The sequence below is a fragment of the Loxodonta africana genome, chromosome 17, assembly GCF_030014295.1.
Source record: "Loxodonta africana isolate mLoxAfr1 chromosome 17, mLoxAfr1.hap2, whole genome shotgun sequence".
Classification (NCBI taxonomy): Eukaryota; Metazoa; Chordata; class Mammalia; order Proboscidea; family Elephantidae; genus Loxodonta; species Loxodonta africana.
In genome coordinates this window covers 49,469,945-49,713,737 of record NC_087358.1, presented here as the reverse complement: position 1 = coordinate 49,713,737, position 243,793 = coordinate 49,469,945, and the positions used below count along the sequence as shown (strand labels likewise).

At 37.7% G+C, this 243,793-nt stretch overlaps 1 protein-coding gene across 7 annotated transcripts; it reads left to right on the top strand.

Moving 5' to 3' along the window:
• Positions 1-333: 333 nt before the first annotated feature.
• Positions 334-221,998, top strand: TDRD3 (tudor domain containing 3). 7 transcript variants are annotated; one of them, XR_010318188.1, is made up of 17 exons: positions 334-416; positions 71,969-72,053; positions 78,830-78,895; positions 101,460-101,620; positions 113,302-113,443; positions 129,611-129,682; positions 132,089-132,238; positions 139,253-139,393; positions 151,390-151,546; positions 152,271-152,396; positions 175,732-176,579; positions 182,316-182,441; positions 183,954-189,546; positions 192,370-192,432; positions 193,942-194,029; positions 196,723-196,948; positions 211,782-211,894. XR_010318188.1 is itself a non-coding variant. In XM_064270056.1 (14 exons), exons 1-13 carry the CDS (start codon positions 376-378, stop codon positions 211,893-211,895), a joined length of 2,229 nt encoding a protein of 742 aa, XP_064126126.1. In that variant the 5' UTR covers positions 334-375; the 3' UTR covers positions 211,896-211,904; positions 221,747-221,998. The 7 variants fall into 7 exon arrangements, 1 of the variants encoding a protein (XP_064126126.1); XR_010318187.1 differs by having other exon boundaries at positions 192,370-194,029; XR_010318186.1 differs by having other exon boundaries at positions 183,954-192,432.
• Positions 221,999-243,793: the final 21,795 nt, after the last annotated feature.

Genomic DNA, 243,793 nt, shown 5'->3' with positions numbered 1-243,793 from the left:
AGAAGAGTGGTAAAGAAAACCAGCCTCCGATAGAGGGGCAACACCTTCCACGGTCCTTGGTGGGTGGCAAACTGGCCTCGGAGCCGCGCTCCCAGCACTTTTTCAGGCGCTCCCAGCCTCAGGCGCCCAGCAACCTCCCCGGCCCCACAGCAGACCCGCCCCTGCCGCCGCTGAGAAAACGCGGCGAGCGGAACCCGCACGCGGAAGCGCCGGCCGCACTGAGCATGCCCAGTTGCAGAGCCGACCAGAAGAGTTTTTTTTTTTTTCTTTCCCTTTTTTTTTTTTTTTATTTTTGGTCTCAAGCAGGAGCCCCCTCCCCCCACCCCGCACCCCCCCCACCCCAGCCCCCCACCACCCCTGGCCTAAGCAGCTACCATGGCCGAGGTTCCCGGCGCGGCGTTGTCCCAGGCGGGTTGGTAAGTGGCGAGTCCCGCCGGCCGCCAGGCCGCGGTCCCGGGCCGGGGCCCCGAGGAGGGTTGGGGCTGGGGGCGGTGGGTGCGTGTCGGGGTAGGCGGAGGCCGCCGCCCGCCCCCGGCCTGTCCCTGGGCACTGGGGCCGGCTCCGCCCCCGGCGCCACGCGGAGCCGGGCGAGTACCCTGGTTCCCCTCCGGGCCGCGGTGGCGGCGGCCTGGGCCCCGGGCGGCGGGCGACGGGCCGGGCTGGAGGCCGGGGGTCGCGGCCAGGCAGGGCGGCGGCCCAGGGCCGAGCCAGCCGCCAGGAGGACCTGCCGCGCCGCCTCTCCGGGGTGTAGCTGTGGGGGAAGCAGGGAGGCGAGAGCTGGAGGGGAGACGTGCGGGGAGAGGGACCAGTGCGGCAGAGCCGCGGGCCCGCGGGAACTTGGGGAGACCAGGGTACCGCCGTGCTGCCGCCCGAGCCACCTCCTTTTTCCTGCTTATATCAAAGTCCTGTGCAGACCACTGTGGAGCTGCCTTCCGCGGCACACACACAACTTCTGAAGCTAAGAATAACTGCATTGTAAACTCGTATGGGTGCTCCGTAGAAGTTTTCTTGAAAAGACGTCGTTGTTCTGATTTTTAATGTTTCACGTCAAGATTTTAGCATCTGAAAGCAATAGAAAATTAAGCTAAATCAAGTAGTTTCTGAAACTGCGGCCATTACCGCTGTAAACATGCGGTTTAATTCAGTAGCGCTTTTCCAAGGCCTGAATGGGCACAGTGGGGGCTGAGCGGTAGGAACCAGGATGAAGGAGATTTGTCCCTGTTCTCTGGAAGTTCACAACCTTAATAAGAAGATGAAAGAGGGAGGCGTTAAAAAGACAAACACCAAAATAGGGGGAATAGTTGGAAGCTGTTCTGAGGAGCAGGCAAGTGTGCTGTGGAATTACAGGGCAGGGAGAGTTAATTTCCTAGAGAAGTGGGCTTTGGAAGATGGTGAGGAAAAGGCTTTCTAGAGCTGAGTTCAAGGAGATGAGGCACAGAGGTAGGGAAAGTGCTTATTGGTGTGGGTTTTGGAAGATGGTGAGGAAAAGGCTTTCTAGAGCTGAGTTCAAGGAGATAAGGCACAGAGGTAGGGAAAGTGCGTATTGGTCTGTGGAACAGATGCTAGCTAGATCCAGTAGGAGACTGTCCAATAAAGATTAAGACCAGAAAAGGTAGGTTGGGACCAGATTATGGAGGTTACGAATGCCTAAAAGATGTGGACTTGATTTCGTGAATAAAGTTTTTCACCAGTGGAGTGAAATAATCACACCTGTATTTGTAGAGCAAAATTAGAGCAGCTCCCAGATCTATGGGCACTGCTGTTGACTCCATTTTACAGGTGAGGAGACTGAGGCAAAGAGATGTTAAGTAACTTGTCCAGAATGACATAGCTAGAAACTGGTAGTTGAGTGCTGAGTGCAGGGTCCTGGTTCCAGGCCCGTTGCTTTTAACTGTTATGCATTATTGCTCTGCGGTTTTTGGGTAGAACATCATGGCATAACAAATTCTAGCATTAAAAACTCACATTCAATTTTTTGTTCTCTACCTGCAGTTTCTTTAGCTCACTAGGCTGTTTCGAATTATCTTGGCTCATTGTTTTATTTTAGTTTTTCCGCATTCTTCATTGTTTTGATCCTTAGTTCTTCAAGCTAGTCATATGATTTCATTTGCAAGCTCAGTCTTGCCTCCTAGTGAAAGGCTCACTACACGGGTTTCAGGTACAGACTAGATTTGCTTTTGGATTCTAAGCTTCTTAAGGGCAGGGAACTGTATTTCATTTTTCTTTATATCTGTAGTTACAGGGATCAAGTTACATTGTAGATTCTCAGTGCTGTCTCATATAGTTGACCTTGGAATGCCCCTGCCATTTTTACTTCCCCAGCCAGGACCTCTTACCCAGGTTTAAAGAGAGTCGTTATCTGCTTTATTATATTTTATATTGCCAGCGGTGCTATATTGTAGCATTTGACAGTGTGCATTGTAAGTCCTTTGTTTACATGTTTCTTTCTTCCACCAGACTGCTGCTTCCACAAGGCAGGGACTCCGAGGCAGGAGTAATCTCTAGGGCTAATAAGGGCTTTTTAGCAATTTCATGTAATTTCTGATGGGTCTTGAGCAGACGAGCGCCAAAGACTTGAGGATCTCCTGTGCTGGCAGGTGTCATGTGCCAGATTTTATCTTAAGTAGAGACTTGTTATGTTAAAATATAGAACCTCAGGGTTTAGGCAGAGAGAACTACTGGAAGGAGAATTTTTGACAGGAGAGCGGCTCTTGACCAACTCATTCCAGTCTAACATCTCAGGTTTCCCCTTACTTTTGGGGTTCTTTATTATTGTCACTGACAAAGCCATTTTTCCTAGGACTCAGGTTTTCTGTGTACTTAATTATGCTTAAGTGCTCTGTCACTAGGTGAACGGTTGGAGAGCTGCCTAGGAAGACAGGCCTAGTGACCTGCTTCTGAAAGGTCACAGCCTTGAAAACCCTACAGAGCAGTTCTGTTCTGCACACATGGGGTCACCGTGAATTGCAATCCACTCCATGGCAACTAGCAACAAAGAACAATTACTTGTAGGACCTATAAAGAAATAGAGGTGAACGCTCCTAAACTATAATAAAATCTGTTCCAACAGCTTCACCTAAAATGGTAGATTAGTAGAATATTTAGTGCTGAAAAGCTTATGTTTCTGAAAATGAGATCTTCAAGGGGTACGTACAGATGGTCTATATAGATGAGTGCATCATTCAGGTTTACATTATTCTTTGAGTACTGCTTTCTGTCTTTAACAAAAAAAACTACAACAATCAGTATTTTAAAGGCAGCCACCCTACAAACTGTACAATAATTTTTGTTTTTTTTTTTAGTGGCCAGTACCACACAAAACATTTGGTTTTGGTGATTTGAACATTTAAACTTTTGGGAGCTCTTACAGTATAGTGGAAATGCTTAAATAATGCACTAAGTGGTACCTTAGTTGTTTGTAATACTCAATTATATGCATGGAATAGCTTCACGGATTGATTTGACTCTAAATTTGCTTAGATTGCAATATTTTTTGTTTTCTGTCTTGGAGATTCATTCCCCTTCAGGGGAATTGTATATTTCTACTAACAGGGATCAGGGCTTTTAAGCTTTTGATTTTTTTTTTTTCTTTAAACAGAATCATGTTAGGGGACTCAAGCAGCTGTGTTTGTATTTTTGCAAAGGCGTTTTCCATAGAATTATTGATTGTTTTGTTTACTTCCCTTGTTGTGTGGATGAGGAAACTGAAGCACAGCACATCAGTAATTTGCTTGAGTTGTAAGTGGTAGAACCAAGAATAGAGACCAAATGTCCAGAAAAAAGATGCTACACGTACACCAAGCCATGATGACACTTCTAATTACTTCTAGTTTAAATTATTGATTATCACATTTTAAAATTGAAAATTGGGTTAAAGCATTTTGTGGTATCTAAATTTATTTCTTTGGGAAAGATAGGTGCTTTTTCTTCAGAGTGATGTTACTGAAATTAAAGAAACATTTACCTTGCTGTGGCTTACCTAATTGCTTATTAGGCATATCTGAAAATAAGTTAATTCTGTATTTTTTAAAGTGCCAATAATACTCTGAAAAAGTAAGACACTAAATTTTGTCTTTGCCTTACCCAGCAATTTTGACTTGAAAATTCTATTAAGGTAGTATTAGAGTGTTTTCCATATTATTCCAAAAGAAGGTATCTTTTGTTTTTTGGTGGAAAGAGCTGAGATGGAAGGGAAGGAGAGGATGCACACAAAGGTCTCCTTCTTGCATCCCCCCTTGAATTCCACCTTCCCCTTTGGGGTTGTCTTTCTTACCATGCTAACACCATGCCGATATCCTCTGGGCAAAGTGGATACTAAACTCCTTTTTCATTGTTTTACCTTTAAACAACTAAGAAAAGCTGCAGTTTATAAAAGTCTTTACTAAAACGAAGCATTGGTAGGAAAAAACTGTGAGATAAACAGAAAACAAGAGGCACAATGCAATATGGAGTATAAAGTGATTATTGCTTTCTTGTACTGAAGGGCCTGTTGGATTCCACATGTTGCCTTGAGATAGCTACTCCAAATGATGGAACAATTTCAGGACATTTTGCAGGGATTTCTAATTCCTAGCTTTTGACCTGTCTACAGATGAAGGGCTTCTTTTCCCATCCCATCACATAAAAGCTTCCTCCCAGATATACTGATAGTCATGACCAAGAGATTGAGATTCCCATTCTGCCTTTCACCCTTGTGCCTTTCTATTATGTTTGGTTTTAGTTTTCTGAGACACCCAGTTCCCAGGAGATTGCTGGTGAATGATCTCAGTCTTTTGTTGAGAAGCCACCTTTGTAGCAGCATTAATGTAACTATAATCCATTGCCATTGAGTTAATTCTGACTCAAAGTGACCTTGTAGGACAGAGTAGAACTGCCCCATAGGATTTCCAGGGAGCAGCTGGTGGATTCGAACTGCCAACCTTTCGTTTAGCAGCCGAACGCTTAACTACTATGCTGCCAGACTATATACCTTTGTATAATATGGTAGTGGTACTATTCATACAGTGAGAGTTTATGCAACCTATAAGAACAGTGCTCTACCAAAAAACCATCTGTATGAGACCAAAAGGCCAACATTTACCCTAAAGCAGAGATGAGAAGATAAGGGGGCTGGGAAACTAGAGTACCCAGAACACAGAGAGAATGTTGACACATTTTGATAAATATAACTAATGTCAGTGAATAATTTGTGTGGAAATTGTCAAATTGGAACCTAAAATACTGTGTAAACTTTCACCAAAAACACACACACACACTATATGTATATATTTGTTTTGTATACATATGAGTTATACTTTTCTTATAATACTGTTCACGTGAACTCATATATATATATTTTATGAGTTTATATATACATGTATATTTGAGTTTATGCAAAGAGTATTATGAGGGTTGCTTCCCCATTATTTCTAGTGTATCTCTTAGGCACAGGTGTAGTTGTAAAGAGTATTGGTCCTTCTTTATAAGGTTGTATATTAAGTGCTAGTTTTTTTGTGATGTAGAATTATAAAACAATTTTCATTACCACTTTGCTATAAATATTTTTGATACATTATTTTGGAAGGAATCAGAACTGTTAAAACATTCTTCAGATGAGGTAGAATTAGTAGATCACACTGAAGAACACTAGAAGAAGCCAATTTGCTTCATATTCAGTTTTCAGTGGAGCTTGTTGGATACATCCTTCTATTTTAGAATATTTCCTATTATTTAATGAGCACTCATAACTATCTCTTTGGAGTGTATTGTTAGCAAAATTAAAATGGTCAAAGATAATAAGCCTTGTTTACCCTGTTTCAAAGTATGTTACATATTTCCTTGTTGCTTCTGTTCAAAATGTAAATTGCTAAAAATTATAGGATATGCTGTTAAACTGCAAGTTTTCACGTTTCAAGGTGCTTTTTGCAGTGATTTTTTGCAAATTACCTATAAATCTCGTTCCAACTGCGTGTAGACTTCACTGCCTCAAGCATAAAAAGGGGGTATAAAAAGAAACTTGCTACCTCAGCAGGTTAAAAATGATTTTTTCCCCTCACACAGCAGCATTTGCTAAATCAAGTATCACAGCAACATTTCAAGAACCATAAAAATAAAACTGTATTAACTTTTTTGGCTTCTGTTTTCTCCACTTCACAAAAGAAGAATATTGGCATTTTGATTTATCATGTTGCAGTTAAGTCCTATCCATTTAGAAATTCTGACTTTTTGGAAGGTCTAAGGTCATCCAGACAAGGACAGCCTAGGAAGAAAGGCTTGGCGATCTACTTCCTAAAAACCAGCCAGTGAAAATTCTGTGGATTGTAGCAGTCCAATCCTGTTGTGCATGGGTCATCATGAGTCGGGAGCCGGATTGATGGTGGCTAACAACAACAGGATCTGGAAGTTGCTAAAGAACACTTTACCTCCAGATAATTTTTGGAAGAACCACAGTGCGCTCCTAACAATGCAAAAATTTTCATGTAAAAACTGGAGAATCAAGTGTGAAGTTCATAGGATGACAGAAAAGCAGACGGGGGGGGGGCCAATAAATATTTGGTAATAATGGAAGGTATTAACAAGGTTGTCAAATTAAAGATACTGATTCATAAAAGAAGCAAGTTGATGATATAAAGAGGAAAGGACAGCTTTGTTCTCTGGGGCTGGATAGAGAGCCTACTGGTTTCACATACCCCTGCTAGATGGGCGTGTATCTGTGTGCCCATGTGTGTGCTTCTCACACATACTGCAGTTTTATAGCCTTAAAAGGGGTAGTTGTGTGCAGTATATCTACAGGGAACTGCCGGAAGTTAAAGCTGAATTCAGAAGAGGATGTGGAATAAGGGATGTCATTGCTAACATCAGATGGACCTTGGCTGAAAGCAGAGAATGCCAGGAAGATGTTTACATGTGTTTTATTGACTATGCAAAGGCATTTAATTATGTGGTTCACAACAAATTATGCATAACATTTCAAAGAATGGAAATTCAAGAACACTTAATTGTGCTCATACGGAACCTGTACATGGACCAAGAGACAGTCACTTGAACAGAGCAAGGGGATACTGCATGGTTTAAAATCAGAAAGGTGTGCACTAGGGTTGTATCCTTTTACAATACTTATTCAATCTGTGTGCTGAGCAAATAGTCTGAGAAGCTGGACTATATGAAAAGAACGAGGCATCAGGATTGGAGGAAGGCTCATTAACCTGTGATAAGCAGATGACACAACCTTGCTTGCTGAAAGTAAAGACTCATAAAGATCAAAGACTACAGCCTTCAGTGTGGGTTACATCTCAACATAAAGAAAATAAAAACCCTGACACCTGGACTAATAAGCAACATGATGATAAATGGAGAAAAGATTGAAGTTGTCAAGGATTTAATTTTACTTAAGGATTGCAGTAGTCAAGTGTTTCATTTTATTTGGATCCACAGTCAACGCCCATGGAAGCAGCAGTCAAGAAATCAAATGATGTATTACATTGGGCAAATATGCAAAAGACTTCTTTAAAGTGTTAAAAGCAAAGATATCACTTTGAGGGCTAAGGTGCATCTGACTTAAGCTGAGGTATTTTCAGTTGCCTCAGGTGCATGCAAAAGCTGGACAGTGAACAAGGAAGACCGAAGAAGAATTGATGCCTTTGAATTATGATGTTTGCGAAGAATATTGAATATACCATAAACTGCCAGAATAATGAACAAGTCTGTTTTGGAAGAAGTACAACTAGAGTGCTCCTTGGAAGCGAGGATGGTGAGGCTTCGTCTTACATACTTTGGACATGTTAGCAGGAAGGATGAGACCCTGGAGAAGGACATCATGCTTAGTAAGGTGGAAGGTCAGAGAAAAAGAGGAAGACCCTCAATGAGATGAATTGACACAGTGGCTGCAACAGTAGACTTAAACATACTAACGGTTGTGAGGATGGTGCAAGCCTGGGCAGTGTTTCATTGAGTTATACATAGGGTTTCTATGAGTCAGAACCCACTCAATGACACCTAACAACAACAACCATGACAGCCACAACCACAATAACCAACAACAACCAACAACAACAGGAATAGTTCTGTGGGTAGAGGCAAATAACTACCCGCTTCTCAGTATAGTACTGTGGAAGGTACAATATCTTTATAGCAGTAAGCGAATCGTAATGTGAAGAGATATATAACCCTATACAATAATGTGGAACCCTGGTGGCACTGTGGTTAAGAGCTTGGCTGCTAACCAAAAGGTTGGCGGTTGGAATCCACCAGCCTCTCCTTGGAAACTCTATGGGCAGTTATACTCTGTCCTGTAGGGCCACTATGGGTCAGAATTAACTTGCTGGCAACAGGTTCGCTTTGGTTTTTATACAGTAATGTGTGCACTGAAATATACTTAGTATTTCTGCTTCTATATAATGTGTTTGTTTGGATATAATTATGTACAAGGGTGAAAGACAGTATTTAAACATGGTATTTTACTTGTAGGGTGTTATTGAAACACATTGAAAGCAGTTAAACCAAACTTGGGAAGTCTTGAAGGCTTTCCAGAACTCATGATGTATAAGCAGGATATGTCATAGATACCATCTCATAATATCATGTCTGGTCTTTGCCTGGTGTAAAAATAAGGCAAATTCATCCATGTATTGTTTAATGAATATTGAACATCTCTGTTGTAGCAGCACTTGCTTTAGTACAATTTGATGTAGTTTTATGAGGGAGAAGGCCATTAATTACATATTCAAACATATTGCATCTGTGAAATATGCTAGACAGGAGAAGGGGCATGGTTCCAAAGACTTTAAGAGGAGAATTTGGCCACTTCATGGTAGTTCCAGAACGATTCCCTGAGCTCTGAAAGATGAGTGGGAATTAACTAGACAAAGGGAGAGCGCAGTGTGGAAAGGTTATATGGCAGTAGGGAGCATGGGGAGTACAAAGGTCTGATGGATCAGGGTGGCCGCAGAGCAAGACTGAGTGCCAGTGTAAGTGAGATGAGGCTGGCAGAGACCCTAGGGCTAAACCATATAGGGTGGGCCTCGTAGGCCATATTATGTTTGTTTTCATCCTGCAGCCAATAGAAATCAGTTGAAGAGGTTTATTTAGAGAAGGGAGGGTTGAAGTAGGAATGGCATCAGACGTTTAAGTTTTACTTATTTTTTGTAAAAAAAAAAAAAAAAAAGTAAGGAAATATTGGCCAACTCAGCACTTTTTATGTGTATAACTTGATGAGGTATGTTCATCATGTTGCGTAACCATCACCACTGTCCATTTCCAACTTTTTCTGTCATTTGTAACAGAAAACTCTGTGTCCTCTAAGCAATGACTCCTCCTTCGCCATCCTGCCCTTGGTAACCACTAATGAATTTTGGTCTCTGTAAAACCAGTTGCAGTTGCTTCAGGTCTGACTCATGGCAACCCCATCAGTGTCAGAACTGTGCTCCACAGGGTTTTCAGTGGCTGATTTTTCTGAAGTAGCGTGTCAGGCCTTTTCTCCGAGGTGCCTCTGGGTGGGCTATATATACCTGCCTATTCTAGATATCTCATTTAAGTGGGATCATTCGATACTTGTCATTTTGTGCCTGCCTTATTTCACTCAGCATAATGTTTTTAAGGTTCCTCCATGTTGTTACATGCATCACAACTTCATTTCTCTTTATGGCTGAGTACATGTTCATTGTATGTATACACCACATTTCGTTTACCCACTCAACATTTGGGTTGTCTCCACCTTTTGACTACTGTGAGTAGTGCTGCAGTTAACATTAGTGTACAAGTATCTGTTTGCATCCCTGCTTTCAGTACTTTAGGATATATACCTAAGAGTGGAATTGTATGGTTAATTCTTATGTTTAATTTTTTTTGAGGAACTGCCAAAATATTTTTTACAATGGCTGCACCATTTTATAGTCCGACCAGCAATTGATAACAAATCTGATTTCTCCACATCCTTGAGAACAGCTGTTGTTTTCCATTTTTTTTGGTCATATCTATCTTAGTGGGGGTGACATGGTATCTTAATTTGATTAGGTCCTTATTAGTGGATTGACTCTCTGATAATACAAACTGAGAATGAGCAGTTTTTAAAACATTCCCTGTATATTTAGGTATCTGAATTTACTTTCTTACTCCCTCTGAAATTCTCCTAAATACAAAATGCAAATGAAATTCAGCTGTGGCTTTTTAGAAGCTATTAAGATGTAAGAAAAAAAAAATGAATTTATTGAATTCCTAAGAAGGACCCTGAGAAGGTGGTAAATTAATAAAGGTGGATTTTGGAAAATATCCAACCTGAAACATTAAATATGAGTATTGATGAAAAAACTTGCTAAACATATTAAGCTAACATTTTATAATGGATTTGGAATTGATTCAGTTCAGGCGGCTTGCTGACTCTCTCAGTCTGTTCTGCTCTAAATTGTGAAGAATAATGAGACTTCTCTAGGATTTTACTGATTCGTATTCATCCCTTATTTTTGCTTCTTGGCGGGGAGGGGGTTGAGTGGGGTAGGGTTAATACTCAGGCCCCCATCAGAATCTTCTTTGGCTGTCACATTTTGAAGTTTTACAAGATTGGGACATACTTTTTTTCCTTACTTGGCTTCTACTGATAAAATTTTTGATGGCTCTTTTTGGATGTGGTTATTTGCTTTTTTGTTGTTCATTTAATTAATTACATGGTTTTCAGAAATTTTTATAAGCATATATTGTTTTTTTGACAATTAAGAATTGATACAAAATGAAGATTTTATGTACATTTAAAAAACAAAGTGATTGCAAACCACAGCCGTAGGCCAGCAGCTTTCACATTACATGGGAGCTTGTTCGGAAAATAGTCAGTCCCCACCCTAGACTTAATAAATCAGCATCGGTATTTTCACAGGACTTCCCAGTATTCTTTTGCACATTACCTTTGAGAAGCACTACCCTAGGGCGTTCTCATTGTCTTCACGGTTATCGCATTGTAGCTTCCACGTCTGGGTTCAGCCAGCAGGAGAGGGAGGATGGCAGAGCTCACAGAGTTAGTTCTTCCTTGGGGAAAGTGGTACACATCACGTGTTTGATTTCTGAAAACTTAGTCTTACATCTACCTGCAAGGGATTTTGGGAAACGTGGCCTAGCTCAATGATTCTCTATCTGTGATGTAAACCAAAAAAAAAAAAAAAACCAAACCCAGTGCTGTCGAGTCGATTCCGACTCATAGCGACCCTATAGGACAGAGTAGAACTGCCCCATAGAGTTTCCAAGGATGGCTGCTAACCAAAGGGTCGGCAGTTCGAATCTGCCAGGCGCTCCTTTGAAAATCTGTGATGTAGAGTCTGCTTTTAATACTTCCAAATTATCACAAAGCAGTAGCATTGTAAACTACAAAACCATTTGACAGGGTCAGGTTGCTCTACAAGTTTCTAAATGTTTCCATCAGTTTCTGTACATATCTGAGCTTGGAACAGTAACAAAGAGTTTGTGGATTGGCACTGGTGCGTGGACCAAACATAGAGTGGTCCTGTTCTAGCTGGACATATTTTGAATTTTTCACTTAATGATACTTTTCAAATTATGGTAAATTTGCATAAATTGGTATGAGTGACTTAAGCTTTTCCTTCATCTTTTTATTTTTTCATACTTTTTGATTTAATGTACTTGTTAATATTCTACTTAAAAAGATATTGTCTTAGTGATAATCTTATTTATGTTCAGGACTTTAGAGCTTGCAAAGCCCCTTTCCCTACATTATAAGGCATTCCATAATTAACAGTAGTATGTATGTGTATATATATATATATGCACACACACGTACATGTACATGTATATATATTTGCTTATCATAGGGAATTGTAAGCCTTCTTAATCATTTTGCTGATACCTATATCCAACAGTCATAGTCACGTTTGTTATGAACTCATGCCTTTTTTCTGTGTTTTGTAACTTTCTTACACTTTTAGTTATGAACTAATCTTAGTTCAGAATTGGTGTAATAAGACATATCTGTGACATTATCATGTAGGTTAACTTTGTTTGACATGATTTGGTTTGAATTATTCCTGCCTCAACATGTTTTCTTGGAAAATAAAATTGAATTGGATTGTTGGTGGTCTTTTAAAATGTTTTACCTTATCAAAATAACTTTCATGTGTAAATTGAATTGCTTACAGTTATTGTTAATGCTTAAGTACTTAACCAAAGATTACTTAAAAAATGTTAAGTTTCTTAGTTATCTAGTGCTGCTATAACAGAAATACCATAAGTGGATGGCTTTAACAGATTTATTTTCTCACTGTTTAAAAGTCTGAATTTAGGGTGCCGGCTCTAGGGGAAGGCTCTCTTTCTCTGTCGGCTCTGGAGGAAAGTTCTTGAGTCTTCTGAGCTTCTGCTTCTGGGTGATCTTCGTGTGGCTTGACATTTCTCTTGCCCCATCTCTGCTTGTTTGTTTAATCTTTTTTATATCTCGAAAGAGATTGACTCAAGAGCCACCCTACACTAACCCAACCAATACCCAATGCCGTCGAGTCAATTCCGACTCATAGCGACCCTGTAGGCCAGAGTAGAACTGCCCCATAGAGTTTCCAAGGAGCTCCGGGTGGATTTGAACTGCCAACCCTTTGGTTAGCAGCTGTAGCACTTGACCACTGCGCCACCAGGGTTTCCAACTAGTCCAGTCTTAATGGCATAACAAAGACAGCCCATTCCCAAATGGGATTATAACCACAGGCATAGAGGTTAGGATTTACAACACATATTTTTGGGGGACACAATTCAACCCATAACATTATGATCCTAAACCCCAAAAACCAAACCCGATGCCGTAGAGTCAATTCTGACTTATAGCAACCCTATAGGACAGAGTGGAATTGCCCCATAGGGTTACTAAGGAGCATCTGGTGGATTTGAACTGCTGACCTTTTGGTTAGTAGCCGTAGCTCTTCACCACTAGCCACCATAGATCTCTATATATCTAAGACATGTACTTCCAAAGTGAAAAATAGGCTAGTGTTAGACTGAATGTTTTTCTGATATTCAGTTGCTTGTTGCTGTTATGGGCTGCCTACGGTCCCCTTGTAGTCTTTCCCTCCAATCATTTTTTTTCCCTTTTTATTTTAATTAGCCAGTACAGGCATACATACAGGTATTTTGGTTTTGGTTCCAGACCGCTGCAATAAAGCGAATATCTCAATAAATTGAGTCACATGAATTTTTTTGTTTCCCAGAGCATATAAAAATTACGTTTACACTTCAGTGTAGCCTATTAAGTGTGCAATAAATAGCATTATGTCTAAAAAAACAATGTACATAGTTAAAAAATACTTTATTGTTAAAAAATGCTAGCCATCATCTGAGCCTTCAGTGAGTCGTAATCTTTTTGCTGGTGGAGGTTCTTGCCTCAGTGTTGATGACTGCTGACTGATCAGGGTGGTGGTTGCTGAAGGTTGAGGTGCCTGTGGAAATTTCTTAAAATAAGACAGCAATGAAGTTTGCTGCATCAGTCGACTCTTACTTTCACAGAATATTTGTCTGTTGTCTGCAATGCTGTTTGGTAACATTTTACCCATGGTGGAACCTCTTTCAAAATTGGAGTCCATCCTCTCAAGCCCTCCCACTGCTTTATCAACTAAGTTTATGTAATATTCTAAATCCTTTGTTGTCGTTTCAACAATGTTCACAGCATCTTCACCAGGAGTAAATCACCATCTTAAGACAGCGCTTTCTTTGCTCATCCATAAGAAGCAACTCCTCATCTGTTCAAGTTTTATCATGAGATTAGAGTAATTCCGTCACATCTTCAGGCTCCACTTCTAATTTTAGTTCTGTCATTGTTTCCAGCACATCTGCAATTACTTCTTCCAGTGAAGTCTTGAACCCCTCAAAGTCATTGTCTTAGTTATCCGGTGCTACTATAACTGAAATACCGCAAGTGGATGGCTTCTTCTTTTCTTCACAATAGAGTAGACTAAAAGTTCAAATTCAGGGTGTTAGCTCCAGGGAAAGGCCTTTTCTCTCTGTTGGCCTTCTCATCAGTCTTCTCCTGGACTACGAGCTTCTCCATGCAGGGACCCTGGGCCTAAAAGATGCGCTGTGCGCCCGCCACTGCTTTCTTGGTGGTATGAGGTCCCCAACTCTGCTCGCTTCCCTTTCGTTTTATCTCTCGTAAGATAAAAGGTGGTACAGGCCACACCCCAGGGAAACTCCCTTTACATTGGATCAGGGAGGTGACTTGAGCAAGGGTGTTATATCCCACCCTAACCCTCTTTAACCATAGGCAGAGATTATGATTTAATAGCACATAGGAAAATCACAAAATGGAGGACAACCACACAGTACTAACCAAGTTGACACATATTTTTTAGGGACACAATTCAATCCGTGAGGGTTGGACTCACCTTCTTCCAAACTCCTATTCATGTTGCTGTTTTGACCTTCTCCCATGAATCACAAATGCTCTTAATGGTGTCTAGAATGGTGACTCCTTTCCAGAAGGTTTTCAATTGTACTTTGCCAAGATCCATCACTATCTACGGCAGGTATAGCCTTATGAAAAGTATTTCTAAAATAATAAGATTTGGAAGTTGAAATTACTCCTTGATCCATGGGCTGCAGAATGTGTATTGTGTTAACACGGGTGAAAAACAACTTAATCTCCTTGTGTATCTTCATTAGAGCTCTTTGGTGTCCAGGTGCCTTGCCAATGAGCAATAATATTTTGAAAGGAATGTTTTTTTCTGGGCAGTAAGTCTCAACAGTGGGCTTAAAATATTTAGTTGTAAACCATGTTGTAAACAGATGTTCTGTCATCCAGGCTTTGTTGTACCATTTATAGAGCTCAGGCAGAGTAGATTCAACATAATTCTTAAGGGTCCTAGAATTTCCGGAATAGTAGATGAGCACTGGCTTCAACTTAAAGTCACCAGCTGCATTAGCCCTAACGAGAGAGCCAGCCTGCCCTGTGGAGCTTTGAAGCCAGGCACTGACTTCTCCTCTGTCTGTGGAAATCCTAGACGGTGCCTTCTTCCAGAAGAAGACTGTTGTGTCTGCACTGAAACTCTGTTGTTTAGTGTGGCCGCCTTCATCAGCTGTCTTAGCTCTGTCTTCTGGGGTGACTTGCTGCTTCACCTTGCACTTGTATGTTGTGGAGATGGCTTCTTCCTTAAATCTCATGAACCAACGTCCGCTAGCTTCAGACTTTTCTTCTGCAGCTTCCTCACCTCTCTCAGCCTTCATGGAATTGAGGAGAGTCAGGGCTTTGCTCTGGATTAGGCTTTGGTTTAAGGGAATGCTGTGGCTGGTTTGATCTTCTCTCTAGACCACTAAAACTTTCTGCATATCTGCAGTCAGGCTGTTTCCCTTTCCTATGATTTGTGTGTTCACTGGAGTAGCACTTCTAATTTCCTTCAAGAACTTTTCCTTTGCATTCACAACTTGGCTAACCATTTGGCACAAGAGGCCTAGCTTTCAGTCTGTCCCAGCTTTCGCGACATACCTTCCTCCCTAAACTTAATCATTTCTAGCTTTTGATTTAAAGTGAAAGACTTGTGACTCTTGCTTTCACTTGAACACTTAAAGGCCATTGTAGGATTATTAATTGGCCTGGTTTCTATATTGTCACGTCTCAGGGAATAGGAAGACCAGAGGAGAGGGAGAGACACGGGGGAGTGGCCGGTAGGTGGAGCAGTCAGAACACACACATTTATCAATTAAGTTCACCATCTTATATGAACATGGTTCACGGTGCCCCAAAACAATTACGATAGTAACATCAAAGATCACTGATCACAGATCACCATAACAGATGCAATAATAATGAAAAAAATTTGAAATAGTGGGAGAATTACCAAAATGTGACACAGAGACATGAAGTGAGCACATGCTGTTGGAAAAATGGTGCTGAAGGACTTGCTCCATGCAGGGTTGCAGCAAATCTTCAATTTGTAAAAAAATGCAGTATCTTCGAAGCACAATAAAGCAAAGTGCAATAAAACAAAGGGTCACTATGAGTTGGAATTGACTCGACGGCAGTGGGTTTGGTTTGGGTTTGGGATGTCTGTACATATGAAATGAAAGGTCAGGAAGAAGTCACTATTGTCAAAGGGCCACTGAGTGATGGATTTGCAAGCTCAAATCAACTTACATGTGAAACTGAGACTAACAAATTACATGATTTTGAATAGTTATAGCCCTAAAATTACATCATAAAACTGAATTGTCGTTAAAGATTCCTGAGAAAATGTGAAAATAATTATGGCTAACACCACTATGCAACCTTGATCTTCAGTTGGATTCGTATCTACTCCTTGAGAAGCAATATGGTTGGTGTTTAAGAGCAAGGGTTGTGGAGTCTAAGTATCTGAGCCAAGGTCAGTCCTGGCTCTGCCACTCATTAGTTGTGTAACCTTGGGCACGATACTTAACTGCTTGTTATATCAGTTTGCTCATCTGTAAGATAGAGTCAGTTGTCTCCCTTATAGGGTAGTTCTGAGGAGTAATGGGTTAATACATGTAATGCTTAGAACCTTGCCTGGCATATGTTGAATACCCATTAAATACTTGGCTGTTCTCACTATTGTGTGTCATACCTGGACTTTCTTAACTTACTGTTGTCCATTAAATGAATTCACTCAACTTGCACACGTATGGATTTCAGATCTTGTGTCACTTTTGGAAAAATTTTAAACTACCTTATATAGTCTTTGAAATAATTGATAAAAATGAACTCTTTATTCATCAGGATTTTGAATCACATAATTCATTATCAAATTAAAGATGATACAGGCAGATAGAGTATTATATTTCACTTGCACAGGAAGAATAGAACTTTGTAGAGGAATTGTCAATACTCACCGTTAATATGGACGTGAGTTTTGTAAGTCTCAATTTCTGTGAGTAACGTCACATCCTTATTGAACTGTTGCATTATTAAGTATTTGCCTTTTCTGTTTATAAATGACAATTTCATTAATGGCATGCTGTCCTCAAATATTAAGTATGTGGATTTTAAGTACTCAATAGCCACACGTATGGCCACTGGCTACATAATTGGAGAGCACAGATCTAGTTGCCAAGACCAAGAGGTCATATTTTATTATATATGATAATTTGTGAATATAGTTTTTCTTTTTATCTTAGAAGGCTGAATACTGTGGTGTACTTTTCATCTTAGATGATTCAACACTATAGGATAATTAACATAATGAAGAAAAAAAGACCACTGAATTTACATTTTTTTTAATAATTTTTTTTTGTGTTTTTGGTGGAAGTTTGCACAGCCAATTAGTTTGTCATTTAACAATTTTTATATGTATTGTTTAGTGATATTGCTTATATTTTTCACAATGTGTCAACGTTCTCATAATTTCCATTCCAGTTATTCCATTTTCATTAATCTAGTTTCCCTGCCTCCCCTTACCTTCTCATCTTTGCTTTAGGGTAACTGTTGACTGGTCTCATGTAGATGATTTTTTTTTTAAAGGAGCACAGTACTCACTGGTGATATTGTTTATTTAAAAAAAAGGTATGTGGAGCCAATTATGCAATATGTGAATATAACCTTTTTAAAGGTTAAATACATTTTATGAGAGAGGAGGACATGTCTTTTTTTTATTATTGTACTTCAGATGAAGGCTTACAGAACAAGCTAGTTTCTCATTAAACAGTTAGTGTACATATTGTTTTATGACATTGTGTAACAACCCCACCATATGTCTATTACCAGCTTTCCTTTTCCATCCTGCCTTCTAGTCCTTGCGCCTGGGCTGGTGTGCCCCTTTAGTCTCCTTTTTTTTTTTACGGGACTGTACAATCTTTGGAAAACCCTGGTGGCATAGTGGTTTAGTGCTACGGCTGCTAACCAAAGGGTCGGCAGTTCAAATCCACGAGGCGCTCCTTGGAAACTCTATGGGGCAGTTCTACTCTGTCTTATGGGGTGGCACTGGGTTTGGGTTTTTTTTTTTGGTACAATCTTTGGCTGAAGGGTGAACCGCAGGAGTGAAGAGGGACATATCTTTTAAGTCTAGTTTTTGGAAAAAAAGAAAAAAAGGATTATATAGCTTTACCCTGTGGAAGGAGTTGACACACTATGGCCTGTTGTCCAAATCCTGCCTGCTGCCTTTTTTGTGAATAAAGTTTTATTGGAACACAGCCATATTTTTTCATTTACTGCGTGTGGCTGCTTTTCTGCTACAAAGGCAGAGTGGAGTAGGTGAGACAGAGACCATGTGTATGGCTCACAAAACCTACGGTTTTTACCATCTTCCCGTTTAACGGAAGAAATTTGCCAATCTACCCTAATTAGTGAAATAGATTTATTAGTCCATTGCTCAGAAAATACTGAGATTGGAACAAGTACTACTTTTCAATAATTGTCAAAAATAACTTTGTAAAACAACTACAATCCTTCTTCTTACTCTCATTTGTAGTAACTAGTATGAATGGAGCTGCCTACCAGATTAGTAAATCCTAACTATTTGATAGGAATGTGACATTGCTTGCATTGGGGGCTTTCTATCAAATACACAGTTGTCAGGTGTTTTGGAAATGGTCTACTGATTTTAATAGAACTTTTCCATTATGTCCTGGGGCAGATGAGATAGATATCCTTCATTGGTTTCAATTGAGCATTTCTATCATAACTGGACACCTTTCAGATTCTGTAGAAAATCCAGACCACTGACAGTTATTATCAAATCAGTGCGGCTTAAAGGAAGGATACAGGGTGGATTTGAGGTTGAAAAACCTGTTAAAATGTATTAGACCTCAGTAAAACATAGAAGTTTGTCTTTAAATAACAAAACATATTTGATAGACAATCATACTGAGATTAATCCAGTTTACCAGCAGCTGGGTGATTATTTCAAATTAGAAATTTAAGTTATAGAAAAAAAATACTTTCACGCACAGTTGACAAAGCTTGATGAAGTTTTGAACTCTGTTCAGGGAACTAGGTATAAAGGGGCTAATAAAATTCCAGTTTTTCAACCTGTATTTTACAAGTCCCACCATACAGAGATTCATATTTACTGGGACCCAGTGCATAGTTTTTCAGTTCTGATATGATTCTGATTATAGAATTTATATCACTATTTTATCAGGACTGTTACGCTTCACCTAACCACTTTGGTGTACTGGGGATATAACTAACACAATAACAACATAACAAGCAAACATGCTCATTTAACAGGTGTAACCAATAATAGACAAATGCCATTATTAAGAAATCCATGCCCTGTTAACTGAATTTTAGCTGAATTGAACAGACCAATGAAATTCCTATAGCTTACCCACAGCTTTAAAGAATGTAATAATTTTGAATATGTTAGTTTTTCTGTAAAATTTGTAATTAATATTACATGCAATTATCAATTTGTGAAATGTATGCAAATAAAATTTCTTTCTGTTCTCAAATGGCCAAACTTTCCATGGATGACTTGATGGATCCCCTGGGAACTACCCTTGTTCAAAGATTTTCTGAAAGTTTTAGATCAGGGCCATGAAAAGATCAGATTTGCAAAGTTTACAAAGGTCACTTTGACTTTTATTTCAAGGGTGGATTCTAATAGATCAAGACTCAGGCAGGGACACTTTAAATAAAAAGATTCTTAGAGATAAACAATGATTTTATTCTTATTGGAAGTTGAAGACATGGAGAACTAGCTTTGGTTGGCTCTGTGTCTTTGACTTGTTTTCTTCTCAACCTCCAATTTAAAAATAACAACATCCATTAATATTATTTGGAGCTCTGGTGGTGCAATGGTTAAGTGCTGGGCTGCTAACGGAAAGGTTGGTGGTTCAAACCCAGGACCCACCAGCCACTCTGTAGGAATAAAGAGCTGGCAAACTGCTCCTGTAAAGATCGCAGCCTAGAAAATCCTCTTCTTGTCATGTGAGGTTGCTGTAAGTCAGAATCAACTCTATGGCTCACAGCAACAACAATATTGTTAACTCTATTAGTGTTGATACTGATTATGTCTTGGTGCCTTTTGCTTAAAAAAAAAAAAACAAACTTTTTTTTTTCCTTTTTGCTTAAGTGTTTATAAACTCTGGGTGCCTCAGAAATTAATGCTTTGTAAGTTGGTAAAATATAATATGATTTCGGAAACTCTGGTGGCATAGTGGTTAAGTGCTACAGCTGCTAACCAAAGGGCCTTCAGTTCAAATCCACCAGGCGCTCATTGGAAACTCTATGGGGCAGTTCTACTCGGTCCTATAGGGTTGCTATGAGTCGGCGTCGACTCGACAGCATTGGGTACTAGGTAATATGATTTCAGACTTAACATGGTGTAATGTCAAATCCTGGCAAAAATGACCCACTTTATGATTATAAGTGACTCCCTTCAGTAAATAAGATATTTCTAAGGGTGTTGTTAGATGCTGTTGAGTCAACTCTGACTCATAGCCACTCCATGTACAACAGAACGAAACACTGCCCAGTCCTGTGCCATCCTCACAATTGTTGTTGTACTTGAGTCCAGTGTTGCAGCCACTGTGTCAGTCCATCTCGTTGAGGGTCTTTCTCTTTTTCGCTGACCTTCTGCTTTACCAAGCGTGATGTCCTTCTCCAGGGACTGGTCCCTCCTGATAACATGTCCAAAGTATGTGAGATGAAGTCTTAACCATCCTTGCTTCTAAGGAGCATTCTGGCTGTACTTCTTCCAGGTCAGTGTAAATACTTTTAAAGAAAGATGAGGAAGTACTCATAGTTTTAGATCTAGATTTCTGAAGAGTAGCAGGGATGTTATTTTTTAAACTAATGAAGTTTTAAGAGCATATTGACAAAAAAGCAGTGATTACCGACAGATAGGGATACTTGCTCTCACCACTCCCATAATTGAGCTGTGATGATCAGCTACTAATGCCATTCTTATTTTAGTGCTGTTTCCAAACCAGTATTGGAGTGAAATTGTATTTAAAACATTCATTTGAATAAGTTTCATTGGAGCCTCTGAAGAAAAACAAAAATAGAAAGAGCTGACATTTAAAACTGTGAGAAAACTTTCCAGTAGAAAAAGACCTGAATCCATACATCCAAAGTACACTGAGTACCTAGAAAGATTAATCCAAAACAATCTACCAAGAAGATCCGAGTTGAGGTATTCTTTTTAAACCTGATGAAACATATATATAACTTAGTCCTGGTTTTGTTGTTAGTTGCTATCAAGTTGATTTGTACTCATGGTGACCGCGTGTGCAGAGAACTGCTTCATAGGCTTTTCAAGGCTGTGACCTTTCAGAATCAGATTACCAGGCCTGTCTTCTGAGGCACCTGGGGGTGGATTTGAACCACCAACCTTTCAGCTAGTAGTAGAGTACTTAAGTGTTTGAACCACACAGAGACTCCAACTTAGTTCTAAAGTTAATATTTTATTTAATGAGGAAACAAAAAAAAAAAGGCAAAAATACCCACTACTTCTGTTACTATTCAATATTGTACTAGAGATGTTCGTCAGTGTAATATACAATAGAAATCAGAATAAAGAAATGGTAAATCTATTTTGATTTGCAGCAGGTAATGATAATATACCTAGAAACTTCTAAGAATCAATTATAAAACTAAATCCAACAATAAATGAATTCATATATTTGAATTTATATTTGTAAGATATAAAATTAACATAAAAATCAATAGCTTTCATATACACAAATAATAAATAGCATTCATAATGATAGAAAGAGCCCATTTATCACAGAAACAGGATTAAGTATTTAGAAATAAATTTAATAAGAAATATGCAAAGCCTATATGAGAAAAAATTTGAAACAATTTTGAAAGACAAAAAAGTAAAAATGGAAAGACATCTCTTGTTCTTGGATAGTATGGCTCAGGTTTTCCCTCAATAAATTCATAAATTCAATGCAGTCGCAGTAAAAACACCAAGAAGTTATTTTATGAAGTTAGGAAAGTTGATAGTTGTTATAGATTGAATTGTGTCCCCCCAAAATGTGTGTCACCTTGGCTGGGCCATGATTCCCAGTATTGTGTGATTGCCCACTGTTTCGTCATCTGATGTGATTTTCCTATATGTTATAAATCCTATATCTGTGATGTTAATGAGGCAGGATTAGAGGCAGTTATGTTAATGAGGCAGGACTCAATCTACAAGACTAGATTGTATTTTGAGTAAATCTCTTTTGAGATATAAAAGAGAGAGGCAGGCAGAGAGGCAGGGGGACCTTATATTACCAAGAAAGTAGTGCCAGGAGAAGAGTGTGTCCTTTGGACCTGAAATGCCTGTACTGAGAAGCTCCTCAACCAGGAGAAGATCAATGACAAGGACCTTCCCCCAGAGTTTACAGAGGAAGCCTTCCCCTTGGAACTGGAACCCTGAATTCAGACTTCTAGACTCCTCAATTGTGAGAAGATAAAATTCTCTTTGTTAAAGCCATCCACTTGTGTTTCTGTTATAGCAGCACTAGATAACTAAGACAATAGTAAATTCGTAGGTTAAAGAAAACCATGTAAGAGTAACTAGGAAAAAAAAAGGAAAAAAAGAGAAGCTATAAAGAAGGACTAGTCCTACTAGATGTTAAATCATAATATAAAGCCTCTTAACAACACTGTGGTACTGAAGCATAAATAAAAAAATAAACCAGAGAAATAGAAGAGAGAGTTCAGAACTGGACCCCAGTACATTTGGGAACTTACTATATGGCAAAGGAGTGTATCAGTCTAGTTTCAACAACAGAGAGAAATCCACACAGTAATTTGAATAGGGAAGCTTTAGTATAAAACTTATGAATAGGGAATTAGAGTAATGAGAGATTGGCTAGTAAGTAGTAAAGAGAACTCCAAAGCATATAGGAATTGCAGATAAGGAACAGCTACTACCCTGAAGGCTGAAACCAAGCACCCAAGAAAGGAAGCACCCCTCCCCACCATCTCCCAAGGCTGAGGTGCAGACCTTGTTGCAGAGGGTACTGAATGGGAAAGCAGTTGCTGGAAATTACCCCTCTGGAACTTGCTAGAAATCCACCTTCTAGGGTGTCAGGGAAAGCTGTACACAGGGAGAAATCTTAACCGGAGGCCCTCGACTCTGCAGCCACCTGAGGAAAGGTGCTGGGTGTTGCTGTTGGCTGTGGGGTGCTGCTGGCCACTACGTTGCAAGAGCCTGGTAAAGAAGTGCCCTAGAACAGGGAGGCAAAATCCTGCAGTCTGTCTGTAGTGCTGTCCTCCACTGGCTAAACTTAACATAGCGCCCCCTGGCAAAGGATAAAAACTGATTTAAAGGACCCAGTTTCATTTTCATAGATGAGGCATCAAAAGGTAAATTTGGAGCTGAAAGGTAGTAAGGTGATAGCTGGAGCATCTCAAAGTGTTAGAAGATGGACTTCTAAAAGCATTGGTGCTTGGATGTCTTAGTAGACATTTGGAAGAAGGTAAAATACGTCAATGTCTTGTACCATACCCCAAGAATAAACTTCAGGTGGATTAGAATCTACATGTATGGAATGAAACCATACAAGCACTAGAAGAAATCATGGGCGAATTCCTCTTTGCCTTGGAGTAGGGAAAGCGTTTGTAACTATGACCCAAAATTCAGAGGCAAAAAAAGTTAAGTTTGACTACATAAAAATAAAAAATGCTTCACTTACAAAAAACACCTTAAATATTGTCAAAAGACAACAAGCAGATTGGAAGAAACAATTGACAACATATAAAACTGACAAAGGGCTAAAATTCCTCATATAAAGAGCTTCTCGAAATGAAGGGGTAAAGGACCAAAAACTTTATGGAAAAGTGAAAAGACATGTAAGGACAGTTCACACCCATACAAAAGAGACACAAGTGGATTTCACACATGAAAAAATTTTCAGTCTTATTCATAATTAGACAAATGCAAAGTAAAATGTTGACCTAATGGCAAAAATTAAAAAAATTGACAGCGTAGTCTTTTGGCAAAGCTGTGATGACACAGGCACTTTCATACATCGCTGACGTGAATGCAAACTGATACAGCTACTCTAGAGAAACATTTGACCAAGCTTTGAGGCCTTGAGTGCCTTGGAATGGTTTCTCTCAGTTCTTCTGAGAGCCTTCAGCCTTTGGTAGCTGAATGGCTGAGCATCTTGGAGGGAGGGCTTCTTTTAACTCTCTTGCCCCACTTCCTGTTTTTGAGTTAAAAGAAGTTGAAAGCCTGAGGTGTTTAATTCACTATATAATATAACTATTGATATGGCTGGTTTTAGTTTCTCATTTCATTATTTGTCTTCTATTTATTCCATTTGTTCTTTTGCTGCCTCTTCTCCATTCTTTTGTACGTTAAGTTTTAGTATTCCATTTAATATCCTTTATTGATTTTTAGCTATACCTCTGTGTGTGTGTGTGTGTGTGTGTGTGTAATGGTTGCTCTTCTAGAGACTATAGCATGCATCTTTAAGTTATCACAGTCTACCTTCAAGGAACGTTATGATACTTAATGAACAGTGTAAGAATTTCACAGCAGTATAGTTTTATTTATCTTTGGCTGTCCTTCGTCCTATTCTTTTTTTCACATTTTATCTATATGTATGTTATAAGCTCTTCACAATATTATTGTTGTTATGCTTTAAGCATTCTATAGTCTTTTAAGAAAATTTACATATATATGTAAAGGTATTTTAAAAAAGAATTTTTACCTACCTACATATTTTTTTTTTTTTTACGTATTAGGCTATGTTGTTGTTAGGAGCCGTTGAGTCAATTCCGACTCATAGCGACCTTATAAGACAGAGTAGAACTGCTGCTGCATAGGGTTTCCAGGGAACAGCTGGTGAATTTGAACTGCAGACCTTTTGGTTAGCAGCCTGAACTCTTAACCTCTATGCCACCAGGACTCATTATTAGGCCATGGATGCTCTTAATTTTTTCCTGCAGATCTGTGGTCCATCTTTTACCGTTTCACTTAAGCCTGAATAACTCCTTTTAATATTTGTTGTATTGAGGGTCTGCTAGGGGTGAATTGTCTCCACTTTTATCTATATAAGAATCTTCTTATTTCACTTTCATTTTTTGAAGTATACTTTGTCTGGATATAGATTTCTATGTTGACAGTTTTCCTTTTTAGTACTTTAAACATGTCATCTTATTTTCTTCTGGATGAGTTGTTTTTGGTGAAATTGCTATTAGGTGCGGTCAAGTCAGTTTTGACTCATCTAACCCAATGTAAAAAAAACCCTATGTACAACAGAACAAAACACTGACTGGTCCTGCACCATCCTCACAATCATTGCTATGTCTGAGCCCGTTGTTGCAGCTGCCATCTCGTCAAGGGTCTTTCACTTTTTCACTGACCCTTTACTCTACCAAGCATAATACCCTTCTCCAGGGACTGGTCCCTCCTGATAACACATTCAAAGTATATGAGATGAAATCTTGCCACTCTCACTTCTAAGGAACAGTCTGGCTGTACTTCTTCCAAGAAAAATTTGTTCCTTCTGGCAGTCCATGGTATATTCTTCGCCAGCACCATAATTCAAAGGCATCAGTTCTTCTTTGGTCTTCCTTATTCATTGTCTGGCTTTCACATGCATGTGAGGCAATTGAAACCCCGTTGGCACTCCAGACTTTCAGCAAAAAGCTGAATGAAGGCTCTTAGGAAAGCAGAGAGAAACCACTCCAAAGCACTCTAGACTATAACAGGGGAAACAGGCGATAGGGATTAAAAAAAACTCTTGAGATCAGGTGCACCTTAGTTCTGAAATTGTATCTTTGGTTTTTAGTACTTTGAAGAGGCCTTTTGTAGCAGATTTTCCCAGTGCAGTATGTCGTTTGATTTCTTGACTGCTGCTTCCATGAGCACTGATTGTAGGTCCAAGTAAAACAAAATCGTTGACAACTTCAGCTTTTTCTCCATTTATCATGATGTTGCTTATTGGTCCAGTTGTAAGGGTTTTTGTTTTCTTTATGTTGAGGTGTAATCCACACTGAAGGTTGTAGTCTATGATCTTCATCAATAATTGCTTCAAATTCTCTTTGCTTTCAACAGGCAAAGTTGTGCCATCTGCGTATTACACATTGTTAATGAGTCTTATTCTAATCCTGATGCTGCATTCTTCTGTAGTCCAGCTTCTCAGATTATTTACTCAGCATACAGATTGAATAAGTACGGTGAAAGGCTACAACCCTCATACACAGCTTTCTTGACTTTAAACCGTGAAGTATCCCATTGTTCTGTTCGAACAACTGCTTCTTTGCTATGTATAGGTTCCTCATGAGCACAATTAATGTATAGGTTCCTCATGAGCACAATTAATGTATAGGTTCCTCATGAGCACAATTAAGTGTTCTGAAATTTCCATTCTTAATGAGGAGTCAGTGGTAATACTTACGTTTTTCCTCAGGGTGTAATAGGTCCTTGTTCTCTAACATTTAGATTTGTTCTTTCTTGCTTTTTTCTTTTTCCAGTATTTTGACTATGATGTGCCTGACTTTGGTTTTCTTTTTACTTGTACACTATAAGGCTTATTGAGCTTTTCGCATCTCTGAGTTGATGTCTTTCTTTGATTTTGGAATTTACACAAGACATTGTCTCTTTTTCATATTTCTTCTGCCCCAGTTTCTATCATATTTCTTTCTGGGACGTAATGACACTCCATTTTTAGGGTCTTTGATATCTTGAATTCTCCATTCTGTTTATTTTCTGCCCTTTTTATTTTTCACTTCTAGTATTTTTTACTTTTATTGCTTACAAATCTCTTTGGAAATTTACCATCTCTTCCTGTTTATTGTCCATTTCTTCCATCAGATCTTTTTATTATATCATAGTTTTTTTCAAGTCCCTCAACATTTGACTCAAGTCTGAGTCTGCTTCTATGGACTATTTAACCTCTTGACTGTTTACAAATATATTTTCTTTTGGCTGTATGGTACGTTATATAACTTTGGCTTGCGTGCTTTCTGCGTAACAGAACTGTTGCTGTTGAGTTGATTTTGACTCATGGCAACCCCATGTGTGTCACGGTAAAATCGCCGCATAGGGTTTTCAAGGCTGTGACCTTTTGGAAGCAGATCGCCAGGCCTGTCTTCCAAGGTTCCACAGTAGAGACTGAAATAAATAATATGCATTTCAGTGCCCCTTCTTCTGTTATGTGTCTAGAGTAGGGGCTGAGTTATTTGGATCTGTAGGTGATGTGGGTTTTTTTTCCCCCTGCTTTAGTTTGATTTGGAGCTGGTGTGGTGGTTAGGGCTCAACTGCTAACCAAAAGATCAGCCATTTGAATCTACCAGTTGCTTCTTGGAAACCCTGTGGGGCAGTTCTAGTCTGTCCTGTAGGGTACCTATGAGTTGGAATTACTCGAAGGCCAGAGGTTTTAGTTTGATTCGGGACACCATGGGTTTCAGGTGCTTTGAGGATGGGATCACAACTTTCTCTTCAGTAGGTCCTGGGATATGAGCACTGGCAGATTTCAGATATGAATTTCCTTCACAGTCAAGCTGCCAGCTTGGAAACTGTGGGAGATCTATTTCTCTCTCTTTTATTGCCAGGTTTTTGATTCATGTTCTGCTTTCTGTGCCTCTAGAGATTTTTTTTAATCCCTGATGCCTGTTTCCTCTATTATAGTCTAGAGTGCTTTGGAGTGGTTTCTCTCTGCTTTCCTAAGAGCCTTCATTCAGGTTTTTTTGCTGAAAGTCTGCCTTGCCTACGGGGGTTTCTCTTGGCTCTTCTATCCCATTGCCTGTTTTTGGGACTTGAGAGCCTGAGTGCCTGAGGTTCTTAAGCATTAGGAGTGGGGAATGGCTTAGAGGGGGAGGTTCTCTTTTTTTCTCTTGTCCTGTCCAGAGTCTTTTGGCACAGTGGTTACGAGTTTGTCTGCTAACCGAAAGACTGGCAGTCTGAATCTACCAGCTGCTCCTTGGAAACCCGATGGGGCAGTTCTACTCTGTCCTGTAGGGCCACTCTGAGTTGGAATTGACTCGATGGCAGTGGGTTTGGTTTTTTTTGTTTTCTGAAGTGCTCAGATGGTACCTCTCAGGTCTTCTGTAGCTGAAAGACCAGAGTGCATGATGAATTTCTTGATTTTTCCTTCATGATCCAAACATTTGGCCTGTATAACAACTGAGCACTTGGTGATGACTTGTGGGAGAGTTGGCAGGTGTTTGACAACTTGTGGCTGGTGATCCTTGGGATTACACTTTGTTAGCCAGGCTATATGTGGGTTTTAAAAATTTGTTAAAAATTGGGTTAATTTCTCCCGACTTATAAGTGTAGTATGTTCCCTTTCCTTTAGCAGGAGTGGAAGAGTCGTGAGTCTCTTCTTGACTATTAAGGACTTACTACTTTCTACAGCTTAATTCATTTAAGTTTTTTTGTGTCCTCAACTCTCTGATAGGTTTAAAAACCTATGATTTTGTAGTTTATCCAGTTGGTTTTGATTCTTAGGTTGAGAGTGATGGTCTCTTGCAACGTTCTCCATCTGAAGCATTAACTGGAACTCCATGTTTCTCTTACTAATATTGCTAATTCTGTAAAGCTTTCTATTAATAGTGTGAAAAATATGGAATTAAAAACCAATGAGTCATCTGTCTCTTGATCTTTTAAATTTTTGTTACTATTTCTTTTAAAATTGTAACTTTTTCAAGCTTAAGGTGACATATGTATTTTTAATTTAATATAGTGTTAGTTCTTTGCCCCGGCATATCACTGAGCAAAGGTTCTTTTGAATGCATCTGTTGATTTTATGAAGTAGAGCATTTATAACATGTGGTCATGTAGTCCAACCCCTTTATTTTACTGATGAGAGACTATCTTTATGTTCTAGCTGCTCGTAATGAGGTTGAGTGTGCCTACCGGTTATCTGTAGCAATTGCATTTTTGTTTGTCTTTAGCACAGTGGTTCTGTGCTTTAGATTTTCACTTTGTAATTTTTAGTGTCCAGTGCTTATCTTGGAAACGCTGGTGGCATAGTGGTTAAGTGCTACGGCTGCTAACCAAAAAGGTCAGCAGTTCGAATCTAACAGGTGCTCTTTGGAAACTCTGTGGGGCAGTTCTACTCTGTTCTGTAGGGTTGCTGTAAGTCAAAATTGACTTGATGGCAACGAGTTTGGTTTTGGTGGTTGTCTTATTTTTTCAGACTTTAATTTGGATTTGAAAACGTTTAGAAAGACAGTTTATTTCTCTGGGGAGCTAATTATTTTTATTTGTTCCTTCTGTAACATAAATTGGATTATATTTATAAGTGGACTTAATGTAAGTGTTAAATTGGCTTTAACTAAAACTGATATTGTGAATCTAGGGGGTGATTTAAATAAAGTGTAGACTAGTGGTCATGAGTAATGTTTCCGTTTACATTGTTTTATGCAGCAATATGTATATATATATTTCATAAAATTTGGACTTGAATATTCATTTTTGAGGCATAGAATTATGGAGCAAAAATTTTAATTTCTTTTAATTATAAAAATAAAAAGCTGACATTTATTTCAGATATGTAATAAGTAGAAATGAAGGGTCGCTTGCTTGAATAGAGAAATGCAAATGTATAAAGTGGCGTCCCCCAGGAATAGGTGCTGGCATATGTTTTGTTTACTATTTTTATAAATGAGTGGGAAGTAGAAGAGTGCATAAAAAGTTTTAGTTTGTCAGGAGCTACCAAGCTTTTCTAACTGACAAAATGCTAAATTCATGGGATTACCCGGTAAATCATAGGAGGACCTTTCAGTTATCACATCTTTGCAGTTAAAAGCTAACTTTTATTAAATATTAAAATGAACTTATTTTGTTTATTTATTTTTTGGCAGAATACAGGTCCATTTTTTCTTCACTCTTTACGAAGAAATGTTGGCCTAGTTATAAGTGGTCTTAAATAACTGGATTACCGTACCTTTTACAAAGAACATTTCAGTATTCCGTGGTTTTTTCTTGTAGCTGCCATAAATATAGTTATGAAATTTTAAGTTTTCTTCAATTTTTCTCCTGTCTTTAGCCAGTGCTCTGAAGCTGTACTTTATTTCCATTTCCCTCAAATCCTTTTTGATATGACAAGAAGTGTGATCACTGGGTCAGTACATGGAGAGCTATACTGTTTTTAAGACAGGTTAATGGAATAGTGTTCAGCCCTTCCTCTAGTCCATAACATCTCTTTTGAATTATTTGTTTTTTCTAGTTTCATTTTCCCCATTTGTTATTCTTGCCCTCTCTATTTCATGTTATGGTCTTTCCTCAAATATCCATATTTGGTTATTCACATTTAATGATGAGTCGGGGAAGAGCTCTGTATAGGGCTTTTAGACTGGAAGACTTCTCAGGAGTGACCAGGTAAGTAACTAGATAATTCACATTAGGGCCCATAAATGCTAGAATGGGGTGGGTTTATTTGTTCTATGATCCCGCTACCCATTCCTGCTATCCTGTTGCTTCCCAGACAGACCATTCAGTTTATTTAAAGAAAAACCCTGTGTGTTATTTCTTTCTTTCTTATTTACTTACTTACTTTATGTGGGCAAATACCTTGCTGCCAGATTTTCAGTATATGGCATTGAGCAGTGGAGAGTTAGAGAATGTTGACTATTTTTCTTAGCTACTCTCTTCCCCTCCTCGTTTGTCCTCCTTTCCTCTTTCCAGTCCTCTTTTGTTTCGTATGTAATCCCAGTCTCTGCCTATCCTCCACTCCTCACCAGTTTATTTTGAAACAATTCCAAGACAGCATTTCAATAGTAAATATTTCAGTGTCTATTTCTTAAAGTTATTAATCATTCTTAAACTTCCAGTTAATCTCTTTTGCTATCTGTGATATGCCGTGTCTAAATATCTAGAGCTTCTTTGAGATTCTGTTGAGCAGATTTACTTTCTCTTCTGCTGTAGCCTTCTTTTTTTGCCTCCTAATACTTTTTAAAACAATTTTATTGTGTTTTAGGTAAAAGTTTACAGCACAAATTAAGTTTCTCATTCAGAATTTTTTACACAAATTGTTTTGTGACACTGGTTGCAATCCCCTCAATGTGTCAGCACTCTCCCCCTTTCTTTTTCCACCCTGGTTTCTCCATGTCCATTCGCCCTGTTTTCCTGTCCCTTCCTAACTTCTTGTCTTTGCCTTAGGGCAGGTGTTGCCCATTTGGTCTCATATAGTTGAACTAAGAAGCACATTCCTCACCTGTGTTACTGTTTGTTTTATAGGCCTGTTTAATCTTTGACTGAAAGGTGGACGTTGGGAGTGGCTTCAGGTCTGAGTTACCAGGGTGTCTGGGGGCCATAGTCTCAGGGATTCCGTCAGTCTCTGTCAGACCAGTAAGTCTGGTCTTTTTTGTGAATTTGAATTTTGTTCTACATTTTTCTTTCTTTCTTTTTTTTTAGTTGTGCTTTAAGTGAAAGTTTACAGTTCAAGTCAGTTTCTCATACAAAAACTTATACACACATTGTTATGTGACCGTAGTTGCTCTCCCTACAATGTGACAGCACACTCCTGTTCTGCACCCTGTATTTCCTGTGTCCATTCAACCAGCGCCTGTCCCCCTATGCCTTCTCATCTTGTCTCTAGACAGGAGCTGCGCACAAAGTCTCATGTGTCTATTTGAGCTAAAAAGCACACTCCTTAGTATCATTTTATGTCTTACAGTCCAGTCTAATCTTTGTCTGAAGAGTTGGCTTCAAGAATGGATTCAGTTTTGGGCTAACAGAGAGTCTGGGGACCATGACCTCTGGGGCCCCTCCAGTCTTAGTCAGACCATTAAGTTTGGTCTTTTACTGGAATTTGAGGCCTGCATCCCACTTTTCTCCTGCTCCAGCAGGGATTTTCTGTTGTGTTCCCTGTCAGGACAGCCATTGGTGGTAGCCAGGCACCATCTAGTTCTTCCGGTCTCAGGCTGATGGGTTATCTGGCTTATGTGGCCCTTTTTGTCTCTTGTGCTCATATTTTCCTTGTGTCTTTGGTGCTCTTTATTCTCCTTTGCTCCAGGTTGGTTGAGACCAATTGATGCATCTTAGATGGCTGCTTGCTAGCTTTTAAGACCCCAGACACCACTCACCAAAGTGGAGTGCAGAACGTTTTCTTAATATACTTTGTTATGCCAGTTGACCTAGATGTCCCCTGAAACCATGGTCCCCAGACCTCCACCCCTGCTACTCTGTCCCTCGAAGTGTTTGGTTGTATTCAGGAAACTTCTTAGCTTTTGGATTAGTCCGTTTGTGCTGACTTCCCCTGTATTGTTTATTGTCCTTCCCTTAACCTAAAATAACTCTTGTCTGCTGTCTACTTAGTGAATACCCCTCCCTCCCTCCCCACCCTCGTAACCATTAAAGAATGTTTTCTTCTGTGTTTAAACCTTTTCTTGATTTCTTATAATAGTGGTCTCATACAATATTTTTCCTTTTGCAACTAGTTTCACTCAGCATAATGCCTTCCAGATTCCTTCATGTTATGAGATGTTTCACGGTTTCATCATTGTTCTTTATCATTGAGTAGTTATTCCATTGTGTGAATATACGATAATTTGTTTATCCATTCATCCATTAATGGACACCTTGCTTGTTTTCATCTTTTTGCTATTGTGAACAGTTGCTGCAGTGGGTGTGTGTATATCTATTCGTGTGAAGGCTCTTATTTCCCTAGGATGTATTCCGAGGAGTGGGATTGCTGGATCGTATGGTGTTGTTCTACATTTTTCTCCTGCTCTGTCTGGGCCTCTCTATTGCGATCCCTTGTCTGAACGATTGGTGGCAGTAGCTGGGCACCACCTAGTTCTTCTGGGCTCAGGCTGGTGGAGGCTGTGATTCATGTGGTCCTTTAGCCCTTTGGACTAATATTTTCCTTGTGTCTTTGGTTGTCTTCATTCACCTTTGTGCCAAACATAATGGGACCAATAGAGGTATGTTAGGTGGCTGCTTGCGAGCTTTTAAGACCCCAAACACTCCTTACCAAAGTAGGATGTAGAACATTTTCTTTATGAACTATATTATGCCAGCTGACCTAGATGTTCTCAGAGACCGTAGTCCTAAGACCTCAGCCCAGTAACTTGTTCCCTCAAGGTGTTTGGATGTGTCTAGGAAGCTTCTGTGGCTTTGTCTTGATCAAGTTATGCTGACTTCCCCTATATTATGTGTGTTGTATTTCCTTTCACAAAAGTTAGCATTTGTTTATTATCTAATTAATGATTTCCCCTCCTCTCCCTAGTAACCGTCAAAAATTGTTTTTTTCCCCATGTGTAGACCTTTTCTTGGGTTTTTTATAACAGTGGTCTCATACAATATTTGTCCTTTTGTGATTGAGTTGTTTTACTCAGCATAATGCTGTCCATATTCATCCATATTGTAAGATGTTTCACAGATTCATCATTGTTCTTAATCGTTGCATTGTATTCGATTATGCTTAAGTACCATAATTTGTTTCTCCATTCATCTGTTAATGGACACTTAGGTTGTTCCCATCTTTTTGCTACTGTGAATAATACTGCTATGAACATGGGTGTGCATATTCATGTGATGGCTCTTATTCCTTTAGGATACTTTCCTAGCAGTGGGATTGCTAGATTGTATGGTATTTCTAGCTTTTTAAGGAGGTGCCATATTGTTTTCCATAGTGGTTGTACCATTTTACATTCCCACCAACAGTGTATAAGAGTTCCAACCTCCCTGCAATCTCTCCAACATTTGTTATTTTTTGATTAGTGCCAGTAACATCTACGTGAGATGGTATTTCATTGTAGTTTTGATTTGCATTTCTTTAATGGCTATTGGGAGCCCTGCTGGTGCAGTAGTTAAGAGCTCAGGCAGCTAACCAAAGGATTGGCAGTTTGAATTCACCAGCTGATCCTTGGAAACCCTACTCTGTCCTATAGGGTCACTGTGAGTTGGAATCTACTCGATGGCACACAACAAAAACAGCAGTGGGTAATGATTGTGAGCATTTCTTCATGTGTCTGTTAGCTGCCTGAATTTTTTTTTTTTTTGGTGAAATGTCTGTTCATATCCTTTGCCCATTTTTTAATTGGATTATATGTCTTTTTGTTATTGAGGTGTTGAAGTATAGATTTTAAAGATAAGACCCTTGTCAGATATGTCCCAGCCAAAAATTTTTTCCTCATCTGTAGGTTCTTTTTATATTCTTTTTGTAAAGTCTTTGGATGAGCAAAAGTTTAATTTTTAGGAGCTCCCAGTTACCTAGTTTATCTTCTGGTGTTTGTGCGTTGTGTTGTTAATTATGGTTTGTATCATATTTATGTCATGTATTAGGGCCCCTAGCGTTTTCTGTATTTTTCTTCCATGATATTTATTTTTTCAGGTTTTATATTTAGGTCTTTGATCCATTTTGAGTTGCCATAGCTTTCTTGACATGCATTTTAGACTGAGACTTCCTCTACTTGTTTCCTCATTGACCATTCATTCATCTGGTTTTGTCTTCCAGAAAGTTTTTGTTGTCTCCAGCATGTTGACAGCCCCTCTCTTACTCTTTTTAGTTGGCTTAGCTCTTATTCCTTTTATTTTTTACAAATTCATTTTATTATATTAGTTCTGTTACACTCAAGAGTTAAATGCCTGTAGTCAGTATCTTGGTCAATAACCTTAAGTAATTTTCTTTTTAAAATTATTTGTTGTTATAATATTAATTGCTTAGATATTTTAAAAGTTTGGATAGGTTCTATGCCAGTGAAGACTGATGGCTCAAACTGAAATGTCATAAGTCAGGGAGGCTGTCAAGTAGATGAAATACATGAAGTGACAAGAACATCTGGGTTCCACTCTGAATAAAGATAATTAATAATGAGATACCTCACATGGATTTATACTTGGGCAGGCCTTAGCATTTTGGAATTGATCTGGGAAGAGAAGCAAACTGAATAAAGCCTATTTAGGGCCTTTATAAGTTGGTCTCGAATATCCTTGCAGTCCTAATTTTATTTATTTTAAAAGTCTCCTTTATTAAGTTCTTTCATGTATCAGGCACTGGAGGAAGAACTTTTTTGTATGTTATGACATTTATTCCTCAATAGTAAAGTTATGATGTTACAGATTAAAAACAAAAACAAAACAGTAACGAGAACACCAAATGCCCAAAAAACAAACAACAGCAACAAAAACTGAGGCTCAGAGAAGTTAATGAATTCATTTTTTATGAATTCTTTTACTTTTTCATAAAATGTATTCAGTTTATAGGATACTCATCGACTACCTTAGCAAGGCAGGCAGAGTGCTAAACCTTGCCTTGAGAAGCTGGGAGTGGAGAGGGCTGATCTTCTACACAAGTGACAAAATACAGTGATACATTGTGACAGGGCAGTGATTGAGAAAAATGAACAGTTGAAGCCTGGTAGAAGAAAGACAACAGAGACTTTGGAGTTGGGCCTTGAGGAGTAAATAGGATTTTGTTGGAGACAGGATGAGGAAAACATTTTAGGTAGAGGGAACGGGAAAAGCAAAAGAGACTGTAAAGGTGAATGGCATGTTTTTGGAGTAGTCAGTGACTTGGAGTAATTGATCGAAGGTAAATTGCTTGTGAGGGCCTGGTGATGGCAAGATAAGGTGTGACATACCTGGGGATGAGGCCGGAATAGGTAACTAGGGCCAAGGTTTGTGCAGCCTTTTTCCTGTGTGCGTTATAGGCTTCTTTGGTGAGTTTTCCTCCTTTGCTTGTCTTTCTTCATTCACGCGTCAGATATATATTGAGGACTTAGTGCATCTAGAGGTTTCTGTTGTAGGTGTTCTTCTCTCTTCACTTTATATACTTGCTTGGGTTCTGGGTATACTTGCTCTGGGTCACATAATTTTTTCTCATTGACTGTATTGCTGTGTGCATGCTAATGACTCTCAGTTGTTTGTTTCCATCTCAGACAACTCTTCTGAACTTCATGTGTATGCAGGACATTTCTACTTGGTTGTCTTGCAGATATGTAAACGCAGGCATGCTCCAAAATGAACTCATCATCTTTCTCCCAAACCCACTTTTCACTAATAACTTTTACCATCCTCCTCATTCCCCCATATAATATCACCAGGTACTATGGATTTTTATATCCTAAATCTCTCTTGGATCTTTTTACTTTTCTTTACTTTCATTGTCACTGCCCTAGACCGGGCCACCATCATCTCTGATTTGGATTGCTGCAATAGCTTCTTCACGGGTTTCTCAGCCTCTACCATTTGGTGGTGTAAATGGTTAATGTGCCCAGCTGCTAACAGAAAGGTTGGTGGTTTGAGTCCACCTATAGGTGCCTCAGAAGAAAGGTCTAGTGATCTACTGAAAAATCAGCCATTGAAAACTGTGGAACACAGTTCTACTCTGACACACATGGTATCGTCATGAGTTGGAATTAACTCAGTGGCAACTGGTTAGTTTGTCCTCCAGTATGGTTTTCTTTTGTATACAGTCAAAAGCATTGCTAATTGATCCACATGATTAGTTAAAGAATGAGGTCTGAGGAAAGGAGGGTACAGAGTCACCATTAGAGATGAAATAATAGTCTTAGAAAACCTTTTGGAATCAAAGAAAAAATTGTTAGATCAAAGAATTTAGTTAGATGGTATGTTAATAAAGTAATAAAATCTAAAAACTTTCTACTTTGTCAGCAGTAATCATTTAGAAAATAAAATTGTACATGATTATGGTGGCTTTTTTAAAATTTTTGAAAAAGTAAAATTAGAGTCCTATATCATGCTATACAAAAAAAAAAAATTCAGATGTATGTATTGAAGATCTAAGAAAAATTCCAGAAAAGTATTAGTATTATTGTTTTGGGGTTGGGGAAGGCACTACTGAGCAACATAAGACCAGCAGTCATAAAAGAAAATACCAACAGACTTGACTCCATAAAAAGAAGAGACTTCTCTATGCAAATTTATAAAAATTAGATCATGCTTTGTAACCTGTTTTTTGACGGTAACGTATATTGTGAACATATTTCCACTTTGCCAAAAATTATGTAACATTTCATTTGCTGCTTTAAATTAAATTCCATAATATTAAAGTACATATATACTCTGGGAAAGACTAATTTTGTTATACAGCTGCCTCTAAAATACTTTGTACATATGTGTGTAATATAATCTCCAGTAACTGTTTTTATTTTTCCCTGAACTCTGACTCACTGAGAGGGGCAGCCCACTGCACTTTATTCTCTCTGCCAGTGAATGCCTCAGTGATGCTGTGTTGCATGTTGTCCAGTGAGTTTTGTTACTTTTTTGTGGTCTTGTTTGTCAGGCTAAAGTCCTGCAAGTAATACCAGATCTGTCTTGAAGCAGGCTATTCAGTGTTAAAATTCAAGTTTTATGGTGGCATGATGAAGCACTTCCAAGGACATGGGTGACGAAATAGAGGAGAAAGATTAGTGTCTTAGTGTTTTATTGCTGCTGTAACAAGAATACTAAAAGTGAGTGGTTTTAAAGAACAAAACTTTATTTTCTCACTATTTAGGAGGCTAAAAGTCCCAATTCAGTCTGTACTCATGATGATCAAACCAGCTTCTGCGTAGGCTGTCTGTGTGACATCTCTGGGGAGAAGATCACTTTCAGTTTCTGTGGACCTGCCATTCTGGTTCCTTGGAGGTCTCTGCGTGGCATGTATGTTCCTGTCTGTGCTTGCTTATTACCTCTGTGCCTAATCTGCTCTTTTTGTATCTCAAACGTGATTGGTTTGAGACACACTTTACTGATACTGCCTCATTAACATAACAAAGAAACTATTCCCAAATGGGATTACATCCACAAGTATAGGGGCTAAAATTTACAGCAGTTATTTTGGGGGGACATAGTTCAATCCATAACAACTAGCAAGCCTGGGAAAGGTGGACCTAGAGTTGTTGGAAACTGCCTGAGGCATATTATGCCCTCAGAGATCTGTAATGACTTAGAGCTAGATGGGACGTTAGAGATCATCTTGGCCAGCCCTCCCATTTTATGTATGAGTGACCAGAAGTACAACAATGCCAGTGTCTCTCTCAGATCACATTGTGAGTTAATGCAGAGCCCAGGGTTTTTGACTCTGAGCATTCTTTTACTCTGGATTTAAGTGTCGTATTTTTATTAATAGTATAGGCTGGAGCCAGACTCCTGGATTTAGCGTGCTAGACCCGTCATTTGCAAGCTGTGTATCCGTGGGCAAGCTAATTAAGGTCATTGTGTCTCAAATTCTTCATCTATAAAATAACATAATAATAGGACCTACCTCATTAACTTACTGTTAGGATTAAATAAGTTAATATTTATATAAAGTGGTTAGAACAGTGTCTTGCACGCAGTAAGCAGCGTTAGCTGCTGTAGCTGTTACTATTGTGATGTATCCTAAGTTTAGTTACCTATGTGGCTGAATGCATACATTGTGTTATCTAATACTTTCATTTTAGAGTACAGAGAAATTGACATGTAAATATATTAAAATATATTTTTCATCGATTACGGGGATTACCATCCAAACCCATTGCTGTTGTTGAGTCCATTCCAGCTCATAGTGACCCTATAGGACAGGGTAGATCTGCCCCATAGAGTTTCCAAGGAGCACTGGGCAGATTTGAACTGCCAACCCTTTGGTTAGCAGCCGTAGCACTTAACCACTACGCCACCGGAGTTTCCTACAGGCATGCTTAAAAAAAAAATACTTGCCTAAACAATGTGACCTCTTGTTAGTCTGGCTTTTATAAATTTTAGAATTGTTACTGTCATAGTGTTTAACTAGGAATGTATGCATATAGTTTTTTTTTTTGTGAGAATTATTTGATTACGTATCATCCTTGTTTATATGTACTTCTTTAAAGTGAAAAGATGTTTTTATTGAAAAATGGTGATGCTTTTGTGCTTATAAAATACCGAAATTTTATAACCTGTAACAGCAGCTAATTTTTATATGGCAGATATTGTAAGAAGGCTTTATTGCCCTTTAAAATTAAGAGTCATACCAAGACTTCTTTTATGATTAGATTAATGAAGATGTAACTATTGAGTAGGGCATGTACTGGTTCTCCACAATTTACACACACAGGAATGAATAAATTGTCATATAAATATAAAATCAGGAGTTTATCCTGAACATATTTCCAGACTAACACCAGAGGTTTATTCCTTGCCTTCCCCCATTCTATATTTGTACTTTCCTCTCCAACAGTGAGAATCCTGACTCCCAAGATCATTAATATTTACGCATTTGATCAAAGTAGTTTTTGAATTGCTACATCTATACCCTAGTCATTAAACAACGTCATGATAAATGGTAAAGAATTGGAAGCTGTTGGAGATTCCATTCTACTTGGATCAACAGTTAATGCCCACAAAAGCAGCAGTCAAGAAACCAGAGAATATATTGCACTGGGCAAATCTGCTGCAAAAAACCTCTTCAAAGTATTAAAAAGCAAATATGTCACTTTGACGACTAATATGCCTGACCCAAGCCATGGTATTTTCAGTCGTCTCATATGCATACAAAATCTGGAGAATGAATAAGACAGGAGAAGAATTGATGCCTTTGAATTATGGTATTGACGAAAAATATTGAATATACAATGGACTGTCAAAAGAATGAACAAATCAGTTTTGGAGGAAGTATAGCCAGAATGCTCCTTAGAGGCAAGGATGGTGAGACTTTGTCTTACTTTGGATATGTCATCAGGAAAGATCAATCTCTAGGAAAGAACACTGTGTTGGATAAAGTGGAGAGTCAGCAAAAATGAGAGAAACCCTCCATGAGATGTATTGACACGGTGGCTGCAAGAGTGGGCTCAAACATGAACGATTGTGAGGATGGCACAGGACAAAGCAGTATTGTGTTGTTATACACATGAGTCAGAGCCTACTGGAGGACAGCTAACAACAACGATAACACTCATGTGTTGTTGTTAAGTGCTGTTGACTCCAACTCATAGTAACCCTGTGTACAACAGAACAAAACACTGTCCAGTCCCATGCCATCCTCTACAATTGTTGCTGTGTTTGAGCCCATTGTTGCAGCCACTGTGTCAGTCCATCTCATTGAGGGCCTTCATTTTTTTCACTGATGCTCTGCTTTACCAAGCATGATATCCTTCTCCAGGGACTGGTTACTCCTGATGATGTGTCCAGAGTATGTGAGATGAAGTCTCTCTATCCTCACTTCTAAGGAGTGTTCTGGTTGTACTTCCTCCAAGACAGATATGTTTGTTCTGCTGGAGGACCATGGTATATTCACTATTCTCCACCAATACCATAATTAAGAGGCTTCAGTTCTTGGGTTATCCTTATTCATTGTCCAGCTTTCACATGCATAAGAGGTAATTGAAATACTGTACCATGGGTCAGGTGCACCTTAGTCCTCAAGATGACACCTTTGCTTTTTAACGCTTTAAAGAGGTCTTTTGTAGCGGATTTGCCTAGTGCAGTAGGTCATTTGATTTCTTCACTGCTGCTTTGTTGGGCATTGATTGTGAATCCAAGTAAAATGAAATCCTTAACAACTTCAGTATTTTCTCCATTTATCATGATGTCAGTTATTGATCTAATTGTGAGGATTTTTGTTTTCTTTATGTCGAGCCATAATCCATACTGAAGGCTATAGTCTTTGTTCTTCATCAGTAGTGCTTCCAGTCCTTTTTGCTTTCAACAAGCAAGGTTGAGTCATCTGCATATCACGTTTGTTAATGAGTCTTCCTGCAGTCCTGATGCCACATTCTTTTTCACATATTGAAGCTTCTCTGATTATTTGCTCAACATACAGATTGAGTAAGTATGGTGAAAGTTAACGCCCCTGACGTACACCTTTTCTGATTTTAAACCACACGATATCCTCTTGTTCTGTTTGAATGACTGTGTCTTGGTCTATGTACAGGTTGCACATGAGCGTAATTAAGTATTCTGGAATTCCCATTCTTTGAAATATTATCCGTGATTTGTTATGATTCACACAGTCGAATGCCTTTGCATAGTTAGTAAAACAGGTAAACATCTTTTTGGTATTCTTTGCTTTTAGCCAAGATCCATCTGACATCAACAATGATAATCCTTGTTCCACGTCCACATCTGAATCTGCTTGAATTTCTGGCAGTTCCCCGTCGATGTACTGCTGGAACTGTTTTTGAATTGTCTTCAGCAAAATTTTACTTGGGTGTGTTACTAAGATATTCTTTGAAAAGTTCCACATTCTGTTGGCTTACTTTTCTTTGGAATGGTCATGTATATGGATATCTTCCAGTCCATTGGCCAGGTACCCATCTTCCAAATTTCTTGGCATAGATGAATGAGCGCCTCCAGTGTTGTGTCGCTTCGTTGAAACACCTCAATTGGTATTCCATAAATTCCTGGAGACTTGTTTTTTACCAATGCCTTCAATGCAGCTTTGACTTCTTCCTTCAGTACCATCGGTTCTTGATCACGTACTACCTCCTGAAATAGTTAAATATCGACCAGTTCTTTTTGGTACGGTGACTTTGTGTATTCCTTCCATTTTCTTTGATGCTACCTGCGTTGTTCAATATTTTACCCATAGAATCTTTCAGTATTGCAACTTGAGGCTTGAATTTTTTCTTCAGTTCTTTCAGCTTAAGAAATGCCGAGTGTGTTCTTCCCTTTTGGTTTTGTAATTCCAGGTCTTTGTGCATTTCATTTTAATACTTTGTCTTCTTGAGCCACCCTTTGAAATCTTCTGTTCATCTCTTTTATGTCATTTCTCTCATTTGCTTTAGCTACTCTACGTTCAAGACCAAGTTTCATAGTCTTGTGACATCCATTTTGGTCTTTTTTTTTTCCTGTCCTTTTAATGACTTTGTATTTTCTTTGTGTCTGATGACCTTGATGTCTTCCCACAATTCCTTTGGTCTTTGGTCATTAGTGTTCAATGTTTCAAATCTGTTCTTGAGATGACATCTAAATTCAGGTGGGATATACTCAAGGTTGTACTTTGGCTGTCATGGACTTGTTTTAATTTTCTTCAGCTTCGCCTCGGACTTGAATATGAGCAATTGATGGTCTTTTCTGCCTTTGGCCCTTGGTCTCGTGCTGACTGATGATACTGAGTTTTTCCAGAGTCTCTTTCCACAAATGTAGTTGATTTGATTCCTGTGTATTCCACCCAGCATGGTCCACATAGTTGCCATTTGTTGAAGAAACGTATTTGCAATGAAGAAGTTGTTGGTCTTGCAAAATTCTATCATGCAATCTCGGGCGTCATTTCTATCACCAAGGTCCTATTTTTCAACTACTGATCCTTGTTTCCAGCTTTCGCATTCCAGTGCCAAGTAATTATCAGTGCACCTTGATTGCATGTTTGATCAGTTTCAGACTACAGGAGTCGGTAGAAATCTTCAGTTTCTCCATCTTTGACATTAGCGGTTGGTGGGTAAGTTTGAATAATGGTTGTATTAACTGGCCTTCCTTGTAATTGTATTGATATTACCCTATCACTGACAGAGTTGTACATGAGGATAGATCTTGAAATGTTCTTTTTGACAATGAATGTGACACTGCTCCTCTTCAATTTGTTCTTCCTGGCATAGTAGACCATGTGATTGTCTGATTCAAAATGGCTAATACAAGTCCTTTTCTGTTCACTAATGCCTCGGATATTGATCTTTATGCATTGCATTTCATTTTTGTTGACTTCTAATTTTCCCAGATTCATACATTGTGTTCTGATTATTAATGGATGTTTGCAGCAGTTTTTTTCTCATTCTAAGTCCAGCCATATCAGCAAATGAAGGTCTTGAAAGCTTGGCTCCATCTACGTCATTAGGGTCGACTCTATTTTGAGGAGACAGCTCTTCCCCAGTCTTCTTTTGAGTGCCTTCCAACCAGAGGGCCTCATTTTCCGGCACTTTATCAGACAGCGTTCTGCTGGTATTTTCACTGGCCAATTTTTTTTTAGATGTAGGATACCAGGTCCTTCTTCCTAGTCTGTCTTAGTTGGTAAGCTCCACTGACACCTGTCCACCGTGGGTGGCATAGGTTCCAGCATCAGAGCAATACGCAAACCAGCATAGTACCACAAACTGACAGATAAGTGGTAAAAATAACACCCATACCACTTTGAAAAAGAAACCTACTAACTAAAACTCATCCCCATGCGTCTGTCAGTTTGTCGTACTGTGGGGGCTTGTGTGTTGCTGCGATGCTGGGAGCTATGCCACCAGTATTCAGATACCAGCAGGGTCACCCATGGAGGATGGGTTTCAGCTGAGCTTCCAGAGTAAGACAGACTAGGAAGAAGGACCCGGCAGTCTACTTCTGAAAAGCATTAGCCAGTGAAAACCTTATGAATAGCAGTGGAACGTTGTCTGATATAGTGCTGGAAGGTGAGCCCCCCAGTTTGGAAGGCACTCAAAAGATGACTGGGGAAGAGCTGCCTCCTCAAAGTAGAGTCGACCTTAATGACGTGGATGGAGTAAAGCTTTCGGGACCTTCATTTGCTGATGTGGCATGACTCAAAATGAGAAGAAACAGCTGCAAACATCCATTAATAATCGGAGCCTGGAATATACGAAGTATGAATCTAGGAAAATTCGAAATTGTCAAAAATGAAATGGAACGCATAAACATCGATATCCTAGGCATTAGTGAGCTGAAATGGACTGGTATTGGCCATTTTCAGTCGGACAATCATATAGTCCTACTATGCTTGGAATGACAACTCGAAGAGGAATGGTGTTGCATTCATCGTGAAAAAGAACATTTCAAGATCTGTCCCAAAGTACAGTGCTGTCAGTGATAGGATAATATCCATACGCCTACAAGGAAGACCAGTTAATATGACTATTATTCAAATTTACGCACCAACCATTAGGGCCAAAGATGAATAAATAGAAGATTTTTATCAGCTGCTGCAGTCTGAAATTGATTGAACATGCAGTCAAGATGCATTGATAATTACTGGCGATTGGAATGCGAAAGTTGGAAACGAAGAAGGATCAGTAGGTGGAAAATATGGCCTTGGTGATAGAAACAATGCTGGAGATCGAATGATAGAATTTTGCAAAACCAATGACTTCTTCATTGCAAATACCTCCTTTCACCAACATAAACGGCGACTATACACATGGACCTCGCCAGATGGAACACACAGAAATCAAATTGACTACATCTGTGGAAAGAGACAATGGAAAAGCTCAATATCATCAGTCAGAACAAGGCCAGGGGCCGACTGTGGAACAGACCACCAATTGCTCATATGCAAGTTCAAGCTGAAACTGAAGAAAATCAGAGCAAGTCCACAAGAGCCAAAATATGACTTTGAGTATATCCCACCTGAATTTAGAGACCATCTGAAGAACAGATTTGATGCACTGGACACTAGTGACCGAAGACGAGACGAGTTGTGGAATGACATCAAGGACATCATCCATGAAGAAAGCAAGAGGTCATTGAAAAGACAGGAAAGAAAGAAAAGACCAAGATGGATGTCAGAGGAGATTCTGAAACTTGCTCTGGAGTGTCGAGCAGCTAAAGCAAAAGGAAGAATTGATGAAGTAAAAGAACTGAACAGAAGATTTCAAAGGGCCTCTCGAGAAAACAAAGTAAAGTATTATAATGACATATGCAAAGAGCTGGAGATGGAAAACCGAAAGGGAAGAACACGCTCAGCGTTTCACAAGCTGAAAGAACTGAAGAAAAAATTCAAGCCTCGAGTTGCAATAGTGAAGGATTCCATGGGGAAAATATTAAACGATGCAGGAAGCATCAAAAGAAGATGGAAGGAATACACAGAGTCATTATACCAAAAAAAGTTAGTCGATGTGCAACCATTTCAAGAGGTGGCGTATGATCAGGAACTGATGGTACTGAAGAAAGAAGTCCAAGCTGCTCTGAAGGCATTGGCGAAAAACAAGGCTCCAGGAATTGATGGAATATCAATTGAGATGTTTCAACAAACAGATGCAGCACTGGAGGTGCTCACTCGTCTATGCCAAGAAATATGGAAGACAGCTTCCTGGCCAACTGATTGGAAGAGATCCTTGTTTATGCCTGTTCCCAAGAGAGGTGATCCAACCGAACGTGGAAATTATAGAACAATATCATTAATATCACACGGAAGCAAATTTTTGCTAAAGATCATTTAAAAACAGCTGCAGCAGTATATGGGCAGGGAACTTCCAGAAATTCAGGCCGGTTTCAGAAGAGGACGTGGAACCAGCTGTATCATTGCTGATGTCAGATGGATCCTGGCTGAAAGCAGAGAATACCAGAAGGATGTTTACCTGTGTTTTATTGACTATGGGAAGGCATTCGACTGTGTGGATCATAACAGACTATGGATAACACTGTGAAGAATGGGAATTCCAGAACACTTAATTGTGCTCATGAGGGACCTTTACATAGATCAAGAGGCAGTTGTTTGGACAGAACAAGGTGATACTGATTGGTGTAAAGTCAGGAAAGGTGTGCGTCAGGGTTGTATTCTTTCACCATACGTATTTAATCTGTATGTTGAACAAATATTTCGAGAAGCTGGACCATATGAAGAAAAACGGGGCATCAGGATTGGAGGTAGACTCATTCACAACCTGTGTTATGCAGATGACACAACCTTGCTTGCTGAAAGTGAAGAGGACCTGAAGCACTTACTAATGAAGATCAAAGACCACAGCCTTCAGTATGGATTACAGCTCTACATAAAGAAAACAAAAATCCTCACAACTGGACCAATGAGCAACATCATGATAAACGGAGAAAAGATTGAAGTTGTCAAGGAATTTATTTTACTTGGATCCACAATCAACAGCCATGGAAGTAGCAGTCAAGAAATCAAAAGATGCATTGCATTGGGCAAATCTGCTGCAAAGGACCTCTTCAAAGTGTTGAAGAGCAAAGATGTCACCCTGAAGACTAAGGTGTTCCTGACCCAAGCCATGGTGTTTTCAATCACATCATATGCATGTGAAAGCTGGACAGTGAATAAGGAAGACCAAAGAAGAGTTGACGCTTTTGAATTGTGGTGTTGGTGAAGAATATTGAATATACCATGGACTGCCAAAAGAATGAACAAATCTGTCTTAGAATAAGCGTGGCCAGAATGCTCCTTAGAGGCAAGGATGGCGAAACTGCGTCCTACATACTTTGGACATGTTGTCAGGAGGGATCAGTCCCTGGAGAAGGACATCATGCTTGGCAGAGTACAGGGTCAGCGGAAAGAGGAAGACCCTCAATGAGGTGGATTGACACAGTAGCTGCAACAGTGAGCTCAAGCATAACAATGATTGTAAGGATGACTCGGGACCAGGCAGTGTTTCGTTCTGTTGTGCATAAGGTCGCTATGAGTCGGTACCGAACAACAACAACATGGGTGTACCACCATTTTTTTTTTTTAATCCATTTACCAGTTGGCAGATATTTGGGTTGCTTTTTTTCCCAGTTTTCTCTGTTATAAATAATGTTGCTTTGAACATCCACATGTGCAGAGTAGAACTGCTCCATATGGTTTTCAAGGCTGTGACCTTTCAAAAACAGATCACTGGCTCTGTTTTCTGAGACACTACTTGGTGGGTTCAAACTGTCACACTCTTGGCTAGAGTGTTTAGTCATTTGTGCCACTGTGTAACTCTACTTTTGTGTAGCCATATGCGATTATTTCTCTTTTGTATTATTTATATAATTGTTTTCCTAGGGATTACATTATATATCCTTAACCTTTCACTGTTCATTTATTGTTAATAATGGACAACTTCATGTAAAATATAGAAATGTTGCAATGTCTGCTGTCATAAAATTCACTTACTCCTTCCGTCATGTCTGTTCTGCTGTTCATTTGGTGAATTTTTTAATTTCAGAAATTATTTTTTCATTCTAGAATATCCAGTTGATTTTTTGAAAATTGTTTTTAATCTCTTTACTGAGATTTCTCAATTCTCTGCTTAGACTTTATGCATTGAAAGCATTTTTTATTGTTTTTGAAAATAGTTATCTACTTTAAAATACATGTCTGTTAGTTCCGGTTCCTCTTGGGGTCACATTCGTTTGCTTTCTTTTTTTTCTAGAGATGTGTTCCATTTTCTTGGTTCATTGTGTGTTGGATAATTTGGGATTGTGTCCTGGTGATGCAGTGGTTAATCGCTCAGCTGCTAACCGAAAGGTCAGCAATTCGAATCCACCAGCGGCTCCTCGGGAGAGAGATAAGGCAGTTGGCTTCCCTAAAGATTTGCAGCCTTGGAAACCCTATGGGCAGTTCTACTGTGTGCGATATGGTCATTATGAGTCAGAATCGACTCAACGGCAATGGATTTTATCCTGGGTATTATGAATATTAAGTTATGGTGATTTTGGTTCTTTTGTATGTCACTGATGATTATTGTTTCCTGTTTTAGCAGGTACTTTTTTTGGCTGGGCTTGAACTGCAGACTCTATCTTGCACATCACCGCTGATCTTTGTTCACCTTTTAGCTGAGCTTCTCTGAGTCTGTTTCGCACATTTGTGGTTCAGAGGTCAGTCAGAGATATGAGTAGACAGAGTATGGGGATCTCCTCTCTGGCTCTTTTCCTTGCAGATTCCTTCACTCTCTTCAGTGCTCCCAATTTTCCCATATTCATTTCTGTTTGCCAGGCCAGAAAGGTTGTGGGCTTGTCCCTGTGTGTGTACCTGCTGCTGAGTGCTTCATTTGGATTGCTCTTTGCCCTTGGCTAAAAGCCTCAGAGAATCGAAGTTACTTGTCTTCCCCTGTCTAAGCAAGCGTGTGTTCCTCACCAGTGTCTTCTGTTCACTCTTCAGTGCCTGCAGCTGCTTTTTGTGTTTTGTCCAGGTTTTTAGTTGTTTTCTGCACTGGGTGGCACATGTCTGGTAGAGTCTTACTCTGTTACATCCGGAACTAGTACTCTAGAGATCATAGATTGATTCCTGTCTTTTTAAATGGGAATACTAACACACATACCTCACAAGAGTGAAAATCACATGAGTCAAATATGAAAATTTTAATGCACTTGACTCTGAAAGAGGTATGTCATTCATCAGAATTCTTACTCAGTCATCGAAAGTGCTTTGTTAATTGTAAAGCTCTTTAGAGGTATTCGTGATAGTACTAGCATTAAGTGAGATTTCTTAAAATAATTGTTTAAAAAGATCCTGTATCCTCTGTCTGTGTATATGCACATGTGGACAGGCTGTGCCTCAAACTTCCAAGTGGCCATTAGACTGCTAGGAGTGGGACACATACACCCACTGGCATCAGCTGTTCCATGGGGGCTACGTTCATCTGTGATTGAGCTGGACACATGAGACATAGTGTTGGCAAAGTGAAAGCCATTATTATTATTTATAGAAAGCAAACAGTAAACAACAGATTCTCAAAGGAGAACCACTTACCTTTCCCCAAATTACCTGTATCTATTTTTATGCTGTTGGGAATGCACACTGATTCAGGTCAGATGCTGTATTCATGTCACCACTTCTTCAGCTGTCACCATGTCACCTGAGGCTTCTACTCTGCTGCTGATCCTCTCTGGGCCTTGCCTTGCTGGTGTGAAGACCCCTGCACAGGATCTCCCAAGCCACTGCAGCTGGGCCCTTTTTAAGCCTCTAACACTGGCTCCCGCCACACTACCGGAGCTTGTGGGGCTCTCTTGCCACCATGCTAGCCGGGCCCCTGTGGCCCAGGAGCAGAGGGAGGAGGCATGCAGCCCCTGCACAGAGTACACTCAGGGTTTTTTTTCCCTGAACAAGCAAGTGTTATAGCTCTTTTAGATCCACTGGCTAGCCTCCTGCCCAGAGGCATCTGGCCTGCCCTGCTGTAGGAAGACCTCTGCACAGGATCCTCTCAGGCAGTCCCTGCACGGGGGACATTCAGGCCTCCGCCCTTCATGGGCAAGTGTTACAGCTCCTTTAGCTCCATCAGCAAGCCTGCTGCCCAGCTCTTGCTACGTGGGACAGCAAGCCCGCTTCAGCTGCCTTAGTCTATGGGCCAGCAAGCCACCTCCCCTGTTTCTTGCTGTCCTGCACTGTATTCAGTGTCACAGCTTTTCTTCTGGGTCTAGGAGTTTCTCAGCCCAAGGACCCAGGTTCCTTGGTCCAAACGGCCCACTCCACTCCACTCCACTCCACTCCACTCCACTCCACTCCACCCCACCCCACCCCACCCCACCCCACCCCACCCCACCCCACCCCACCCCACCCCACCCCACCCCACAGTATTGAGGTTCTCTTGAACCTCCACTCCACTCCCCTTCCCTCCCCCTCCCTTTCCCTCCTCCACTCCTCTCCCTCCTTTCCATGGTAGTGAGGTTCCCTTGAACCTCCACTCCCCTGCCCTCCCCTCCGTCTCCCCCTCCCCCTCCCCCCTTTCTCCCTCCTCTCCATGGTAGTGAGGTTCCCTTGAACCTCTGTGGGATTGGCCCTTAAACAAGCCTAAACCCGTTGTCGTTGAGTTGATTTCAACTCATAGTGACCCTGTAGGACAGAGTAGAACTTCCCCATAGGGTCTCCAGGGAATGGCTGGTGGATCCAAACTGCTGACCTTTTGGTTGACAGCCAAGCTCTTAACCATCACACCACGAGGGCTTCTATGTAAGCCTACACCTTATCAATTTCAAGGCATGGTTCCCCCACTAAAACCATTAACTGACCAATCCCCTTGGTAGATAATAAATCACTCAATTTGCATAGTAAACTGCCTGATACTCTCGGTGGACCGTAAATCACTTAATTTGCATAGTCCCAGCCAGTCATTTAATGGGAGTTACAATACCATGCCTAGAAAGGCCGTAAAAAATGATTTATTGTACTGCAAAATTATTTAATTAAAACATTTAAATTTTTCCAAAAGCACGAAGTAATTTAGTTTAAGGTTCTTTTTCCCCTGTTCTAACATTCACTTTGAAATTATTAAAAAATACATGTATAATATGGCCCAGCAGCACCGACTTTTGGAATGTATCTTATACAAATATCAATATTAGCCCTGTAATATGTGTGTACAAATATATTTATGGAAGTATTGTAAATAACATAAAACTAAAAACAACCTGCATAGGTTAAATAAATTATGGTATAGCCCTTGTATGGAAGGAAATATGTCACATCTATTAAAAAGAATTGAGATGAGGAAGTCTCTGTTCTGATGTGGAAGTTGGCCATGATATGTTCTTAAATGAAAAGATCAAATTGCAGAAAATTTTGTGTAGAAAGAGTCTATTTTTATAAATAAATATCTCCTTCTAAAAATCACACCAACTTTAGTGTAAGTGTATTACAAGGATACACCTAAAACTATTAATAATGTTTATCCTTTGGAAGAGGAATTGGGGAAGTACCCCACTTTCAGTTTTTATTATACTACTGTACAGTTTGTATTTTACTATTTATAGACTTTTACAAGTCAGTCAACTTCACTGAAATAATTTATTCAGGAAAAGTTAATGAATCAAAGCATTTTAAATTCAATATGTCTTTCTTCATATATTCTAAGCTAAATGATGGCCTTTCAAAAAATAATTGAATCAGTACTTCTCATATAAGGACTTAAATTCATAAAGACTGCATTAGTTTCCTGTTGCTGCTGTAACAAATTACCACAAACCGGGTGGCTTAAAATCATAGGAATTTATTCTCTCAGTTCTGGAGGCTACAAGTCTGAAGTTAAAGTGTTGACTGGGCCATGCTCCCTCTAAAGACTCTAGGAAAGTGTGTTCTTTGCCTCTTCCATTTTCTGGTGGTTGCCGCCATTCCTTGGCTTGAGGCTACATCACTCCAGTTTCTGCTTCCATCTGCACATGCCTTTTCCCTTTCTGTGTGTGTTTCTTCTCTATGTGTCTGTTTCAAAACTTCCTCTATCTTTTATAACGGTATTTGTCATTGGATTCAGGACCTACCTGAATAATTTAGGATAGTCTCCTCATCTGAAGATTTTAACTTAATTACAACTGCAAAGACTCTTTTTCCAAACCAGGTTAACATTCACAGGTTCCTGGGATCAGAATGCAGGTATCTTTTTTTTTTTGGTTTACCATTCAGCCCACTGAAAAGGGATATCCAAACCAAACCTGTTGCTGTCGAGTCGATTCCGACTCGTAGTGACCCTATAGGACAGAGTAGGACTGCCCCATAGGGCTTCCAGAGAGCAGCTGGTGTATTCAAACTACCAACGTAAAGGGATATGGGGTATAAAAATTATGTTTTCTAAGTTAAAATTGTTTTTGACATTTATATGTAGCATTTCTGTCCTAAAAATTTAAGCAAAATCAAGTATTTTGTGTTTAAGATGCATTTTAAATTTTATTTCATTTAAAGAAATGAAAATTCAAATTATGAATTCCTATTTGTTGATAAAGATGTACCTGTGGGACTGCTTCACTCCTGTGGCAGAAAAGTTATTTGTTTAATAACTAGTAGCATATTTTTAGTGAAGGCCCTTTTTGATTTTAATATTTTGTTTTTTACAGACTTCATTTTTTAGTCATCTACAGAGAGTTGTTATTAGATGATAAGATAAGATATAAGATTATATATATTAGAAAGAAGCCATATTGCCATTATTGGCTATAATAATTGAAGCAGTAGATTTTCACTTTAAAATTTTGAATTAATAACCTTAGTTTAAATAAACCTTAAGTATCAGCAAGATATCTAATTTCCCTCTGTACTATAGAATTTTAAACTTACTCCTTATCAGCTATTATCAGCTCTTTAAAGACATCATTATTACATTTTGACATAAATGGCAGATTGGGCAAAAATGATGGTGATGTATTTTGCATTGGAAATTCTGTTTAGAACAGAAGCGGCTTTACCATCTCATGAAATACTTTATTTTCTTATTGTTAAAAAATTAGGAAGGAAGAAAACTATTATTTACTTTTAACATCTAATCTATACCAAGCATTTGCTGGGAGTTTCTCACTGTTCCATTTATTCCTAAAACAACCCCACATAAATCATTATCAGCTCCTTTTTTTTTGTAGGGGAGGAAACTGAGGCACAGGAAGATTAAGTAAATTGCATCCTGTGTAATCCTACATGTATTAAAAGGTTGAGCTGAAATTTTCATCCAGTTTTGTCTCACTAAAATGTACAGATCAGATGAGTCTCTCTCCAAACACTCAGAAAAATGCCTTCCAATTTTAGTTATGATATCCTACCTTTTTTTAATAGCATTTCTTAGGTAAACTTAATTGAGTATGCCGTTTCCTTGGGCGTAATTCTGGAGGGCTTTAGGCTGTGAGGCCCTTGGCATGGACCCTGCAGGCACTGCTGCTATAATGCAGTTGTGAGTTTACAGGGCATCAGGCCTGGAGCCATTCTTTGAGCTACCACCTTTGTGGTAAGGAGACGATGACAAGTATCAAATAATGTCACATTTTAAAATCTGAGTTATTAAAAAATAACCTCAGCTCTGCTTCTGAATTAAAGTATGAACACGTTGAACTAGAAGAAGGCTATAAATTATAACCTCCAATGAAAGTAAAAATATCCAGGCTTTTTTTTTTTTTAAGCTTTTAAGTTTATGTGAAGGCTTGGTTTGCAAAAATAAATAATAACAGCTGATAAATTGGCATTATACTTTGTAATATATGAATTATGGCATTTCAAAGGAATTATTTACATATTTTTACTTGCTTATAGTTACAATTTTTTATACTAAGTAAACATTCTAGGGTTAATGTTTTCATGGGTGTTTTTATGTATGGGGAAAATACTTCAATATCTTGAATATGGGTCATAAAATAGAAATTTGTGATTTATTATTATGTGATCTTCATATAATATCATTAAATTATTTATTTTGATGTCAGAGAAAAGCAAATATTAAAATAATATTGAAAATGCTTTTTGTAACAACTCTAAGCAAAATAGCATTAGTCTCTAGTAATGTATAATACATGTGTAAATAATTTTTATAATTATGTATTTCTAAAGGATGAATGTAGGAGAGAGAATTATCTTTTCATATACATCAATTCTTTTTTTTTTTTTAATAGAAGGCATCTCTTGAGTTCCTGTTCAACAGATATTCTTTTTTTAAACCTTGAGTCATCTTAATATGAAATGCCAATTCTGAAATTACAGTACAGTCTGCTTAATTTTCTCTACTCTTCCCTCTTTCCTTCTCCCCTCCAACAGTAAACAATAAACATATCAGAAACCTCTGAAGATAGTTTGGAATAACCTCCAAGTATTTTATAGTATAATAGGATGGTATTTTACTTGTGAAACAAGGTTGTCATCTAGTGGTGTTGTTAAGTAGTACATCCTCCAGAATTAAATACCTAATAATCTGCTTTTCAAAGGAGTGCTTAACAGAAACAAATCTAGATTTCATCTTTTCAGGATTTAACACTTTTAAATGTTAATTTGTATCTTTCCATCTTAAATGACAGACCAAAAAAAAATTTTGTCAGACACTGAAGTTTTACTGGTGAGGATACTAATCATGGCATTTCATATTGCTTTGCACTTCCACAAGTTTCTACTTAGAAAAAAAGATGCTTCTGGACTTAATTATTTTTACTTTTTGCATATTCATGTAATCTTTATCTCAGTGTTCTGTACAGGTTAATTTTATGGGACATGCTGAGATTATCATGATTTCTTTGTTTTTGCTCCTGTAATATAAAAATTTGTAATATAAAAACCTGAAAAGTTAGAATTACAGTAGGTTTTCTTGTGTGTGTGTGTATGTGCATATGTAGCTATAATTTCATACCATAGATAGCTGGATTTAATATTTATGCATACAAAGAAATCATAAAAATGAAAAACAAAAAATGAATTTTTTTTTTAATTAACTTTTATTAAGCTTCAAGTGAACGTTTACAAATCCAATCAGTCTGTCACATATAAGCTTACATACATCTTACTCTGTACTCCCACTTGCTCTCCCCCTCTTGATTCAGCCCTTTCAGTCTCTCCTTTCTTGACAATTTTGCCGGCTTCCCTCTCTCTCTATCCTCCCATCCCCCCTCCAGACAAGAGTCGCCAACACAATCTCAAGTGTCCACCTGATGTAATTAGCTCACTCTTCATCAGCGTCTCTCTCCCACCCGCTGACCAGTCCCTTTCATGTCTGATGAGTTGTCTTCGGGGATGGTTTCTGTCCTGTGCCAACAGAAGGTCTGGGGACCATGGCCGCTGGGATTCCTCTAGTCTCAGTCAGACCATTAAGTTTGGTCTTTTTTATGAGAATTTGGGGTCTGCATCCCACTGATCTCCTGCTCCCTCAGGGGTCCTCTGCTGTGCTGCCTGTCAGGGCAGTCATCGATTGTGGCCGGGCACCAACTAGTTCTTCTGGTCTCAGATGTAGGTCTCTGGTTCATGTGGCCCTTTCTGTCTCTTGGGCTCTTAGTTGTCGTGTGTCCTTGGTGTTCTTCATTTTCATTTGCTCCAGGTGGGTTGAGACCAATTGATGCATCTTAGATGGCCGCTTGTTAGCATTTAAGACCCCAGACGCCACATTTCAAAGTGGGATGCAGAATGATTTCATAATAGAATTATTTTGCCAATTGACTTAGAAGTCCCCTCAAACCATGTTCCCCAGACCCCCGCCCTTGCTCCGCTGACCTTTGAAGCATTCATTTTATCCCGGAAACTTCTTTGCTTTTGGTCCCGTCCAACTGAGCTGACCTTCCATGTATTGAGTGTTGTCCTTCCCTTCACCTAAAGCAGTTCTTATCTACTGATTAATCAGTAAAAAACCCTCTCCCACCCTCCCTACCTCCCCCCCCCATAACCACAAAAGTATGTGTTCTTCTCAGGTTTACTATTTCTCAAGATCTTGTAATAGTGGTCTTATACAATATTTGTCCTTTTGCCTCTGACTAATTTCGCTCAGCATAATGCCTTCCAGGTTCCTCCATGTTATGAAATGTTTCACTGATTCGTCACTGTTCTTTATCGATGCATAGTATTCCATTGTGTGAATATACCACAATTTATTTACCCATTCATCCGTAGATGGACACCTTGGTTGCTTCCAACTTTTTGCTATTTAAACAGAGCTGCAATAAACATGGGTGTGCATATATCTGTTTGTGTGAAGGCTCTTATTCCGAGGAGTGGGATTTCTGGGTTGTATGGTAGTTCTATTTCTAACTGTTTAAGATAATGCCAGATAGACTTCCAAAGTGGTTGTATCATTTTACATTCCCACCAGCAGTGTATAAGAGTTCCAATCTCTCCGCAGCCTCTCCAACATTTATTATTTTGTGTTTTTTGGATTAATGCCAGCCTTGCTGGTGTGAGATGGAATCTCATCGTAGTTTTAATTTGCATTTCTCTAATGGCTAATGATCGAGAGCATTTTCTCATGTATCTTTTAGCTGCCTGAATATCTTCTTTAGTGAAGTGTGTGTTCATTTCCTTTGCCCACTTTTTGATTGGGTTGTTTGTCTTTTTGTGGTTGAGTTTTGACAGAATCATGTAGATTTTAGAGATCAGGCGCTGGTCGGAGATGTCATAGCTGAAAATTCTTTCCCAGTCTGTAGGTGGTCTTTTTACTCTTCTGGTGAAGTCTTTAGATGAGCATAGATGTTTGATTTTTAGGAGCTCCCAGTTATCGGGTTTCTCTTCATCCTTTCTGGTAATGTTTTGTATTCTGTTTATGCCTTGTATTAGGGCTCCTAGGGTTGTCCCAATTTTTTCTTCCATGATCTTTATCGTTTTAGTCTTTATGTTTAGGTCTTTGATCCACTTGGAGTTAGTTTTTGTGCATGGTGTAAGGTATGGGTCCTGTTTCATTTTTTTGCAAATGGATATCCAGTTATGCCAGCACCATTTGTTAAAAAGGCTATCTTTTTCCCAATTAACTGACACTGGTCCTTTGTCAAATATCAGCTGCTCATACGTGGATGGATCTATGTCTGGGTTCTCAATTCTGTTCCATTGGCCTATGTGCCTGTTGTTGTACCAGTACCAGGCTGTTTTGACTACTGTGGCTGTATAATAGCTTCTGAAATCTGGTAGAGTGAGGCCTCCCACTTTCTTCTTCTTTTTCAGTAATGCTTTGCTTATCCGGGGCTCCTTTCCCTTCCATATGAAGTTGGTGATTTGTTTCTCTATCTCCTTAAAATATGACATTGGAATTTGGATCGGAATTGCATTAAATGTATAGATGGCTTTTGGTAGAATTGACATTTTTACTGTGTTAAGTCTTCCTATCCATGAGCAAGGTACGTTTTTCCACTTAAGTATGTCCTTTTGAATTTCTTGTAGTAGAGCTTTGTAGTTTTCTTTGTATAGGTCTTTTACATCCTTGGTAAGATTTATTCCTAAGTATCTTATTCTCGGGGGCTACTGTGAATGGTATTGATTTGGTTATTTCCTCTTCGGTGTTCTTTTTGTTGATGTAGAGGAATCCAAGTGATTTTTGTATGTTTATTTTATAACCTGAGACTCTGCCAAACTCTTCTATTAGTTTCAGTAGTTTTCTGGAGGATTCCTTAGGGTTTTCTGTGTATATAATCATGTCATCTGCAAATAGTGATAACTTTACTTCCTCTTTGCCAATCCAGATACCTTTTATTTCTTTGTCTAGCCTAATTGCCCTGGCTAGGACTTCCAGCACAATGTTGAATAAGAGCGGTGATAAAGTGCATCCTTGTCTGGTTCCTGTTCTCAAGGGAAATGCTTTCAGGTTCTCTCCATTTAGAGTGATATTGGCTGTTGGCTTTGCATAGATGCCCTTTATTATGTTGAGGAATTTTCCTTCAATTCCTATTTTGGTAAGAGTTTTTATCATAAATGGGTGTTGGACTTTGTCAAATGCCTTTTCTGCGTCAATTGATAAGATCATGTGGTTTTTGTCTTTTGTTTTATTTATGTGATGGATTACATTAATGGTTTTTCTGATATTAAACCAGCCTTGCATACCTGGTATAAATCCCACTTGATCATGGTGAATTATTTTTTTGATGTGTTGTTGGATTCTATTGGCTAGAATTTTGTTGAGGATTTTTGCGTCTATGTTCATGAGGGATATAGGTCTATAATTTTCTTTTTTTGTAATGTCTTTACCTGGTTTTGGTATCAGGGAGATGGTGGCTTCATAGAATGAGTTAGGTAGTATTCCGTCATTTTGTATGCTTTGGAATACCTTCAGAAGTAGTCGTGTTAACTCTTCTCTGAAAGTTTGGTAGAATTCTGCAGTGAAGCCGTCCGGGCCAGGGCTTTTTTTTGTTGGGAGTTTTTTGATTACCGTTTCAATCTCTTTTTTTGTTATGGGTCTATTTAGTTGTTCTACTTCTGAATGTGTTAGTTTAGGTAGGTAGTGTTTTTCCAGGAATTCATCCATTTCTTCTAGGTTTTCAAATTTGTTAGAGTACAATTTTTCATAATAATCTGAAATGATTTTTTTAATTTCATTTGGTTCTGTTGTGATTTTGTCCTTCTCGTTTCTTATTCGGGTTATTTGTTTCCTTTCCTGTATTTCTTTAGACAGTCTGGCCAGTGGTTTATCAATTTTGTTAATTTTTTCAAAGAACCAGCTTTTGGCTTTGTTAATTCTTTCAATTGTTTTTCTGTTCTCTAATTCATTTAGTTCAGCTCTAATTTTTATTATTTGTTTTCTTCTGGTGCCTGATGGATTCTTTTGATGTTCAGTTTCTATTTGTTCAAGTTGTAGGGACAGTTCTCTGCTTTTGGCTCTTTCTTCTTTTTGTATGTGTGCATTTATTGATATAAATTGGCCTCTGAGCACTGCTTTTGCTGTGTCCCAGAGGTTTTGATAGGAAGTATTTTCATTCTCGTTGCTTTCTATGAATTTCCTTATTCCCTCCTTGATGTCTTGTATAACCCAGTCTTTTTTCAGGAGGGTATTGTTCATTTTCCAAGTATTTGATTTCTTTTCCCTAGTTTTTCTGTTATTGATTTCTAGTTTTATTGCCTTGTGGTCTGAGAAGATGCTTTGTAATATTTCGATGTTTTGGACTCTGCAAAGGTTTGTTTTATGACCTAATATGTGGTCTATTCTAGAGAATGTTCCATGTGCATTAGAAAAAAAAGTATACTTTGCAGCAGTTGGGTGGAGAGTTCTGTATAAGTCAATGAGGTCAAGTTGGTTGATTGTTGTAAGTAGATTTTCCGTGTCTGTGTTGAGCTTCTTACTGGATGTCCTGTCCTTCTCCGAAAGTGGTGTGTTGAAGTCTCCTACTATAATTGTGGAGGTATCTATCTCATTTTTCAATTCTGTTAAAATTTGATTTATGTATCTTGCAGCCCTGTCATTGGGTGCATAAATATTTAATATGGTTATGTCTTCCTGATCAATTGTCCCTTTTATCATTATATAGTGTCCTTCTTTATCCTTTGTGGTGGATTTAAGTCTAAAGTCTATTTTGTCAGAAATTAATATTGCTACTCCTCTTCATTTTTGCTTATTGTTTGCTTGATATATTTTTTTCCATCCTTTGAGTGTTTGTGTCTCTAAGTCTAAGGTGTGTCTCTTGTAGGCAGCATATAGACGGATCGTGTTTCTTTATCCAGTCCGTGACTCTCTGTCTCTTTATTGGTGCATTTAGTCCATTTACATTCAGCGTAATTATAGATAAATAAGTTTTTAGTACTGTCATTTTGATGCCTTTTTATGTGTGTTGTTGACAATTTCATTTTTACACATACTTTTTTGTGCTGAGACGTTTTTCTTAGTAAATTGTGAGATCCTCATTTTCATAGTGTTTGACTTTATGTTAGTTGAGTCGTTACGTTTTTCTTGTCTTTTATCTTGAGTTATAGAGTTGTTATACCTTTTTGTGGTTACCTTATTATTTACCCCTATTTTTCTAAGTAAAAACCTAACTTGTATTGTTCTATATCGCCTTGTATCCCTCTCCATATGGCAGTTCATTTAGTCCCTCTTTTTGATTATTGTGATCTTTTACCTATTGACTTCCATGATTCCCTGTTATGTGTATTTTTTTTTTAATTAATCTTAATTTGTTTGTTTTTGTGATTTCCCTATTTGAGTTGATATCAGGACGTTCTGTTTTGTGACCTTGTGTTGTCCTGATATCAAAAAATGAATTTTTAAAGATAGTTTATTACTGAAAAAAAATGTGCTGAGAATAGTTTACTAAGTTGATACTAAATTGTCTTGGAAAAAGTACAGCCAGAATGTTCCTTAGAAGCAAAGGATGGTGAGACTACGTCTTAAATATTTTAGGCATGTTATCAGGAAGGATCAGTCCCTGGAGAAGGACATCATGCTTGGTAAAGTACAGGGTCAGTGAAGAAGATGAAGACCCTCAACGAGATGGATTGACACAGTGGCTGCAACAGTGGGCTCAGGCATAACGATTGTGAGCATGGTGCAGGACCGGGCATTGTTTCGTTCTGTAGTACATAGGGTCATCATGAGTCAGAACCGACTTGACGGCACCTAACAACAACAGATTGATTCAGATCAAGACTCACTGTTCATACTTACAGGTGCTTGAAATAAAACATAACTATTAGGCTGATTCACTTATATGTGAACCATAAAGGTTGTTAAATTTTACACTAGGATTGATTTAGGTCCTTATTGTTGTTAGGTACTGTAGAGTCAGTTTCCACTCATATTGACCCTTTGTACAACAGAATAAAACACTGCCCGGTCCTGCGCGGTCCTCACAATCTTTGCTATGTATGAGTCCGTTGTTGCAGCCACTGTGTCAGTTCATCGCATTGAGGGTCTTCCTCTTCTTCGCTGACCCTCTACCAAGTGTGATGTTCTTCTCCAGGGACTTGTCCCTCCTGATAACATGTCCAAAGTAAGTGAGACAAAGTCTTTTCGTCCTCCCTTCTAAAGAGCATTCTGGCTTTACTTCTTCTGAGACAGATGTGTTCATTCTTCCAGCAGTCCGTGGTATATTCAATATTCTTCTCCAACACCATAATTCAAAGGCCTCAATCTTTTTTGGTCTTCTTTATTCATTGTCCCGCTTTCACATGCATATGAGGCGACTGAAAATACTGTGGCCTGGGTCAGGCACACGTTAGTCCTCAAAGTGACATCTTTGGTTTTTTACACGTTTTAACACGGGGTTGCTTTTATGAGTTGGAATCGACTCTATGGCAGTAGGTTTGCCCAATGCAATACGTTGTTTGCTTTCTTGACTGCTGCCTCCATGGGCATTAATTGTGGTTCCAACTAAAATGAAATCCTTGGCAACTTCAATGTTTTTCCATATATCATGATGTTTCTTATTGGTCCAGTTGTGAAGATTTTTGTTTCCTTTATACTAGTTTTTTTATGTTGAGATATAATACATAGTGAAGACTGTAGTCTTTGATCTACATGAGTAAATGCTTCAGGTCCTCTTCATCTTCAGCAAGCATGGTTGTGTGATCTGCATAATCACAGGTTAATAAATTTTCCTCCAATCCTGTGGTCACATTCTTCTTCATATAGTCTAGCTTCTCAGATTATTTGCTCAGCATACAGATTGAGTAAGTAGGATGAAATAATACAGCCCTGACACACACCTTTCTTGATTTTAAACCACTCAGTATCCCCTTGTACTGTTCGAATGACTGCCTTTTAGTCTGTGTGCATTTTCCTCATGAGCACAGTTAAGTGTTCTGGAATTCCCATTCTTTTTCAGTGTTATCCATAATTTGTTATGATCCACACAGTCCAAAGCCTTTGCATAATTGATAAAACACAGATAAACATCTTTCTGGTATTCTCTGCTTTCACCCAGGATCCATCTGACATCAGCAATGATAACCCTCATTCCTTGTCCACTTCTGAATCTGGCTTGACTTTCTGGCAGTTCCTTATTGATGTACGGCTGCAACTGTTTTTGAATGCTCTTTAGCAAAATTTTACTTGCGTGTGATATTAACGATATTCTTTGATAATTAGTTTTTGCATTCTGTTGGATCACCTTTCTTTGGAATGGTCATGTATATGGATCTCTTCTAGTCAGTTGGCCAGGTAGCTGCCTTCTAAATTTTTTGGCATAGACAAGGGAGCACTTCCAGTGTTGTGTCCCTTTGTTGAAACATCTTAATCGGTATTCAGTCAATTCCTGGAGCCTTGTTTTTCGCCAGTGCCTTCAGTGCAGCTTATACTTCTTCCTTCAGTACCATCCTGAGATGGTTGAACATCGACCAGTTCTTTTTGATACAGTGACTCTGTGTATTTCTTCCATTTTCTTTTTAGGCTTCCTGAGTTGTTCAATATTTTGCCCATAGAATCCTTCAATATTACAACTCAAGGCTTGAATTTTTCTTTAGTTTTCTCAGCTTTAGAAATGCTGAGCATGTTCTTCCTTTTTGGTCCTTATTGTAATTGCTCTAATAAAGATTGGGATAGTAGGTGGCCACTTTACTTAGAAAAGAAAAAAAGCGGTAGTGATAGAAGAGGTACCGGGTTGTTAAGGGAAATGGAAATGAAAGACCTCGTTTTTCATTTCCTACCATTTGTGTGTCATTGTATTCCCCTTCTGAATTACCTTTAGTAGAATTGTGATTATCCTATCTGCCATGCTTATTAAAGATTTGGACATGGAATCCCATGGATTCTTTCAGCTTAATGCTGGTATACCAATTTAAATTCTTGTCAGTACTTTTTCCTGCCCCAGTGGATCTGTAGGAGCCCTCATGGTGTAGTGGTTAAAAGCTTGGCTGCTATCCAAGAGGTCGGTGCTCAGATCCACCAGGCGCTCCTTGGAAACCCTATTGGGCAGTTGTGCTCTGCCCTATAGGGTCACTATGAACAGGAACCAACTTGATGGCACCTAACAATGGCAATAACAACAACAAAACAACATTGTATCTGTAAGCTGTATTGCATTGAGTTCATCTGTACAAAAATAAAATAGTACCTTCTCTCAGGATATGACTCTTAATGGCAAATTTTGTGTCCAAATTCTTATTAGATTTGTTATGTTACTAATCTTGTTAAATATGGTTAAGTATTGTATTTTCCCAAACAACGTTCCTAAATGGAACTTATAAGCCATTTTCCTCTGTCCTAAAAGAGGAGGGCGTCAGCAAGTTAATTATCTAAATGTCCCTGGGTGGGTACAGTAAGTGCCTATAAGAAATAGTAGCAAAAACCAGATTTTAAGCAGTTATGATCCATTTATATTGTAGAGATGGAAACAAGTCGTTGTTGTTAGGTGCCGTCGAGTCAATTCCGACTCAAGAGTGACCCTATGCACCACAGAACGAAACACTGCCCAGTCCTGTGCTATGCTTACAATCGTTGTTATGCTTGAGCCCATTGTTGCAGCCACTGTGTCAGTCCATCTCATTGAGGGTCTTCTTCTTTTCTGCTGACCCGGTACTTTACCAAGCATGATGTCCTTCTCCAGGGACTGATCCCTTCTGACAGCATGTCGAAAGTATGTAAGATGTACTTAGGCAGAGTAAATAGAGAAATCTTTATAGGGTAATTAAAAAATATTTTGAAAAACATTTTGGAATTTGCAGTGGGTCAGAAACTTCCATATTTGCTAAATTCAAAATAACTTTTAATATAAGCAATTTTTAAAATTATCAGTAATATTTTGTTATTTCCTGTCCCTATACTGGCTTGGATAATTCAGAGTTAGTTAATTATTTTATTTTTGGATAAGAAGGAATTCATTTGTTAAATTCCCATTTTGCTATTTGAATGCCATACTTGGGCTGGCAACCTCAATGTGGCAGCAGTTTATCATGTATGGACCAGAAGCCTCTAAAATTACATGAGGCCATTTGATGTAGGTTTTATTCAGATGTAGGTTTTTTTAGGACTACAGTGTGCACTCATTGTCCAGATACCTCCTTTCATTTTTCATAGAGTTCCTATCCATTTGGGTTTTTTGTCATTGTCGTTTTAAAGATCGCTTTCGATGTGTCATCATCCCGGTTCAGATCAGTGTGCAATAATAGAATCTCTTTGTGATTATTTTAAGGAGGCAGGTCTCAGTTTAGACTTGAATGGATGGGTGGAGGTAGGTATCGGGAAAGAGAACTTCAGTGTTTGCTCCGATGGTTCAGTTAGAGCACCCATCCGCCTGTAAAGACACATGAAGTATGAACAGATGGGTTTTGTATCTTTCCAGTTTATGAAACATTTAGGCCAAAACCAAATGATTTGGCAGTTTTTAGTCTGACATAAGCAACTCTGATAAGAACATTTATTATATGCATAATTGTATTCATTGTTCTCCAAATGTCATACAAAGTCCTTTTCCTCTTTTGCTTAAAAAGAAAGTTGGCCAGAAATATTGTATCATTGGAAAGATACTTATGGCACAACAGTGCATATACAAAGACAACTTGGAAGTGTACAGGAGCAAATAAGCCGATAACTGAAATAAAACTATTATGTGCAGTAAGTACAGAGGGTGTGTGCCAGATGTAGGCTGAAACTTGTTTGGCCTGTACCAAGGCTTTACAAAACAACTGAAAGCTAACGACTGGATCTGGCTGTAACTACTTTACCTGTTTACCCTTCTGCAGACCGTCAAGAGGAGCTGAGCTGTGGCTGCCCACTTTAGAGGAGCCTGTGCTCTTTAGTTTGCCTTGGTCCTCCTTATTAGGTGGGTATCTTAGCCAGCGGATAAGGTGGACTCAAGAATTTTACCTGCTATTAGAGGAATGGATCAAAGGAAAATTGTCTCTCTCTCTCTTTACTGATCGTGTCATGGGGACCTACCGCCTGGATTTTATAAATGGGATTAAAATGATGTTGTTTATTTTATTGAAGTTTTCTGTGAATTGACTGGCTTAAACTAGGGGTTAGGCATGTATGTTTTCTATGCAGAGTATCTTCTGTACAGGAGGTGAAGATGGTTTTGGTAGTGGCGTTTATTCAATGTTCAGTATTTTTATTGAATATATGTCGAATGTTTACAGTAGGAAGAAAGACCCTCCCTGAAGTTGGTGGATAACAATTATTTTTAAAGATGTTCTTTCTGAAGTAAAGGGGATCAGAATTACAAATAAAGCAACTTACGAGTGAGATGGAATTTGAACATCTGTTGATGAAGAAAAGGGGGCGTTTTCTGAAATCATCTTTTTTAATTTCAGCGTTTATTAAAGGGATGATTTAAAATTTTATTACTTGAAGATAAAATTAGTCAGAAAGTGTTAATCTATTCAGTGAGTATCAAGTAGAAACTTAGCCCTCTAGTGTCCCACATAGTTCTACTCTGTCCTATAGGGTCGCTATGAGTCGGAATCGACGCTACGGCACTGGGTTGGGTTAGCGTCCCACATGTCAGTAAAGTATATTCGCATGTATTTTTAGTTCAGAGCAGCAATGAGTGGATCTATAATGTTACTATTCCAAAATCTCGACTAGAAAGGGAAAAAAAAGTGTGTTTTTGCTGGCTGTTTTAGTGAACAAGAGTTCCCTGGGATCCCTTTCTTCTTTACGGTCCGTGCCCTTGGGTTTTATGTCCTCAAAGATGGCACATGGGAACTGATGATAATCCTCTTCCTTGAAGGGCAGTCATGCAGGTGTGCACAGGGATCAAATCCTGCCTGGCACCTGATCCAGCTTTCAGCCCCTTTCCTTCTTGGTGACCACTTTAATTCACCACTTGGTCAATCCTATTTGCTTTGTCCTTTCAGTTATTGTGTTACTGTAGTATGTTTTGAAGCCGATTTGAGATTTGACTTTTTACTTTACCACTTGCTTTATTCATTGATAATATTGGGAGTTTAAAGGTTTACAGAAGCAAAAAGATTAACTTGTGAACCACAACAAAAAAAACCAAACCCAAGTTATGGTTAGTTTAGGTTCAGTCCTTCTGTGAAAATGGTCCAATATTTACAGATTGGTCACTAAGATGTTACTCAGGGAGAGATGTGAATAGGTCTCCTGTTTTTTGATAATTATGGAGTAAAGCTGAAAGGCTCAAGTCCGTTGATTTTTCAGAATAAGAGGGGTAAGGCAGACCTTGTATAACTTTGACATTGAGACTCAGACACATTTCGTTGTTTTCAGTGAATAAAATTGGGAATTGTAGATGCAAGCAGTGCAAGTGATTTCCCTGGTTTCTAGGTTTCTTCTTTTGGTGGAGGCTAGAATTGCGAGGAGAGATTTTTGAATATACAGTGAAACCTGTCAGAGCCGGAACTTGATGAAACTGTCTTGTTTTTATGAGTCTTCTGAGTTTTCCACCTTTGACAAGGTGCAGTCTTACAACTTTTCTCTCACTCTCTGTTAGTGTGAAATATTTGCGTTTTCCGCCTTTGACAGGTTTCCGCCTTATACAGGTTCTAGCTTTCACAGGTTTTACTGTGTATGCTCTTGAAAAGGCCTTTTAAAGCCATTATTTGAAATAAATCACATGGTAATTGATGTACATACGGGTAAAGTCAAATATTCACTTCCTTATGGCTTCTGCCTTTAGAATTTTCATTGGACTTTCTCCCTCTCCCTTTTTAGTAGATTTTATTTTTGAGGGGCGGTTTTGGATTTACAGAAAAATTGTGCAGAAAGTAGAGTTCCTATATACAACTCTCCTCCTGCACAAAGTTTCTGCTATTATTAACATCTTGCATTCATGTGGTACACTTGTTAAAACTGATGACTCAATGTTGTTATGTTATTGCTAACTACAGTCCATAGGATTCACTGTTTGTGTTGTAGAGTCCAGTGGGTTTTAACAAATGCAGAATGTCCTGTATCCACCATTAGAGTATCATATGGAATATTTTCACTGCCCCCAAAATGACCTGTGCTCCACCTATTCATCACTTTCCTCTCCTTCTGGCACTTTGTAACTACTTATCTTTTTATTATCTCTATAGTTTTGCTTTTTCCAGAATGTCATGTAATTGGAATCATACAGTATGTAGCCTTTTTCATACTGGGTTCTTTTGTTTAGCAGAATGCATTTAAGGTTCCTCCATGTGTTTTCGTGGCTTGATAGCTAATTTCTCTCTGTTGCCAAATAATACTCCATTGTATGGATATACCACAGTTTGTTTATTCATTCACCTATCGAAGGACATCTTGGTTGCTCCCAGTTTTTGAAAATAATGAATAAAGTTGATATAAACATTTCCATCACATTCGGGTATGTATCTAACAGTGCAATTGCTGGATTGAATAATAAACCTAGGTTTTTTTTTTTTTTTTTGCTTTGTAAGATGCTACCATGCTGTCTTTCACATTGGCTGTACCATTTTGCATTTCCACCAGCAGTGAATCAGAGTTCCTGTGGCTCTGCATCTTCACCAGCATTTGATGGTGTCAGTGATTTGGATTTAGCTGTTCTAATTGGAGCCCTGGTGGTGCAGTGGTTAAGAGCTTGGCTGCAAACCAAAATGTCGGCAGTTCCTGGGAAATCCTATGGGGCAGTTCTGCTCTGTCCTGTAGGGTTGCTATGAGTTGTAAATGACTCGACGGCATGTAACAACAATAGGTATATAGTAGTATCTCGTTGCTTTGATTTGTAATTCCTTAATGACAGATGGCATTGAGCATTTTTTCATCTGCTTACTTGCCATTTGTGTATCTTTTATGAGGTGTCCAGATCTTTTGTCCATTTTGTAATTGTGTTGTTTGTTTTCTTATTGAGTTTTAAGAATTCTTTGTATATTTTGGATACAGTCTTTTATCGGATATGTGTTCTGCACGTATTTTTTTCTCCTAGTCTGTGACTTGTCTTTTCATTCTCTTAACAGTATCTTTTTCAGAGAATAAATTTTTAATTTTAATGAAGTCCAACTTAACTGATTTTTTTTTTTTTTAAATGTATTGTGCTTTTGGTGTTGTATCTAAAAAGTCATTTCAAAGCCCAGGATCACCTAGATTTTCTCCTATGTTGTCTTCTTGAAGTTGTATAGTTTTGAGTCTTACATTTAGGTCTCTGATCCATTTTGAGTTAATTTCTATGAAAGACGCAAGCTCTGTGTGTAGATTCCTTTGGGGCGGGGTGGGGGGGACATATTTGCAGTTTTTCCAGTACCGTTTACTAAAACGACTATCCTTTCTCCGTGAATAACTTTCGTTTCTTTGTCAGAGGTCTGTTTACTGTACTGGTGTGGGTGTATTTCTGGGTCCTCTATTCTGTTCCACTGATCTGTTTTTCTATTCCTTCACCATTACTACACTGTTGTGGTCAATGTAGCTTTATAGTAAGTCTTGAAGTCGAGTAGTGTTAGTTCTCCAACTCTGCTCTTTTTCAGTACAGTGTTGGCTATTCTGGTTCCTTTGCCTTTCCATATAAACTTTAGAACCAGTTTTTTGATACCTATAAAATAACTTGCTGGGATTTTTTGACTGGGATTGTATAGATCAAGTTGGGAAAAATTGACATCTTAACGACATTAAGTCTTCATATCTATAAACATGGAATATCTCTCCTTGTATTCACATTTTTGAATTTTCATCAGAGTTTTCCTCCCCCTCATGTATATCCTGTACATAGTTTGGTAGATTTATACCTAAGTATTTCATTAAAAAAATTTTTTTGGTGCTAATGTAAATGATGTTGTGTTATAAATTTCAAATTCCAATTGTTCATTGTTGGTATATAAGAAAGCAGCCTTGCTACCTGCTACCTTGCTGTAATTGCTTAATAGTTCTAGGAGGTTTCTTTCCCTTTAGTTTTTCTTTTTTTGGTCAGTTCTTTGGGATTTTCTAATTAGACAATTGTATCATCTGTAAACAAGGGCAGTTTTATTTCTTCTTTCCCACTTTGTCTACTTTTTATTTCTTTTCTTGTCTAATTGCATTAGGTAGGACTTCCAATATGATATTCAGTAGGAGTGGTAAGAAGAAACATCTTTGCCTTATTTCTGATCTTAGTAGGAAAGCATCTAGTTTTCATCTTTAAGTATGGTGCCAGCATGTGTTTTTTTATAGATAAACTTTATCCAGTTGAGGATGTTTCCCTTATTCCTAGTTTGCTGGGAGTTTTTTTTTTTTTTTAATCATGAATGAGTGTTGGGTTTTGCCAAATGCTTTTTCCGTATCTATTGATAAGATCATATGATTTTTCTTCTTTACCCTGTTGATATGATCAGTGATATTAATTGATTTGCAAACGTAGAGCCAGCTTTGCATACCTAGGATAAATCCCATTTGGTCATGGTGTATACCGTATTTTTATGCAAATAATGTGGGCCCTCTACGTTTGTTTGTCACCCACCCCCCCCGCGAGGTATTTTCGTAAGTGCCACTATGGAAATATTTTTGTATGTTGCTGTAAAAAAATTAGCACAGCACGCTTACAAATGTACCTTACAGTGGAGGAAGGGATCAACTGACAAACAGTCATAGAAGGTACATGTTATTTGTGTAAAAATACAGTAATTTTTTTTTTTTTTTTTTTTTTAACACATTGTGGGCTTTGGTTAAAATTTTGTTGAGGATTTTTGGAAGATACTGGGCTGTAATTTTTCTTCTTAGTAATGTCTTTGAGTTCAGTATTAGGTAATGCATACCTCATTGAACGAGTTGGGAAGTGATCCCTCCTATTCTTTTTTTTGGAAGAGTTCGAGAAGGATTGGTATAAATTCTTTAGTAGCATTCACCAGTCAAACCATCTGCACTTGGCGTTTTCTATTTTGGAAGGTTATTAATTGTTAATTAAACTTCTTTAATAGATACAGACCTATTCAGGTGATCTATTTCTCCTTGGGTGAGTTTCTGTAGGTTGTGTCTTTCAAAGAATTTGTTCATTTCGTATAAGTAACCAAATTTTTGGACATAGAGTTGTTCGTAGTATTTTTTTCCTATCGTTTTAATGTCCAGGGAGTCAGTTGTGATGGTCCCTTTTTCATTTCTACAGCTAGTAATTTGTTTATCAATTTTGTTGATTTTTTTTCAAAGAACTAGCTTTTGATTTCATTGATTTTTTCTGTATTAGTTTCTTATTTTCAATTTCATTGACTTCTGGACTTCCTCTTTTTATATGTTGTAGGAATGGGTATTTTTATTCCAACAATTTTTGAATCTCTAATTTGGTTTTTGGTTTAATCATTAGTTAATATTAGTTTCTGGACCTTTTACTGTGAAACTAGAACTATTCTTGTTTAAAATATTTTGGAACTCACTGATTGAATTTGCCTAGTTGTGCTGTGGGTGTTGTTTTGGTGAAGTGTCTAATTGATTAGATAATTGATTTGTATAGATGTTAGCTTTTCTTTATGAGAAGTCCGTATCCTAATACTAGCATTAGTTGTTTCATAAGTAAAAGTAGTGTGTTGTAATGAAAAGTTATCACAACATGGGCTGAACTGTGAGTAAGGAGGTACACGTGGATATTTGTTTTAACTTTGCCATTATTTAAGTTTGTATTTTTTCAGCAAGTTTAATTAACATCTCTAGTCCCCTTTTCTTTATCTGTAAAACTGAAGAGGTAACCTTTAATTATCTTTTAAGATCTATACTAATTTATCAGACATCCTATAATTTTTTAATTTTAATTGCCCTTCTAGAAAACAGCATAGTCTATCAGTTGCTATATACTGTATTTCCAGTGTGTGGGAGTTTGGAAATTGTGTTTTTGTAATTAACCAATCAACATTTAATATATCATCCATATTCCTTTGTGTACTGTTGCTTTCTAAAATTGGTCTCAACCTATACTTAAAATTTCTCGTTTTCTAGCCACAGTGGTCTGGGATAACACCTCTAGGACGTGCTTCACACCTTCTTAAGTCCATGTTTTGCTCATACTGTTCCCTTTCTATGAACATTCCCCCTTTGTATCCCTGTATCATTTCTTTTATAATTACTTTGGCCTTGTATGATTATTATGTATATATTGTGTTATGCTGTATATGAGACTGTGCACTCTTTGAAGACAAGTGTTTAATATTCATCTCCTTACTAACCTTCATGCTGATTGGCCCAGTACTTTTTATATGATAGAGTCTTAATTAATGTGTGTAGAATCAAATATGTGAGATGATATGTAATTTACTACAGACCTCGTCTACATTCCAGAGGAGGGATGAGAATCAGGATCAGCCCAAAGCTGATGCCTATGAGGTGGAGGTCAGACAACTCCACTCTCCAACTTTTTCACCATATCTGACACCAGCCGTCCTCACCACAGCACTGTCCACTTCTCTGCTGGGTTCAACAATTTGTTGCAATGGCCATACAGAACTCACAGACCATATTCACGATTATGTGATTTACTGGGGAAGTAATAGGCTACAATTTGGGATCAGGATCAACTTGCAGGTAACAGGATACAATTCAAGAGCCAGGATACAGTTCTTCAGTCAGGACAGCTGTCAACCAAGACAGGTATCAGCTTCTTGGCCATGCCCTGGTAGGGAAAGCGTTAGCAGCTTCTTAGCTCCTCCAGCAAGTGCCCAGAGGCACCCTATTCTGCCAAGAAGCCTCCAGCTCGAAGTCACTGAGCTCTCTCCGGCTCAGTGGGTCGGCAAGCTCACTGTAGCTGCCTCGCAGCAGTCTTCTGGTTCCCGCTGCTTGTACTGCTGCTGCCATTTCTCTGCCACTGGCTGCTGCTGTGGTTGCTGCTGATTTTGGTTTCTTTTGTCGTCTCCAGTGTTACACCTCTCTCTCACCTGTGTCTAGGAGGTTCTCAGTGCAGGGATCCTGGGTCCAAAGTACGCTCTCTGCTCCAGGCTCTTCTTCCTGGTAGCAAGACTCCCCCCAATCTCTGTGGGACTGGCCCTTATGTAAGCCTGCTCTTTGTCAATTTCAAGGTATGGGCCTCCCACCAGGACCATGAGCTGACCAATCCCTTTGGTAGACCACAGTCACTTAACTTGTATACTAATTGACCCATTTCCACAAGGTCACTTAATCTTATTGGGTGATTTTATGCATCCTATTTGCATAGTAAACTAACCAATTCCATTGCAAGATGGTGGACTAGCTAATCATTTTGGCAGAATTATAAACCCAAGTCCAGAAAGGCCATATATAAGAGAAACCCATTGCACCACAAACAGTGAAAAATTCATAGGTTAATAAAGACATTAACTTAGCAATTCTGAATTGAAGTAGTATTTTAGCCATCCTAGTTTACTGCAAACATTTATGCTCTGTGATCACTTACATACTGGCATTCCTGCCCTCCATCTAAACATTCTTGTTGATTTGTCTGTACACTTATGCTTCTTTTTCCGTTTGTGTCCCACTTAACTACTTGCCTTCATTCCTCGTTGTAGTTTAGCACTGTCATTTTTTAAACTTTTAATGGTACCTAATTTTGTTAACATTCTTGGTTCGATTTATATGTACTCTTTTTTGATGTGGTCTGTTTCATAGGTTTGTCAATTTTATCTCCAGTAGTTCTTTTATACATTATTATTCTTTCTTTTCATCTCATTTTCTTTTGAGAAGTCATTCAATCTTTGTTTCTTAAAGGAACGTGTTTTTTAGATTGTGTTCTCCAGGTAGGATTTACATTGACTTAGTGTCTTAGAATAAGTCTAAAGTTGAGACTGATCGTGGAATTGCTGGGCGTCAAGAATGAGCTTGAGTTTCGCTCTGTCAGACTTGAAGTTTTAGATGCGTGGAAGAGTGTCTGCAGTGGACATACTTATTACAAAATTATGAGACATTATTGGGCATTTTACAAGTGGACTTTTTGGGAGTAGGATCTGAAATGTAGAATTTATTAAAGGATTTTAAAATGGCCATGTTGGGTGTCGGTGAGTGGGTAGACATAATTTTTCATTGTTTAGATTCAATAATCTGTTTCGATTGTCTCGGATAGAAGTGTGGTTGGTTTGGACTGGATAAAAGGACAGAGGGCAAATAAGACTGAGTAAAAAAACAGAAAACAAAGACAGGACAAGTAAAAGGTGTGTGGTAAAAAGTTGCCTGTTTTGTGCCACTTGGAGTCAATAGAATTTATTGAAGGATTCTTGAGAACATTATGTTAAAGAAAGGGGACTTTAGAAACTGATGTAAGAAAGTAGCTTAAGGACATTTCTGTTGGACTAAGTTAAAAAATGCATGATTTTCAGTTTAATTTTTACATCATATCTCAGTCTCTTTTAAGAACTTACTGTGTTACCATATATTAAGTCAGATATTATAATAGCAAAGCATATCTCATGCATTCCTTAAGAAGTATATCAACTTTTAAATAGCCTTTCTGAGAAATCATATGGATAACCTTATTAATAGAAAGTCCTTTTAAGGATACAAAAAAGAAAAAATATACATTTTCCATTATGTTTTATCAGAAATAGCAAATAAATGGTAATATCTAGGACTTTTTTCTAGTATTTGGAGTAGAAGCACTTTATATTAGAGAACAGAATCCTATGTAGACTTAAGATAATAATTTTGATTTTAGAAAATATTAATCCATTTATTTTACTTTAACAGGTATCTTTCAGATGAAGGCATTGAAGCTTGTACAAGTTCTCCTGACAAAGTCAATGTAAATGACATCATCCCGATTGCTCTCAATGTAGGTTATTTTATTAATTTATAAACACTTTTAACATGGAAGCTATATTCATGAAAAATTTCTCATAGAATAAGCTATATTTTATGATAAGTAATATAGAGAATACTTTTTTATTGTCCATTTTAAGTTGCAGTGATGTTTGCTGAATTTGATGATCTCAAATCAGCCGACTTTATTAGAAATGTGTGTTTCGTAGCATTTATTTCACAGAATCCAATGACGAAGAAAAATAATGCAATTAATACTAGTTTTTTTAACCCAGTGATCAGTTATAGAGTTTCATAATATGGCTATGTAATAGCAGTGAAATCTGACTATATTCATTTCAAAGAAACTCTAGCCAGGTTATGTTTTGACAATTGGATTTGTTGTTTCAGAGTAACTTTTCCTAATGAAAAAAGTAATATGTACCTCTTGTAGGAAACTTGAGAAAATAAAGAAAAGCAAAATATGAAAACTAAACCCACCTGTAATTACTGTTACGTTTTCACATGGATTTCTTTTCTGTCTCTCATTACCTTTTTCATAATTGGAATTGGCTTTTGATTTTGTTGTTGTTTGAAATATAAATATAAGCAAACTAATATTCTTTTTCAATCCCTCAGCTACTCCTGTGGAAGTTTTTCATGTTACCTTTTCAATTACAGTTTATTAACAATAAAATTTGTATATTTCAATACGTGATCAATGAAATTCACAGTAGAACTATTTTCTGACAATTGCATCACGTCGTTACAAAGTGAGTTTAATGGAAGGTGGAGATGATATTAATAAGAGCATTTAAAATGAAATATATTACTTTTTAACTTCTTTAAAATTGCTTAAATTTATACAACTAAATTTGAGTTTAAACATATAAAAATTATGCTCTGAACTCTCTTTTTTTTCCAGTTTTTAAAATTTTATCTAATAAGACTGAAAAATTATTTGTTTCTGAACTGAATATTTAGGCTTTTAACAAAGGAAAGACAAAAGATTTTTAGAGTAAGCACTAGTTAGAAATTTTACATGTTATTTATGAGTACAAATAGTAGTAGTCCCTAGACACTTCAACTTTCTTTGACTTGCACTGGGAAATTAGTGAATTCTACTAGTGAATTCAACTTTTTATCAGTGTTACAAAAACTGTACTTTATTTCTATGTTTATTTAAGAAAAGAAAAACTTTCTAGAAATGATAGGAAGGTGATTTTGTGACAATTATCTATTCTTTTTCTTATTTATATACTTAGGTAAGATATATATGTATTTATATAAAAAGTGTTTTTATATTTTTCATAGTAGTGAACTAGCTATAATTTTATGTGAAATTAATCAAGATGAAGTATTTGTGCTGTGCACACAAGAGATACAAGATAACTATTTCTGAATGAATGAATTTGTCTTTATAATTTTCTCTGACGTATATAGTTGAAACCCCGATCCAAAGCTACTATGATATATGATAAAACAAAACAAAAACTTTTAATCAGGGTGAACCTCACACTAAACAGATTATTTTTCAAGTCTATTACCTTTTAATAGAGTCAGGCAATTAGAGTATCCTGTTGAATTTTTTCAATTGAGTGATGGTGTTTTTATTAATCAGTAATAATACCCTGGTGGCATAGTAGTTAAGAGCTATGCCTGCTAACCAAAAGATTGTCAGTTGAAATCCACCAGGTGCTCCTTTGAAACCCTATGGGGCAGTTGTACTCAGTCCTACTGGGTCGCTATGAGTTGGAATTGACTCGATGGCAGTGAGTTTGGTTTTGGCTGATAATTTAACATTAATTATTGTAAGATTGGACATCTTAATTGTACAGTTTTTTTTTTTTTTTAACCTACCAGGAAAATACAATGAATATATGAGATTTTTGTTTTGTGGGTCCTCATGAGCATTCATGTGTTTGATTATCTCCTAGAAGAACTCTTGGGACTCAGCACATGCTCGTGGGTAAGGTTTATTACAGAGAAAACATACACAACGGGACTGGCAATGGAAAAAGACACAGTAGTGTGGAGAAATCTATGTACAAGCTTTCTTATGTTCTCTTCCCTCTGTGAAGGGACACACTGAGCTTGCGCTTTTTCTCCAGCAATGAAAAATGCAATGGCATGTGTACAATATTTCTGCCCAGAGAAGCTCATTACAGACTTGGTGCCCAAGGCTTTTATTGTTCTGGTCATGAAGGTAGCTTCTACCTATCATGTAGCAAAGTTCCAGACTCCTAGAAAAAAAAGCAGGTGTTCACCATAAATCACGTTGTGTGTACAAACAGTCTAAACAGTGAACCACACTTTCAGGTAGGGAATGGTTGAAATGCCAGGTTCCCAGATGTCAGCCTAGGGCCAACATTGTAAGCAGGCTCTTCTAAACACAGCAGGCTCAGCCTGCTGTGTAAACTGTTTTCTGCATAGATTTTTATGTGGAAAAGGAGAGTCCTTAATTTTGTTTTCTGTAAAGTGGAAAATAAGAATATTGAGGAAAGGAATTGAAATCAAGGATGTAGTTCTGGGGTACAAATAACTGAATTATTCAGAAAGAAAATTAAGCGGTAGTCCAGTCTTAAATTACTGAACACTCTTTGTAAAAATTAAAAAGCAAGTTATTTTTTAAAAATTTCTCTGAGATTCTGTGTAGTATAAAATGATTTACCGAGTAGATATTCTATTGAACTTGAGGAAATAGTAATCTTTGTGTGTGTATGTGTACATGTGTGTGTCTGTGTATATGTAGCTGGATGCTTTATGAATTATAAGAAAAATTTAATAGACTAAATATCTACTGCATTTTTTTTATGTTCAGTGTAAAAGTATTCTTGGACCCAGTTATTCTAGTGATCCTGATAAAATGGGGCCTGGATAATAAAGCCATTGCAGTATTACAAGTTGACTTTGAATTTAGGATCTTCAAAGATTTTTTTTTTTTTACTAAAAATACATTAAAATATCATTTATTTATTATATGTGTGTATAATTTTTTTAAAGTATTATGCAAACTTTGAATATATTGTCTTTAGCCTGACAATAGCTTTGTGAGATAGGGTTGGTGAGCAGTCAGGGTGTTCTCTGCTTGTGGTACCAATTACATCAGACCAGTTCAGGAAACCTCATCCTCCCTTCCCTGGTCAGTCCAGACCCCAGGTGCTCCACACAGCCCTTTCTCTCTCATCCCCATTTACCCAGGGCTTGCTGGCCCCCTCTGTGTCTTATGTCCAAAAATTTGTTGAAACGAGTCACAAATTGTGGTAAAGGGGCTATCCTTAATAGAAGGAAAAAAGATACAAACACAGAGGGCAAGGTCCTAGTGGGGACTTGGTGCAGAGCTTCCATGTCCCCTGGGGACATGCTTACCCTCCGGAAAGGAAATGTGCATTCTCTCCACCCAGGAAGCTACATAGCCTCCGTCTTCCAAGGCCTTCACTGGCCTCACCACATGGCCATGAGAGATTACATCATGCCTTCTTGAGGCCTAGTCAGGACTGGGCCCCCAGGCGGTCCCTCTTGGTCTGGTCACGCCCACTCATTGACCTCACTTGTGATCAGGCTCTCACTCAGGACCAAAGGCCAAATAGCTTACTGCAAGGTAGGTGGCTCCACACTTCACAGTTGGTAATATTTTTTCCATTTTATATAAGAATAAATTAACTGAGTTTAGAGAATTTGTGATAGTGTCCAAGGTTGTATGGGTGATTAATTACAGCTTGAAATGAATCAAACTTTAGGATTTTAGTCAAGGGCTCATTTCTACTTTACATCGATGCCTCATTTTAGCTTGAATGTTTGAATTAAATTTCATGATTACTGATGAACAGTTATTTCAGCCTTTGAGTGACTTCAAAACATGCCTATATTTTTATGAATTGTTAGTTGTATTATTGACCTAATAGTTGTTATGCATGTTTAAATGATACAAAATGTTATCATATTGTTGTTGTATATTCACTGACATAATTATGATAGCTGGCATTCACTTAGTAGTAACTCTGTGCCAGTCATTGTGTTTCACATGGATTAACATTTAATGCTCGAAACAACCATAACATAGGAAAAACTGGTAAAAGAAAGTATTTTTTTACCCTTGTATTGTTCAGAATTTTCACAGTGAAAAAGCGTAGAACCTGAGGCACAGTTTATAATTTAAAAGACTGGAAAGGATTGGCGGGCATTGTGCAATATATATGCTTGTGTCTCAGGTTGACCAGGTAAAGGTATTCCACACACGAGGATACTCTGTGATTGTAGATGTTTGAAGAAGACTCTCCTGTCTCTATATATTCATTTTACATCACGTGTAATCATCTGGTGTTTTCTCCTTAAGTCTAACCTAAATTTCTCACTTATAATTTATGTGAATAAATGCACTATATTTTCTTTATTCTGCACTTAAGGCCATGAAGAGTTACTGTTTACTATATTTTGAGAAGTAACAGAACCATGCAAATGTAGTTATTAAATCAGCCTCACTATCTCAAGTGTCGGCATCGACTCGACGGCACTGGATGTTTCGGTGGGATCTCAAGTGTCAGGTTAATTTCTTAGCTGAAATAATTGGGCCTTTTTCATGAATACTGATACTTTTCATTTGAGTAAATTTTTTACCATTCCTTTAGCTTTCACTTCTTAAAGAAGCCATAATATTTAAAAGTTCTCTTTTTATGTAGATTAGGTAGTAGCTGAAGTTTTCTTTTTATATCAGAAATGGCTGGAACTTTATCTTAGTCCATTATGGTTTTCATTTTACGTATTGCTTTGGTCTGTTGAGTAGTAACGTACTTCAGTATTTTCAGATAGTCACTTGTGTGCTACCTTCTATTTGTGTAATTTGTTTAAGCAGATGAAATAAATACCGTAGTGAAGTCTTACTGTAATTTCTTTGCTATTGCAGTGGCATTATTCCCTGAAATACTTGTATAATATATTATGGGTATCATAGTCATGTATTTTCATGTCCCTGCATATCAAGTTTATGTAGGGTTCAGTTGTAAACATAAACTGTGTTTATATACTCAAAAGCAGTCATTTAATTTTGGATTCTGGCATTAATTTTTAGGTAAGACTAAATTTACATGAAATCAACCTTTGGATTTTAGTGGAGAATAGTTAGTATGTTGAAAGTTTTACTTAAAGAAATATGACCAGAATTGACACTTTGTATATTACCGTTCAACTTATTGGCACACTTTAAGCAACTTTATGTATTGTGCTATGTTATTTGTAAGATTGATTATAGCTATGACTCTCATATTCAATAGACATTTAGTTTTTTAAAACTATTGTGTTTTAGGTGAAAGTTTATATAAGATACTAGTTTCCCATTTAACAATTTTTATACAACTTGTTCCATGACATTGGTTACATTTTTTAGAATGTGTTAGCGTTCTCATTATTTCCATTCTTTTTGTTCTCTTTCCATTAATCTAGCTTCCCTGCATCTCCTTAGCTTCTCATCTTTGTTTTAGGGTAAACCATTTGGTCTCATATAGTTGATTATTTAAGGGAGTCCAGTATTCATGGGTGATATTATTCATTTTATAAGCCAATCTATTGTTTGGATGAAAGGTGACACCAGGAGTAGCCTCAGTTCCAAGTTCAAAGGGTATTTTAGGCCAATAGTTTCAGGGGTTCGTCCAGTCTCTATCAGTCTAGTAAGTCTTGCGTTTTTTAGGAATTTGAGTTTTGTTTTATATTTTTCTCCCTTTCTGTCTCGGGCCTTCTATTGTATCCCTGGTCAGAATGGTAGGTAATGATAGACGGGCACTATCTAGCTCTGGTCTCAGGCTAAATGATGCTGTGGTTCATATGGGCTGTTAGTCCCATGGATTAGTTTCTTCTTTGAGTCTTTGGTTTCCTTCATTCTCTTTAGCTCTAGGCTAGTAGAGACTAATAGTTGTATGTTAGATGGCCACTCGCAAACTTTTAAGACCCCGGATGCTACTCACCAAACTAGAATATAGAACGTTATGAACTATTATGCCAATTGACTGAGTTTTCCCATGAGACTATGGTCCTAAGCCTTCGAATCCAGTAATCCAATCCACGAGGTGTTTGGTTGTATCTAGGAAGTATCTGTAACTGTGCCCCCATGTGGTTTATTGTATATACTAATGTATATGTAGTGCACATAAACGTATGTATGTATGCCTACAGATGCACCTGTACATGTACACTCATATACTCGTATGTGCCCTCCTATACACATATATGCATACATGTCTACCTGTGTAACCACATACATATTTTTTTTTGGTTGTTGTTGTTACAAAATTGTATGTTACAGCATTTACTAAAATTGTACCTCATTCTTGCGTACTTCTTAGTATCTTCATTTACCTTGAACAAGTTGTGCAGACTTCACCTATGTTGGGTATTGCCTTTCCCATCACCCAAAAATAACGAGTGTCTATTACGTAGAAAGTGATTCTCCCTTTCTCCTCCTCCTCTGTTGCTTTCTGAGTATATACCTATTCTAGACTTCTTATGTGAGACCATTTAATATTTGTCCTTTTGTGACTGACCTGTTTCACTCAGCATGATAACCTCCAGATTCATCCATGTTATAAGGTGTTTCGCGGGCTCCTCATTATTCTTTATAGTTGCGTAGTATTCTGTTATGTGTGTGTACCACAGTTTATCAGTTCATCTGTTGATGGACACTTAGGTTGTTTCCATCTTTTTGCTATATTTATTTAATTTTTTAATCCATAAATCCTTACGTAAGTTTATCTTTTGTTTATGAAATTTAGATTTACTTTTCTCTCTGATTATATTTTAATAACAATATTTTTATTTTAGACAGATCTGAGAACAATTGGCAAGAAATTCCTCCCCAGTGACATCAATGGTGGAAAGGTAGAAAAGGTAAAGAAAAACATTAACTTCCTAAGTTAGCTAACTTTCTAAGTTATCAACATCTCTTAAATTATTGGAATTATTTTTTATCTAAAATGACTGCAACTGCACAGAAATATTTTGGAGATAAAGAGGTCACAAAGTTGTCATTGTGGTGTGTTCCTGTACACATGGAAAATTGTTGAGTTAAACTTTTGGTGACTTTTCAACATTGAGTATATAAACCCTTCTGTTTCAGGAATTATAAAGAACATTTGAGACTTACTAGACATTATTGGAGCTCAGGAAAAGGACCTTTTCTTATCTTTTTATTACTTATTGTCATATTTATTTTATGAATTTGTTAATAAAAGTATAAGATTATGAGAGAAGATTAGGAGAAATTTGGCAGAGCAATGCGTTTACTTATTGCTCTCATTTTGCATTACACGTATGTGTGTTCATGTTACAATTTTTTTCAGCCATCTCTCTGTTAAATAGAAGGATGAGTTTTTAGATACCAATCAGTCGTTTGCTTCCTATTCATTTATATTTAATTTCTTGTCATTTCAAAATATGCGTGAATTGTGTCAGCCAAGAGTTTCCTGTGTGCTTCTAGTCACGTTTTGAGCTATTAAGCTGAGGAACATCATTAGCTATAATCTGAAGAACTACTTTTAACGTATGTTTTATGTTTGAATAAATATTCTAATTTTAACACTCAGGTATTTAAAGTATTTATTACACCTCAGATGTTTTAGGAATAATTTAAGAAGGACCAAAGATGGAACAACATAAATTTCTCCCTTTTTCTAATGTTAATCCATCTGTGGAATAGACGGTAATCACGGTGCTGGAAAGAACCAGAAGAGGGTTTCTCATCTACTCCCAGTTTTGAGGCAGATACAAGGAAGGCTCTGTGACTTCGTTTAGCAGTTCATTTTATGTTTAGCAACACTCGTGTCAGGAAACTATATTTTAGTCTAAATCTCTTATACGCAACTTAACATTAGTAATGTCTCCTTTTTCTCCCCTCAGGGGAAATGGAGAACATCTGGTTACTTTCCTTTGTGAATAATTCTTTTACTGAAGACTTATAAATGTCACCCCACAGGTTTCTCTTTGATAAAGCCATCTATTTTGGTTCCTTTGTTTATTCTCATTCTCAAGCTTTTCATCCTTCTTCACTGTTCTTCTCAGAATCCTCTGCAGGTTTTTTATGTTTATTTTCTGGTCATGGTGGTATTTCTTAGAGCTCAGTGTACTCCAGAATCACCTGGGGCGGGGGTAACCCCATTGCTGCGGAGTCGATTCTGATTCACAGGTTGCTGGGCCCCAGCTCCTGCCCCTCTGAGTTTCTGATTTTGTAGGATTGTAATGAAACCTGAGAATTTTTTGAAAACATTTCCAGGAAATGTTGACGCTGCTGGTTTTGGAAGATGAGGTGACAGTCTTGGACAGGTATGATGAGTACAGCAGTTCTCTATGGGAAAAGTAAATAACATCAAAGCAGTGTTTGTGCATCTTTACAAGATGAGAGAGGAGGCCATCTTCCTACTGAGAGCTGCTTTCATTAGCCTCTTAGGGTCTCTTGGGAAGGGCCTCACTCGTGTCTTCCAGCACCCTTGGAAGCTCACTCACTAGCCTTGAGGCTCAATGCAAGGTACTGGAGTTTCACAACAGATCCGTAATCCTTCCTCTTTGCAGGTAGATTAAAGGAGTGTAGAAAGAAATGAGTGTAGAAAGGAGTCTTCAAACTTCCTCCCTTGAGTGGCCAAAAGTAAATGCTCACATGGTATTATCTAAGTCTTACTAATTATAATAACAGCTATTAAAAAAAATTTTTTTTTTATTATAATTAATAAGAGATGACTCCATTTTTCAGCATTTGAGAATTTGAGAGTGGAAAGGAAGAATGGAGAGTGGATGCATCTATGCTCGGATAAGAAAGATTATAGGTCTATAGTCAGGAGAAAACAGCCCTGGGCATATTAAATTTACAACTCTTTGTTCTAAAACAGATCTCGGGCCTTTAGAAAAGTATCGTTAACTAGAGTTTGAGACACTAAAATCTTGAAAAGTGCTATTATCAATTATTTTGGGAGAAGGTAAAATGCCAGAAGTCTAAGTAACTTCATTATTAATCTGATGGAGCCCTGTTGGCGTAGTGGCTGCTAGCCAAAAGGTTGGCAGTTCAAATCCACCAGCCGCTCCTTGGAGACACTATGGGGCAGTTCTGCTCTGTCCTGTAGGGTCGCTGTGAGTTGGAACTGACTTGACGGCACCCAACAACAACAACAATGATAGTATTGCTCAGGTCTCTTTCTTTTTCCTCCTATTGTCTTCTTAACATTATTTTGCAATTCTTATGTTTTCTTCATAATGTTCCCTTATAACTTGATGGAGAAGTTTCAGAGATTGAAAGCAAGTGGTGAAAATGAGAAAATGACAACTTTCTCCAGGCTTCTAAGCTTAAGCTAGATTTTCCCATAGGCAGTTCATGTGTGTTTTTTAAGCCATAAACATTGTGAGAGTGGAGGGATATATAATGGTATAGCCATATTTTGCAACTTTTTTTCTGGGTTTTCAGGGCAGGCTTTAAATTGCTCGGATACTACAGACTCCTGGAACATAGTGGCTTATGAATAAGTTAAGAATCATGGCAAAAGGCCATGATGAAAAGGAAGTAAAACCATGTTGTTTGTTGTTCTTAGGTGCCATTGAGCCGATTCCGACTCATGGCGACCCTGTGCACAACAGAGTGAAACACTGCCCAGTCCTGCACCATCCTCACAGGATGTTATGTTTGAGCCCATTGTTGCAGTCTCTCAAACTGCTTAATATTTTTCATATTCCTCACTAAGTTTGATATTTTGCTTTGGTTATTTTAATAGCTTTAGCTTCTGATTCAAGGTATAGAAGTCAATTATAAAATATAGATAAATGTAAAAATTCTGTGTGACCAGTGCAGCTATGTGAGGGTCCTGATGTAGAGCTCTCACAGGAAAGGCTTTCAGTTTTGTTTATTTTTTACACCTAAGTTCTAAGGCTCACATGCTGTATAAGACTTTTTAAACGTGAAACTTTGAATAAGACCAATTTCTACAAGTAGAAGTGTCCCTTTCAAAGCCTTGCAATACCAGTATTAACCACTAGATGGCTTCACTGCCTTAAAATTAAAACTCAATGCCTTCTCACTCTAGGATACTCTAGAAATTGGATTTTTTTTTTTTTAATTGAAAAGTTTTAAGCTTAAATTTAAATAAAATCATATCAGGTTTTCCATATGTTAATTTACTACACTTTACCAGTGCTCCTTTTAGTGACTTATTAAGATTGAACATGCACTTTTATTTTTTAGAAAAATGGGTTACTGAAACCCTAATTTTACTATGCCTTATCTACAAATGCTTTTTTAGTTGGTTGGTGTTTACAAATGCTTATTGGTCATTATTTATGGGAATTTTTTGACATTTAAAAGAGACTGTACAAAACAATATGTGTTAGACATAATTTTCTGGTAATTGAATAACAAACTGTTACCTTTACTTTAAAGATAATTTTTTTTTTTTTATTCTCTCAGAGAAGAAAATGCTAGAGAGGGGAAGGATTAAGATATGGAATAGGCAGATGACCCTGGGAGAAGTCTTACTTTTAACTGGTAGTCCCACCTTCTTTTCCCAGAATTTCATCTGCTGTAATTACTCTGAATGATTGAATAAAGCAAATTATGTTTTGTGCTGTTATTTTGACGTATAAATGGACTTTTTTTTTTTTTTTAAACTTTCAGGAAATCCCAAGTTTGGGAAAACCTATTCGATATTATTTGGTCTACTTCTCAATTACCAGGCATTTGCTATGTGCTATTTTAAAATTTTCTAAGGGATAGAACCATTCACATCTTCCAGTAAATGTACCAATATCTTTATGATTCAGAAAGTTTTTCTTTTCTTATTATTATTTTGATCTGATTCCCCTTGATAAATATGAGTACCATTTGAAAATTTTGAGATTAAGGTTAAGGGCTACCTTTCCAAAGATGGGAACCCTGGTGGCATAGCGGTGAAATGCTATAGCTGCTAACCAAAAGGTCAGCAGTTCGAATCCACCAGGTGCTTCTTGGAAGCTCCACGGGGTGGTTCTCCTCTATCGTATAGGGTCGCTATGATTCAGAATCAACTTGATGGCAACGGGGATGTTTTTTTCCCCCCAAAGATATTTGTTTCAGTGCTCCTGATGCCTTTGATCTGCTTTCCAGCTGATCTTTTTTGCTATGCCAAGCTCCTAAGTTATTTAGGAGAACCCTGGTTTTTAGTAAAATCATCACCATCATCACCTTCTTTATCTTCCTCTGCCGTTTATTGAGAGCTTATTCTGTGCTAGTTCCCGTATTAAGTACGTTCTATGTAATATGCAATCTTCAGAACAACACTAAGAAATAGCAATTATTACTCCCTTCCCTTTACTTTAGAGGTGAGAGAGCTGCAGCTTCCCCAAGATCATCATCTTCTGTTGCTGCCGCACGTTAGTCATCGCCAGGGGAATGACGTGTGCTTCTCTCCGCTGCCAGGCAAAGTGCTACTTACTCTTCAAACTTCAACTTCAATGCTACTTCTCCTCTCCTAATTTTCTTGACCTCTTTTGAGTAGAATTAAATTTTAACATTTCATATTCCTATTGTCCTTTATTCTTACGTCTATTTTTAGCATGTAAGAAATCACGTCATTGTTTTAGAATGGTACAACAGAAAGAAGACAGGCTTTGGTGTGAGACAGACTGGAGTTTGTCAAAATCAAAATCCTGATTTTACCTCTTACTAACAGAGTGGTCACTGGCGAATAATACATGAATAATAATGTGTTTTGTAGTTCTAAACCCACCAAAAAAAAAAAAAGAAGAAACAAACCCGTTTCCCCTGAGTCAATTCCAATGCATAGGGACCCTATAGGACAGAGTTAAGAACTGCCTCATATGGTTTCCAAGGAGTGCCTGGTGGGTTCGAACTGCTGACCTTTTGGTTAGCAGCCAAATGCTTACCATTTCACCACCAGGGCTCCTTGTAGTTCTGAACGTATATTAAATCACTTATGTGAAGAGTCTGGCGTATTTTCTGGTATATCTAGCTAAATAGATTATAATAAAAACAAAAGGATTATTAAGCAGTTTTTGGATGTCCTAGTTGTGCTAGGTGCAAGGGATGTAAACATTAACAAAGCAGCCTCTACCCTCTTGGAGCACATAGCCTATTGAGAGGAAAGCCAACAATATAAATGTAGTGAAACAAAGGGTGTGTACACACAACAAAAGGGGACCTGGTTTAGCTTAGTGAGGTGGGGAGGCTACTTTTCTTGTTAGACTCTTAGCTTTTAGACCTGTGATTCTAAAGCAGGAACTGGTGGGCAGACCCCAGTGCGGGCGAATGTTCAGAGTCTTCAGGTAGGAGAATGTGTGTGTGTGTGTGTATACATATACACACATGGTTGTGATCAGTGGTTAAGTGATCAGCTGCTGATTGAAAGGTTGGCAGTTTGAACCCACTCAGTGGCACCACAGGGAAAAAAGCCCTGGAGAGATGCTCCTGAAAAGATTACCTGTTGCCATCGAGTAGATTTCCACTCCTAACAACCCTATAGTACAGAGTAGAGCTGCCCCATGAGGTTTCCGAGGCTGTAAATCTTTACAGAGCAGACTGCTGCATCTTCCTCCTGCAGTGTGGCCGGTAGGTTCGAATTGCTGACCTCTTGGTAAGCAGCCGAGAACCGAACCACTGTGTTTCTTTCCGTAAAGATTACAGCCTAGAACACCCTTTGGGACTGTTCTGCTCTGTCACATGGGGTCATTAGCTGTCGAAATTGACTTGATGGCACCAAACAACAGCATATGTATACATTTATATATAGGTGTATGTGTATGTCTTTCTAGCTATTGACCTATTGATCGTACACCACATTCAGTATTATTATTTCTATTGGGGAAACAAAAAAGGGCTATTTTGTTTAACAAACTATAGAAAATGGAGCTTGATCAACCCTTGACTAATGATAATACACAGAAGATAAGTACAGTCTTGCGTTGCTTAACACCGATGTAACAGCCTGTGAGATAGGATGTTATATGATTTAGATGTTGTACGAACACCATACTGTAGATGAAGGTCCTTTCAGGTATTCCAGAATGAGGAGGTTTTGTCCATATTAAAAATTTGCTGGGGCAAATTACCACCCTCTACAATTAGTTTATGTAAGGTTTCAACAAATTCTTCTACTGCCTTCATATCAGCACTCACAGACACACCACTCATTTTCACATTATGCAGTGAAAAACGTTGTTTGAAGCGCTTGAACCACACGGTGCTAACACTAAACTTAATATCAGTAGTCTGGTCCTGCTTTTTCTTTTAGGATCTTGAGCAAGCTTCATGCCTTAGCAGTGATCATCAGCGTGCTGAGAGGGATTCGCTTTTGTGTGGGTTCTCAGTCCGTGTCATTAGCAGTTTCTCCACATCTGTTATAGGTCCCTCTCGCATTTTCATTAGCCTTGTGGTTTTCAGTGGAGCCGATCATTTAACAGCTTGGAGAATTTTTTCTTTGTTTTTGAGAATCGTTGTGATTGTCGACTGTGACATGCCTGAATTCACTACGTCCCATTCTCCAATCAGAATACCTGAACTCTATCATAACCTTATGGGACCATGTACGTACATGTTGTCAGACACTTTCTGAATGGAGGTTACATAGCGCATGACTGTATAATGGACATTTGTGATTACTAGAACCTGAATTCTCACCTTCTGTTTGGGGAAATTTCCCATCTTCAAGTCTTGGTGATGGAGAAGCAAAAATTGCCCGATGCTTTTTTCCCAGCCTCCTTCACAGCTGTACCATACCTGTGCACCTCAGCTCTGCTAGGGCAAATGGTACAAGTCAGGGCTTTCCCTCACTTCCTAGAACTGGTTCATCAGCACATTACTGTCATCAAACCAATACTGTGGTTTGATTTTGAGTGTTTTTCTTAATGCATATGCTACAGACCTTGTTCTCTAGTTCTGACATTTCAATCAACTATCCAATATCTTAATTAAAAAAAAAATTATGTAAATTATTTGAAGTATTTTAATGTAATATTTGATATATGCAAATATATACATTTTGAAGCTCAATAAATAGAGCACCTGTGAAGCCTCAGCCCGATGTAATAACTTGAACTTGACATTACTATTCTGTCTGCTTGTGTGTCCTACACTTGTTGCCGTTGAGTCGATTCTGACTCAGAGCGACCCTATAAAACAGAGTAGAACTACCATCCATAGGGTTTCCCAGGAGCAGCTGGTGAATTCGAACTGCTGACATTTTGGTTAGCAGCCGAGCCCTTAACCACTGCACTACCAAGGGCTCCTAGCCAACCCCCAAAGAAACTACTATTGTGAATTTTATGTTTAGCATTTCCTTGGTTTAAAAAAAAAATTAGTTACGTATGTAATTATCCCTAAACAATATGTTGTTTTGCTTTGTTTTTGAGCTTAATAAAATGTTAGCATATTGTTTATCTGCTACAACTTGCTCTTAACATTCAGTGTTATAGCTCCAAGATGTGTCCACTTTGTATATAGATGTTCATTCATTTTCTCTCGCATAATATTAAACCACATGTATATACCGCATTTTGTTATTCATTCTCCTGCTAATGAATACTTAGGTTATTTTCACTTTTTTGGTAATAGAGGAACTGCTCCAGGAACAAACTTGGACATGTTTCTTGATGTATATGTGTAGGATTTTCTCTAGGGAATTGTAGATGGTAGAGTTATATGAGTGTTCAGCTTTATAGCGACCCTCTTGGGGTCACTATGAGCTGGAATTGACTCAGTGGCACTGGGTTTAGTTTGGGTTCAGCTTTATAAGATATTGCCAAAGTATTTCCCAGAGCAGTTGTTACAGGTCTATAGTACCTTCAGTAGTGTATACAATTTCCCATTGGTCCATATCGTTTTGGCACTTGAAATGATCAGATTTTTCTTATCTTATGGTTTTAAAATGGCATCGAATTGTGGTTTCAGTATATATAATCTTAATTATTAGTGAGTTTGAGAAACTCTATATACTTATTGGTCATTTGAGAGTTCTGTGCAATTTCTATTCACATTTTTTGTACATGTTTTTAGTAAATTGTCTTTTTCTTGATCTGTAGGCATTCTTTATAAACTGCATACAAATTTGTTGGTTATATGGCTACATGTTTTCGCTTTTGAAGAGCAAAATGTTAATTTTAATATAACTATTAATTGTTCCTTTTATGGATAACTCTTCTTGTCTCTTCCTTAAACCAAGTCCAAGAATCCTATAGATTTTAATGTTTTGGGTTTTCATTTAAGTCTTTAAACTACTGGCAATTGATTTTGATTTTGTGTATGGTGACAGTAGGTATTTAATTCTGCTGCTTCCATGTATTAAAAAACCCATTGCCATCGAGTCGATTCCAACTTACAGCGACCCTCTAGGACAAAGTAGAACTGCCCCATAGGGTTTCCAAGGAGTGCCTGTTCGATTCAAACTGCTGACCTTTTGGTTAGCGGCCATAGCTCTTAACCTCTGCACCAGCAGAGCTCCATTTCCATATGTATTACCAGTTCATCCCACACCGTCTATTACATAGCCATCCTTCTTCAGTGATTTGCATTGGCTACTCTTTCATAAAACAAATATTCATGCAGGTGTATGTCTGTTGCTAGGCTCTCTGCTGTGTCATCGAACAGTTTGTTTTTCTTGGAACCAGTTATATACTGTTGCAATTACTATAGATTTATAATAAATCCAGACATTTTGTAGGACAAGTCCTCTTGTATTATTCTTCCTTAGGTTATTCTGTCCCCTCCCTTTTTTCTCCCTCTCATAAATTTTAAAATCAGATTACCAAGTTTTTGAAAATACCGTGTTGAGGTTTTGATTGAAGTTGCTCTGAATCTGCAGATCAGCCTAAAGACTATTGACATCTTTATCATATATTACCAGTGATAAGCTGGCAGACTGTCTCTGGGGGCAGGGAAGCCTTGGTTTGTAGCATTTGCTAGTTTCTGTGGTGTAAATATTTCCATCACAGCCAATTATAAGTGGCTGACGTAAATCACTGAACCTAAACTTGAAAAGGCGCATGCACGGTGGGCTCTTGTGAACTGGTTTGAGCCATCTCCAGCACATTCCTATATAAAAAAAAAAAAAAAAAAATTTTTTTTTAATATATACCCCCCCAAAAACCAAACCCACTGCTGTTGAGTCGATTCCGACTCATAGCAACCCTGTAAGACAGAGTAGAACTGCCCTACAGAGTTTCCAAGGAGTTCTTGGTGGATTTGAACTGCCAGCCTTTTGGTTAACATCTCTTCATTTATTTATTTTTTCCATAGAATTTTGTAATTTATTGGAAATATATATGTAGTTCATCTTTTGTAAGCTTTATTCTTGAAACTTTCTATTTTTGGTATTGTGTTATTTTTTGAAATTATCTTTTCTATGTTGCTGGAGCACAGAAAGGCCGCTGATATTTGTATATTGATCTTCTGCCTCCTTGCTAAACGCTATTTCTTAATAACATTTTTATAGTTTCTTTAACGTTTTCTGTGTAAATAATTATGTATAATTTGGAAATAAAGATTGTTTTAAAGGTTTTCTTTCTTTGCAGTACCTTTTTTTTTTTTTTTTTTTAAACATGTTGCACTGGCTAGATCTTCCAGGATAGTGCTTAATAAAGTGTGATAGTGGGCCTCTTTTTATTCATGACTTTAAAGGGGAAATTGCTAATACATTACTACCAAGAATGTTTTCATAGTTTTTGTGGTAGTACTCTTTATCTTTCTGTTTCTATTTTGTTAAGAATTTTTATTACGAATAAATGTTGAATTTTATCAAATGCATTTCTTATGAGTTTTGGTATGATCATAAAGTTTTTCTCCATTAAATATGTGATCAGTTATATTAATGGTTTTTCTAATGTTCACCCATTATTGTATTGCTGAGTAAATCCCATTTAGATATGATGGGTTTTTTATCCATTGCTGAGGATCTGTGAGCATCTGTGTTCACTAATAAGATTGCCTTCTAGTTTTTCTTTCTAATACTGTCTGGTTTTAATATCAAGATTCTGCTGATCTTTTTCGAATGAGTTGTAGAAATTCTCAGGTTTTCCCTATTATCTGAAAATTTTTATATAAAATTGGAATGATTTGTTCTTTGAATGGTCTGGACCTAATGTTTCATTTGTGATTATATTTTGAATTATGTACCTTCCTTAATTGTTTTAAGACTCTTCAGACTTTATATTTCCTCTTGAGGGAGTTTTGGTGAGAGATAGAAACCCTGGTGCCATAGTGGTTAAATGCTACGGCTGCTAACCAAGAGGTCAGCAATTTGAATCCACCAGGTGCTCCTTGGAAACTCTATGGGGCAGTTCTACTCTGTCCTGTAGGGTCACTATGAGTTGGAATCAACTGAACGGCAGTGGATTTGGTTTTTGTTTTTTATTGTGATCCTTAAGGTTGTGTGTCAGTGTGGCTAGGCCATAATTCTCAGTGGTTTGGCAGATGTTATGTAATTGTTCTCCATTTTGTGATCTGTTATGAGCAGCCAATCAATTGCAAGGGGAGTTTTCTTGAGGGTGTGGCCTGTGTCTAATTTATATGGATGTTCTGGCAAAGGTCATGCTCTCTTGATCCTACATCCGACTTGTTATTCTCTGACCCTTGGTTCTTGGGATGTGAGCAAGCAGCCTGCCATCTGACCTGATTTTTTTGGGTTCCCCAGCTTCCACAACCTCATGAGCCAGCAGACTTCTGCCTGACCTGATTTTGGGTTCATTAGCCCCAGTAACCACATGACTCGAGAAGCCTCCAGCCTGACGCCTGACCCATAAATTTGGGACTTGCCAGCCTCCACAACTGCGTGAGCCATTTCCTTGAAATAAATCTCTCTTTATATATTTATATAGCTCTCTGGTGGCGCAGTGGTTAAGAGCTTGGCTGCTAACCAAACACTTCACTGGTTTTGCTCCTCTAAAGAACCCAGCATAAGACATTGGGTACTGAGAGTTCTGGAGGAACGAAATTGTAAGAATGAATTTTCTGAATTGGTTCTCAAGTCTGGCTATCTTAAAGGCACTGATGATTCTGCCTCCAGTAATAAAGAGGGCGTTGCTAATCCGTGGCATGAGGTGGCAATAGAAATACAAAAAATATCACCATCAGTGGAACAGATATTTGTGAGAGACAAGGCTCTGATTGGTTGCGTATTTGATACTTTTCTACAATTTTGTCAGAATGAGAAGTATAAGGAAGCTGGTTGGTTGGTGCTGTTTTTCCTAGACAAAGTGGTGAAAGAAAGGGATGAGCTTAGGGCTTCAGAGTCACAGCTCAAGCACCGCTTACAAGACCTGGAAGTTGTCATGTATGCCGGGAAGGAAAGCCTTATTTCTTGTAGTAACAGAGCTGATATTGCCTAAAACCAAACCCAGAGTCTTATCGCAAGAATGGCTGAATTACAATGCCAATTGAATTCTCACCCTCGAATGGTGTCTGAAGTTAAAGTGAGGGCATTGTTTGGGAAGAAATGGGATCCTGAAACCTGGGATGGGGAAGTATGGGCAAATAATCAGGAAGCTGAGGACACTGAGCCCCTAAATTTCATTGAGTCACTCCTGTCAACAGAACCAGTCCTCTTAATCCCATCTGAAGAGATAACTTCGTCTTTGTCTGCTAAGCCACCTCCCTCAATAAAACCATTATCCCTTCCACCCCCATCTGATGAGATTACCCCAGCTGTGTCTGAAGAGTCTGTCTGAGATATCACCTTGGGCGGCACCTGGGGCATTGCCTGGGCATTGCCTGAGGGAAGTGGCTTACAAGATATTGCTGAATGTCCCCAGGACCCACCCCATCCCCTATTTTTGCTGCTAGACCTGTAACTAGACTTAAGTCCCAGCGACCCCAAAAGGTGAAGTACAAGGTGTGATCTAGGAGGAGGTACACTACATTCCAAAAGAACTGCTTGATTTTTCTCATATGTACAAATTGAAACTTGGGGAATGCTTGTGGAAATGGCTATTAAGAGTGTGGGATAATGGTACTAGGAACATAAAGTTGAATCAGTCTGAGTTTATTGATAGGGGCATACTCAGCAAAGATTCTTTATTCAGTGTTTCAGCATGAAAGATTAAGAAAGGAACTAATAGTTGATTTGCTGGTTCACTGAAATATGGATTACATGGTGGCTTACACTAAATCAGGTTGAATTACCGGACTTGCCTTGGTACACTGAGGAAGAAGGTATCCAAAGGCTTAGGGAAACTGGCATGTTAGAGTGGATTTACCAGGTTGGACTCATAGACCCACACATGGAGTGCCCATATGACACACCTTTCACCACAATGGTGAGGAACAAATTTGTGAAGAGAGCCCTAGCACCTTTGAAGACTGCTGTGATTGTTAATTTATGTAAGTCAAGTTTGACAGTGGGAACTGCCGTAACTGAATTAAGACACCTAATGGGGCAGGGTGGTTGGGGTCAAGTGGTGGCACTTAATTGCCAAAAACAAGGTGGGCATGGTTAGCATAATGAACAGCAGAGTCAAAGCAGTAAGCAGAATAGTCTGACTTATGTGGACTTACGATGTTGGCCACTTAGGTATGGTGTCCCAAGGAATGAAATAGGTGGGAAATCTAAATATTTACTTAATCTATGTAAGTGAAAGAATTCTAGGTCAAGTGAATGACAGTTTAACTTGAATCGCCAGAAAAAGAAAGTTACAGCCTTTCAATTGATTCCCAGACTTGAGCTAATTTATAGACCACAACCTGTTGAATGAAGGGGCAGCCAGGTTCTCTTGTGGAAGGACCTCACTACACCGCCACATATTTATATTGTTAATTTTTCTTCCAGCCTTCCCCAAAGGGTCTATGGCCTTTTCTGAGAGTGACTGTTCACTGGGGAAAATAATCAGACTTTTAGGAGATTACTGGACACTGGTTCTGAACTGAAACTAATTCTAGTAGGGTGAAAAAGTCACTGTGGCTGACCAGTCAGAGCAGGGGTGATGGAGATCAGGTTATTAATGGAGTCTTAGGTCATGTCCATCTCATAGTGGGTCCAGTGTGTTCCCGAGCTCATCCTGTAGTGACTTCACCAGTTCAGGAATGCATAATTGAAATAGACATACTCAGCAACTGGCAGAACCCCCACACTGGATCTCTGACATTTTGAGTAAAGGCTATTATAGTATGAAAAGCCAAATGGAAGCCATTAAAACTGTCCCTACCTAGGAAAATCACAGTATGCCTGAAGGGATTGTAGAGATTAGAGCCACCACTAAGAACTTAAAGGATGCAGGGGTGATGATTCCCACCATCTTCCCATTCAACTAGCCTATTTGGCCTGTGCAAAAAAACCACACCTTGGAGCCCGACAGTGGATTATTGTAAACTTAACTAGGTGGTGACTCCAGTTGCAGCTGCTGTTACAGATGTGTTTTATTTGATTGAGCAAATTAATACATTTCTTGGTACGTGTATGCAGCTGTTGATCTGGCCAGTGACTTTTTCTTGATTACAGTTTTGAAGGATCACCAGAAGTATTTTACCTTCAGCTGGCAAGGCCATCGATACACCTTCACTGCCCTATCTTAGGGCTATATCAACTCTCCAGCCTTATGTCATAAGTTAATCCTTAGGGACCTTGATCGCCTTTCCATTCCAGAAGATGTCACACTGGTCCATTACATTGATGATATCATGCTGATTGGATTAGGAAGGAAAAGTATCAAAGACTCTAGACTTATTGGTAAGACATTTGCATGTCGGAAATTAACCTGACAAAAATTTAGGCAGTCTCCACCTCAGTGAAATTCCTAAGGGTCCGTTGGTGTGGGACATGTCACGATATTCCTTCTAAAATGAAGGATAAGTCATCCGACCGCTCCTATAACTAAAAAGGAAGCACAGTGCCTAGTGGGCCTCTTTGGATTTTGAAGGTAACATATCCATCATTGGGTGTGCTACTCCAGCTTGTTTATCAAGTGACTTGAAAAGCTGCAGGTTTTGAGTGGGGCTTAGAATAGGAGAAGGGTCTACAACATGTCCAGGCTGCCATGCAAGCCGCCCTGCAACTTGGGCCATATGATTTGGCTGATCAAATGGTTCTTGAAGTGTCAGTGGTAGATAGAAATGCTGTTTGGAGTCTTTGGCAGGCCTCTATTGGTGAATCACAGCACTGACCCTTACAATTTTGGATTAAAGCCCTGCCACCTTCTGCAGATAACTACTCACCTTTTCAGAAGCAGCTTTTGGCGCGTTACTGAGACTTAGTAGAGACTGAATACTTAACCATGGGCCACCAATTTACTCTGTGGCCCACCAGTTTACTCTGTGGCCTGCCTGCCCTTCATGAACTGGGTGTTGTCTGACCCACAGAGCCATAAAGTTGGACGTGCGTAGTAGCACTCCATTATTAAATGGAAGTGGTGTATGTGAGATCGGGCCTGTCACATTACCTTCCATCTCCCAGTATGCATCTATGGCCTCATGGTGAGTTTTTTATGATCACTTGACTGAGGAAGAGAAAGCTTTTGCCTGGTTTACAGATCGTTCTGTACAATATGCAGGCAGTACTAGGAAGTGGATAGTGGCAGCACTGCAGTCCCTTTCTGGGACCTCGCTGAAGGACAGTGGTGAAGGGAAATTCTCCCAGTGTGCAGAACTTCAAGCAGTGTACCTGGTTGATCATTTTGCTTAGATGCAGAGATGAGCAGATATGCAGTTGTGTACTGATTCATGAAATGTGGCCTGTTGTTTGGCTGTATGATCAGGGACTTGGAAGGACCATGACTGGAAAATTGATGACAAGATGGTATTAGGAAGAGGCATGTGGATAGACCCTTCTGAATGGGCAAAAAAAAAAAATAAAATAAAATAAAGATATTTGTGTCTTATGTGAATGTTCACCAAAGGGTGACCTTGATGAGTAGAATTTTAACAATCAAGTGGATAGGATGATGTGTTCTGTGGTTACCAGTCATTCTCTTTTCCAAGCCAGTTCTGTCATTGCCCAATGGGCTCATGAACAAAGTGGCCATGGTGGCAGGCATGGAGGTTATACATGGGCTCAGCAAGGCTTACTTGGCTACAGCCACTGCTAAGTGTCCAATCTGCCAGCAGCAGAGACCATCACTGAGTCCCCAGTATGGCACCATTCCTAGGGGCGATCAGCCAGCTACCTAGTGGCAGGATCATTACACTGGACCACTTCCGTCATGGAGAGGGCAGTGTTTTGTTTTTACTGGCTTAGACACTTACTGTGGATATGGATTTGCCTTCCTTGCACACAATACTTCTGCCAAAACCACCATCCGTGGTCTTAGATAATGCCTTATCCACCGTCATGGTATTCTGTACAGCATTGACTTGGATCAGGGAACTCACTCATAGCAAATGAATTGTGGCAATTCATGGGCCTATGGACATGGAATTCACTGGTTTTACCATGTTCTCCATCATTCTGAAGCAGCTGGCTTGATAGAATGATGGAAATCTATAAACCAGCCTCCAGTGTATGGTGCTTTTCTTCTGTAGCCAGGATTCATGGTTCTAGGAGTCAAAGGGTGGAAATAGGAGTGGCACCACTCAGTATTACCCCTGGTGACCCACTTGCAAAATTTTTGCTTCCTGTCCCTGTGACCCTACACTCTGCAGGCCTAGAGATCTTAATTGCAAAGGAGGGAATGCTCCCACCTGGAGACACATCACTGATTTCCATTTAACTGGAAGTTAAGAATGCCACACGAACACTTTGTTTTCCTCATGCCTCTGGATCAACAGGCAAAGGAGGGAGTTACCTACCATATTAGCTAGTGTGATTGATCCTGATTCCCAGGAGGAAATCGGATTGATATTATATAACAGTGGTAAAGAAGAGTATGTCTGAAATATATGAGATCCTTTAGGATTTCCCTTAGTACTACCATGCCCTTTGATTAAAGTCAATGGAAAACTAAAGCAACCCAATTCCAGCATGACTACTAATAGCCCAGATCCTTCAGGAATGAAGGTTTGGGTCAGCCCACCAGGCATAGAAGTGTAACCATCTGAGCTATTTGCTGAGGGCAAAGGAAATATGGAATGGCTGGTGGAAAAGATAGTTCCAAATACCAGCTACAGCCATGTAACCAGTTGCAGAAACAAGGACTGTGATTGTTTTGAGTATTTCTTCCTTGTTTTGTTATACCTGCGTGTGTACAAATATCTTGTTTTCTTCTCTCCCTTATTCTATAAAAAAAAAAAAAAAAAAAAACTATAAAATACAAGATGTGAGACTAGTGTGTTTTTGATGGCACACATATTAGTCGTACCATGTTAGATGCAAGTATGACCTTATAATTGTCTTTATTTAGAGATTATGTATGGTTTAAGGAGATGTGTACAGGTGCCAGGTTGACAAAGGGTAGACTGATAGTTAAGGTTATGTGTCAACTTGGCTAGGATAGGATTCTCAGTGGTTTGGCAGATACTATATAATTATCCTCCATTTTGTGATCTGATGTGAGCAGACAGTTGAATGGGGCATTTCACTGGGGGCCTGGCCTGCATTTAATACATACAGATGTTCTGGCAAACTCACCCTCTCACAATCCTGCATCTGATTATTCATCCTCTGACTTCTGGTTCTTGGAACCTGAGCCAGCATCCTGCCGTCTGACCTGTAGACTATAGGATTCTCCAGCTCTGGCTACCTTGTGCACCAGCAGCCTTCTGACTGACCTGTTGTTTTTGGGTTTATCAGCCCCTGCAACCACATAAGTCTGGAGAAGCCTCCAGCCTAATGTTAGCCTGACCCACGGATTTGGGACTTGCCAGCTTCCACAACTGTGTGAGGCATTTCCTTGAAATATATTTCTCTGTATGTACTTATGGAGTCCTGGTGGTGCAGTGGTTAAGAGCTATGGCTGTTAACCAAAAGGTTGACAGTTCAAATGCAGCAGCTGCTTCTTGGAAACTGTATGGGGCAATTCTTTTCTGACCTATAGGGTCGCTCTGTGTTGGGATTGACTCAGTGGCAAAGGGTTTATTTACCTTTTTGAGTATGTATAGATATATACTTTTCTGGTTTGCTCCCTTAGAGAACCCATACTATGGCAGATATTTTTCTAGGAACTTGTATATTTTATCCAAGTTCTCAAGTTGATGTAAAGTTGTACATAGTTTTTTTTTTTTTTTTTTTTTAAACAGCTTTATTGTAATATATTTTACATATCTTAGAATTAACTCGCCTATGCCAAGAAATATGGAAGACAGTTTCCTGGCCAACCGACTGGAAGAGATCCAGATTTACGCCTATTCCCAAGAAAGGTGATCCAACTGAATGCGGAAATTATCAAACAATATCATTAATACCACACGCAAGCAAAATTTTGCTGAAGATCATTCAAAAATGGCTGCAGCAGTATATGGGCAGGGAACTGCCAGAAGTTCCGGCTGGTTTCAGAAGAGGACATGGAACCAGGGATATCATTGCTGATGTCAGATGGATCCTGGCTGAAAACAGAGAATACCAGAAGGATGTTTACCTGTGTTTTATTGACTATGCAAAGGCATTCGACTGTGTGGGTCGTAACAAATTATGGATAACTTTGCAAAGATGGAAATTCTGCAACGCTTAATTGTGCTCATGAGGAGCCTGTACATAGATCAAGAGACAGTTATTTGGACAGAACGAAAGGATACTGAGTGTTTTAAAATCAGGAAGGGTGTGCATCAGGGATGTATCCTTTCACTATACCTGTTCAATGTGTATGCTGAGCAAATAATTCACTGGACTGTATGGAGAACGGGGCATCAGGATTGGAGGAAGACTCACTAACAACCTGCATTATGCAGATGACACAACCTTGCTTGCTGAAAGTGAAGAAAACTTGAAGCACTTACTGATGAAGATCAAGGATCACAGCCTTCAGTATGGATTACACCTGAACGTAAAGAAAACAAAAATCCTCACAACTGGACCAGTAGGACACATCATGATAAACAGAGAATAGATTGAAGTTGTCAAGGTTTTAATTTTACTTAGATCCACAATTGATGCTCATGGAAGCAGCAGTCAAGAAATCAAAAGACGCAGTGCATTGGGCAAATCTGCTGCAAAGGACCTCTTTAAAGTGTTGAAGAGCAAAGACTAAGGTGCACATGACCCAGGCCATGGTATTTTCAGTCGCATCATATGCATTTGAAAGCTGGACAATGAGTAAGGAAGACCGAAGAACAATTGATGCCATTGAATTGTGGTGGTGGCAAAGAATATTGAATATACCGTGGACTGCCAAAAGAATGAACAAATCTGTCTTGGAAGAAGTACAACCAGAGTGCTTCTTAGAGGCAAGGATGGCGAGACTGCGTCTTACATACTTTGGACATGTTGTCAGGAGGGATCAGTCCCTGGAGAAGGACATCATGCTTGGTAAAGTACAGGGTCAGCAGAAAAGGGGAAGACCCTCAATGAGGTGGATTTACACAGTGGCTGCAACAATGGGCTCAAGCGTAACAATGGTTGTAAGGATGGCACAGGACTGGGCAGTGTTTCATTCTGTTGTGCATAATAGGGTCTCTATGAGTAGGAATTGACTTGACAGCACCTAACAACAGCAACAGCAGAATTAGCTCATTTCAAGGAAATAAGTCAAGGATTTTTAATTCTTTACCATGTGTTGTAACCGTCATCATAAATCAGGTTTGGAACATTTTTCGTCTTATACCAATAAGATTCTTCATGCCCATTTACAGTTGATCCCAGTTCCCACCCCTAACCCCAAGGTTGTCTCTATTTGCCATCTCAGTAAATTTGCTTTTTCTTGACATTTCATATAAACGGAATCGTATAATATGTGGTCTCTTGTACCTTGTTTATTCCACTTAGCATAATGTTTTTGAGGCTAATCCGTAACATAGCATGTGTTAGTAGCTTATTCCTTTTTATTGCTGAATAGTATTTCATTGTATGTGTATATGACATTTTGTCTATCCAGTCACTAATTGATGGGCATTAGGTTGTTGTGAACAGTTGTCTCTTACTTAATTTTCATTACTGTTAGACCTATGTTTATGTCTTTTTTTTTTTTTTAGTATTCCTTAAATTGTTGTTAATTTGTGCCTTTACTCTTTGGATCTTGATCAGTCTTTTCAGGTTTCAGTTTCATTTGTCTTTATGAATAACTGACTAAGATTTGTTGGTCATCAGTATTGAATTTTTTGGCTTGCTATTTCATTAATTTATTCTTGTTATCTTTTTGACCTTGTTTGAACTCATTTCGTTGTTCTTTTTCCAATTTGTTAGTTCAGCTCGTTATTTTATCTCCTCCTTTCTAACATAAGCATCTTATGCCATTAATTTTTCTGTAAGCACTGCTTTAATTATATCACAAAAGTTTTTATATATGGTGTTTTCATTATCATTCAGTTTTAAGTATTTTTCAGTTTCTGTTGTGATATCTTCATTTGCCTATTTTAATTATAAAATTTTAGAGTTTATCTTTGCTTTTTTGTTACAGATTTCTACTTCGGTTACGTTATGGTCACAGACCATGGACTGGAGGATGGGTGTATTCTGTAGAGACTCGTTGTATGGCTTCATATGCAGTTGTAAATGTTGCATGTTTGCTTGAGGACAGTGTTCATCCACTAGTTATTAGGGTCAGGGTTCCATATAAATTCTCTAGATTAAGTTTATTGTTTTATAATCTGTATTTGATAATTCCAAATTCTTAAGCCCTTAGAGGCCTAAAATACTTTTTAAATAATTTTTTTATGATTCTCATTTATTATGGCTTGTTTCCTTATGAATCTTATATTTTCCTATGAGTGTATGTTTTTTGATCTTTCTGTATAGAAATCCTGGGCACCTGAATCAGGAATGCTTTCTTTTAGAAGGTATATGTGTTTGATTCTGCCTGGAGCTAGTGGAAGTGCTCGTTAGGTTAAGGTTTGGGTAAGGGTGTCTTTCTCACTTTTCTACAAGCCCAGAGCTGAGGCTGTCAGTTGCAATGTTCTTTTTGTCAAAAGCAAACATAGAGCCTCGCTGGAGGAAAATGTTCTCCAGTTGCGGCCTATTATAGATTCCTGCATGGAAGACGTGAAATATTTCTGAAGTTTCTAACAGATTATATAGAAAGTTCTCTTTGATTCTAGTTTTCTCGGATCTGATACCATATTTAGGATAGTCCTGGGTTTGACAGTTCATACTTGTATTCCTTCTCTCTTCCTGCCTGCCTCATCTCCATGTTTATTAACGTCAAACTGTGTTAAAATGATATTAAGCATTGTTTTGACAGCACAAAGAAGTGGGAAGCATCATAAATGTTACTTGAACCTTATACTTCAGGCTTTTAAAACAGCTGTAGGCAGAAATCACCATTTCTTCTTTCAAGGCAGTTTTCTTGAATCATTCCCAGCTATAGAAGCTCAGCAAAACCGTCCTGTTCCCACTCTGTGTTTGCATTATTGGCATTATTTCTAATGTGCGGTTCTTTGGCAGAACGTTTTAAAGCTACTTACCCGTTTCGTGAGTACTAGTGGTTAAAACTAGGTGATATAACCCATAAATCCATTTAACTAGACGTAAATAAAGGGCAGCTTGCCACGACATGCTTAATGTGAATAGACCAGTGATGGTGTCATGTCAGCCCTTCCCCCCATATATAGGATTCACGAAATTCCATAAAGATGCCATGTGACTTGTATGAGGATGCTTGTTGCTCTGGATATTAAATGTTAGTAAAGCTTAATTACTTTCTTACTAACAAATAAAAACACGTTTTCTTCCCACACTTCACTGGGTGTGTAGTTCTTAGGGTATATGTGTCTCACTTTGGAACACTGGTCTAGATAGCTCTAAGTCATCACTCGCTGTCCAGTAGAACTCTATGTGGTGATGAAAATATCTCTTACCATGTTGTCCAGATATAGAACACTTAGAGCGTGTCTAGTGCTACTAAGGCACTGAATTTTTAATTTCATTTAATTGTAATAATTCAAACATAAATGTAAATAGCCACATGTGGCTGGTGGACTGTATCGGACAGTGCAGCCAGATATGGTGGCGTAGTGGTTAAATGCTACGGCTGCTAACCAAAGGGATGGCAGTTCGAATCCGCCAGGCGCTTCTTGGAAACTCTGTGGGGGCAGTTCTACTCTGTCTTATAGCATCGCTATGAGTCGGAATCGACTCGACGGCACTGAGTTTGGTTTTTTCTTGTTTTTAATGCTGAAAGTATTGGGAATGGTAAAATAAAGGGAAAGATAATATAACCTGCCTGTTACTTAATTTAAATGTCTTTATTTTAATGACGTTAACAATAGTAAAAGTTCATCCTGAGGAAGCAACTTACCTATACTTACTAAAGGTTTTGGTCTTTTTTCAATTTGGGAATTTCTTTCTAACCCCAAGTTAGATGACATTTTACTGTGTGTTTTCATTATATTCTCTAAATCCATTATATTCTCTAGGCCTAATTTTATAACAAAATTATTTCGTTGTAGGCAAAATAATGGTGAATGTGGAGTAGAAATTTTTCAACTTGGGGACATGCTGACTTAGAAAATATGTGTAAAAGTTTGTCAATTGTGTTACATTTCTTTTTACTGAAAATATAAATTAATGTGCACTGAAAATTTTTCCTTAAAAGACTATAACAAAAAACTAGCCCTTTTTCTGTATCATAGGTATGATACTACTTAAAGACATAATACTTTATAATGTGGAAAGTAACACTTCATTTTAAACTCACTTTTCAAAGATGTGAGCAGATTTTTCTATCATTTCCCAGCTATGCCATAAGCATTTTATTATATAAAACTTATGACTTCATAGCTAATTTTTTCATCAATTTCATTTTTGTCTTTGACTGACATGTGGCTAGAGAGAATTGCTCTTCCTACTGCTAACACATGTAATAGAGTGTTAGATTTAAAATCATTTAAAAAGGAAATGTGGAAATGAGTCAAGTACAGCTCACACTTCTTGAACTCTACATAGTTTAAATCCTGGATATTGTATTCTTCATTTATGCCAGAAGAGGGTGTACTTTAAGCTTTATGGTATCAAACAAAAAGCATTCCTTTCAACTACTGCCGTAAAGTTGATGTCCCTTAGAATGATCAAGTTCTTTAATTCCAAATGTCCCTTAATGTCCATGGTGGGAGAGGGGGCGAAAAGGAGTGTATAGTACATATAAACAATTTAGAGCACATAAGACTAAAAATATTTATTAATATTCTTTTAATTTAGGAATATAATTTCCCCCCCAGGGTTTTCTTTTGTTACTTTACGAAAAATGAATTTGGAATTATAAAAAAAGAAAAAAGACTCTTTTGGAGACCCTTTTGAAGGAAGTTTTATCTTTAAATACCAAATAAATAAATAAATAAATTCCTGGTGCATGTAATTTCAGTTTTGACCTTATTTAATTGAAATTACCATTATAAATCATAAAGCGTGAACATTAAGGAAAAGGGAAACACAGTGAATGGACGACTTGACTAAAAAGTGATTTTTATTCTTTTGTGTCTTGACAGCTTGAAGGTCCATGTGTTTTGCAGATTCAAAAAATTCGCAATGTTGCTGCACCAAAGGATAACGAAGAGTCCCAGGCTGCGCCAAGAATGCTGCGTTTGCAGATGACCGATGGTCATACAAGTTGCACGGCAGTGGAGTTCAATTATATGCCAAAAATAAGGTGATTGGCACTTTATTTTGTACATTGGTTACAGAGTGTTAGAAGGTACTATTCAAAATGGATTTCATTTTAAGTATTTCAATAAGAAGGAATGAACTCTTAAATGCACTTTGTAATTTTTCAGAAGAAATAGCAGAACTTTGCATTTCTGCTTGGTCTATATAGAAGAATAGTTAAGAATGGAGTAAGTCATTCCTTCCTTCCATGTTAATTACAAAAACAGAAATTTAAGATGTTCTTGCATGAAAAGCAATCTTTTCAGTTTGTCATGGAAGATTCGGGCATTCAGCTGCCTGGAACAAACAATTTGTCTAAACATGTTACGATCTCTTCCTTGACAGTGTGATAACTGTGTCCATCACACTATGTAGTGTTCCGGAAAAGTTTTATAGGCTAATGAGTTTTCTTAGGAAAATGATTAAATCTAGGGAGGTTCCTGTGCCCCCATTTTCTAACATGAGGAGGATCTCTGTAAGGAACAATTTTCTAAATTTTAGTGGGTTCTTTTGACTATTTTTGTAAGAGGCTTTCAGACTCTTTTCTATTGGAATGAAGAAAAACAATGAGAAGGAAAGTGTTTGCTTTATCCTCAGCAGTCCCATTAGGCCAGTTTGAGCTCTTTCTTCTGAGGTGGGAACTTTCATTGTACATTTGTAAGGATCCCCCCTCCGGTTTTTCTTTCTACTTAACCATTTTATATGTTCGTGTCTGCTGCTCTGAGCCCTCTGACCTTTTTCATTTGCTGTAAACTCGTAGACCATACTTCTCATCTGAGCAAGCATTTAGTAAGCATTTAGCATCTACTATGTTCTAGCCTCTTTATTAGGTGTTGGGAGTACAAAGGTAAGTAAGGTTTAGACTTTGTCCTCTAGAAGCCTATATTCTAAACAGAGGCGTGCAAATTATTATCATAAATATATCAGCTGGATGGAGTAGGAGTTCATTAAATTATCTCTACTTGGGGGAGCCGTGAGTAGAACTTAAAATATGAGTAGGTCTTCCGAGAGAAACGAGGAGGGGGGTGAGTGTTGGCAAATACACAGTGCCCTGACAAGAACACTAATGATAAGAGATCTCTGAGAAGTTGCATCTGATGGAGTTCCAGTGATTTGGTATGGTGGTATGTGGAAGGAAGTGTGGTAGTGATTTCCCTTATTTTTTTTCTTTAACCAGTGAATGTCTGCCTCTATAAGGGAGGCACCTTCCTTAGGACGACATAATAAATGTTTGTCTAAAATGTTGATTTCCATATACAAAGGGGATTTATTGACTTTGTGATGATGGTGTCCTCTTTTTGAAGAGTAGAAGGATTCCTGCTTTTGTGGAGAAACACAGACTTTCCTCCTTTGACAAATTCAGTCAGACTCCCTACAAGGGCATTCAGAGGGTTCAGAAGGAAGACTTGCCATATAATAGCTCATTCTCTGACTTTACTGCTGTATATTTCTCTGACGTAAATGAAGACATAAGATTAGCCTGAATTGGAGGGTCCTGACCTATGCTATCCACTGTCTTCTTTTGTTGAACTTATTGCCACGTGCCCATTCTCATCATTGAAGCAGCATCTCTATTTTGGTGCCATAAAAATGACAGTTTATAAAGCTACTCCTATGGGTGAACATTTTGGTAGACCCTTCTCAAAATAAATTTGATTATGGTTGTCTTAGAAGGAAGGTGGTGAACTCATAAGAGAAGAACACCAGGAGCTGGATGGGATGTGTTGCCTCAATTGGGCATTCAGGGTGCTTCTTTCCACCCTTCCTTCCGTTCCACCTCTCTCTGCTTTTTTTTTTTTTTTAATTACAATGAAGGGACAGTAAAGATACCTTAGAGTACCAATAAAAATAGCAGTTAAACCAAAATATGCTCTCTGAATGAGTTAATTATGTTCCCGAAGGTAATGTAGTAAAAATTAATTAAAATTCTACTACTATCCCATTGTGGAAATAGAACTATATATAGTGTGGCAGCACTCTTATCAATTGTCCTAATGAAATTGTTCGTCTGTTGTGAGATAATTTCACATCTTTTTTCCTCTTCATTATTGAGAATTTAGGGAAGGTACAGCCATTTTACATAAAAATTAGTTCATCTTCTAGTTTTTTAAGTTACGTTACCACAATTTAAATACCCCACTAATTGCATCTAACTCTTCAAGGTCTTATGTAGTTTCTTATATTGCTAATTTAATGTATTCCTCCATTTTCATTGCATTTTCCAATTTTATCAGTTTGTAAGAATATTAGGTAAAAGTGGTTTTGAGGAACAAATACAGGTCTTATGTAAATGGTATAATTCATTGGTAATTTCTGTAGAGGTAGGGAGTACAGCTGCCTCGAGTCCTCTGTGCTTATCTCTTTGACAGATCCCTAAACCGTGACTACAGAGTTACAAAAATCCGTATCTGCTGAATGCCTGGAATTGAGAGAAACATCTTCACTTAGTGTAATTGTATTCAGTTGTTGCTGATGCTGAAGTGTGGTAGACATTGCTCTAAGTTTACTATGTTTACCACCACAGAGCCCTCTGTGTAAGGGTTAGGTTAGGCAAGGCTGTTTATATTCATTTGTTTTGTAAATCGTATGTGATGGCTAAGAATAATTAAACTTGGGTCCTCAGAATAATTCTATTAGGTAACCTGTTTTATGTTGCGGGGGCCTTTGAAGCTTTAAAAACAGGCATGTTCTATTTCTTCTTGTTAATATGTATTGTATCATTGATTTTTTTCCTCAGAATAGACCAGTGCAATGCTCTTACTCATTTTCTATTGTATATGTCAGTGCATGGTAAATTTCATGAGCTTTAAAAATGCGAATGGTGGCAAGGCATTTGGTCATGGTATTGTAATTTATCCTGAGTGCTTTAGTGCAGATTTTATTCCTATTTGGACCCTTGCTGTTTGTGGAAGGAGATGGGGTAGGGTTGGTGTATATGCCTTTTTTTTTTTTTTTTTATTGTGCTTTAAGCAAAAGTTTAAAAATCAAGTCAGTCTCTCATTACAAAACCTTATATACACCTTGCTATATACTCCTAGTTGCTCTCCCCCTAATGAGACAGCACATTACTTTTCTCCATCCCGTGTTTCCGTATCCATTTAGCCAGGCTCTGTCCCCCTCAGCCTTCACATCTCCCCTCCAGACAGGAGCTGTCCAGACAGTCTCATGTGTCTACTTGATGCAAGAAGCCCACTCCTCACCAGTATCATTTTCTGTCTTGTAGTCCAGCCCAATCCCTGTTGGAAGAGTTGGCTTCAAGAATGCTTCCTGTCTTGGGCTAACAGAAGGTCTGGGGACCATGACCTCCGGGGTCCCCCTGGACTCAGTCAGACCATTAAGTCTGGTCTTTTTTACTAGAATTTGGGGTCTGTGTCCCACTGCTCTCCTGCTCCTCCAGGGATTCTCTGTTGTGCTCCCTGTCATGGCAGTCATCAGTTGTAGCTGGGCACCTTCTAGTTCTTCTGGTCTCAGGCTGATGGAGTCTTTGATTTATGTGGCCCATTCTGACTCTTGGGGTCACACTTACCTTGTCTTTGGTGTTCTTCATTCTCCTTTGCTCCAGGTAGGTTGAGACCAGTCATTGCATCTTAGGTGGTTATTTGCTAGTGTTTAAGACCCCAGATACCAGTCTCCAAAATGGGATGCAGAATGTTTTCTTAATAGTTTTTCTTATGCAAATTGACCTAGATGTCCCATGAAACCGTAGTCCCCAAACCCCCGCCCTTGCTACTCTGGCCTTCGAAGCATTCGGTTTATTCAGGAAACTTCTTTGCTTTTGATATAGTCCAGTTGTGCTGACCTCTCCTGTACTGTGTGTTGTCCATCCCTTCACCTAAATTAGTTCTTGTCTACTATCTAATTAGTGAATCCCTCTCTCCCTCCCTCCCTCATCTCGTAACCATCAAAGAATATTTTCTTCTCTGTTTAAACTGTTTCTTGAGTTCTTATAATAGTGGTCTCATACGATATTTGCCCTTTTGCAACTAATTTCACTCAGCATAATGCCTTCCAGGTTCCTCCATGTTATGAAACGTTTCACAGGTTCATCGTCGTTCTTTATTGATGCATAGTATTCCATTGTGTGGATATACCATAATTTATCCATTCATCAGCTGATGGGCACCTTGGTTGCTTCCGTCTTTTTGCTGCTGTCATCAGTGCTGCAGTGAACATGAGTGCGCATATATCTGTTCGTGTAAAGGCCCTTGCTTCTCTAGGGTATATTCCAAGAAGTGAGATTGCTGGATCATATGACGGTTCTATTTCTAGTTTTTTAAGGAAGAGCCAAATTGATTTCCAAAGTGGCAGTACCATTTTACATTCCCACCAGCAGTGTGTAAGTGTTCCAATCTCTCCACAACCTCTCCGACATTTATTATTCTGTGTTTTTTGGATTAATGCCAGCCTTCTTAGAGTGAGATGGAACCTCATTGTAGTTTTGATTTGCATTTCTCTAATGGCTAATGATCATAAGCATTTCCTCATGTATCTGTTGGCTACCCGAATGTCTTCCTTAGTGAAGTGCCTGTTAATATCCTTTGCCCGTTTTTTAATTGGGTTATTTGTCTTTTTGTTGTTGAGTTTTTGCAGTAACATGTAGATTTTAGAGATCAGCCACTGATCGGAGATGTCATAGCTAAAAACTTTTTTCCCATCTGTAGGTAATCTTTTTATTCTTTTGGTTAAGTCTTTGGACGAGCATAGGTGTTTGACTTTTAGGAGCTCCCAGGTATCTAATTTCTCTTTTGCTGTTTTTGCAGTTCTAGTAATGTTTTGTATACTGTTTATGCCATGTATTAGGGCTCCTAGCGTTTTTCCTATTTTTTCTTCCATGAACTTTATTGTTTTAGATTTTATATTTAGGTCTTTGATCCATTTTGAGTTGGTTTTTGTGCATGGTGTGAGGTATGGGTCTTGTTTCATTTTTTTTGCAGGTGAACATGCAGCTGTGCCAGCACCATTTGTTAAAGATCCTGTCTTTTCCCCAGTTAACAGACTTTGGGCCTTTGTTAAATATCAGTTGCTCATATGTGGGTGGATTTATGTCTGGATTCTCAATTCTGTTCCATTGGTCTGTGTATCTGTTGTTGTACCAGTACCAGGCTGTTTTGACTACTGTGGTGGTATAATATGTTCTAAAGTCAGGTGGTGTGAAGCCTCCCACGTTGTTCTACTTTTTCAGTATTGCTTTACTTATCCGGGCCCTCTTTCCCTTCCATATGAAGTTGGTCATTTGTTTCTCCATCTCATTGAAAAATGTCACTTTCATTTGGATCGGGATTGCATTGTACCTATAGATTGCTTTGGGCAGAATAGACATATTTACAATATTGAGCCTTCCTATCCATGAACAAGGTATGTTTTCTACTTATGAAGGTCTCTTTTGGTTTCTTGCGGTAGTGTCTTGTAGTTTTCTTTGTATAGGCCTTTTATGTCTCTTGTTAGATTTATTCCTAAGTGTTTTATCTTCTTTGGGGCAATTGCAAATCGTACTGATTTGGTGATTTCCTCTTCCTTGTTCTCTTTGTTGATGTAGAGGAATCCAACTGATTTATGTATGTTTATCCTGTATCCTGAAACTCATCTGAACTCTTCTATCAGTTTCCTATCAGTTTCAGTAGTTTTCTTAAGGATTCTTTAGGTTTTTATGTATATAAGATCATGTCATCGGCAAACAGATACTTTTACTTCTGCTTTGCCAATTTGGATGCCCTTTATTTCTTTATATAGCCTAATTGCTCTGGCGAGGACCTCCAGCACAATGTTGAATTACAGTGGTGATAAAGGGCATCCTTCTCTGGTTCCTGTTCTCAGTGGGAATGATTTCATCTCTCTCCGTTTGGTGTGATGTTGGCTGCTGGCTTTGTATAAATGCCCTTTATAATGCTTAAGAATTTTCCTTCTATTCCTATTTTGCTGAGAGTTTTTATCATGAATGGGTGTTGGATTTTGTCAAATGCCTTTTCTGCTTCAATTGATAAGATCATGTGATTCTTGTCTTTTATTTATGTGATGGATTACATTGATTGTTTTTCTAATGTTGAACCATCCTTTTATACCTGGTGTAAACCCCACTTGATTGTGGTGAATTATTTTTTTGATATGTTGTTGAATTCCATTGGCTAGAATTTTGTTGAGGAAATTTTGCATCTAAGTTCATGAGGGATATTGGCTTGTAATTTTATTTTTTTTGGAGTCTTTACCTGGTTTTGGTATCAGGGTTATACTGGTTTCATAGAATGAGCTTGGGAGTATTCCATCATTTTCTATGCTCTGAAATACCTTTAGCAGTAGTGGTGTTAACTCTTCTCTGAAAGTTTGGCAGAATTTTCCAGTGAGGCCATTAGGGGCAGGGCTTTTTTTAGATTACTTTTTCAATCTCTTCTTTTGTTATGGGTTTATTTAGTTGTTCTGTCTCTGTGTTAGTTTAGGGAGATAGTGTGTTTCTAGAGATTTGTCCGTTTCCTCTAGGTTTTCAAATTTGTTAGAGTACAATTTTCGTAGTACTCTGTTAGGATTCTTTTAATTTCAGTTGGGTCTGTTGTGATATTGCCCATCTCATTTCTTACTCGGGTTATTTTCTTTGTTTCCTGTTTTTCTTTTGTCAGTCTGGCCAATGGTTTATCGATTTTGTTAATCTTTGAAAAGAACCAGCTTTTGGTCTTGTTAACTCTTTCAATTGTTTTTCTGTTTCATTTAATTCTACTCAAATTTTTGTTATTTGCTTTCTTCTGGTGCCTGAGGGTTTTTTTTGTTGTTGCCGTCTTTCTGTTTGTTCAAGTTGTAGGGATAATTCTTGGATTTTGGCCCTTTCTTCTTTTTGTATGTGTGCATTTATTGATATAAATTGACCTTTGAGCACTGGTTTCACTCTGTCCCAAAGATTCTGATAGGAAGTGTTTTCATTCTCAGTGGATTCTATGAATTTCTTTATTCCATCCTCAATGTCTTCTATAACCCCGTCTTTTTTGAGCAGGGTGTTGTTCAGTTTCCAAGTGTCTGATTTCTTTTCCCTGCTTTTTCTGTTACTGACTTTTACTTTTATGGCCTTATGGCCAGAGAAGATGCTTTGTAATATTTAGATGTTTTGGATTCTGTTAAGGCTTGCTTTATGGCCTAATATGTGGTCTATTCTAGAGAATTTTCCACGTGCATTGGAAAAGAAAGTATACTTGGATGCTGTTGGGTGGAGTGTTCTGTATATGTCTATGAGGTCATGTTGGCTAATTGTGGCATTTAGCTCTTCCGTGTCTTTATTGAGCTTCTTTCTGGATGTTCTGTCCTTCACTGAAAGTGGTGTGTTGAAGTCTCCTGCTATTATTGTAGAACTGTCTGTCTCACTTTTCAAAGCTGTTAGAGTTTATGTATCTTGAAGCCCTGTCATTGGGTGCATAAATATTTAATATGGTAATATCCTCCTGGTATATTGTCGCTTTAATCATTGTATAGTGTCCTTCCTTATCTTTTGTGGTAGATTTAAGTTTGAAATGTGTTTTGTCAGAAATTAATATTGCCACTTCTGCTGTTTTTTGGTTGTTGTTTGCTTGGCATATTTTTTTCCATCCATTGAATTTTAATTTTTTTGTGTCTATAAGTCTAAGGTGCATCTCTTGTAGGCAGCACATAGCTGGATTGTGTTTTTCTATCCATTCTGCAACTCTCTGTCTCTTTATTGGTGCTTTTAGTCCATTTACATTCAGCATGATTATAGATGGGTATTTTTATGAGTGTAGTGCTGCCATTTTGATGCCTTTTTTTGTGTGTTGTTGACAGTTTCATTTTTCAGCTTACTTTTTTGTGCTGAGAAGTTTTTCTTTATAACTTATGTGTTCCTTTTTTTCTTTGTGGTTGAATTTGTTTTTGCTGAGGCTTTGTGTTTATCTTGTTTTTTATTTTGAAATGTAGGATTCTTTGTGGTTACCTTGATATTTACCCTGTTTTTTTGTTTAAACCTAACTTGTTACTCCCAATATCACTTTGTTTTCCTCTCCATATGGAAGATCTATGTCTACTTTATTTAGTCCCTCTTTATTGATTATTGTCTTCTTTTACATAATGACATCACTGACCTCCTGCTTTGAGTGTTTTTTTTTTTTTTTAAATCTTTATTTATTTTTATGATCTCCCTATCTGAGTTGGTATCTCGTTGCTCTGTTCTGTGTTCTAGTGTTGGGTTGATATCTGATATTATTGATTTTTTATCCAGAGAATTCCCTTTTGTATTTATTGTAGTTTTGGTTTGGTTTTTGCAAATTCCCTAAGCTTCTGTTTATCTGTAAATGTCTTAATTTAGCCTTCATATTTGAGAGACAGTTTTGCTGAATATGTGATTTTTGGCTGGCAATTTTTCACCTTCAGTGCTTTGTATATAGCACCCATTGCCTTCTTGCCTGCACGGTTTCTGCCGAGTAGTCTGAACTTATTGATTTGCCTATGTAGCTGACTTTTTGCTTATCCCTGGCTGCTCTTAAAATTTTCTCTTTATCTTTGGTTTTGGCAAGTTTGATGATAATATGTCTGGGTGACTTTGTTTTGGGATCTACCTTTTATGGGGTTCGATGAGCATCTTGGATAGTTATCCTTTCATCTTTCACGATATCAGGGAAGTTTTCTGCCAACAAATCTTCAACAATTTTCTTTGTATCTTCTGTTACCCCACCCTGTTTTGGTATTCCAATCACTTGCAGGTTATTCTTCTTGATAGAGTCCCACGTGATTCTTAGGGTTTCTTTTTTTAATTCTTTTATCTGATTTTTCTACAAATATGTTTGTGCCAAGTGATTTATCTTCAATCTTACAAATTCTGCATTCCAGTTCCTCAATTCTGCTCCTATGACTTTATATTGAATTGTCTAATTCTGTAATTTTATTGTTAATCTTCCGAGTTTCCGGATGCTCTCTATAGATTTTTGCAGTTCATTAAATTTTTCATTATGCTTTTGAATAATCTTTTTAATTTCTTCAGCTGCTTTATATGTGTGTTCCTTGGCTTTTTTCTGTTTGTTACCTGATCTCATTCCTCATATTTTGAAGAGTTCTGTATATTAATCTTTTGTATTCTATATCTGGTAATTGCAGGAATACATCTTCATCTGGGAGAGTCCTGGATTCTCTGTTTTGGGAGTTTGATTTGGTATCAACTGTTGTTTCCGAGCCATGTATAAGTTATTGTATTAATTTGTTTTATGTTTGCTCACTGTGTCCTAGTTTCTTGCTTTGTTTTGTTTCAATATAGCCAAATAGGCTACTAAAGTGAGCTAACTTGGTTATTGGAGCCTTTGAAGCACCAATATCCTGTTACCAGATGGCTAGAGCTATTACCAGGTATAAGAGCCTAGGACTCCATTCACTATCCTTGTATCGATTCAATTCAGGTGTCCTGATAGTCGCTCATCTAGTGTGTGGTATAGGCTCTCACCTACTCTCTTAGAGGAGCAGTGGTGATGGGTGTATGCAGTGGTTTCTGGTAGCAGCAGGGGTCACACTCTGAGGAAGGCAGGGGGCTGACAGCTTTCTCCCAAGTGTCGGTAAGGAAGAAGTGTCTTTGTTCTTTAGAGCACTCTGGTGGGTAGGCTCTGCAGCTGTACCTTAGGCACCCAATGCTTATACCTGTATACCACTATCCTTATATGGGTGGCTAGGTGGTGTGGATGGAGCCTCCAGCCCTCAGGCCCCTGCTTTGGGTAGGTAAAGCCCTGTTTAATAGGCAGAGCGGTATCAGACCTCCAGAACCTGCCTCTGCGCCACACAGCTGAAACAGTTACTGTCAGACCTCGAACAGATTTGCCCTTGCAATATGATAGCCACCTGGATCCACGTAGGCGTGAGAGACAAAGTCTGTGGATCGCTTATGCATGGAGTGGAGCCGCTTCTGCTCTGAGCTTCCAGATTAGGGGGGTCTACAGAGTATTTTTCCCCCCATTCGTTAATTTGTTCTTTTTCCCAGGCTAGGAGAATGGCTCAGGGAGTGCAGCAGGTTCTGTCTCAGCCCATGGAAATCAACTGTTAGTGAAGCCATCTGGGGCAGAGCAGGGAGGGATTAGATAGATAGGAGACAGTTCTTTCAAAAGAAGGAGCTGTTAGATCCACATGCGGCAAATTAGACAAAATCACTTATCTTGTGTCCAGAACGCTGTTTTATCTCAGATTCTAGAGGCTGTGTAGCCTCTGTGTGCTGGCTGGGTCCCTGCCGACATTGCCCCAGGGGCTTGGGGCTGCGTCCCATGTTTGCCTTCTTTTGCTGAAGCAGTTGTGTTCTAAACTCCCCCACCAGCCCCGTTGCCATCACACCAGGGTGTTGGGGTGCTGGCATATCGGTTGCCTTCTTTCGCTGAAGTAGCTGCTTCCTAAACACTGCAGCCAGCCCCACTATAGACATACCATAGGGTGAGGGGTGTGCCACTCTGTTTTGCCTTCTTTCGCTGAAGCTGCCGTGTCTCAGGGAACTACCATCAGCCCCACTGCAGTCGCACTAAACACGGCGCCAAGGAATCGGAGTTGAGGCATTGAGTGGGCTCGGCAGCTCATTGCTGTTTCTGCGCCATCTCTCCCTCCCCCATTGCTCAGACCAATTCCTTAATTTTGCCTTTGATGCTCAGGGCTTCTAGCTTGTGAAATATATAATCAATTCACTTGTTTTTTCAAGTCTTTGTTGTAAGAGGGATCAGTAGAAACTTCTGGCTAGTTTGCCATCTTGGTCCCACCTTTGTGTATGTGCTTTTATTTTAGAATGGAACTATAGGATAAGATGGGTTCTTTCCATTGTTTCCTTTACCAGAACTTTTGTAGGAGGATAAACTTTTTTTTTTTAATAATATTTTATTGGATTTTCAGTGCAAGTTTACACAGCAAGTTAGATTCCCTTTTAACAATTTCTATACAGATTGTTCAGTGACATTGGTTACATTTTTCACAATGTGTCAACATCTTCATTATTTCGTTTCTAGTTGTTCTGTTTCTAGTAATATAATATCCCTGTCCCCCTTACCGTCTCATCTTTGCTTTAGAGTAAGTGTTGACCACTTGATCTCATCTAGATTAGTTTGTAAAGGAGCACAATACTCACAGCTGATATTCTTTATTTTATGAGCGAGTCTGTTGGTTAGCCGAAAAGTGGCTTCCAGGAGTATAGTTTTGGTTCAGAGTTTAAGGGTAAGCTTGGTTTTTACAAAAGGAGTTGTATTTGCCCTAAGTCTGTGACTATTCACCTGTTGTGGAAAATTCCTTTTAAAGTTAATGGACTTCAGAGTAAAAAACTCATTTGACTTTTAACTGGTTTTTTTTGAAGGCTGTTATTTTGGGTGGATTACTGTAGCTCATGTATCATATGTCGTTTTTTAATCAAAATTTAATTTTGCAAAATGGGTATATGTTCGCAACGCACAGTGAAAGCTTTGAGGAAAAATTGCGGATTGTACGTTTATGCCTTTTATTCTATCTTTAAAATGTAATAGTTATTATTCACATTTTTTTAAAACATGTAAACTGAAGCTCATTTCTTCATCGTTTAGCTAGAAAATGACAACTTCGTACGTGGTTCTCGTGACTCCTTCTCTGGTGATTTAGTCATGTGATAGCTAGTCTCCTGAAAAATAGTTTTGCTGTTAGCACATTTTAAATTTGAGGCTGAATTCCAGTTTTGTGGAGGAACTTCAACATGTTTTAACTTTTTCTTCCTTGTTTTAGCCTGAACACACCACCTGGAACCAAAATTAAGCTCTCAGGCGTTGTTGACATAAAAAACGGATTCCTGCTCTTGAATGACTCCAATACCACAGTTCTTGGTGGTGAAGTGGAACACCTGATTGAGAAATGGGAGTTACAGAGAGTAAGTGTAAACCAGGAAGAATGGTTTGAGCTTTTAAAACAATTTGTTGCACTCCCTATTTTTATTTAAGGAGATTTTCTCATATGAATAGTAAAATTAGTCCTTTGTGTCATAGTTGAACAGAATGGAGCATGATGATCTTTAGAGGAACTACCTTTGCTAAGCATGTTTTTCTTCTAAAACAGATGTGATTGATAAGTACAGGTAGTCCCCCCTTGCAACGTATTCAAGTTATTACAAACCACACTTATGACTGTTTTTTTTGTTTGTACGTACAGTGTTGCATCACAAAATTTGCTGATTTTATCATTTTCATGCCAGCCTCCAAGGACAAATAAAGATAGGATTTATAACAATACTGATAATAAAAAGCAATAATAATGAAAACTAAAAAAAAAAAAAAAAAAAAAAATGAGGCATGTGACTTATGTCAGAGCCAACTTAAAGGGCGTCAGAATGGAACCCTTTGCAAGTTGAGGACTATTCTGTATATGTTACATTTTATTATATATTTAAAAAAAAAATCATACTTTACTGACAAATTTTCAAAAATGCCAGAATACCAGTTATAAGCTACATGTAATGTATCTGTTTATAATTCTTTCTGCAGAAAAAAAAGAAGTGTTGTGCACATATATGGATATAATACATGTATTTGTCTCATCTGCATACACACATGCATACAACTGAAATCGAGTTTGAATTTACTGTGATGGCGAAGTTCTTTTTGTACTTGTCTTTCTCATTGTGTTAGCTGATGTTTTGCTCATTTACATTAATATCTTCATCCTCCCAGTCATCTAGATCACCTGGTACCTTTTCTATTTTGCTTTCAATAACCAATTCTACTGAACTGCTGCAGTTAAATCTCTTATATGAGGCCCCCCCCCCCGCCTCCGTCCTGTTCCATTGCCCTTATTGTCATTTAAAGAGATGGCTGCCATTGAATTGATGCTGACTCATGGCCACCTTATGTACAACGGAATGAGGTGTTGCCCAGTCCTACGTCATCCTCATGATTGCCAGCATGTTTGAGTGTATTGTACCAGCGAGTGAGCCAGTCCCTCTCACTGATGGTCTCCCACACCCCGTTGTTGGCCTTCTACTTCACCTGTCATGATGTCATGATGTCTTCCTTCAGCAATTGATATTTCCTGATGGTATGTGCAAAGCAAATGCTTTGGACACTGTTCTGTTGTGATCCACGTGCCTTTCATTGACTAATATTCAGAAGTGGATCACCAGTCCTTTCTTCCTTGTCTTCGTCTGGAAGCTCCGTTGAAACCTGTCTACCATGGATGACTGTGCTGGTATTTGAAATTCCAGTGACATAGCTCCCAGCATCAGAGCAACACGTAATTCACCACACTATGACACACTGACAGATGGGTGGCAGTATTGTGGTTCAGGTCTTTAGTATCTCTTGCCTGGAGTACTACAGTATTCTTATAACTGGTCTCTCCACTTCTCTTTTTTCCAACTTCTAATGTGTCTGTCAGTTTGTCGTACTGTGGGGGCTTGCGTGTTGCTGTGAAGCTAGAAGCTATGCCACCAGTATTCAGATACCAGCAGGGTCACCCATGGAGGACAGGTTTCAGCTGAGCTTCCAGACTAAGACAGACTAGGAAGAAGGACCTGGCAGTCTCCTTCTGAAAAAAAGCATTAGCCAGTGAAAACCTTATGAATAGCAGTGGGACATTGTCTGATGTAGTGCTGGAAGATGAGACCCCCAGGTTGGAAGGCACTCAAAAGATGATTGGGGAAGAGCTGCCTCCTCAAAGTAGAGTTGACATTAATGATGTGGGTGCAGTAAAGCCTTTGGGACCTTCATTTGCTAATGTGGCACGACTCAAAATGAGAAGAAACAGCTTCAAACATCCATTAATAATCAGAACCTGGAATGTACAAAGTATGACTCTAGGAAAATTGGAAATCGTCAGAAATGAAATGGAACGCATAAACATCGATATCCTAGGCATTAGTGAGCTGAAATGGACTGGTATTGGCCATTTTGAATTGGAAAATCATACAGTCTACTATGCTGGGAATGACAACTTGAAGAGGAATGGTGTTGCATTCATCGTCAAAAAGAACGTTTCAAGATGTATCCTGAAGTACAACACTGTCAGTAATAGGATAATATCCATATGCCTACAAGGAAGACCAGTTAATAGGACTATTATTCAAATTTATGCACCAACCACTAGGGCCAAAGATGAAGAAATAGAAGATTTTTATGAGCTGCTGCAGTCTGAAATTGATCAAACATGCAATCAAGATGCATTGATAATTACTGGTGATCAGAATGCGAAAGTTGGAAACAAAGAAGGATCAGTAGTTGGAAAATATGGCCTTGGTGATAGGAACAATGCCGGAGATGGAATGATAGAATTTTGCAAGACCAATGACTTCTTCATTGCAAATACCTTCTTTCACCAACATAAAAGGTGACTATACACATGGTCCTCGCTAGATGGAACACACAGAAATCAAATTGACTATATCTGTGGAACGAGACGATGGAAAAGCTCAATATCAGTCAGAACAAGGCCAGGGGCTGACTGTGGAACAGACCATCAATTGCTCTTATGCAGGTCCAAGCTGAAACTGAAGAAAATCAGAGCAAGTCTACAAGAGCCAAAATATGACCTTGAGTATATACCACCTGGATTTAGAGACCATCTGAAGAATAGATTTGATGCATTGAACACTACTGACCGAAGACCAGAAGAGTTGTGGAATGACATCAAGGACATCATCCATGAAGAAAGCAATAGGTTATTGAAAAGACAGGAAAGAAAGAAAAGACCAAGATGGATGTCAGAGGAGACTCTGAAACTTGCTCTCGAACATTGAGCAGCTAAAGCAAAAGGAAGAATTGATGAAGTAAAATAATTGAACAGAAGATTTCAAAGGGTCTCTCGAGAAGACAAAGTATTATAATATGTGCAAAGAGCTAGAGATGGAAAACCAAAAGAGAAGAACACGCTCGGCACTTCTCAAGCTGAAAGAACTGAAGAAAAAATTCAGGCTTTGAGTTGCAATAGTGAAGGATTCCATGGGGAAAATATTAAACGACACAGGAAGCATCAAAAGAAGATGGAAGGAATACACAGAGTCATTATACCAAAAAGAATTAGTCGATGTTCACCCATTTCAAGAGGTGGCATATGATCAGGAAGCAATGGTAATTAAGGAAGAAGTCCAAGTTGCTCTGAAGGCTTTGGCGACAAACAAGGCTCCAGGAATTGATGGAATATCAATTGAGATGTTTCAACAAACAGATGCAGTGCTGGAGGTGCTCACTCTTCTATGTCAAGAAATATGGAAGATAGCTTCCTGGCCAACTGACTGGAAGAGATCCATATTTATGCCTATTCCCAAGAAAGGTGATCCAACCGAATGTGGAAATTATAGAACAATATGATTAATATCACATGCAAGCAAAATTTTGCTGAAGATCATTCAAAAATGGCTGCAACAGTATATGGGCAGGGAACTGCCAGAAATTCAGGCTGGTTTCAGAAGAGGACGTGGAACCAGCGATATCATTGCTGATGTCAGATGGATCCTGGCTGAAAGCAGAGAATACCAGAAGGATGTTTACCTGTGTTTTATTGACTATGCAAAGGCATTCGACTGTGTGGATCATAACAAACCATGGATAACATTTCGAAGAATGGGAATTCTGGAACACTTAATTGTGCTCATGAAGAGCCTTTACATAGATCAAGAGGCGGTTGTTTGTAGAGAACAAGGGGATACTGATTGGTTTAAAGTGAGGAAATGTGTGCGTCAGGGCTGCCTTCTTTCACCATACGTATTCAATCTGTATGCTGAGCAAATAATCCAAGAAGCTGGACTATGCGAAGAAGAATGGGGCATCAGGATTGGAGGAAGACTCATTAACAACCTGCGTTATGCAGATGACACAACCTTGCTTGCTGAAAGTGAAGAGGATTTGAAGCAGTTACTAATGAGGATCAAAGACCACAGCCTTCAGTTTGGATTGCATCTCAACATAACGAAAACAAAAATCCTCACAACTGGACCAATAAGCAACATCATGATAAACGGAGAAAAGTTTGAAGTTGTCAAGGATTTCATTTTACTTGGATCCACAATCAACAGCCTTGGAAGCAGCAATCAAGAAATCAAAAGACGCGTTGCATTGGGCAAATCTGCTGCAAAGGACCTCTTTAAAGTGTTGAAGAGCAAAGATGTCACCTTGAAGACTAAGGTGCGTCTGACCCAAGCCATGGTATTTTCAATTGCATCATATGCATGTGAAAGCTGGACAACGAATAAGGAAGACTGAAGAAGAATTGACGCCTTCGAATTGTGGTGTTGGTGAAAAATATTGAATATACCATGGACTGCCAAAGAACGAACAAATATGTCTTAGAAGAAGTACAACCAGAATGCTCCTTAGAAGCAAGGATGGCGAGACTGTGTCTTACATAGTTTGGACATGTTGTCAGGGAGGGATCAGTCCTTGGAGAAGGACATCATGCTTGGCAGAGTACAGGGTCAGCGGAAAAGAGGAAGACCCTCATCAAGGTGGATTGATACAGTGGCTTCAACAATGAGCTCAAGCATAACAGTGATTGTAAGGTTGGCTCAGGACCGGGGGTGGTGTTTCGTTTTGTTGCACATAGGGTCGCTATGAGTTGGAACCGACTCAACGGCACGTAACAACAACAACAGTGTATTTTGTGAAGTTCTGCCAAAACACATAGCTCAGAGCATGTTATACCCCACTTTTATTTCAAATGCCTTAACTTAATGTTCAAGGCCATTTATAACCTAGTCCTAATTCCAGTTTAGCTTTTTAATTTTCTAAATTCTTTCACATAAATTTTGTTCTAGCCGAATGGAACTAGTTAATCTTTGATTCTCTATGCTTCCCTCAGTTATGATTTTGGGGGGGAAAAAATGGTTTTCCCACTTTAATGTTATTCATTTTATTTTCTCTCTCCTGATCTCTCCATGGAATCTGTGGATGGTACAAACATTTAACATGCTCTTCTGCCAAGCAAAGGTTGGAAGTATTGTGAGTCCAACTAGAGGCACCTCGGAAGAAAGGCATGGCAATCTACTCCCAAAAAATCAGCCATTGAATACCCTCTATTGCATAACTCTACTCTGACACACATGGGATTACCATGAGTTGAAGCTGATTTAACAGCAACTAGTACTGGTTTTGTTTTTTTGGTATGGGTAGTACTGATTGGAAACCCTGGTGGTGTAGTGGTTAAAAGCTATGGCTGCTAACCAAAAGGTCGACAGTTCAAATCCACTAAGTGCACCTTGGAAACTCTATGGGGCAGTTCTCCTTTGTCCTATAGCGTTGTTATGAGTCGGAATTGACTCCACAGCAACGGTTTTTTTTTTTTTTTTTTTGGTAGTACTGATACTGTAATCTGTGCACGGCCAAATCCTCGCCATGCTTTTAAACCCTTCACAAAGTGGTGCATTCAGAAAATAGTTGCTCTGTTATTGAATTCTTGGAATATTTTATCTATATTTTATGAAGTATATTGCTTTCCACCTAGGGCTAAATTGTTCGTCTCTTATTTCCGTTAATAGATTTTAAGCTTCTTGAGGTCAACATTGTTGTTTGTGTTATCTTTGTTCAAGTTTACAAATACTTATTGTACAATGTGTAGGTATTGTGGGCCCTTGCATATATACCTCATTTAATCTTCCTAACGTGGGTCTTGTGAGAGGGTATTATGTCCATATAGATCAGAAAATTGACCTTCAGAAATGGTAGATAACTTACTTTGGGTTCAGACAGCTAATGGGTGAAAGGGTAGAATCCAAACCCATGTTTTGTTCTGTTTTTCCCCTACTACCCCCTACTCTGTCTCCAGAGTGGTAGCCCTCAGCTTACCTGTCATAGGCCATATAAAAATATTTGTGGAATGAATGAATTGCAAAGCACATGAGGTTAATTATCTTTGAGTGAAAACTGGTGTTCTTGTGCCACTCTCGAAACTTGTCTGCTGTCTGAAGTGAGCCAAGGGGCGGGGCAATATACCAAGCTTCTGGAATGTTATACAGTACTGTTTCCTGTTTTCTTAGTTTGGAAATTACTCTGTTTGTGTTGGTGGGGGGTGGTTAAATGGATAAGGAGCTATAGGCACATCCTTACACCTTAGTAGTCATTTATTATGACACAGTGAAACCTGTGGAAATCAGAACTTGATGGGACTGCCTTGTTTTTCTGGGTCTTGCCAGTTTTCCACCACTGACAGAGGGCAGTCTTAACCATTTTTCTATCGCTGTCTATTAAGAATCCCAGCTCATAAACACCTTTGTGACTTTATAGGACAGAAAAAGAAACTTTTTTATGGTTTACACGTTTATTCAGATTATGTGCAGATTTGTACATATACTACTCGAAGATATAGGTAAAAGTTACTTTTTAATAAAAACATCTAATGTCAACTGTTTAGTTTGTTTTGATTTTTTGATGGAATAAATTTCTAAGTCTATACTTATCAAAAAACTCTAGGCCTCCTTTATCTTTTTCAAATTCCTTCAAAGCCTTTATATTGCTGATAACTTGTGTTTGACTTAAAGGTTCTGGCTCTTCTAATGGTAGTTCCTCATCATCTCCAGATTGCTCATCTACAGTTTCTTTCTGGCTCCCATCGTCCATTCCTGTGACAGTCTCTTTGTTGATATCAGTGTATGATGTAGCACTGACCCTATTTTCTGAAACATCACTATAAATGTCATTTATTGCATCTTGAATCTGTATGATGTTATCAGGCTTGATAACGGTTTCATTTTGTATACTATCACCACTGCTAAATAAGAAACCACAATTCTTAAAGCATTTTCTTATGGTTTCTTCCTTGATCATTTCGATCAATTGCTTAAGAAATGAAATTGCATCAAGGACATAGATTTTCCCCGAAATCTTAGATGCCATCATACACATCTCAATGTTGGCAATCACTTTTTGAAGACATAACTTGCTGTAGTTCACTTTAATATTTTGAATAATGCCATTATCCAGGTATTATAGGACCAACATCGTGGATGGTAGAAAAAAATTTAATATTGGACAGAGACAGTGACCGATGACAAGTAGCATTGTCAACAAACAAAAGAATGCTCTGATTTTGTTTTTTTGTGCTGCTGTTGAGTTTATTTAAAAACTCTTTGTAAATTGCTTCCATCATCCAAACTTTTTTATTTCATTTCCATTCTATTGAAAGCTAATTAATTTCAATATTTTGAAGCACTGTGGTTCCTCGCTCTTTCCAGTTACCCATGGTTTCTCAAATGTCCCATCTGCAAAGGTGATCAAGAGGATGGTAAGCCACTCTTTCAAAAAGTGACCCCATAAGCATTCCCCACCCCCTGCATTTTCAGGGTCCTATTTTTTTTTTTTTTCTTAGCATTACCCTGTAAAATAGAGCAGTCTCATTCATGTTTGTGATGTCTGAGAATCGTAACCCCTTATGATCTCTTTTAATTTTGTGAAGCAGTTTTGAACAATGTCTTTGTCAACTTTGTTTGACTCCCCACATGCTGCATGCAAGTGATGCTATGTTTTCTTTTTGAGCCTCTGAAGCCACCCATTGGAGAGAGAATCCATCAACTTTTAAAAGTGTCACCATTTCATTCTCCTCTGATTGCAGGATAGGCCCTGAAATGGGAATATTTTTGGCAAAGGTTTGAAGGAACCACTCAAAACCAGATTTGTTGATTTCTGGATAATTTCCATTTGTGCGTAATTTCCATTCCTTCCTTTCTTGATGTTTATGTTGGTGCCAGTCATGTCTTTTTCACTTATTTTATCCTTTTCTTTGGTAATTGAGTAAATTTGCATTTTGCCACACTTAAACTTAATTACACCTTCCTTGCTGGTCTTTTTCTCTTTGGTTATCATTTTGACAACTTCAAACTTTACTTTCAGAGATGCATTTCTACTCTCTGTCTGTGGCTATGAAGGAATAAAATTTTTTTTAAAGAAGGAAAGAAGTTCTTATAAAAACTAAGGAGTTTATGATCTCGAAAATGTGGATATCTCGAACAAAATGAAGAAGATGAACGCTATTAACATCATTACATGATAAAGTTAGCACACTTCAGTGAAATATTTAAGAAAAAAAATGATGTGAGAAGAATGTTTTTGCTTTTGTACAGACACTGAATGTGCTAAGTGAGGAAATGCTTCTCTATTTTCTGGGCAAAACAAGAAATTTTGAAGGAAAAAGTTTCAAGAAAATGGGGTAGATTTTGAAAATTGTAATAACATGTATCAAAATAAAATAGCTAAAGGAAAAACTAAAAATTAAAGGTCAGGAAAAGAGTAAAACCTCTCAAGACAAGGGGAAAAAAGTGTGCTTTGCTAGATTTTAATGAAAATAAAGAAATTTATTATTATCTCTTACCTTCTTCCAAATTCATGGATGTTGTTCTTCGCTGGAAAAATTTACAGGCAAAAAAACAAAGAACAAAAAAAGGCAAAACTATAAGGAACAGATGTATTCAGACACCGGTAGCGATGCACAGTACGCACTCACGGGCAGCAACAGTGCGAAAGGAAGTGGAAGACTTTGCCTTTATCTCTGACTCTTGTACTTTTTGGGACTAGTTCCTGCTTTTGCATCTGCACGTCCTCATATTCAGGTTGCAATACCAACCGTTTTCTGATTCCATCCCCATCTCTCAGGCTCTAGCTTTCAGAGGATATTTATTAGGCTGAAGCAGTTATTTTGGTGGAAAATATTTGAGTTTTCCTTCACTGATAGGTGTCCCCCTTACACAGATTCCAGCTTTCACAGGTTTACTGTATTAATGTGCTATATTTTGGACTGTATCAGATAATATCCCACAATTCCATTGTTTAATTGAAAATGGCACAAAACAAATAATTCAGAAGTGGCTTAATATTTTTACATAAATAGTCAAGTTTGTGAACTTGAATTTTCTTGAGAAATTCCACCCATTCGTGTGACCCTTTCATAAGTTGATATGTTATTGTTGTTATTAGAGATTTTTGAAGTGTGATCAATGTTCTCATCAGAGCAATATCTTACATAATGTTTCCACCAATTGAGTCACCAATTGTAAAGTCAGTTAAACATTAAGCATTTGAAGGACCTGCCTCACTCACCCCCAACACACACATACACACACACACACACACAGTTTAATCATCCTTCAGATGTTGTAGTATATGTTTCCTGAAAGCCATGTTAGTATTCCTTGTTAGGGGATGGTAAAAATCTACTTTAAAGAGAATTTGAAAATACCCTAATGTGGTTATAGTTCTCTATGATGTTTATAGTTTTGGTTTGGTAACCATAGCAATGTAGCAACCATGGAGAGCTCAGTTACTTGGGCATCTGGCAGGTGGGTGATCCCTTAACAAATGTACAGATGGAAATCATGAACCATGGATTTCATTTCAAAAAGAAGGGAGTTCTAAATATTCTGACAAAATAAATAGGAAAAGAGAGCATCGGGCAGGATTTAAACTACATGCAAGTGTTTAAATGGCAAATGGCTACAGAAAGGTGAAGAAAAAACTCAAAGCTTAATGCTTTTTGTATGTTTGACAAAGACAGGTTCAAGGATGTTCTGTACTAGATATGATTTACAAAGTAGTATAATTTTGTAACATTTTAGTGTCCCCAAATGCCAGATCTTTTTTTGCTTCATACTTTCTTTATACTTAGACTAACTTTTCATTTTGATATTTTTTAACTAATGTATATTTTTATTTAGTTAGTTTTAATTCTTGTTAATGTTCATATTAATGTAATTTTTCCAGAGGAAAATAGAATAGTAGTAAGTTTTCTCTATTATTTAGATATCATCTCATACATTTCTTAATTAAGTCTCCTGTTTTTTCCTGGGTTCCCTGCACTGTTCCCTTTACATTCTTTTTTTTTTTTCCTCTCTTCTTATTCTTTGGTTGTTGTTGTTTAAACTAGTAGGATGCTTAACAGTAACCGTAACAAAGAGCTACTTTTATTAAGCATCTACTGTGTGCTTGGTATTTTGGTGTACACTTCATATGTATTTTGTTTTTCATGAGGTGGGTATTATCATACTCATTTTATAGATGAGGAAACAGGAGCAGCTGGGTTTCTAAACTGTGTACGTTGGATTCCAAAATCTATGATCCTTCTAGCATATCATATTTTTAGGTGTGATCACAGTGTTTAGTCTCAAAAATATCAATATTTTCAAATTATTTTTACTTCTGGAGACTGAATGATTTCACGTTTATTATATGTACACACACCTGAGGAAGATAATATACTGATGCCAGTTAACAGTGGTTCACTGTGGCAGTGATAGAGAAATGGTTTGGAAAAAAGCTCTCTACCGTGTGATTCTGATTAACTTCCTTCTGCCTCCTCCACTTGCCCACTCACACACAAACCTTGTTTTAGGGGAAAAAAATGTAGACATGTAGTGCACGTGAATTTCAGAGAGACGTTTGACACAGGCTCTCAAGATGTCTTCAGACAACATGCGGAAGCTTGAACAGTTGGGAGGGGACCCTAACTGTGATAGAATGTGATGTCATGCTCTTGCTACATTTACTACACAGCTAGCATGTGGTCGTCATTTTCTGAGTTTCATTTACTAGGTGTTAACTGTAGTCTTTGTCTTATCTAAGAAGTGAGGAAGCTAGAAAAAATTTTAAAGAATACTGCATAATACTGTAATATTTATTTGTCAATGGAATACCACCTCTGCCTCTTATTTGTAGACCATATAATTTTTGATGTTTATGAATTTCAAAACCTACCTGACACTTCTGCTCAAAATGATGGATCTCATATTAAGTTTAGACTGTTCTTTTTTAGTGCAAGCATTTAAAACTATAAATTATTTTCTAAACATTATTTAGCTACATCATACAAATTTTATGTTATATTTTCATTTTCATTCAATCCAGCTTTTCCTTCTGATATTTTCTTTCACCCATGAATCATTTGGAAATGTTCATTTGCCAATACTTTTGAAATTTCAGATATCTTTTAGATTATTTATTTATGATTTAATTCTGTTATGGTTTGAGGATTTTTTCTGTATTATGTGAATGCTTTTAAATTTATTAAGGCTTGATTTTTGGTCCAGCACAAAGTCTGTCTTGGTGAATGTTCCATGTATACTTGAGAACTATGTACATTCTGTTGTTGGATGGAGTGTTCTAGAATATAAATTAGGCCAAGGACTCTTGGCTGATAGTATTGTTCAATTCTTCTAAATCCTAACTGATTTTTTCGCTCCTCCTTCCTTTAATTACTGAGAAAGTTTGAAATTCCTCACTTTAATGTGGTTTAGTTTATTAGTTTAGTTTATTTTCTTTGATCTTTATTATTTTTTGCTTCATATATTTTGAAGATCTCTTATAGGGGGCTTACACATTTAGGTATCTTATAGCTTTGTAATGAACTCCCCCTTTGCCATTATGAAATACTCCGTCTTTGAATTCTAATTTGTATGATAATTTTTCTGTTCAGTGTTTGGAGGTATATCCTTCTTATTCTTAGTGTTTGTATGATAATTTTTCTGTTCAGTGTTTGGAGGTATATCCTTCTTATTCTTAGTGTTTGTATGGTATATGGTTTTCCATTCTTTTATCATTATATTTAAAGTGGATTTCATATAGGTAACATATAATTAGGCCTTGCTTTTTTATCCAAACTAACAACCTCTGTCATTTAATTAGTGTTCAGATAATTTGTATTTTTTGGTAACAGTTTTATTGAGAAATAATTTCTGTAACATGTAATTTACAGGTTTAAAGTGTGCAATTCAGTGGTTAATAGTATAGTCACAGAGTTGTGTCACAATCATCACAATCAATTTTAGAACATTTTCATCACCCCACAAAAAAATACCTGTATCATTAACAGCCACACCTTGATTTTCCTAAATGCCCAGCCCTAGGCAACCACTAATCTAGTGGTTGTCTCATTAGATTTGCCTATTCTGAACATTTCATCTGAAAGAAATAAGACTGGCTTCTTTAACTTTGCACAGTATTTTCATGATTGATCCATGTTGTAGCATGTATCAGTACTTCCATTTTATTATTGAATAGTATTCCATTGTATGGATGTAGCATATTTTATTCATTCATCAGTTGATAGACAATTGGGTTGTTCTCACTTTCAGGCTTTTATAAATAATGCTGATAAAAACATATGTGTAGAAGTTATTATGTGCATAAGCCCATGAAACATTGTTATTTTTTCCTGTAAACAGTCACTTAGCGTTTAAAGAAATTAAAAAAAATTATATTTACTGACAAATTTACTGTTTCTGGCTCTCTTCATTCCTTTGTGAAGATCAAGTTTCTTTTTGTATATCATGTAGCTTAGATCTGCTGGTGATGAAGTATTTTGGCTCCCCCCCCCCCCGAAACTGTTTTCCTTTATTTTTTAAGGATAAAAAGTTTATAGTCATCCTCCTTAGATAGTATGCCTTTTCTCTGCCTACTTTTGACATTTTCTTCTTATTGGTTTTCAGAAGTTTGATTGTTTGATTATGATATTCCTTGGTATGGTTCCTGTGTGTTTCTTTATCTTGCTTGCTATTCATTGAACTTCTTCAGTTTGTGCGTTTATTATTTTCATCAAATTTGGAAAACTGTGGCCATTATTTCTACAAATATTTTTTTTCTGTCCACTCCCCCACTCTCCTTTCATGACTTCAAATATATATATGTTCAACTGCTTATTATTTTTCACAAGTCACTGAAGTTTTGTTCATTTTTTTTTTTAATCAGGGCTTTCTCTTTAATTTCATTTTGATAGATTCGATTACTCTGCCTCCAAGTTCACTGATCTTTACTCCTGCACTGTCTAATTTGCTCTTAATTCCATCCAATGAGATTTTCATTTCTGATAGTTTTTTCTTCTCTGGAAGTTCCGTTTGATTCTTTTATATATCTTCCGTATTTTGTCTCATGGCGTTAATATTTTTATTTAAATAATTGTACATAGTTGATATAGCTGCATAACACACTTGTTGCTAGTTCTGTCATCTTTTTTTTTTTATCTCTGGCTCTGTTCCTACTATTTTTTAAAATAGGTACAAGTCATGCTCTCCTCTTTTTTAGCATGCTTGGTAGGTTTTTGTGATGTTCTGATGTAGGTTATTGTTGAGTGTCTAGATTTTGTTATCTTCCTTTAGCAAATGTCCTACGTAGTGCTGCTATAACAGAAATACTACAAATGGATGGCTTTAACAAAGAGAAATTTATTCTCTCACAGTCTAGGAGGCTAGAAGTCAGAATTCAGGGCATCAACGTCAGGGAAAGGCTTTCTCACTCTGTCAGCTCTGGACATTCCTTGTCATTAATCTTCCCCTGGTTTAGGAGCTTCTCTGCGCAGGGACTGGGTCCAAAGGACGCGCTCTGCTCCTGGCACTACTTTCTTGGTGGTACGAGGTCCCCGTGTCTCTCTGCTCACTTCTCTCTTTGTATCTCAAAAGAGGTTAATTTAAGACACAACCTAATCTTGAAGTTTGAGTGCTTCCTCATTAACATAACTGCTGCTAATCCCACCTCATTAACATCATAGAGATAGGATTTATAACACATAGGAAAATCCCATCAGATAACAAAATGGTGAACAATCACACAATACTGGGAATCATGAACTAGCCAAGTTGACACACATTTTTAGACAACACAGTTCAATTCATAACAGCAAGTATAGGATTTAGCTTTGGTATTTTTTTGTTTTTTTTAAGCAGTAAGGTACTTGTGTGTGGCAGATAAGTTTGATCCCTTCAAGACATCTACTAAAGCTTTGAAAGAGGTATTTTGAGTAGTCTTGATCCTAAATATTGTTTAGCCCTCTGGATTTTGACTCAGTGCTCTGAATGATCACCAACAACTCTTCACTGCTGGTGGTCAGAGCTGGAAAGTCTCTTTACCCTGTGGGAGCTATGGGAATCCTTCACTTTACAACTCCATATTGTTTTTTTGCTCCACTTAGTTCTCAAGGGAACTCCCATACAGATTTCAGGAGTGCCTAATTATAAAGGTTTCTCTTTAGGAAACTCTGCCCCACAGCTTCCTGTTGCCTCAGCCTTTTTAACTATGATATCTGTGCCCTCAGTTTAGCTCTCTGTGCTTTCTGTCTGTGTCATGCCTCCAAGGAGAAAGCCAGAGCCTACCTTGTGTTTTCGTTTCTCTCGGGAATCACAGCCCTGTACTGTCTGTTGTTCTGTGTCTTAAAACAGCTGTTCCTTATATGTTGTCCAGATGTCTAGTTGTTTTTAGAGGCAGGTTAACTGTGGTTCTTATACCTTCATCAGGGGAGCTACGAAGTGAGATCCCGTAGCATCTTTTTAATTGTATAACCTGTATTGAGAGATGCTGTTATTGGCAACATGTGTGATCCTTTTTAAGGACTTATAAATTGAAATGATTTATAGCTGTTTAGGAGTCTCTGGGTGGTGCAATTGTTTAAGCACCTAGGAAGAAAGGCCTGCAGCCTGCTTCTGAAAGGTAACAGCCTTTGAAAACCCTATGCTCACTTCTGCTGTGAATCATGGGGTCTCCATGAGTCAGAGTAGACTCCATGGCAATGGTTTTTGGATTTTACAGCTGTCGAATGATCTTTTTCTTATATCTAAATTAAAAGCATGGAAAGAACTCGCATGTAATTTTCTGCATTTTCTGATTAAAAAAAAAATTATATTTTTAATATTATATAACAGGTTAATATTATATATACAGATTGTAAAGAAACGTGGTATTCCTATACAGTTTAAATTATTCTTTGCTCAATAAACTGAATGCCACTGTTGTCTTTTGTCTTATACTGCTTTTTATATAATCTCCATAAATTACATAATAGTTTTTCCATAATGTGGGAGCTCTGCTATATGCTTGGAAGTGCACACAGTGATTTTTTAACTTTATATTTTACCTAATAATATAGGTCATATTTTAAATATATATTCTGTAATGATAACTGTGAAAAATGCACAAAGGGTTGAAATCGTGTTAAACAACTAATGCTTAAAGCATGGTATATTTGTTAACTCTTCAAAAACAAAAGATACAAGAGGAATAGGTGACTGGAAGGAGTCTTCCTGAAAGACTTTTATATCAGAAATTGCATTTGCTAAGAGGATTTTTTTCCCATTTTTACAATACGTTAATGTCTCTCTAATCCTAAAATTAAGAGTTAGGGAGAAAATACTAAAATCAGTGGGTTTTGAAATTTTATTTTTACTGATGAACAGTGAAATATTTAATCTTATTATTTTAAAAAAACAATACCCTATTAAGGATAAAAAAAAACAAACCCATTGACGTCAAGTCAATTCCGACTCATAGCGACCCTATAGGACAGAGTAGGACTGGCCCCATAGAGTTTCCAAGGAGTGCCTGGTAGGTTTGAACTGCGGACGTTTTGGTTAGGAGCCGTAACACTTAACCACTATGCCACCAGGGTTTCCCCTATTAGCTTACTGTAATTAAAGTAATATTCATACTGTAAACTATAACAGAAACCTTCTTTTCCAGTACGTGTTTAGTATTAGATTGTATATACAGAAACTTTAAAGATAATTTCCAGATTTGAACATTAATAACCATGCAATATTTATGTCAGGTTATAGTTTTACTATGCTTTAAAGTGAAATACTTGTTACCAAAATTTGTTATCTTTTAATTGACTTCTTGTTGAGGAGGGTTTTTTTTGTATTTTTTTAACTCTGTTTGCTCTTTTGGGACACAGCTTGAAAAATATTTCTGAAAACTACATGCAAATATATGTTTGGTAAGGGAAGATGAGGGGGAAACCTTTGGATAATTATTGCATTTAGGAATCAAATATGTAATTTGAAATAATTTGCAATGGGCTTTTTTTCCAGTTTCTTGTAAAAATCTATTAAAGGAAGTAGATTCCTGGTATGTTATACCAAACTAAAACCAATCCCATTGCCGTCGAGTTGATTCGAACTCATAATGACCCTATAGGACAGGAGAACTGCCCTATAGGGTTTCTAAGGAATGGCTGGTGGACTCGAACTGCCAGCCTTTTGGTTAGCAGCTGAGCTCTTAACCAGTGCACCACCAGGCTTCCCAGTATGTTATGCGTGTTGTAAATATATTTCTATGTATAATCTTTTTTTAATGACTCACTTGTCTTACAGAGCTTGTCAAAACATAATAGAAGCAATATTGGAACCGAAGGTGGACCACCTCCTTTTGTGCCTTTTGGACAGGTAATCACTTTCATATTGGGAGATAAATTTTAATCAGGAAAAATGGTTTTCATTTGTTTTCAAGTTGTGTTCAGTTTTGTGCTGAACTGTTCATTCAGGAATTGTGGGAATTATATGGAAATATATTAAGTACAAGGAATGTAATAACTTTACTGTGATTATTTGTTAGTGTAGATTTTTCTCAAGAGTTGTTGACTGAAAGAAGCAATTAAGAGCTACACCTGAAGAGCAATTTTCAACCAATTAAGATCAAATTGAGAGTGTTGAGAGAAAAATTCAAAAGACTAAAACATGCTATAATTTCTCGTTTTGTTCAGTAAGAACAAAAGACTGAGAGAAAAGTGGTATAGAGGGATAAGACATAAATAAAAGTGAGAATAAAATAAAAACATAACTGAATACAGACATAAAGGGAGGGATGGCACATTAGGTAGGCCTGCTGTCCCAGTTGTCCCTTCCAACATCATGTTCTTCTCTCCTGATTTAAATAAATATCTCAGGGACTTAATTTTATTTCCAGTTGGCATTTTCCATTCAACCACAACAGCCCTGATGCTTTTCCCACACAAGCTAAAAGTTTTTTGATTATTTATTCCCTATTTTTCAACCCCCTTTGGTACATAATGCTACCTTGAAGTAGCTCCTCAGCTGGCCAATATCATATGTTTTCTTGGCTATGCTGTGCATCAACTTGTATCCCCAACAATTTCCTCCAGCCCCACCTTGCTTTATCCTTAAAAAATCAGAGAACAATCCCTGAAGCTGTGCTTTGCCTCATGATATACCACTAATTTAGTTATTGATAATGTGTCTTAGGTTTGCTCTTTATTTTCCTTGGAGAGAGCTGGCTAAGAGTGAACATGAGCTGGGGATGTGACAGGCAGAAAGTAAATACCCACACCTCTACAGAAGGAATTTTGTTTGTTATTTTGGTATGAGTAAAAGATATTGAAGTTATTGAGATGTTAAGTGGGTAGAATCAGTTGACCAAAATTCTCTTAAAAAAACTTCTGATAGTATCTACTCAAATTTAATTGAAGATCATACTTGCATTATGGCTATTTTGGACGTATTTTAAAAATATGCTGATTTTTATTGGATTTTAAAACAAAAGGTAGTCAAGGTAAAAGATATGGTGTGATCCATGGTGATGATGTTCTTACTTCTCACAGAATAATAAAAACTCTCAGAATGAGCACAGTACAAAAATTCTGTTAATGTATATTGGAGAAATAATAAATGTTAAATTTTCAGAAAATTATTTTCTCCTTAAACATCCTGGTGATATTTCTGTTTCATAAATGGCTTAAGATATTTAATTAACTCCCCCCCCCCCAAGAGTATTATGTTCTAATGATTTTCAAGAATTTGAAATGCATTTTATAGCTGTTTGGGGGGGGTTAAGACATGTAATAAAGGTGTAGTTTGATCGTATTGTTTGTTTATGAAGTCCATTCTGAAAAATTCCTCTTCAGTCTATCCCAGCCTTGTACATGGGTTACAAACAGATAATGGTGGTTGTATCAATAGGATATATTTATATTCGTTGAAAATCTCTGCAGTAAAACCCTCAAAAGCTGGAACCTGTGTAAGGTGGAAACCTGTCAGAAAAGGAAAACTCAAGTATTTTCCACAAAATAGAGCAATAGAAAAGTGATAAGACTGCACCTTGCCAAAAGCGGAAACTTGTGAGACCCAGAAAAATAAGGCAGTCCCATCGAGTTCTGGCTCTCACAGGTTTTACTCTGTATTTGGAGATATTAATTTGAAAAGGTGTTTTCCTTTTTTAAGTTAATGAGCTGAGAAGAGGCTTATTTTATTTGATTTTTTACTGTTAGGATTGGAGTGAAGACCTTATTTTTCAGCAGTAAAATGCTGTCTTAATTTACCTTTTGGAACTGAAAGTAAAAATCATTGCAGCCTGCAGGGGAGAGGGCATGTTTTTAACCTTTTGGCTTAAAAGTTCAGAGACATCCTTTTATATGTTAAAATAACTGTACTACCCATTCCTCAAATAGTGTGGAAATTAGGATCTTAATTAAAAAGCTGAATTTACCTCTTGTATGCTAATCTAGGGTGTTTAAATCTAAAATTATTTCAAGTCGTTATATCCTAAAATGAAACTTAGAACACTTGGCTAGATAAGTATTTGAAATGTTTATCAAATGTTAGGTGGTCACATTTTTGTATAGCTTTAATTGTATTTGCCAGTTATATTTCTTAAGTTATATTACTCTGTTTTTTTCCCTTTATTTTTAAGTCTGTGGGATAGATTTGTATTTTAGATGGGGTTTTAGCTGTTGAAAGAAGTATAAACATTTCTTTTGAAGAAGTATTACTTTCTAATGAAAACCGTGGATCTTTTTAGAAATACTGAATTGATTTATTTTTATTTACTGTTACCAGAAGTGTGTATCTCACGCCCAAGTGGATAGCAGAGAACTTGATCGAAGAAAGACACTGCAAGTTACAATGCCTGTCAAACCTTCAAATGATAATGATGAATTTGAAAAACAAAGGACTGCTGCTATTGCAGAAGTTGCAAAGAGCAAAGAAGTAAGAAACTTAATCCTTACAAGTTTCTCTTATTTTTCATCATTGTTTCATTTAGATTACTCGTAATCATCACTTTCTTTTAACATAACTAATTCAACAAACCCTTGACATTGTTCTTCTTGCCAATGCCATAATTAGAAAATGCCCTGCCGCCTTATAGGATCTTAAGCTTACACATTTTACTCAGATGCTGTTTTTCTGAAATCACCTTGCCTGTTTCAGTAAGTCAACTCTTACTAGTAATCCACACTTTTGTCACCCTCTTCTTTTTCTTTTTAATGATGTTACAGTTGAACACTTTCTATTATGGCAGAGGGTTACCGATCACTATTTGGGCCAAATGCCAGTTTTTTCAGGATAATTTCTCCCTGCAATGTCAACTTCTGAGAAATGCAAGAGGGTAAATAAGTGGATCAAGTTTTAACATTTCTGTCAGTTTTTTTTTTTTTCCATCAATTCCATTTAATGTACACTAAAAAATAATTTTTTATCTTTGGATTATATATGTTTTCATACACACACGTTACATCATATACTTAATAATAGTCAAATGGCTTTAATTATTTTGTATTTTTTGCTTATTTGGAATATGTCTTTTCTCTAGTTATTTATAGATTTTTAGGATTTGAAATTTTAGCACATGAATTTTTTCCTAGACAGAATTTTCTTAACATTAGGATTGAAATCTAATGTAGGTAACAACTGCTTTCCTATTTAAACTTGAAGTTTAAGTAGGAGATTTCTTGAATTTTGGTTATTCTTTCTGTGGTGTGTCCATCTGTTACCGGAGAAAATGCCTCAGTTCTTGTCTTCGGTGTAGGAAAGAATTCAAACATTGAGACAAAAAGTGCCAAGCAAGCAAGGGGTTTTATTAGTTAGCAGAGGGTTAATAGTGAAAGTGCACTTGACCAGAGAGCCTTAAGTGGGCTGCTCAGAGGGAGAGCCTGAGAGCCCGATAATCGTTTTCTTAGGGTTTTATACCCTTTTTCTCTTATCTCTCCCTGTTAACGTGCAGCAGCCAAGTCAGGGACCCCTGTAGAACTATTTCCTTGGCTTACCGTTTAATTACCAAGTTAAGGACCCTATTAAGTTAGGGACCCCTATTGGGACCATTTCCTTGGCTTAACATTTAACTACATAGGGACCATCTTATTGAGGAATGTCACCACCCAGTCTCTTCCTCTTCCTGAGTGCAAGCTCTCTCCCTCCCCCTTACACACGTATCATCAGTCTAGTGTAAGTTGCCAAGAACGCAAACTTTGGAGTCGGACAGCCTAGAGGTATTTAAAAAAAACAAAAACCTGTTGCTATGGAGTTGATTCTGACTCATAGCCACCCTATACCAGCTTGGATAGGTTGGTTACCTTGGCTTTTTGTGTCCCAGTTTTCTTTATCTATAAAATGAAAATAAAAGTGATAGCTACTTCACACAATCACTGAGAGAATTAAGATTGATTGTCTTTAAGAAAGCATTTAGAATACTACCTGGCACAGGTAGTCAGTCACTCCTTTGCTCAAAGCTCTCAGTAAATGTGGTTGGTGTTCTTTAGTATTCTACTCCGTCCTAAGGCACGTTAAAAAAAATCATTTTAACATTTCCGAAAATGCCTTTTACACAATTTACATATAATGTGTTTCTTCATTGCCAAAAAGCTATTAAAATTATGGCATTTCAGAGTAAGGATATTAGGTGTGTATCATTTTCTTACTGATTATTGCAAAGTTGTTTTGATTTACATTTAGATCATTTCATTTTTTTTTTTTTTTTGCTATATTGTGTTATTACAGCTGTTTACTGGAATGTAGTTAACATACTGTAACGTACTTCATTTTTTTAAAATCATAGTTAATCACATTGTATTTTCCCATAAACATTTGATAATTAAAGAAGCATAGTCTTTTAAACCTAAAAGAACTCTCAGTTGCTATGTTACAAAGTTGGTGGAGGCTTAAAGATATAAATGGACTAACCCAAAGTTACTCAGTAATAGTTCTGTGACTAAATCTATGTGTAATATAATAGAAAACCCCTTGCCATTGAGTTGATTCTGACTCATAGTGACCCTATAGGACAGAGCAGAACTGCCCCATAGAGTTTCCAGGGAGCAGCTGGTGGACTCGGACTGCCAGCTTCTTGGTTAGTTGAAAGCAGAGAATATCAGAAAGATGTTTACCTGTGTTTTACTGACTATGCAAAGACATTTGACTGTGTGGGTTATAAATTATGAAAAACATTGCGAAGAATGAGAATTCCAGAACACTTAATTGTATTCATGAGGAAGCTGTACATAGATCAAGAGACAGTCATTTCCACAGAACAAGGGAATGTTACATGGTTTAAAATCGGGAAAGGTGTGCATCAGGGTTATATCCTTTCACCGTACTTATTCAGTCTGTATGCTGAGCAAATAATCTGAGAAGCTGGACTATATGAAGAAGAACAGGGCATCAGGATTGGAGGAAGACTCATTAACAACCTGCGATATGCTGATGACACAACCTTGCTTGCTGAAAGTGAGGAGGACTTGAAGCACTTATTGACGAAGATCAAAAACTACAGCCTTCAGTATGAAGAAAACAAAAATCATCAAACTGAACCAATGAGCAACATCATGATAAAAGGAGAAAAGGTTGAAGTTGTTAAGGATTTCATTTTATTTGAATCCACAATCAATGCCCATGGAAGCAGCAGTCAAGAAATCAAATGATGTATTCCCTTGGGCAAATCTGCAAAAGACCTCTTGAAAGTGTTAAAAAGCAAAGAGGTCACCCTGAGGACTAAGGTGCATCTGATCCAAGGCATGGTATTTTCATTTGCCTCATATGCATGTGAAAGCTGGACAATGAATAAAGAAGACCAAAGAAGAATTGATGTCTTTGAATCATGGTGTTGATAAAGAATATTGAATATACCATGGACTGCCAAAAGAATGAACAAATCTGTATTGAAAGAAGTACACCCGGAGCAAGGAGCAAGCGTAGGGAGACTTTGTTTCACATACTTTGGACATGTTATCAGGAGGGAACCAGTCCCTGGAGAAGGACATCATGCTTAGTAAAGCTGAGGGTCGTCGAAAAAGAAGAAGACCCTCAATGAGATGGACTGGCTCAGTGGCTGCAAAAATGGGCTCAGGCATGACAATGATCGTGAGGATGGCTAAGGACTGGCAGTGTTTTCATTCTGTTGTACATAGGGTCATTATGAGTTGGAACTGGCTCAATAACACCTACTAACAACAGTAGTATAGTAGAAGATATATATGTTTTTAATCTGGGTATCTGAATACCGAAATCACAGTAGAATTGTTCTGAAAAGATGTTTTATGACCACCCATTTAAACAGTTATGTAGATTTGGTGGAACCTACTGCACATGACCAAATGATGATTTTCATTCCTTTATTCAAATTCATTTAGCACATATTTGTGGGAGAACCTAGTAGTATATCCCAGGAACTTTTTAAATATGTGGGTTAAGTCAGTAAACAGAACAGACAGATAACAATGGGTTAAATCAATGAAGAAGCAGATAGCTGACCTTATCAAGCTTACCTTTTAGTAAGGGAGACAGACCATAAACATATGAATATGTAAATTATTTGGTAGGTTAAAAGGTAGTAATTGCTATGGCAAAAAGAATAAAACAGGGTAGGACTGGGAGTCAGGAGTGCCAGTATATGGGGACAGGGAGCTATAATTTAAAATACAATGGTCAGAAATTGAAGCACTTGTGAAGTTTACATTTTAGGAAGGATAGTAAACAATATAGACATACTAAATAAGTAAACTGCAGGTTGCAGCTTTAACTAGTCATCTGATTAGGCTTCAAAATGGTAAGATTTAATCCAAGACTTGAAAGAGATGAGAGAATTAACTATGTGGTTATCTGGGGAAGAATGTTTCAGGTAGAAGGAGAAACCATTGGTAGAGCTCTAAAGCAGGGGTGTATGTTCACGGAACAATAACATGGCCAGTGTAAACAGAGAGAGCAAAAGATTAGTAGAAGGTGAAGTCAAGAGAGAAGATGGAGGTCAGATCATGTAGGGCTCTGTAGACTATTGTTAAGACATTGGCTTTTATTCATAAAGAAATGAGGGTTCTTGAGCAGTAACATCATTGAACCTGTGTTTTACATGGCTAATTCTGACTTCTATGTTCAGAATATAACATAGAGTAGGAAGAGAGTAATTATGACACATTACAAGATTATCGAAGTAATCCAGGTGAAAAATGATGGTGGCTTAGACCAAGATGGTGGTTGTGGGAGTGGTGCAAAGTGAGAACATGGACAATAGTGGTCTAGAAGATTGGGAGAATGGGCTGGGGAAATATGTAAGATGCTAGGCAATGTTAAGAACCCACATGAGTTTCACAATCATGAGGGTGTCATAATTGCCTAGTTGACATAATATGGACAAGATGATGTGGCTCATAAAGGACAACTCTGAGACCTTACTGGTAATATTTAAGTTGTGATTGTTGTAGATACTTACATGTTTAATGAATAACAACTGTTTTAAAGCATTAGAAAGCATTTCTGTAAATGCTGTTTATCCTGTTCCTTAATTTATAAAATGGAAAGAAAAAAATGAGAAAATACATCCAGAAGATGGAACTATTTTACTGGCACCAAAAGAAAAGGCACTTTTGGAGTTAACTGTATTTAAACTCTGGAAATATAATTAGTTTGGAACAGGTCAGGCTCCAGCCTTTTCATATAACTGTTTTCTAGTGTAATAACAAAAACAGTAATTGCCATCTTGAGTATTTACCATGTGCCGGTTACTGAGCTAAGCTCTTCATATCCATCATGGCATTTAATCCTTACAATAGCCCAGCGAGGTAGATTTTCTTGTCCTTGTTTTACAGATGAAAGCTGAGACTCTGTGGAAGTTAAGTGACTATGTTCTTAATATGCTACATTTTGTCCCAGTCTAGTAAGCATTGTATCACACTAGTATGTTGTTGTTGTTGTTATGTGCCATTTAGTCTATTCCAACTCAGAATGACCCTATATGACAGAGTAGAACTGCCCCATAGGGTTTTCTAATCTTTATGGAAGCAGATCATCAGGTCTTTCTCCTGAGGAGCTTTTAGGTGAATTCAAACCACCAACCTTTTGTTTAGCAGCAGAACTCTTAACCATTTGCACCACCAGGGCTCCTTTTATCATACTAAAAACCTGTTGCCTTCAAGTCAGTTCCTACTCATAGCGACCCTATAGAACAGAGTAGAACTGCCCAGTAGAGTTTCCAACAAACAGCTGGCTGGAGGATTTTAACTCACCACAATTTGGTTAGCAGCCATAGCTCTTAACCACTGTGCCACCAGGTTCCATCTTAATTACACTAAAACCACCAAAACTGGGGTCGAGTCAATTCTGACTCATAGCGACCCTATAGGACAGAGTAGAACTGCCCCGCAGAGTTTCCAAGGAGTACCTGGCAGATTCGAACTGCCAGCCTTTCGGTTAGCAGTCATAGCACTAAACCACTACGCCACCAGGGTTTCCTTTATTACACTAGTATATAAAAATCAGAACCCTAATGGTACAATGGTTAAGTGCTTGGCTGCTAACGAAACGTAAGGTGGCTCAAACCCACTAGCCAATCAGCAGAACAAAAGACCTAGCAATCTGCTCCTGTAAAGATTACAGCCTAGGAAGCCCTATGTGGAAGCTCTACTCTGTCATATAGGGTCATTATGAGTTGGGGTAGTCTAAATGACATACGACAACAATAACATTATATATAAAAAATAGATTCGAAATGTTTCAATAGTAATTGTTGTGTAATTATAAAGAAAAATAAGTGTTTATCACACTTGTATGAACAGTCATTTTTCTTTTCAGTTACACAAGTAGTGACTGTCGAAACGTTTCAGATCTTTTTTTTTTTTTGTGAAAACTGAATGAACCCATAATGAGTCTGGTGTTTGAAGGTGTGGTTTTAATTTTAAATGTTGTGGTGTATCAGCTAATAAAGATATTTAATGTATTATCTGTTAATGCTTATTTAACATTTTTCTGTTTTTCAAGCTCTATTTCTTTGTGGTTTCATCAGATTTAATGTAATTTGTCAATATTTGTAAGATGTCAATATTATATAAACTATATCTTAGATGTTTTCTTAGTGTAATCATTTTAAAATACATTTAAAAATGTAGGTCATTATCTCATAAAAAATCTAGTCTTAAATTCATCCTCTCTTATTAGATCAGAACTACAAAGATATTATATAACCAGATTTTTAATTTGATGTTATGCAGGTAACAGTAATGGGTTGCTTTTCAATCAAGGATTTGTGTCTTTCCAAACCAGTGTTCCTTATATTGTAGTCTTTCCAGAATAGTTTGATAAAACAAAAAATTAGGTCAAATCAAATTGTAGCACATATATAATGATTCAAATAATCAGGAAAATAAGAAATATAGAAATTTAGATGTAGTTTGTAAAAAATAGAATATTATATAATTAATGAAAATAATAAAATAATAAGAAGAATTTTAATCCAATGCTAATTTTTTTGTAATCTTGTTTCTACTCACTTTCTAAGATCATAGATTATAATACTGGACCATGAACATAATTAAACTGATTCCTAGAATTTGGTGCCTTGCTAAAGGTATCCCTGCCAAGTAGATGGATTTGTAACCCAGGCCTCATGATACCTGCCAAGTATTTTTTCCTAGAATCATTTTGACAGCTGATGTGCACAATAATTGATTATTTTATTTTCTCTGTATTGTTCTGCGTGTAAGTTTATTCTAATTATTTGCCTTAGGGAGATTCAAGATTTTAATCCTGTAATTTTTTTATTGCTTGACTTGGATTTGTGAAGAGATTATGGCTAGTAGATACTTGTGCCGTCAAAAAAGAGTAACATTTCACTTTTCATTTAAATCATAATTAGGAAGCTTTTAACTACTTCAGTTTTACTAGATGTTTTTAGTTATCTGTAGAGCTATTTTAAAATACTATTTACTTATATGTCTTTTACCTTTCTCTTATCTAAAGACCAAGACATTTGGAGGAGGCGGCGGCGGTGCTAGAAGTAATCTCAATATAAGCACTGGTGGTAACCGAAATAGGGAAGTTTTACAGAAGGAAAAGTCAACCAAACCTGAAGGGAAACACGAAGGTGTCTATAGAGAACTGGTAAGGCTAAAAAAACCAAGCATAAAGTTAACACGTTCTTTATTTTTTTTTTTAATAGCTGTTATGACTTATTCTTTCTTATGATCACTAATGGCATGTGTTCAGTGTATTTTGGATAAGTGTTACAACTCTAAGAAAGTTTTTTTTTTTTTTAAGATAAGGATTATAAGTAACTCATGAAAAACTTGGGTTGTTTGAAAAATAATGTACTTAAAACTCCATTTCACTTAAATTTCTAATGTCCGAATAATGTTTTTTGGATTGGATTGATGAAAAAACTATAAAATTTAATTGAAGCTACTCAGTGCAAATTATATTCTAAAAGATGATACATCAAAAAACATAATTATCAACCTCTCCAAAGTCCTTCCCTGCCCTCCCCATGTCTTTTCTCAACTTTTACTTAAAGTTATTTTTTTTGTTGTTTTTTGGAAAAAAATATCTATACAATGTGCATGCATTATGGATTCATTTGCAAAATGAATTTTTAAAGATAAATGGAGGAGTCAAAGACATTTCTGGTATATTGTATTGGTTTAGTCTTTGTCCTCAGATCTAAGGGGAGCTGGAGAGAATTCATTTTCCTCTACATTTAGAGGTTCAGTAAATTCCGATGATTTACAGAATATTTGAGATTAGCTTAAACAATTGGGGTTTATTATTTTTATGGATTGAATTATGTCCTCCAAAATTATGTAGTGTAAATCCTAACTTCTATACCTGTGGTTGGAGCCCTGGTGGTGCAGTGGTTAAGACTTGGCTGTTAACCAAAAGGTCGGCAGTGTGAATCCGCCAGGCACTCCTTGGAAACTCTAAGGGGTAGTTCTACTCTGTCCTATAGGGTTGCTATGAGTCAGAATCGACTCGACGGCAGTGGGTTTGGTTTGGGTTACAGGGTCGCTATGAGTCGAATACACTTGATGGCAACAGGTTTGGTTTGTTTTTTTGTATACCTCTGGTTATAATACCATTTGGGAATGGATTGTCTTTATTATGTTAATGAGACAGGATTAGTATAGGGTGTGTCCTGAGTCAGTCTCTTTCAAGATATAGAAAGAGCAGATTAAGACAAGCAGGCAAGTTAGCAGAGATGGGGGAGTGTAGATGCCAAGCCACATGGAAATCTCCAAGGAACCAGGAAACAGAAGCTGAGGAGACAAGGACTGTACCCCAGAGATGACAGAGAGAGAGCTTTCTCCTAAAGCCAGCACCCTGAATTCAGACTTGTAGCATCCTAAATTATGAGAAAATAAATTTATGTTTGTTAAAGCCACACATTTGCTGTATTTCTTGTTTTACAGGCAGCACTAGAGAACTAAAACAGAATTTGGTACTGGAAGAGTGGGGTGCTGCCCTAACAGATACCTAAAATGTGGAAGTGATTTTGGAAATGGGTAATAGGTAAAGGCAGGAAGTTTTAAGATACCTAACAGTGAAAGCCTAGATTGCCTTGAAGACAGTGTTGGTAGAATTATGGACAGCAAAGGCAATTCTGGTGAGGGCTCAGAAGGAAGTGAGCTATAGCGAAAGTCTCTGTCATCTTAGAGAATACATATGGCTTTTGCAACAGGATGTTTTTAGAAATGTGAACGTTAAATGTGCTTCCAGTGAGGCTTTAAAACAAAATGATGTACGTGTGATTGCACATTGGAGAAAGGGTGATGATTTTATGCAGTGGCAAAGAACTTGTTTGAATTATGTTCAAATGTTTGGTGGAAGGTAGAACTTCTAAGTGATGAACTTAGATATCTGGCTGAGGAGATTTCTAAGCAAGATCTTAAAGGTGCCTTGTGGTTTCTCCTTGCTGCTTATGTAGTAAAATGTGAGAGGAAAGAGATGTACTTAAAGATGAACTGTGCAAAATGAAAACAGAACTTAAAGATTTGGAAAATTCTGTTCTCCAAACTGAGGACACATGTCCTAGAATATTCACTAAGGATGTGGTTGCACAATCTTTTGTTAAAGAGATTTAGCCTGTGACTGATGGGTCTAATCAACGATTACAGCAGAAAACCCATTAGTTTAGACTGAAGGGGACAGAGAAAGAACAAAGGAAGAAATACTATCTGCCTCTTGGAATTCTACAGACAGAAACATGCCAAAGGAGCTACATCTGTTGTCCTCCAAGAAAAGAAAAGGATCTTCCCTGGAGCAGCTTGGAGATCAGCAGAACTGTTGAAAGGAGCAAGGGAAGCAGGACTTACTAAGTTTCAACGGGTTTCTCCATGGTTTCCTGGATCTCAAAGGGTGGAACCACAGCCTCCTATGATTCAAAACGTGAGATCATTGCCAGCTCGGCTCCGGAGTGTGGGGCTGCCATTAAGGTGTGCCAGGAGAATGGGGTCGCTGTCCAAAGCTGAGGGGCTAGAGCTGCCATGCCGAAGGGGCAGAAGAACCACGCCTGTACAATCGTGGAACAGGCATTTTTCTGTTTTCTGTAATGATTTTTCTATTACAAATGTGAGAAATTGGAGGGAAAAAAGGGGTGGCAGGGCGGGGGGGGTGGGGTTGCCACTCAAAAAGACGAGAATGGGACTGCCCAAAGCCAGGGGAGCAGAATTGCTTTCCCAGTGGGCATGGAAGGTGGAGCTGAAGCCCAGGGCCAACGAACCTCCACCCAGAATCAGAGCATGGCCAACACCCAGAGTCTAGAGGGTAGGGCTATTGCCTAGATGGTCTCAGGGAAGAGAGGATTATTTTCAAACCTTTAGAGCTAATTTAAATTGTTCTGCTGGATTTTGGACTTGTGCCCATTATCCCTTCTTTCCCTCCAATGTCTTACATTTGTAATGGAAAAATCATTACAGAAAATAGAAAAATACCTGCAGATACCTTATATTTTAGATTTCACAGGTTTACAGATGAAGATAAATTTTGCCCCAGGATGGACTTTGGACTGTTGCGATGATGTGATGGGGTGAAGGTGTTTTGTGTGTGGCAAAGACATGAATTTTTGGGAACCAAAGGATGGAATGCTATGGATTAAATTGTGTCCCCCAAATCCTAACCTCTGTATCTGTGATTATAATGCCATTTGGGAGTGGATTGTCTTTGTTACGTTAATGAGAGAATTTGTATAGAGTGTGTTTTGAGTCAGCCTCTTACAAGATAAGAAAAAAACAGACTAGCAAGCAAGCAGAGATGGAGGAAGACTGATGCTAAGTCACATGGAGATCGCCAAGAAATCAGGAAACAGAAGCTGAAGGAGACAAGGGCCTTCCGCTAGAGCTGACAGAGAAAGCCTTCCACTAAAGCTGGTACCCGGAATTCGGACTTCTAGCCTCTTAAACTGTGAGAAAATAAATTTCTGTTTGTTAAAAACAACCATTTGTGGTATTTGTTATAGCAGCACTGGGTAACTAAGACAGTTATTTTGTCCTTCTCCCCCACATTTGCCACTCCTTCTTCCCAAAATGGGCAAAAGACTTGAACAGACATTTCACAAAGGAAGATACATGAATGGCCAGTAAACACACGCAAGGGTGTTCTAACGTCATTAGTCATTAAAATGAAACCAGTGGCTATCAAGTTGACTCTGACTCATGGCAACCTCATGTGTGTCAGACTAGAACTATGCTCCATAGGGTTGTCAGTGACTGTATTTTTCTGAAGCAGATCACCAGGCCTTTCTTCCAAGGCACCTCTGGGTAGACTCGAAACTACAAATTTTCAGTTTACAGTCGAGCTATTAATTACTTGTGCCACTCAGGGACTCCTTCACTAGTGACATGCAGATTAAAACCTCGATAAGATACCACTATACTTCCCCTAGAATGGCTAAAATTAAAAAAGGACAACAATAAAAATCTTTCAAGAACAACAACAACAAAAAGTCCTAGACCACATGGCTTCACTAGGAAGTTCTATTAAACATTTAGAGAAGATTTGACATGAGTCCCATTTAAACTCTTCCAAAAGTTAGAAAAATTAGGAATACTCCCTAATTCATTCTATGAAGTAAACATAAGCCCAATACCAAAACAAGACAGAGACACTACAGGAAAAGAAAACTACAGGCTAATATCCTTTATGAATATAGATGCCAAAATCCTCAACAAAATCCAAGTGAACAGAATACCACAGCAAATTAAAAGAGCCATACACCATGACCAAGGGGGATTTACTGTAGGAATGCAGGGATGGTTCAACATTAGAAAATCAATCAGCATAATATACCACAATCAGTAGAGCAAAGGAAAAGAACCACATGATAATCTCTATGGATGCAGAAAAAGCGTTTGAAAAAATCCAACACCCTATCTTGATGAAAACTCTCAATAAGATTGGAATAGAAGTTCCTCAGTATGATTCAGGACATACATGAAAAACCAACAGCCCGCATTCTACTTAATGGCAAGAGACTGTGAGCTTTCCCCTTGAAATTGGGAACAAGACAAGGGTGCCTCCTCTCACAACTTCTATTCAATATCATGTTAGAAGTCTTAGCCAGAGCAGTAAGACAAGAAAAAGAAATAAACGGTATTCAGATTGGAAAAGAAGTAAAATTATCTCTATTTGCAGATGACATGATCCTATATATAGAAAATACGAAGGAGTCTATAAGAAGGCCCCTAGAGCTAACAGAGGAATTTAGCACAAGGTCAGCAAAGAAAAATCAGTTGGGTTTCTATACACCAGCAATGAGAAATATGAAAGGGAAATTAGGGAAACAGTTCCATTTACAACAGCATCTAAAAGAATAATGTATTTAGGATTAAATTTAACCAGGGTTGTGAAAGACTTATATGCTGAATATTAATAAAACTGCTGAAAGAGATTAAAAAAGAAATAAATGGCAAGGTGTTCCATGTTCATGGATTGGAAGACAATATTGTTAAGATATTAGTGCTGTCCAAAGCAGTCTATAGATTCAGTGCAATCCTGATCAAAATTCCAGCAGCCTTCTTTTGAGAAATGGAAAACTCAATCTTCAACTTTATATGGCATGACTAGAGCCCCGAATAGCTAATGTTGAAAGAGTATAACAAAGTGGGAGGACTCACACTTCCTCATTTTAAAGCATACTATAACTCAAACCCATTGCCATTGAGTCGATTCTGACTCATGGTGACCCTATAGGGCAGAGGAGAACTTCCCCATAGGGTTTCCAAGGAGCAGCTGGTAGATTCGAACTGCCAGCCTTTTGGTTAGCAGCTGTAGCTCGTAACCACTGTGCCACGTGGTATAACAATGTGTAACAATTGACACATAGACCAATGAAATAGAATTGAGAGTCCAGAAATAAACCCATCTATGGTCAACTGATTTTTGACAAGGGTACTAAGGCCATTTGATGGACAAAGAAGAGTCTTCAATAAATGGTTTTGGAAAAACTGAGTTTCCACCTTCAGGAAAATGAAACAGAATCCATGTTGCACACCATACACAAAACCAGATTCAAAATAGATTAAGAACCTAAATATGAACACTAAAACCATAAAATTCTTAGAAGAAAATACAAGGGCAAGGCTAATAGGCCTAGCTTTTAACAATGGATTATCTGATATAATGACTAAAATGCAAACAGCAAAAGATAAATAGGTGTGGGACCTCTTAGAAATTAAAAACTTTTGTTTCTCAAAAGACTTTACTAACTGGGAGAATATCTTTAGAAACCATATATTTGATAAGAATCCACTAATGAAAATATACATAAAATTTTGACGACTTAACGAAAAGATAAATAACCCAATCATAAAATGAGCAAAAGATGCGAATAGACATTTCACCAGAGAGAACATTTAAGTGGCCACCAAACACATGAAAAGATGCTCAATGTCGTTAGCTGCCTAAAACCCCGCTGCCATTGAGTCAAATCTGACTTAAAGCCATTAGCTGTCAGATGCAAATCAAAACCACGACAAGAGATACCATTTCAATCCCACTAGAATGGCCAAGATAAAGGGTAAATAACAAATAACAAGGATGGCCAAGATAAAAAGAATAACAAATAAATGTTGATGGGAATGCAAGATGGTACAGCTATTGTGGAAAACTGTGGAGGTTCCTCACAGAACTACAAACGGAACTGCCATATGATTCAGCATTTCCATTTGTAGGTATATACTCAAAAACTTTGAAAGCAGAGATTCGGATATTTGTACACTAATGTTCATTGCAAGACTATTCAGAATAGCCAAAAGGTATAAACAATGTAAATGCCCATCAGTGGATGAATGGATAAACAAGATATGGTACATACGTACAATGGAATACTACTAAGCCAGTAAGATAAATGAAGTCTTGATACATGCTACAGTATGGATGAAGCTTGAAGACATTATGTTGAGTGAAATCAATCACAAAAGAACAATTAATGTATGACCTCACTTATATAAAAAGACAAAAACAGGCAAATGTATAGACCAAAGTTTATTAGTGGTTACCAGGGGCAGGAGGGAGGGAAAGGGGCAGTTATTGCTTATGGAGTACTGAGTTTCAGTTTACGATGATGGAAAAATGACATTAATTAACCCTACACTGCTGATTAATGTAATTCCTGTCGATAAGTTATACCCCTTTGAAAAGTTAAATTGCCTAAGATTGTGTGATAGATATATTTTCAATGACAGAAAAATTAAAGAGTAACTGCTGAGGCTGCTTATATACAGCCAAACACCTCTTGGGATTTAGTTCTGGTTTAGAGGTTTAGGGTCATGGTTTTATAAGATATCTCAGATAGATGGCCTAATATTGTGTTTAGTGCTTCTGTTCTACCTTCTACTTTGTTACATGGTGCCTGGGGTGTTAAAAGCTTGCAAGTGCCTAACTAAGGTACAACAATTGGTGTTTAGTCACCTGGAGTAAAGAAGAAAGAGAGTTAAGAACAGGAGGAGGACATGGAACGTGTAGCTAACTGCCTCTATGTCCAACTGCCTCCTTTGCAATGCAATCAGAAAAACCGATGGTGCCAGATTACCGTTACCGAACATTTTTGATAGAAGATTTTGTAGAAGAATCCTGATCAAATGAGGAAATGCAAAACAGAATTTCAACTTGTCATGGAATCCTGATTTCTGGGGCTGTTGATGCTGGATGACCCCTGAAAGTATTGCCCTGAGATAGTCTTTAAACATTAAACCAAAAATATCCCCTGAAGTCTTCTTAAAACCAAACAATAGTTTAACTTAACTAGTGAAGAATAGCTGTCTTGAGTACTGTGCTCTTTTAAGACCCATTTATATGGGATCAAATTGAAAACACCAACTTGAAAGTTTAGATAGGAACCTTAGGTGGCTGTGAGTTTACGTTAATGGAGGAGGAACAACTTGGAAAAGAAGGGGGAGAGTGGTTGTATAACTCAAAGAATGTAATCAGTGTCACTGAATTGCACATGCAGAAATTGTTGAATTGGGGGATGTTCTGCTGTTTGTGTCCTCAACAATAACAAAAAATAAAATGGATTATATAAAAATAAAAGACCAAGGACACACAACTTTGGCAAGACTGGGAAACAATGGAAACTCATATATTGCTGGTAGGGATGTATATGATAAACAGTACACTCACTTTGTTAAAGGCTTGACTGTCTCTTATAAAGTTAAACATACATCTGTCCTTTGACCCAGCAAGTCTGTTTCTAAGTGTTTGTCAGTAGGATAATGGAGAATTCATACAATGGAGTTTTATTCATCAATAAAAACAATGGAACTGATATAGGCAGGGTGAATCTGAAAGACATTCCTCTTGAAAGAAGTCAGACACAAGAGCAGGTACTCCATGATTTTAGTGATGCAAAGTTCCAGATCAGCCAAAACTAATCTGTAGTGAAAAAAATTAGATCAGTGGTCGGGCGGGTCCAAGAATTGGCTGGAAGGTTCACAAGGGAAGTTTCTGTAGAGAAGGTGAGGTTCTGCATCATGGTAGAGGTGTGGGTTACAAGGTGTAACCATTTGTGGAATTATGTAGCTAAGGTAAGTGCGTTTCAACATGTGTAAATTTAATCTAAAGTAAAGAACTGTAAAAAATAATACTGGAATGTGAGAAAGTAGGTGGAAGTATAGGTGAAATAAGAATGTTAGAATGTGGATAATCGTTAAAGCGGGTAATGAGTTCATTATACTGTTCTGTTTACTTTGTACATATTTGAAATTTTTTATAATTAAAGGCTAAATAAAATCCATACAAGCACTTAGCAATTTTTCCCTTTATTTACTATAGTGGGTTGATTGTCATATTAATTTATTAGTAAAATCCAGTTATTTAAATATAAGATAAATATAGGAAAAAAACAACAACAACCCAAACCATGAAAGCTACCATTGACCCATGGCAACCCCCTGTGTTTCAGAGCAGAACTGTGCTCCATAGAGTTTTCAATAGCTGTAATCTTTTGAAAGTAGATTGCCAGGACTCTCTTTTGTGGCATCTCTGATTGGACTAGACCTACCAACCTTTTAGTTAGTAGCTTAAGGGAGCCATTTGCACCACCCAGGTACAAATAGATTAGACAGGAATAGGAGATATCTCTCTTATTCCACTATAGGTTGGAGGTTCAACTGTAATAAAATCATTCCTGCCTCAAATATGACAGTAGTGTTACAGTAGAATTATAGAAACATTTGATATAGCTAAGATCCTGCAGTGGCTGGTGGTGTTTTTTATAAATACTGTACAGAATATGATCAATGGCACAAATTTAACTTTAAGCCCTGAGAGTTTTATCAAACCTGAGTCCCTCATCCCTGATCTGAAGCAAAGCCATCTCCTCTTCAAGAAATTAACATGATGATTTAAACCCCTTGTGCTGGCAGCCAGCCTCTAGCAACATATGCAGATGTCACTAAGATAAGGTGATACTTTTTAGCTACTCTCATAGCCCTGGGGGCACAGAGGTTAAATGCTGGGCTGCTAACAGAAAGGCTGGCGATAGGAACCCCCCAGCTGCTCCAAGGAAGAAAGATGTGGCAGCCTGCTTCTGTAATGATTGTTGTTTGTTGTTAGGTGGCTTTGAGTCAATTCTGACTATAGCAACTCTGTGTACAACAGAACAAGACACTGGTGGTGCCTCCTGCGCCATCCTCACGATCGTTGTTAGGCTTGGGCCCATTGATGCAGTCAGTGTTATTCCATCTAGGCAACGGTCTTTCTCTTTTTCACTGACCCTCTCGTTTCACCTAACATGATGTCCTTCTCCACGGACTGGTCCCTTCTGATAACATGTCCAAAGTACATGAGACGAAGTCTCACCATCCTTACTTCTAAGGAGCATTCTGGCTGTACTTCTTCCAAGACAGATTTGTTCCTTCTTCTGGCAGTCCACGGTATATTCAGTATGCTTCACCAACACCTCGGAAACCCTATGGAGCATTTCTACTCTATCCTGTAGTGTCACTGTAAGTCAGAATTGACTCAGCGGCAACAGGTACTTTGCACTAGTATCTTTTTTCTTCTTTTTTAATGTTATGAAAGTATAGGTGCACTGCTATCTCTTAAGCATTAGTATATTACACCTCGACAAAGCAGATCTTATAAGCATAATGCTTACAGATGCTGTGTATGACCCTGAACCAATCTTTTTCTCTTGTTTTCCCCTAACGTAGTATGACAGTTCAGCTCAGCTTATTCTGCATATGTTACAGGTTTTTATTTATTTTTTTCTTCCTTTTTGTCAGTGGAATAAAAAACTTGCCAAAGACATGATAGAGAACATTACTAAAAATTACAAATTATTCTTTATTGCCTTGACCAGTAGTATTTGAATTGCATCTAAGATTTTATGGTATCTTATATTAATATGAATATTAATTTGAGTAAGCCCGTACTACAATTTGTTGATGAGAGAGCTAAAATCAAGTTTCAAAGTGTTTCCAATGGACCAGTGATTCTTAAGTGTTTTTGAGAAGGTGATAAAAGCTGTGGTCATAGGTCTTGGAAAAATTATGCATTGACATGTTCACGCAACATTCAGCATTTTGTTTCATTTGGTTTGAGGTTTTCTAGAAAGCAGTCTTGTTTTGTATGGAACCTAGATTAAAAGCTCTATAGAAACTTCGTACTGGGAGATGTTTTCCTTTTTGAATATAGTTGCTTAAAGAAAAGGGAAAGGGGTTTGGAGAAGAGAGATGCCAAAGGGAGGGATGAATGGTTACATTTTTATTCCACCCTCAGAGCAATGTATGTGTAATTAATTAGAGTAAATACCTTAGCAAGTATTGTGCTTCTTTATTCCTAGTGAAGTAAGCCGTACGATGGCGGGAGAATGTCTTTTCAGTCATATCTCACCTTTGAGTATAATATGATATTTTGTAATAGAGGGATTACAGTATCTAAAGTGAACCAGAAAACCCCCCTCTGTACATTTTTCTGGTCGCTAGCTTTGCCCTTTCATCTTTCTCCTTTTGAAGTCACTCAGAAATTTTCCTTGACAGCCGAGACTAAAGCTTTCCATTCACATGTATACTAGGTATTTGTTGGTCATTTGCTTGCTCGAAGAAGCTAATTTGGAATCCTTTAGGAACTTCTATTAAAGTTTCGTTTGACATGTTGGGAATTTAAAAATAAACTTTATAATTTTTAATTTTTTTACATATTTAAAAATGGTACATACTCATTTAGAAAACAAAGGTAAATGAACCAAGATAAAAATCACCTCTATTTCCAGTAATCAGGGAGAACTACTGTTATTTTTGTTATGATATCTGTTTTTATGTCTTTTATATTTATATGTGTATGAATTATATTTATTGTGTATGTATATGTGTATAATACATAATATATATGTATAGATATATTAAGAAACAAAATGGGATTACATTTGGAAATTTAAAAGCTTCCCAGGTAACAATATCTGAGGAAGGAAAAGGCTCGACTAAACGTAGAAATTGGGCAGACTAAGAGTTTGGTTAAGTGCATATGAGGTCAACGTGAAAGGCAAAATAAGTTATACCAAGAGACAGGCTGAGTATTAATTGATCAGTAAAAGTATTCGTAGGTCAAGTTCTATGTAGGGGCCATACTCATAATTAGATATTTATTTGGGAGATAAATGGGAGAAGGAAAGGCTTTTGGAAGGCTTGGTTATTTTTATATGTTCATAGTAAGTTTTCAGTAGGAAGGATGAATTATAGTTTTGATGTCCAGGCCTTCTTATATTTTCTTTAGCATATCTACAGCAGGTATGGTAAATAGATTTTTCCTTACGGTCCAGCTTTGGTCAATTGATAGTAGCTCCTTTGTTGAGAAGGACTCTAAAACAGTCAGGGCTTGGGAAAAGTGCTCTCCTTTATCAGTGTCTGCCCAGGCTTTAGAGCGGGCAGTTGCAGCATGCATGCCGTGCACATGCTACCCTAACGCCTGTCTGCGCTGACTCTTACATACACAAAAGTTAAGGATACGTCTTTCTCAGCTGGCTGTGGTTTCCAAGAAATTTCTTCATGGGGCTATTTTTGTGTTATTAAAGGGGTTCTTGAATTCTGCTTAGGCCTAGATTTTTCAAGGAGATTTTGCATTCTGGCATCTGTAAAGCGGACTTCCTTATTTGGGGTGCAGGCTGTGAAAGCATTATACAAATGATCGCTATGAAATATAGAGCAGAACACTGAAGTGATGGGAAGTAAAGAAACAGCGCAATCTACAGAGGTGGTACCGTTTGGTTAGCTTCAACTTATACTTTGTATTTTTGGAGAGATGCTGTATAAATTACAACATTTCCTTTCCAGGATGGAGAAATATCAACCTTGAAAATTTTTCATTGGGTAATTTTCTCCCCACTGCCTATATTATTTTCAAAGGGTTTATTCTGACAATTCATGTATTTTTTGCACTTACAATAGAACTTGAGCAGTCAGAGCATACTCAAGGCACAACCACACGTATGAAGATTCTTCTTTCACTATTGTGTGAAAAAGCGGCAAATGAATGTTGTGTTAGTATGACATCTCTTCCATAAGCATAAGTTGTAATTTTTAGTTAAAAGACAATATATAGTTAAAAAGTTATGCTTGCATTATTTATGGGCCATCAATTAGCATAGCTTTTTTTTTCCCTCCTTACAGGTTGATGAGAAGGCTCTGAAGCATATAACAGAAATGGGCTTCAGTAAGGAAGCGTCTCGGCAAGCTCTTATGGATAATGGCAACAACTTAGAAGCTGCATTGAATGTACTTCTTAATAGCAATAAGCAGAAACCTGTTACGGGTCCACCTCTGAGAGGTATCATATTAAGCAGTGTGTCAGTATTGTTTGCTTTTCAGAGGACTATGTTTTATAGACAGATGTTGGAAGTTATTGCTGTGAGGGCTATAAATTTATTTAATATTGTTGTATTATGGCAGAAGCACCCATTTTGGAACCACAAAGACCTGCGCAAGTTGCTCTGAGTCTCATTGTCTTCATTTTCTATAAAGTGGTTCTAATGGTGACTTACTTCACAAGGTTGTTTTGAGGATTTCAGGAAATGTAAACTACCTAGTTCTGTTAATTATTTCTAAAAGTATGCCAATTGTGTATGTAAGTGAACCTTCAGTAAACGTCTAAAAATTAACAAGAACATAACTTATACTTAATATCTGTCATTCTGTAATCATTGCTTGGTCAAACGTATTATTATTATTTTTTTTTTTAAGTCCCAATCTCGTATTTTCCTTAAAAAAAAATTGGTAATTGCAGAAAAAAGTTGTAGATGAATGCTTTTTTTCCTTAAAAACCAATTTACATGAACAAATTCAACTTTCTGTATAGATCACTTAGAAGATTAAAGGTACTTTACTATAATCATTTGGAAACCTTTTTATTATAAAAGACATAGAATATACAAAAATATCTGAAACAATGTATATACAAAATCCTACTTAAAATGACTGCTGATAATGTTTCAGTGTATTTTCGCCCTTTGTTCTTACATATACAATATGTATGTTTTGTTTTAAATCTTAAGGTAAAGGAAAAGGCAGGGGACGAGTAAGATCTGAAGATGAAGAAGACCTGGGAAGTGCAAGGCCATCAGCACCAAGCACATTATTTGATTTCTTAGAGTCTAAAATGGGAACTTTGAATGTGGAAGGTAGGTGAACTTACATTTTTTTTTTCTTTTAAGTTCAAACCTTATTTGAAATTATATAAAAAAAGGTTTAATAAAGCAAGTGATAGTGTGAACCTGCATTCTGGGTGTTTGTTTATAAACGTATTCAATTATAAATTTATTGCACAAAAACACAGAAGAAAGTTTTAATGGTTAAATTCTGAAAATATTAATGACAGGCTGTCTTGCTCCCTAAATACATGATGGGTAATGTCACCAAACTATTTCCCCCAACTTTACTCTTATCGGGATTATAGATTACCTATGAAAACAGATTACTGTATTTGAATATTTATTACTATATAAGATATATGAAAAGTTATATAACTTATTTTGAATGTGAAGGTTTTATCTCTTCTTAACATATCACATATTATATGGAAATAGTCACATGGCGAGTGGATATATTCCCATAATGTGATGTATTTCTTCTTAGTATGACATGATACTGAAAAGAGAAATAAATGTGTTAAATATGTACATATCTTTTTTTTCTAAGCATAAAAAACCCCCCAAAACCAAACCTGTTGCCATCGAGTTGATTCCAACTCATTAGGACAGAGTAGAACTGCCCCGTTGGGTTCCCAAGGAATAGCTAGTGGATTTGAACTGCTGACGTTTTGGTTAGCAGCTAAGCTTTTAACCACTATGCCATCAGGGATAGAACATAGTAAATTGTAAATACTTCCTAAAATAGCAAATTATTTTTTTATATGATTGCAAAAGATGAGGCAAATATACTTTTACATTCAGTTTTCTCTTTCAGGTATATTTTGAAAAAAACCAAATAAATTCAGAGGTAAAATGCTTTTATAACAAATTTGAGGTGTTCAGAGTTCATGAAAATTGAAGCTTGTTTTGTAAATTATATAAAAAGCCACTGTATTGTTTCAGAAAACAAATGTTTGAGGTAGATGAGATTTGTAAGCAGTAACATGAAGATCGATATTTTCCAGGTTGTAAAACATGTTTTATTACTTTTCTATTGCTCTGTAAAAAATTACCACAAATTTAGTGGCTTAGAACAGTGAAGATTTATCATCTCATATTTTTTATGGGTCAGGAGTTTAGTTGGATCTTCTGCTCAGGAACTGACTGGCGAAATCAAGGCTTCAGTTGGGGCTGTGATCTCACCTGAGGCTCCAGGGCCTCTTCGAAGCCCACCAGTTGTTGGCAGAATTCAGTTTCTTCTGGTCACAGGACTGAAGTCCCAATTTTCAGGTTGTATGTTGCCAAGAAATTGCTCGCAGCAACTAGAGGCTGCCCTCAGGTCTTTGCCACACAGTCTCCTCCATAGGCAATTTTCAGCATCTTTAAGATCAGCAAGATGGTCTCTGCTGCTTCTTTAAGTCTCTTTGACTTCTTCCTGACACTGAACCTTAGGCCCTCTTTTAAAGGGCTCAGCTGAAAAGGTCAGGACTATCCAGCAAAATCTCCCTTTTGATTATCTTAAAGCCAACTGATTAGAAACCTTAATTACATCTGCATAACCCTTCACCTTTGCCATATAACATAGCCTGATCGTGGGAGTGAAGTCCCATCATAGACACAGGTCTGGCCCACCCTCACAAAATGGGGAGAACACAGGGCCATGTATACTAGTAAGCGGAACTCTTGGGAACCATCTTAGAATTCTGCATACCATGCATGAAAACAAGCTCCTGTGTCTCATCTGCTAAACCAGTCTTTGAATTCAATAGAACATCTCATTTGTATATTCATATATCTTTTGTTTTCTGATATGTCCATTGGTCTGCATCACAATTTCTGAAGTTTTTGATTTTTATCACCATCTTAATTTTACCTTACTAGAAATATGACAGAATTAAGGGATGTACCTAACTTACAAGCTCAGTTTCTTATGGGATCCCTTTTTGTGTGTTCTTTACCCTATTCCCTGCTGTCCACCTCTTTACCCCTCAAGGGCCCTAAAATTACCCATCATAGTGGCAGACACCTTACTGTTTATTCTCCATTCACCATGGGTTTCCTAATGGCTTCTCATTCACTTATGTATTTCTTCATTTAACAAGTGTTTATTGACTCCTGTGTGGAGCCCTCGTGGTACAGTGGTTAAGAACTCAGCTGCTAACTAAAAGGTCGGCAGTTTGAGTCCACCGGCTGATCCTTGGAATTCCTATGGGGCAGTTCTACTCTGTACTACAGGGTTGCTATGAGTTGGAATCGACTCCATGCCAACAAGTTTATATGTGACAGGTACTGTGCTGGGCATTGGGTTTACATCGTTGACTGATACAGACACGCACCCTACCCTCATAGGACTTATCTGTAAAAGGGATAGATAGTGTACTTTAAACAAGACAATACTTGAATAAAATTACTTGAATACAATGATAACTTCTAAAATCTTTTCTTCTGGGCCCCTTGATATTCGTGTCACAACTGCTCCTTGTACTATCCTATCAGAGCTCCTTTCATTTCCTTTATCCTCCTGTCCTCCTACATTTGCTTTAGACTGCTGTAATGTGTCCTAAATCATGATGAAGTTGAAATGAGAATGGGAACTTTACTATGACCTATGCATGTAGTAGTAGTTAAGTGCTGCAGCTGCTAACCAAAAGGTCTGCAGTTTGAATCCTCCAGGCACCTTGGAAACTCTACGGGGCAGTTCTACTCTGTCCTGTAGGGTTGCTATGAGTTGAAATTGACTTGACAGCAGTGGGTTTTTTGGTTTTTTTAATGTGCCTACGATGCTTCAGTTCTCACAAGATGTATCGTATACCAACAAGATGAAGTAATATTAGCATTGCACTCGGAAAAAGATATCAAAGTTAATTATCTGAATACAAGTAACCTGTTGCTGTCTAGTCAATTCTGACTCATAGCCCCATGTGTGTTGGAGTAGAGCTGTATTCTGTAGGGTTTCAGTGGCTGATTTTTCGGAATTATATCACCATGCCTTTCTTCTGAGGCATCTCTGAGTGAACATAAACCTCCAGCCTTTTGGTTAGCAGCTGAGGACATTAACCAAGTGTCTCAGTCATTTAGTGCTGCTGTGGTGGTGTGGGATAACAGAAATACCACAAGTGGATGGCTTTAACAAAGAGAAATTTATTTTCTTACAGTCTGGTAGGCTGAAAGTCCAAATTCAGGGCATCAGCGCCAAGGAAAGGCTTCCTCTGTCGGCTCTGGAGGCCCTTATCATCAATCTTCCCCTGGACTAGGAGCTTCTTTGCTCAGGAACCCTGGGTCCAAAGGATGCGCTCTGCTCCTGGCACTGCTTTCTTGGTGGTATGAGGTCCCCCTGTCTCTCTGCATACTTCTTTCTTTTATATGTCAAAAGAGATTGGCTTAAGACGCTATCTAGTCTTGTAGATCTCATCATCTAGTCTTATAGATCTCAACCGCTGTTAAGCCATCATAGTGATAGGATTTACAACACATAGAAAAATCTCATCAAGTGACGAAATGGCAGACAATCACACAATACTGGGCATCATGGCCTAACCAAGTTGACACATATTTTTTGGGGACACAATTCAATCCATGACATCCTACCCTTTTAAAAAAAAATAAAAAAATTTTTTTTTTGGCCCCCAAAAATTCATGTCCTTGCCACATGTAAAACATAATTCACCCCATCATACCATCGTAAGAGTCTTAAATCAACTCCAAGACCAAAATCCAAAAATTTCATCTGTGAAATCTAGAATATAAGTTATCTGCTTCCAAAGTGGTACAATAGCCACAGTGTAGATATTTCCATTACAAACAGGAGAAATTGGAGGGAAAAATGGCATAACCAGTACCAAGCAAGATGACAGAATACATGACATTAGCTCTCAAGGCTTTGAAAATAATCCTCTGTTTTCTGAGACAGTTTGCACAATGGCCCTGTCCTCCAGACTCTAGGTATTGGCCACACTTTCCAGATTCTGAGTGGAGACCCCTCAACCCTGGGCTTCAGCTCAGCCTTCTAGTCCCACTGGGTTGGCAACTCTGCTCCCTGGGCTTAAAGTGCACCATTCTCCTAGGCTGTCTGAGTGGTGACTCCACCCTTAGAAACACCAGAGGCCACGGCTCCACCCTTTGAAACCCAAGTGGTTGAGGCCATACCTTTTGAGACTGAGGTAGCTTGGCTTCCTTCGTTCCTTGTCTCTTCAGCTTTTGCTTCCTGGTACCTTGGCCTCTCGGCCCTCGGGCCTCATGCCCACATCTCCCCTGCTCGGGCAAGTGTTTGAAAGCTCTGTAGCTCTACCAGTAAGTGCCTGGAGTCATCTCACTCTGCCAGTAAACTTTGTCTGGAAAGCACTCAGCTCTCTTTTTCTGTGGGTCGGCAAGTCTAGCTCCATTGATAAGTGCTCAGAGGCACCCCACTCCACCAGGAAGCCTCCTGTACATAGGCACTCAGCTCTCTCACTCCATGGGTCAGCTCCAACGCTGTCTCGCAGTGGTCTCCTGGTTCTGCTGCTGCCTTTTCTCTGCCACTGCTGGCCCTCTGCTGCTGCCGGTCCTCTGCTGCTGCTTCTTGCTGTCTGTGTCATCTCTAGTGTAACAGCTCTCCTCATTTCCTTCTGAGTCTTCTATCCATTCACAGTTTCAAAACTGCTTCCACATTTTACGTATCTTTTAGAGCAGCACCCCTCTCCCTGTACCAAATTCTTTCTTGATCATATAGTGCTGCTATAACAGAAATACCACAAGTGGATGGCTTTAACAAAGAGAAATTTATTTTCTCATAGTCTAGTAGTCCAAATTCAGGGCATGAGCTCCAGGTGAAGGCTTTCTCTGTCGGCTCTGGAGGAAGGCCCTTGTCATCAGTCTTCCCGTGGACTAGGAGCTTCACACTGGAACCCCGGATCCAAAGAATGCACTCTGCTCCCGGCACTGCTTTCTTGGTGGTGTGAGGTCCCCCCTTCTCACTGGTCATGTCTTTCTTTTATATTTCAAAAGAGATTGGCTTAAGACACTGTCTAGTCTTGTAGATCTCAAAATAACTGCCACTAATCCATCACAGTGATAGAATTTACAACACATAGGAAGATGTCATCAAATGACAGAATGGTGGATAATCACACAATACTGAGAATCGTGGCCTAACCAAGTTGACACATGTGTTTTGGGGACAGAATTCAATTCATGACACCAAGTATCTGAATACTACACTCAAACCCTAACATCACTGTTAGACAGGTTTACTTCTGAGGAACAGAAAATTAGAATATGTTTGTAAATACAGAATATCGTGTTAATAAAATGTCTTCTTGAACTTTGCTTTGAAATCTGTTTAGGTCTTTTACTTCATTGTTTCTTCTGTTTGCCTTGACTACTCTGTGTTTAAGATCAAGTTTCTGAGTCTCTTCTGGCATCCATTTTAGTCTTATTTTTTTGTTCATGTGAGTGTCCTTAATGTTATCCCACAACTTGTCTGGTCTTTGTTCATTAGTGTTCAGTGCGTCAAATCTATTCTTTAGATGGTCTCTAAATTCAGGTGGGATATACTCAGAGTCATACTTTGGCTCTCTTGGACTTGTTTTGATTTTCTTCAGCTTCAGCTTGAACTTGCATATGAGCAGTTTACAGTCTGTTCCTCAGTCAGCGCCTGGCCTTGTTCTGACTGATGATATTGAGCTTTTCCATCATCTCTTTCCACAAATGTAGGCAATTTGATTCCTGTATTTTTCATCTGGTGAGATCCACATGTATAGTTGCCATTTATGTTGCTGAAAAAAGGTGTTTTCAATGAATAAGTTGTTGGTCTTGCAAAATTCTATTATGAGATCTCCAGCATCGTTTCTCTGTCACCAAGGCCATATGTCCCTACAACTAATCCTTCTTCTTTGTTTCCAACTTCTGCATTCCAATCATCAGTAAATATCAATGTATCTTGATTTCATGTTTGATCAATTTCAGACTACGGAAGTTGGTAAAAATCTTCAATTTCTTCATCTTTGGCATTAGTGGTTGGTGCGTAAATCTGAATAATAGTCTTACTAGCTGGTTAATATCTGTATTCCTACAAGGAAGACCATACCATAAAGTACTTTGAGGGAAGAATAAAAATTTTGCTTCTCTGAGAATAATGGCTACCAAGTATGGCAGAAAATTCTAATGTAAGTTGAAAGGGGTATTAGTTTTTATTGTATGTTAATCACAGGAACGTGTAACTCTTGATTTGGAGAAAATTTCAGAGCTTGTTCAAGTATTTACAGTTTCCTGAATTCATAAATTTATAAAGGTCATAGGTTATATTCCATGTTTGTCGCCAGCACCCTTAGTGCAGCTTGGGCTCCTTCCTTCAGTTTTTGTCATCTACTGCTGCTATAACAAGTGGATGGCTTTAATAAAGAGAAATTTATTCTCTTACAGTTTGGTAGCCTACAAGTCCAAATTCAGGGTGTCAGCTCCAGGACAAGGCTTTCTCTCTCTGTTGGCTCTGGAGGAAGGTCCTTGTCATCAATCTTCCCTTGGTCTGGGAGCACCTCAGTGGAGGAACCTCAGGTCCAAAGGATGCGCTCTGCTCCAGGCGCTGCTTTCTTGGTGGTGTGAGGCCCCCATGTCTCTCTGTTTGCTTCTCTCTTTTATATCTCAAAAGAGATTGGCTTAAGACACTGTCTAATCTTGTATATCTCATCAATATAACTGCCTTGCTGATCCATCTCATTAACATCATAGTGGTAGGATTTACAACATATAAGGAAATCACATCAGATATCAAAATGGTAGACAATGATACAATACTGGGAATCATGACCTAGTCAAGTTGACAGATATTTTGGGGGAACAAATTCAATCCATGACAAGTACCCTTGGTTCTTGTTACTGATAAGGATTAAGATTCTCAACCTAGGAAACCATATGGGACAGTTATACTCTGTCCTGTAGGGTCACTGTGAGTCAGAATTGACTCGATACGGCACACAACAGCAACTCAATTGGACGTATTGTAGGGAATTCTTCATTCCTTAAATGTAGAATTTTATTTTGTATTTGTGTGTACTAGGTCATGTGACAAGTGTTAGGGATACAAAATACAACAAAATCCTTTATTCTCAAAATTCAAGACAATAGGTAGATATTGTAGCTCTCACCCCAAAGAAGCTTACTATTTAGTTTGTGAAAGAGAACACACCACAAATTAAAGAGTGGTAAGAATAGTGTTAAAAAGGATTTTATCATTTACTTGGTGTAAACTGAAACAGTGCTGAACAGCAGAATGTAAGGGCTTAGAAGAAGCTATCATGAATATAGTGATAAGACATGATTTGGCATTATTGTAATCGGTAATAATAAAAGTCTTTTATTTCAAAGTTATATTCCAAAATAAGACCAGTCAGTTGTTTTCAATGGCTACTGCATACTTCAATCAGACTTGAAAACACTGCTGATTTGCTATTTCACTGTTGTAAATTTTTGTCTGACCAGAAGCTGATTTGGTCAGTGGCAACTTTTCTAATCCTAAACTTTCTCTTTAATGGCGTTGACATCATTTTTGGTGATGATAACATACGTGGGCACAAATGGCTAAACAGTAAATTGATATGTGTACGTAAGTAGACAGAAGGTCCCGGAGTGGTACAAATGGTTTGCAGGCAACTACTAACCTAAAGGTTGATAGTTGAACCCACTCAGTGATGTCATGGAAGAAAGGACTGGTGATCTGATCTGTAAAGATTATAGCCAAGAAAACCCTATGGAGTGTTTCTGTAACACATGGGGTCCCCATGAGTTGGAATCGGCTCAATGGCAACTGTTTATTTTTTTGTTTTTATTTTATATAGACAGACAATTATTGTGCTTGTGGATGTCTTTTATGTTCTCTTGGTTCACCCTCATAGATACAGTATTCTAGGTGAACTGGTTAATAGTAAAAAAAAAAAAAAAACGGTTGGGGTAAACTATGGAATTGTTTTTATGCTTCTTTTATGATTTAGTATTGTGTGTGTGTGTGTGTGTGTGTTTTAATTGAAATTAAAGCCCATAATACACTTTTACCTTTGTAACATTGAATCTCTACTTTGGCCTTCCTTTGGTCATTGTTCCATGTCTTATGTTCCAAAATTAACTCTTCATTGATGGGAAAAAATGTTGAGCATTTTTGTAGGGAAAACCTAGAAAGCTTTTGACAATGGAGTCTTCGTAGTGTTCAGTGGTTAAATGCCTTCTGGATAGCTAATGAAGAGTTATGATCTTATAAATTTTATTTACGTTCATATCTTTAGCATCATTGTACAGAACTGTTACAGAGAACACTGATATTGCAAGGAAGTAATTCTGATTCAGTTATGTATTTTGAGTCTTCAGATTTTTGTTTCTAATTTAGTTGAATAAAGCAACTTCTGTGCTTCAATTATTTGTATCCATATAAGTTTTCTGAGGATTTCGTTTAGTTTTATTACCCAGAATAATTAGCTAAGTCTAGAGCTACGTGGACTTGGTTCTGTCCTATCAGATTCTGTGTAACATGTCAGGTTTGTTGAAAAAGAAGTCTCTCTCTTAAGAATGTGGCTTTTTCTAACACGTTTAATCCAGATTAATAACATACTGACTTTCATAATATTTTTATTTTCTCTAAATGAGCAAAGAATGTTCTTACTTCTTTATATTTATATCTGATTTTTATAAAAGTTCCATCAGAGATAATTGATTATCGCATCTACTTTTCTTAGAACTTTTCTCTTCGCATTAACTTTTTTGTTGTCGTATCTTTAAACTGGATTTAATGTGATTCTAGTTAAAATTTGTATCAATAGTCTGAAAAAGTGAGGTTGGATTATGCTGTTTTCCAAGAGTATTCACTAATTAAAGTGTTCTATGTAACGTACAATGACTTGATGTCAGTTTGGGAAGATTTGGTTGGATCAATTTATGATAAGATTGTGTTCAAAACACCTCTTATATATAGATTGTTGTAATTTGATATTATAGAATAGATATTATAATTGATGGCTAGATTATTAGGCGAACTCAAAAGTCAGATTTTAATATTGAAATATACCTTAAGTATATTTTCATGTCAATATTGTCACTTCAGTGATATGTAACTACCATTTGAAATAATGGCTAATGGGAATATGTATTTTAAGTTTCACCTGAGGACAGAACAAGTGGATTTGGTTCTTTCCATTGTCGCGGGAGCTGATAGCAGGTTGGCCTGATAGTAGGGAGAAGGGATACCTCGAGACAATAACTTTACTGGTTTAGCTTTCTGTGTATAACAACAGGCCAACCTTAATTTGCTATCTGTAGATATTCTGATTGAGGAATAAAGACTTTATTAAAAAAATGGGCAGAATAACTGTCCCAAATTTATACTCCCCTTGTTGGTATAGCTTATTTTATAAATTAAGTATGTGTGATTACTTTTATTTTGTTTTTCAAATTTTGTATCAAAATTTTGGAAAGTGGAATACATAGTATGGCCCAATTATGTAAAGTGCAAACACTTAGAAAAAGATGAACAAAATCCAAATAGTAGAGATTTTTTAAATAAAAATGTTGATTCAAATTATACAAACATAAGAGCTAAAGAACTCAAGACGTTCATAAATGTTGGAGAAGGCTGTAAGTGATCACGCTCCTGCTTTCCCATATCCAGTCTCATCTACCACTATGTTTCCTCCCTGCCTTCTTTTATTCAGTGGGACATAGAATTCTGTAATCCTTTAAGGGACAGGATTAACTGATTCTCTTTTTGGCTTAGAGTTGGAAAGAGCCTCTCGTGGCTAGTTGCAACCTTATCATCTCTGCTTTCAAACTGAACAGCTTGTCTCTTTCTTGTGGGACTTTTACTGAAGGCTGTCAGAAGTAACTGACACTTTTCATTATCCTGACATTTTCATACCAAGTCTTCTAAAGCATCAGATTCATTAGTCAGATGGTCTTAGACAAACGGGCTGCAGTTTAACTTTGCAGAACAAGAATTGCCAGCTTCCTGTTAGGGATGAGGGAACTTTGCAATGCCCTGCACCCTTCCTCTACTAAACAAGTTTCACATTTTAGATTCTGTCCTGGCGTCAGTTTCTGTATTAGTGTGCTTTAAGATGCAAGTGGCAGGAACCCAAATAAGCAAAAAAGGAATTTATTGATTCATATAACTGGAAAGATTTCCTGTATCTCTGAATTCTGCTGTCTGTATGTTGACTGACTGTCTTCATGTGATAGCAAAGATTGGCCCAGGTACCTCTAGGTAAAACAGAAAGCCAATGTATATGACATAATGACGTATAAATATATGCTAATTAAAAGATACATCTCAATTTTGCAAGCAACATTTTTAGGGGAAAGGTAAATACTTTTCGTCATACAATTATTGATCCCCTCAGCTCAACTGAGTTTTTCCCGCTGGGTGTGTATGGCATTGGTGTGTAGCTGGAATAGGAGCCCGAAAGACTCAGAGAAAGCACTACAGCTCCTGATGTCCAGTCTTCATCTCTAATATGGGGTAAAAGGTAATTAAAAAAAATATTTCTCAGGATGCTGGGGGCAGTTAAATAAACCAATTATGTCACTACTTTAACTCACAAATCTTGTATTTACTGGTGTATGTCCTTGGGCAGTTACATAATCTTTTAAAGGTTAGTTTCTTCAAGAAATGGAAAAGTAGTAAACAGCAACTACCTTATCGGGTAGCAAGAATCATTGGAGGGTTGTTAAGATCAAATGAGATAATGCATACAAAGTGCTAAGCACAGTGCATGGCATATAGGCCTCCATGTGATAGTTCCTGCCATCATCATCATCATCACTATTACTAGCAGTTACAGCATCCTACATTCATCATCTCTTCATGTCCACCCCCACTGCCTTACTTGAGGTCCTCATCAACCCTCCACTATTTTTTTTCGATGCTTTGTTGTGTTTTTGGTCAAAGTTTACACCGCAAATTAGGTTCCCATTTAACAACTTATATGCATATTGTTTGGAGCCCTGGTGGCGCATTAGTTAAGCGTTCGGCTGCTGACCGAAAGGTTGACAGTTGGAATCCACCAGCCACTCCTTGGGAGCCCTATGGGGTAGTTCTACTCTGTCCTATAGGGTTGCTATGAGTCAGAATCAACTCGACGGCAAAAGTTTGGTTTTTGTTTTTTATTATACATATTGTTCTGTGACATTGGTTACATTTTCCACATTGTGTTAACATTCTCATTTCCATTCTGATTGTCCCATTTCCATTAATATAGCTTCCCTGCCTCCATCCGCCTGACCTTCTCATCTTTGCTTTAGGGTAAATGTTGACTATTTGGTTTCATAAGATGATTTTTTTTTTTCTTTAAGGAGCACAGTACTGATGGGTGATTTTGTTTATTTTATGAGCCAATCTGCTATTTAACTGAAAGGTGACCCCTGGGAGTAGTTTCTGTTCAAAGTTTAAAGGGTATCTCAGGGCAATAGACCTGGGGAGTCCTCTAGTCTCAACTGGTCCAGTTAAGTCTGACCCTTTTTAAAAAGAATTTGGGTTTTGTTCTATAATTTTCTCCAGGGCCATCTATTGTGTTCCTAGTCAGAATGGTTGGTAGTGGTAGCTGTGCCCATCTAGTTCTTCTGGACTTAGGATAGATGAGGTTGTGGTTCAAGTAGGTGGTTAGTCCTGTAGACTAGTTTCTTCTTTGAGTGTTTGGTTTCCTTCTTTCTCATTTGCTCCATAACTAGTAGTTGTATTTTAGATGGCTGCTTGCAAGCTTTTAAGACCCCAGATACTCCTTACTAAACCAGGATGTAGAACATAAACTTTATGGACTGTGTTGTGCCAGTTGAGCTGTTTGTTCCACAAAACTATGGTCCTAAGCCTTTAAGCTCAGTAAACCAATCTTGTGAAGCGTTTGGTTACATCTGGGAAGTAAGTACCTGTGACTGTGCCCCCTGTGTCCTTTATTATATATATGAACATATGTGCAGCACACACAAACATGTATGCACGTATGCTTACAGATACACATATACATGTACACATTTGTACACACATATACCTTTCTATACACATATATGCATACATATCTACCTATGTAACCACTTGTATTTTATGGTTGTTACTGCTCCACTCACTCTACTGTTTAATCATCCCACCCTTCATATTGCCGCCAATGATATTTTGAAACACAAATTTGACCCTGCCTACCCCTTTTCTAGGAGTCATGGTGGTGCAATGGTTAAGCGTGCGGCTGCTAACCAGCGGCTCTGTGGAGAAAGATCTGGCAATCTGCTTTCGTAAAGATTACAGCCAAAAAACTCCTATGGCACAGTTCTACTTTATCACATGGAGTGCTGTGAGTCGGCACCCAACAACAACCCCCTTGCTTAAAATACTGAATTGGCTCTTCTCTTTGGCAGGACAGAATTCAGACTACACTACATATGCTGTGTTTTTGGCTTTCCATTACTCTCTCTTTGTGGATTTTTTGAGAAGTAGCATTTATCTTGCTTAACAGAACTGTATAATTCCAAATGCCACATAATATCTAGATATAATAGTATATTTAGATGCTAGCAGATGTAAAGACAATATTAATGATTGATGGGTACTTCAGATCAAATTGCAGACTTTGATAGTTGATGGATTTTTTTTTAATTTTCTTTGAATCAAATTTCAAGTCAGTTTAGATAGTTTGGCTTGTAGATCCCCAGCTGGAATTCTGAGGACTGAAGAATAGAGTTTGCAGGAAGGAAACATAGTATAATGGTAATAGCTTATTTGGAAAGGCAGGAAACTAGGTCAAGAAGAGAGAGAGAGAAAGAATATGCATATGTGTTAGGCTTGATGTTCTTGTGAAGGGTTTCCTCAAAAAAGGATCACTTATGTTGAGTGTGGTATATATTTATGTCTAATTGTATCTAATAACATTACATTTCCCTGTATAGCTGATCGATTGGAATAATGGAGGACAAGAATATGGCTTTAAGGAACAAACACTTTAATACTAGTGGGGCTTAATATACCTGTGACAATTTAAGAACTGCTTAAAGGAGAGACATAACAGAAATATGATGTGTGTTTTTATATAGTCTCCAAATTTATACATCTGTCACCTCTGAGGCAACCATGCTGTGAGGAAGCTGAACATCTATTATGTACATAAAGGTTACATGAAGAGGCAACAAGTTGGGCCCCCAGTTAATAGTCCTAATTTTCCAGTCTTCCCAAGCACTGGACGTATTAGTGATTGGAACTTCAGATGGTTCCAGCACTCGCTGTTGAGTACTCCCAACCTGTGCATCTTACTAGTAGAGGCCCCAGACATCATAGAGCAGAGGCAGGCTGTTCCGTCTGTGCCCTTCCCATGTGTTACAGAAACAAGAAGTTCGTGATCCTGAAAGATAGTATTTAGCTTGGAGGGAAAGATTACACAAGTTAAATATCACATTTGCACTTGACTGAGGCCTTTTGTATGCCATTTTCAATTATTCTGATACATCATCCTTTCAGTTTTTGCAAGTTTGATAATAAATGACAATGCTGTATGTTTAGTTTTCATTTTTTCTAGTTTTTTTTTTTTTCATTAAACATTCGTATTTGAATTAAAGCAAAAACAACACAGGTTTTATTTTTAGATAGTTTTTGACCCTGGAGTTTAGCGTTTCATGCATAAATGCCAGCTTTATCAACAATGACGCTCTCCCTGACTTCCCCAACCCCACCTCTGTGCAGTTGAGTTGGAGGCATCAATGGCAGTGAGTCATGTGGGAATGACAGAAGAGTGTAGTGCTACATTCGCTTAAACAACTCCTGTATTATTTTATGTACAGGACATGTTAGGCAGGTGAAAGTAATCCGATTTGACAAGTTTTGTAGCAGAGAAGTGTGACTAGAAGTACTTATTTATGTACCAAGCTTGCTTGAAAGGAAGGAAATAAGCAGTGGTTCTTTATATTTTTGGATGTTACGGCATTTAGGTTTAAGAGCTGTGATGCTAAGATCAGATACAGCCAGCTACAAGGAACATGATGGAATCTGCAAAGAAATGTCACCATATCCCATGTCTTCATCTCATGTGTTAATTTTCCCTAACAGGGCTGACACAGATAACGTTTTTCCTCTTGAAGTTATCGTGAAAGCACAGAGACTAAGGACCATAAGAGGTTTTACATCTCTGGTGGCATGGGTAGACAGTAATTATGAATAAGTTGTATTTTAAAAATCAATTGGTTTTTGTTGGTGAAGCAACCCATATTTGTTCTGGGAAATGATGGAAGAGGTCCAGTTATTCATTCTACAGTATCAGTTGGGGGCTTATCATGTGCCAGGCACTGTGCTAGAAAGGGTATATTGGTTAACAAAACACAGCTCAGGGATCTTAACATCTAGCAAGGGAGAGAGATTTGGACAGTTCTGTTTGGTGGTACTACTTGGGAGGTTACCGTGGCACAGGAGGGGTGCCTGACTGTCTTAATGGGAGCTGGGTAAGAAGGACCTCCCAGAAGAATTGAAATCTAAGGTGATATACCCGAGGAGAGGGCTGACGGAAGCAGCCTGGGGCACCTGTAGGCATTGTGCAGGCATGGATGTGTGCATGTTCATAATAAATTTAAAAAATGTTCAGAGCAAGACTTACTACTTTTACCGGGAAGCAAAGCTCTGTTTTAGAATAATTGTTAGTAAAGAATGGAGAAAAGGCAGAACTCTGGCTAGAAGCGTCTTCTGAAGAGAGCATCACATAATTTTGTTTGTAACATTTTTAGAAGGGTAAGAGAAATTAAAATTTGTCCAATCAAATTGGCATATTTTATGTATGTAATTTGAAATAACTATATTCTTGCTTTTTTTTTGTAAGGAGGGAAAAGGAAGAAAATCACCCAAATTACTCAGACAGATGTATTCTCATCTAATGGAACAATTAGTGCTTTTTTTATACCTGGCAAAAAAGATTTTTATTATTCTGGTAATTCTAATCAGATTTCCATGAAGAAATACTAAAGGTAACTCACAATGATGTGGTCTTTAATGATTTAATGATTCCAGAGTTAACGGTGGAGCCCTGGTGGTGCAGTGATTAAAGAGCTCGACTGCGAACCAAAAGGTTGCCAGTTCAAATCTACCAGCCGCTCGTTGGAAACCCTATGGGGCAGCTCTACTCTGAGCTGTAGGGTTGCTATGAGTTAAAACTGACTCGACGGCAGTGGGTTTGTTTTTGTTTTAGCGTTAATGGTTGCTTTGTTGGTTGAGAAGGCACAGAATGGCTAACAGCTGCGAGCTTGACTGGTTAATCCCAGCTCAACCCTGTGCTAGTTGTGTGACTTTGGGCCTTTAACTTCATTGTCTGTAAAAAGGGGGGTAATAATATAATCATATGCTGAGGTAATGTTTTTTGTTTTTACTTCTCCAACTTTGGCTTAAGAGATTTTTGTCTTTTTTTTTCTTTAATTTGTAAGGAACTGCTTGGATTTCTCATGCCTTGTGAGCATGGCTGGAGAAGGGCATCTTTGTGGTTGTATTGTTGATAATGTGTGGCATTAAGCGTTTCTCAGAGTTCTCGCAGTTTGTTCACTTATAGCAGCAAAGATTGTGTGTTTTATGCCCTCTCATTTTTCATTGACTTTTCTCTCTACTTTTTTCTTTTTAAGAGGGCTTGGAACATTAAAAATTAATTTTATGAACACTGAGTATCATAAATATGTTTACTTGTGAGCTTAGTGTTAAGTATGAGATGTGTCATAGCTAAGAAAGGATTTAATGAGAACAGGAAAACAACTATATATCAAGTAGTTAGTTAATATATCAAGTTAGTTTATAACTAACGTTAATTCTTATGTCCAGTTTTTTCCTGGAATTTGGTGGGGTTTTTTTGGTATAATAGACATCAATTTTGGGGCATGGGAATATATAACACTTTTCTCTTTATAATTAATAATTAATGATGATTATGTTTTATTTGGCTCCCTGGGTGGTGCAGACAGTTAATTGCTCAACCAGTAGTGGAAAGGGTGGTGGTTTGAACCCACTGACGTGCTGCGGAAGAAAGGCCTGATGATCTGCTTCCAGAAGGTCACAGACATGAAAACCTTATGAAGCAGCTCTGATCTGCACACATGGGGTCGCCGTGAGTTGGAACTGACTCCACAGCAACTAACAACGAAATATTTTTACTTAGAATTTTCCCTGCAAAGGATTGTTCAGGAACATATCTCATGAAGCAGGTTTCTAGCCCAGGGCCTTTGTGTATGTGGTTCCTTCTGCTTAGAATATCTTCCCTACTGTCATTGCATTCCCAATTTCTCCTCCTTCTTTAAGACTCCACTCAAGCACGGCTTCCTCACGGAAGTTTTTCCTTTAAATTGGGGTACCCTGTTCCTCCCAGCTTTATCGTAGCAGACAACTTCCTTCATAAGCTTTATCGTAATTTGCAGTGTTTACTTAGCGTGTTGTCTGTCTCTTCCCATTACAACTGAAGTGCCACAGGATAGAAAGGTTATACGTGTTACCCGCTGCTTCACAGGTAGTGACTGGAACAGCGCTTACGCCGGTCTGTGGTCAATACTCAGTAGCTATAATAACTGAATGAACGAAAGCGGAAAACAGCATCGTTCCGTTTGGCAAAGTCACGCAGCTGCTCAGTGGTAGGACTGGGATTTAATTCCAAGTGAGTCTAATTCCAAAAATCCTGTATTGACCCATGAGAAAGCAATTTTACATACATTTTCAAATTGAATCTTCACCATAATCCTCTGATAAGCATCATTCACACTTTACAGATAAGGAAACTGGGACCCTTTGTGACTTTGTCAAAGTCACATTACTGTGAAGTGGGAGAAGTAATTTATTTGGTTTTCAGCCTAGTATTCTTTAGGAAAAATCAGAGATGGCTTTTTATAAGCTTCCTTTTTTGTATGTTACGTGGTCTTTTTCCGTAATCGAGCTCAGTCTAAATCTGCATCAGTGCACTTTGATGCAAACCTGTACAGAAGGCAAGATGGATAAGTACATTTTCTATTTCACTGTTGTATCCTTAGCTAAGCCCAGATGACAGTGTTAGACAGGTGGTAATTATAAACCTGGGGACTCATTCCATTCTTAGTGTTTTTTGTAATTTTTCTTTCAGCATGTATTTACTGAGTGCCATCTGTTTGCCTGATTCTATAGTAACAAAATAAAACTCATTGCTCTTAAGTTGATTCTGACTCATGGCAACCTAATGTGTTACAGAGTAGAGCTGCTCCATAGGGTTTTCCTTACTGTAATTTTTACAGAAGCGGATGACCAGGCCTTTCTTCCACAGCACCACTGGGTGGGTTAAACTGCCAAACTTTAATGTTAATAGTCTAGTACAAATTGTTTGCACTACCCAGGGACCTTATATAGTTACTAGGTACTGGAGAAAACAATGCTGAGTAAGACTCAGACCCTACCCATCACCTGGTTACTCTGTAATAATGTTTAAAGTAGTCTTGTTTAATTAAAAGAAGCATATGATATTAAATGACATGCTGTACTTGTTGTATGCCATCGAGTCCATTCTGACTCATAGCGACCCTGTAATGTAGTGTTAATTTAAAAGCATATTGCCGCCCATGAGGTGTAGCATGATTCCATTTCTCTTCTTTTGCGATAAAACTAAATGAAATGTGTATAGCTATATTTGTAGAAATCATATAAAAACAAAGAGTAACTTGAAACTGTTAATGGTGACTACCTCTAGGGGAGGGATTGAATTGGCAGAGGATGGAATTTTTATTCTATATGTTTTGTAATGACAGGATTATGGGTAATTTCTACTTTTAAAATATTTCTAATATTTTTTAATATAGAAAAATCTTAAATGGCATATAGAAGAAATTTTATTATCTGGAGTATGTTCGTAAGATATTTTAAGGGAAAAATTGGTTATAAAACAGTATTAGAATATAATTTTAATTTTTTTATATATCTTAATGGTATATAAATTATAGTTCGATGATAAAGGGTTTTTATTAAAGCATTCTTCCTGCCTTGCTTTCAACAAGGGAAAATAAAAAAAACTAAAACTAAGGATCCTGAAGATAAAGATTGGTGGTGGTGGGGATGTGTGAGTAGGGAAGCACCTTATCATCTGTCTAGTTACCTAGTGCCACTAAAACAGAAATACCACAAGTGAATGTCTCTAACAACCAGAAGGTTACTCTCTCATAGCTTAGGAGACTAGAAGTCTGAATTCAGGACTCCAGCTCTCTCTGCCCTCTCGGGAGGAAGGTCCTTGTCATCGGTCTTCCCCTGGGTATAGGAGCTTCTCAGTGCAGGGACCCTGGGTCTAAAGGATGCACTCCACTTCTGGCTATTCTTGCTTAGTGGTAATGATGCCCCTCTTGTCTCTCCTTGCTTCTGTCTTATATCTCAAAAGAGATTTACTCAAGATACAACCTAACCCTGTAGATTGAGTCCTGCCTCGTTAACATCCTAGAGGTCAGGGTTTATAACACAGAATTATCAGATCAGAAAATGGTGGACAGCCCTACAATACTGGGAATCGTGGCCTAGCCAAATTGACACACATTTTGGGGGGGACACAATTCAGTCCATAATATCATCCAAGTACTGGTTTTCTCTGTTGTAATTAATTTTGATTGTTTGCATAATTGTGATACTACTAATAATAACAATGTCAGCTAACATTTAAAACAAAAAAAAAAACCAAACCTGTTGCCATCAAATCTATTTTGACTCATAGCAACCTTATAGTACAGAGTAGGACTGCTCCATACGGTTTCCAAGGAACAGCTGGTAGATTTGAACTGCTGATGTTTTGGTTAGCAGCAAGGATCTTAAACTGCTTTACTTGAGTACTTATTAAAGCCAGGTACAATTCTAAGTGCTTTATATATATTCTCAGTTAATCCTATGGGGTAGAAGCTATTACTGTACAAATGAGGCTCAGAAAAGTTCAATGTCTTGCCTAAGATTGCGGAATTAGTAGTGGCGGAGCCAGATATAAACCTGTGCAGTCTGGCTGAGGAGGTTGCATCCTATGCGTTATGCGATTTGCGAAATGCCAGCCTGTGAGCTTCTAAATACCAGTTCAGCTGTTAATAGGGTTTTTTTTTTTTTTTTTTGCCTGCATTAATGGAAAGAGACTGTTAATTTGAGACCAGAGCCTGGCAGTCCTTGGTATCGAAATTTATTTTTCAGCTCATCAGAGATTATGTGAAAGAGACTGTGATTTCTGCATCTCACCAGAAGTGAACAGATGCAGGTGATAAAATTGTAGCTAGCATGTTTTTGGTTACATTCTGCTTTGTTTCTCCAGGCAGGCCATCTGGCATCCTGGAAAAGTCATGGGCTTTGGCTTCAGTTAGGGTTGAGTTTAAATCCTAGCTTCAACACTTTCTAGCTGCAGACTTTAGCTGAGGCACATTACTTTTGTTTCTTCACTTGTAAAATAAGGATAATAATATTGCCCTTCAAGGTAGTTGTGAGAATTACATGATGTAATGTAGGCAAAAGACCTTTAATGCAGAGTTTGGCACATAGTAAAATTTTAATACCTGTTAAGCCTCTCCCTGTCTGGGTAGGTGTCCCAGAATATAATGAATAGTCTTGGGAAACAAGATGTACCTATTTTCCTACTATAAAATGCAGGTACAGCTGCTGTTGGAGAATGGATATACTGCAAAGAAGTATTAATATTTTAAGCTGTCTGATTAATTCAGCACATACTGATATATAGGCTCAAATGATTTGTGGCAATTAATAAATCCATTCTTAATGATTCTTGCATTTCAAATCATGAGGATTAAAACATTGTAATCAATTATCTTGTAAACATCATCCATTTTGAAACTGGTGATCTGATATACTAGGAACATTTTATCTCAAGTCAGACTGAACTCTTGCAGTGTTCTTTGACTAGTTTTCTCATTTGAGCTTTTATCACTTTGATCTTTTAGGTGTTTTCAAAGCTTTGCCTATTTTTTGATAAATCCATTTGGTACTCTAACTTTTCTGTCACTTTTGCTAATCTTCCATTTCCTTTTTTTCCGCCTTTTTTTTTTTTTAGTATCTTTCCACTTTGGAGCATTAAAAAAAATCCAAGAATTCATTTTATTTTGCTACCTAGACTGAAAAATATCTTGGTGTATATATTATTCGAGTGACCTCAGACATGGCTTATGGTCTTGATTAAGGTTGCCGTTTCGAACGCACCCAGGAGTGCCTTGAGTGAAAGTCTTGGAGATCTGCTTCTGAAAGGCCTGGAGATCTGCTTCTGAAAGGCCACAGCCTTGAAAACCCTGTGGAATGCAGTTTTGCTCTACAACAAATGGGGTCGTCTTGAGTCAACATTAGACTGAGAGCAACTGGTTTGGTTTTATGTTTGTTTTGTTTTCTACGGTGCTGATTAGTATTGTGTGGAAACCCCGGTGGCATAGTAGTTAAAGAGCCATGGCTGCTAACAGAAGGTCAGCAGTATCGTATGTGTTTTGGAATCATGTCTCTTCAAGAAAGGTGGTAGAGAGCAACTAGATTCTGACTGAACAGCTGAGGAGCTGTGTCTCCATTTGATAAGGGAGATACTCCTTAATTTATTTAAAATGGTCCTTTCCATAGTTTAGTGATCGCGTATGTTCTGTTAGTTATTTCAAAGATAAGCTCAGTTTCAAAATATTTCCTTTATACCTGACTTCATTACTTAACTACCATTAGATAAAAGGTATTGAGTTTAAGGGAACCTGAGAATGATGATACATTTGAATGTGGGGAGTTTAAGTCCCTGCCATTTTGGCTTACTGTTATTTCATTTTGGAATGAAATTGATGTATATAAAAACCATCTTTTTTTTTTAAGCACGATTTTATCTTCTACCTCAGTGAGTTTATTTTATTCTTATTTTTTAAAGAAGATTCACCATGTTGAGTCAGCGTAATAAAGGAAATGAAATGTTTTTATTATCCCTGTAGTCTAATGTACATTATCCATTAAATAAACTGAAAATAAAGGAGTTAAGTGGAATGATATTCCCCCCGTCAGGCATTTCCGTAAGCCTGTTTGTTTCTTTGTTAAAAATAATAAGCCATATTTGAATCCTTTGCCCTCTTTTCTAGGGTAGTACTTTTGATATAACAGAGCTGGTGGGTGAGAGTGATTGAGTATGTAAAGGAGCTATTAGAGGTTGGTGAGAACTATGGCAGATTGATAGAAAAGTCCAGGAATTCTATAGGTAGATTGAGTCTGGAACCAAAGGAAGAAACTTTGTAATTTTTGTTAATACAGCTCTTCATTGTAATCCCACAGAAATTTAAATTGTATGTTAGGAAATCTTTCCTTTTTTCTCTGGAACAAGTAAATCAAATTCTCCCACACCTACCAAACCTAGTTGAAGACTTCATTCTCTACATACTGTTACTCAGCCCCTATCTGTAGTCTAGCATATGAGTTACTCTCACTATCTAATTTATTTCTACCTGCCATCATAGATGTCAGGGGCCTTAACTGTAATAATTTAAGAAAAATTGATCCCTAAACATAGCACATCTGAAAAGCTTGCTTCCTAATTATCTATTCAAACTTAGTTGGCAGCAAATAAAATACCTTTGTTTTTGATATATTTTGGAAACGGAAAAATTTCTTCAGTTCACTATACAGTATACCTTACCTCTCTGTGTTAAATAAACCCCATAACATCTGTATCATAAGACTACCCTAGGGACTATTGATAATGCATATAAAGTGGTAATGTGTGGTGCCTAATATACAGTAGATATTCATGAATGAGAAACTGCTGTTTTTATTCTTTAATAATTTCTGGAACAAATGACCAAACGTTATTTCTGCTGAAAATGTTAATTTATGTACTTTTTATATTTTCTATTATTCTTGCTTTCCTGAAAATCCTTACCTCAGGACAATGAACAATGCCAGTGGAAAATAAAGTTGACCATTTTTCTACTGTCTAAAAAACATTTAATGTTGAATACAATTGTTCAGAAGTGATATTTGTATTATGTTTATGAAGCAAAGCTTTTGGAGAAAAGTGATTTTTTAAAATATTCTTTAACTTTAAATGGTCTTGGTTAGTGTTTGAGATTTTGTATACTCAGTCTATCTTTTATCACAATTAATAATTTCTCCGGATGTAGAATTCTACTTAGAAAATATTTTTCTCTCAATTTTAAAGGTATCTTAAGCCTGTTCGATTGGCTTCTAGCTTCTGGTGGTTCTGTTGAGAAATTTATTGCTATTTTGAGTCTTGATCTTTAATCTGTGATCTGTTTCGACACTCTGGAAGCTTTAAGCGTCTTCTTTTTATCCCTGTTGTTCTAAGCATTTCATCTGATACCTTTTGCCTCCCCTGGGTGTTTAGAAATGTATGGGGACCATTTTGGTGGCCACTGTGACTGGGGAACTAAAAAAAAGGAGAGTGCTTTTGGCATTTAGTACCTAGAGGTCAAAGAGGATAATTTTCTTGTCATGCAGGAAATAATCTCATGGAAAATGTCTTAGCGCCCCTCTTGTGACACTGAGGAAATACAAGAACCGTCCCTGACTGCATGTTGATTATGGTGTATGACATGAGAAAGGAGACATGTACACCAAAGACCTATCAGTGTCTTTGGTAATAATGTTATAGATAAGCTGTGGGAAACAATGAAGCTAGAAAGTCTAAATGATGCAGTGAAAATTAAAATAGAATAAAAAAAAACACTATGGGAAATACTGTACCCATTGCCTTCAAGTCTATGCTGACTCATAAAAATATCTATGAGTATGTTTACCATGTTACTGCTTTTGGTTTTAAGTTTGACAATGTCTGCATTGTTATGCTTAGTAGAGTTTTTCAAACCTTCTTTTTTTTTATTTCCAAATAGTGCCTGCTCTTACTTAATTACTTAGATTAAGATAATGATCAACTCTTTTCTGTAGTATGATATCTATTTGTAATCCAAACAGATATCCAGAAAGATTGGGAAAGAACAGTATTGCTAAGGCTAGAGCTTGACTGACTGCGAGAGTTATACATTTCTGTATTGTAACGGGATTCAGAAGGGAATTGAACGTGGATTGTACTTGCGCTGTTTCATAGCAACTTCTGAGTTAGCAGTTTACAGTTCTATTTCATTAACGTTTTGGGAAATGAATTACCAAAATAGGACATATAGCTATATTCTGAGAATACAAATATTCAAAGAGAAGGACAAATTGCCTTTGAATTACCCACCAGTTTTTATGATCCATATCATTTCTTTACTTTTTTAAGGTGCCTAACCGGGAAGGTCTACATTAAAAGTATTGTACTCTAAGGAATGAGAGAGGGATTAAGATAATGAGGTGGGAAGATGTTAAGATAGCAGTTCACTAATTTTGCATTAATATAATAATTTTTAGGCTTTTTAAATGAATTAATGTTAATGCTGAGCCTTTATTGTAATATGCATGCAATATACTTTTACCTTTCAGAACCTAAATCACAGCCGCAGCAGCCTCATCAGGGACAACATAGATTTTCGAGTATGGAACAGAATGGAGTAAGAGATAATAACCAACCAAGACATCTTCCTCGAAATGATACCAGGCAGCTAAGAAATGAAAAGCCTCCTCGTTTCCAAAGAGACACCCAAAATTCAAAGTCAGTTTTCGAAGGCTGTGGATTACCTAGAAACAGAGGTTCCGAAAAACCAACTTCTTCAGTATCTGAAGTATGGGCTGAAGAGAGAATCAAATGTGATAGACCATATTCTAGATATGATAGAACTAAAGATACTTCATATCCTTCAAGCTCTCAGTACAATGGTGGTGCTTTTAAAAAAAGAGATAACTCTATGCAAAGCAGACCAGGAAAAGGTCCATTCTATGCAGAGGCAAAAGAAGATCCGCTTCCTCAAGAATCCATAGATTATAATAATCAAAAACGTGGGAAAAGAGAAAACCAACCAGCAAATCCTGATCATTTTTATGACAGAAAAGCACGAACAATGAATAACGAAGCTTTTGGTGGTGTAAAAATTGAAAAACATTTTAATGTAAATACTGATCACCAGAATCCTGTCAGAACTAATAGCTTCATTGGTGTTCCAAATGGAGAGACAGAAATGCCACTGAAGGGGAGGCGAGTAGGACCTATTAAGCCAGCAGGACCCATCCCAGCTACTCCCTATGATGACAAGATATTTTATAATAGTGGGCCCAAAAGAAGATCTGGGCCAATTAAACCAGAGAAGGTCATAGAATCATCTATTCCTATGGAGTATACAAAAATGTGGAAACCTGGAGATGAATGTTTTGCACTTTATTGGGAAGACAACAAGGTATGGTTGCTATAAAGATATTGTGCGCTAATATTAATAAATACAACATTCTAGTGGAACTTCATAGAAGGCCAGCACCTTGGTGCTGTGAATTTTGTTCGAATTATACCTGTTTAAGCCTCTGAACAGATAGATATATAATATATCGAAGAGGGGAAAAAACCCATAGTATCTAACCTTTTTTGATAGATATTTAGGGAAATATCTGTCCCATAAGATTTGGTTAGGTTAGATTTGGTTTTAGTTTACGTATTAGAAAAGTACTGTGAAAGTGCTTAAGTGAAGTTGAGCTTTATTTCATTTGTCATCAACCGAACCATTAATGTTTGCATTTCTTTCTAGTAAATTATACTGATTCATGAAGAAAAAAATCAATTGAGTGGCACAGAATTAAATTCAGCCATTTTTCTTTTAAATTTATTTTTAAAAATGTATATATTTGGCCTACTTGAAAAAAGAAGAAAGCAGAAAGATTAATTATTTAAGTAAGCCAATAAAACCAATAATGTAAATATTCTTTAGTTTCACATTATATTCTAGTCGAATGGAAAAGAGGGAAAAAGAAAAGGGGAAGACAGAAGGTGAGGGCAAGGAGAATACGATGGGTCATGTAAAAGAGCCTGACTGAGAGAGATCAAGGCAGTAAGAACGGGCTGGGGAGGAGGACCCAGAGACCCTCAGAGAGGGAGGTCTTTGTGAACGTTTTCTGCCCAGCATGCTCTTTCACGAACTACCCTTTTTGATCCTTGAGGGCTTGGCTCAGACATCACCTCCTAGACGAAGCCTTTGATCTGCCCCACCTTCTCTCCTGCATTATTCTTTCTCAATCAGTGGCTTGTTCATTGTTTAGAAGTTATCACAATTTTAAATAATTTTGTTTTTGATTCCTGGATTGATACCTTTCTCCCCTGCTGTAGGTTTAAGATGCTTGAGGGCTGGACTAGATTTGCCTGGTTTTTGTAGCCCTGCTCCTCTCGCAGTGTAGGGTTTTCATAATTACTTGCTGACTGTTAAATAGTTAATACAAGAGGGTCCATTTATGTAAGGAAAAGTATAGTGGTAAGGGGACTGAAGATAGCAGCAAGGTAATAAAATCAGACATAAGAGAGTTAAAGTGCAAGAGACCTGGGTGGATGAGATGATGAAGTCAAACAGAAAATACTGAAATTAATGTTTAATAGGTGCAGTAATTCCAGCTGATAAGATCTAGGATATGCTCAGGAGAATGTGTAGCTAAAGAGAGTGGTGGAGGTAGCAATGGCAAAGATTTCAAGGAATGGAAAGGCTACAGAATTAAATAATTGAATTAAATGTAATATAAATTTATAAGGATATACAGGACTTGGAATTGGGAGCCAGGACTCAACGTGAATGATGAGGCATAAACATGGTGTTTGCTGATGGTAACAACAAGGAGCATAGAGTGGTACAGCTAGATAGCATAGGCTTTAAGGTTTTTATATGATGTTGAATAGTAATGGTCTAGCTGTAAAGTTTTTATTGAAAGCTGACAGAAGGGGAGGAGACAATACTATCTGTGTCTTGCCTTTATTTTTTTCTCAGAAAAGTAAAAATCTTCCGGAAATACCAGCAAACTTCTATTTAAATCTCATTGCCCCAAGTATTTCCACTTCCTGGTCACTTCCTGGCTATAAGGGAGAATTGGAAACCAAATACCATCCCAAATCAGACTATTTACTTTCCAAAATTCAGGAAAAAAATTATTTCAGTAGTAATGGATTACTTTTATTTAATGTTTTCAGGTTCATGGTAGAGGCAAGAAAAGGAGAAATTGGTGTTGGATTATCAAGCCAACAGTGCCTACCTTACAGAGGGTGGCATTTGTGCCAGATGCTTCTCAGAAATTTTGATTAAGATGAAAATTGGAAAACTCTTCTCTGCATTGAGCAGTGTAAGGTTTTTGGCGACCTTGACAAGAACAGTTTTCAGAGGGAGGAATGAGTACAGAAACCAAATTGGAATTGCAGCCTGAATAGGAGCTGAGAAAATGTACACAATTATTTTGAGAAGTTTGCCTTTGAAGAGAAGCAAGAGAAATGGATGTTATCTGGAAGCAGGTGTGAGAGTCAAAGGAGGGTTTGCTAGTTTGTTTTAGGATGAGATACTAGAATATATTCACATGCATTTTTTAATAATCCAGCATTAATATTCTGACCAGCTGTCAGACTGAAATACAAGACCAGTCGTTTCAAGCATTCCCTAGTAAATATTCTCAATCTTCTTGGTCCTTTGTCTTTCCATCACTGCCATCTTATAGAATACCAGCCTTGAATGCAACTATTTATCTTCCTCATCCTACATCCAGGCTACCAAGTAGAGCTCGAGAAAATCGCTTATCTTCTTGGAATGGTATCACATATTTGTATTTTCCAACCTTCATTTGGCTCTCATTACCTTTTTATATTCCCATGATCAACAATCTCTTGCATTCTTTTCAGTGCTTTTTCCAAATCAGACATTCCACAATATCTGACATCCAATAAAAATTATGAGGTATTGTTAAAAAACAAACAGAAAGATGAGAGAGAGACACACACACACAGAGACAGAGACATCAGAACCAATAAACAGCAGAGAAGAGAAGCAGTCTTCAAAGTATTCAAATACTGGACTCAGCAGACAAGTACATTCAACAAATATTGAGTATTCAACAAGCCATGATTAAATACCTGCTAAGTTCCAGGTGCCTGGCATATATCATATAGTTCTGACTGTACTATTACCCAAATGCCTCCAAATACCTGATGATATTATTAATAAAACTTTATTGTTAATTGTAATTGCCTAAAACAATAATAATACTTAATCCAACTGTAATGCCATTGCGGTCGAGTCAATTCTGACTCATAGCAACCCTATGGGACAGAGTAGAACTGCCCCATAGAGTTTCCAAGGAGCGCCTGGCAGATTTGAACTGCCGACCCTTTGGTTAGCAGCCACAGCACTTAGCTACTATGCCACCAGGGTTTCTAAAAAAAATATATTCAAAACAATATGGAAAGATAGTACCTAACATTCCCAAAACATTTTGGGCTATTAGAGTATTCTTACAATATTTGGATCATCTTCCAGGGTCACACTTTGAGTTTAATTAGATGTATACTTTCACTGTAGAGGGCAGGGTCTGTGACTCTTAAATAGATTACACCAAATACTAAAACAAATACCCTGTAAAAGAGGTGAAATTAGTTATGTGCCAAAACCACCTAATTTAAGATGTAGCTTTTAAATGCCTTGGAGTTTTCTAACCAGAGACTATGGGTAGAGATTTAGGAAAAGGAATTGGTATAACTGTCATAAAGAAAATGAGGAATGATGGTACAATGGTTAAGCACTCAGATGCTAACCTAAACCTCTCCTCGGGAAAAGATGTGGCAATCTGCTTCTTTAAAGCCTTGGAAACCCTATGGGGCTGTTCTACTCTATCCTATCGGCTCGCTATGAGTTGGAATCAACTCGACAGCAGCTGATTTTTTTTGGTTTGGTCACAGTCTTCTTCATTGCATTGTAATGATGTTTTGGAGATAGTTAATTAATTTGTTTAATCTGTGTTTTAAATACATCCTTATAATACCTTGCCTTCTCTCTAGCTTTATTTCTGTAGAACAAGTCGAGAATTAGGCAGTTCTCCTACCTCTAGACTGCCATAACTACTTTAGCTCTTATCCTGTCTCAACTGGAATAGTGTAACAACCTTCAAATTGGTCTCCTTGCTTTAAATCTTACTCCTCTCATATTTATCACAAAATTGCTAGCACTGTGTTCCTGGTCTTAGACCATGTCATTTCCCCCTACTTAAAATCTTTCACCTGTAGAGTAATTACAGACTCTAGGATGCATACAAAGCCCCCACCATCTGGCCCTTTTCTGTTCTTGTCCTGCCTAATGACCCTTCTTCTCACTTTATATACTATAATTAATTTTAAACTACGTGTTGTTTCCTATACTCATCATCATGCTTTATGTACGTATAACTTTCCTGGAACACCCTTCTCTTAATTCTTTACTTGTCTAAACCCTCTTCATCCATTGTCATTTCTTGCAGGAATTTCTTCCTGAGCCCCTAAGCTTTACTAAGTGCCCCTATCACTATACCTCTATTAATATACTTTCCACATTATATAGAAGTTATTTTTTACACTTTTTCTTTATTAAGCTGTATGTACCTAAAATGAAGTCAGATTATTTGTTTTACTAAGATATAGTGTTTGTTGAACTTACCTGAATTGACATGGTTTGAGAAGGCTTAAAATTGAGGCATGGGTCCAGAAAGAATCAAAACATTCATAAAATTCAAAAGAGTTGGGGAGAGAAGTAAAAGAGGGGAGCGATGTGCAGAAACTCTAAGAAAAGGAAAACTCTAGCAGTTCAGCACGGTGTCTCTAAACTTGCTAATATCCAGGCCCAAGAAGGGAACACCATAGATTAATTTATTACCTTTGTAGTATTAAATATGCTAGTCAGTTGGTAAAAATGGACTCTTTCCTGGTACAGAGGAGGCAACTCATTTTTTAGAAGGATGTGGAGAATAAGAATTTTTATTGCTTTTAACATTTTCTGATTCTGGTGAACCTGTTATTAAGAAATACTGTTAGAGTAGATAGAGTTATAGTAGAACATCTTAACTACACTAGCATGAAGAAAATACTTAAGAGTGAACTATTCGTTGTTTTCATTTTGTGTTCACTGAGCAACATTGAGGCCTAGAATTTGGGTCTTGAATGGGTTGATGTATATTGGAGGATTGCTCCAATTAGATGACCTACTTCCAGTTACTTTAACAGATAAATTCTTAAATTATAGTTTCGTTATATAAATCAGTTTCTTGTAAGTTTGGTAATGTGCATGGTTCAACTAATAAAGTTTCTGGCTGTGCAGTGCTTCAAATCCTATAAATCCTGGACATAAGTAATGTGCTGACTCGCTCCCCAATACCCCTACCTCACCCTGGCCGCCTGTGAGGACTGAGTTAATAAGCCTTCTTTGGCATTTATTTTTGTCATGTATTTCTGTTTTTAAAATAAATTACTTTTTAGTCATATATTCTGATTAGTATATAGGAATTGGAAACCCTGGTGGTGTAGTGGTTAAGTGCTACGGCTGCTAACCAAGAGATCTGCAGTTCAAATCTGCCAGGCGCGCTCCTTGGAAACTCTATGGGGCAGTTCTACTCTGTCCTATAGGGTCGCTATGAGTCGGAATCTACTAGACGGCAGTGGGTGGTGGTTTATATAGGAATTGTCTTAACCAATGTTCTTCAGAGTACTTCGGTGCGTAACAATAAAACATAGTACTAGTTCTTTTTACATCCATTAAAAAAAAAAATGTGAATATTCTCTGCTGACCCTCTGGAGCTCTGGTAGCTGATAACCAAAAGGTCGGCATGTTTGAATCCACCGCTGTTCCCTGGAAACTCTATGGGACAGTTCTACTCTGTCCTGTGGGGCTCTATAAGTTGGAATCGACTCAATGGCAATGGATTTTTTGGACTGACCCTCTAGTTCTGTTCTGAAATCTTTTTGTTTATATGTGGGAATTCATATGAATGAGAGAATTTCTCTCTTTTTAGCCACCTTTGTGATTATCCACAGGTGTGTTTTCTACCTTTAAAAGTATTACACATTATAACATTTTGAGAATTTACATTTTCGTCAGATATTGCCCTTTGTTGACAATATTGATTGTCATATTTAGAACTCCTTTTTGTCTCCTCAGTTTTACCGAGCAGAAGTTGAAGCTCTCCATTCTTCGGGCATGACAGCAGTTGTTAAATTCATTGATTATGGAAACTATGAAGAGGTGCTATTAAGCAACATCAGGCCCATTCAAACAGAGGCATGGGTACGTGATCCAAATTCTGTACAAAGGCATAAGCTATTCTGAAGAAAGTATATAGCTCTAAAAGATTAGCCATACTTATAAAAAAATGCAAGTGGAAAAATATTTTGAATTTGCTTAAAACTTGCTACCCTTGAAGTAAAACTTGATTTTAATAATTATACCAAACTACAGTAAAAAATGAGTACTTCGAATTACTTTTCTTGTATAATGCTTTGTTGTATTATGCTTTGCAAATAGGTGCCCATATTTACATGATTGCCCAAGATTTGTTTGTATGTGTAAAATGGGTTTTTATGCATATTTTGTTCTTTCTTGAGCTGTTACTTTAAATTGGACTAAGTTATATCCAGCAGCTATCAAATTTAAACTCTGTTGGATACATATATATTGTTTTTTATTTAAATTACATGTAAAATTAAGAAAACTTTAAATTATAAATGAATTCACTTTGCATTTACTACACATATTTATATATGTATATGTATAAATCAACTATAAATATCTGTTAATAATTATTTGATAATTTTGTTGCTGAATGTTGTGTCAAAGCTGTGTGATATCTTTGATGATGTAATTTAGAATGTATTGATGTAATGGAGTCCATTTTATATAGGATACATGTGACAATATATAGTTTCTCAACTACATTTAGAAAAAATCAGGGGTACAAGCCATATTAGAATTAGTTTCATAAAGTTTTTATTTCCTTCGTTTCTCAAATGGGTGGGTAGCTGTTAATAAACTTTTCATTATAAGCCTAATTTGTTCCTGTTTCCCTTAAAATATAAAAAATGCTAGAAAATTATATCTTTCAGACAATCAGTAGCCTTCATCATTGAAACATACATTGTTTTCCCATAAGCTGCTTTTAGTTTTGGTGTCTGCATTTTTCTGTCACCCCCTCAGTGCTTCCGCCCTCCCAAAAAAGTTCAATAAGACAACAGAAAACGTAGTAACAGTAACTATATTTTGGGTCACTGTTTTGCCTTTTTCTTCTAGAAAAACTGTGATTTTCTAGATACTCTATCATTTCATATTTTGTCATATAATATTGCTAATGGTTCATATATTTAAGACATTCTTTCCCCTCACTCTAATTCTCTAAATTCTAACTGCTTTTCTCTGAAAGACTGACATCCCATCAATTTCTAATTTACGTCTTTTCTTTTCTCAGAGAAACTTGATATAACCATAGTTTTACCCTTCTGATTTTCATATGATGGCTGTTTGTATTCTCTTTCCCAGTAATACATTTTAATCTAGTTTTGATGGCAAAGTACTTATGTATTGAGTCTATATTTCTAGAAGTTGAGTCCTGGTTTGCTATTCATCATGTGCTCCCAATTGTTTTTAGCCATTATGGTCAAAGGTTTAAAATAGAATTCTTACGTTATTTAGTTTTTCTTTTTTTAGAAAATTTAATGAGAAATTAATTTTATTCTTCTCTCCCTAAAGAAAAAATTATAGTTTTTCTTTACTTCATTTCTTTTCTCCTCCCTTTTTCTATTCCAGGATGGCCATAACTGATGAGCACGTTTGTTTTTTTCTCACTGTAGCTATTCCATTCAGAGGTGTTTGCTACTGAAGTGATCATTTTCTTTTGCAGTTAGTGACTTTTCTTTTACCCCCCCTTGATGTAGTCCTCATTGCTTTACCCTTGATTTTAGGTCTGTATAAACTTAGCTGGGCAATAAGTGTATTAGCTGTCACAGCCCATTTAGTGATTCTATTCTGAACCACAGCAATAATTTTATATTCCTACCTGTTTGTGACTACTCATCTATGCTTTATTGTGCCATTATCTTATCTATTTTCTTTTTCTGTAGTTGACTTAAAATTTTTTTATTAGGTGTTTGAAATATTTTGCAGAAAGAAGCAGGATAGGATCTCTAATTCTGTTGGAGATTCTGGCGTTTCTTTTCTCTTACTTATAGATAATCAAGTGATTGTTGACATTTCGTGATTCTGCAGAGTATAATAAAACAAACATTTTTGGATCATGCACTTCTGAGGATAAAATCAGCCTTCTTTATTTGCGTGAATAATTAGTTGAGAGAAATACCTCCTTCTTGAAATGTTGAAACCACCACCAGCTTAACATATTTTCATCCATCTCCATTTTTTAAAAATAGGTGTGCATGTGTATGCGTGTGTGTGTGTGTCTGTCTGTATGCCTTTAGGAAATACAATGTTGAGACCATTAAGTTAGAGTTAGTGTACAGTTCTCTTAGCTTTTAAAAGTATTGATGTTGGGGTCTGTGAACACTTTTTCTGTGAACATTTTTTTCACTGGGAAACAAGTTTTAAGTTAATTATATTTATGTATCAATGTACCAAATTATACAAAGAAAAATATTTATTTTACCAATAAGGTAACACTAATTGATCAGTCATACTGGAAAAATTGAAGGGCTGCAAGATGTAGGGAAGTTGTTAGATGCTTTAGCACTGTTATTAACTCACACTATGGATTATGGATTTTCTGATTTTTTAACTCTTGCACTACTTATGTGCAGTAATATTTTTAATTGTGAAATGGTACGGTATTGTTTATTAAGGTTTATGTTTGTTATTGGCACAAGATTTTGGAAAACCTCTTGTTTACCAAAAGCCTTTATAGAAATAAATTGCCTATATTGTCTCTTTAAAGTAAAAGAATAAATTTTCAAGTAAAGTATGAACTAGTAAGAGGCTTAATGACTAAATTAACAGTCTGTTGTATGGAAAACTGAAATAAAAATCAAGTCAGTTCTTTAAGTGTTAATGTTTTTCTCATGAAGTCTAGGAATTATTTGCCTCAGTAAGCCAAGTATTTATTTTCTGCTTCCATCTGGATACACCTGATTACTTCCAGAACATACTCACTAAGCAATGATGTTTTAGATAGCTGAAATATATGTTCTGATTATGATTAAATATTTTATTTCCTCCAAAACGATGTGTTACCAAAATAATTAGGTATTTTACCCTTCTTTTTTTTTTTTTTTTCCATGCTAGCTAGATTTCTTCGTTTCTTTTGGAAATCTATCACAATTTTAGTGCCTTTATTGTAATGAATTCCCTAATTATTACGTGTAATGTGAGGTTCACAGCTCATTCTTTAACACCAGGATAAATGCTCCAATTTATTTCTCTTTTTCAAAGAATGGGTTCTCTGAACAGAAGAGGACTTCCTCTTTTAACAAAGTAAATGAAGCAGTATAGAATCTCATTTATTATTTGTCAAATAATATAGAAAGAAAACCATAATATTGTTTTATATTTCTGACCACTTCATGAGAAACCATTAAAGGCAAAGAAAACCTTCTTATGCTCCCTACAGGCACTTTGCAAATTGTGTGTGTGTGTGTGTGTGTGTGTTTTTTTTTTTTTAATTCTAAAACTAATACCAGGAAACCAGTAAAAAGATGCCACAGGCAATTTGGAAGTACTATAAAATACAGTGCTGCTGCTGCTCAGACAAACCTTTTGTGTTTCTAAGGTGCTGTTGCTTCTGAAAAGCTCTCCTAAACCTGAAAAAGGTACTTCCTGATTTTCCAAGTATATTCATGGCCTGATTCCTCTGAGACCTTTATGTCTCAGGAAAACTTTTAGAACATGCTGGTTTCCAAACTTTCTTTTAAAAAGTTCATAGTGTCTGCTTTTTGGTATCAGCAACTGATGACTGTTCAACAGTTTCAACAAGAAAAATTGTGGTTGTGTAGATAATGGTTAGTTCTAAGACCTTAACATACCCATCATCTTGGGCAGTGTCTCTGGAAAGTGACAGTAGATTGTTACTGTCTTTTAGATGATCCATCTTATCGTAAATGTTTTTCTGTAGAACATTCATTTATTCATTGCACATCTATCAGATGCCGGGCACTGTTCCAGGTGAGCAAGACACAAAAAAATCTCCACCCTTTGCACAAAGATAGAAGAAAGCTATAGTTCTAGTTTTATGAAACAAACTTAAATGTCTTACTAGGGACTTTTTTCTTAACTTTTAAGGTATTAAAGAAAGTAGAAATGGGGAAAATTCTGTTTTTACTAAAATTATAATTTAAATAATTTTTAGGTCTTTGTTTATTCCATTTTAGTTTGAAGATAAAATTACTGTAGTGGAAAAAGGTATTACTTCACTATAAATTTTATGTATTTATAAAGTTCTTATCGGCTTATCTGTTTTATTTCTCTATTTAAAAGTCAATTTTGTTTTTATGAGGGCTTCTTTTTGGTTTTATTTTATTTTTTGGTAGTTATGTATTTTAGTTTTATCATACATTAAGAAAGGGAACTTATCAATCTCAAGTTTTATTTTTGTAGTAACATTGCACAAAATTTGTTTTATCATGGTGTTCTAGGAAACGTGCTTGAAAGTTACCTTTTCCAAATCAAATAACATTCATAAAGAGCCATAAATTCTTCTGTAACTAACAGAAATATTAAAGAGAAACACATAACGAAAAAATTAGCCTGTTTAATGAGGAAGCAGATTTGAGAGTTGTCATAAATAAATTAATGGGTTAAAAATGAATTCTAAATGTTTTAGAACCAAGGTCATGTTAATAATTTTCACGCTGTAATGATAAATTAGGTTATATCTAGTTTGTGTTTGATATCAAAAATCATAATAGATGTTAAAAGAGGACAATTATTATAGAAACCATTTTACTTCAAAGGACGGTTAGAATTCTACAACAATGAGGTTCTGCCAATTAGTATTCAGTGAAAAGTGCAAGCACCTATTTATTATAATCCAGAAGGCTTTTTATTCTTGCTGATAAATTTTTTAATAAATTATTGGTTATATTTTACTGTACTTAAACTTCTGCATTAAAAACACAATTTGGTTAAAGTCACTGAAATAATGAAATACTTTTTGTTCTGCCATACATATCTTGGGAAACTGCTTTCAAAGAGAGCTATATGGGCAGTGCCAATTTTCTTTTGTAAAAAAAAAAAGAAACATAAACACAGCGTAAATCAGAATGAAGCTGTATGGCTAGTTTAGCCCCATTTCAGAACATTTCAGATTGTGAGCCATGGAACTTGGAATTCCATGCAATATCTTTAAGCTTTCTTTTAATAAAGTTTGGTTTACTATAGTAAGTGTAGTTATTTCTTCTCCATCTATTATCCAATCTCTCACAGTTCACACAGGAGAGGTGTGAATTATACAGAAGGGCTCTACTGGAGATATGAAAGCTGTTGACGTCAGTATACTCTGTATGCATAAATACGTTCACTTAAGTACTATTCATATCTACCTTTTGAAACCCAAATTTATCTCCTGACAGCTAAATGGAATGGTATGTCTTGAGACTGAGACCCAGCTACACTACTATTGAATAGCAACATTTTATTTAACTATTTAAATTAATACTAAGACAATGATATGCTATTTTAAGAATGTGTATAAAGTATTGTTTGAATTTTGATATCTGATAACATATTGTAATCTATTTAAATGAACTATATGTAAAAATATCTTTAAAAGGTTTTTGGGTAATCTGAGTTTTCCTTTACTGAACAATGAAAGTATGAGGTTATATTATTATTTCCTGTTCCTTTTTCTGAAAGTGAGATAAGTCTGAAGGTGAAATAACATGGCAGAGTACTAGCATGTTTTTAATGTTAGTATCTAGTATTACCTGAGACACTATCTTTTCTTTTTAAAGTAATTTTAATGATACTGCTCAGATGTGTTTTTAACTTTAATCACCATTCATAAAACAATTTAAGCTTCTAATTATTTAAATATTCTTAATATTAAGTATTAAAAAAAAGTATTAGGTTAGCTTAAATGTTTAAAAATCTACCACATTTGTTTTTATATACATGAATAATACCAATAGATATTACGTTAATCTTTTATCTTCTTAGTGTCCCCTTTGTTAATGGCAACCCAAAATGTGGACTTATGAATATATGGAGTTGGGTAATTAAGAAGTAGATTCATAATACTTTACCTTTGTATTGACTATTATGTAATTTTGATTTTTCCTTCAAAGTAATCTTAAGGAGGTCTTAAGAGTGAGATTCATAGTTGAAGAGGGCCAGAATTGTCAGGCGAATTAATTTTTTCCTTTGACATTTTTGATTCGGTAAACCCAAGGCTTATTCTCCTCTGTGAATTTCGTCTTTTTGTTTACTTATAGAAACTTTTGATGCTGTCATTTCAGACTGCAATAAATTTTAACTTTTCTTTGCAAAGGTATTCAAAAGATTTGCTAGTATACTTATTGCACAGGAAATAAAGAAGTAGTAAAATAAATGAAACTGAGGATTTTTTTTTTTTTATTTCTATGTTCCCAGAGATGTCACTCATATTGGTCATATGTCTTGAATAAATATTCACGTCAGTATATTTCAAAGATTTTTATAGTTCTAAAGAGGCACTCTTGATTAAAAAAAAAAAATACAGTTGTTTTAATTTTGGATGAATTTTCTGAGCCTCATCCATTTGCGTCTGCAAAAGGACCAGAAAAATAATGTTGCTCATTGTACCCGTAGACTTTATTCCCTTTCAGATGGAGCTCCCACAGTGCCTTTCCTGTAGGGAGTGATGGTGAACCTTGATGGTGAACCTTGATAGTGAAGAGCTAAAAGTGGACTTATGATACATATTTCATTGCATGCCATAGTGAGTTGTCATTTCTCCTTTCTGTTATGTAGTCATCTCTGTGTCTCTACTTAATACTGTTTCTCTGTACTCCTACCATCATCTTATTTATTGGTCATATCTCTCAGTTTTTATTTTGTTTTCTAAATATCATTGTATCCTTTTGACTTTTTTTTAACTTTTTCTTTTTACCTCCGTTTGGTGATGTCTCTTGATGTATACGGATTACCCTTACTACTGATCCTAGTTCTTCTAAACTTTACTGGATAAGTATGCTATTTATTCTGGAATCATGTACAATAGGTTTCACCATCACACTCTAGGAAAAGAGCGAAGTTGATCTCTCTCCTAGCGAGAAACACTCAGGTGTTATAGAGCTTCCAGTTCCGTTAAACTTGGGAACTACTTGCAAGAATTTTATACCTTGGCTTGAAATAACTCCCTTAGTGGCCTGTCATTGGCTGAGAGCTCCATCCAGAAGGGAAAGGAAGTACTGCAACAGTGAGTACATTTTATTTGCCTTTTAAAAAATCTGTATGGTTTAGAGTAAGCATAATGAAGAAGCTCTAGCTTAGACATTATAAAAAGTCACTAAGTCTTTTATATATCCATATAATTCTTTGTATGTAATGTATAAAAAGTTAGCCCATCTAACTCAGAGTTTTCTAAAGCATATTCTGAGAACATATTCTAGTTCTGTTTTCTTGTTAATAGGTGTTCTTTGGTTAAATAAGTTTGGAAAATCCTGGATTAAAACAGTTAAGTACACTTTTTTATTATAGGACTTCTTGGAGCCAGTAACATTTTAAATCTCCAACTGAGAGATGTATAGTGTTTAGTGCTTCACAAACTTATTTGCTCACGGAACTCTTTTTTTTTTTTTTTTCTTTCTAGATACCCCAAAAAAGTTGCCATTGAGTTGATTCCAACTCATAGTGACCCTATAAATTCTATAGGGGATAGGTAATCTTGACTAGCTTCTTTCTAGTTTTCAAACTTCCCATCTGTAAAATGAAGCAAAAATTTATCTTTAAAAAGTGTTGTTTGGGATTTCCCAAACCTGTTATTAGTAGTAGTACAGTACGATATTTTTATTATGAGATAAAATATGTAAAAAGCACTTTCTCTTCAAACATGTTCCAAATACATTCTTTACCTTTCTATGAATAGAGAACAAAATTTATTCCTGAATATTTATGTCCCTTCTAAGTATTTATGCCATTAGTAAATCAAAAAATCAAATCTGTTGCCATCAAGTTGATTCCAAGTCATAGTGACCTGTAGGATAGTGTAGAACTGCCCTATAGGGTTTCCAAGGCTGTAATCTTTATGAAAGCAGACCGCCACATCTTTCCCCCGCTGAGAAGCTGATGGGTTTGAACTGCCAACCCTTTGGTTAGCAGCTGAGCACTTAACCCTAAGCCACCAAGGCCATGAGTTAAAAAAAACCAAAACCAAACCCGTTGCCATCGAGTCGATTCCAACTCATAGCAACCTTGTAGGGCAGAGTAGAACTGCATCATAGAGTTTCCAAGGAGTGCCTGGTGGAATCGAACTGCCAACATTTTGATTAGTAGACGTAGCTCTTAACCACTGCGCCACGAGGATTTCCAAGGGCCATGAGCAGTAGTATTAAATTTATATGATAATAAAAATTTTATTTTAGATGTAATTATACCAAAAACCAAACCCAGTGCTGTCGAGTCAATTCCAGCTCATAGCGACCCTATAGGACAGAGTAGAGCTGCTCCATAGAGTTTCCAAGGAGCGCCTGGCAGATTCGAACTGCTGACCCTTTGGTTAGCAGCCGTAGCACTTAACCACTACGCCACCAAGGTTTCCAGATGTAATTATAGACAACTCAATTTTATTTTAACTCAATATGTAACAGTTTTCAGAATTTGTCACTTGCAAGATTCCTATGGTAGCTTTCGTAGTATTGCTGTCCTTTTCTGTAATTCCCATCTAATAACCCACATGATGTCTATATGTTCCAGCAGTAGCATAGGTTCATTTTTTATTTGGGTTTTCTATTTATTATTCCCCAATAATCTAATAAGAAAAAATCAAAATCCTCCTCTCACCCCCCCCCCTTTTTTTTTAAGTGAACTGGCACTGGCTATTACTAAATAAAGTGTCAAAGCAAATGAATTCCTCCTAAAAGGCAAAAATTCTGCTTTGCTTCAACATTTGTATTGCTCTTACTAATGGACTAGTGTGTTCTCTCTGAAGCCTTTGAATGTCATTGTTTTAGTTAGTTTAAAGCTTGTTATTCAAAGCCTTCTGAAAAACAAGCACTTGACTGCTCTTGACCTCTTGTTCTTATTTTTCCTGATACTACTTGGTAAATCACATGAATTGAGGATCTTTCACATGAGAGATCTGCAGGGGAGAAATATTACTTCAAGAAACATCCCCTTTCCAGGCATTTGTAATTTATAAACTAGGGCACAATTTACTGTTGGGTAATAGCTAGTGGAAGTGCAAAGAACTCTATAAATAATCAGTAATGATACTGTAAGTACCATCTCTTTTAGAGATTGATGGGATCAGAATTTTGAGTTAGCACACAAACTGGCTTGGTAGCTGAAACATTGGAAGGAGATCAGTAATTATTTGTTCAGTGATTGATATGTCCTGGTGGCCACCTTTATTATTGAAGAGTCCTTCCTCAAACATCAAGCCTGATGGTGTTTTTTCAAGAAATTATTCATTGAATGCTTTTTTTTTGGTACCGAAGTTTTTAAGGCAGTTTGGAAAATAGAGTGGGCTATACGCCCAAGGAATTAAAAGGAAAAGTAGGCAGTATGTTTCTTTCCTTCAAGAAGCCACCTAATAAAATAATGATAAATTCACCATCAGACTGGGTGAGTTCCAGTCTGGGAACCATTGTTGGAATAGTTGTTGACTGCAACTTTTTTAGGCATGGTAAGTGAATGGTATAGTGCCAAAAAAATAAGTTGGAAAGCCCAACAGTGATTTCTCAAAACTTGTATTAACCGTAGCAACCTTTTAGTGCATTTTCATTCTGCCTAAGTATGCCCACTTTTCCCAGCTCACGTTATTAGGGAATTAGGGTCAGGTGTCTGACTAACACCGTTTATTATACAATGAAGAATATTGAAAGTCAGCTCACTTCTCTTTCTTTTTAGTTCAAATTCTAAAATGTATGGACTTCTGATTTTGTTTAAGTGTTAATGCTAATTGTATTCTTAAATAAATAAGACTTGTAATGTGAAGAAAAATTTCTCATAAAGTGAGAAATTTTTCTCAGTAAATTCCTAAATTTGGGTAATAATCAAAAGAATGTTTGACTTAAATCAGATTTTCAAAGTATGGAATTGAAGTCTTAAAGCAAAGGGATAAGGGAGACATATTCAAGAGCTTGTGAGTATTAGTCTAAATTTTTTATCCATTCTACCTGGTCCACTTTGTTGTTTTTTTGCTTCCTCTCTCTCATCCTTCTTATCTCACCTCTCCCTCCTTGTCCTTTTTCTCCTTTATTTTATTTTATGTGGGATTGCATTCCTTTTTGTTCATCTTAAAGTTTTCAGGTGGTTTTAAGAATTGGGTTGGATATAACCCAAACCAGGCAGGACTGATGCTCAAATAAAGTCCAGTTAAATAGACCATCTTTTAAAGTACAAAAGCCTCTAAAAGCTTTGAGCACTAATACCCCTGGTTGATCTTTTGTATGTCATGATTAGTGTTAATGCTTACACTGTACTCGGTCCTACTGATAGTAGTTCTCATAAATGGAAGGACCTTTAGAGACCATTATTGAGATGTATTAGAACTCATTACGAAAGGACCTAGAAATGATAAAAAGTTGGTAGCGTGCCTAGTCCATTTAAATCATATTCCTGTATTCTTAGGACATTAGTACAGGAAATAAAATAAAAATATCTTATTGAATGTGCTTGAAACTTATGAGAAGTATAAATAGTAAAGATGGGAAATTAAAATATATAATTCCTTTAAGAAAAATTAAGAAACTATTCAAGAAACAAACTAGCCACTGGAAAGTCTAAATTTTATTATAGAAAATTAATTATAAAGGGTTAGATTAAAAGCATTTTAGCTGTAATTTAGAAACAAATATAAGATTTATATCTCAAGAAGGTAATGTATATACTCTCCCATTTGTTGAAAATGTCTATAGTTGGCTATGAAAAGACTGAATATGTGAAATTTCTAGCCAATCTAATGATTTATAATTGCTTTAGTGAAAATGGAAACCCTGGTGGTGTAGTGGTTAAGAGCTACACCTGCTAACCAAAAGGTCAGCAGTTCAAATCCACGAGGCGCTCCTTGGAAACCCTATGGGGCAGTTCTACTCCATCCTATGGGGTTGTGTTGAGTTGGAATCGACTCGACAGAAAAAATGGGTTTGGTTAGTGAAAATAATCACTAAGGAAGGGTGATTAGGATGGGAGAACAATGGCCACAGAGTAAGTTAAAGTAGGTAGCTTGGTTCGTAAGCAGATTTAAAAATAGTTTTTATAATGTTGTAATTTTTAATTTACAAGGCTTGACTGGAACCACTAAATAAAATTTCAAAAGTAACCTACTTTGAACCATTTTAATTATTAAAAAAAAAAGAAAGGTTTACTTTCTGAAATGAGAATTACTATGCCTTGTGATTCAAATAAATTTCACAAAATTGGCAAAGTATGGTGAAAAATACTTCTGACATTGTTTATTACTTACTGCCATTCTTGGCTTCAATGTTGAGAAACACTTTCAGGTTCTATATACTTTACTCTGGAAGGATTTGGTGAAAAAGGGTCACCGAGAGAGCTAAATGTCTGCTCTTCTTGGCCTTTAAAACAAGAGGAAAGCTCAAGGCTGGTCTTGGGCAAATTACTTCCACCTCCCTTTTTGCCCCTGCTTCAGCTCCAGGGGAGCTGGAAAATGCACAGGAGGAATCAGAAGACCTGGGTTCGAGTCCCGGCTCTGCCAATTACTACCTATGTGACTTTGGGTAAGTTACTTAATCTATCTGGGTCTCAGTTTCAGTACAGGGTTGTTGTGACGGTTAAGTAATATGATCCATGTAAATGTGCTTTTTAAACTTTCAAAGTCTATAGAAACATAAATTTTTATTATCGTAAGCTTAGCTTTTTCATCTTCCCTATCCTTCTGAAGTCTGGTACCCTCAGCTATTACATTTTTAAAGAAATCTGAAATGACTTCTTAACTCTTTTCCTTTTGTGTCTTCTCCACGCTTTTATTCCAGTTCTCTGCATGCATCAGAATTAAGTATTCTAAGAATATAAAACCAGGGTGATTAAATTAATTTTTGCTAGAGTATGGATCACTATTACCTCTTTTTTATCCTTGCCATTTTTACCTTCTTTAATCTTCCCAGAATTGTGTGCTTAAAAACATCAAAAAATCTCTAGTGCCTGGAAATTCAGTGTTGGGGAGACAGGTTTTGGCAGAGGGAAGTCCCTTAAATCCTTTTATGCAGTCCATTGTTCCAGTAGTTGGTATGGCTGACCGGGAAAATGGGAATATGAAAGTGCCTCTAGCCCTTTCTTTTTCTCTGAGGATAAGGAGATAGAAATAGGTCAGAGTTCAAAGTTCTTCAGAGTTTTCACTAAAAACCTAGATCCTTAACCTGAGGAGTAACCAGAGAGAGAAAAGACAAGGGATTTGGCAGCTCTTTCTTTGGTCAGCTCTTTTCCGTTATATCTGACTTTGCCTCATTTTTGCCTCTCAGTAAAGTTAGTGCTGGCCTACTCTCAGCTAAACTAAATTTATAAAGCCTGTCTTTACTGGATGCTCAGTTTATAGGTCAGAAGGTACATGTATTAAGGAAGAAAGACAACTCACCTTCTGGTCACATCTGGGTTCAGATTAAGGGATATTTATGAGGGCATAAGAAGAGCTTGTGACCCTGCTTGATCCAAACCTTCTCTACAATCGAAGAATGCTTGGTCTGGCTATGTGTAAGTAATAGTAGTACTAGCCACTTAGGTGAACTGCTTGCCATTGATGCCTGATACCATGCAGCACAATAACAGCTACTCATGTAATTAAGTGAATAGGATAACTTTGCTAAAGTTTTTTTTTTTTTTTTTAATTTTCATGGGCTTGAACTGTTGACTTGTGCTCAATATGGTTTCTTGCTGAAGTAGCAGTGCCATCTTTTATAACTTTAAAAATTAGAGGCAAATGTTGAACTCTAATAGTAATCCAAAAAATGCAGATGAATCCATTAAGTACAATTTTTAATTTATGCATTAATGGACAAAATTTAAATGATAGCATATACTGGCAAAGTGATATAGATAGGTACTCATACATTGCTGATAGCAGTGTAAATCGATATGATCCTTCTGATTTTTTTTCTAAGCCTTGAAAGTTCATACTCTTTAAACGAATAAGACCGGTAATCCCACAGTTGTTAATCTCTCCTAGGGAAATTCAAAGGAAGAAAAGCTATTTACTGGGAGATGGTCATTGCAGAATTATTATAGTAGTAAAAACCTAGAAGCTACTTAAATGTCCAACAGTAAGAGAATGATAAAGCAAATTATCATCCATCTGCCAGATTAGATACTATACAGCTGCTTGATGTAAGATCATTATGAAGAGTATAATATCACGGGGATAAAGTAAATGAAAGCAATTGATAGGTTTGATTGATGATACACTCAAAGTAATGATTGTTTTAGGATAGAATTGTGTGCAGTCTACATATAAGTGTGTATGTATGTGTCTATAGATGAGTGGATAGATAAACATACACATTTTCTTGAATTTTAGAAATTTTCTGTAATTCCGTATTGCATTTTTAATTTAGAAAAGTAAAAGCAGACAAAATAAAATTAGCAAGAAGAAAGTTGATAATAAGGGAATTTTAGTCTAAAAATAAATCACTGAGATTTGCAAAAAGGGTCCAAAAATATGAGCATAAAAACAAATAGGACAGACAAAAAAATCACTTCTGAATTTCTTATTTGCCCATTTGCCATCAGTAAGGTTAGCAGTAAATGATTATGGTTTTTCATAATAAAATGCTTGTTCTGTCTGTAATCAGTGCATAAAATACTCCTACAGACCGATAGACTTACCTATACAAAGTCTTAGCACCAACTTTTTACTCTAGCCGTTCAACCGTATTTGTAATTCCTTGCAAATTCTCCCTTATTGATCCTGTTCCCAGGATACCTCCAGACTTTCAGGATTCAGTCTCCTGTGCTTTCAAATGCAGCTCAAATATGTTTCTCCTATGAAATGTTTATTTAATCTTTATTCATCTACCACTCACAGTTTTGGGAATATGTTAGTGTGTAATTATAGTTTATATCTTTTTTTGTGGTAAATTATATTTAATATAAAACTTACTATTTTAACTATTTTTAAGTGTATGATTCAGTGACATTAATTACATTCACAGTGTTGTGCAGACATCACCACTATCCATTTCCAAAACTTTTTCATCACCCAAACAGACACACTACCTATAAAGTAATGTTTCCTATTTTTAAAACCCTTTTCGTGTGACACTTCGGGTCTGTTTTAGTATTTGATACACAATTAAATATTAAGTATAAAGTGAAATTTTTATATTTGAGGTTTTTACTATTATGATTTCAAAAATGTATTAATGTATTTCAACAAACTTTTTTTGAGCACTTACTATGTGCCTTTATCTCCACCACCCAGAACAGTGCCTGGGACAACACATTTCCTTAGAAAGAGTATGTGCTAGACAACAGGAATGCATAGATGAGCAGTCCGTGCCCTCAAGGAATCACAGACAAGTGGAAGAGCCCTGCAAGAACACCACCATTTCAGGACAGGGCAATAAGGTTGTGATGAACAGAGCACAGATGGGTTATACTCAACTCAGCCTGAAGTGAATCGTGTCAGGAACTGCCTCATAGAAGAGGTGAGGTGTCCCTCACTATCTTGTTATAAAGAAGCAATGTGGCCTCACACACACTTCCTGTTCCCTTCACCGGGCTTTATTTTCTTCATAGCCCTATCCTCTCTCCAGCCCTCCATTAAGTAGAATCAATGTGAGGATAAGGACTCCAAGTCAGCTAATACCTCCAGAACAGTGCCTAGAACATAGGAACTCTCAAGTGCGTATTTGTTAAAACTGAATGAATGAAATTTAAGGTGAATCTGGAAAGCCTTGAAGGGCTATTAAGACCTAGCCTAGAGGAAGGAAGTGAGAGAATAGAGAAAGCAAGAAAGGTAGGAGGGTACTGTAGAGCAGAGTATGCTGGTAGGATCATAGGTTTGTTCTATTAAGTGTCAGTAGATGAGACTGCAAAGGTAGGCAGGGATCAGATGATAAAGGATCAGGCAGTTTATACTGAGTTTGGATTTATCCCTCAGGACAGTGACTCCAATGAAGGACTTTAGGCAGTGAAATGTCATGATGTGATCTTTGTGTTAAGAGAGGTACAGAGGATGGATTTCAGTGAAAGGAGAGAACATGGAGACCAGTTTTTGCAATAACTAAAGCAAGAAATTAGGACTTCAGAGTCATTATACTCTACAGAAAAGTCAAGAGAATGAGTGAGATTGCCTAAGGAAAGTGTATAAAGAGAGAAGAGATAAGAACCGGGGTCAAACTTCTGGGAAATTTCACATTTGAGAGGTGGAAAGTATAATTGAGAAAGTGTAGCCGGAGAGGACAAAGAGTTGGGAAGCGGGGAAGACTGCTGAATTGCTAATATAAAATGCTGGAAAGGTCAAGGAAGATAAGACTTGAAAAGTGCCTGTTGGATTTATTGACTGTAGAATGCACTTTTAATGGAATAGTGGACATGGAAGCTGACTAGTGGTTGCTCGAGAGTGAGTAGGAAATAAGGGAACGGAGATGGAGTGTTCACAGACAAGATCTTCCAAGATCTTGTCTGTGAAAATAGTCAAGGTAGGAACCCAAGCATGTGTACATCAAAGGTGCAGGGAGGCAGAGAGAGAGAGGCACACAGGTACAAGGGTGAGAAGAACCCAGGCCATGGTGAGGAAGTGGGGTACAATGACATGTGACTTTGGGCATGTTGAGGAACTAGAGACAGGAGAAAAAAGAAATGATCATAGGTGTGGTTGTGGGTAAATTGCTGGATTTCAGGGCAGGAAGCTGAGTCATTTCTGAGTAATGAACTCTTCTTTGTGAAGTAAAAGGAGATCATCTGTTGAAAGTAGTGAAGTCAAAAATAGGAGGGGGATTTTGAAAAGAGGTGTAAAGATTTGGAAACTGCCCAGGAGAATGGGAGAGGGAGCTGGCCAAGAATGTATTTATTTTTACAGCAAAAGTTCCCAACCCTTATAAAAATTGTGCTCTTTGGTATGATGAAAATGTTCTAAAATCAATAGTTATGATTGTTACACACACTGTAAATATACTAAATACCAACCAAGTGCACACTTTAAAATGATGAATTTTATGGTATGTGAGTTCTGCCCCTCTCAACAAAGGTGCTATTTTAAAAATAATAATAATAAAAAATATGCTCAAAGAATTCCGTAACAGTTCATTCTCTAATTTTGGTCTTTTAGTAGCTGCAAGGAAAGTTTGTTAGGTGGATGAATACACAAATAAGACCTTTCCTTATATTTTAAGTAAAAGCTAACAATAACCACTCAGCCAGTTTTCAGTGGAGGTTCTCATTGGGAACCTGGTCTTTGAAAGTCTGCATGTCGCAATGTCTATGCCATTGCCCTAGGACCTCGACAGAATTCAGTATTGGAAAATGCCACATGAAGCTGGGTTTAGACTCTATTAACATTAATATAATCCTAGGAATGTTAACTAAGTTTCAGGCTTTCTTGAGCTCATAGGCATGTCAGGAATTGATATATTAATGAATAAAAATTTAGTTATTTGAACATTCTAAGTCATATTGACCATGTGTGTGTGCAACACAAGGGAGACTGAGAGACAGACGCAGTGTTTTGAAAACCGTGATACAGGTAGTCCCCGACTTATGATGGGGTTCTGTTCCAATGACTAGGTTGTAAGTCAGTCTGACCTAAGTTTAATACTACTTTTTTTTTTTCCAGTTTCCAGTGTTATTGGCATAGCCTGCTGTACAGCAGTGTTTTGAACAGTAAATCGTAACATTGAACATTTGCAAGTGAACATCTGAGAACGATAACATCAGCAAATTACATGCTACAACATTGTATGTAGTACATACTGCTAACGATAAAACCCAAACCAAACCCATTGCGCCGAGTCAGTTCCAACTCATAACAACCCTATGGTGCAGGGTAGAACTGCCCCATAGGGCTTCCAAGATGTGGCTGGTGGATTCGCAGTGCCAACTTCTTGGTTAGCAGCTGTAGCTCTTACCCACTGTGCCACCAGGGCTTCACTATTAATGATAAGCTGTATCAAAAAAAAAAAAAAATCATAAGTGTGATATGTTGTAACTTGAATATGTCGTAAGTTGGGGACTACTAAATTGTTATTTATGAAATTGTTTCTTTAGGGTGGCTTATCAGTAAGAAGAGTAAGAAAATCAAGTAGAAAATAAAATGCTGCTGTTTAATCCCGTGGCGTTTAGCCTGTCTATTGAACTAACGATCATTATTGACCCATTCGTGGAGGGAGATTTTCTTAACATAGAACACAGTTTTAAATGTGTAGTATTAAAAATGTGTTCATCATAATTTGTGTACATCAGTTATAAAGTGTTATTCACCACTAGCGTTGGGATTATAAAATAAAATCCAAATAGAAAACCAGGTAATATGCTTTTCACAATCTTTGAGTTAATTTATAAACTATTACGGAATCATGATCCCTGGATCTCTTTCTAATTGCCGCTATTTCAATACATTGGTAATGATCCTGAAAAAATAGCCTAAACAATTTACAGTTTCTCACTAAAACTACAGAGAGCTGAGAAAAATAATACAGTGCAGTTTACCGTATTATGAAATTGATGAATATACCTTAACGTGTATTCTAGTAGTACATTCTTAAGTGACTTTAAGTACGTGCGAGTTAAGTATACAAAACAGAATCATTTGTATTCAGCCAAGCCTCTGAGGATAAATATCTGGAACGTACAGTCGTGAAAATCTTTGTGTTGGTGAGTTTTATTGCCTTACTTACTATACTTTCCTTCTCAGTAGCCATGTTCTTGGGGGAAGTTAATGCTCCATGTCTTCAGAAAACTAGGGCGAGAAAACCCTTAAACTTGAATAATTTTATAAAGATGATTACTGTATTTGGTAAGCTAGTAGAATTCGTCCCAGTAAAAAAGATTGCCTCTGGGTTCTTTTCTTCCTTGGAAGAAAAATGAACATATTGCTAATTGACCAGATTCTCAGTCTCTCTTTTGTATTGCATTGGCTATTAGCACCAATAATTGTAACATCACTCTGTAAATGTAAAGTGCCACAGAAAGGCTTGTTTAGCATTGTATGTTAGGTTCTCAACCTTTATAACTCACTGGGATAACATAGCCAAATTGCTTGACTTAAAGCAATAAAAAGAAACACTGTTTATATTGTAATAGGCATTGTAAAGAATGGAACTTTACATTTGTGAAGTAATAAAAACAGCTAACTTTATTGAACACTTAACTTTGTACCAGCCATTCTTCTGAGCTCTTGTGTATATTCCTTGAAGTATAGTAGCTACTATTGATACTGTAGCCATTTCAGTGTAGTTTGTTCTCACAGTTGAGTCACTCAGAGTAGGTAGCATTTGTGGACAGTTTGTGTTTACAGTAAGACCATAGCATCTATGTGATATCATATCCATTTTCTTTTATTAATTTAATTATATATCAAAATATAAGTGAGAAGGAAAGCACTTGATTTTGATCTTTCTATATAAATCTTGTAACAGTTAAACCATTATCAGTCTAATTCTCTGCTTCAGCCTCTCCATCCTTTGGGATATTTGGAAAGAACACAGACTTTACAGTCCAACATTGCCTGGGCAAGATATGTTAATTTTTTTTTAACTTCAGTTTTGTTTTCTCTTCTGAAAAATAGCAATAAAACTCTGCAGCCTCATAGAGTTGTTGTGAGGAACATAGTAGCGGCTCATAAGCATTATTTGTTCAGTCACTGAATGACTGAAATGCCTGGCACATAGGTTCTTGATGTTGGTTCCATTTCATTAGTTCTCCTTCAAAGCTTTGGAAGGAGCAGCCTTCCTTATTGTTAGCCTCCTGAAAGTGATGTTTATTAATCCTGGATTACAGCAGCACCTACTGATTGAAACTGCCAAATCGAGAGTTGGGTACCATCCTCAATTGTCCCACTTGGAAGGAAACCTAAAGCACTCCTTTGCACCATCGTTTTCTTCAAACTAAATGGTCTTCCTTTTATTTTCCTGTTTCTTCTTTTTGCTATTTTAGTATTACTAGAATAATGAGGGAAATTGTATATTAGGACCCTTAAAATGTAGTCTTAATATAAAAACTCGCAAATATGTTTTTAAAGTAAAGTAGTATTCTCACAAAATGATAGAACTGTGCTCCTTTAAGCTAACGGTATTGCCTGCAAAGTTAGAAAATATCCCATCTTTTTTCTTTATGAAAAACCATTTTCCTTCACACTTCTGAAATTCTGCAGTTTGTAACCACCTTCATAAATGGGTGACTTGTATTCCAGCTCCAGCACAAAGCCTTTCAGTCGTCCTGCTGTCAGTGTGCCTGCTGCTTGACACTGACAGGAGTCTTGTCAAAACCAGGTTTTGTATAAATTAGTGTTTAAATCTGGGCAGGCTTTCCTCCCTTACTTCACTTCAGCTTTTAAAATACTGTCGTGCATTTATTCAGAGATAATAAAAGTAAAATTTGAATATCGTATCACACATTTTATACCTAGAAGTTTATAAACTGTTAGAAAACCATGAGCTTTCTTAGTATCTATGATTTCTCATTGAGCCTTAATTATAGTAAACCTTAGTCTTACAAATTTCTGAACAGTATAAATATTATCGTTTGACCCTTCTAGTCCAGAGGATCGATTTTGCCTTGGGCAAAGTAAGCACTTCCTAATCAGTGACCTATGCATTGTGTGTGTGTGTGTGTGTGTGTGTGTGTGTGTGTGAGAGAGAGAGAGATGTGTGTGTGATGTGTGTATGAGAGAGAAAAAGAGTGGGAGGGTGTGAGCACACCATCGGGAAGGGAGGAAGGAGGGGGCAGGATTTTTAGTTGCACAGAAGAGCACACTTTAAATAATCTTAGGGATGAATTCAGAATTTTAAAGAGTTGATTATTTTACCTTAATACTTTTGAGAAAGATACAGATTAAGTATTTGAAAAACCCAAGAAAATCTTGGACTCTATTCCGGAGACATCATGCCCTCCTCATTTGTTCTTGCTGTTGTTTTAGCCGTGGCTTAGAGTCAGTTATCTTTGTCTGATTGTTGATTTGAGACCTGCTGCTGAAAATCACTTGTAGTGGATGATGACTGAGGAAGTCAGATGAGTATCGGGAAGAAGTAAGAAGTGGGGATGTGAGAAGACAGTTGAAGCAATATGGAGCAGGCCTGAGAATCTGAATGAAAAAACAGGGGAGATGCCTGGGAGCCTTAGGGATGACAGTGCAAAGCCACTGCCCAAAAAACCACGGTAGCCCCAGTGAGGAAATTTTCTCCACCTGTGAAAGACAGAGACTTTGATGCTAAGACATGACTGGCGTTGCCAAGAAGAAAGCACCTTGAGTACGAATCACCTGATTCAGACTATAATTTTCCTTTACTGAAGTTGTTGGAAATTTTTTACTCTGTTTAATTCTTGGACAAAGTCTTTGTGATATCCTCTTCCTTCAGTCATCTAACCATCAAAAAAGATTGAAAAGCTCTCCTAAACTTGGAAAGAGAATGACTAAAAAAAAAAAAAAGCTAACTCTTTATATACTGAACATTTTATAATATCAATGTGAAGGAAAAATCCATAAATCTAAACATATTGAGAGTAATAGGCATTTATTTAATATCAAGATGGTATGTTACTTCCCTGCAAACTTATTGAGGTAGAGTGGTATAAATGGTTGAGAACGGGAAGATTGAAATTGTTTCTGTTCAAAACCTGAATATAATTGAAGTGTACCCATTGTGTTCTGGGTACCATGTATAACTATTGGGGTATACTAATTCATTTAATTTCTACAGGATCTCTGTGAAAAATATATTAGTATTCCCGTTTTACACACAAGAAAAAGTATAAACAGAGGTTTAGAGCCATTAAGTAACTTGCTTAAAATAATTAAACTAATATGTCGCAGAGCAGATAATTCAGGTTTAGGACTCACTGCCATGATACCCCGTGATCTTACACCTTACCTGTAAATGGAGGGAAATGATGCTGACCTACTTAAGGCTTTTTATATGGGTTTGATAAAATAATGAGTATAAAAAACAGTCCAGCGTAGCAGGAGGTTTGTACTAAGTATGTGGTAGCTATTGCTGTTCTCATAAAGCTTTTACCCACTTTATGAATTCAATCTGAATTCCTCACAAATTTAGAGTACTTTACAGAGAGCTGTGAAGATGTGTGTGGCGAGAGGCATCGGCCGGTATTTCTCAAGGGGCTAGAAAGCATTTTACATAGTGTGAGAAAAAAATCAATCTTGTTAGCCTACTATTTCATTGCTAAACCCGTACAAAACATTTAATCTTGAACTGAGACTCTCATGTCATCTTCTAAATATCACTGGGATCTAGTTTTAAGATTAAACTACATTTTAGCTACTGACCTAATCGTTAGCCCCTTGGTTGTGTAGATATCTAACTTCTACTCTGCAAAAAAGACAAATAAGTCACCAAAATAAATCACTTGTTGGCAAAACCTGACGTAGTATTACATAGTTATTAAGAATATACCAGTGGTAATACAGTGCCCAAATAATATTTTCCGTTAGTGCACATCCTTAAACTGGGGTTAAATTTAATATTTTGTGTTTAGGTTGGAAAAATAATTCTCGACACATAGAGAATGAAGCGGACCTGAGAATAGATTGTAGGGGTTTCGGTTGATGACAAGTGCAATATGAGCAAGCAGTGACTGCACAGCTGTAAAACATTAAAGCAAAGTTAGATTGCACTAAAAGATTCATGCGGAGTGTCCTCAACATAAGAAATAATAGTATCATGTTCCACGCAGACCGTACATGGAATATTGTTCTGAGTACTAGGGTACATAAACCAAAACCAGTTGCAGTCAAGTGGATTCCAACTCGTAGCAACCCTATAGCACAGAATATAACTGCCCCACAGGGTTTCCAAGGCGGTAAATCTTTATGGAAGTAGACTGCCACATCTTTCTCCTAGGTGCTTTCTACTGGTGAGTTCAAACCACCAACCTTTCAGTTAGCAGCCAGTGGCTTAACCACTGCACCACCAGGGCTTCTTAACAGGGTACATAGAATAGTGAAAAACTAAAATATATGAAGGAAAAGATGATCAAGATGATGGAGATTCTAGAAATAATGGTATTTGACAAGTGGTTCTAGGAATTGTCTTTTTATTTCTAGAAGACAGAAGAGTTATAATATTTGCTTTTAAATAATTAAAAGTCTTTTATATGGGAAAGAAAACAGACTCAACTAGAGAACACAGGTGGAAGTTACAGAAATGCAGATTTGCACTTTCTAGTAAAGAATACGGAAACCCTGGTGGTGTAGTGGTTAAGTGCTATGGCTGCTAACCAAGAGGTCGGCAGTTCAAATCCGCGAGGCGCTCCTTGGAAACTCTATGGGGCGGTTCTACTCTGTCCTGTAGGGTCACTATGAATCGGAATTGACTCGACAGCAGTGGGTTTGTTTCTTTTTTGTTGTTGTTGTTTAGTAAAGAATACAGAGCAGTGCAGAGGCAATGGCTGCTGGAGGAAGCCTGAGCCCCCTTCTCTGGTTGAAGGGACTTATTGCAGCATGGCCACTTACTGACTGCATAACTCTGGGTGAGTTACTGTGAGCCTTAGTTTCTTCATCTGTAAGATGATGCCATTGAGTAATTCAAAGCATTATTGAAAAGATTGAATGAGATAGTTTGCAAAATGCCAGGCACATAGTAGAAAAATGTTCATTCCCTTTCTTTTAATTCCAAGTTGTGAATAAACTGTTTTTTTTTTTTTTGCATGAAAGAGGATATATAACTTATCTCATTTGAAATTTAATAAAGATGACATCACTCCTAGTTTCTTTTTGGCACTATATTCTCCTACTTAAAATATGAATGCAGCTTTTTGATGTTTAGTTGAATTTTTGAGTGCTCAAACTGCCCCAAATAGATGGTATTAAAGTAGAAAATAAAAGTAAAGAAAACCCTAGCCATGATAGAGGAAACACCCAGCAAATAGTACTGCTTTTGCTTTTACTGTCATTTGAAAATATAGTTTTTCCAAAATGAGACTAAAGGGCCACACCAGCCCACGGGCAAGGACTAGAAGGCAGGAGGGGACAGGAAAGCTGTAACAGGAAACCCAGGCTGAGAAAGGAAAGTGTTGATATGTCATGGTGTTGTTCATCAGTGTCATAAAACAATATGTGTACTGTTTAATGAGAAGCTAGCTCTGTAAACATCTAAAGTACAATAAAAATAAAAACAAGGAAAAAAACTACTCAAAACATTTTTTAAAAATCCAGTTTTTCTTCCATGTTAAAGTTTAGTTGCCTTAAATTGTGCTTCAGTGGTGTAGCATAGAATAAAACAAACCCTTGTGCTAGGTATTCAGGTGATTTCATAATTTGATTTTACAGAATCACCAATTTCAATTTAATGCGATTTTAGAAAATATGCTCTTTAAAAAGAAATGATCAGAACATCAATGAAATGTCTCACAGCCCTCCTGAAATTCTTCGTGATACAGCAATGAAAGCACTGTGTTATGCCAGCCATGCATTTTGGAACAGTTTTTTTTTTTTTAGCAATTAGAACTTTAAGTTGATACTCCTTTGTCTTGAAATCTGTGTTTTGCTTTTTTTTTTTTTTTGGCCATAAACTGTTTTGGTTTAAATAAAATATTACTTTAGATGGTACATTAGAGCCTCTAGGGACAAGGGAGACTGTAATAGCCCATTATATTTTATTCTAAAATGGAATTTAATCTTGCAGAAAGCTTCAAAAAGTAGAATAAATTAGTCATAAAATTTACTGTATTTCAAACGTGTATAATATCTTTCTCTTATATATTAATGAAACCATAATTTTTCCCTCATTTAGGTATATAAGGTGAGTTTTTATTATCAAATGAGACGTTTAATTTGTAGGAATCAAAAGAAAGGTTTAGATTTTCTCTGTGGTAGAAGGTGAAGGGGAAAGGGCTCTGTATTCAAGAGTCAGAGGCCTGTGTTCCAGTTCCTATTCTTCCACTGCCTCACTTTCCTGTATTATTAGTCAAGTCACTTAGCTTAATTGGGCCCTAGTGTACAGGAGAGGTTGAACTAGGTCAGAGTTTTTTTTGTTTTGTTTTTTGTACATTAGGGTCTTCAGAGCTTGTAGGGATTGAGGAAGAAAAAGCCAAGGGGGTGTTCCTTCACACACACACACACACACACAAACACACACACACACACATTAAAACACTCACTGTAACCTGAGTTCATCTATTTAAATTGGAATTCTACATAAAATTTCATCTGAAAGAAATCTGTCACATTTACCGAAATAATAATAAGTTTTACATCTGATAGATTATCTCTGATTCCCAGTCCAGTTCTGAAATGTAGTATGCCTCTGCACCATACCCTCATGACTTGAAAGTGTAATGAAGGACAGATAAAACTATGAATCAGAAGACTTGTGTTCTAGCTTAGGTTATGGTAAGAACTGCCTGAGCAAACAATAGCCTCTGAGTTAGTTGGACTAAGTGTTCTTTATAAAACTTCCTGTTTTCTAATCTTTGGCTCCAGGCTATCAAAGACCTGGTTTGTGTAGAACTATATATATTGAATTGCAACCTATTTCTTAAACACATGTTGGCAAACTGAGGTTCAGTGTTGATGATAATCTATAACCTTCGTGTGCACAAGTGTTGTCCAGCATCTTTACAGAAGAGCTGATGCCACTTTAGCTTTGACTTTCAATTTTCAGTTACTCTAATAGAATATTGGTATAATTGATCTGAAATAGATCATTTAAAAATACTCTAAGTTTTATTTTTAGAATTACTTACATGATGTTTAGGAAACCAGAGTTGTATTTAAAATGATTGTTTACTTGGGTTTATATTTAAATTATCCCTATAAACTGACTATACAAGCTAACCACACAGGCAAAAGTGGCCTGGAAATTCACAGACTAAGTGGTTCATATGTGAATCCCTGAAGAAGAAAAGTACTCATTAGTATTTTATTTTTCAAAATGTTCTAAATTTCAAGAATTATTTTTGAGTTTATGTTTTTTGACTACTATACAAATTCTGTTAAAAGGAGCTGACTAGACAAAATTCGCTAAATTACAGGAAAATAGCTACTGAAGGACAGGTGGCAATATTAAGTTTTTCTACAAGGAGAATCCCTACTAACCAAAGAACTTAACAATGTCTCCTCAAAGTATGGCCATGGGATAATGCTGAAGGAATGATATTTTAAGAGAAAGTAATTCGTTAAGTCAGTCTGAACATAGCTGGAACAGGGGAGAGCACAGCAAGTATTGTCACCAAATAGAGCCAAACAAAAAGTTCCATAGAGAGTTGGGTCAGTATTTAGGCCCTAGAGGCAGAGGCAGAAGAAGAAATGTCCAGAAAGAAAAGTGGGGAAGGGTGCCAAAACTAAACTTACAGAATTTCATATTCTTCCCCAGGTTGCCCTAGACCTTAGGAATAGGAAGCCTCCTTTCCTCTTACTTTGCCTAGTCCAACTTGGCACTATCAGAGTTTTGGGCCCAGTAATTCTTTCTTGTAGGAGGCTGTTCTGTGCATTACAGGATGTGTATCAGCATCCTTGGTCTCTACCCACTAGATGCCAGTAGCACCCCCACTTGTGACAGCCAAAAATGTCTCTCACCACCCCTACCCCATTGCCATTAAATCGATTCCAACTCATAGCGACCCTGTAGAACAGCGTAGAACTGCCCCACAGAGTTTCCAAGGAGTTCCTGGTGGATTCGAACTGCTGAGCTTTTGGTTAGCAGCCATAGCTCTTAACCGCTATGCCACCAGGGTTTCCAAAATGTCTCTAGATGCCCCATTTATAAATAAGTCATGTTACAAAAGCTCATTGCAGATTGGCCACTTGGAATCTGGAACACACTTCAGTCGGAGGTATGAAACATACCTAAACAGAGGTCAGGTTCTCTGTTCTGCAAATAGTAAGATGAAGCATAGCTAAGTATACAAAGCAGAACTCTAAGGAAGGGGCTAAATCTGTGGTTCTCACCTGGGGTGATTTTGCCTCACATAGGAATTTTGTTGCCGTATGCCCTCTGTGAGGCAAAATCGCCCCCAGGTGAGAACCACAGATCTAGCCCGTTCCTTACAGTTCTGGTTTGTACACTTAGCTGTGCTTCATCTTACTAAGTTCTACTGTTTGCAGAACAGAGAACCCGACCTCTGTTTAAGTATGTTTCCCACCTCCGACTGAAGCGTGTTCCAGATTCCAAGTGGCTGATTTGCAATGAGCTTTTGTAACCCAGCTTATTGGTAAATGGGGAAATTTGTGATTGCCTGTGTTTGTGCTCACTCCAGATACAGTGAGCACTAATGACAGTGTAGCTGTAGCTTGTCAAATGCATTTTATAGATGAAGTTGTGTATCTCCTCTTTGCACTGGTGCTGTATATATATACATATAACTTGGTTCATGCTTGATATCACAATGATGATTGCATTTTGAAATTTTGCATTAAAAGGAGCAATAAACTAGTGAATATTGGAATAAAAAAAGGACACGTTTTCAATATTATTTGGTATTTTAAAACCAGGTTTTATCTGATAACAACATGGTTTAGGTGAGCAAAAATCTGAGTTCCAATAAAATGGTTCTAAATCTCAAAAGCTTATGTGAGGATGACATTGGCTGGTTTCAATTTATGAAGTTATTACAAGCATTTTTAAGAAACCTGGCCTGAGAGCCATTAAGCAAAATCCTCCTGGTCCTGTCTCTGCCACTCATGAACTCTGTGGCCTTGGGCAAATCATTTACCTCTCTGAATTTTCAGATTGCTCATCTCTAAGATTTAGGGGGATGTAATAAAAGGTCTTCAAAGACTGTTTCAACTCCTAAAGTAGTGTCAGATTTTAAAAATACGCTTGTGGACACATGAACTTTATTTATTTATTTGAGTTTTAAATCATACAGAGTACTGAAATCTAAAGGAAGAAGATAGGCTAGGAAGAGGAAGAAGATAGGCTAGGATGAGGAACAAGATGTAAATATTATTCAAAGAAGACTCAAGATAAAATAAACTGATTTATAAATTGATCTGGCTGTTACACTAAACAGGAAAAGAGACTCGTTAGATGCTAAAAATTGCTAGCTATAGACTCTAAAGAAGTGGTTGTTGTGGGCAACAAGGTTTGCCCTCAACTGCTCTGCAGAAGGAATATTTAAAAGTTGAAAAGACACAAGTTGTGTCTTTGACAGTAACCAAAAACCAGGCCGTCAGAATCATCTTTTTGGCTTCCACTTTAAGAAGATTGTGAAGACATCAAATAATGTGAAAAATCTCATGGTCAGTCATCTCTATAAAGCCATTTAATTGATTCTAAATAGTACGCTCTGTGAATATTTTAAACATGGTAGAGACAGCTTTTCAAATAGTAGTGTCCTACACTGCGTTTTTTTTTTGTTTGTTGTTTTTTTAATATAAACCCAGGTTGCTCGCTGAGCAGATGCTGTGTCCCACCTCACAGTGTATGTTATTGGTAGTGTATGGATTTTTAGATGTCCTCTAGCCAGTTTTACAGCTGGGGGTGGAGAAAAACAACATTCCATTCTAATTCCTGAAATAATTACCTCATCTCCTGTATACCAAATATATTTTCATTCTTCACAGTTAATATGCAGAGCTTCAGGTATTGTCATTTGTCATAAAATTAAATAGCTCCTTTTCAAATGTAGCTATAATATTTGGTGATTACCATTCAGAACAGTGACCAGAATAATAAAAAACAAACCTCTTCTTTCCTGAACACTTTTGCATTCTTCTTGCATCTTAATTGCTTTGCTAAATTACAGACTCAATAGCTGATTCTTCTAAACATTTTGAGATTGATTGATAAGGAAAAGGGCGTAGGGAAAGAAAGTTAATTTGGAATTTTGTCTCTAAAATGTAGCTATTAAATCATACCAGTTATTTGTCAGATTTCACCATTCTCTTATTTTGGAAGCGATGGTCTCCTGAGAGTGATCATTCATTTTTTACTATTAGCTTATTCCTTTTACAGGCAGACTGAGGTTTAAGTGTTTGAATCCAAAGCCTAAGTTTGCCTGAGAAGTATTAGGACAAAGTCACAAAGCATGCCTGGGCTTCAGTTTCCTTTATATGAAGTGGAAATAATAGTTCTTTTTAAGAATACTGTAGAGGATGCTTAGTAACGAGAGTTATATCTATGCAGAATATTAAATATCACTGCCAAATAACAGGATTTGATCAGATTATTTTAGCATCTTTCTACTTCCATCAGGCAAAATTGCAGTAGATGGATCTGTAAAAATTTAAGAATAGATCTCAGCCTTTCATATAATTTTCTATGCTATTAATAGGGTCAAAGGGAAGAAGATTCAAAGATAAAGTGAGGAGGAGGAAGAAATAGGGTGAATTTGTAAAATCATGCAAATTATCGTGCTCTGAAAATTCAGTTGGAATTTAAACTCAGTACTTAGTGAAATAGATGATGTCTCTTCCATAAACGAAATTGAGAGCCAAATTTTTTTTTTTTTTTCTGTTTCTAAAGGAAGTATACTTATAGCTGCATTAATTTAAAAACACCAGAATAACAGGGTGGCAGCACTCAGTAAGAAACCAGCGTGGCTTTTGGCTACATTTCTGTTGCTTCTAAGTCCGTTTCAAATATTATAATTAACTGTACTCTTTCTGCTGTTTAATCTACTTACCCTAATTTTCTCATGCTATTCCTTAAGCTGGTAGATCACCCCCTCAGTAAGAAAAAAAGGAAGAAAATAGTTTTGTGTCTTAACTGTGGTTATCTTTCCGTGTTGCATGAAGCTTTCTTTACATGTAATTTGTATTTTTCCCTTTCATCCCAACCCATTATTTTTTCCTGTCTCTAGATAAAAGATTCTTAAGGATGTTGGAGTTTTCATCAGTTAAGGACATACAGCTGCCTCTTCAGCCTCTTTTCCATATCTTATTAAAATCCGTTTCCATGATAACCCAAAAACCCTGTGCCGTCGAGTCGATTCCGACTCATAGCGACCCTATAGGAAGGACAGAGTAGAATTGCCCCATAGAGTTGCCAAGGGATAGATATCTAGAAATATTTAGAAGCCCAAATATTCAAGATTTTTATGATAACAGTTGCTTTTCTGTGTTTTTACGACATTGTGTCAGATCATTTGATGAGATAGTCTTGTTATTATTTGGAGATAGTTTCTTTTTCTGGAATTAAATTTGATTCTTTTCTTATCACTAGAAATTTCATTCTTCTATTACCATAGACCAAAAAAGTTTCAATGCTGTCCCTGCCTTTTTTTTCCTTCTCCTGCCTTCCACTGTTGTAAAAGTTGACAGATGTGAATCCCAGAGCAGCTTAATAGGGTATATCATAAAAGGTACTGGACTTAGTAAACTTGGAGCTGTGTTGAACATGCTAAATCACTGCTGTTTGCAAATAGGAAGAAGGCACCTACGACCAAACTCTGGAGTTCCGCAGAGGAGGTGATGGCCAGCCAAGACGATCAACTCGGCCCACCCAGCAGTTTTACCAACCTCCCCGGGCTCGGAACTAACCCAAAAAGGTAAAGTTGACATTGTGGGATGGTTTCTATATAACAAAAAATGCCATTCATGTTTAATTATCTTTGATTTCTGTTGTCTCTTACCACTTTCAATTCGTTGCCTGTCTTTTCAAATTTTTCATGTATTTGGTAGCATTCCTACTGCCACAACTTTGATTCCTATCATTATCGTGTCTTATGTAGACTATTACTATAGCCTCTAAACTATTTTTTACTCCTGACCTCTAGTCTGTACTATCTCCAGAGTAATTTTACACCACCCTTCTGAAACCATTTTTTTAAAGTTGGATATAGCAGTCTCTTGCTTGAAATTCTAGGTTGACCCCATTGTTTCAGAATAAGGTTTAAATTTCATTGTAAAGGTTGCACAATTTGTCCCAAATGGGCCCCAGTCTAATTCTTTAGCCTAACCCCTTGCCATTTCTCACCGACATATTCAACAGCGAAGCCACGCAGAGCTGTTCACCATTTTTCAAACCTGGGACACCGTTTTACGACTGCAGGTTATTGCACAAGCTATCCACTCTGTCTGGAAAGCTCTTTATTCTTATTTCTTATTTATGTTTCAAGTCCAGTTTCAAATACCAACTCCTTTTTAAATTCTCTACAACTCTTCAAGTCAGAATTAGCTATTCTGACTCTTGTTACCTTTCCAGAGCTTTTTTTTTCCTGTATGATAATACAGTAAGTTCCTGAGTTTTGAACATCCAGCTTACAGACAAAGCTTACTCGTCCTTTAATCTTATGTAAATTTGCTCTCACTTTGACACAAATGAACCAGTCCCTACTAGCAACAAATTCTTGATTGCAATCGCCTTCACTTGCTGCGTGTGCAGCTTTTGAATCATTGAAAAGGCTTCTAGCCTATTCTTGCAGTGAAGTAAGGCTAAATAAGAACCCTATACACCCGTTCCAACTTACCTACAAATTCTTTTTCTTTTTCTTTTTTTTAAATTGTGCTTTAGATGAAGGTTTACAGAGCAAATTAGTTTCTAACTAAACAATTACTACAGATACTATTTTGTGACATTGGTTGCCAACCTCATGACATGTCAAAATTCTTCCCTTCTTGGCCTTGGGTTCCCCATTACCAGCTTTCATGTCCCTTTCTGCCTTCTCATCCTTGCTTCTAGGTTGGTATGCCCATTTAGTCTTATTTTGTTTTATAGGCCTGTCTCATCTTTGGCTGAAAGGTGAACCTCAGGAGTAACTTCAGTACTGAGTTAGAAGGGTGTCTGGAGGTCAACTTACCTGCAAATTCTTAAAGACACACTGGGGACTACCTGTATACATAGGGGGAAAAAAAAAAAACAAACAAAAAAAAACGGATGTTTTAAAACTGCTTACAATCATTAAGTATTTAAGATGATCCTATAGTTACAAACTCTTTTTCCACCAAACCTTTCTGCACAAATGCTATCCTTGTATATTCACTCTTTTCCTCTAATGGAGGTGATGACAGTCAGTGAAATGACTTAAGTTTGAAAGCAAGAGATACGAGAAAACAAAGGACCAAATAAATACCAACCTGGGTAATTGAGTTTATTTTTATTTAATTAATTACAATCCTTTTTAGTAAAAAGGAAATTTCATAGTATATTCCCAGGAATTGAATAAAGATAACATGAATGCTTGTCAAAATGTAAATTGTGGGATGTATGTCTCTACCCAGAAGCTTTCATCTCAGACTTTAAGGAAGAGAGTTGCTCTCTGAAAATCATCTTCAGTAGGAAGAAGAGAAATATAACAAAAGATCAGGGAATTATGGGACCAAACTAAGGTATCTCTTTGTGATGAAGAAAGACCTTATTTCCCATTATATTTTTGGTAGGAAATACTTTTTCTATCTCAGATAACATTTCTGTTTTGTCACTATTTCCAGTACTTTTGAACTTTTTTTTTTTTTAAAATAGAGTTCTTCCATGATAGCGTTGGTATAAATCACTCTAAAGATTATTTTGGATGTAACCATATCCTTTTTCTCAGTCTCTTCTTCTCAGTAGCAAGATGATTGAGAGTTTTTTTAGAAATTATTCTCAGTACCTCTTTTCAGCTATTCATTCTCCTATGCTATTACCCACATTGTGTTTTGCCCCTATTAAGTGATATTCTCAGATTTTCCAACAAGCTATGGCTGTCGAGCACTTGAAATGTGGTTAGTCTGTACTGAGATGAACTATACGTGAAGAATACACATCACATTTCAAAGATTTAGAACAAAAAGAATATAAAATATCTCAATAATTTTTTGTATTGATTACATGCTGAAATAACAATATTTTGGATATATTGTATTAAACAAATATATTATTAAAATTAACTTCACCTGTTTATTTTTACTTTTTCCCGTGAATTGGTTAAGTGCTTGGCTGCTAATCGAAAGGTCAGAGGTTTAAACCCACCAGCTGCTCTGTGTGAGAAAAGACCTGGCAATCTGCTCCTATAAAGATTACAACCTAGGAAATCCCATAGGGCAGTTCTACTCTGTCATATAGGGTCACTATGAGTCAGAATCAACTTGACAGCAGACACCAACAAATAACATAAATGTATCTCACATTATATTTTTGTTAGACATTACTGTTCTAGAGCCTTATATCTCCTTCAGCTTCCCCGAAGTGTCATCATTGGTTAAAAATTCGTTGTCATCCTAAGTGAAGACATGATTTCTTCTAATTTCTAACTCTTAGCCCCTTATGTAGTAGTTCTCTCTAGAGTGGAAGCCTAATGCTAATTGACTTCTTAGTTACCTGAGCAAGTCAATGTAGCACTTTTTTCCTTGTATCAATGGCTTTTTTGTGTGTTTTAATTAAAAAAAAAAAAAAAAAAACCCACTGCCGTCAAGTCAATTCCAATTCATAGTGACCCTATAGGACAGAGTAGAACTGCCCTGAAGAGTTTCCAAGGAGCACCTGGTGTATTTGAACTGCTGACCTTTTGGTTAGCAGCCATAGCACTTAACCACTATGCCACCAGGGTTTCCACTGTGCCACCAGAGTTAATAAAAGACCTCATCAATTAAGCAGGTGTGACCTACTGTCCACACTGTCATAGAAGAGCTATAGCCCAGCTCTGGGCATTTTTCTGTAGCATGTAAAATCTGAGCAAATGATTCCTCATTATGTCCAGGACTATTTTTAAGCAAAATCAAAGTGTATACAAGGACATCAGCAACTTTGCATTGTGCAAGATGAGCCTACATTTTTAAAATAGGCTCAGTGTGCTTATAATTGAATCTCTGTTAAAGGCAAGTGAAAACTGAGAAATCCCTTGGTCCTCTTAACTCTTCTTTAGTTTCTTTGATATGTTTTATATATCAAGATTCCATGTAAAATTTCAAAGTCCATGGGTGGTACAAATAGTTAAAATGCTCAGCTGCTAACCTAAAGGTTGGTGGCTTGAGTCCACCCTCAGGCAGAACAAAGCCTGGCAATCTACTTCCAAAAATCAGCCATTGAAATCCCTGTGGGACACAGCTCTGCTGTGACACACATGGGGTTGCCATGAGTCAGAATCAACTTGATAGCACCTGGTTTTAGAATGTAAAAAAATTCTTTTGGAGAAAAGAATGTGCTACTTAAATTGTAAGTCATTGCTGTGGGTAACTGGAGCTTATTCACATCAAATAGTACAGTTGAAAGTGTTCCCAATAAATTCAAACATCACAGTCTTAGTAGGTTTCTGTGATCCCTCTAACAAAATTTCAGTTGTGCCCAGATGCCTGCTTTGAGTTGTACTGTTGACATGGGAAATGTGTGACACAGAAATTTTGGATTCCTGATATCAACAAGAAAATTATTTTTGGAAATGAAACAGGATCCATATTTCACACTGTGCACAAAAATTAACTCAAAATGCATCTAAGACCTAAAGTCAAAGCTAAAAGTGTAAAGTTCCTGGAAGATAACACAGGGACAAAACTAGAAAACCTAATTTTTGGCATAAATAGCCTTTTAAACACAACTAAAAATGCACAAACATCAGCAGATAAATTAGATAAGTGGGACTTCCTGAAAATTAAATACTCATGCTCATCAGAAATCTTTACCAGAAGAGTAAAAAGAGAACTTACAGACTAGGAAAAAAATCTTTGGCACCAACATACTGACAAGGGTCTAATTTCTAACATATATAAAAAACATCAACAACAAAAAGACGAACAATCCAATAAAAACATGGGCAAAGGACATGAACGGACACTTCACCAAAGAGGACGTTCAGACGGCCAACAAACACGTGAAGAGATGCTGGCGATCATTAGTCTTTTAAAAAAACAAGCCCAACCTGCTGCCGTTGAGTCAATTCTGACTCAGTGACCATATAGCCATTAGAGAGGTACATGTCAAAATTACAATTTCACCCCTGTAAAAATGGCAGTGATCAAAACAACAACAAATTCCAATGAGGTCGTAGGGAGATTTGAACTCTTAAGCACTGCTGGTGATATTGTAAAATGGTACAACCACTGTGGACAACTGTATGGTGCTTCCTCAGAAAGCTAGAAATAGAAATACCTTGAGATCCAGCAAGCCCACTCCTGGATACATATCCAAGAGATAGAAGAACAGTGACATGAATAGACATGTGCACACCAATGTTCATTGTAGCATTGTTCACAATAGCAGAAAGATGGAAACAACCTAAGTGAATGGATAAACAAATTTTGGTACACACATACAATAGGATATTACACTACTATAAAGAATAGTGAGGAATCCAGAGGACATTATGCTGAGTGAAATAGGTCAATTACAGAGGGACAAATATTACATGGTCCCACTATTATAAAAAGTCAAGAATAGATATATACACAGAAATCAGCCTTCTTTGATGGTACCAGGGATGGGAGGGGAAGGAGGAGGAATCACTTTCTAGTACCAAAAAACCAAACCCATTGCCATCAAGTTGATTCCGACTTAGGGTGACCCTATAGGACAGAGTAGAGCACCTCACAGGGTTTCCAAGGAGCGGCAAGTGGATTCCAACTGTCGACCTTTTGGCTAGCAGCCGAGCTCTTAACCGCTGCGCCACCACTTGTTATTTTTGGTGATGGGAAAGACACCACTAAATATGGTGAAGTCTTCACAACTTAACCGAGGTAAATGAAGACACTAAGAAATACACAGGAAAAAGGGACAATTTCAGGAAATGCTTTAACATATACAATTCTGCAACAACAGTAAAAACAACCAAAAATGTGTGTGATTACATATGTATGCATATATGTGCACTGGGAGGCCCATGCAAGTAAATCCATATGTATTTATAGGTGTATCTGTAGGCATATGTATATACATGTTTGTGTGTGCTGCATATATATCCACATATATAATAAAATACACGGTGGACACAGTTATGAAGCCTTCCTAGACATATCCAAACAAGTCACAGAATTGGGTTATTGGGTAGAATGGCTTAGGACCATAGTCTCGTGGGACAACTTAGTCAATTGGCATAACATAGTTCATAAAGATAATGTTGTACATCCTAGTTTGTGGAGTAGCATCGGGGGTCTTAAAAGCTTGTGAGTGGCCATCTAAGATACAAGTACTGTCTACTCATCTAGAGCAAAAGAGAATAAAGGAAACCAAAGACTCAAAGAGGGAAGTAGTCCACAGGATTAATAACCTACACGAACCACAGTCTCTTTTTACCTGAAACCAGTAACTAGATGGTGCTCAGCTACCACTACCAACTGTTGTGATCAGGGACACGATAGAAGGTCCTAGATAGAAAGGGAGAAAAATGTAGAACTATAAAAGGCCAGACCTACTAGACCAACAGAGACTAGAGGAACCTCGGAGACTGTTGCCCTGAGATATCCTTTGAACTTGGAACTGAGCTATTTTTGGTGGTCACCTTTCAACCAAATAATAGATTGGCTTAGAAAATAAACGGTGTCACCCATAAGTAATGTGCTCCCTTAAACAATCAACCGTATGCGACAAAATGGTCAACATTTACCTAAAAGCAAAGATGAGAAGGCAAGGAGGGAAGCTAGATTAATGGAAACAGAGCAAACAGAATGGAAATAATGAGAATGCTGACACATTGTGAAAATTGTAACCAATATCACAGAACAATTTGTGTAAAAATTGTTAAATAGGAACCTCATTTACTGAAAACACAATGAAATATATATTTTTTTAATTAATGGAGAAAAAAATTGATTTTGGGAGGCAGTCCCATCGTGATATCATTAAAAAAAAAAAAAAAAAACCTCCTACTATAAAATTCACCCTAAAAAAAAAAATTAAATAAGACACATGGGATCTCTGATGGAGATAATTTATAATTCATTTTAATTAAAAAATGTGCTATAAAAGACTGTGAAGTAGAATTAAATATCGTTTGATATGCTATCTTTGAATGGAAAACCAAACCAAACCCATTGCCATTGCGACGATTCTGACTCATAGTGACCCTATAGGAAGGAGTAAAACTGTCCCATATGGTTTCCAGGGAGTGCCTGGTGGCCGACCTTTTGGTTAGCAGCCGATCTCTTAATCACTGCACCACCAGGGCTCCCTTTGAATGGAAGTTTTAGCAATATGAAGCAATAATAACAATTACAATTTTTGCTTTTGTCACACAATTCAATATTTTATTTTCTTGGGATATTTTTATTTTCTCATTCCTGGTTTCCATTAACTTAAACATTTAAATGGATGATGCAGGACCAGGCAGTGTTTCGTTCTGTTGTACATTGGGTTTCCATGAGTCAGAACTGACTTGCTGGCACCTAATAATGACAACAAACATTTAAAGAGAAGATACACATTTGAGGTAGCCATAGAGGATTATAAGCATGACTTCTAATATATACTAAAATGTTTCTAAGGTTTTAATGTCTAAAATTATTCATGATAGTTAGATACACTTAAGGTGCTTTGTAGTCTCTTTTAAGAAAACATAATTTTATAATCGTGATCTTTTTATGTTTTCAATACTTCACTAAATGATAAATGACACATAGTAGCTGTTCAGTAAATGTTCATTTAAACAATATTTTTAAATAAAGCTTAAGGAGTGTACTTTGCACATTCTTTTGATTATCCTAAAATTTTTTTTTGCAAGTCTCCTGCCCTTACACACATGTACTTCACCAAAGGTGAAGAGAGAATTGAATTCTACTTGAACCTGGTGTTAAGGATGACATCAGCTGCTAAGAAAGCAGGAGATACCTGGGAGTCAGGGCTAATTGAGAGAAGGAGGTCTTTCAGAGTAATGTGGGAAAATAGGTCCACATCTGAAAAGAAGTTGTGGCAAGTCAGATCAGAGCCAGGAGGGGAGATGGAACCCAAGACTCAGACTTCTATTTCTAGAACTATGTCATAATTGTTACAGACAAGCTGAAAATATGAACAGATAGAGAATACAGAAATTACATGCAGTTCTTTAGTCAGTGACACTGACCAAAGCTGTGTGCATTTGGAGAGGTTCCTGACAGATGGGAGTCTTAGGAGCTAGATAGGGTGTGGGCAGGCCTTAGAAATAAATTTCAAGCTTCATTCTCACAATAGTGGTGAGTCTTCTGAAGATATTTTTTAAAAGTGGGGGAAGGCTTAAAAGGGGAAGAAGCAGAGAGTCCACAGCCAGCAACTTTCAGTGACTACAACAGAGTGTATGAACCAAAACAGTAAGCATTAAAAGTATTTATTGGTAGTGATGGAACAGTATGGCTTTAGACACACACAGAGTTTGAATTTGGTGCTATCAAGCTTAAGGAATGTGACTTTCGAGTGTAGGATGAATTAAAGTATCTAAGAAGCTGCTGCAGTGGTCCAGTAGGAAGCGTGGTTAGGATTTTTATATCCTGCTGTGAAAAGGGAGAAATGCCTGAACTGTGTAGGAGGAGTTTATAAGACAAATCAGCAGGAAGCTCCCCAGGGCCAGAGAGGTTGAAGATAAATGAAGGTTTGATAAATACTGACTCACTTTGAACTTCCTATCTAGTTTCTCATCTGTTTGATGAGAGAATGATGTTCATCGTTTCACATGTGGTTTATTCACCTCCTCTTCACCCTGTTGGTGAGGAAGGGATCCTGCCCTAGGGTTCTGGGGATGGCCGAATGCACGACTCCCAACCCTGGACAATACTGGTCACCTATACTTGCAGTGAGGAGTCCTGGTGGCGCAATAGTTAAGAGCTCGGCTGCTCTCTAAAAGGTTGGCAGTTCGAATCCACCAGCCACTCATTGGAAACCCTATGGGGCAGTTCTACTCTGTCCTGTAGGGTCACTATGCGTTGGAATCAACTCCATGCCAACGGGTCCGGTTTTTTTTTTTGGTTTATACTTGCAACGTGGGGGAGGAGAACACCGCACACCATGCAGGGCCACACAGTGGAGGGGAGGAGGGCATGTGGAGGATTGTACTCAGGAACAGAGTGAACAAACAGAGGCAGTAGGAGGCAGGTTTGTATAACAAGAGGATGGGATGATCCCCGTGTCCCGTTGGGCTTTTTTTGAGTAATTCCAGGGGCTGGCAGGGAAATGAAGCCTGCTACTTGGGGATAAGCAGACACTGTGCCTGGTCCCCATGATGAGGAACATTTTTTGTCTAGTGGACTTGATCCTCGGGACCAGAGAGGGCCATTTGAGGCCCTCCGATTTTACCAGATGTCAAGGCAGCACTTAATATTGAATCTCAATTTCAGGCCTCATCTCCACGTATTAAGCAGAAACATGCATGGGAACGAATGGCTAAGCATAGACTAAAAAAAAAAAATTAAAGCATAGACTACTATGTAAATAATCAGTATTTGTTTATTTTCAAAGGTCCAGATTTTAACAGCATTTTTAGCTGGTAAGAGATGCATTCTTAAATCTTTTTTTTTTTTTTTTTTGACAATTTGGTCCATCATTCCTTTGAAAAATTCTCCAAATCAAGGTCAGAGAAATAGTCACTATAAAGATAGCTGTTAGAGAACTCCATGATGCCAGCAGAACAGGATAATAGTACTCACAACGCTTTAATTTCTGAGCAGGAGACTATTAATTTAGGGAAGAGTTATGAGCTGTTTGTACGCAGCCGTGGGAACCCCACCAGTCCCTGCCCAAGTGGTCTTTTGTGCGTGAAGCTGAAACAGACTGGAGCAAATAAGTCCTCTCTTACCATTTATCTCAGCTCCATTTGTTGTGGAAACCCTGGTGGCACAATGGTTAAGCGCTACAGCTGCAAATCACATGGTAGGCAGTTTGAATCTGCCAGGCACTCCTTGGAAACTCTATGGGGCAGTTCTACTCTGTCCTGTAGGGTCACTGTGAGTCGGAATTGACTCGACGGCACTTGGTTTGTTTTTTTTTTTCTTTTTTCCTTCTGTTGTCACCACCCAAAGTGGTTTCAACTAGAGTGGGACCTGATACAGGTGGAGTGGGCGGGGAGGTGACAACCTGCAGTTAATGACCTGTAAAATTATGGAACAGTCCAAAGCAGAGATACTCAACGGGAAGTGGAGGTGGGGAGTAGGCAGAGAAGAGGCTCATTGGCAGATTGCATATTCTTTATTCCTTAGGTCATCCTCCTTTAAAAACTGTTCAGTGAATCCAGGTTCCTGAAATCAACATGCTTGCAATAAAGGGAGACATACTTTAATTAACAATTTCTAGAAGAAAAAAAAGTTATCTTTTTGTAAGATTTTGCTTTTTGTTTACATATCACTTTATGGAAATTATGTTTATAAATTATAGCAACATCCAATTTATTCTACTTGAGATCTATTGCTATTTATACAGACACTTCACATTTAAAGAGAAGCTTCGGAGAAATGGATCTTGACAAATTATGGAAAAGTTAATTTGAGGGTTCAACTTTATTTTCTTCCTCTCTTTTTTAAATAGAGTCTTCATGAAGAAAGGCGCCGGTGACTGAAACACCCCGGGCAGAACCTGTTGATAGACTTCCGATTTTCCCTTCAGAATAAGATGCAGCCATGGTGGATATTAGTATTTGAAGGAAAAAAAAAAGATTTTGAAAAAAAAATTAAAAACGTACAAAGCTTAGGAAAAAAATATTGAGTTAAATATGGCAAATACCTTTTACAAATGAAAGAATTTTTCTTCTGCCACCAATAAAACCAATGCACTATTATACACATTGCTTACTGCATTTTTTATTTGCCTAATATTATCTTTCTTGTTCATCTGGTGTTAACCCTATGCTAATTGGCTTCTATAGTACAGCAATTACAGCACACTGAAGCCTCCCCTTATAATTGCTGAATAAACTAACTTACACAGCTTGCCACATTTCCTGCAAAAACAACCTGAAGCCAAATTGTAGCTCATAGGATGGTAATAGCTCCTAAATGTGACTTCAAAAAGTATTTAAAATTTGAATATGTTGTTTTTAGCACTCTTAACAGCTTTCTCATATGTAATTCAAGTCAAAAACAGGCATTCCCTTTCTTATAGAATGTGTAGTGGATCTTACAGGCTGCATCTGGTTGCAGGCAACAGAAAATCCTACTCAAAGCAGCTTAAACACAAAAGGAAACTTACTGGCTCACTTCGGGCTTTCAAGGTTGGTTTACTTCAGTGACTCGGTGATGTCATGGAAGACCCTTAGTACTAATACTGACCTATTGCTGTTGATTCCAACTCATAGCAACCGTATAGGACAGAGAAGAGCTGCTCCATAGGGTTTTCAAGGAGTGCCTGGTGGATCTGAACTGCTGACTTTTTGGTTAGCAGCTGAGCTCTTAACCACTGTACCACCAGGGCTCCAGTAGTAATACCTAGTACAGGGTTAGGCCTATATTATACTCAATAGATGGTAGGGGTTTACTGGGGGGTTTTAGTATTAGCTTGTGGTTATCATTACTCAATAGCCACCAAGAACAGTTCTCTGTGATAATATCTGATATATATGATTTGACTTAAAGACATTGAGAAAAGTTTGCATTGAACAGCAAGGAGGCCAACCTTGCTCTACTGATTACCAGAGCTGCTGGGGCATTCAAGGGTAGGAGTCTATTTCTGAATGAGCAAGAGATACTTGGCTAAATATATCAAAAGTTATGCTCCACTGTGGCTTTCTGTTACATGCAGCTGTGGTCCAGGATGGGAAGATGGGGTATGTAATAATAAAATAATAGTGTTCACCAAGGTCTTCCTACGTGTAAGTACTGTTCATTCATTATCTCTTTTAATTCTGACACCTATAAGGTATACATTACTATCTCTGTTCTATAGGTAATGTAGCTGAGGCTTCTTTAGAGAGGTTAAATAACTTACTCCAAGTCAGGAAGTGGAAGTGTTAGAGCCAGGTTAAAGTGGGCCATCTGAAATAAATAAGTCTCCCTCCTCCCTGCAAAGAGATGATTAGAAACCCATTACTGGAATGCCTACCAAACAAACCAGTTGCCATAGAGTAGATTCCAACTCATTGGAACACTATAGAATTGTGCTCCACAGGTTATCAATGACTGATTTTTGGGAAGCAGATCACTAGGCCTCTTCTCCCAAGGCCCCTCAGGGTGAACTCAAACTGCCAACCTTTTGGGTAGCAGCTAAGCTAAGTAAACTGCACCACTCACAGGCTCGTATGGGGAGGCTTTTACTCTTCTCTTTTCTCTCTTTTTTTTTTTTTAGGAGGGGGGCTTATTTTTTGCTTTTCATTGAGTATATTCTGCCATGTTAATCAGCACCTTAGGTTTGTTTTTAGAGTTTGTCATTGTCATGAAGTATGGTGCTTATCTATTTTTCCTTCTCCGCCTTTCCTTCTCCATCTTTCCTTCTCGTGGTCTCTTCTTCTTCCCTCTTTCTCCCTCTCCCCTTCTCGTCTTCCCGCTCTTTTTTCAAACCCTAGCTTTTACTTTGGTTTTCTTTATTTATATCCTTAGCTTAAGTTCTTTTTTCTCCTTTCAAAAACATAGTTTTTGGCAGGTGAATTTTTTTTTAATGTTTATGTATTTAATAAATATTTATTCAGTACTACCAAGACCAACATCAACTCAGATCTCAGGGTTCATGATCTAGCTTCTCTTATTTATTTTAGTATCTGTACATTGTTCTTTTATTCCATTATTACAAGCTTCATTTATTTAATGTACCTTACAGTGACTTTTATTTTTATTTGGCCCTTAAAAGTTCTCAAGTTTAGTTTTAAAAGTTTTCTGTTATCTCTTTATTTAAAAAATTGTTTTTAATTTTAAAATGTTTTTCACATTTGGGCCAATGGTATTAGTTTCTAAAGAAAGGACTTTGAGGTATGGGAAAGCACCAGAGGTTGCATCTCCAAGCTTTTATCTGGCGTGAAGGATGGTTAGCACTGCTGACCATTTCTTTCTCACTCATATCCTATCACTAAGATGTTGTAGGAACAGTCAGCTGTAGACTAATATATATAAAAAAGTAAGACTTACTACGCACTGAAAGAATGTCTAAAGCCCTTCAAATTAAAGTACTAAACTTTGTGAAGTATTTTGGCCAGAGGATTCTCCCTTCCTCCTGCCCTCCCTTCCTCTTTTTAATTGTTCACCTTGGCTTCATAGAACTGAGGCTATGGGAAGACTGTCTTTGTCCTATTAAATCAAGAGCTTGTAGTTGACCTTGCAGGTACAGGTCGTAATGACAACATCTACAGCCTCATGCAGTTCTCTCCTATTTCTGCATACTATTGCGTCCTCCAAGGAGCCCTAGTGGTTAAGTGCATGGCTGCATGGTTCAAACCCACCAGTGACTCCGTGGGGGAAAAGACATGGCAGTCTGTTCTCATAAAGATTAAACCCAGGAAGCCCTGTGGGTCGGTTCTACTCTGTCTTATGGGGTCACTGTGGGAGTTGCTGTTGACCCAATGGCACACAACAATAACATTGTTTCCCCCACTGAATCCTTTGGAGAACCTGGATATAATAACATCTCCCCTTGGCCTTTATGACTTTGGTTTAACACATCATGGCTAACCTCAAGCCTAGCTCGACTGGCTGCAGGAGTAGACATGGAAGGGAAGGAACTAATAAGGAACACATGACTGATCGTGATCAGAGTTCTGCCCCCACTCTGACTAGACCATCAGTTTTGCCGGCACTGACCCGTGACTGGCACGTGCAGGGACACAGAATGTAGTCCCTATGTGAGTGTCAGTGCATGGCTTAGAGAACCTTCCCTAAGCTCTGTTGTCTCCTTTTGGGATGGGTTGTTGTTTTTAGGTGCTATCGAGTCAGTTCTCTTAGCAACCCTATAGGACAGAGTAGAAATACCCCATAGGATTTCCAAGGAGCAGCTGGTGGATTGAACTGCTGGCCTTTTGGTTAGCAGTTGAGCTCTTAACCACTATACCACCAGGGCTTCTTTGGGATGAGTAAATAGATGTATTTGTGCTGTTTTTCAGAAGTAAAAGTGTGCTGGGATATTTATCATTCTTTGTCCCTCATTCCTATAATACTTCTCAAGGTGAAATACTGAAGATAAAAATACGCATTAAGACAACATAAAATACTCATAAAGAAAAAGACAAGGACGTAGATAACAAAAATGGTTTTATATAAATAGGAAAGAGAACAAGGCTAGCTCAATTTTTGTGTGAAGTAACTACAGAAGGAAAACCTTGATTTTGTGTCATATAATTTAAACATCACTCAGAAGGAAAAAGTTCAGAAAAGTTTAGTAGCTACTCAAAGCAATAGATACCACACATCCCTGGGACAGGTCTTCCTTTCTGAGGGTGAGGAAATCTGAGAGCCTCTATCTCCCAGTGCCACCGGATGCCTTAGAGCAGCAGGCACATGGTACCACGAGGGCAGCTCCAAGAGAGACGATGGGCAGGAGGTCCCACAGTGCCAGCAATAGGAGAAATGCAGACTTGTGTCTGAAGCTCAGGCAAGTTCACCGCCGGACAGACAAGGGCTTCAGGATACAGACTTGGTGGGATGGTGTATGTCATGGATTGAATTATGTCACCCCAAAAATGTGTGTATCAACTTGGTTAGGCCATGATTCCCAGTATTGTGTGGCTGTCGTCCATTTTGTGATTGTAATTTTATGCTAAAGAGGATTAGAGTGGGATTGTAACACTATTACCCAGGTCACATACCTTATCCAATGTAAAGGGAGTTTCCCTGGGGTGTTGCCTGCACCACCTTTTATCTTACAGAGATGAAAGGGAAGAAAGCAGAGAGTTAGGGACCTTATACCACCAAGAATTAAGCACCAGGAGCAGAGCATGTCCTTTGGACCCAGAGTTCCTGCAGAGAGAAGATCCTAGTCCAGGAGAAGATTTGACGAGAAGGACCTTACTCCAGAGCCAATAGAAAGAAAAAAACTTCCCCTGGAGCTCATGCCCTGAATTTGGATGTCTAGCCTACTGAACTGTAAGCAAATTAATTCTCTTTGTTAAAGCCATACACTTATGGTATTTCTGTTATAGCAGCACTAGATGACTAAGAAGTATACAATTTCTCAGACCTGTATGTTCCCTCTTCTTTTCCTGGTTTCTGAGCCAGAGCAGAGGGAGATGTCTTAGTTATCTAGTGCTCATGTAACAAATACCACAAGTGGGTGGCTTTAGCAGAAACTTAGTTTCTCACAGTTTAGGAGGCCAGAAGTCTGAATTCAGGGCACTGGCTCTAGGGGAAGGCTTTAAATTGGCTCAGGGGGAGGAAGATCCTTGTCTCTTCCTGCTCCTGTAGTCCCAGCATTCCTCAGTTCCTTGGCAATCTTCACATGGCATCTGTCTTCCTCTGGTTCTGTTCTTTGTCTTTGTGTCTATGCTGCTGCCTATAACTCAGAACTGGTTAGGTTTAGGACACCCCCTACACAGATATGGCCTCATTAATATATCAGAGAAAACTCTGTTCCCAAACAGGATTACATGCACAGATACAATACAAAAAACACCAAACCCATTGCTGTCAATTCTGAATCAGTGACCCTATAGGGCAGAGTAGAACTGTCCCACATTTCAACACATATTTTGAGGGAGCAAATTCAATCCATAATATAGGGACTGGCACATTACTTAAAGTAGGATCACAATCAAATGCTTTGGTAAATGATGTCTCTGAAAAGGATATTTGGGCCCCCATTCTAGAAGCAAAGCCAACTAATGCTTAAGTCTTTCAAATTTTGAGAAGTGACAAGGTTGATCAAGAAACGCATGTGGTGGACATTTATATTCCTCGGGCCATGAGAACACAGGTGTGAAACACAGCAGTAGCACAGGGCCTGCTAAGAAAGACATGGGATCCTCTGGGGCTTGAGAAATACAGAAAAAAGCTGAGGTTGTCACTTGGAAAATACAGGTTTTAAAGAGGTACCTGTTATGAATATGAGGAATTTCACAAGAGGGTGAAAGTGTTTCCAGTTTTGATAGATTTGACAGTTTTGACTGACAGAGCCTAGGAACCAGGAACACAACAGTCAAAGGAGAAATAGAAGCATCAAGTAAAAGAAAGGGCTCTTAGGGAAATACCAGAAGACTGGAAGAGAGAGTTTTTCAGGTTCTGCTCTCCAAGGAAGGAGGCTCGTTGCCTGAAGGAGGACTTCTACCACCACTTCATTATGTGGAAATCTTAACGTTAGAACCTCTCACAACCAATCTCTCCTGAGTTTTAATTCCCTGGTGGTAGTCTGTGGACAACAGCATGGTGACGCCTTCTCCTTTCCTTGCTAATTTTTTCATCTGCATCTCTTTCCCAATAACACTAATAAGCCACGGTTATTCCAACAATGTGAGTCAAAACCTCAAGGCATTGCTTGCTGGTGTTAGGTGCACGTTATATAATTCACAATCCTGATTAAAATTAAGAACATCTTGCTCTTCAAGACATGGTTAAGGGAATGAATAGTTAAGACACAGACTTGGAGAAAATATTTGCAAATCATGTGTTTGTTAAAGGGCTTATAACTAGAATATATATCAAACTCAAAATCAGTAATAAGAAAGCAACCCAATAAAAAATGAGCAAAATACCTGAACAGCCACCTCACCAAAGAAGATAAAGATGGCAAATAAACACATGAAAAGATGTTCAACATCATTAGTCATTAAGGAAATACAACTTAAAACCATGATACCCTGCACACCAACTGACACAACTAAAATTGAAAAGACCCACCGTACCAAATGTTGACAAGGATGCGGAGGAACTGGAATTCTTATACAGTGCTGCTAAGAAAGTACAATGGTGCAAACCATTTGGAAAAGAGTTCCTTAAAAAGTTAAATATAGCCTTTCATATAACCTAACCATTCTACTCTAATTATTTACCCAAGATAAATGAAAGCATATGTTCCTTATAAGGCATGTGCATGGATATCTAGAATCTTTATTTGTGATACCCAAACCCAGAAACAACCCAAATATCTATTAAAGTATGAATGCACAAATCATGGTACATTCCATAAAAAGAAATACTTAAAAAAAAAAACCAAACCTGTTGCCTTCGAGTTGATTCCAACTCACAGTGACTCTATAGGGCAGAGTAGAACTGCCCCATACAGTTTCCAAAGAGCGCCTGGTGGATTCGAACTGTTGACCTTTTGGTTAGCAGCTGTAGCACTTAACCACTATGTCACCAGGGTTTCCAATGAAATACTACTTAGCTGTAAAAAGGATTGAACTACTGATACATTCAACAACATGGAAGAATCTCAAACTAACTGGGCTGGGTGAAAGAGGCCAGACTGACGAGGAAAAAGAGAAGAGAGGAAGTTTTTTTTTTTTTTTTTTTGACTTTAAGTAAATATATTTTATATGGAACAAGATAATAGTATGCACTTTATTTAAAAACAGCCAAGCACTGATTAAAATACCACTGCAGCTGTGAGTCCACATCAAACTGTAACAGTAAGAAATGGGCAGAGACGGAGCCAAGATGGCTGAATACACAGACACTTCCAGTGAGCCCTCTTTACAACAAAGACCTGAAAAAACAAGTGAAAGGAGTATATTTGTGACAATCTGGGAACCTGAGCTTCAAAGGCAAGCTTAGAAAATGAACTGAGGGGCAGGGGGAGGAAGAGACTGTTCAGAAGTTACTAGAGAGGAGTTACTAGACCTGAATTGCCGGGAGCCCTCAGGCACCATTCCCGGAGTGGCAGTGGCAGCGGGGTGGTACTAGTGTTCTGGCATAGTTTCCTCAGGGAGAAGCAGCCAGCCACACAGCCTACTCACACCTCCGGAACCTGAGAAGAACGGCGCTGTCAGCAAAAGCTAAGTACTTGTGTATATTTTACCACACCCCCCCACCCCCCATGCTGGCTTCAGTGGCTAAATTCCCTGGGCCTGAGATAGGCACTGTTGAGCACCTAGAGCCATCCTTCCAGCCTTGGGAAAGGAAAAAATTTGCAGTTGGGGGAAAAGATAATTTGCTAGCTCCACTAACTGGGGGAGCTCAGGACAGAAGTGGCTCCTGTCTAGGCACAAACAGTCCATGGACTTTGAGCATCTGTCCCTTCTGCATGGACCTGTGTGGGCCTATTTTGGGAGAATAGGCCCTTCTTGGCAGACTCCAACTGTTTCAGCTGTGTGGTGGAGAGGTGGGTATTTGATGTTTGACATTGTTTTGCCTATTAAACAAGGTCCTCGCCTATCCACATCAAGGACCTAAGGACTGGTAGCTCCACTCAGGTCACCCAGCCACCCGTGACAGGGGTCCAAAGATAACTGGTACCTCCCAGTCCTTAAAACCAAAAACTTTGGGTGCCCATGGTCCCTCTGCAGAACCCACCCACCTGCACACCCTAGGGAACAGGAATACACTTACCTCAGAGATACTTGGGGGTTGGTTCTCAGCCCCCTGCCTTGTTCAGAGCATGACCCCCTGCTGCAATCAGATACCGATATATAGGCCAATCACCCCTGTCCTTCTAAGACTTTAGGACAGAGCCTGTACCACACACTTGATGATCACCTACCTGGAAACTTAAGCTGAATTCATACAAGAAAACTGAATGGACTCCTAGACTGATATACCAGTTAACAGCTCTAGCCATCTGCGGACAGGACATCAGAGCTCCAAAGGCAAAAATAAGCCAGCTCACTCAACCCATACAGGTATACCAAAACAAAACAAAGCAAGAAGCTATGACACAGTAATCAAGCATAAACTAATACAATAACTTACAGGTGGCTCAGAGACAACAGTCAATGTCAAGTCACATAAACAAACAGATAATGATTACCTCAACAGGCTCTCAAAAGAAAGAATCCAGGGATCTTCAAAATGAAAGTGCATTCCTGGAATTACCAGATACAGAATACAAAAGTTTAATATACAGAGCCCTTCAAGACATCAGGAAGGAAATGAGGCAATATGCAGAACAAGCCAAGGAACACACAGATAAAGCAATTGAAGAAATTAGAAAGATTATTCAGGAACATAATGAAAAGTTGAATAAGCTGGAAAAATCCATAGACAGACAGCAATCAGAAATTCAGAAGATTAACAATAAAATTACAGAAGTAGCTCAATAGAAAGTCAGAGGAGAAGAATTGAGCAAGTAGAAGCTAGAATTTCTGAACTTGAAGGTAAATCACTTGGCAGTAATAAATATATGAAGAAAAATCAGATAAAAGAATTAAATGAAGAAACCGTAATAATTATGTGGAACTCTATCAAGAGAAATAACCTACGAGTGATTGGAGTACCAGAACAGGGAGGGATAACAGAAAATACAGAGAGAATTGTTGAAGATTTGTTGGCAGAGAACTTCCCTGATACCGTGAAAGATGAGAAGATATCTATCCAAGATGCTCATTGAACTCCACATAAGGTAGATCTTAAAAGAAAGTCGCCAAGACATACTATAATCAAACTTGATAAAATCAAAAATAGAGAATTATAAGAGCAGCGAGGGATAAACAAAAAGTCACCTACAAAGGAGAGCCAATAAGAATAAGCTCAGACTACTCAGCAGAAGCCATGCAGGCAAGAAGGCAAAGGGATAACATACTTAAAAAATTGAAGGAAAAAAAATGCCTGCCAAGAATCATATATCCAGCAAAACTGTCTCAAGTATGAAGGTGAAATTAAGACATTTCCAGATAAACAGAAGTTTAGGGAATTCATAAAAACCAAATCAAAACTACAAGAAATACTAAAGGGAGTTCTTTGGTTAGAAAATCAATAATATCAGGTATCAACCCAAGACTAGAACACTGGGCAGAGCAACCACAAGTCAACCCAGACAGGGAAATCCAAAAAAACAAAGCAAGAGTATATAAAAAAAAAAGCTCAAAATATGGTACCAGCGATGTTATTATATAAAAGAAGATGACATTAAATAAATAAAGAGGGACTAAGAAATATAATATACACCTTCAATATGGAGAGGAAGATATGGTGATACAAAGAAATAAAAGGTTTAAATTTAGAAAAAAAAAGGGTAAATAATAAGGTAACCACAAAGGAGACAAACTATCCTTCTTATCAAAACAAAACAGAAAAAAAAAAAAAAAGATTCAGCAGAAACAAAATCAACAGCAAATATAAGGAAAGGACAATATATAAAGATAATCTACTCAGCACATAAAATTAAGTGGGAAAAAGAAACTGTCACCAACACACAAAAAAAAAGACATCAAAATGATAGCACTAAATTCATACCTATGCATAATTACCCTGAATGTAAATGGACTAAATGCACCAATAAAGAGACAGAGAGTGGCAGAATGGATTAAAAAACACAATCCATCTATATGCTGCCTATAAGAGACACACCTTAGACTTAGAGACACAAACAAACTAAAACTCAAAGGATGGAAAAAGATATATCAAGCAAACAACAATCAAAAAGGATCAGGAGTGGCAATATTAATTTCTGACAAAATAGACTTTAAAGTTAAATCCATCAGAAAGGATAAGGAAGGACACTATATAATGATTAAAGGGACAATACACCAAGAAGATATAACCATATTAAGTATTTATGCAGCCAATGACAGGGCTGCAAGGTACATAAAACAAACTCTATCAGCATTGAAAAGTGAGACAGACAGCTCCACAATAATAGTAGAAGACTTCGACACGCCACTTTCAGTGAAGGACAGGACATCCAGAAAGAAGTTCAATAAAGACACGGAAGATCTAAATGCCACAATCAACCAACTTGACCTCACAGACATATACAGAACACTCCACCCAACAGCAACCAAATATACTTTCTTTTCTAGTGCACATGGAACATTCTCTAGAACAGACTACATATTAGGTCATAAAGCAAGCCTTAGCAAAATCCAAAACATTGAAATATTACAAAGCACCTTCTCTGACCATAAGGCCATAAAAGTGGAAATCAATAACAGGAAAAGCAGAGAAAAGAAATCTAACACTTGGAAACTGAACAATACCCTGCTCAAAAAAGGCTGGATTATAGAAGACATTAAGGATGGAATAAAGAAATACATATAATCCAATAAGAATGAAAACACTTCCTATCAGAACTTTTGGGATGCAGCAAAAGCGGTGCTGAGAGGCCAATTTATATCAATAAGTGCACACCTACAAACAGAAGAAAGGGCCAAAGTCAAAGAAATATCCCTACAACTTGAACAAATAGAAAGAGAGCAACAAAAGAAACCAACAGGTACCAGAAGAAAACAACTAATAAAAATTAGAGCTGAACTAAATGAAATAGAAAACAATTGAAAGAAATAACAAGACCATAAGCTGGTTCTTTGAAAAAATCAACAAAATTGAAAAACCGCTGGCCAAACTGAAAAGAGAAAAACTGGAGAGGAAGCAAATAACCTGAATAAGAAATGAGATGGGTGATATTACAACAGGCCCAACTGAAATTAAAAGAATCATATCAGATTACTATGAAAAATTGTACTCTAAGAAATTGGAAAAAAAAAAAAAAAACCTAGAAGAAATGGATGAATTCCTAGAAACACACTACCTACCTAAACTAACACAGAGGTAGAACAACTAAATAGACCCATAACAAAAGAAGAGATTGAAGAGGTAATGAAAAAACTCCCCCCCTCCCCCCCAAAAAAGCCCTAGTCCGGATAGCTTCACTGCAGAGTTCAACCAAACTTAGAAGAGTTAACACCACTACTACTAAAGGTATTTCAGAGCGTAGAAAAGGATGGAATACTACCAAACTCATTCTATGAAGCCACCATATCCCTGATACCAAAACCAGGTAAAGACACCACAAGAAAAGAAAATTACAGACCTATATCCCTCATGAACATAGATGCAAAAATCCTCAACAAAATTCTAGCCAATAGAATTCAACAACGTATCAAAAAAATAATTCAACATGACCAAGTGGGATTCATACCAGGTATGCAGGGATGGTTCAACATTAGAAAAACAATTAATGTAACCCACCACATAAATAAAACAAAAGACAAGAATCACATGATTTTATCCATTGATGCAGAAAAGGCATTTGACAAAGTTCAACACCAATTCATGATAAAAACTCTCAGCAAAATAGGAATAGAAGGAAAATTCCTCAACATAAGAAAGGGCATTTATACAAAGCCAACAGCCAACATCACCCTAAATGGAGAGAGCCTGAAAGCATTGCCATTGAGATCGGGAACCAGACAAGGATCCCCTTTATCACCGCTCTTATTCAACATTGTGTTGGAGGTCCTAGCCAGAGCAATTAGGCTAGATAAAGAAATAAAGGGCATCCAGATTGGCAAGGAAGAAGTAAAAGTATCTCTATTTGCAGATGACATGATCTTATACACAGAAAACCCTAAGGAATCCTCAAGAAAACTGAAACTAATAGAAATGTTCAGCAGAGTATCAGGATATAAGACAAACATACAAAAATCAGTTGGATTCCTCTACACCAACAAAAAGAACGTTGAAGAGGAAATCACCAAATCAATGCCATTTACAGTAGCCCCCAAGAAGATAAAATACTTAGGAATAAATCTTACCAGAGATGTAAAAGACTTATACAAAGACAACTACAATATACTTCTGCAAGAAACCAAAAGAGACTTACATAAGTGGAAAAACATACCTTGCTCATGGATAGGAAGACTTAACATTATAAAAATGTCTATTCTACCAAAAGCAATCTATACATTTAATGCAATTCTGATCCAAATCCCAGCCACATTGTTTAATGAAATAGAGAAACAAATCACCAACTTCATATGGAAGGGAAAGAGGCCCCAGATAAATAAAGCATTACTGAAAAAGAACAAAGTGGAAGGCCTCACTTTACCTGATTTTAGAAAGTATTTTTTTTTTTTTTTATTATACCACCACAGTAGTCAAAACAGCCTGGTACCGGTACAACAACAGACACATTGACCAATGGAACAGAATTGAGAATCCAGACATAAATCCATCCACATATGAGCAGTTGATACTTGACAAAGGCCCCAAAACAGTTAAATGGGGAAAAGACAGTCTTTTTAACAAATGGTGCTAGCATAACTGGATATCCATCTGCAAAAAAAAAATGAAACAAGACCCATACCTCACTCCATGCACAAAAATGAGCTCAAAATGGATCAAAGACCTAAATATAAAATCTAAAATGATAAAGATCATGGAAGAAAAAATAGGGCCAATGTTAGGAGCCCTAATACATGGCATAAACAGTATACAAAACATTATTAAGAATGCAGAAGAAAAACTAGATAACTGGGAGCTCCTAAAAATCAAACACCTATGCTCATCCAAAGACTTCACCAAAAGTGTAAAAAGACTACCTACAGACTGGGAAAAAGTTTTTAGCTATGATGTTTCTGATCAGCGTCTGATCTCTAAAATCTACATGATACTGCAAAAACTCAACTACAAAAAGACAAATAACCCAATTAAAAAATGGCAAAAGATATGAATAGACACTTCACTAAAGAAGACATTCAGGTAGCTAACAGGTACATGAGGAAATGTTCACGATCATTAGCCATTAGAGAAATGCAGATCAAAACTACAGTGAGATTTCATCTCACTCCAACAAGGCTGGCATTAATCGAAAAAATACAAAATAATAAATGTTGGAGAGGCTGTGGAGAGATTGGAACATTTATACACTGCTGGTGGGAATGTAAAATAGTACAATCACTTTGGAAATCGATTTGGTGCTTCCTTAAACAGCTAGAAATAGAACTACCATACGACCCAGCAATCCCATGCCTCGGAATATATCCTAGAGAAATAAGAGCCTTTACATGAACAGATATATGCACACCCATGTTTATTGCAGCACTGTTTACAATAGCAAAAAGATGGAAGCAGCCAAGGTGCACATCAACGGATGAATGGATAAATAAATTATGGTATATTCACACAATGGAATACTACCTGTAACCCGCATGGTATATGGTATATTCACATAATGGAATACTACGCATCGATAAAGAACAGTGATGAATCTGTGAAACATTTCATAACATGGAGGAACCTGGAAGGCATTATGCTGAGTGAAATTAGTCAGTTGCAAAAGGACAAATATTGTATAAGACCACTATTATAAAAACTCGAGAAACAGTTTAAACTGAGAAGACAACATTCTTTTGTGGTTACAAGGGGGGGGGGGAGGGAGGGAGGATGGGAAAGCGATATTCACTAATTAGATAGTAGATAAGAACTACTTTAGGTGAACAGAAAAACAACACACAATACAGGGGAGGTCAGCACAACTGGACTAAACCAAAAGCAAAGAAGTTTTCTGAATAAACTGAATGCTTCCAAGGCCCGTGTAGCCGGGGCAGGGGTTTGGGGACCATGGTTTCAGGGGACATCTAAGTCAATTGGCTTAATGAAATCTATTAAGAAAACATTGTGCATCCCACCTTGAAGAGTGGCGTCTGGGGTCTTAAACGCTAGCAAGCAGCCATCTAAGATGCATCAATTGGTCTCAGCCCACCTGGATCAAAGAGGGGTGAGGAACACCAAGGACATAAGGCAATTACGAGCCCAAGAGACAGAAAGGGCCACATGAACCAGAGACTACATCATACTGAGGCCAGAAGAACTAGATGGTGCCCGGGTACAACCATTGATTGCCCTGACAGGGAACACAACAGAGAACCCCTGATGGAGCAGGAGAGCTGTGGGATGCAGACCCCAAATTCTCATAAAAAGACCAGACTTAATGGTCTGACAGAGACTGGAAGGACCCTGGTGGTCATGGCCCCCAGACCTTCTGTTGGCCCAGGTCAGGAACCATTCCCGAAGCCAACTCTTCAGACAGGGATTGGACTGGACAACGGGTTGGAGAGGGATACTGGTGAGGAGTGAGCTTCTTGGATCAGGTGGACACTTAAGACTATGTTGGCATCTGCTGCCTGGAGGGGAGATGAGAGGGTAGAGGGGGTTAGTAGCTGGCGAAATGGACACAAAAAGAGAGAGCGGAGGGAGAGAGGGGGCTGTCTCATTAAAAAAAAAGGGGGGGGAGAGTAATTGGGAATATTTTACTAGCAAAGTGTATATAAGTTTTTGTGTGAGAGACTGACTTGATTTGGTAAACTTTCACTTCAAGCACAATAAAATTATTAAAAAAAAAAGAAAAAGAATTGGGCATTCTTCACATTGTATGCCCGGCCTGGCTGAGAAAGATGCCCACTCCTACCAGAGCCTCCAGGGAAGAAGTGGGCTCTCACCACCAAGAATGAGAGTCTAGTAGAGAAGGGTCAGCCAGCAGGCCCATCCTACCCCCTGCAGAGCACAGGAAGGGAACAGGGCAATGGGAAGAATCTTGCTTCTGTGCTGCTCCCAGGCCACTAGGCTGGCCCTGAGCAGCAACTATTCGGTGGTAGTGAGTGGAGGGAGAGGGTGGAGAACAGCCTGGAGTGTGTAGACAAGGAGATGGTCCACCTTCCTTATTCTGGGTCTCTGAATGTCCACAGGGGACCTGACGGCCACTGCAGGGCCCTGCTTGCAGGCACAAACCTATAAGAAGCAGCCTGGTTTTGCTTTGGCTGAAGGGGAATCAAATTCTGAAAGGGGCTGCTCTCTTCTTGACATGAAGCAGCCACAGTCCACTTGTCTACCCACAGTATGGCCACAGGCAAGCCAAAGGCCCCGCGGGCTGGATTAAAGCACTTGTAACAGACTCGATGTACGTCTTCACCCTCAGCGCCACACTGGAACCCTACCACAGGCCTCAAGGAACTCATGCTCATTCCTCCACAACCCTGTCTTCTTCCCCACTGCTGGGCAGTGAAGAGGACAGGAGCCTGCTTTGAGGGACTGTGATTTTGATTGGAGTACAGGGCTGAAAGGAAGAGGAAAGCAGGAAGGGAGCAGGGGACATTATTTATATAAAACTCTAGAAAATGCAAAATAATCCATAGTGACAGAAAGCAGATCAGTGATTGCCTGAGGATGGGGGTGATGGGTGGTGGCACGGAGGAGAGGAAGGAAGGGATTACAAAGAAGCATGAGGAAACTCTCCGGGATGATGGATATATTCATCATATTGACTGTGGTGATGATTCCACCAGTGCGTACATAAGCCGAAATTTATCAGATTGTACCTTTTACACGTGTGCAGTTTGTTGTATGTCAATTACACCACAATAAATCTGTTGTTTTTTTAATAGCAATTGTGAACCCAATGTGAGCGTTTCTTGCTCTTACCTAACTCATGGAATTAATGCTGGACATTACCGCCACATTCAATGAAAAAGCCGTGTTATAACTTTTCACTCTTCAATGAGTTGTGGTAACATTATATTGACAGTTGTCATTGTCTTTGTTAGGGAACTATAACTTCCTGGTGGCACAGTGGTTAAGTGCTCAGCTGTTAACTGTAAATTTCAGCTGTTCAAACCCACCAGCAACTCTGTGGGAGAAAGACCTGGTGATCTGCTCCTGTAAAGATTAAAAGAAAAGAAAAGAAAAAAAAAATGGCCATAATGGAGTTGATTCTGACTCATAGCAACCCTATAGGACAGAGTAGAGCTGTCCCATAAGGTTTCCAAGGCTGTAAATCTTTACAGAAGCAGACTGCCACAACTTTCTCCCTAGGAGCGGCTGTTGAGTTCCAAATGCCAATCTTTGGTTAGCAGCCAAGCACTTTAATCATTGCACCACCAGGACTCTCAGTAAAGATTACAACCTAGAAACCCTATGGAGGCAGTTCTATTCTGTCCTTAGGGTTGCTATGAGTCAGAATGGACTCTACATACAGCCACATGATCATTTTAGAGATGTGAAGTCTTTAAATTGTTCCTGTTATTTGTAAAGCTCTTGATACCCAAAGGACAGATATATTGTTATCATTACTGTTATTTTGGTTGCTGTTGCTACTACTAAGACTCTTGACTAACTCTTCCCGTAGTCTGGGGTTTGATGTGTGTGTGTGTATGCGTGTGTGTACACACCTAGGTTTTTAATTGTTGAGCTTTAATCTATCAGCAGTCCCGAGCATTTATTTAAAATGAGTAGGGTTCTTAATAGAAAAGATTTGCCCATCTGATCCCTTTCTATTTGTTGTTTTGTATTTACTCTGCAGATTTCAAGTCTCTGCAAAGTAACTCTAGCGTATGAAGTCTAATTTGCTACTTAATATAATAGGTACTTATTTTAATTGTGTAAGTACTTTAGATCTCTTGGGAAAATACAGCTCATAGTTAAATAGCTTTGGCATTTTTACAGCTACTCTGAATCCTTCTAAAAAGTTTCTAAGGCATTCTTTTCAAACATGAAGTAATTTCTTCCCCCCACTCACCTTTTGCATTAGATCCATATGACATACACATGCTAAAGTAAATATATTTGCACAGAAGTATTTATGTACTATTGGAATTCTTCTGTTCTTTGTACTTGGGTTTATGTGCGCTGAATAAATGACATGTCCATTTTGTCTTAACCTGTTGCTTTGGACTTATAACATGCTAAAGCTCACAAATCTAATAGAGGAATCTAGATACATGTGGAAATCACAAGCTTGAAGATTTTCATAATCATTTGTTATGAAACACTCCATTTTGAGATGAATCAGTTAATTTTTCCATGTCTTCATTGTATTAGCACAATACCCTTTATACACAAAATGCTTATTTCTGACTTTTTCATATCCCTTAAAAAAGATTTTGAGAAGCCATTCCTTTGTCCTGCTGAATCACAAGGCCCAGAGAACTCAGACTATATGCTATTTTCTTGTTCTTGGACAACATGGATAGAAACATCTCCTAAAATCATTTCTTTCATGAATTAACAAGAAAATTGTGCCATATACTCAAGTTAAGCTGTGTATTTGAAACTGACTTATTCCGACCAGAATTGTTCCTTTCCTGTGCCATGTCCGCCTCTTCTTGGCATTTATTTATGGGAGTCCTCATGGGGCATAGTTCCTACCTAGGTTTCAGAGTCACGGATGTCCAGTTGCTCCATGGGGGTTTCCTGTCTTCAAGTGTTGATGCTTTCACCGCTGAATCTGATCCCTTGTTTAGATCCTTAAACCAGCTATTCAGTTGCTGTCAAGTTGATTCGGACTCATGGTGACCCCATGTGTGTCAGAGTAGAAGCATGCTCCATAGGGTTTTCAATGGCTGATTTTTTTCAGGAGTAAGTCACCAGGCCTTTCTTCCAAGGCCTCTCTGGGTAGACTCAAACCTCCAACCTTTCAGTTAACAGCCGAGTGTGTTAACCATTTGTACTACTCAGGGACTCCCTTAGATCTTTAGACACCAATAAAAGAAATCTATATATATTAGCAGAGTAACACTACAAGCTGTTTACCGATTGGTTACTTACTAGTTCCCTCGAACACATTTGTAGTATAGTGGGCATCTTTTGGATTGTTTATCCAGTCCTCTTTCCTTGTGGTTCTTCTACCCCTTGTCTTCAGTCATGTAGTTCCAGAAGGAACCACTATTTCCTCGCAGCATTTATAGCAAGGCAAAGTGGAATAATGTAGTAGTTGGGAGTAAAGGCTCTAGTGTTCTTTATTTATGACCTTAATCAAGTTGCTTAAACTTTGTAAGTCTCTGTTTGCCCATCTGGGAAATGGGAATAATAGTGGTACTTACCCTGTAGAATTATTGTAAGTGAGAAAGCCTCTGACACCAAGAGCTTGTGTGGCGCTCCCAGGCAGGCCTTGTGTTCTCCTGTTGCCCATAAAGAATTTCCCAGAACATCAAAGTTAGACAAGGCCGCTCTGTGACCATGATGGAGCAAGACAAGACCACTCCATAATCATGTCTGATCACCAAAAAACAATACTAAGAAAACAAAACAAATGGCAAGAACATTGTCCAAAGCACAAAAATTACCATACATCTGCTTTCTAGGGTTAATTGCAGTGACTGCCGCTTCTTTTGAATACAGTTCTAGCTCTGTTTTTCCTTCCCACCATCTTGATTAATTAGTAAGATACTTAGTCACAGAATTACTCTGCTTGACAGCATCCAGCCCAGAGCAAAGTTCATTTTCCTTCAACACACTAAAATCACCTAAATGCAAACCCAAATCCTGTAAGTCCTTTCTAGTATCCTCTTAACTGAGACACCCCACAGTTCTCCATGGCGTGTAGTTTCTCTCATTGCAATGGGCCAAAAAACTCAACTTTGTTGAATGGCAGCTGTGTCTCTGGTGGCCTTTGGCTGGAAGGCATTGATATGAGATTAAATGAGGTGCTGAATGTAAATAATATTATTTAAAATGTGATCTATTTCCATATGCACACCCATGTTCATTCCAGCATTGTTCACAATAGCAAAAAGATAGAAACAACCTAGATGCCCATCCACGAGTGAACGAAATAAACAAACTATGGTACATACACACGATGGAGCACTACACAACGATAAAGAACAATGATGAATCCACGAAGCATCTCAGAACATGGATGAATCTGGAGGGCATTATGCTGAATGAAATAAGTCAATCACAAAAGGATGAATATTGTATGAGACCACTACTCTAAAAACTCATTAAAAGGTTTACACACAAAAAGAAACAATCTTTGATGGTTACGAGGGAGGGAAGAGGTGGGGATGGAAAAACACTAAATAGACAATAGATGAGTGGTAACTTTGGTGAAGGGTAAGACAGTACTGGGGGAGTCGGCACAACTTGTCCAAGGCAAGATCATGGAAGCTCCACAGACACTTCCAAACTCCCTGAGGGACCAAATTACTGGGCTAAGGGCTGTGGGGACCATGGTCTCAGGGGACATCTAGCTCAATTGTCATAACATAGTTTATAAAGAAAATGTTCTACATTCTACTTTGGTGAGTAGCGTCCGGGGTCTTAAAAGCTTCTGAGCAGCCATCTAAGATACTCCACTGGTCTCACACCATCTGGAGCAAGGGAGAATGAATAAAACCAAAGACACAAGGGGAAGATTAGTCCAAATGACTGATGGACCATAAATACTACAGCCTCCACAAGACTGAGTCTAGCACAACTAGATGGTGCCTGGCTACCACCACTGACTGGTCTGACAGGGATCACAATAGAGAGTACCAGACAGAGCTGGAGAAAAATGTAGAACAAAATTCTAACACGCAAAAAAAGACCAGACTTCCTGGTCTGACAGAGACTGGAGAAACCCTGAGAGTATGGGCCCTGGACACCCTATTAGCTCAGTAATGAAGTCAAGCCTGAGAGTCACCCTTCAACCAAAGATTAGATAGGCCCATAAAGCAAAACAAGACTAAAGGGGCACACCAGCCCAGGGGCAAGGACTAGAAGGCAGGAGTAGACAGGAAAGCTGGTAATGGGGAACCTAAGGTCAAGAAAGGGAGAGTGTTGACATGTTGTTGGGTTGGTAATCAATGTAACAAAACAGTATGTGTACTAATTGTTTATTTATTAATCGGGAAAATTCATATCAAATTAATGGTAGAAAATATAGGATAGTACATATGTAAGCCAGTAACATAGGCATTTATTATGAATATCAAGACATACATGTTATAGGTTATATATGTACTATACAATTAAACACCTGGCAGTGCAATTGCTTTGTATACAAGAGACATGAGATACACGTGTATAGGAAGCTGCTGTATTCACTAAGTCTGGTTACATCTGTTGTGTGCCATTCTCCTATCAGGATTTCTGAACTCTATTACAACCTTATGGAACCAAGGACGTATATGTGGTTAGACATTGCCGGAATGGGATTTACGAGGCACATGACTGTATTTACATATTTTCTTAAAAGCCTTGGAGCTGCAGACTTAATGCATTCAATCCATGGAAATGTTAGCCATTTTCCATAGCGTGGAAATAAATGAAACCACCCAAATGAGAACAAGAAACGGCTATTTATTCGGAGCTTTTTATAGCAAGGGAGTCAGGTTCCTTTACTTGGAATTGGCAGAGACTCAAAGGCAGAGAGAGGGGTGGGAAAGCTTAGTAGTGGAAAAGGGAGAAGGCTTCAAGTAGGTCCTAATCGGAGGCTGTTGACATGAGGAAGCAGTAAGCAGGCTAACTAGAAGCAGGGCACGCCATGTGATTGATTGTTATTGTTGGGTGCTATCCAGTTGATTTTTAACTCATAGCAACCCCATGTGACAGAGTAGAACTGCCCTATAAGGTTTTCTAGGCTGTAATCTTTGAGAGCAGATCACCAGGCCTGTTCTTCCACAGAGTTGCTGGGTTGGTTTGAACCGTCAGCCTTTCAGTTACCAGCTGAGTGCTTAACCATTGAGCAACCAGGGCTCCTGATATGATTGGTTAGGGGAGCATATCTGACTTCTTCCCGTTGGTCCTAAGTTGGAAGCAGGGTGGGGGTGCAAACTTAGGGAAGCTGTCAGTCAATAATCAAGTCCTGGCCACTTGGGGCTGATAGCTACTTTCTGGACTTGATGCTGCAGGTGTGGTCAGAGTTCTATTTTTGCATTTGGTCTGGCCGTTGTCCATTTATATATTCCATGTCTTAGTAGGTTCCTTTTGTCAGACCAGTCAGATAAATAAGCGTATTGGGGCGGGGGGGTGGGGGGTGGGGGGCAGAAAACATCTAATTTTTTCCCCAAATCAAGCAAAACACAATAAAACCTTTATTTTTAACAATCATCTCACTCTTGAGTTCTTAGATGGAGCCTTGCTGTGTGTGTTACCAGTATGGAAGAGGTGCCTTCTATACTTCTTAGCAAAGTTCTCTTTGCTTAGCTGCGCCAGGACTCTCCCTCAGAAGTTATTTCTTCTTGAATTGTCTCCCCACTCACACTGCACCAGGAAGAAGGCATCATTTTAAGATTCACAGTAGTTAAAAAGTGTGCCTTTCTCTTCTTTTTTGGAGGCCCCATATTTTTCATGAAAGAGGGCAGTGGTAGTTCAGTGGTAGAATTCTCACCTTCGATGTGGGAGACCAGGGTTTGGTTCCAAAACAAAGTACCTCCTGTGCAGCCACCCCACATCTGTCAGTGGACGCTTCATGTTGTTATGATGTTGAACAGGTTTCCAGACTAGATGGACTAAGGAGGAAAGACCTGGCACCTACTTCTGAAAATCAGCTAATGAAAACTCTATGGATCACAAGCAACCCATCATGGGGATACTGGCAGCTAACAACAACCATGACAACAGTTTTTAACAAAAGCTTATTGGATTGAGATTGAGATGTTGGACAGTAGTCACTACACACCTCCTTTATAGGCTTTTCTCTTTTAAGGGGGGAGAAAGATGGCCATGAAAAGATGGGAGACAGGGAAAGGAGGAGTGGTGGAGAGGAGCCCAGGCAATACTCTCGGGCAGATCAGTTTTGAAAGGGTAAATATGAAATTTTGAGGATCTAGAAAATGATTCCTTCAATCTATTCATGTCTGTGTGGCCTGTGGAAAATCTTTGTGTCCCCCAGGTATACTTGATGCTGTAGTCGAAAGCAGTGATCTCCCAACTTTAGAGCACACCAGAGTCCTCCAGAAGGCTGTCTTGTTTCAATGTAATTCTGAGCTCCACCCCACCCCCTCACCAGAGAATCTGATTATGCAGTTCTCTGCCCAGGGCCCAAGAATATGTATTTTAATCTGTCCCCACAAGTGGCTGTGACATTCCC

Bases quoted from the DNA above. Each gene is read 5' to 3' on its own strand.
- TDRD3 (XM_064270056.1), top strand. From the start codon at position 376: ATGGCCGAGGTTCCCGGCGCGGCGTTGTCCCAGGCGGGTTG. The intron at 417-71,968 runs GTAAGTGGCGAG...TTACTTTAACAG, and splicing joins GCGTTGTCCCAGGCGGGTTG to GTATCTTTCAGATGAAGGCA. The intron at 101,621-113,301 runs GTGATTGGCACT...TCCTTGTTTTAG, and splicing joins AATTATATGCCAAAAATAAG to CCTGAACACACCACCTGGAA.